At 47.4% G+C, this 282521-nt stretch overlaps 8 protein-coding genes and 2 long non-coding RNA genes across 30 annotated transcripts in view; all 10 read left to right on the forward strand.

Moving 5' to 3' along the window:
- Positions 1-690, forward strand: part of LOC109489374 (metallothionein-4) — a 2554-nt gene extending 1864 nt beyond the window's left edge. Inside the window, exon 3 of the mRNA XM_019797986.2 lies at positions 428-690. Within this exon, the coding sequence (XP_019653545.1) occupies positions 428-519 (92 nt within the window). The 3' untranslated portion in view covers positions 520-690. The remainder of the gene's footprint in view (positions 1-427) is intronic.
- Positions 691-4970: 4280 nt separating this feature from the next.
- On the forward strand, positions 4971-9704 carry LOC117795262. 2 transcript variants are annotated; one of them, XR_004619176.1, is made up of 3 exons: positions 4971-5303; positions 6016-6112; positions 7344-9704. It is a non-coding gene; the product is annotated as an uncharacterized LOC117795262 (long non-coding RNA). The 2 variants fall into 2 exon arrangements; XR_004619175.1 differs by lacking the exon at positions 7344-9704 and adding an exon at positions 6682-6721.
- Positions 9705-18234: 8530 nt separating this feature from the next.
- On the forward strand, positions 18235-26535 carry LOC109490494. The gene is made up of 3 exons (XR_002143855.1): positions 18235-18289; positions 22336-22992; positions 26482-26535. It is a non-coding gene; the product is annotated as an uncharacterized LOC109490494 (long non-coding RNA).
- A 284-nt stretch (positions 26536-26819) lies between these two features.
- On the forward strand, positions 26820-27733 carry LOC100468044 (metallothionein-1A). The gene is made up of 3 exons (XM_002912252.4): positions 26820-26979; positions 27233-27298; positions 27478-27733. Exons 1-3 carry the CDS (start codon positions 26952-26954, stop codon positions 27567-27569), a joined length of 186 nt encoding a protein of 61 aa, XP_002912298.1. The 5' UTR covers positions 26820-26951; the 3' UTR covers positions 27570-27733.
- A 3766-nt stretch (positions 27734-31499) lies between these two features.
- Positions 31500-33116, forward strand: LOC100467789 (metallothionein-1-like). The gene is made up of 3 exons (XM_002912251.4): positions 31500-31645; positions 32198-32263; positions 32877-33116. The coding sequence occupies exons 1-3, from the start codon at positions 31618-31620 to the stop codon at positions 32966-32968; spliced, it is 186 nt and encodes a 61-aa protein (XP_002912297.1). The 5' UTR covers positions 31500-31617; the 3' UTR covers positions 32969-33116.
- A 3852-nt stretch (positions 33117-36968) lies between these two features.
- LOC100468297 (metallothionein-1-like) lies at positions 36969-38669 on the forward strand. Its single transcript, XM_002912253.4, has 3 exons — positions 36969-37123; positions 37697-37762; positions 38426-38669. The coding sequence occupies exons 1-3, from the start codon at positions 37096-37098 to the stop codon at positions 38515-38517; spliced, it is 186 nt and encodes a 61-aa protein (XP_002912299.1). The 5' UTR covers positions 36969-37095; the 3' UTR covers positions 38518-38669.
- Positions 38670-63548: 24879 nt separating this feature from the next.
- Positions 63549-168654, forward strand: NUP93 (nucleoporin 93). Of its 4 annotated transcripts, none has more exons than XM_019806078.2 (23): positions 63549-63664; positions 81892-82084; positions 94030-94147; positions 131365-131427; positions 136381-136509; positions 144726-144797; positions 147335-147409; positions 149370-149459; positions 151170-151309; positions 155358-155490; positions 156960-157117; positions 158297-158462; positions 158731-158824; positions 159572-159763; positions 160370-160496; positions 160610-160682; positions 160976-161020; positions 162632-162748; positions 163489-163607; positions 164471-164588; positions 165232-165315; positions 165939-166067; positions 168388-168654. In XM_019806078.2, the coding sequence occupies exons 2-23, from the start codon at positions 81906-81908 to the stop codon at positions 168496-168498; spliced, it is 2532 nt and encodes an 843-aa protein (XP_019661637.1). In that variant the 5' UTR covers positions 63549-63664; positions 81892-81905; the 3' UTR covers positions 168499-168654. The 4 variants fall into 4 exon arrangements, with proteins under 4 accessions (XP_019661637.1, XP_002912300.1, XP_034528218.1 ...); XM_034672327.1 differs by lacking the exon at positions 63549-63664 and adding an exon at positions 65347-65681; XM_002912254.4 differs by lacking the exon at positions 144726-144797.
- Positions 168655-184774: 16120 nt separating this feature from the next.
- On the forward strand, positions 184775-219620 carry SLC12A3 (solute carrier family 12 member 3). The gene is made up of 26 exons (XM_011217768.3): positions 184775-185047; positions 185497-185640; positions 187014-187089; positions 187811-187906; positions 188190-188329; positions 188701-188811; positions 189802-189913; positions 190087-190217; positions 194625-194709; positions 195624-195778; positions 196071-196178; positions 196541-196664; positions 198355-198456; positions 199316-199471; positions 200362-200461; positions 201210-201321; positions 201736-201876; positions 202907-203013; positions 204791-204873; positions 205948-206037; positions 206651-206752; positions 207671-207782; positions 210206-210292; positions 213210-213345; positions 214097-214164; positions 219137-219620. Exons 1-26 carry the CDS (start codon positions 184775-184777, stop codon positions 219276-219278), a joined length of 3093 nt encoding a protein of 1030 aa, XP_011216070.1. The 3' UTR covers positions 219279-219620.
- Positions 219621-232620: 13000 nt separating this feature from the next.
- Positions 232621-243685, forward strand: HERPUD1 (homocysteine inducible ER protein with ubiquitin like domain 1). Of its 3 annotated transcripts, none has more exons than XM_002912285.4 (8): positions 232624-232898; positions 235668-235745; positions 235834-235908; positions 236898-237028; positions 239248-239370; positions 239881-240231; positions 241763-241868; positions 242924-243685. In XM_002912285.4, the coding sequence occupies exons 1-8, from the start codon at positions 232746-232748 to the stop codon at positions 243086-243088; spliced, it is 1182 nt and encodes a 393-aa protein (XP_002912331.1). In that variant the 5' UTR covers positions 232624-232745; the 3' UTR covers positions 243089-243685. The 3 variants fall into 3 exon arrangements, with proteins under 3 accessions (XP_034493654.1, XP_002912331.1, XP_019664129.1); XM_019808570.2 differs by having other exon boundaries at positions 235837-235908; XM_034637763.1 differs by lacking the exon at positions 242924-243685 and having other exon boundaries at positions 232621-232898; positions 239881-240074.
- Positions 243686-267842: 24157 nt separating this feature from the next.
- NLRC5 (NLR family CARD domain containing 5) overlaps positions 267843-282521 on the forward strand; it is an 85724-nt gene continuing 71045 nt past the window's right edge. For 13 of the 15 annotated variants that reach the window (XR_004619191.1, XM_034639300.1, XM_034639286.1 and 10 more), the window contains exon 1: positions 268563-268784. The gene's annotated coding sequence lies outside the window, so the exon portion shown is untranslated. Of the gene's footprint in view, positions 267991-268562; positions 268785-282521 lie in introns of those variants that run through there. The other 2 variants (XM_034639287.1, XM_034639289.1) reach the window with 1 other exon arrangement.

Raw genomic sequence — 282521 nt, forward strand, 5'->3', positions numbered from 1 at the left:
TTGTTAAGCATCTGTCTTCAGCTCAGCGCGTGATCCCAGAGTCCTGGGATCGAGCCCCACATCAGGCTCCTCCGCTGGGAGCCTGCTTCTTCCTCTCCGACTCCCCCTGCTTGTGTTCCTTCTCTCGCTGGCTGTCTCTCTCTGTCAAATAAATAAATTTAAAAAATCTAAAAAAAAAAATCTGCCACTGACCAACGACCTTGAGCAAGCCCTTCCCCTCTCTGGGGCAGCTGGTAAACTCCTGACGACCCCTGAGATCCCTCCTGGCTCTAACATCCCACAACTTCCTGCCCCGGGTTTTCTGCTAATGTGGATTGAAGCCTGTGACCTGCTCTGCCCTTCCCGCTTTCTCTAAGTAGTGGGAGAGGACGTGGTAAGAGGGAAGCATTGACCCCAAACTGACCTGTCCATCTCCTGACCATTTCAGGCTGCTGTCCCTGCTGCCCCCCGGGCTGTGCCAAGTGTGCCCGGGGCTGCATCTGCAAAGGGGGCTCGGACAAGTGCAGCTGCTGCCCCTGAAACGCATCCGTTGTGCTGGGGGCCAAGGCCCGGGAGATGTCTGTACAGTGCATTAGTCGAGAAGTTGGAATTATTGTACTATAGGTTATGCTTTTTATATATTTGCTCAGATGCGGTGTTGGTGACCTTCATGTAAAGTGCTTGCAAAATAAAGGTTTCACTCGTGGTTGTCTGGTGGCTCAGAGCACTGTTTTACCCTAGCCCAGCAGGACCAAGAAGGGCTGAGGCCGTTGCGGATACGGGAAGCGCCAGCCCGCGCCCCTTCTGCAGTGGCTGCTAACCGCAGGATCCTGCAAGTCGGCCTTGGGGGGCTTTCTCCTGCTGCATGAGCTTGCTTGGTGCGTGCACAGAGCAGCCCAGGCACACCGCAGAGTCAGCGCCCCTGCGAACAGCCCTTAGCTGCTGACAAACAGGAGTTGGTGGATAAATACCCCCGGCGTCTCTACCCTTGCAGTGGGACAAATCGGAGACAGGTTCCACAGCATGGCCCAAAAGTCCCCAGCAGCGCAGCGCTCCACTAGCCCACAGCGGTACCCCGCCTATTAACATACCCCATATTGGCCCCCTTCCTTCCCTGCCTCACTTGTCCGTCCTCCCACCAGTGCTTTCTGGGATCCCTACCCAATGAAGCTTCTTGAGCAGGGTCTGCTTTGGGACTCACTGAATCTTAGCCAGGCTGTCTGGGCATAATGTTGGCCCAGAATGCCTTGTCATGTGAAGAGTGCTATTTAAGGAACTTTCGTGCTGAATCAGCCATGAACTCATAACGTAGGATGTCTGTGTGGATCTGAAGAAGATCCCCAAGGCCGAGGCACCGAGGGCATTCGCTCCTGGTTTGGTTATTTGGGCCCGCTTTGGACTGGGTTGATGGAACAGACAGAGGCCAGGAGAAAGTGATGCCGTTCACTGAAGTTCTTGCAGTTCACCAAAGTCAATGTAAAGAGCATCTGAGGTCTCTGCCATTGCCCCCACCCCCCAGATTGCTGACACACATGGCAGAGTTTTCACCTGCTCTGGCACAAGTCCAACTAAGCTTGATGATTGTCGGTGCTGCCATTAGCCATAATGCAGCCCTTACAATGCGCCAGCCACTGTGCTGAGCCCTTCACACACTGTTCTCATTGACTCCCCGGGGCAGTCCTGCAAAAGGGTGGGTTGTATGGAGAAATCCTTGACTTAAAAAGAGGAAAAAAATCACTTATTTTTAAATAGGTCTATATGCACAATGTACAAAATACAAAAGATCCAACGTGTCTAAGTCTCCTCCCCACCTTTGCACCCCAGTCCCGGGCACTTACTTGTGTGACACTCCAGGGTATTCCCTGCCTGTACAAGCACGTATGACGTGCTGACACACATACGCACGCACACACACACACACACACACACGGCAGTGTACGATATACCTGGCGAAACTAGGTAAGTGTTTTCCCTTAGAGAGTTAACTCTCTGCCAAGTCCTTTTTTCCACTTAAGAGAGAAAAGAGTAATTAGAAGAAAAAATAAGATTAAACCATAATAAAATACAGTGACAAAACAAGAATTAGCAGATGAAATACAGTGGGAGACAAAGAGGAAGCTGTACAGGCATCCCTCCCACGGCAGAGCTGCCGCTGCGCTGAGCAGCTGCCAGGGACCGTGCAGAGCAGGGGCCATAAACACCTGTAAGAAGCACTGGCAGCAATGAGCCTTCTCTCCCTAAAAATGCACAAACACCCTCGCTCAATTTTACATATGATCTTAGGGAACTCCCAGACCCACTGAGCCATCTCTGGATCCCCCAGGAGATCTGGGTTAGGAATCTACGGTCCATGCATGCTATCTGTTATTTATAAAAATAAAGTGGTCTAATAATAGATTAAAATATTAAGCACCTACTACCTGCCAGGCACTGGGCCCAACATCTCCCCTGCATTATTTGCACTTTAATCATCACAACATGACCTCACGAGGTCATTACTGTTATTTTCCCCAGAGGAGGAAACCAAGGCTCACAGAGGTTAAGTGACTTGGCCAAGGCTACACAGCTAGTTTATAGAATTGAGGTTCGAATCCAGACTTAGACTCCAAAGCTGTGCAGTTGAGAGCAAGTGGAGATGAAGAAACTACCTTGTAGCAGGACCGCGGGGAAAGCCGCAGTCCCCGGAGGCTGGCGCTGAGGAGGGGGAGACTCGCTCGCACCCACAGCAGAGTGTGGGTGACTCCAGCTCTGGGATGGTCGGTGCTCATTCATGCTGCCGGGGCCTGAGCAGGGCCCAGCAGAGGCTGTGAGCAGCTGTCAACTCCACCAGCCTATCAAGGCGGCCATCAGAGACCCTCAGGCTTCTGTTTTTTCCTTGCATTTCAAATTGCCTTTCCCCCCTTGCTATTTGTGGAACAATCTAATATGTATTGGCTTCTTTTCTGATCTTCTGTACAACTGCCATTCTGGGATCTCTTTTCATTGTTCTCCTAGGCTAGCCCCATTTCTTCTTGGGTCCCCATCATCCTCTGTCTTGGGCTCCTTCCTATTTTGCTAGAGTACATCCTCAAGCAATTGTTTGTTTGTTTTGCTGTTGTTGTTTTTACCAAAAAAATGGATTCCCTAAATTCAGAAAACACCTTTATTTTTCTCTCAAGCTTGATGGATAGTCTGGCTTGATATCCAATTTTAAGTTCAGTGTAATTTTCTCTTAGCACTTTTGAAGGCATTGCTGCGTTATCTTCCAACGTTTGGCGTTGCTGCTGTGAGCACCAGCATGAACTGTCCTTTATTTTTCACTGGGCGCTTTTGAGAGATTTCTCAGGCTTTCTGCAATCCTCTTATTCATCTCCTAAATTTTGGTCCATCGTATTTTAATACATAAGAGCTTCTCCTCTGAACATTTACCATAATACCTTATTTATTTAAGTCCTTTCCTGAATCTCTGATGTGTGAAGAAAAGTTTTTTGAAATGTTTATTGTTAAGTTTCCTCTTTCTTGAACTATTTCTGCTTCTCTGGGCTGCAGGCAGGCTCTGTGGATGTCAGTGAGGTTTGCTGACTGGCAGGCTTGGGTTCGGCATACCCGGGTGGGGAGGTGGCAGGCAGGTGTGGCCCACCCCTCAGTGCCAAAACCAAAAGGGCCCTCCTCTGACCCTTTCCTGAGAGCCCTGGCCCCTCCTAGACTGGTTATTCCATTTCTTCAGGAACGTCTCGCAGCCTCAGCCTGCAGGGAACTGGTGGAGTTTACAAGGAGGGGGAAAGGAGGCCAACCTGATGATCACGTGGCAGGCTAGAGCCACTTCTTCCATCAGTCCCGATCCTGGTTTCTGTGACCACTTCCTCTTCCGCTATCCCAGCCTGACTCCCCCAACCACCCCAAAACAAAATAAGACAGAACCCCCATAGAGTTCTCTTCCTTTTCATCTGAGCTGAGGTTTCCTCTCCACCCATTTACCCGTCGATATGATTTGACCCATTCCAGTATTCCAGAAAAATCTTGTAACCTCTGATCCATTGATGTGCTGTCCAAGTCATCCTCCCCCCACACCAATTCTCAGCTCTTTTATTAGTTTGTCTGGTCCTTCTTTGTCTTTCTTTAGTTTCTTTTGATGGATTCTCAGGAGGAAGGAGAGGTAAATGCCTGTATCCCGTGTCCCATCTTGAGCCCCAGATTCCAAGCTAGGCTTCTTCGTGGGACTATGATGTCCATTCTACAGGCGAGAAAACTGAGACTCAGAGAAGTTAAGGCTCTCTTCCCAAACTCAGGAAGGACTAGTTGAGAGAGACGCTCGATGACCGCGAGGTAAGATAAGTTGTGGAAAAGGCCGAAGCAAAGAGTGAGCAGACTGGTTACAGGAGGCCATGAGGGGTGAAACTTGAACAGAGCGAGGAAATGCCAAGAAAACAGATTTTATGTCAAGAAAAAGAGCTTTCTCAAGGAAGAGTTGCCTGGAGCAGGAAGGAGCTGTGTCAGGAAGCTGACACATCACGGACTGTGTTCTTGTGCTGCCTAAGGGACAATGGAAACCCCTGAGAGGCCGTGACGAAGTCTGCACCTGCTCAGGACATTCTCCCGCTTGGATGGAAACGCAAGGCAAACTTGGTGGGGAAGCAAGGAAACGCCAGGTCACAGGACGAGGAAGGAAGTGCCTCACGCGGACTGCAGGGGGCGCTCGAGGTCCAGAGGCAGGTGCGGAGGCGTTTGCTTTGAGCCCGGCAGCGCCGGCGCCGGAGTTTATTCCCCTCCTCGGTCCGGCGGTGTCTGGGGCCCAAGAGATCCCAGAAAGGGCTTAGAACCCTAGACGAGGCTGCAGGGGAAGATAAATCAGGCCAAACTCTCCAAGGGCTGATTAGGTGTAAATAGCCCTTAACAATGTGTAAACCACCCAGATTCATAGGACAGGAGGCTTTTAAAATAATTTGGCAATGTGGGTCCAAGAACCATGAAATCTTAATTTGTCCTAGTAGCTTCACTTCTGGAAAGCTGTCTAAAGAGCCACAAATTCAGGGGGAAATAAAGCTTCACTCCCACGACAAGGCTCATTACAGTACCATCTACAACTGTGAGAAACTGCAAACGGCCTCACGTGTATGAGATGGTGCAAGGAAGCTTCGGCGCACACACGACGGACGGGAGAGGAGACAGCCGCAAAAACTGCAAAAGCGCGGAAAATAATTACAGTAAAGTCTGAAGCAAATATTAGGCTACAAATTAGGTATGCAGTCATTTATTTTGAAAAAGAAGCCTCACAGAATACAAACTATGGAAATGAAAATACGCTACGACGTCAACAGTGGTTGTGTTCAAATCACAGGTAAAAGGTAATTTTTACTTTTCCTTCTTTCTATTTTTCTGGATTTTCTGAAATTGACTGAAGTAGCACATTTCTAAAAAAAATTAATAAATAAATACTGTGTGACAAGGGGAAAAAATGTATCCTTTGAGCCAGAAATTCTAGTGTAAGGAATGTTGTCTCCTCAGGAAAAAAAAAAAAATCATGAATACACACACACAAAAGCTACCAAGATGTTTGCCACATCATGGGTTTTAACAGTGAAGATTTAGAAATGGCAAAAGTGTGTCAAAGTTGGGGACCGGTTAAATAAATCGTGCAATGAACCTACTAAAATGAAATTGTAGAAGTGAAACTGATTTCACGGACAGAAGTTCATAATCTGATAAGCGAGGAAAAAAGTCATTTATAGATCAGTGTATACTGTAGGCTTCTGTTTTTATATTTGAAAGAACCATGTTTTTTTAAATTTTTCAGTATGTCCTCAATAAACAAAGAAGGAAGAAGAGGGAGAGGGGAGCTAGACCCAGATGTTTCTGAACCTGAGGTACCGATGGCCTGAATTGTACAATTTATTTTTAGAGGCAAGGGTAGGGGAGAGTACTTGAAACTGAAACAGTCTTGGAGAATTTGTGACCACAATACACATTGGCTCAATGGAGGCTTCCGTCCCTCTCCATGCCCAGCCTCACCATCCACCATCCCTGGCAAGCGCTCTCACTTACTTTCTCGTATTTCAGCTCCCGAACATGTTTGTCAAGGAGGCAGGGCTGGGCATGACTGTCTGCATCTGACAGAAGATGAATCAGAGGTCCGAAGAGGCCAGCCGGAGATAAGGTAGGGGCTCTGACTCCCCCGGCTCCCTTGCCTACATCTCTGAGTTGCTACAAAACCATCCTGGATTTGTTACAGGATAAAGTACAGCAGGGTTTCTCAACCGCGGCACTATTGACACGTTAGGCCAGATCGTTCTTTTTGGGGGGAGGTTAGTCTGGACATTGCAGGAAGCTTAGTAGCGTTCCTGGCCTCTACCCATTAGATGCCAACACCATGACCACCACCACCACCACGACCACTTTGTGACACCCAGAATGTTCTCAGATGTTGTCAAATACCCCTGGGGGCGAAATTGCCGCCCAGCAGAGAACCACTGAAGGAAGGTGAGCTGTGAGACAGAACTTTGACGCTAGGTCAGGCTGCTCTGGGGTGGTTTCTGGGAGAGGCAATGCTGCCTGTCCCCACACCTGGGGGTAGTGGGGAGCGGGGATCTAACGAGGAAGGGAGAGCGGGGAGATTGGTTTATGCAAACTCACGGGCACCACCATGTTACGCACCTCCTGGCAGCACTTAGCTTACCGTATGTGGATTTCTTTTCTTTTCTTTTTTCTTTTTCTTTTTTTTTTTAGATTTTATTTACTTATTTTGAGAGAGAGAGCGCGCGCATGAGGTGGAGACGGCCGGGGGGAGGAGAGGGGGCAGAGGGAGAGGAAGAAGCAGACTCCCCCCACTGAGCAGGGAGCCTGGACCCTGGGATCATGACCTGCGCGGAAGGCAGACGCTTCACCAACTGAGCCACCCAGGCGCCCCCATAGGTGTGGATTTCTTATTAAATGCCTCCTTGCCCAGGTAGTGGGTTCTCAGAAAAGACAGACGTTGTCACTGTCCTGCTCACCTCTGTACCTGCCATTCCTAACACAATGTGTGGCTTAAGGCAGAGTTCAATGAACGTTTGTGCTGGAGAAGGAAAGAATTCACCACCACGTTGCTCATTACTAAAAGCAGGATGGTGGGGGCCACAGGGTAACTTCATTAAGACATACGTAATTTAACCTGACTCTTCATGACCCAGCCTTCAAGGGGTCCCATAAAAACAGGTGAGCCCGAAGTCAGACTCTCAGTTCTCACATTAATTCATTCACTCAGCATTCAAAATCATTTCAGGTACAGAGGGAGTTTTGCTAAGCATAGAAGGGAGGAGAGGAAAGAACCTCCTTGCTCAGCCTCTGCCTTTAGGAACCTCAGGATGTGTCAGGGAGACTGTTGGACTACCCTATCCCCTCTCCTACAGGGAAGAAAATATCTAGACCAAACCTCATAGAAGTTCCAAGAACGATGGTTACGTCTGGCTGCAGGCAGGAGTGAAGACTTCCTGGAAAAGGGGTATCAAAGCACTGCTTGCTGAGCACCTGTGACATGTTCAGCAATCTGCGTGAAGAAGCTCCTGAATGTTCACCATAACCGAAGGGGTAAGGAGTATGATTATCCCCAGTGAATAGTGGAGGGAAGCTGGTGAGATTCAAAATCAGGTCTGACCCCAAAGCCAGGCACTCTGAAGAACTTCAGTCTTCACTTGCTGCATTTAGGAAGGTTCTCGCAGGAGTGTCAGGGTGGTCTGGATAATGTGAGCAGTGCAGGACCCCCATTATCCCGCTGTGGGAGCCCAGCAGACACCCAGAGTGTCTCCTGCAGTTTGGGGGCCCTGAGGGCTTTCTTCTGGTGACCCAGCTAAAATGGACCCTTCCCTTGTCATAACCCCTTCCCCGCAAAACCATGGAGCTCCTGCCCCTACCCTGCGCAAGAACTTTCACAAGGGGTGGCCCTTGAACTCCAGCCCATCAATGCCCAAATCAGCTCGTAGAGCCCTGACTCACTCAGGGTTTAATGATCCCCCCCCAGGCCGCTCATTGAGAGGAGACCACCTCTGTTCATCTTCTATTGAGGAGCCCCTTGGGGAAAACTCTGCATTACAGTCCTTAGAGCTCAGAGGTATTGGAAAGGTTGCTGGGGTCAACCTGGCCACTTTCTGAAACCTGGAAGCATGGAGGCTGCCTTTCCCCACCTCCTCGTCTAACACTTCCCATCCCACGAGTGTTCAGAGAGAGCAGAATCTTCCTGTGGCCTTTAGAGACCCGCAAAAGGTGCCAATGCCTGGCTAGGAAGGATGCAGGAGGGCAGGGGAGACGGAACCAGCAGCCACGTTGTATGTGAGCACTCAGGGGATCGGCCTGGTGTAGGGCAGTATTTCCCTGATTGCTGTCCTTCCAGAACCACCTACTCGATTTTAGGCATAATCACATATCACCTGGTCTATTATTATACTTAAATTTATTTTAAAAGGAGGTCTTGTATCACTACTGCAGAGGAGAAACTGAATCATTTGCCATAAACAGGAGGTAACCATGGAGATAGAGGGTTATTAAATTTCTAGCTAAGTTGTTCTATGGCAGGCTGAGGCTCCCTCCCCATCCTTACCCTGACTCCTTACCCTCTCTGTGACCCCGTCCCCTTCTGCTGCTTTAGTTGCCCCCTTGGATAAAATTGCTCACTCAGCATTCCCTCTACTAATAAAGGCAGATCTCTCCAAGAAATGACTTTACTTGCAGAGAAGCACATTTGCAAATTCTTTCAGTACATCGCTCCTAAACGCTCCGTTAATTGTTCGGTCCCAGGATAGTAAATTAGGAGACCCTTTGAGGACAATGCAACAGCCCTGTGTGGCACTAGATCGATTTCAACCCCGGGTGGGACTTGCTGGACTCCTTGCTCTTTTCTGAGATCCTCTCAGAAAAGATGAGCTACCCCAGGGGCCTCCAAATGGCCTCATCTGAGGCTCAATCCCAAGGAAGTCTGAGAGGCCTGAGGGCGAAGGAGGGGGTCCCTGCTCTAGCTGAGTGTGTTGGCATGCACATTTCACCTGCTCGGAAAGTCTTAGACACGAAGCCTTGAGGGCTATGGGCATCGGGGGACCTGGGGCCAGAGTAGCCTTAGGCAACATGAAGACAAACAGGACATGAGCTGCAGTGCTAGGGCTGGTGAGCTCTGCCGTCTGAAACTGCATGAAGCCAGCGTTGAGCACCCACTTGGGCTTCCCATTAAACACCTCAACAGAAGACACCGTAGCCTCTCCTGAGACCCTTGGTTCTCCTCTTCTGCTTTTCTCTTCTTTCACCACTACTGACGCTTAGACTCACAGACCAACACATGTGGGACCTGCACAGCCTGGAGGAACCAGCTGGCTCCACCCCTCAGGTGAGGCCAATTGGAGGCCCCTGGGGTAGCTCATCTTTGGGGGAAGGGAGGGTTTCCAACCAACATTTGAAAGTGCTCATCCAGCTCTGATTGAGAACAGAGGCTCACGCTGCATGGGGATATTTGGAGCAGTGCTCAGTTTCTGCTCCAGTCTCAGCAGAACCACACCCCGAAAACTCACCAGACCTGCCTTCCCTGGGGGGCAACCTAGGGATCACCTCTACAGAGGGGGGATGCAGGTCCTAATGGGGCATCTCCCTGAAAGAAGTGGAAGCTAGGGTGGAGAGGTGAGAAGAACCCTTTGAGAGGGGTTATGGAGCAACGTGCATTCTTGGGGAGCAGTGGCTGTCCCCCTCCCACCTTCACCTTGCCAACATTTTACTGCAGGGATCCTGGGATTCATTCCTCCCTCCCTCCCTCCCTCCCTCCCTTCCTCCCTTCCTTCCTTCCTTCCTTCCTTCCTTCCTTCCTTCCTATTACTGTCTTTAAAACTCTATCTCTAGGAACCCCTGGGTGGCTCAGTCAGCTCGGGTCCTGATGTCAGGATTGAGCCCTACATGGGGTCCCTGCTCATCAGGGAGTCTGCTTGTCCCTCTCCCTGTGCCCTCCACTTGCACACACTCTTCTCTCTCAAATAAATAAAAGTTTAAAAAAAATAAAATTCTGTCTCTAGATAAGCCTAGTCCTAGGAAGCCGATGCAGCTAGGTGGAAGGGGCTTGCACGACGCCCCCCCCCCGTAAAGTGAGGCCTCCCCATCTCCCCGTGAGGGGTCACCAGGTGACTGACCATCTGAAATGCCACCAATAGCAATTCTTTCTTTTACTTCAATAGCCCTTGACCAGTTATCTAACGCTTTCCTTTGCACCTCTGTTTCCTGGGGATGAAATGTGTTTGCTGAGCAAGGCCAGTGAGGCTCAAAGGAAGGAAGTCATCTGTTCTGGGTCCAGCTACGTCACTCCAGTCTCTGTCTCCTGTGGTCCCAGGGCTTCCTCCTCTTCTGTCTATTCTCTGTGTGTCTTATAAGGACTCTTGTCACTGGATTTAGGGCCCAATCCAGGATGATCTCCTCTCAAGATCCCTAACTGAATGACATCTACAAAGACCCATTGTCCAAATAAGATAATAGTTAGAAGTTCTGGGATTTGACACGGATATGTTTTGGGGGCCATCTTCAGCCTATCACAGGCACAAGGGACTCAACAGAAGGAAAAGACAAAAGGAGAGCTGCTTCCCTTTGGAGCTGGGATGCAGCAGCCACCTAGTACCAGCACCCCGCTCCCCCCATAACTGCCCCCAGTCACCCCAGCCCTGTCCTTTAGGCTTCCCAGAGCCCCGCCCCTCCCAAATCCAGTTCGCAAGGCCCTTCCATTGGTGTTATGATTCTTTTCCCATCTCGTGGGGGATGAAGAAATGGGGTCCTAGAGCAGCAGGGTGCTCAGCACCCCATGTGGATGAATTGGGCGCCCCAGAATCCTAGAATAAGAGGAGATGAGAGGCAGGGAAGGGCTGGGGAACCTGCAACGCCGCTTTGGGGGCGGGGGGGGGGAGCGCGCACTTTCTGCCGGGGACTGCTGCAGCGGCAGACGCGTCCCCATCGGTGCTTACGGCCGCGCGCACACGGACGAGCGGGGAGTGTCGCCCCTGTGCACGCAGTGGGAAGCGGCCCCGGCGGGGGGGTTGGGGAGCTCGCGCGCACCCGGAAGTGCGCACGGCAGCAGGGTAGGGTGGGGTGCGGTGCAGTGCGGTGCGGTGCGGTGGGGCGGGGTTGGGGGGAACCGCTGCCGCAGTGCGCGCCTCCGCCGAAGCCCGCGTGCCCAGATGGAGAGAGGGGGCGCCGCGCGCGAGCGGGCTGTGCTTGCGCGCCCCCGCCGGGGGCTATAAAAGCCTCGCCACCTGCTGCTACCAGTGCGTCCAGTTGCCCAGAGAAGCCAATTCACCTCCTTCAGCGGCAGCTCCTCTGGACATGGACCCCGAGACCTGCCCTTGCCCTACTGGTGAGCCCCCGCCCCCAGCGCGCCCCTGACTTGCAAAGAATCCCGCGCCCTACGGACCCGCTCAAGGACATTTGGGGGAAGGGACCCTCCCTGTTTGCCATTTTTAACCTCGTCGAAGGGTGGACGTGGCTATATCCCAGAGGGCACTGAGATCTGACACCCCATCTCCTCCTTTAGGCCTGGCCCACCCCGGTTTTAGCACATTTAACCCTTCCTGTGGTGTCCCCCCCTCTAGGCGGTTCCTGCACCTGCGACGGCACCTGCAAGTGCGAGGGATGCAAATGCACCTCCTGCAAGAAGAGTGAGTGTGGGGACCCCCGCCCCCTCTTCTCCCTGAAGTTGGCAAGATGGAGAGACCCTGAGGCCCCCTATTACATTGCTTTTGACTCCTACTGGGACAGAACCACCTGGGGAGACCATAAGATAGAGCCGCCCAGGCCCCACCCCCAGTGATTGCTGCAGTGGGCCTGGGGCAAGATGTTTTCGTAAATCCTCGCTTCTAATGGGGAGCTGGGGTGGAGAGCTGCAAGCCTGGTCCGAACCCTCACCTCCAAACCTCATGCCTGGGGAAGCTGGTGGCAAGGCTGGGGGCCAGCTCTGGAGTTCTGGTCGCTTGGTCCCTCTCAGGCCTTTGAGGATGCCCTCAATTTGACCTCCCCTAGTCTCCCCAGGAGCAGTGTAATTAATACGCTTGGGGAGTAGGAGGTGGGAGGAAGGCTCCTTTCCTCCCTGGTGCATAAGACTAACCACAGGTCCTCCCACGGATCTCCTGGAACCCCTACACCTGGCCATCTCGGCTCCTCCAAGTTTATCCTTCAAGTCCTTTTTCAAGGCCGTTGATCCTCTGATGCTTTCTCCTTATGGTCCAGCACTCCCCCACCATCCCCGGGACTCCCCTGTACCCACTGAAGGGGCTGTGGGCCACTTACTGGACACTCGTCTCCCGTGGTAGCCCAGCATGCAACCGACAGACCACAGATGCTGAGTCCAACCGGGCGTGCGACCAGGACCCTAGCACCCCTCCTTGTCCCCCTCCCTTTTGATGGGGACAGACACAGAGAGAGGCCATCAGACTGGTGGCTCCCAATTTTATCTGCAGGCTGCTGCTCGTGCTGCCCTGCCGAGTGTGAGAAATGCACCAAGGATTGTGTGTGCAAAGGAGGAGAGGGGACGGAGGCCGAGGCCGAGAAGTGTAGCTGCTGCCAATGAGGACATGCCCCTCCGTGTGAGCCGGGGTGAAGGGTGTTGGGTGGCTCGGTGCCACCTCTCCTGTGGTGTGGCTGGGCTGTGTCCCCTTCCTCTGCCAGCCCCTGGCAAGTGACAATAAAGCCCATGAATGGCATAAGCCAAGGACTGGTCTCTTCTTAAAGGGGAAGGATGTGGGGGTAGGGGGAGCCTAATCTGAGGGAACTGCCCTGTTGAAAAGGGAAACCCTGAGACATGGCCTCTGTTCTATTTGGGGCTGGGATGGAGCTCTGTGGGGCGGAGTACATACCCCCCCCCCTTCAGATGCACTTGAGCCTCCTGCTAAGTCAAGCTCAAGGCTGGGGACAGAGAGACCAGACCCATATGTGCGTCTCTTGCTCACACTTGTCACCTCACATTCTTCATCTGTACAATGGGTTCGGAGGGAAGTTAAAAGCAGGCCCCAGTCCCAAAGCCCTGAGATTCCTGGAATGTTCTAGTTGCTCCTGCAAAGCTGCCTGTTGTCAGAGCCATCAGAGGAGAGAGTCCAGGAGGCCCAGGGGCCTGTCTTGGCAAACCGTCAGCTGCGTTTCCAAGTTCACCACCCTGAATAGCCTGTCTCCCCGAGACAGATTGCTCAGCTCCTTTCAAATCATCTCGTTTGGCAGTTTGTCTCCAGCCCCTTTTTCTTCAAGGGCAAAGGAGGGTAATAAGGGCTTTTATCCACTGTGGTTGTGATCCAGTCCTTGGTGAAAGAGAACACTCAGATCTACCTGGGTTGACTGAGAAGGGAGAAACAGAATTCTGGGAGACAGAAGTTGCCCGGCAAGAGGTTACAATGCTGTAAACACATCCATTTTCCTCCAAGGTAGTTTTTCAGGACAGCTCATTCAAAAGCCCACCAGGATTTATTTTTAAGAACTAATAGGCTGAGTGAAGAAACAGAATGCGAGAAAAGCCAAACCAGTTTTGAAAAGGGACAGCAAAAAGGATTTGCTCTAACCCGCTAGCATTACTTGTTCTAAAGCTCTAGGGAGTGATGTCAGCTTAGGAATAGATCCGTTGGACAGAGAAGAGGGTCCAAAAACAGACACTGGGTAGCTGGGAGTAAGAGATGATCAAGTTAGTGGCAAAAGGATACACTAGTCAGTGGGAAGCATTGGAATAACGGCTGTCCTTTTGCATATCATGTAAAAAGTATTTTTCGATTGACTTAAATACCTAGGTGCAAAATCAAAGCTATAAAAGAATCAGAAGGGGAAAATAGGATGTTTATTACTCTGGAGTGGAGATGATTCTTTTAAATAAGATATAAAAGAAAAGATTGATGCATTTGAGATTACCTTGTACTAAATCCTTTTAAGTACATTTTCTTACTTTATCCTTAAACTCTAAAAGAATAGTATGATGATTATACCCATTTTACAGATGGGGCAATAGAGCTTAGGGTAATCTGCATGAGGTCTGTTAAAAGATAAACTGAGGCATAATGTGTTCATTTGAGCAAACATTGATCCAAATCAGGCAGTCTGCAGTCTGGCAGAGAGAAAGGAGCTCCAAGGAGCACAAAATGAAAGATTTTTATAGGCAGAAGGGAGCAGGACCAATGGAGTTATAATAGGCCAAAAAAAAAAAAAAAAGAAAAGAAAAAAGAAAAAGAAAACAGAAGAAGAAGAAAAAAAGAACAGACTCAGGTCATGATCTCAGGGTCATTGCTTCCACCTATCACGTAGCTAGAACCTGGTAGAGTCAGGATTTGAACCCAGGCTAACTGACTAAAATCAGACCCTTAAACCTACCCATGCTTGTTTTCTTGCTTCTGGCTTACCTTGTGGTACAAAAAGCATCAAAACAAACCTGAATCACCCCGCACTCACGCGGATGGAGTTTTTGTCTGTCGGAACTACTATAACGAAATATTACAGACTGAGGAGCATATAAACAACAGAAACTTTTTTCTCGCAGTTCTGGAGCAGAGAAGCCTGAGATCAGCCAGCATGGCCGAGTGAAGGTCTCTTCTGGGTCAGAGACTTCTCGCTGCAGCCTCACGTGGCAGAAGGGACTAGGGAGCTCCGTGGGGTCTCTGTTACAAGAGCACTAATTCCATTCCTGACAGCTCCCCCTCATGACCCAAGCACCTCCCAAAGGCCCAGGAGACACAAACCTTCAGACCAGAGCAGATGACTGCCATCAAAAAAACAAAATAACGAGTGTTGGCAAGGACGTGGAGGAACTGGAACCCTTGTGCGCCAGGGGCGGAAAGGTGAAATGGTGCAGCCACTATGGAAACAGTATGGCGGCTCTTCCAAAAATTAAAGATAGAATTACCATAGAACCCAGAAATCCCACCTTCAGGTAATACCCAAAAGAATTGAAAGCAGGGTCTCAAAGAGATATTTGTAGACCCATGTTCATAGCAGGTTATTCGCAATAGCCAAAAGGCAGAAGCAGGGTAGGTATCCATTGATAGATGAATGGTATATACCTACAGTGGAATATTACTCACTCATTGAAAGAAAAGAAATTCTGGTATATGCTACAACGTGAAGTTGTAAGCCAGTTACAAAAAAGACAAAACTGGGGGCACCTGGGTGGCTCAAGCTGATTAAGCGTCTGACTCTTTAGCTCAGGTCATGATCTCAGGGTCACGGGATTGAGCCCCTCTACGAGCGTGGCTCAGCACGTGGAGTCTGCTTGTTCCCTTCTCTCTCTCTCTCTCTCTCTCTCTCTCTCTGTTATGGCCCCCCACCCTCACTCAGGTGCCCTCTCTCTCAAATAAATAAATAAAACCTTTTTAAAAAATATTAGAGGAGGGGTACCTGGGTGGCTCAGTCTGTTAAGCGTCTGGGTCCTGGGATCGAGCCCCAAGTCTGGGTCCCTGCTCAGTGGGGGGCCTGCTTCTCCCTCTCCCTCTGCCCCGTGGCTTGTGCTCTCTCTTTCACTCTCTCTCTCTATCTCAAATAAACTCTTTTAAAAACTAAAAATAAAAAAATATTAGAGGAAATGTTAAAAAAAAAAAAAAAGACAAAGCTGTATGATTCCAGTTATACGAGGTACCCAGAGCAGTCAAATTCATAGAGCCACAAGCAGAACGATGTTTACCAGGGGATGGGGATGGGGGGATGGGAAGTTGTTTAGAGGGTACAGAGTTGCAGTTTTGCAAGATGACAAGAGTTCTAGGGATTGGTTGCACAACGATCTAAATGTACTTAACATCACTGAACTGCACGCTTGAAAATGGTTAAGGGCCTAGCGGCTCAGTCGGTTAAGCGTCTGCCTTCAGCTCAGGTCATGATCCCAGGGTCCTGGGACCGAGCCCCACATTGGGCTCCCTGCTCAGCGGGGAGCCTGCTGCTCCCCCTGCTTGTGCTCTCTCTCTCTCTCTTTCTCTCTCTCTCACTCTCACAAATAAATAAATAAAATCTTAAAAAAAAAAAAAAAGGATGATGTAAGGCTCTGGGAACTGCTATGGAAAGACCACCACAACCTATAATTAAGTAAAAACAAGCAAATAAACAAACAAAAACCCCCAAAACCAAACATGTAGAACAGTACATATAGTATAATACTAATTACATAAAAAAGGGAAAGTAAAACTTCACATACAGGGCGCCTGGGTGGCTCAGTCTGTTAAGCGTCTGCTCAGCTCAGGTCATGATCCCTGCACCCTGGGATCGAGCCCCACTCATTGGGCTCCCTGCTCAGCAAGGAGTCTGCTTCTCTCTCTCCCTCCTCCTCTGCCCCCGACTGCCAGCTCCTGCTCGCTCTCTCACTCTCTCTCTCTTTCTTGTGCACGCACTCTCTCTCTCAAATAAATAAATAAAATCTTAAAAAAAACAAAACCCTTCCTATGTATATGGAGAGTGGGATTTTCGCAGACAATCAAGGGGGATTTTTAGCTTTACTCATATTAACCTTTTACAAAGAGACTGCATTCACTTCTGTTTGGCTAATTTTTACATATGCAAGTGAATACCGCAACTTACTTTTTTTTTTTTCACTCAACAGTCTGCCTTGGAGATATTTCTGTGTTGGGACCTAGAGAGCTAATAACTGCTGTAGCATGGAATGATTATATCATAGTTCATTTCAGAATTTCCTTACAGACTAATGGATGGCTATTTGGGTGGATTCCACCTTTCCAACACGCAGACTGCGGCTCCTTCTCGTACACATGTGTCAGAGAGTTTCTCTTAGTTGTAAGCTGATTTGTCAAATTGCTAGAGTACAGGAAACAGCGCTTTCAATAGATCTGGCCAAAGGCCCTCCACTGGGACTGTTCCAGCTTGCATTCCACCAGCAGTGTCTTGAGAGTGTTCAATGCTCCATTTCCTCATCAACCCTGGGTATTAACATTGAATTTTTTTTGTCAGCCTGATGGGTAAAAAATGACACCTTAGATTTTAAATTATACCTTTCCTTTTAACAGTAAGTCTGAGCACCTTTCCAGTGGTTTCTTAGCCCTTGGTTGTCATTTTCTGTGAACTTCTGCTGCACGTCCTTTGTCCCCTTTTTTTATTCATTTGTTTGTAGTGTTCTTATTGATTTGTAGAAGCTCTTTATATATTGTGGCCACCGATCCTTTGTTTTCGATCTGCTTTTTTGTTTTTCGGGAAGTTCTGTTTTCAATCTGCTTTTTTGTTTTTCGGGAAGTTCTCAAAGATTTTGGGCTTCTGGTGGAATTCTCTTTTCTTGTTTTTAAACCCCTTTTTAAGATATAGTTTACATGCTATAAAATTCACTGATTGTAAGTGTACAATTCAATTATATTAACAAGTTTTTAAGAGTTGTAGCACCATCACCACAACACAGTTTTAAAATATTATCCTCCAGAAGTTCTACTGTACCTATCTGCAGTTTGTTCCTGCTCCCTCCACCAGTGGCGTTTCTGTCTCTATGAGTTTGTCTTCTCTAAACATTTCATATAAATGGAATCCTATGTAGTCTTTTGCATCCTTCACTTAGCATAGTGTCTTTGAGATTCATGCCATGTAGTTGCATATCTTAGTAATTCATTCGTTTTGTTTGTTTGTTTGTTATTGCTGAATAGGTGTTTCAGGGGCCACATTCAGTACAGTACGCCACATTCTGCTTACCCATTCACCAGTGGATGGATGTTTGAATTGTTCACACTTTTTGGCTATTTCAAATAATAGCTATGTTCATAAGTGGCTATGAACATTGGTGCATGAGTGTTTGTGTGGATTTGTTTTTATTTCTCTTGGTTAGATATTTAGGAGTGGAATTGCAGGGTCTTACAGTAGCTCTTGTGTTTACTCTCTGGAGAAATTGCCAAATTGCTTTCCAAAGTGGCTGTTCATCTTACATTTCCACCAGCAGTGCCTGGGGGTTGCACATTTCCCACTTCCTTACCAGCCCTCTTAGATGAATGTTTTACCCTAGCCATTCGTAGTCAGTGTAAAGTGGTATCACATTGTGGTTTCAGTTTGCGTCTCTCTAATACCCATGATGTCGAGCATCCTTTCGTGTGCTTAATAGCCATCCGTAGATCTTCTTTGCTGGCATGTCTATTCAAATATTTTGCCCGTTATAAAATGTTTTACTGGGGTGAAATATACATAACATAAAATTTACCGTTCTAGCAATTTTTAAGTTACAGCCTAGTAGCCTTGGACGTATTCACATGGTTGTACAACCGTCACCACCGTCCATCTCCAGAACTGTTCATCTTCCCAAACTAAACTCTGTCCCCATGAAGCAATAACTCCCATTCTCGTCTCTCTGTAGCTCCTGGAAAGCACCAATTGGCTTTCTCTATGAATTTGACTACTCTCCGTGTCTCATGTAAGTGCCTTCATACAATATTTATTTGTCCTTTCGTGTCTTATTTCATCGAGCGTCACATCTTTAAAGGTCATTCATGTTGTAACATTTGTCAGAACTTCATTCCTTTTGGGGGCTGAATCACTTGTCCATCGCATGTGGATACCACACTTTATTTATCCCTTTGTCCATCAGTGGACTTTTGTTTTGTTTCCACTGCTTGGCTATTATAGATAACGCAATGAGCACGAAGGTGCATATATCTTTTCAATTTAGTGTTTTCATTTTCCTCTGATAAATACCCAGAAGTGGAATTGCTGGATTATGTGGTAGTTTATTTTTGATTTTTTGAGGAATCTCTATACTCTTCTCCAGAGTGGCTGCACCAGGTTGCATTCCTACCAGCAGTGCTAGAGGGTTCCCCTTTCTCCACATCCTCATCAACTCTCGTTATTTCTTTTCTTTTTGATAATAGCCATTCTAGCAGGTGTAAGGTGATGCCTCATTGTGGTTTTGATTTGCATTTCCCTGATGATTAGGGATGCTGAGCATTTTTTCACGTACCATGGGCCATCTCTATGTCTTCTTCGGAGAAATGTGTCCTCTGCCCATGCTTTAATCAGATTGTTTAGTTCTTAGCTAGTGGGTTATATGAGTTCTTTATGTACTTTGAATATTAACCCCTTATCAGATAAATGATTTGCAGACATTTTTTTTTCCATTTGGTAGGTTGCCTTTTCATTTTGTTGATGGTTTCCTCTGCTGTGCAGAAGCTTTTTAGTGTAATGGAGTCCCATTTGTTTGTTTTTGCTTTTGTTGCCTTTGCTTTTGGTGTCAAATCAAAAAAAAAATTCATCATCAAGACTGATGTCAAGGAGCTTTCTGCCCATGTTTCTTCTAGGAATCTTATGGTTTCAGGTCTTACATTCAACCTTTAACCCAGTTTGAGTTATTTTGTATATAAGGTGTGAGATAGTGGCCCAGTTTCATTCTTTTGCATGTGGCTGTCCAGTTTTCCAAACCCCATTTATTGGAGAGACTGTCCTTTGTATATTCTTGGCTCCTTTCTTGTTCATTAATTGACCATATATATGTGGGATTATTTCTGGGCTTTCTATTCTGTTCCATTTGTCTATTTGACTGTTTTTATGCCAATAGCATACTGTTTTGATTACTACTTTGTAATATAGTTTGAAATCAGGGAGCATGATGCCTTCTGGAGGCATTCTTTAGTCTTCCATCATTCAGCCTTTTAATGAATGACCTTTTCCCTCTTTCCATGGGAGTTTGAGCAGACACAGGAGACGTACATCTTCACTGAGATGCCATCTCAACCTGCCCCCCCAAAAAAATTTCCTCACAAAGAATATTTATGACTGCCTAAAAATCACCACGCCCTGTGGTGGACACTGAGGAGAGATGAAAGGAAATGGGCTCGGCTCTTCAAGGAACTCACAGACCGGTGGGGAGGGTAAAGCCATCACAAGAATCCGGAGTGGAATCCTGGATGCTTTATTTTTTTCATTTAAATTCAATTAATTAACATATAATGTATTATTAGCTTCAGAGGTTGAGGTCAGTGATTTATCAGTCTTATATAACACCCAGTGCTCAATGCACCACCTGCCCTCCTTAATCCTGGATGCTTTAGAAACTGGAAGAAACTTGTGGACCATGGCACCCAGGCTCTCCTCATTTTAGAGTTTAGGAGGCTGAGGCCCAGGGAGGATGAGGTGGTACAAGCAAAAAGCTCTGGTGGCTTTAAGAAGGGAGAGACTCCACCAGGACGGGAGATCAGGGAAGACTCCTTGGAGGAAGAGGCATTTGAAATAGGCTTTTGGGGACAGAAGGAGGGAGCAAAAACTTAGAGTGTGGAGTGTCACGTCTGTTTGAAAGAAGGTATGCGATGCCCTAGAATCCTAGGGTAGAAGTGGTTGGAGACAGAAAAGGGAAGTTGAGGCCAGAGTAGTAAGAAGGGAGTGATGCCAGGCGTTTGGCTGTTCCCTGAGTTCAGGCTTTCCGAGCTGACATTCCACAAGGCAGGTCTCACCCTTCAAGGAGCCCCCTTACTGGCTGCTGGCAAGACTCCGTTTTCTCCATTCCTCTGCATTATTAAGCACCCACTGTGACCCGGGCACTGTGCCAGGTGCCAGAGCTAGGACAGTGAGCGCAGCAGACACAGCCCACGACCTAGCGAGGAGCCAAAGATTAAATAAAAAAAACAAAACCACACAGTGCGTGAGCTGCTGGGAGAGGCCTTGCGGGAGAGGGCCTAAGTGCACGGCTCTGGGGAGAGATGGCCTGCTTGCGCCCTTTACTGGCAAATGGCTTTGCGCAATGTTACTTAGCCTCTCTGAGCCTCCGTTCGTCCCTCTGTAAAATGTGGACAGCCCCTGTCCTAGCTGCCAGAAGAATCCAGTGAGTTCGCACATGTCAAGCCCCTGACGTGGGACCTGGAGGACGTAAATATTAGCGGCTCTGTCACTCCTGCCTGTCACATAGTAAGTGCCACGGAGAAGGCGGACGTTTGCAGGTAACAGAGAGACTCCGATATTCTGGCTTCTGGGAAGGCTGTTCTGAGGAAGTGACCTTTACGCGGAGACCCAACAAATGAAAGGCACAGGGGTGGAGAGAGCATCGTAGGCAAAGAAAGCAGCCTGCGCAAAGGGCCTCGAGGCAGGAAGCACCCCACTACCCTCGCCGGGGTAGCCAGACTTTCGAGATGGCCTCCGTGATGCCGTGATGCCGTACCCCGCTGCTCGTGCCCTGGCATGTCCTCTCCCCTTGAGTGTGGCCTGGACCTAGTGACTTCTTCTCACAAATACAACCCTGCCAGAGCGGCGGGATGTGGCTCCGTGGGAACACGACCGTGACTTCCGTCTGATCACACTGTGCTGTTGGCACTCTCTCTTGCTTGCTCACTGTCCTGTTGGGCTGCTCTGGGGAGAGGCCCGTGTGGCCAGGAGCCAAGGTAGACCTCTGGCCAACCTTATGAGGAGCCAAGGCCTCAGCACAATAGCCCCATGAGGGAGCTTGGAAGCCGATCCTGTCCCAGCTCACTCTGGCTGACACCCGGCTTGCTGTCCGGGAGAGAACCTGGGCCTGAGGGCCTAGCTCTGCCTTGCCTGCGTTCCTGACCCACAGAAACTACGAGGTAATTCTTGGGTGTTGTCTTAGCTGCTAAATTTGTTATGCAGCCCTAGATAACTAAGACACATCCAAAAGAAGGCAGGGTCAGTAGAAAGAGAAGGAAAATCTAAGATCACACTGTTGGTAACTGTGACAGGAACCGTGGAATCCTAGGATCCCCGAGAAGAAGGGGCCTAACCTCTCTCTATCCCCCATCTGATGCTGGAATCGCCAGCCTGTTTCTATTTCTGTGGTGACAGGAAACTATCTTCCAAGCAGGTCCCTTTCGGTCATGGCCAGCTCCAATTGCAAGAAAGGCCTTTCCCATCTGGAGCAGAACCTTTATCCCTTCAGCCCCATCCTTGGCCAGGTTCTGCCCTCGGGACCACAGAGGACAAGCCTAATTTCTTCTTTTCAGCATGGCATAAACACGGAAGTATGGAGTCAGAAAGTCCTGGGTTCAAATCCCCATGCTGCCATTTACACCTGTGTCCCTGAGCAGGCTGTGAGCCTCCACGGTCTCGTCCATAAAAAAGCAGTGTCTGCCTCGTTGAGCTGTGCAGAGGCCTAAGTGAGGTAAACTCAGGATGTCCTTAGCACCAGGCCTGGTACACAGCAGGTGCTCAATATTCCGCATGGGGCGCCTGGGTGGCTGTCAGTTAAGCAACTGACTCTTGATTTCGGCTCAGGTCATGATCTCAGGGTCGTGAGATAGCCCCGAGTCAGGTTCCACGCTGAGTGTGGAGCCTGCTTAAGATTCTCTGTGTCCCTCTCTTTCTGTCTCCCTCCACTCCCTGCTCACGTGCCCTCGCTCTCTCTCTCAAAAAATATATATAACATATAATATATAATGTTAATAATGTAATTAATATCATACTAATATTAACATTAATACTATTGATATTAATAATATATATTATATATGTTATTCCCCACAGCTACTCTGGCAGATTAGAGATGTCTGCAAAGTCACTGACTCCTCCCATCAGACGTGGGGCCTTCATCGTTTCCGCTTGAATCTGGGCGGCAGGATCTGGGACCGCTTGACCAACACATCATGATGAAACTGACCTGTGCTAGTTTCAGGGCCCAGGGTTTGAGAGACTCACAGCTACCATGCCTGACTTTCGGTCCTCATGCCTGTGGAGCCCTGAGCTGAATGGAAGGAGCCTCACTGCCCAGAGGCTGCCTTGCTGACGAGGCCACATGTGGGAGCCCTGGCTAGGAGCTCCAGCTGAGCTCAGCCCTCCAGCCGTCCCCGCTGGGGCACCACATATGTGCGTGAAGCTGTCTCAGATCTTCCAATCCAGCCCATTCACCAGTCGAATGCCACCAAGTGACCTCAGTCGCTGATGCCCAGAACAAAAGAATCACCCAAATGAACACTGTTGGAATTCCTGACCCCCAAAACCAGAGAGCCTTGGGACCATTGTGATCAACCGTCTCCTGGACAGTTGAAGCCTGACATGAAGACAAACCTCAGGATGGTCTGGCCAACAGTGCCCGTTCAGACTTCATCCAGAATCACTTCTCCAAAAGGAAATGATTGACTCACAATGGTTTCAGGGATGGCTGGGTCTCGGTGCTCCAGTGAGGTTGGTCTCCATTTCCTTTGTCATGGCTTTATTTTCAGGCTCTTCTCCTCGAGACAAAAGGCTTCAGAAACTCAGCTTCACCTCCTCTCAGGTTCAAGGGTAGATGGAAAGAGTAACTTCATTTTCCCAGCTTTCCCAGCAAAAGTTTCAGCGATTCTCTTTGGTTCATGGCTGGGTGAACCAATCAGAGCCAATGCCTGTGGCCAGGGAGGAAGAATGGCCTGGAATCTAGAGACCCCCGGGTGGGGGGGGTCTCCACCATCCAAACCATATGGACCAAGAGAAGGAGAACAAAGGAGAACTAAGGGTACTGCCACAGGGGAAGGGTGTGTGGATGTCTGGGAAGCAGAACTATAAACATCCACCTCTGCATTTTAAAGGAGAGTGAAAATTCACTCCTTCACCTCCTTCATTCTAGATAACATACTTCTGTTAATGCAATCCAGGGCCACATGATTGCCTCACACTGATGACTCCCATCAGATTAGCAGGGAGGTGTTTTTCCTTATCTAATGCTGCTTGGCTTTGTCGCCCTCACCCTCTGCCATGCTAAGAATGCAGACATTGGAAGGTCCTTCCTTTCCAGCTCCTTCCCAAGCACAGTGAGGCTTCCAGGGGCATGTCAATGAGCAAGACTAGGGCCAGGTCCCCCTTTGCTGATTGGTCATCCCTCCCCTCACTGAGTCACAATGATTCAAGGCAGACAGCTAAGTCTTGGAAGCCAGCATGGATGGCTCAGACCCAAGGCTAGCTTCAGGACTTTCAGAGCAAAAACAAGCCCTATTGTCTCTTCATAGAGTTGGATTGTTTCCCCTGAGTGGCCCAGTGGCCACGTGATTAGAAACCAGGACTTTTGCATATAATGTGCGTGTCTGTGTAAACAACAGCACTGCTCACTCCCCGAGGAGCAGACCACGAGCGCACTGGTCCACAAGGCTGCCAGACACACAGAGACTTCCGGGAACTTGACTCTAAAATCAGAGAAAGTTTGCAGGTGACCCTGGAGTTCTAGTGCAATTGGATCATTTGACAGGACAGGTAAACTGAGGTTCCGAGGGGCCCTGGCACGCAACTGCGCCAAGGTCACTCCGCGAGTGAGTGGCAGTGACTGTTAGAATTTAGTCCCTCTGACAGCTCAAACCCACCCCCCGCCCCCACTTGGTGTTTTTATTGGAGTGAGCACACAGATCCCCAAGGCAGTGGAAAAAGTTTTTTACTTTCATTTTGTAATCGACCCTAATGTAAGGTGGGGGCTGGGGAAGGAGGGGACGTTAAAGGGATAACCCCCATTAATTCATCTGACAAATATTTATTAGCACCTACTGCAGACTTGGCCCTGTGCCCAGGGCCGGAGCCACATTTTGGGGGCAATGACCGTTCTTGCGTTCAGCAGCGCGCTGGAATGGGGAGGGAACACAGACATCAATCCAAGAATCACACACGTTCCTATGTATCACAGACATGGAAGGTGCCAGGAAGGAAAAGGACAGGATGTTTACCAACACGTTCCATGGGCATCCAGACCGAGCACGGGGTTCAGGATGGGCTCCCAAGGAAGTGACGTTTGAGCTGAGCTATGAAGACATTTCCACAGGACCTTACAGTAAATGCTACAAGAACAGCCTGTCCTTGCCCGCCTCCTCACTAAACCCCCTGCTGCAGGAGCCGGCATTCCCTAAGCTGCCAGGAACCTTCCAGCAACCAAAGGTTGCTGACTCCTCTGATGACACACTCTGGGCGTTCCGAGGGTGATGATCTAAGATCCTTACCCAGGGGCCAGACACACATGAGCAGGGAAGCAAGTTGTGCCCCTCAGAGAGGAATTTGGACGCTACTTCCACTCTTCCCCTCGGCTACACGGGGGAAGAAAGTTCTTGTGGGCTTTTCCCTTCCAGATGTTCCAGGGTGATGCCAACTTTCCAACTGGCTGCTTCTTCTGCAGGCTGGAATACAACTCCTTCCCCTTCCCCTGCCTAGCATAGACCTTCTCACCCTCCTTAGGTCACTGGCCCACCTCCTTCCAGGCTGGACCGACTCCCCACCACTGCTCCCCCTGCCCCGGAGGGCAACCTCCATCCTAGCCATGACCCTGGTGTCACTTTTCCCTATGCGCCCATGGGGCTGCCCCGTGACTCTGAGTTTCCTGAGCACCAGGCTTGTAGTTTCTTGATCCCGACTCTCCCCTGTTGGTGACGTCTACCCTTAGATGATCCAGCCTTAGCATCTGCGGGACGCTCTGATTTGAATCACTGGGCTCTGCTATGCAGAGCCTCTCTAGGCCTCCATTTCCTCCTTTTTAAAATAAGACTAAGGGATAGTCCTTTCCTCACAAGGTTGTGTTTAAAAACAAAATTCAGGGGCGCCTGGGTGGCTCAGTAGTTAAGCTTCTGCCTTCGGCTCAGGGCGTGATCCCAGCGTTCTGGGATCGAGCCCCACATCAGGCTCCTCCGCTAGGAGCCTGCTTCTTCCTCTCCCACTCCCCCTGCTTGTGTTCCCTCTCTCTCTGGCTGTCTCTTTCTCTGTCAAATAAATAAATAAAACCTAAAAAAAAAAAAAAGGCAGCTAGGATTTCCAACTGCATCGTGAAGCTTTAATAAATAAATAAATAAATAAATAAAAATAAAAACAAAATTCAGGGGTGCCTGGGTGCACCCCTGGGTGGCTCAGTCGGTTAAGCGTCTGCCTTCAGCTCAGGTCCTGAGGGATTGAGCCCTGCATCAGGCTCGCTGCTCCGTGGGGAGCCTGCTTCTGCCTGTCCCTCTGCTGCGCCCCCTGCTTGTGCTCTCGCTCTCTCTCTCCTGCTCTCTGTCAAATAAATAAAATCTTTTTAAAAATAAAAATAAAATACAAACGAAATTTAACTGAGTACATTTGAAGATCTGATTGGCTTTACTGGATGATTCATGAATCAGGCAGCATTCCATCTTGCCCGTCGAAGGGAGCGCTGAGGAGTTGTACAAAGTGGAGGGTTTGTATAGGAAAGACAGCGGGGCAAGTAGTTATGAGCAAGGGAAAAGAAAAGAATGTTTTAGGCAAGGTCACCTTCCTTTAGATGGAAGGGCAGGGGTCTTATTAGATGGATTGCTTCATCTTCCTTTGAGAAATAGAGAGGACCCCGGTGACAGACTGCCTCATGGGTACTGATCAGAAAATTCCTGATTGACCCCTAAGACTTCATTTCTGGGGGAGGTCGAAACTGCAGTCATTAGGTTAGGTATTAAGCTCACTTTGGTAACTTGGCCTAAGTGACACCATTTTGAGCCTGTGGTTTTCTTTTTAACAGTTGTTACAGGATTAAAAGAGAGCCTGCAGACAACACGCTTGCTATGCCCCCATCACATTATGAAGCCCTCCATATACATTGGGTAGATAGGTTATCCATAACCACCCCACGGCCTTACTATGCTGTTAGAATTATTAAGCCTTGACCGGCAGAAAGAGGTTTTTGTAATCTGTCTGCACTTTCAATCGATTTTTCTGTCCAAGCAGCGTCCCGAAGACCCGTTCCCTACCCGCTCCCAGTTTACCACCCCCCCACTCCCCCACCNCTCCCCCACCCCCCGTCCCCAGACGACGAGTTCAAGCACAGACCAGGAGGGCAGGAGGTGTGCAACACCAGAGGCCGGGGGCAGGGTGCTGGGCACACGGCCCAGCCACCAGGCACGCGGTGTTCCCGCTCTGCACCCGGCCCTTTCTGCGAGGTGGCGCGGGGCTCACGGAGGCGGCTTCTGGGAACCGGGGCGGGCGGCCGTGTGCACAGCCCCGCGCCCCGCGCGGCCGCGGGTGATTCAGCACGGGGCGTGTGCAGGCAGCGGCCGGCGGGCCGGGCTTTTGCACTCGCCCCGGCTCCTTCCCGCTATAAAGGGGGCCCGCAGCGCGGCGCTCCACTACGCCCTCCCGAAGCGACTCCAGGTTCTCGTGCAGCCGTCTCCGGACTCCAGCCACCGCTTCTCCTCGCTATGGATCCCAACTGCTCCTGCGCCACCGGTAAGGAGATCCGCGTCGGGCTCTCTTCCTGGCCACTTAGTTTTGGGGTGCTAACTGCCCTTTCCCAAAGCCTTCTGGTGCACCTCTCTCTAGGTTAATCGAGTCCTCCTTTCTATCGATAAGGGGTCGGACTTCATAGCTGGTCTCGGTTCCCAGGGGTTGGTTGTGGAATTGAGACTCGATTCCGGGCTGCCCGCTTGCGTTCCGGCTTCGAGTCCAGGGACGGTTCTCACTGTTTGCCTTTCTCCTTCAGGTGGCTCCTGCACGTGCGCCGGCTCCTGCAAATGCAAAGAGTGCAAATGCACCTCCTGCAAGAAGAGTGAGTGGAATCTTTACTCTTACACCCCCTACCCGCCCCTACCTACCCACCCCTATCCTCTATACCCCGAGGGGATGCCCGCCCCCTTGCGGGGGGAAGGTGCTGCCTGTCCGGGACCACCGGAATTCTTAATTCTGTGTGCCCAGCGCTCATCTCTGCCGCCTCCTTCCCTTTCCCAGGCTGCTGCTCCTGCTGCCCGGCCGGCTGTACCAAGTGTGCCCAGGGCTGCATCTGCAAAGGGGCTTCGGACAAGTGCAGCTGCTGTGCCTGATGACCGGGAGAGCCTGTTCCCGATGTAAATAGAACCACGTGTACAAACCTACAGTGTTTTTTTGGTGCTTTTGTTTTGGGTACAACCCTGAGCCTTTGCTACATTCCTTGTTGTTGTTTTTTCCCTATAAAATACATGAATTATAATAAAAGTTGTCAACTTTATTCTTGCTCTGTTTTCCTTTGCCTGGCCATGAGGGCTGGGGTGGGGAATTCAATGGGAATTGCAGAAACCTGTTTCCTGAACACAAATGGTATTCCCTAGAAATTGAGTGCCTTTAAGGCAAGCTTGGCGACTTCACAGAGCTATGCCTTCTGTAAAATGGAAGGGCATTATGCCAGAGGATATAGAGGCATGAGGGCCCTCTGTTCTCATGCCAGTTTTACTGTTACATAATCTCTATTCCCAATGTGGGGCTTGAACTCACGACCCAGAGATCAAGAGTCAGATGCTCTCCCTAGCCAGGCAGGTGCCCTGTCAATCCAGACTTTATGCTCCATGGTTTCTCTGCCCAACCTCAGTTCCTCATGGATTCTAGGCTTGAAAGTGACTACAGAAGGGAAAAAAAACCCTCCCCTGTTCAGATCCTACCTGGGGCTTCTAAAAAAAATATCTGTGGTAAAGGTCCAGTTTCTACTTTATATCCATCTCAAAATAAACCTTGGGTAAAATCATATACATATATATAATTTTATGAAAATGCCATAAAAGAACAATATAAAGCCCATGTTTTTAGTTTGAGCACGCATGATTTTAATGAATATATGAAGAACAAGTAAAAGATTTTAAAAAGCTGCACACACATACTTTCACTGAAGGTGTCCACTGAGCACTAGAGAGAATTCACAAATGCCCCAGACCAGGACCACACACCTAGAGGAGTGCTGTCCTAGATACCCCTCTGCACGGGGAACTTGGCCTGCTCCCCACCATTGTGCCACCGACGGGACACCCTGTACGCCCGAGAGTTCCCTGTTGTGACTTGGCTTTGAATCTTTGGAAGTTCCTCCCTAGGTCAGGCTGGAATCTGTCCTCCAGAATCCAGTTGTCCTTGGCAACTTGAAACCAACAAAGTGACGAGGGAACTGGAGGGAAACATCCAGCCTGTTTCCCAGCGAGAGGGAGGGACGTGAGAACTGGTTCCAGATGAAGCAGTTCAGGTCTCCCTGTGCAGGGGGATGGCCAAGTCTGCGCTTTGCAGGGCGTGGTGGTGTTTACTAGGCAGGAGTGAGGCCGAGTGTGACTTGTAATTAAGGCCAACGGTTAGTCCCCCTGGCTATTTGTGGAGGGAATTGCTATTTGATGTTCAATCAAAGGGAAAGGGAGTCATGTGGTCCGGAGTCAGGACCATGCTCGCCTGCAGGTGCCTGGTGTGAAAAGGGGATTTCAGAAGGCTTCTGGTGTTGGTCCAGGGCATGGGCTTTGGTGTCGGGCAGTCTAGGGGCACAGCCTACTTTGCCGCAGGTGGCCAGGACAAGCTGCTCGACCTCACTGAGCCTCCATTTCTTCCTTTGTAGAAAGGAGATTCTATCTCTATGTGGGGATTAAATGACAGTGTCCTGGCTCCTGGCCAGGGCTTAATAAACAGTGTTCATTATGTCCACACTGACATTCATGCAGACGGAATCCTGTTGGATCCCAATAAGCTCTTGGGGAAAGGGTCACTAGTTTGGAAGCGTTACTCTGGGTTGGAGGTTAAGGATAGAATTGGAAATTTGCTAACCTGTGCTAGGGGGAGAGTGGGTACCTCCTGCCCGATGTCCCCACAGACAAGATGCTGCCACAGCATTTGGACAGACACAAAAGTCTTCACTATCCTTCCTGTCATTTGGTCCTCAGTAATCAGTGAGAGAGTGAACATGCAGGGGCTAGAGTGATTGTGCAGTCTTCAGAGAGGTTAAGCAACGTGCCTAAGGTCACACAGCTCCTAGTCAGAGGTCTGAACCTAGACAGCTGGCCTCATGCCCTGTCCACAGCTGGCTGATGATGATGTCACTGGGTGCTAAATATTGCTTCTCACTATTCAAGGGTGGAAGAGCCTTTGGAGATGGATCCGTTGTGCCCCAGCTTGAGAGATGGGAAACGGAAGCCCAGAGAGGTCACAGAGCTACGCAGAGGATCTGACTGCCAGCTCAGTGCTCTTCCCATGCTGCCTCTGTGCCAGGCGTTCAGTGTCCTCACCTTTCACGTGGGGTCGTGGTGCAGGATGGTCGTGATGCCATGATACTGCCTCAGCCCGTGTGAATGCAAATCGCACCCGTGTCCCTTACAGCCACATGACATACCCGTGTCCCTTACAGCCACGTGACATACAACTCTCTGGCTTAGCTTCCTCACCTCTAAAAAGGGCAAAAAAAGGCATCTGGCTCAAAAGATTGAGTGAGTTAATACTGTAAAGAACTTAGAACAGTGTTTGGCACACGATGAGTGTCTATAAATATCAGCTGCTCCCTCATTATTATTATGCGCAGCATAAGGGGTATTTATTTACCTGCAGACAAATAAGCCCAGGCTGGGATGCCCGGTTATGTTTCCTGTGTGCCCTTTATCAACCACATAAGAATATGACTTATGGGCCAGAGAGCATCATTCAATCTCCCCCACACAATTGTGATCCGCATTACAGGTAGAAAGCCATGAGGAAGATGTTCTGTGCCTTATTTCAGACACCAAAAGACGCCTGCCAATTCTTTTATCACCTATACCATATTTTATTTAACATTCTACTTTGAAGCGATTCATATTTTCTTTAATTTATATGAAAAGTAAACTGTTTATCCTTACTGAAAACGAGAATCACTTATTCTAGACATAGAAAATAGCCAGAAAAACATATCTAGTATATAAGAATATAATATATAAATATATATGTTTCTCTTACGGATCACTTTTTTTGCTACCCGCGGTTGATGTGGCAGCCTACTCTTACTGAAAAGGTTTCAAGCAGTAGACAAGTGTAGACATTCCAGGCCAAAGACAGGCTTATCATGGACCTTCTCTTTCCCTTAGAACCCTGCCTGGATCCATCAGAGTACAACTTCTTAACTGTGGGACCCTGGCCAAGTAACCTAGACTTCTGTGTTGTAGTTATCCATTAAGAAAAAGTGCTCAAAAGTAATAGTAATTCCCTTTTGGGATCTTTGTGAGGGTACACAAATCAACAGTGAATATAACATGGCCCCGCACGTACTAAATGCTGTTTAATTCTCAGAATGTAGAAATGGAAATAACCGCTTTCTTACTTTGTTATTTAGAGCCAGGTCTCCCTATCACCTTCGAGAGATACCCATCTCACCCTCTGGGAACGGCTAGGATTGGGGTGCCCCGGGGGCTGTGGGGAGCACTAGTTTTAACGCAAAGAAGGCCCTGCGCAATCGCGCCCATATATCNTCAATCGCGCCCATATATCCGTTCGGTTGTGCAGAACCGAGAGGTAGCGTTCTGTGTCCGCCACACAGCATAGAAGGGCCTGAAAGCTCAGGCTCATGTGGGCACACGGAGAAGACGGGCCAGGGGAGGCAAAGGTCACACCCACCGCCCGTCCTCTGCACACAACTCTCTCAGGTCGCTCTGCACACCCACCCTAACCCCAGGTCCTGAGGCAGAGGCCGGGGTTGCACACGGGCTGCGGGAAACGGCGACCCCGGGGACACCTGCACGGAGCCGGGGGTGGGGAAGGCGGCCAGGACCCAGGCACTGGGCTCCCGGAACACACGCGGGAACAGGGGAGGCTGCCGACCTTGGGGAGACCGACAGAGGGCGGGCAGAGGGGCTGGGACACGGCGCGGTGCGCAGCGAGCCCAGCCGCCCTCGGGGACTCGTGCGCCCGGCCCGGCGCGGTGCACACAGCTCGGCCAAGGCCACCGCGGGCCGCGCGCTCTCCGCGGGGCGGGTGCAAGGGCGGGGGCGGGGCCTTTGCGCCCGGACCGCCCGCTCCGCCTATAAAGTCAGCGCGCGGCGGCCGCTCTCCAACACGCATTTTGGCTGCTGCTGTATCGTACTGTGTCCTCTGCCTTGGACTTCTGACCTCGCCTCCGTTTAATTCGGAATGGATCCCAACTGCTCCTGCTCCACCGGTAAGAGACCCCCGGTTCTGAGCTTTAGGGGGCACCCTTCCTAGGCCCGGGGTTAGAGGAGCGCATGTTAGGGGCTGCAGCTGAAGTAGATTCCCGGAGTCCGCACGTGCCGTGCCTTGGTCCTCGCCAAGTCCTGTAGAGCATTTCCGTTCTTCCCTTGCCTTGAGTTTAGAGTTGAGGGTATTACGGTCACGTCGAGGTCCCCTGTGAGTCGGGGACTGCTGGCTTGGGACGCTGTGCTCTGCCCAGGTCTCGGAGCTTCCAGGACTAGATGGCAGGTGCGGACCTTGGGAACTCAGGAGTTCCTGACCCCCAGCCCCAGCCTGCTTGGGCTGAGTCTGGAGCTTGGGATCTTCCTTGTGGAGTCATCTGGAAGGGACCTAAGCTTTCCTAGCAGCAGAAGAGAGAAAGTGGGGTTTCCTTAATGACCTGCCCTGGGTGAGAGAGGAGCTGCCAGGGCTGGGCGCTGACCAGACGCTGCAGGGAGCGCTTGTTGTCCAACTGCTGTGGCTCCCACATGGCTCTTCTGACACCCCCTTCTCTCCCTTACAGGTGGCTCCTGCACGTGTGCCGGTTCCTGCAAATGCAAGGAGTGCAAGTGCACCTCCTGCAAGAAGAGTGAGTGTGGTGGGGTGTTCTGTGGGGTCTGGGGACTGGGCTGGATGGGAGGGGGGAGCCCCGAGCTCAGCAGGCGGGAGCAGGCCAGTGACCCAGCGTCTCTGCATCTCCTGCCCTGAGCTCCTGACTCAGCATTGGAGCTGAAATGGCCTGTAGATGATTGAGTCCCAACCTCATCCTAGAACAGGAAGACTGAGGCCCGGGTCTGGGTCTCCTGCTTCTGCCTTCTGAACCCTCAAGTGTCTCGAACACTTGATGTACATGAGCTTGGTGACCGTGTGGGGTTTCTCTGATGTGCTGTAGCCCTTTCGTGTGGGGCAGCCCAGAGCTCCTGTGGCCCTCCTGGGAGCTGCTAGGCAGGGGGCACCCCCTCTGTGATGTTGAGGACTTTCCATCAAGATGTGTGGCTCTGGGGGGCAAGGGACCAGCCTCCATTGTCACTGGAGGCCCTGTCACTGTGTCTCCAGGCATTTTGCCTTGTCCTGGAATCAGATGGGGGCGGGGCAGCCTTTTCCGAGTGGGTAGAGCCCAGTTTCTAGACTGTACTGGGCCTGCGCTTAGGTAGGGGGTCCCTGGCCTTGTGTGCTCTGACCCGCTGGCTTTTCTCGCCCAGGCTGCTGCTCCTGCTGCCCCGCGGGCTGTGCCAAGTGTGCCCAGGGCTGTGTCTGCAAGGAGGCATCGGACAAGTGCAGCTGCTGTGCGTGATGCGGGGGAGGCTGTTCCCGGTGTAAATAGAGCCACGTGTACAAACCTGCAGTTCCAAAACATTTTTTCATGCTACCCTGACCTGTTCGCTACATTCCTGTTTTTATGAAATACATGAGTTAGAATTAAAATTGTTGATGTTATTCTGGCTATGTCTGCATTCGTGTTCTTTGGAAAAAAGGGACTGCAAACCCATCGTGTCTGGGGTGGGGCGTACAGAGACCTGGTTCTGGACCCAAGGATTGGCCCTTAACAAACTGCCTTACACAGGTCAGGTGACCACTCGGTCAGCTTTCTTGGCTGAAGATGAAAGTAATTGGATGACACATGGGTATGGGGTGGACACAGTTTCACTTTACTCTCCTTGGAAGTTGTGTTCTAGAACTTCCCAATTTCTATTGCTCTCAATTCCCTGCCAAACTTAGGTCCTCACGTTAGGCTTCAAAAATACTCTGAGGCACCTGGTTGGCTCAATTGGAGTGTGCAACTCTTGATCTTGGGGTTCTAAGTTCAAGCCCTACCATAGGTGTAAAGATTACTTAAAACCTTAAAAAGTACTTGGGGGATGGACTCCCAGTTCCCCACTTGGCTTCTAAAATGCTTGAGGGACCAATTTTTATTTTCTAACAGATTTAAACATTGGCAAAATAAAAATTCTTAACAGGCACAATGTGCAAACCCCATGTTTTGATTCAACAAATTTCAGTTAAGTATATGAGGAACCAAATAACTGAAAAATCTCAAAGTATGCATTTATTCCTGAAGGTGTGCACAGAGCACTAGGAAATTTACGAGGTGTGTGGACCACCTTGAGTAGCACTGTCCTCAACATCCCCACAGGGGATCCATCGGTTTTGGCTGGTGTCCAGCCATTTCCCAGTGAGAGGGAGGGACGTGAGATCTGGTTCCAGATGAAGCAGTTCAGGTCTCCCCGTGCAGGGGGATGGCCAAGTCTGCGCTTTGCAGGGCGTGGTGGTGTTTACTAGGCAGGAGCAGGCCGAGTGTGACTTGTAATTAAGGCCAACGGTTAGTCCCCCTGGCTATTTGTGGAGGGAATTGCTACTTGTTCAATCAAAGGGAAAAGGGAGTCATGGGGTCCAGAGTCAGGACCATGCTTGCCCGCAGGTGCCTGGTGTGAAAAGGGGATTTTAGAAGCCCCTGTGTGTCCAGGGCATGGGTTTTGGTGGGTTCACAGCCTGCTTTCCCACTTTCTGGCCATCCGACCTAGGCAAGCTGCTGGTCCTGGTGAGCCTCCATCGCTTCACGTATAAAAAGGAGATTATTTTGCAATGTGGGGAATTAAATGACATAGCGGCCTGGCTTCTAACTAGGACCTAATAAACAGCGGCCGTTATGGTCCCTACTATATTCACACTGACGTTTGCGGGGAGAGACTACTTCCAGCTCCCAATAAGCTCCAGGGAAAGGCCCATTGGTTTGGAAGGATTACTCTGGGTTGGAGGCTAGAGATAGGATTGGAAGTTTGCTGACTGGGACAGGGGGGAGTGAGGATAACCAGCAATCAGCCCCTCAGGACAGGAGGCTTCCACTGCATTTGGAAAGACACAAGAGTCTTTCCCATGCTTTAGGTCATTTGATCTGTACAGGAATCAGTGAGAGAGTGAACATGCAGGGACTGAAGTGATTGTGCCAATTTCCAGAGAGGTTAAGCAACCTGCCCAAGGTCACCCAGCTCCTAGGCAGAGTTGTGAACCTGTGTACTACAGCTGATCTCACCCGAGGGCCACAACTGGCTGATCATGATGACACTGGATGCTAAATCCTGCCTGTCATTTTTCAGAGCCGGAAGGGTCCTTTGAGATAGTCTAGTTGTGCCCTATCTTGAGAGATGGGAAACCAAAGCCCAGAGAGGTCACAGAGCTATGCAGAGGACCTTCCCACGCTGCCACTGTGCCAGGCAGGCGTTCAGTGTCCTCATCGTCCACGTGAAGTCCTGGTGCAGGGTGGTGGTGGGTGAGGCCATGATGCCGCAGTCAGCCCGCGTGAGTGCAAATCCCACCCGTGTCACAGCTGCGTGACATAAACCTCTCTGTGGCTCAATCTCCTGCACTATAAAAAGGGAAAAATAATAGGGTGTGGCTCTTAGAATGAAATGATGCAAGATTAAATGAAATTAATTAAATCTTAGAAGTAATGCAAAGAAATTAGAATGATGCCTGTACACAGTGAGTAATTCACATTAGCTCTTATTTTATTAATAGCATTCATAGTTTTGGAGACATTTCCTACTTCGACAAATGAGCCCAGCCTGGTGGACTTAGCTGCGTGTCCTGTATTGTCCTTGTCCAGCAAAGAGCATGTGACCAGTTGCCCAGAGAGAGTTTTCCTCTCTTCCCACGAAAGAAGGATCTGCACTAGGGATATAAAGCCATGACCAAGACAGCCTGTGTCCTCCTAACAGACACAGAAGGATGCCTGCCATTTCTGCTGTTCTGTGCACCAGTATTTTACTTAAATTTGCTTTTGAACAATTCATATTTCCTGAAATATGTTTATATGAAAAGTAAACTCTTTACCACTCCTGAAAATGAGAGTTTACTTCCAGACATAGAAATATATATATATATATATATATATACACATATATATATATATATATATATTCCTTTTGTATCACTTTGTCACTCCCAGGATTGAGCTTGAGACAGTAGGCAGGTGCTGAAGACACACCTCTGGGCTGAAGGGAAGCTTTATCATCTACTTTCTTTCCCGGGGAGTGGCTGGGAAGCAGGTCCAGGGCACCGCTCCCTACCACTGTGACCCTAGGTCAGCTGCCTTAAACTCCTTGCTCTGTATCCGCTTCTGCCTTTGGGAAACTGGCTCATAACTAATGTCCCCTTTAGGATTGCTGTTGGGGTCCAAAGAGCCAAGTGATACGCACTACAAGTGATAAGACTACACACTGTAGTTCTCTGGAATACTGAAAGGGACAGAACCGCTTGTCTTGCTTTGTTACATGATGCCAGGTCTGCCTATAATCTAAAAGGATCCCTTCTCTGCCGGGGGTGGGGGGATCATCCCATGCCTTGGGAACCTCCACCCTGAGAGAGGTGAATGGGCAGCGCTGAGGAGAACCCCTAGAAAGTGTAGGCAAAGGATCACCAGGACAAACGTGCCCACACATCCCTTCTGCCTTGGTGGGGAGAAGGAAGGGAAGGGAACCCGAAGCCTGAGCTCAGCTCCCTGTTGTCTACAAGAGCTGCGGCTGAGGGCCCAAGATAGGGACCTGGACAAGCAACACCTGCCTGGGAGCAGAGGAGGAGGTCACTAAGCGCTACGTAATTCTTGGAATGTGGAAGGGAAATAACCATTTTCTTACTTTGTTATTTAGAGCCAGGTCTCCCTATCACCTTCGAGAGATACCCATCTCACCCTCTGGGAACGGCTAGGATTGGGGTGCCCCGGGGGCTGTGGGGAGCACTAGTTTTAACGCAAAGAAGGCCCTGCGCAATCGCGCCCATATATCCGTTCGGTTGTGCAGAACGGAAAGAGGCAGCGGTCTGTGTCCGCCACACAGCATAGAAGGGCCTGAAAGCTCAGGCTCATGTGGGCACACGGAGAAGACGGGCCAGGGGAGGCAAAGGTCACACCCACCGCCCGTCCTCTGCACACAACTCTCTCAGGTCGCTCTGCACACCCACCCTAACCCCAGGTCCTGAGGCAGAGGCCGGGGTTGCACACGGGCTGCGGGAAACGGCGACCCCGGGGACACCTGCACGGAGCCGGGGGTGGGGAAGGCGGCCAGGACCCAGGCACTGGGCTCCCGGAACACACGCGGGAACAGGGGAGGCTGCCGACCTTGGGGAGACCGACAGAGGGCGGGCAGAGGGGCTGGGACACGGCGCGGTGCGCAGCGAGCCCAGCCGCCCTCGGGGACTCGTGCGCCCGGCCCGGCGCGGTGCACACAGCTCGGCCAAGGCCACCGCGGGCCGCGCGCTCTCCGCGGGGCGGGTGCAAGGGCGGGGGCGGGGCCTTTGCGCCCGGGCCGCCCGCTCCACCTATAAAGTCAGCCCGCGGTGTCCGCGCTCTAACGCGCTTTCTGCCAGGTGCTGTGTCGTATTGTGCCCTCTGCTTTGGACTTTGTCCGCGCCTCGACTTAACTCGGAATGGATCCCAACTGCTCCTGCTCCACCGGTAAGAGACCCCCGGCTCTGAGACTTAGAGGGCACGTTTTCCCGGCCTTGACCGCGTTTTCTCGGGGCTAGAGGGGCAGGTGTTAGGGGCTGCCCCTGAACTGAAGCAGACTCCGCACGTGCTGTGCCTTGGTCCTCGCCAAGCCCCGGAGACCGTTTCCGTTTTCCCTTTGTCTCGAGTTTAGAGTTGAGGGTACTGCGGTCACGTCGAGGTCCCCTGTGGGTCGGGGACTGCTGGCCTGGGACCCCGTGGCCTGTCCAGGCCTTGGAGCTGCCAGGACTTGATGGCAGGTGGGGAGATGCCTTCTCAGCGTTGAAAATCTACGGCCCTGATCCCCAGCCCCAGCCTGCTTGGGCTGAGTCTGGAGCCAGGGATCCTCCTGTGGAGTCAGATCTGGAAGGGACCTACTCTTCCTAGCACCGGAAGAGAGAAAGTGGGCTTCCCTTAATGACCTGCCCTGGGTGAGAGGAGTTGCCAGGGCTGGGCGCTGACCAGACGCTGCAGGGAGCGCTTGTTGCCCAACTGCTGTGGCTCCCACATGGCTCTTCTGACACCCCCTTCTCTCCCTTACAGGTGGCTCCTGCACGTGTGCCGGTTCCTGCAAATGCAAGGAGTGCAAGTGCACCTCCTGCAAGAAGAGTGAGTGTGGTGGGGTGTTCTGTGGGGTCTGGGGACTGGGCTGGATGGGAGGGGGGAGCCCCGAGCTCAGCAGGCGGGAGCAGGCCAGTGACCCAGCGTCTCTGCATCTCCTGCCCTGAGCTCCTGACTCAGCATTGGAGCTGAAATGGCCTGTAGATGATTGAGTCCCAACCTCATCCTAGAACAGGAAGACTGAGGCCCGGGTCTGGGTCTCCTGCTTCTGCCTTCTGAACCCTCAAGTGTCTCGAACACTTGATGTACATGAGCTTGGTGACCGTGTGGGGTTTCTCTGATGTGCTGTAGCCCTTTCGTGTGGGGCAGCCCAGAGCTCCCGTGGCCCTCCTGGAGCTGCTAGGCAGGGGCACCCCCTCTGTGATGTTGAGGACTTTCCATCAAGATGTATGGCTCTGGGGGTCAAGGGACCAGCCTCCATTGTCACTGGAGGCCCTGTCACTGTGTCTCCAGGCATTTTGCCTTGTCCTGGAATCAGATGGGGGCGGGGCAGCCTTTTCCTAGTGGGTAGGACCCAGTTTTTAGGGACAGACCATGCCATCCTCAAGTCAGGGTCCCTTGGGTCTGGGGGCAGGGCCTGTACTGGGCCTGCTCTTGGGAAAGGGGATCCCTGGCCCTGTGTGCTCTGACTGTCTGGCCTTTCTCACCCAGGCTGCTGCTCCTGCTGCCCCGCGGGCTGTGCCAAGTGTGCCCAGGGCTGTGTCTGCAAGGAGGCATCGGACAAGTGCAGCTGCTGTGCGTGACGCGGGGGAGGCCTGTTCCCCGTGTAAATAGAGCCACGTGAACAAACCTCCAGTTTTTTACTTTTCCTTGCTACCCTGACCCAGTTGCTACATTTCTGTTTTTTTGAAATCTTTGAACGACAATAAATTCATGGACTCCTCTGTCTCCAAGATCTGGTGGTGTCCTATTGTTCTGGTTGGGCTGTAGGGGAAACTGGTTTGGGGGAGGTTAGAGGTGGGGTGGCCGTGGGAAGTGGAGGTGGGGTGAGGTTCCTCTGGTCTGGCCTGGTCCACCTCCTTAAGCTCTTGGTTTTTTGACTCTTCTAGGCTTAGCTGTGACAGGGTTTCCCCCACCACCTAAAGAGTCCCCGCTCATCCCCACCCTTTGTATCTGTGTCACTGCGTATATTCACTCAGTAGCCACCTATGGTTCATCTACTGTATACATAGGCATCGGGTTGTCAGTGTTGAGGTCACATGGCGCTTACAGACTACTGGGAAGAGATCATTACTGAATGGAAAAATCACAGTGGCTGTGACAGAATGCTGTTGGGTGAGCCCGAGTGAGACCTCGCATGGAGAGCTGCATCCCTCTCAGAGGGGACAACTGGAAAGACCCTGATGGGGTCAGAGGCGGGTCAGCATGTCTGGCGAGGATGTTCGAAGGTCACTTTGGAGAGAAGGGAGCAGAGACCGTGTGTCTTACCATCTGCCTGACTTGCTACCTGGTTACACTCGGAATCAGATGGAGAGTGCCACACCATGGTCCCATGTTCCCCTTCCCAGCCCCCATTCTGATTTCCTCCAAGCGTAAGGTGGCCCAGGGAACCTGGGTTTTAGTAAGTACCCAAGGGTTACGATCCACCGAGGCGGTCACGTGGGGCACTTGGTGAAATGAAACGAGCGTCTGCCGGGAAATCTCTCCATCCTGGTTGGAATTTGAAGCCAACTCCAACATAGGACTGCCTGAACTGGGGGCCTAGGGAATCTGGAGGTACCCGGTTGTCAGTCTGCGGAGGGAAAGGCGGGCAGGCTGTGGGGAGTGTTTTTGTAGAGACTAAATCAGGATGAAAGGGCGACCAACCCCCCTTGGGGGCTCATATTACAGAAACATCACCCCGGTGTGGCTGGACTGGTGTCCCCGCCACCGTTTCCTGGGGAGAGCCTGGCACAGACCTCGTGGCTCCTGGGGAGGAGTGTGGTATGCTGTTGCGCCGTTTGGTCTGAAAGTCCTGGTGCCACAGTCACAAGGGCGTCCAGAGGTTTCACAACTCTGCTGTTGGGACCCCAGCTGCAAGTCCTCTCCGTGGGAGGGTACAGCATGTTTTCATCCTGCCTGACAAACACCGAGATCCAGCTTGCAGCTCTTCATTGAAGTCGTGTGAAGTGGCATCCTCGCCTCAGCCCCGAGCCCCAGCTCCCCAAGGGGTGGGTGGGGCGTGACCATTCTGGCCTCAGTTGGAGAGATTCATTTCCAATAGGTTTTTTAAAACATTGATGTGAGCTCATCAGAACGCCTGACTTAATTCCAGAAGTTCATACCTTGATGAGCTTGTAAAGCAGTTAAGCATGGCGGGCCTGGGGCCAGGCTGCCCGGCCAGACCCGTAGCTCTCCCACTTCGGCAAGTCACGTGGCCTGTTGGTGCCTCGTAGTTCTCATCTGTCAAGTGGGGCAGTAATGGAGGCTACCCACAGGGTTGGGAGGTTCAGGGTGGCTGACACAGTCGCTGCTCAAAAGAGCACTTATTGGACCCCTACTGTAGGGAAACCGCTGTGCTGGCCACAGAGGAAGGTACTACATACAGAAGACCCAATCCCTTTGCTGGAGGAAAGCTTATTCAAGTCCCTGGTGAACTCAGGGAGCATTTATTTACCAGTTCAAGACGCAGCTACTGCGCTGGTGATGGTGTGATTCAGTCTATCAGGCGGTTGAGAGAAAACCCTATTCACTCATTCATGCGTTCCTTCGTTCGTTCATTTTTTTTTTAAAGATTTTATTTATTTATTTATTTGACAGAGATAGAGACAGCCAGCGAGAGAGGGAACACAAGCAGGGGGAGTGGGAGAGGAAGAAGCACTTAGAGCAGAAGAGCCTGATGTGGGGCTCGATCCCATAACGCCGGGATCACGCCCTGAGCCGAAGGCAGACGCTTAACCGCTGTGCCACCCAGGCGCCCCCCTTCGTTCATTCTTATGGGCACTTTGGGGCCAGAACTAATTGGAGAATTGGTGGGTAGGCTGGACAAGCAGAGGGTTAACTCTCCCAGGGGAAACAGGAGGCTGGCATGACACCTCTGACCAAAGCGGATCCTTCGGATGCTTCGTATTCAATGAACCAGTCAGACCCTCTCCCCTGAGAAGCAGAAATTCAAGGTACGGGTGGCAGGGACAAAAGGTAACTGGAGCTCATGCTGTAACTGGAGCTAGGTCATGGGAACAATAAAGAATCCACCCAAATGGTAATCATGAGGATGATTTGACTAAGCTACAGATTTGTTGTTTTTTTTTAAAGGTTTTATTTATTTATTTTTTATTTTATTTTAGAGAGAGGGCATGAGCAGGAGGGACGGGCAGAGGGAGAGGAAGAGAATCTCAAGCAGACTCCTAGCTGAGCATGGAGCCGGATGTGGGGCTTGATCTCACAACCCTGAGATCGTGACCTGAGCCGAAATCAAGAGTTGGAGGCTCAACTGACTGAGCCACCCAAGCGTCCCTACGGATTTGTTTTCTATGACTGCTGTTCATCTCAGTCTTCTAGGGACCGGGAAGCTGAACACCTGCTGGGATGAGTCCCAGGGTGAATGAATTCTGAAAGTGAACCCTTCAATGACATCAACAGAAATGGATTCTAGCCAAAATCAGGTTAAAAAAAAAAATTCATTGAAAGGATAAAGGGCACCTTGGAACTGATCAGAGGGGATAGAGAACTAGGCCCAGAAAGCGGGCAGGATCCCTGGTATTTCAGGGAGGCAAGCAGCAGGGCCTGTCCCAGGAGTGGCCTGGCAGGGCTCTCACAGTTGTCACAACTGTCATTACTGCTTCTGATGCCCTCGGACACCCCCATCGCTGCCACTGGCCACAGCTCTTGCAAATGAATTCTTGACTGTCCACTAAGCCCTTCACCTCTAGCCGCAGACCCGAAGACCCCAGCTGGCTGGGGGTGGGGAGGAGGCATATCTGGTCATCTTTGGATTCCCTTGTGGGAGGCGGGATCCTGCAGACACCCAGACTGACTATGTGGGTTAGATGCCAGTAAGTTCCATGCCGGAAACCAGTGAGCCATTTGGGACAGTTTAATAAAGGGATTTTTTTTTTTTTAAAGCAAGGAGTTGGAAGAATTCAGAGAACACTGAACAAGAGATGTGAAGGAGAGGAGACATCAGCAGGCCTACGCCTGAAGAGCCAGCGGAAGGGGCTGTGCCGCGCAGAGAGCAGCTGCAGTTGGCGGAGAGGAGGCCCCAGCAAGAGCTGTGAGCTTCAGGTAACATCCAACCTTGCAGGGGAGCCTGGGGAACACATTCGGTGACCTCCTGCCCTCCCCGACCAGATGCTGTTGGGTCCCCACCCTCGGCCTGGCTCACAGAGGGGAGGGTGGACAGGGGATCGGGGAAATACTCAGCACATCCTGCAAGTGGGGTGTGTCGCCGTCAACAAAAGCCGTGTCTCTTCCTTGCACCCCGGGAGCATCTCACTAATCAGAGGATGAATTCAGCTCCAGGTGCCAGAGGGAAGGAGGGAGGGGGTCAAGGATGATGGTAGAAGCCCCGTGATGGTAAGGAGGCGCGGGGGGGGGGGGGCATGGGAGGTCCCTCAGAATGCCTGCCTGCAGGTGTGGCCAAGCAAGTCTGCTCAGAGCCGGGTGGGGAGGAGGGTGGAGGAGAAACTGAATCCCGCACCTGTGTCCCCATGGGACTCTCACCTGGCCCCACCTATGGCATCACGATATCCACTGAACCACCCTTCCAGAGTGATCCCTGAGGCCATTCCTGGCTGGCTAAAGGCCCACACCACCTCCCACCCTGGAGGCAAAGCCCTGAAGTTGACTGAGGCTCCCCCCACTCTTCCGCCACATCCCACCACCACACCCAGATCCTTCCTGGCCCCTTCCTCCCTCCATGCTGGCCTTCCTCCCTCTGCGGACCCTTGTATCTAGCAGGGGCGGGGAGGTTGGGGTGTGCTGTAAAAGTTGGCTGGTTTTTGCCTCACAGCCGGCAGCGGGGACTTCTCTGGCATCAGAGATCCTTCCTGGCCTCTGCCGTTGCCTGCACAGGTTCAGCGATTCTTAGGCAGTCGAGGAAGCCGTCAAGGGAGGAGGCTGAGGCATGGCTGGAGAGCTGGTGTTGGTACTGAGGCTTGGGGGATGTGGTGGACTAGCCCCCAGGGGATTCCAGAGGTTTCCTAGCGAACTGGGGAATGGGATCTGGGCCCCATCACCACCACTCTGGCCTGCCTGACACATCATTGCCATTGCTGAGTGTGGGGGTGCTGCAATATGCAAACCGCTGGACTCCGCTCTCTCCCCAAGACACTTCCTGTGTCCTAACAACCCCCCCAAGCAAAGCTAAGCTATCCCCTCCACCAGGAAGGCATTTTGTCTGGGGGTGCATTTAGGTTTGTAATGGGCACTGGTCAAGTGTGGCTGTCTGGAGAGCCTCCTCTGTCCAGCCCTGGAGATGGGGGGTTGGGGAGATTCAGGAGTCTAGTTTAAAAAGCTAGAAGTTCAGACATGGAACTCAGATATGGGCTAAAATACGTTCCGAGGACATTCCTCACAGGCATGTGCCCTGACCAGATTCTTTGGGCCCTGAGACCAGGCCTGTGGATTCTGTGTCTCAACCCTATGGCATTTCCTTCGTTCCTCCCTCTTTCCAAGCCTGGTCCCTTGGTGCCACCCACCCCTCCCCTCGCCCCAACCTTCTATCATTCCAGTGAATAATGCTTGCTTAATTCTATTAAGGAGTCTGGGTTTGGAATTAAAAAAAAAAAAGGTGGGGGGAGTCTGAGGAAGATGTTGGTGGGGCAAGGAGGCTTCCTCTGTGGCATCATAGGACCACAGTTCCCAAAATGAGCCTCACCAGACCCCCAGGTCCTGAGACCGAGGGCAGAACAAGTCCAGGGGCCTGATATCAGCTCGCATCCGGGCCCACGTTCCTTCTTGCCTGGGCCTGTAAGACACGCCCATGGGTGAGGTTTTCTTTGGGTAGTAGGCATTTCCTGCCCTCGGGGCCTGCCGCTTTCAGGCCTGGGAAAATTACTTTCCTGGCAGGGATTCAAAGTTTGTACCAGTCAGATGAGGCTTCTCATGTCCCTATGGGTCACACGGTGCTGGGTCCCTAGTACAGATGGAAAAACAAGACCAATCCCCAAGGCAAACTCCCTTGGAGGAGGGATAGTGCCCAAAGAGGGAATGCGTGCAGGGCGCTTAGCACGCCTGACTCCCCTTTCAGTGTGCTCAACTCAGTGTGGGCCCTCGCCTCCCCTGGAGGAGGGAACAGTGTAAGAAAAGGCTTGGGAAAAGAGCCTTGTTCGATCATGTCCCGGATAATAGGGAGCCCTAGAGAGTTAGGGGGCAAAGAAACAGAGTGACTGCAGCTGTTCATTTACTCACTCCTGGGTACTTCCGCTGTGCTGGGCCAGTGGCAAGGACTGATCAGTAATGATGAGTTAGACATGATTTGCCCTCTAGGGGTGTGCGGGCAGAGTCCAGTACACAAATAAATTCATACGGTGACAGAAGACAGTAGGGCATCGAGTAGACTCCCACCTCCTGGTGCCACCTTCACTGCAGCCACTCTGTCCGAGCTGCCGTCTGCTCTCGCCCTGGGCTCCTACCTGATCTCCCAACGTCTGCCTTGACCCCCTGCCATCTGTTCTCAGCCCAGCAGCCAGAGGGGTCTTCTGCTCAAAACCCAACATTGGTCTCCATCTCGCTCTGTGTACCAAGTCCTCACAAGGACCCCCAGGGTCGTAATAGAGTCTATCCAAGGATGCACATGCTCACTTGGATTTTTAAATTTCTGCCAATGAAATGGGGGCAAAATGATTCCTCACTATGACTTGAATTTGCATTTTCTTGATCACTGCTGATGTGAGACATCCCTGCCTCTGTTTGTTGCCATATATGTTTTTTTTTTCTGAAAAATGCCTGTCTATATCTTGTGTTCATTAAAAAAAAAAAAAGCTGAAGTCCATACTTTATTCAGATTTCCTTAATTTTTACCTAAGTTCCTTTTTCTGTTCCAGGGAAGATACCACATTGCGTCTAATCAGCGAGCGTCCTTAGACTTAACCACTGTCGATGTTGGCATTGACCCCCTGGCCGAGGTATAGTATTGGTCAGGTGTCTCCACAGTAAGGTTCTTCTTTTTTTTTTTTTTAAGATTTTATTTATTTATGTGACAGAGAGTGACAGCCAGCGAGAGAGGGAACACAGCAGGGGAGTGGGAGAGGAAGAAGCAGGCTCCCAGCGGAGCAGCTCGATGTGGGACCCAATCCCGGAACGCCGGGATCACGCCCTGAGCCGAAGGCAGACGCTTAACGACTGCGCTACCCAGGCGCCCCCAGGGTTATTCTTTTTTGCCTCCATCTGTGCTTCACTCTTTGGAAAGAAGTCACTTTGTTCTTCCACACTTAGGAATGGGAAGTTATGCTCCTTGAGGGCAAGTATCTACATACATTATTTGGAATTCCACACAGGGGATTTGTATCTTTTCTACTTATTTGTTTGTTCAATGACTGGTTTATATCACATGGGTTTATGGATATTCACTTTATACTTTGGTTTATAATTCAATACCACGTTATTTATTTTGTTGCTCAAATTCTTCCAGCCTGGCCACTGACAGTTCTTTTAGTTGGCTCCTGGGTCCTTTTGACATACCCCTATCATGGTGGGTTTTCTCCTTCTTCTTTTTCCTCTTTTTTAATCATTTCATTACTTTCCATTTGTGCCCGTTTTTCCATGGGTTATTTGTATCCTTATTATGTTACAGGTGTTCATTATACACTCTTGAAATTCATCCTTTGTCTGAGTCTTTTGATGGGCAAATGTTCTTACTTTTAGTTTAACTTATCAAATTTTATTATATAATCAGTTCTTTTGTGGCTCGTTTAGGAAATCTTTTGCTACTGTGAAGTCTAAAAGATATTTGAATACCTAAAAATATCTAAAATATATCTTCTAAAGTTTTGTTTTTAAATTGAAGTCCTTCATCCATCTGGAATAGGATTTCTGTATATAGTGCTGAGACAAGGATCCAATTTCATCTTTTTCCTGGTGAGTAATCAGGTCCGTCTATTGCATGTTCCTTCTTTTCCCCAATGACCTGACTTGCCACTTTCGTTATGTACCAAAGTTCCATAAATGCATGGATCTGATTCTGAGCTCGCTCTCTCTCTCTTTTTAAAGATTTTATTTATTTGTTTGACAGAGAGAGCACAAGCAGGGGGAGTGGCAGACAGAGGGAGAGGGAGAAGCGATGTGGGGCTCTATCCCAGGACCCTGGAATCATGACCTGAGCTGAAGGCAGACGCTTGACCGAATGAGCCACACAGGGGCCCCCAAAAGATTTTATTTTTAAGTAATCTCTACACCCAACATGGGGCTTGAACTGACAGCCCCAAGATCAAAGAGTTGCACGCTCTTCTGACGGAGCCAGTCAGGCGCCCCTCTTTTCTAAAACTTTATAATAAGACCTGACGTCTCCCCATGCCTCTATTTCCAAGCCCCTGCTGTTCTTCAGAAATATCCTGGCTATCCCTGGCTCTTCACTCTTCCATATACATTTTAGAATCACCTTATTATAGTTCTATGGAAAAATTCCTGTGGGTTCCGATCAGAATTGGGAAAGCAGATTTTTCCCGCCCTCAAACAGCAGAAATTAATTTTCTCCCAGTTCTGGAGGCCAGAAGTTTGAGATCAGGGTGCCAACGTGATCGGGTTCTGGTGAGAGCCTGCGTCCTGGCTTGCAGACAGCTGGCTTCTTGCTGTGTCCTCACATGGCAGAGAAAGAGCGAGAGCAGACATCTCAGCATGCTAAACCTTCCTATCGTGAAATGTTACAACTTCAGGAAAATACTGGTAAATGTTTCATGACCAGTTCTCCAGGGGGGAAGATGCGTTCATACACATGAATACATACATTTATTGTACATTTTAATGATATAAAGAATATGTAGTCCACAGTTTAGAAAAAATAATGAAATGTGCAGTACTTTTCATCACGCTCTGTAGTGCCCGTGTAGTCTGTGGATTTTCACAGAGCGCTCTCATCAATGGGCTTTTGCTGAACACTTGTATCGGCCACCATGGGATGATTCGCAATTGATGAGTAAATATAGTTCCAATATGAATGCAGGTTCCTTTGTTGTTGTTGTTGTTCTCATTAATGAGTAAGATGAAAGCCACACATGGTTTCTGTTGTGTACCCTTCTTTTTCTTTTTCTTCTTCTTTTTATCCTTTTTTAAAAAAAAACAACCTTTTAAAAATGCAGAATCACTCTTAGGCCTCTCAAAGACAAGCTTTGGTTCAATTTGACTCACTGGCCATAACAGACTAACCCTTGGCCTATATTCTCGGAATCTTTTATATCTATTGTATCTGGTTGGTGAAAATCATATGCAACGGCGTATGACTGTGTCTCTCTTCCCAGCTCTGGGTTCAGTGACATCACATGGGTGACTAGACGTTGGGCAGTGCTTACATGGCCTAAATTGGCAAACACTGAAAACCAAGGCTTGATCGATTATTTGTTGATCGTCTAGACTACAAAGTGATGCAGTTAATGTTGGTAATGCAAATCGGACCTAAAATGCATAACCGTTCCATTATGAGTAGCGTAAAGAATTGAGGGGAAAGAATCTTCATCAAAGAAATCACTCGCATTATTTTTATAAACAAAGTTGCAACATACACCTTCCGATCCTGGGCTGCTCATCTCCCAGCGCAGAGCGGCCCTCACCTCGTACCAGGGATAGGCACAGGGCCTCCTCCTGGCCAACCAGAGTTATGGGGCCAGGGATGGTCACGTGACCCGATTCAGGCCAATCAGAGTGAATTCTGAGGCATGCCTCCAACTCTGGGGCCACTGCCGAGCTCTGTTTCTGCTGGGGTTGCTAAGCTACCGGGGCCCCCGCTGGGAGAAAACCCATCTGAGTGTGAAGCCGACAGAGGAGGGCAGGGCCAGGACATGGAGAGAGTCCTGATGTCATTGCTGGAACACCCACATCCCATGGGATTGTAGAGAATTTTCCTGGATTTTCTGTTAACTGAGCCAGTGTGTGCTTACACTCTCCCTGAAGCCAGTCTGAGTATGGCTGATTCTTGTAAGGGAGGCTTTGAAGGCCCATTCCAACCCTGAGCTGCAGTTCTGGTCTGGAAGGTATGGACCAGCTAGACCAAGAGGGATGCCTAAGGGACCAGGCATCCGGAGATCCGTGTCTTATTCTGGATTTACCCCCTTTTGAGGGCCTGACCTCAAGTCACTTGGTTCTGCTCTTGGGACCTCCGTTTCCCCATCCGATGTCTCTTCTCAAAGGTGTGCAGAGACAGGCAGAGTTAAATAGGAGCTTCTTGGCCAGAGCGCCCACGGTAATTTTTCTTCTGTCAGGACATCTGCCTTCAACAGGGAGAGCTCCCGGTGGCGGATCATAGAATAAGTCATCCTGTAATGGCTCATATCAACAAATGCTGTCTCTCCCACAACTTCCTGGTGTGATACAGAAGTTCGTCGTGACCCCTCATCGATGCCACGGGAAGGCTAAGAGGCAAGAGCATGCGGCACAGAGTAAGCCAACCCTGGGTTTTATTTCTGGTTTATGCCACTTACCACCTATGTGGTGTTGGACAAGATATTTAGCTTCTCTGAGCCTCAGTTTAGTCATCCATCAAATGGGACTTTGAAGATTAAATAACAATGCCCAGCATATAGGAGGTGCTCAATAAATGGCAGATAGTATTACGATAAACGTGTGGCTTTCCACCAGATTAGCATGGGTTTTACAGTTTGACAGTATCAAATGGGAATGCTCCCCCGCTGCTTTGAAAGACCAAAGAGCCCTTAGATGTACCTACAGGATTCTGATTTTTTTTTTTCGGACAATGAGTTCATGCATTTCTTCTGGAATTAAAGATGATTGTTTGTGAAATAAAACTGAGACATACACAAGGTCACAAGGTGGATAAATACTCAAGAGGCTCCCAGTTCCTGGCCTGATGCTGTCGTTAGAGCATCTCTCTAAAGGGCAGTCATGTATCGGCTTCAGCCCATTGTCCTGTGGAATGTGGGTTCAGTGTGGCCAGACCTTGCAGATTTTCAGGATGAAACAGAAATTGAGCTTTTTATGTAAAATATCCAGGTTTTTAAAAGATCGTGTGGAAACTCAAGAGCGTTGTGCTAACCGAAATAGCCAGACCCGAATAGACAGATACTGTCTGATTCTACTGACATGAAGTACCTCGAATAGGCTACTTCCCAGAGACATAAAACAGAATAGTGGGGGGTTAGAGGAAGAGGAGGATGTGGAGTTATTGTTTGATGGGTCACACGTTTCTGTTTGGGAAGATGAGCAAGTTCTGGAAATGGACGCACAGCGTTGCGAATATTCTCAATGCCACGAATTGCACACTTAAAAATGGTTAAAATGGGGGCGCCTGGGTGGCTCGCTCAGTTAAGCATCTGCCTTCAGCTCAGGTCTTGATCCCAGGGTCCTGGGATTGAGTTCTGCATCAGGCTCCCTGCTCAGCAGTGGGGTCTCCTCCTCCCTCTTCCCCCACTTGTGTGCACGCTCTCTCTCTCTTAAATACATAAAATCTTTTTTAAAATGGTTAAAATTGTAAATTCTATGTTATGTAAATTTTACTACAGTAAAAATAATTTGTATTAAGGGGCGCCTGGGTGGCACAGCGGTTAAGCGTCTGCCTTCGGCTCAGGGCGTGATCCCGGCGTTGTGGGATCGAGCCCCACATCAGGCTCCTCCGCTATGAGCCTGCTTCTTCCTCTCCCACTCCCCCTGCTTGTGTTCCCTCTCTCGCTGGCTGTCTCTATCTCTGTCAAATAAATAAATAAAATCTTAAAAAAAAATAATTTGTTTTAAAAGAAAAGAGAGGAAAAAGAATGGTGTGGACCAAACAGAAGTCAGAGGACCAGATTTGGCCAGTTTACAACTCCCGGTTGGTGTATCCCTAACTCTGGCCCGTTTCCCTTATATGTACCCAAATTCTTCTCATCCTTCAAGGACTGGCTCAAATGTCACCCCTCTTCATTCCCCAAGGCTGGAGGTCCAGCGGCGTTGAGGCCACTCTGCTGCATGGCCACGGCGAGCCCCTTGAGAGCCACATTCCCCAAGCCGCCACAGCTCCTACCTTATTTTCTTGTCTTCTAGTCCACTTCAGCCATTTCTATTACCGCCCTGGCCATGCAGGCATCTGAGATTTCACCCTCCACAGACTGTCAGTTCCTTGAGGACAATGATAAGATGCGTTTTCCCGGGTTCTCCCACAATTCAGTGCTGTAGCATTATGGAGTGACACCTGCCTGCCAGACTTGGGGCCAGGGGCCTGGCTACAGAGAGGAGAGACCTAAGGAGCCCCAGTCTCACCTCCTTAGGGGCAGAACTCTGTTGTTTGTTGGTTTAATCTGGGGTGTGTCATCCTGGGCACCGCTGACATTTTGACCCTTGGGGTGGGGGCTGTCCTGTGTATTGGAGGGTGTTTCGCAGCATCTGTGGCCTTCACCAGTTGTAGTTGTGACAACCACAAATATTTCCAGATATTTCCAAATGTCCCCTGGGGGTCAAAAATAACCCCCAGTTGAGAACTGGTTTCATTCATCCATTCATTTACCTAGTAAGCGCTGTCCTCAAATGAAGATCCAAGACAAGGGTAGGGGGAGGATCGTAGGCAGGTTGAGAGAGGGGCACATTTTTAAAAAATTAACAACACAATTTAGCTATGGTTACCCAGAATTCTAAGTGTTCTTCCTCCCAGTGTCCTAGATGCCAGCTCTTCTGCTCCCTGAGCGCCCTGTATTTTAAAAAGGGATTGACTTCCCATACTGGGTGTTTGCTGTCACCTGGTGGTAATTTTGTTCATTGCAAGCTGGAGGGAGTTCTAATTCAGTTTGACTAGTCAGACACCAGCACATCCAAAGGTTAAGACAAGTTGATTCACTTTCCTCAGATGCTAGGAAGCAGTTCTAAGTTCACAGATGAGACAGGCCCTTCAGAAACAAGTTTGGAGTTACCAGGAGATGGTATAGGCAGCGATCCGCCCATTTTCTGGGGCCTTGGTTTGAACTTGGGATGCACCAACTTTGCCCCCACTTTTCTGACTACTAAAGGTCCTCTTTGGTATGTGTTTATAATTTATGATCATGTGCATTCGAATTCATTTTGTGGAGCTCTTTTTGAGAATTTCGTAGTACACTTGGAGATAATCAGATGTATTGAGGATGTCATAAAAGGGGAGCATCTCGTATTAAAGCAGTGTTTTCCAAATTCGTCTGAAATTAGAAACTCCTTCCTTCCTCCCCTCATCTTGATTGCTGAAGTCATATATTTCCTAACGGTAGAAAATTTGTAAATTATAGAAAAGAACTAAGAAAATCTCACACCCAGAGATGGTCCTGCTAACATTTTCGTGTCTATCCATGCAGTCTATTTTTGACGTTATTAATTTTTGATTATGCATAATGCACGGATATATTCTTCTTGTACAAAATTAAGGCATTACAGATAGGTCTCAGGTCCCCTTAGACAGGTAGCCCCACTCCTGGTCCCTTCCGTAGGTCTCAGGTAGGGCCCTCCAGTGACTGTTAGCAGCAAGGAGGTCTGGAAACCTCAGTGTCACCGGTGTCAGAGCTGTCTGTCTGGTGACTCAGCCCCCTGTCTGACCTTGAGGATGGGGAATATCCCTGAGACTCAGTCTACAGGTCCGGGCTGCCTGCTGTCCATCTGGGCCCAGATAGATTGGTTATACAGGGCTCAGGCTTGGGCAAAAGCCAAGTTCCACCACTGTTACTGTGGATAATATTTAATAGCAATAAGAGAAAAGGTTCAAGAGACTTAGGGAATTCAGGAGAGTAAGACTTTGGTCTGTTTCAAACAGAGCAGCCAGACTCATTCTGGTGTGATACATCACTCCTCTGTTCCAAACCCCCTAATGATTTGGCATTTCTCTTAGAGTAAAAGCCAAAGTCCTCACATGGGCCCACAAGGCCCTAGGTGATGCTCTCCCATCAGCCCATCAGCTCCATTTGCCCAGTCCTGTACTTCATGAGCATCACGAATGTTCTGTCTCAGGGCCTTTGCACCTCCTGTCCCCCTGTGCCTGGATGCTCTGTCAGACTGGCTTCCCACCCCATCTTCTTCAAGTCTTCTCTCAGCCCCCTCCCCCGGCCCAGCTTTAAGTTCGATCACCTGTTGTCTCATCTTCCATATTTTTTTGACACTTTATCTATCTCCCCATGACAGAAGGCAAGAACTTCTTTTAATAGAAAAATTCTTGCTGACTGCAGACCTTTATTGACAGGGTGTTGCATCAGCAATAAGACAGACAAGGCAGACTTGCAGATTAAAGATTCTCTTTTGTAAATAGGGACATTTGAAAGAAACCATTTATAAGCCATTATATAGTTATTGTAACGGATGTCTTATAATGATGGTAAAAATGTTCAATCTTTTTTACATAGTCCATGAAGCAATATAATAATCTCACATCTTGGTTTCATAGGCTTAGATGATATCTGACCTATACTTCCCCTGCTTGGTAGCTTGAGGATTTATTCAGTCCAGGAAGAAATGGGAGCAGGTCAGGGCAGTTGAGGGGGTAGTTGCCCTGGACTTGAAAATACCTACATTGCAGAACAAGTACCAAGAAATGAACTGTGATTGCTGGGCTGGTTCTAACAAAAATGAGTTTAATCCCAGATGCTTCTAGGGCCTGAGGTTCTAGGGTCAGTGTTGGATGCCGTCTCTGAAGGCCTAGGTGTCAAGCTCTGTCCCTGTCACTCCTAGGCATGCCACTGTGGGCCAACCCAGTGCTCAGCACATAGCAGGGGCTCTGTGAGAAGGAAGCCGGAGTTGGCGATGCACTCTTGGAGGCCCCGGGGGTGAAAAAAGAAACTAAAACATCATTATTGCCCGAAGATACGTTCCTCCTCGTCCAGTCCTCTCCTCCTGATTGTATCCAGTTCATTCTCTCAGGCCCCACCAGGACTTCCTGGTTTCCAGCCTCTCCTTCCCAGAACAGGTTCATATGCACCGTTCCCCCCTCACCTGGGACTCCCTGCGAGTCCCCAGGGTCTTCTGACTACCCTTCTAAATGCACGTATAGATTTATTATTTTAAATAGTTGGATTAGTAGTGTCAGTTTTCCCCCTTAACTATATAGTGTGAATAATTTCCAAATATCATTGAATATTTGAAGCACTTTCTTCATCCATCTTTTTATAGCCATTGTGGAAAATTGCAAACATATACAAAAGTAGAGAGGATGGCAAAATGAAGCTCCAAGTACCCAGCCCCAACCCCCAGCTTCAATAAATGTCAACATCTTGCCGTGCTCTGTGCAGCACTGTTAATAATGGTTTAATATGCATCATAAGCTTGTGCTGTCATTTCTTAAGCCTATTCCCTAATGCTGGAAAATTAAGACTTTATTTTTTCACTATGATAATAGGATTTAAATTCTCACATTTGGGGTGCCTGGGTGGCTCCGTCGGTGAAGTGTCTGTCTTTGGCTCAGGTCATGATTCCAGGGTCCTGGGATCGAGCCCCACGTCAGGCTCCCTGCTCAGCTGGGAGCCTGTTTCTCCCTCTCCCTCTCCCTCTATCCCTCCCCCCTGCTTGTTCTCTTTCTCTCTCTTTTTCTCTCAAATAAAGTCTTTTTTTTTTTAAGTCTCACATTTAGTGATAGAATACAGGAATATTTTGCCATTCTGTTTTTGGGTATTGCCCCTTCTGCTTAGCCTAGCGCTAATCTTCTTCTGCCCACAGGTTTCTCAAAGGCAGAGCTGGAGACAAGGATTCTGCACACGTGACTTCTTGAAGGGCAGAGGGAAGCAGAACAGGGAAGGGTAGGGCTGAGCAAGGCTGTGTAGTCAGGGACCTTCGAGCCTAGCCTGACCTTTCCCTCCCAGGTGCTCTGGAGTTAAAACTCACACCTGCTAGGGGCAGGGAGGTGAGCTTTTGCCCCCTCACATCTGCTAGACCCCGGCTGCTCAGGGAGTGAGAGGTAACCTGCCAGGCATCGTAGGGGGTGGCAGAGGTCACAGGGTCAGGTAGGGGAGGGCAATAGCCTTTGAGGGGGTGTGGAATGCCCTGACACCCGCATCCTGGATCCCGAGACCTTTGTCCACACCTATTGATGAGTGAGGTTTCATAAGAAGCAACTGTGAGGTTAGAGCAAATTTTCAGAGCTCTTGAATTAAACTGGAAGATTTGGGGTTGGAGAGGCGGGAGGCAGGAAATGAATCTCTCCTCTTTTCATATCTGGCTGCAAAGCCCACAAACGCCCAAGCTCAGGCTGCAGCTAGATATGGAACAAGATGAAAGATTGGGCCACATGATGGCTCAAATGGAATTTAAGACATAAACAAAAAAATCAGTCAAAGAGCTGCAGAGGGTTGAGGGGGGTGGGGTGCAAAGGGGGAGGCAGAGGGAAGGTTATCCTAAGCTTTGGCAGATTTATGGGCCTTTGGGAAAGGCTGGCAGGGGGCAAAGGAGCCTCTGAGAGGGAGGGATAGTGAGGTTCTGGGATGAAGCTACTATTTGTCAGGAAGATAGGTGTACGCAGGAAGGCAACGTGGGACTCTCCTGGCTGCCTCACAGAGTTCAGGTTCGGTATGCGGGTTAGGGTGGGCTCTTTAGGGATTAAATATCCTCATCCTTGGAAAGCTGGGACCTGACCTTCTGAAGGACACTGGCCTGCTGTCCACCTGCAGTAAGAGACCCGGGATGGAGAGGGCAGCAGACATTGTAACGTGTACCCCTCAGTTGCATTAACAGCCGCATGTTTCATTTGATTGGGAAGTGGATTATAAGAATCAAAATCTTTAAAAATCTGGGTCTCCAGAAGCGTAGGACCAGTGTTCCTTCATGGCTTCAATGGGACTATTCAGTAATGGCTGCCCCCTTTAAAGTATGCATGCCACAGTCCCCACTACTCCCTGGTGCCTCACATCTGCCTGCTTCACTCATTTACAAGATGTGGGTGGCCCTGCAGGGGGTTGGGGCTTCCTACTCATGGTGGCTTCGAGAAGTCTCACCTCAAATCACCTTTTTTTCTTCTCAATCATCGTTTGAGGCTCCATTGCTGACCTCTGGCTGTAGCAATTTGTGTAATGTCCAGGAAAGCAATGATGGGTGGAGGTAGTGGGAATAAGACCAGCGTAGAGGGCGAGGATATGAGCCTTGGAACCAGACCATCTGGGTTCAAATCCTGGCTCCACTACCAGCTGTGGGAGCTTGGAAAGTTGCTAAGACTCCTTTCTCCACTCCGGGGTCTCAGTTTTGTTATCTATAAAATGGAAATCATGAAATGAATGAATACATACAAAGCTCTTAGCAGTGACAAAGGGCTCAGTAAATGTTAGGTATTCCTGTGATTGCTAGCCCCAGACACTGCTGTCACCATGCTTCCAGCTACACAAGGCCACTCGCAGGGTTGTGCTTCTCCTGGCCATCTGTTACAGCTGCTCCAGGCAGGCCACAAAGCTGCTCTCCCAGCCATGCTCAGCACTTTCCAAGGGCCTCCACGATGGGGCCCTGCCTGCTCCCTCAAAGCCCCAGGAGGAGGTACCAGAGTACCAAGCATGCTTGTGCCACCTCCACGGGGGGACCCCTTCCAGGGCACTTTGTGCAGTGGACCCAGGCCCTCCCCCGATGTGTCCTGCCCCCACCTTGTTGTCCTTTGGATCTCAGGAAGCCACTCCCTTCAGAGCCACACCTCCCTCCCCAGTTCCAACAATCACATCTGTCCTGTCCACCTGCACTAGAATACCTGAGGTGGGGAAGTGATACCAAGACCAATTTCTAGGCCAGGAAATGTCAATTCCCCGAGTCCCATGAGGTCAGGGATCGCAACTCATACACACACAACCACAGGGTTTTCGACATTACATTACATTACATTCACATTCTGCAAAAGGCACAAATCTTAACTGTGCCGCTTGGTGAGTTTTGCCAAACATACACCCCTGTGTATCCCATACCTCAGTCAAGCAAGACAGAACGTGGCCATCTCCCAGCGGTTCCCGTCCTCCCCCTTGTAAGACCCTGCCCTCTCCCGCCCACTGGTCCGATTTCTATCCCCTGTTGGTTCTGTCTGCTTATGAGCCTCAAGTAGATGGCATCGTATACTATGTACTTCTTCTGGCTTCTTTTTCTCAGCCCAGTGTTTGAAATTCATCCATATTGTTGCATGTGTCACTGGTCTGTTCCTTTTTATTTCTGAGTGCCGTTCGGCTGTGTGCATGCCCCACCCTTTCCTTGTCTGTTCTTTGATAGACACGTGTTTCCAGTTCCGGGCTGTTAGGAAGAAAGCTGCTATGAACATTCTTGTACAAGGCGTCGTGTGGACATATGCTTGCATCTCTCCTGGGTAGAAACCTAGCAGTGGGATTGCTGGGCCTTTAGTCGAGTCTGCCAAACGGTTTTCCAAAATGGTTGTAGCATTTTGTACTCTCACCAGCCAGATAGGAGCATTCCAGTTGCTTCCCCTTCTTGCCAGCACTGGTGTTGTCAGGCTTTTAAACCGTAGCCGTTCTAGTGGGTGTGAAGTAATGTCTCACTGTGGTTTTAATGGAGACGTCTCTGATGACTAAGGAGGCTGTCTGATTTTTCTAATGTGTTCATTGGTATGTCATCAAGTGCCTATGTAAGACTTTTGACCATTTTTAAAAATGATGTGATCTTTTTTATTTTTAACTTGGCAGAAGTTCTTTACGTATTCTGGATATATGTCCTCTCCCACATAGATATCTACTAGAAAAATGTCCTTTCAGTCTGTGGCTCACCTTTTCATTTTCCTAATGGTGTCTTTTGATGATTGGAAATTTTAATGGTTGATGAAAACCAGTGGGTTGTCTTGTTCCTTTTGATTAGGGCTAGTTTTCTGTCTAAGAATCATGGCCTATTGACCATACTTTTACCAAATAATGGTACATTGTTGGGTATTTTTCCCCATAGGCACCATTCCTCTTGATACAAGCATACACACACACACCCCTGCCACATGGAACAAGGGACCCAGGACTTAGGTATCTATGACATCATGGGTCAGAGACAATGGGTTTTTCCCCAATATCTATACCCCTTTCTTTTTAGTAATAAGGGTTCAGTTTTCTAGGACATGTGCCTCCAGTTAAGACATTTCCCAACCTATCTTGCAACCTCTAATTTTCCTCTAATGGAAATTAGAGGGACGCCTGGGTGGCACAGTCAGTTAAGTGTCTGACTCTTGATTTTGGCTCAGGTCATGATCTCAGGGTCATGAGATTAAGCCCTGCATCGGGCTCCATGCTCAGTGGGAATCTGCTTGAGAATTTTCTCCCTCTCCCTCTGTCCGTCCTCCCTCTCCTTCCCTCCACCCCTCTCTCTCTCAAATAAATAAGTAAATCTTAAACTTTTAGAAATGAATTCTTAAAAGGGATGGATGTTACTTCAGGTTTTTGTCCTCCTTCATGCTGGTTGGTACCTGGGCATTAGAGCTGGAGCTTAAGCAGCCATTTTGGGCAGTGAGGCAGGATGCTAAGAGTGCTGGAGCAAGAATGTAGAAGGAGCCTGGGTCCCTGATGATTCAGGAGCCACCATCTCATCTGCATGGCCTCTCTTCAGACTTCTGCTATGTGACAGAGAAATGATGTCTTATCTTGCTCAAGCCAATAGGTCCTGGTGTTGTTATCATTATTGTTTTTGGTTGTTTTAGGCAGTTGAATCAAATACTAACACGTGGCTGCTTTCCTGGTTGGGGAGAGGAGGAAAGTGAACTTTTCATTTTTTGGTTAATGGATGTGACCAAAAAAAAAAAAAAAAAAGGAAACACAAAGCTAAACCAAAACCAGATAACAAGTAATTTCTCTGGAACATTCCTACAGCCTCTGCACGTTTCCTCTTGGAGTCTCATTGCACCCTGCCAGGTGGGTTGGACCTAGATGAGCATTAATGATTCCTCCTAGCACATGATGGGGGCTAATATTCAGAAGGCAAAATGTCTTGCCCCCTGTCCCAAACAGGCCACAGAATTCAGGTCCCCTGACTTTTACCCCAGGGCATCAAGGGAATACCTGGAAACCATGATGGTACAATCAGTCCTGGAAATGAAGTGCCTCAGGGGGTAAAGGTGAAATCCTGCTTCCCTGTTCACAGAGGAGTGTGCCAGGGCCAGGACTGGGGAGAGGCAAGGAGGTGCCCGCTGTTAGGTGCTGTTTCCACATTGGTGTGACCCCATCGCCTCTCTAGCCTTACCTGAGACCCTGCTGAACTCCTCTCTCTACAGCAGACCCTCATTCCCCAAAATCACTTCTAAAAGGAAAGTGGTATTGTGGCAAGACCCAGGGCTACAGCATTAGACCAGCCTGGGTTCAAATCCTTTTTTGATTCCTTAGCTATGTGACCTTGGGCAACTTCTTCCACTCAGCCTCCTTTCCTCCTCTGAAACATGGGATGCTTTGAAAGGGTTCTTGGCAGGATTAAATTAAACAGCATAAATAAAGTTTTTGGCATATGGAGTTCCTTTCCCTTAACTTTCCCTTTATTATAATAGGGTTCTCCAGTGTTCCTTGTCCCTGAGAAGTGAGAAACTGTTAATTCAATATATTCTAATTATGCACCCTTCTGGGTGTAAAGTATGGTGCTAAGATTATTCGCTAGCTAGAGATAAAGCAACCCCGATCCAGCAATCCAGGAAGGAGCAGCTCTGGTTGCTCAAACACCCATGCTCCCGGCTTGCTGAATGGAAGGCAGGGAGCAAAGAGCTCTCTTTGCCAAAATAAATGGCAATAGATCCTCCCTAAATGTTGCCAGCTGGTGAAATGCACCAATGGGCTAAGTCAAGCCCATTCACACTCACAACACAGAAGTTATTCCTATTCTCAGGTTCTTTTCTTTCTTTCATTCATTTGACACATTTATTAAGTGCTCATTCTGTACAAGGCCTTGCATTGAAATGAACATATTTTAATTTTATTTGCAGTAATACATTTCAGGAAAAAAAAAAGCAAAGTTGCTTCTTGCTAGGATAGATATTACAAAAACACCAAAGAAATTGATAATTTCAAAAATCAGGACCAGGGGTGCTTGGGTGGCTCAGTGGATTAAGTGTCCAACTCTTGATTTCAGCTCAGATCATGAACTCAGGATCGTGCGATCGAGCCCCCCGTTGGGCTGCACGCTCAGAGCGGAGTCTGCCTGAGATTCTTTCTCCCTTTCCCTCTGCTCCTCCCCCCACCCCACTCCTGCTTGCTCGCTCTCTCTCTAAAATAAATAAATAAAATCTTTAAAAAAATAACTAAAAATAAAAATTGGGACCATATTGGATAACGACTCTCCCTTTCAAATCTTCCAGTTTAAGCGTGAAACTGAAGATCAGATTTCTCATGATACAAAGGCAAATGCATCATAAAAACAAAAATTCTGTGAAGATGTGTATGGATCAAAAAAGCAAACATATTTTTCCAGTAAAAAATTATCAGCTAATGGATAAATCAAGCTTTGTTCTCACCTGAGTGCCCTCTTTCAAGGGCTTTTTTTTTTTTTTTTTTACTTTTTAAGGATGATTTTTTTTTAAAGATTTTATTTATTTATTTGACAGAGATAGAGACAGCCAGCGAGAAAGGGAACATAAGCAGGGGGAGTGGGAGAGGAAGAAGCAGGCTCATAGCGGTGGAGCCCGATGTGGGGCTCGATCCCATAACGCCGAGACCACGCCCTGAGCCGAAGGCAGACGCTTAACCGCTGTGCCACCCAGGTGCCCCAAGGATGATTTTTAATTTTCTACTCTAAAATGAGACATCTAAGCTGGCCATCAGCCAGGGACTGCAGCCGGGGGAGTATGGACGCTATGGTTTTCACAAAGGTAAACTCCAGCGTTGGTTCACTGAAGTCTGAGCCCTGCTGGGTGGCCAGCATTTAGCAGTCCTATCTCTCAAGGCAAGACAAGCTTTGGCCACACCGCCGTTTCAGGAAATGCCTCCAGTGTCCAGGAATGTTACAGCACCTCTTAAGTGGCTGACCACCAAGACCACGCAGACAAGATGGCCCGGCCACACTAGGCCACGCACGCCACTGTCGGCCCCTATTAGGGGCAGATGCTGGCGGTGCCAATTCTATTCGAGAGATTTGGGCTCTGCCTTTAAGCACAGTGGACAACGTCAGGGGGCCTGGAACCTCCATTTTGAGGGTCCCCTGGCAGGTAGGTCGTGTGGGATCCTGTTCACCGAGAGCCCCCTGGTGGACACAGAGCTGCCAATGCCCTGCCCCTGCCCTGCAGGGCTTCAAATCTGCGGAAAGTTTGGGACAATTGCAACGTCCTGGTATGCCAGCCTTGTGTCCTGGTGAGTCAGGGAAGCCTCTACTCAATTCTAGAATATTGTGGCAACAGGCCTCGCCAGAAATAAAAACAGTTAACACTTACGAAGCATCTACTATGAGCAAGACTCTGCTCTAAGCCTTTAACACGTAGTAACTACTTTAAGCCTTGGAACAACCCTTCGTGGTAGATCATTATTCTCCTTGCAAGAAAACCCACAGTGCGAAACAGGTAATCCCCCCAAGGTAAAGTGGGGTGTTCTTGGGGATGGTTACTAAAGAAGGGAGAACGAGTGGTGGAAAGCCCCAAAGCCACCCATGTCCACTATTGTTCGCCATGTTTGTTTGCTGATCTTAATTTTCTCCTGAGTTTGCAGGGAAGGATGAAGTCTTCTGCTTTCTAAGAGTGGTAATAACTACCACTGCTTCTGTTTCCTACTTTCATTCTTGGAGACACTTTCCTTTTGTCATTTAAGTCCCCCGCCAACCCCTCCAGCTGCAAACACATCTAATAATCAGCCACAACAGAGCCCCTGACAGATGGGCCGTGAAGCAGATGGCTCCATTGAAAGGCAGCAATCGAAACCGGAGGGTAATTTGAACCAATCAAGAAGATGGGGTCTCTTGGAGGCAAAGTTTCTACAGAAACTGAAACCACATCCCTCAAGCTCCTTTGGTATATTTTTCACCCGCAGATGAGTCTTCCTGGGGGTGGATCCAACTTTTTTTTTTTTTTAAACATCTGGAATGTTGAAAAGGAAGAGAGAGAAACCCTGGGGCCTTGTCAATCAAATTCACTTTTCTTTTGGCAAATGCAGCATCAGTGACAAATTGTACAATTTGACATAAACAAAGTTGATAGATGTCGGCAAAGCTGTTTTAAAACAGCAGCAATGCAGAGATGTGTAGGATGGGCTTTTTTCACTCAACAGTCAGTATGTTTAATAACAAATAAAACAACCAGATGTTTAATAAATTCTACCACCTTCACGATGTCATCTGATAGCTGCTGATAGTTAATGAGAATGTGGTATTTGTTCCAATCCCAATCCACTGAATAGCTCTTATTATTATAGTTCATGAGGGCTTCTAAGCTCACCTCTGAGGCCTTCTTGGACTAGGAAACATTGGCCATGACATCCCAAGACTAGGGAGCATAGGCCCTGGTCTGCCACTATTTCCCTATGTAACCTTGGGTAAGTCATTTAATGTTCCTGGAGTTTCGGTTCCCCACAGAATACTTGATGATGGTCAGCCCTGCTCTGCTCAATGCTGGGTCGTTGCAAGGTTCAAGTGCAATATTAGATGCGACTCACTTTTTCTTTAATGTGAAGTGTATTGATCTTTTTATTGAGAAATAATTTCTTCTAGTAGAGAGCCCAGATCTTAAAAACTCATCTGAAGTGCATAGTGAGAAGCTTGCCTTTTAAGCTTTTAATGACTTGTAAAGAATATTGCTGATCGCTCAGCCACAGTTCCAGAAGCTTTATGTAATTTGCTGCCACCCACTAAGAACCCATCTCTGCCAGCGCAGTTTGGGATAGGGGGCAATCATGGTGCTGGATTTTGTCTATCATTTAAGAAATATTTCTTGCTTTCCTTCCCAGTACCCCATGCTGGGGATTGTGGGGAAGATCAAAGAAATAAAACAAGGTTCCAGACTGCAAACAGGTGGGGGAGGGGAAGTGTTATGAATTCTGGATAGCAAAACATGTAACATTCCACAGTGTAGGGAATATTTCACTTTATTTTTTACTTTTTTATTGGAGAGTAATGAATAATATATGTGTGGTAAAGTGCACAAATCTTAAATGTGCAGCTCAATGAATTTTTAAAAAGTGAATACATCCAAGCACTCAGCACCCAGATTAAGAAACAGAACATTAACAGACCTCAGAAGATTCTCTCATTTCCCTTCCCAGTCAAAAGCCCTTCCGCCCTTCAAAATCACTACTATTCTGACATCTGCCACCATAAGTTAGTTTTACCTGATTTGAACTTTATATAAATGGAGTCTTGCTCTTGGGTCTGGCTTCTTTTACCTACCATTACATCTGTGAGATTCATTCATGTCGTTGTGGGTGTGGTTCACTCTCTTAGTTACTGCAGTGTTTGGTTATATGCCCACACCGTAATTTATTTATCCATTCTTCCGTTAATGGACATTTGGGTTGTTTCCACTTTTGGGTTAGGATGCTATTGACATTGTTACATGCGGTTTTGGTGAAAATACGTACACATTTATGCTGGGAATAGATAGATCACACATACATACATATACGCATATGTAGAATTGTGGGGTCATGGAGCACATGTATATTAAGCTTTCATATATTTTGCCAGTTTCCCAAAGTGGTTGTCCCTATTTCTAACCCCCCAGCAGTATACGATGGTCCAAGTTGCTCCACATCCTTTCAAAAAAATTTTCCTCTTCTGTTGAAATACACATAATGTAACATATACCATCTTAACCATTTTCAAGTACAGTTCAGGGATATTAAAGATTTTCATAACGTGCAACCATCACTACCATCCATCTCCATAACTCTTCATTTTGTAAAACTAAAACTAAACTCATTAAACAAAACCCCACTGTTCCCCTTCCCCTGCCCCAGCCCCTGCGCACCACCACCCTATAAATAGAACCATAGTATTAATGTTTTTGTGACTGGCTTGTTTCACTTAGTATGTCCTCAAGTTTTATCCATGTTGTAGTATATGTTAGAATTTTCTTTCTTTTTAAGGCTGGATAATACTCCATCGTATGTATGTACCACATTTGATTATCTGTTCATTGGCGGATTGCTTGGCAGAAGCAACTTGGGTTGCTTCCATGTTTTGGCTCTTGTGAATCGTGCTGCTGTGAACATGGGTGTACACATACCTCTTTGAGACCTTCAATTCTTTTGGGTGTATACCCAGAGGTGAACTTGCTGGATCATATAGAAATTCCATTTTTAATTTTTTAGGAATCTCTACCCTCTTTTCCAAAGAGGCTGTACCATTTTACATTCCTGTTCTTCACACACCAAGCTTGTTTACCCATGGGGCCTTCACTCGTTCCTCTGCTTGAAATGCTCTGCAGGCAAGACTTTGCAAGACTGACCCTCACCATTGGATTTCAGCTCAGCACCTCTTCAGAGAGGCCTTGGGGCCACAAAGGCATTCTCTCTCCCATTATCCTGCTTTTTTCGTTATAGCCTTCCTTACAAACTGGCAGTTAAATACAGTCTGTTTCTCCATTAGGGCAGGGATCTTGTCTGTCGCGGTCGCCACTGTGCCCCCAGCGCCTCGAAGAGTACCTGGCACTAGGGTGGCGCTCAGTAAAGGCTAAGAAATCCACCCAAGGGATTGTGCACTCGCTTTCTCCAGGCTGAGCCAACTCTAACCGCTAGAGAAGGGTGAGGGTGGGGGCCCCGGGCGTGGGGGGCGTGGCAGCTCAGCCGGAGGCCCCGCCCCTAGCCCCGCCCTTGTTCTTGTTCTCCTCCGCGGGTCTCCATAAAGTTTATTTGGCTGCGCGCCGCGCGAGGGCTTCTGGGAGGCCCGGCCTCGACCAATCAGGAAGCGCGGGCGAGCGGCGCGAGAAGCGGCGGCCGCGTTCTCCAGTCGGGACCGGAGCGGCTGAGAAGGCTGCAGTGTCCGGTAAGGGTTTCTCTGTCCATGTCCTTCCCACTTGGTGGCTTGTCCTTGAACCCGGGGCTCGGAGGCAGGGCGGAGCCTGGTCCCCACGCTCGAAGCTACGCTGCTCTCACTTCCCGTTCACCTCATGGCAGCCGAGCACGCCTGACGCTGGCGACTCCGCGCCCTGTCGAACCGTCCCCCATTACAGCGTCGGGCAGCGCCCTGGGAGTGCCTTTTATCTGCCCTCTTTCTGAACATGGAGGTTTGGCCCCATGACTCCCCCCTTCCCCCGACTACGGCACTCTGCCGCGGCGCGCCACGCCCCCACCCCCACCCCGTGTCCTGTGAGCCCACCCTGGGCTGGATCGCCGCCCCTCCCCGCCACAGCTCTCCGCCTGCTCGCTCGTCTCCTGCGGACGTACCCGGCCCTCCGAGGGCGGGGGTCTTTCGGGCGAGGGTGACGACCCTCTTAGCCTCTCCCAGCCCTTGGCCTGTCACCTGTACCGGCATTAGGGGAATTCTGCTCCCCATCTGGGGACGTGCTGGAGATTAGAACCTGGAGGTGGCCTGCACTTTCTTGGGTCTCACAACACCCCATCCTCTGCAGGGGCAATGCCTGTGTTTACGGGGTCTCTTTAAAAAATCACGGGGCGGACCCCAGGGATTTTCGGTCAAAGTTGGGACCACCCATTCACAGAGCCGTGGGTACTGGTTTGCCCCAGTCACTTTTTTGTTTTGGCCGAGATGCCTTTCAGCATGAGCAAGGGTCACCTTTTGAATTCTGCCTGCGGAACGTGAGAGGGTGTCCTTGGACATCGTAGCTTTTCTTTCTTTCATCTGCTCTTCGTGCATTTCTGTTTGGGACGTTTTGATTTTTCCTTCATGATGAGTTGTTATTCAGGGCTCATAGTTTTAAATACGTATATGTTGGGCACGGCTCCTCTATTTGTATCTCCAGCGCGGGGGGGGGGGCTCTCCCTCGATCTATACCCAGCTGCCTCTTTTCTTTCTCAACCGAGATGGTTGATAGGGAACTCAGACTGAACATGTCATGATAGGCCTAGCAAGCTTCCCTTCATCTCCCCTCCCAAACTGCTCTTCTTGCTGTTTTTTCTGAGTAACATAAAAGGCTCTAGCCAATAACCTTTGAGTCACCTTTGACTGCTCTTTCTTTCTCACTCCACATCCAATGCTTGCCACCCTGGGCCAAGTCACCACCACCTCTCACCTGGATTATGGAAATAGTCTCTCATCTGGTCTCTCTGCTTTTGCCCTTGCATTCATGCCCTGTTTTCAGCACGGTAGCTAGAAGGATCCTTTGGAAACACAGGTCAGATCATATCACTCCTTTACGTAAAAACCCTACAGTGGATTTCCATCTTATTTAAAGACAAATGCCTTATAGTGAGCTGTAAGACTTTACATCATCTGACCTACTGTGATTTTCCCACTCTCATTTTCTGCTGCCCTTCTCTTCCTCCTGTCAGACATGCTTTGGCCTCAGGGCTTTTGTGCTTGCCGTTCAATAGTCATGTGGTTTGCTTCCTCACTTTTTTTCAGGTTTTTACTCAGGGGTCACTTAGTGAGGCTTTCCCCAGTTCCTGCTTTCCTTTACTGCTTTAGTTCTTCTTAGCAATTATATTTTAGTTACTCACCTTGTGTACTGTTTGTCATTTCCTTCCAGAACGTGAAGCGGGGAGGATTTTTCTCTGTTTTGTTCCTTGGTAGATCTTCAGCACTTAGATCTGGCACACAGTAGGTGCTCAGTAAATATGAAATAAAGAAATGCTGCTGGCACTGTTATAGGCTTGGGAATACAGTGGTGAATGAAACGGGCCTGCCCTCATTGAAGTGATGTTCTTGTGGAGAATGCCACCAACAATCAACACACAGATACAGAGTGTGGTGTCAGGGCTGTTTTTTAAAGGAAAACAAGGATATCTGAAGAGAGACCTAATTTAAAAGAGAGAGCAGGTTATGGGAATGTCTTGTGGGAGAGCATTCCTGGAACTGGAAGAGCAAGTGCAAAGACCCTAAGGTAGGAACAGTTGGAGAAGTGGTGAGTTTGAGTGTCTGAATCTGCTTCTTTTTTTTTTTTTTTGAATCTGCTTCTTGATGGACTGAAGTAGAAAATAAAGTAGAGGGAAATACAGATGTTCCAAGGAGAGAAAGAGGTCAGCAAAGACCCAGAGGTGAGAGCCCAAGGTGTATTCAGGGAACAAACACTTTAATTCATGAGACGTTTATTTGGTACCTATTTAATGCCAATTTGGCTGCTGAAGATTCAGAGCTGAGCAGTCTGCCCTACAGGAATTTGCCATATGGGGAAGTAGACCGACATGGGAAGAAAAAATTACAATTATTCCACCAGAGAACAACAGTAATAGAAGGTTCAGAATAACTGGAAAGGGTTTGGGGTGGGGAGGACTGCCCTTGCTGGCTTTGCAGGTTATGTAGGAGTTCCCCATGTGACTGTAGGTGTGGGGTGTGTGATAGCAGAGTGTGCAGCTACATGTGCAGGAGTATGTAGGGAGGAAAGAGCCTGAAGCACCCCCAGGAGTAAGGACTTACTAGAGTATCTTTGGGGGAGGGTAGTGAGGATGTGGATGGTAAGGGTGACAGTGTCAAAAGGAGCACTTCTTCCTGGAGGGGACAGAAGGTGTCCCTGGTGGGATTAAGGCAGGAGAACATTTCGGAAAGAACTCTTGCCAAGGGGAAGATGAGTTAGAGGAACACAAAGGCTTAGACTGTTGAGGTAGTTAGGAGAAAATCATGAGGGTCAGAGTGGGGGCAAGAGAGATGAGGCGTCCCTTTTGCAGAAGGTTTGATAGGTAGACATGGAGATTAGCTGGATGTTCAGGAGCGGAGGAAAAGGACCCTGAAGTGACTCTCGGGTGGTCTCTGGCTGACTTGTTGGATGCTAGTAATTTTACTGAGAGACTGGGAACCCAGGAGGAGGAAGTGGTGGTGTTGGTGGCTAAGAGGAGAGAGAAATGTTGAGCTTGGTTTGGGATGCATGTAGTTTGAGGCACCCATGGGTCACGCAAGTGCAGTTGTCTGGGGGGCAGTTGGAGATGCTAGCTCAGGTGAGAGAGCTGGCCTGAACCTAGAATAGTTTCTACCAAACCTTAGTTTTGATGAATTCAAAAAAAAAAATAAATTCTCATTTGGGCCCAGATAGTCCTCAGAAGTCTTCGGGTGGCCTTTCTGGGGAGGGGTCCTATGAGCCTCCTGACAGTGTATCTTTAAGAGTGTGTGTGTGTGTAGTTCTTTTGTGTGCACATGTGTACATGAACATTGGCATCACAGAGGTCCGTGGCCACCCAAAAGATTAATAACCACTGGTAGGGTTCTAGTTGAAGCCATGGCCAATGGGTGGATCTTTTCCAGAGAAATATGCGGCGTGAGAAGAGGAGGTCCAAGGATAGAAGCTTGGCATTTAAGGGCTGGGTAGATGTAGAAGCCACAGCAGAGGAGGCTTGAGAGAGGGAAATGCTGGAAGAGCAGGAGGAGAACCAGGAGAAGGTGTTGTCTTCAAGTCAAGGGAGGAGAGTGTTTCAGGCGAACGGTCAGGGTATCAGAGGCTGTGAGAGAGGAAGGGTTGAAAGTCCACTGGACTTAGCAGTTAGATCATTGGTGGCTGAAGAGGAATTCAGGAAGTGGGGGGGGGGGGGCAGAAATTAGGTTGTAGTGGGGGATGAATGGATGNGAGGTATGACAAAGCATGGCTCCCTCTCTGTAAAGAGAGAGCTGGAGCTAGAGGAGCATGTGGGTTGAAGATTTCTTTTTTAACATTTATTTATTTATTTATTTTTAAAGATTTTCCTATTTGGGAGAGAGCGATAGCGAGAAAGAGCAGGGGGCGGGTGGGGAGAGGGAGAAGGCTGCTCCCCACTGAGCAGGGAGCCTAATGTGGGGGCTGGATCCCAGGACCCCGGGAACATGACCTGAGCCAAAGGCAGACACTTAACGGACTGAGCCAGCCAGGCGCTCCGGATTTTTTTAAAATAAGCTTTTAATTTTAGAATAGTTTTAGATTTACGGAAAATATGCAAGATAAGTACAGAGTACTCTGTATCCCCCTCACCCAGTTTCCCCTATTGACGAGTAATTATTTTAGGAAAGAAGAGACCTGAACTCTAGAAGGAGCCAAAGACAGTGAAAATAAGGATAACCATCTTTTCCTGAGCTATGGCTGTGTGTGAGTCCCTGCCATGGGCTTTGCTTGTGTAATCTAGTGTTATCATCATAGTAGCCCTCTGATGTCTAAATTTGCTCCTTTCCCTGTCTTCTTCATTTCAGTAAGTGGCACTTTCATGCTCCCAAGTTACTTGGACCTAAAACCTTGGCATTGTGTTTGACTTGTTTGCACTCACGCTCTACATAAGTGATTTATATCTACATGGAATCAATTCTTTTTTTTTTTTTTNAAGATTTTATTTATTTATTTGACAGAGATAGAGACAGCCAGCGAGAGAGGGAACACAAGCAGGGGGAGTGGGAGAGGAAGAAGCAGGCTCTCAGCGGAGGAGCCTGATGTGAGGCTTGATCCCACAATGTCAGGATCATGCCCTGAGCCGAAGGCAGACGCTTAACCGCTGTGCCACCCAGGCGCCCCTACATGGAATCAATTCTTAAAATGTATACATGAGTCAGACCCACTATTTGTCTCTTCCACCACTGTCATCCTGGTGCACACCACTCTCATGTATCACATCTGGGTGATAGAGCAGACTCCTGACTGGTCTCCTTGTTTTTACTTTGTGCCCTTCCTCCCCCCAGTCTATTTTCCATGCAGAAGTGGGAACGAGCCTTTAAAAAGGCTTAAGCCTTCGGTAGTTCCCATCACACGTAGACTACAATTCAGTGTTCTTATTACCTTGTGCTGTGAAGTCAGTACCTTCCAGCCCCTGCCCTAACCCCTTCTCCCACTACTCTACCCTGTAATTGTGTGCTTCAGCCATGTGGCCTCTGCTCTTCTTCACATGTGCTGAAGATGCTTCTGCCTTGAAGCTTTTGCGTTCACTGTTTCCTTTGCAAGAACATTCTTCTCTTCAGGTAATTGGTATAGCTCACTCCCTTACATGATTTAGGTCTTTGTTCCGCGGCTTCCTTTTTGTTTTTATTAAAAAAAATTTTTTTTTTAAAAGACTCTATTAATTTATTTGACAGAGAGAGAGGGAGCATTCACAAGCAGGGGGAGCGGGAGAGGGAGAGGGAGGAGCAGGCTCCCCGCTGAGCAGAGAGCCTGACATGGGGCTTAGTGCCAGGACACTGGGATCGTGACCTGAGCCAAAGGCAGACGTTTAACTGACTGAGCCACCCAGGCGCCCCAATGGTTTCCTTCTTAAAGAAGCTTCATAGAACACCCCAGCTAAAGCAGCCCCACTGTCCACTCTATCACATCTCCCTTTTTATCTCCTTTGTAGCACTGATCAATCCCTGGCATCATGTGTCTCTTTTTTTTTTAATTGTCTCTCTCCTAACATAAAAGTTCTTTGAGTCTGGGAATCTTACCTGTATTTTCCACAGCTCCATCCCTAGTGCCTTGAACAGCACATGGGAGATGCTTAATAATTATTATTTGTTACAGGAAGGTAGGAGGAAGGGGTTCTAACTTTGGTGGTCCTTACAATGTCAGCATAGGAATTTTAAAAATAAGGAGTTATTATGGTGCAGGAGGGCTGGGTCCAAAGACCCAGAGGATGTCCTGCAGGATCAGCCAAGAGTGTTCTTGTCTTTGCGTGGGATAGAAATCAAATGTGAGCCGAGAGGAAGTGAGAGCAGGGTTTATTGAAGACACAGAGAGTGTGGATACAGACAGTCTGGGAGACTCAGAAAGGAAAGAAGAGTGAGTCTTGTTTTTGCTTGGGCCTTGGGTTTTTATTGAGGATTGAGATCTGTAGTGTCTTAGGCATCCGAGAACTGTTTAAAATGGATGAGTGTTTAGGTGTCCTCCATAAGTCACTTATGCCCTGGAGCCAGGGGTCTCGGTGAGGCAGTGGTCTGGAAAACGTACCTGACGCCCTTCTTGGTCACTCTTTAGATGTTATCTACTGTGCTGGAAGAGTCCAGAGAAATCATTAACTCCTTGACCTGTACAAGGGGGACATACATTATCTGTACTTTCAAGGTGAAGGTGCAGGTCCTAGCAAACGTAAAAGCAGCAAAAAAAGCATTCTTTCATAGGGTCCCTTCGGTTTCCCTATCTCAGTTAGCCATTCTTAGCAAAGTTTGCAGAAATTTATTCTGCCAGTCAGTGACTGTTGGGGATCTAGCTACTGTTTGAGGACACTGTTGGAGTTAAAAAAGCTACAATATGCTTTAAGCTTCAGGCTATTTGGGGGTCTAGATATTAACACAATAAAGTACAACAAACAAAGGAGAGAGATACCAGCAAAATGGCAAGCTAAGAGGTCCTGATGCTTGTCCCCACATAAAAATAGCAGAATTACCAACAGACAACTACATATTGAGAAAAAAAAGAGCTTCAGAGTGAAATAAGGAGGCTGCAGAAATCCCATGGAGCACCAAAACTGAGGATTGGGCACATGGAAAACTGTAAGTAGAAAAATGAATGGAGTAGAAAAGAATTTCGATGGGGGGAGCTTTTGTGCGGTGGGTGTTGAGGAAAACCATCTGGTAGGCAGGACTTTGAACTGGTGGTAGAAAATAATAGCCAAGGTTTACTGAGCGGTTGCTATGTGGCCTGTGTAGGAGATGCAGCTCTTTTTCCATTTCACAGATGGATCCAGCAAGAGTAATTAACTTGTCCGCCGTCACCCCATTACAGAGTGAAGGAGTTGGCAGGAGCTCAGGGGTACATTTTTCCCAACTAGGGTAAAATGGCATGATCAAGGGCATAGAGCAAGGCATGTGTAAGGATGGTTAGGGGCAGAGTAGATGGGGTAACTGTTACATAGGGTTTCATCGGAAGCATTGCCTCATCTGGATCCCTGTGAGTGGAAGGCTTGGAGGGCTTTTGAGCAGGAGCAACATAGGGAAGGTGCTGGAAAGGTTGAGGCAGCCACAGCAAGCAGAGTGGTGTGGAGCGGGAGGAGCTTGAAGATATGTCTTAGTGTCTCTCAAGAACTTGGGTTTAAAGGGATGGAAGTCTGGCCTCCTGTGATGGTGAGGAAGATGGAAGCAACAGTTAGGCTAACTTTATTTATTTATTTATTTTTTTAAAAGATTTTATTTATTTATTTGACAGAGATAGAGACAGCCAGCGAGAGAGGGAACACAAGCAGGGGGAGTGGGACAGGAAGAAGCAGGCTCATAGCAGAGGAGCCTGATGTGGGGCTCGATCCCATAACGTCGGGATCACGCCCTGAGCCGAAGGCAGACGCTTAACTGCTGTGCCACCCAGGCGCCCCTAGGCTAACTTTATTGTGGTAATCATTTCCCAATATGTGCAGAAATATATATGTTACGCTGTATAACTTAAACTTCCACCATGTTATGTATCAATTATATCTGAATAAAGCTGGGGGGAAAAAAGCTAAGGTTAGAAGATGCTGCAAAAATACAAGTATCCCTTGCTATTTAAATCTGTTAGGTAATGAGAGTTTGGATAGCAGATTTGGAGACAGAATGATGTCCCGTCAGCTGAATATAAAGTATTTGGTTTCCTGAGTTTGGATAATGAGGAATACCTACTCTTTCTCTCAAAAAATGTATCTGCATCTCATTGGTTTTTTGAGCCTGGAGAGTGGAGAATACCCGTAAACAAACAGTCTGAGGTCATGCACAGATGTAAAAGAGAAGGGTGAGTTAGAACCCGAAAGAGAGAGAGGGAGGGAGAGAGAGAAGCCAGGGGACAGAGAGGAGGAGATGGGGGGGGCGGCGCGCGTGTGGATAACTGCATTTTGAGACGTGCCAGGTGTGACAGTTATGTGCTGGAGTGGAAACGCGTAGGCAGTGCTTGGAAGCTCTGGGTTGGAGTGTGAGTGTAGGGAGCAGAGTGGGAGTGTGGATTTGGTAGTCTTTGCCATCAAGGATTTGGGGCCAGTGGTGAGACAAACACACTGAAGCAGAGGGTTTAGAGCAATTTAGAAATTAACAAGTTATTTAAAATTAGGGTCACATATAGCCGTGGGAAAGAATTCAGACTGACGGGTATAAAATGAAAAATCCCAACTCTTCCCTTTGCTTTCTGGAGGCAATGCTAAGTTAAGCTTCTTGCTGATGTTAATGTTTCCTGCTTTTCTGTAAATGACCTGTGAACAGACCTTAAGTGTATAGCTCAGTGAATTTTTATGTATTTATTCACTCAGTGACCACCAGTCACACTGAAGTATGGAACATTTCCAATACCCCGGCGTTTAGAGTGAGCTGCCATAACAAAATACCATAGACTAGGTGGCTTCAGTAGCAGAAATTTATTTTGCCACAGTTCTGGAGGCTGGAAATCTTGAGATCAGAGCCCCAGCGTGGTTGGGCCCTGATTTTTAGATGGCTGCTATCTCACTGTGTGCTTGCATGTTCTTTCCTGGGTGAATGCGATATAGGGGACTGGGTGGGAAGCAAGTCCTCTGGTGTGTCTTAGTGGGACACTAATCCCTTCATAAGGGCCCCGTCTTCATGAGCTCATCTAAACCTAATTACCTTCCAAAGGCCACTTCTCCAGATACCATCACATTGGGTCTTAGGGCTTTGATGTAGGAATTTTGGAGGGGCCTGTTGCAGTCCATAGCACCTGGAAAGTTCTTTTGTGCTCCTTTCCAGTTGGTCGCTCTCACACTGTAATAACTACTGTTCTGGTTTCCGGCACCATAGATTTAGTTTTTCTGTTCTTAAAATCCGTATAAATGGAATCATGCAGTATGTTTGTTTGTTTTTTTTTTAATAAATCTGGCTGCTTTAGTTAACCACTGTGTCTGCAGAATTTATCCAGATTCCATTTAACTGTAGTTCAGTCTCTTCTGTTGCTGTGTGATATACCAGGGTGTGAATATACCACCATAAAAATCCCAAGTGAGAGAATTCTGTATATATAGTGGTTTTAAGATTATTTGGTGGTTTTGGAGGACTCAGACATTTATTAGAATCTGATAAAAGCTGCAGTGCTTTTCTTAAATTAAGAAAAACAGTATGCATATATTTCCAGGGGTTCCTAGTGCCTTTGATGTTGGTATCATGCCCTCAGGACAAGAAGCCTTCCTTGGTTTACAGCAGGGCTTCTCAGCCTCAGCACTGTTGATATTTTGGGCTAAATAATTATTTGTTTTGGAGACTGTGCTTTGCATTGAGGGATGTTTAGCCCCACCCTTAGCCTCTACCCTCTAGATTGTCAGTAGCCTGCGGCCTGTCTCCTTGAATTGTGACAACCAAAAATATCTCTAGATTTTGCCAGTGACCTTTGGGGAGGCAAAATTGCTCCCAGTTGAGAAACATTGGTTTAGAGAGAAGAGCCAGAGCCAAAGACCTTTTAGAGGCTGACTTGGTGATCTTCCCCTGCTTATGCCAGTTGTAAGATGGGGCTGGTGTCATTCATAAGGTTCTACGTACAGATAATTTCCATCACCACTAAAATGAGACTGCTCCTTCCAAGGATACATGAAGTGAGTTAAAGACTGACTTAAAATATTCTGCATTTGTAGATTCTTCATGAGGAGCAGGCTCTTAGAAATTACCCGAGCCAACCCCCTCATCTCAGTGGTGATGAAACTGGAATCCAGAGAGGGGAAAGGGCCTGGGAAGGGCTAGCCCCAGGGTCAGAGGCTGGTGTGGGGCAAAGCCAGGCCGTGGTGCACAGTTCTTCCATTCCAGGCACAGCTTCTACTGTGCTTTTGGGCTGGACAGCCCACTGGACAGCTGAAGAGTTTATCAGAAAGTTTCCCACGTGGACACTTTAAGTTTCTCTGCAATGCCAGGTTGCTCCTCTTTGCTCATTGGAGATGAAATACAAGTGGCATTTTGTGTATCAGGACAGCTGATACTGTGCGTTCCTTAACTGCAAACACTGAGTCACCCAGGCCAGTACTAGTACTGAATCACCCAGGTCTTTAATTTCTCTTCTGTCTAGGATAATTTATTTTAGTTCTTTGTTTTCTCCAGTAGTCTACCTTCTGAATAATGATTAGATCCAAGTCTCTTACTTAGTCTCACAGGACTAGAAAGAATTATCCACAACAGATTTTTTCCCCCTCCTTTTCCTCCTTTTCCTAAAGGCAGCTGAAACAATAGTATCTGTTAAGATGTAATTTTCTCTTTGGTTGTTGTTATAAATGACAGCTGACAGATACAGCAAAAAGTGGAATGATAGTCATCTAACCGTAGTTTACATTTTCAGAAGAAGAGAGGAGAGCAGAATCAGTCTTAAACTTTTGATAACCTCGAGTGAGGCTTTACTCATTAATCTTTGGTGTTGAATATTGAATACTTTTCTTGTGTTGTAATCCTGTTAGATCCAATTAATAAGGTTTGAGGGCAAGGTTTCTACTCAAAATTCAGTGCTAAATTTCTTTTGAATCACACCTTCCCTGTGGAAATTTGGAGTTCTAATAAAAATCATGTTTGACAGTGGGTAATACACATTTAAAAATTGTAACTTCCAGAAGTTCTTACTGAATGATATGAAGTTGTGCTTAAATAAGTTATAATTTTGTATCAAATATTTATTAGAAGATTTTTGAAACAGAGATGTTTATAATTAAATAACAAAATGTTGCCAAATTGACAACTTTGGAATAATAGCTAAAAGAATGTTTTACAATGATATAAGTCAGTAGAGTTTATAAAATCCTTTCTGTGTATCATCAACGCCTTGAAGTCGAGAGGGATTATCATCTCCTTTTTATAGATGAGGAAATTGGGAGGAGAGATTTGGATTTTATTCCAGGGGTAAATTGACCACTTTCAGCTAGTAAGTGAACATTGTAGATTCAAACCAGGAGATTCAAAGTCCAACCTTCTCCTGTGCTACCCGTTCTGTCTAATATATAAATATGTGTGTGTGTGTGTATTTTACTTATCTTACTGTCACATTAAAACTTTTAAAAATAATTGTAAAAGGAATTACGCTGTTGTATATTTTGAAGAAAAGAGATACAAGTAGTACCAGTTATTTCCTCTGAAGTATATAAAAAATCCCCTCCCCCACAACAACATCCATAAAAATATAGCAATGCTAAAAGTGCATTTTTTAGACTGCAGGATCTTTGCAGGTTTAAGAGGTAATATTTGGGTGTGTGGTAAGATTAGAATTTCATAATGAGTACTTAAAAGTATTGCTTGAGTGTATTGAAATTCTGCAGGGAAAATAGTTCGTGTCATTTCCCTGTGCAGTCAGTGAACTGAGAGACATTCCTTTAACACTGAAGGAAAGACAGATGTCCTTGCTATTTCTTTTCGTCCTTTTGTTACTCGGTTCGTTTTCCTTGGATAACTGTCCTGTTTGGATTGTGGGTTATCGATAAGGAAGAGGAAAAATGCACATGGGTTTGATATGTTGCACTGCACTTGGAAAGGGCAGAGAGTTCCGTCTAGCATTCTGTGCATTAGGTCAAAAGAATGTTTCCTGGATAGATTTTATTTACAAAACGGATTTCTTCCCCCAAATATAGTCTCTAAATAAACAGTTTAAAGAGGGAAGGGGAATGACGATGGGCCTGTTGTGTTAATCTTTGCAACAGTATTTTCAGTGCTCAGGTCTAGGGAGGGTAGCTGTGCCAGGGGCACATAGCTGGTAAGCGCTGAACCAGAATTTACTTACCAAGTCTAGCTCAGATACCGTAGGCAATGCAGGGGTTAGCAAACTATAACCTGTAGGCCTGAGAAGCTAACAAGGGTTTTTACATCTTTAAATCGTTGGGGGAAAAAATCCAAAGAATATTTTGTGGCAAGTGAAAATTATATGAAATTCATATTTAACTGGCCATGATTAAAATTTTACTGGAGCACAGCCATGCTCATTTGTTTACATATTATCCAGTTTCAATCACAGTTATGCAGTTGCATCGGAGAGTGGGCCCGAAAGCCTAAAATAATTTGCTGTCCAGCCTTTTACAGGAAAAGCTTGCTGACCCTTGCCCTAGGATGCCAGTCTCAAAGACTAGAAACTGGAAAAGAGTTTGATAGACAGGTCTAGGATGGATGGCTATGAGGCTCTTTCTTACTCTGTTTTCTGTCAGCTTTGAGGCACTGAAGGTGCTAATTTTTGGAAGTATGTCCTGGAAGTCACGTGGGCTTCTGTCAAGAGAACTAGTGCATTACAGCCATTTCTGAGATGACCCAGTGGTCTTTAAAGCACTCAGTGGTTCCCCAGCTTGGGAGCCCACAAAGCCCTGGGAAAGTGGGAAGACGTGTTCTACTTGTGGCTGGTGCTTTAGAAGAAAAGACACAAATGAACTAATAATTAATACCAGAAAACAGATGTGGAGACATTTTAATACAATAAGCATGAATACTGTAAGAAACTAAGAATCAGACCATCTGCAAAATCCTGAAGGGGCCACTCTGAGAATACTGATGTAAAATGGTCTCGAAGTGTTGAGCACTTTGAATATTTAATTATCCATTTGCAAGGGAAAAATACTCTTGATGTGTTTCCTTCACTCTCACACAACTCTACTTTACCACTTATAGAGCTTCACTTTTGACACCCGATGTGTGGGTTTTCCGCACATCGGGCAATTCTGAGATTCTCTGCACACCAGCTGGCTGTTACAGTTTAACTCACTTCTGACACTGTGTACCTGGAGACAGCATCAGATCCGACCGGCTAAGGGTTCAGTCCCACAAGACTGTGCACCCCTCCTCACCGCCTTTCAGAAGCCAATCAGAAGGCCAGGTGGTCCCCTGTGCTTCTGAGCTACTAGCTGTAGATGGGAGGTTCCCGCAAGCCTGTCTTGAAGTTCGATTAATTGGCTAGAGAGGTTCACAGAGCTCAGAGAAACATTTACTTATGTTTACCAGTTTATTATAAAGAATACAGATGAGCAGTCTGATGGATACAGAGGGTGGGGTCTGGAAGGACCCTGAGTGCAGGAGCTTCTGTCCCTGTGGAACTGGATGTGCAACCCTTCCAGCATGTGGTCCCCAACCCAGAAGCTCATCAAATCTCATTGTTGAAGAGTTTTTGTAGAGCTTAATCTGTAGTCCTCTTTCCCTTCCCAGAGGTTGGTGGCTGGGGCTGAGAGCTCCAACCCTCTAAGATTGTTTGGTCTTTCTGGTGACTGGCCCATCCTGAGGCTATCCAGGCTCCCATCCTACTCCAAGTCACCTCATTAACATAAGCTCAGGTGTGCTCAAGGGGGCCTCCTTGCAAGTTACAGGACTCCCAACCTCAGGGTATTCCAAGGGTTTTAGGAGCTTCTTGCCAGGAACTGGGACAAAGACCAAATAAATTTTTTATTATACTACACTACTCTTTTCTGGCTTGATTAAGTATTTAACATGGTTATATTGAGAATATGAAAATCACCATATCTTTCATAATTAAGACATATTAATAGCAAGTGAACTGAAATTATTTGATGCATTTTTGTTCTGCCTTTTTACCTAATTCATTTCATCCCATATGCAATTTGGAGATTTTTTTTTCTCCTCTCATTTAAGAATGTTTATGTGCCTAGAAGGGGCAATTTTTGGACAGTGAATGACAGGTGAGTGCTGACTAATTTGAGGAAATGGAAGTCTGCTAACCCCATGATTTTAGCTGTAGGTAGAAGCTGTCTCTCTAAAGCTGTGGGCTTTAATTTTTTCTCTGGTTAATTTTCTCAGCATCCTCTGCATGGTGGTGAAGAGATCTGTATTACGGAAACTTCACACTAAAAGCATTCCTTATTTCTAACATCGAGGAGTGTCCTACTGTAGCCTCGGAAAAACCATGGGTTATTATTTTTCATTTTGGGAGTAACTTTTTCATTGAAGTACGATACACAGTCGGAAAAGTGCACAAATCATGAGTCCAGCTCAGTGAATTTTCTCAAAGTGAACACACTGTTAAGCAGCACTCGGCTAAAAAAAAGAAAATTATCAGCCTCTCAGAACTCTCCCTTCTGTCACACTGGCTCCCTCCCCCCAAGAGTAACCAATCTTGCTTTCTAGCAGCAGTGATACCTTTGGCTTTCATTTTAAAGCTTTTCTTTGCCCTGGTGTTTGAGGAGGTCTATGGAGGCTCAGTAGGACTTGTACTAAGTGGCATGGGAGAGGTTTGATGCCCAGGGCCTTGGTACCCTGTGATGCTCTCTGAAGCACCTCTCAGCGTTTCCAGAGGCCTCTTCAGTCAGGCTCAGTCATTGATAGCAGAGGAGCCCTAGTGCTAGCCTTTTCCCATCTAGCCCCAATCTTGCTGCATTGACTGTTCCACATCCTACTTCTCTGGGTCCTCCATGCGGTTTCTTCCTGGCTTCCTCCTCCACAGCTCATCAAGAGTACAGCTGGCGTCCAGTCTTTGCATGTGTCCCAGCCAGATTTTCCAACACAAAGCTTAGACTTCATTCCCCCCACCCCAAGTTCTCTCTTGGACAAAGTTAGTGAGGTTATTTTCATGATCAGCTTTTAGTATCTTGAGTCAAAACTGATATTTGGTTGGTTTAACCCATATATTTTATGGCTAAATTGGTATTTTGTGGAGGGGGTAAAAATTGTCCTTAACGTTTATGAAATTAATCATAAATTTAAAAATTTTAATGAAATGGGATGATGACTACATCAAAGTATAGATTTGGAAACTTTAATAACTTTTTTATAAGTTAATTTCCACTGGATGAGTTATAGTGCAGGACAGATCCAGTTTTTCCCAAGTATTGTATTAAAATATAGCTCTTTTCTCTCAAACAGACATGGAACAAGCTTATTTTCTACTCCGAAATTGTATAATGAAATTCTTTCTATATGTATATTTATTCTTTTGGTTTGGTACTCTCTTCACCTGAAAACTGGGGTGTTTGTTTCTCGAAAATACCATTGGTTTTTTTCTGGGTATTTAGAGGGGAAGTACGAGTCTGGACCAAGTGTGATCTGAATTCATGCCATTTATACTGTCACTGCCTTATGCTGTGCAGCCTCAGAAATGTTAAGTATCAGTTGGTAGTCGGAAGGGAATGTTTTTGCTCTGGTCTTTGCTTGCCAGTGGGTGCTGCTTTGGCAGGAGAGTGCAGGAAGCCTTCAAGAAGAACAGACTCTCCACAAATGGAAGAATAAAACTTCTCCTATTCATTCAGCAAATGAGTACCTACTATGTGCCAGGAGCTGTTGTAGAAGCTTGGGATACATCAGTGAACAAAACACACACACAAAATCCTTGTCCTTCTAGCAGGGATGACAGTAAGGGAGATGAAGGTGTGCTAGGGGTGGTTGCAGATTGCACTCTTAAATATTTTGTTCTAGGCTGGTATCAAAGGCAAGGTGACAGTTTAGCTGAAACAGACAAGGAATCAGGAGCGTATCTGGGAGAAGAGCATTCTGGATAGAGGAAATGAGTACAAAGGCTCTAGGGCAGCAGTGTGTCTGACCCACTGGGGGACTGGAGCCCAGGAAAGGAAAAGGAGACAGGGCTGGATATGAGTCTGGGAGGTAAGAGGAGCTAAGGCTGCTCTGTAGGGCTTCACTCAGTACAAGAGTGTTTAAGCAGTGGAAGGATCCTTTTAAAGGATCACATAGACTATAGGAGGCAAAGGCTGAAGCTGGGAGGCCAGGGAAGAGGTGATGGTGACTTGAGTGTGTGGAGGTGGTGGGAAGAGGTAGATTCTGGGTGCATTTTGCAGGTAGATCTGAAAGGCTTTGTTGACCTGGACGAGTCGTAGAGGCTTTCAAGAATTTTGGCCCAAGCAGCTGAGTAGTGGTGGCTTCACTGAGAAGACCGAGGAGCAGGTTTTGTTGACAAACATTAGATCTCAGGGGATGATGGCTCAGTAGGTTAAGTGGCTGCCTTCTACTCAGGTCATGATCCCAGGGTCCTAGGATTGAGGCCCCACGTTGGGCTCCCTGCTGAGCAGGGAGCCTGCTTCTCCCTCTGTCCCCCTCCCCTTGCTCGTGTTCGTGCACTCTGTCAAATAAATAAATAAATCTTAAATCTTATTTACTGGACCATATTAAAGTAAATCATGGCTTTTGTTTTTTATTTATTTATTATTTATATTCAACTCCATCACTCTAAGTTCTTCGTATGGGCAGGTCATTTGAGAAGTTGAGCATTTCCTTTGTCTGAATTTATCTGGCATGGATGTAAAATGTTAGATGTATTTCTTTTTCCTGTTTTTTCTTTCTTTTTTAAACTTAGAAAAGTTTGTTTCATTCAGTTCTTTATTTGGGGAGTTCTGTAATTTTCCTTATGAAAGAAAAAAAGTATTTCCTACTCCTTGGCTCTGTTAGACAGATTATTTTTATCTTAGAGTAAAAAGGGGTAGGGGGAAGAGGCAGCATATTACTTTTCTTTCCCCTTTCTGGTGAGCGACCATGTTTCTGTTAGTAGAATGTTATTGGCCCTGTTGGTTTCTGAGGAAAAACATTTATCAGACAGGAGCTGTTGTTTAAAAATACTTTCTTTCTCCTATTTGGGAGAATGTGTTCCTTGTTGCGTCATACCCATTTTCCCAAAGATGGCCAGTTACAGCCTCATTCTACTGGGTCAAAACAAAACAAAACAATGATTATGTAGAAGCTTTAGGAAAAGAGTTAGTGTGTATGTGACTTTCTGTCTATAAAGATTAAAGAATACCGAAGTGTTTTATGTTTACCCCAGGTGAGCCATTTTTGTTTTAACCTTGTGCCTTTACCTTTAAAGTTAATGTCTTTTAATGTCTGCTTTAAAAAGTCCTCATTTTCCTGCTGTGGATTTATGGTGATAACCATGCCCTTTTAACATTAACCTGTGCTTTATAGCTGAGATGTAATTATATATCACCATCATAACTACCATTGTAGACCAGTGGTATTTCAAAGGCGCGGTAGAAGGCATGGGTTTAAAACAAAAGCAGAAAGTATGACCAACAAGAGCTATTATTTAAAGAATTTTATTTTTTTTCCATAAATAAAACCTTTTGTTTTGTTAACCTTTTAACAATGTAAGTTTTTTTAAATGATGGCGATACTGTTTATGTTCTGTTGATTTAAGTAGTGGTAGAGTTAAAAGCATTCTCTTGGTCAAGAATCTTACACAAGGGTGGTACAGTATATATAAGATTCATAAATGTGTAATATCCTTTAAATAGCAACACTGTTCATAGGACTTTACTCTGTCAACTGTTGGAGAAACAGGTGGTCTTGTTAATATTTATGGTCTAGAAGCCAGCTGCTATTTATACTAGTATAATTATTAGCAATGGCATTTCTTTTTCTTTCTCTTTTTTTAGAGGGGAGTGGGGGAGGGGCAGCAGGAGAGGGAGAGAGAGAATCTTAAGGAGGCTGCACACCCCCCATGGAGCCAGATGAGGGGCTTGATCTCACAGCCCTGAGATCATGCCATGAGCCAAAATCAAGAGTCGGATGCTAAACTGACTGAGCTACCCAGGTGCCCCAGCAATGTCATTTCTAAAAGTAATAGGTATGGTAACAATTAAGTCTAATGTCCTGAATGTCATCTATAACTAGCAGACATAGATCTCTGCTCTCCATAACCTTGTAAGCTAAAGAATATGTGAATGGAGACTTGAACATGAATTTTTAAAGACTGTCTTTTATGTTAGTGAAGGAGAGGTATGTGAGAATAACATGGGATTAGTCAGGAGACCTGTGTTCTTGTGTCCGCCCAGCCACATTGCCACCAAGAGGACCCTGGCACCTGACAGCTCTGTGGACTGGAGTTGCTTCTCCTGTCCACTCAGGAGCCTCATAGAGTTGTTGACAATCATATGAGATTAGGGCCTTATAAATTGCCCCACCCTCTGGATCGCGGGGTTTTTCTAAGAAAGGTGGAGGAGTAGGAGTTGCAGGGTGGTGGTTCTTTAGCCTCCCAGAGGTTGCCACCATGGTTTCCATTTCCTTGTCAGCTTTGAGTCTGTGGAAGGAGGCAGGAATTCTGGTCTGTAGCTTAATATCTTTGCATTTGTTCTGGTGGCAGGAATCAATGTTGGGGTTGTCAATATGGACAGAAATGATCTGTTTCTTCATAGTCTGACTCATTTTCTCTGTCAGGCCTGTCCTTGGGCTCTGTTCAGGAACAAATCCTGCTTGTTGATGAGCTGTCTCCTTGTCTGTTTACAGAAAGTCCTCGTGTTCCGTTTAGCTTATAACAGACTCAGGCAGCGTTCGAAGCCTGTCCTCCCCTTGATTTAGGCCTCTTCTTTTCCTCCCCCATCTAGGATCTGCAACTCCAATGGATACTGAGGGGTTTGGTGAGCTCCTTCAGCAAGCTGAACAGCTTGCTGCTGAGACTGAGGGCATCTCAGAGCTTCCCCATGTGGAACGGAACCTACAGGAGATCCAGCAGGCGGGCGAGCGCCTGCGTTCCCGTACCCTCACACGCACGTCCCAGGAGACAGCAGATGTCAAGGCGTGAGTACTGGTGGGGAGGCAGCGTTGCTACTGGGTGGCTCAGGGGCAGGATCTGATTCTTCTTTTCCTCCCTTGAATTAAGATGCAGTCTGTAAATGACAGACACAAGCCTGATTCTTGGGAATTCAGAAAGGTTTTGTAAATAGGTCAGCAGCCTTGCTCTGTCTCTCTGCCCCCAGGTTTTTCAGCTTGTCTGCTGGACCAAGCTGTGAGCCCATATCACAGACAGAGATGATCAGTGGGAGAGCATGAAGAGCTTGGTCACACAGAAACCCGTTAGAGTAGTTCCTGATTGAGTTTGCTGACCACTGGGTCATAAATGGCTCCTGTTACTGTATTAGTAAGTGTGGTTTACACAGAAAAGTGTTACTTTCAAAGCCAGGGAGCACTCAGAGATGAGCACGTGGAAGAAATTGACGAGCAGTCAGTGATGAAAAGCCATCCGAGTGAGGTATGATTCTGTCTGGTCATCATTAGTGTCCCCAACAGCTGCTGCTACAAGGCCCTGGATGCGTAGTGCCTGCCAGGTGACCATAGAATGGGAGAGTGGGCGGCCCCAAGAGAGTGCAGCTGAAGAAAAGTGCTGGCTGTCTGGCTAGTGACTTCTGCTGACACACAGCATCAACAGTGGGCTGTCGATTTCACAGTCATGTGTTGGGGGCCCTGCTAGCCAGTCCTGGGCCATCTCTGGGGCTACAACCATGGATTATACATGGTTCTTGCCGTCAAGGAGCTTGTCATTTGGGGAGACAGGGGAAAAAAAACCCTTGCTGCTTTCTATAAGAAATGTGACTTACTGGTGACTTACGGTGTGTCAGAAACTTGGCTAGACTTCAGAGTTTGCTTAATCCTCATAATGAATATTAGGACTGTTGTCCCCTTATTACAGTTGAGCAGCTAAGGCTCAGAGAGGGTAGGTAACTGTCAGATTGCACAGCTGATAAGTGTTGAGCCAGGACTCAAACCTAGGGAGGCTGACTCCAGAGCACATGTTCTTTGAGCCCCGATGGAAGGGCCAGGGGAGGGTGGAGGGGTGCCGGTCTTGTGACCTCAGTGCGTCTGGAAAATCACTGAGATTCTGTGTGGGAGATGTGGGAAATTGTCAGTCGTCTGCTCAGTCTTCTTTGCTTAAACTTGAGAAGGACCTAATTGCTGATGTTTCCCCAGGGATGTTATTTTGGGTTTGTAATAGATGTCACAAGAGTGAGCATAAGGGCTACATTCTTTTCCCAACTAATCTTGAAAGCTGAATGCTTTGGCTGCTCTGCTGAGTTAGTAAGGATATTGTGGGAATTCTTCTGTAGGTCTCCCCAGAATTTTATTTTTTAAAATACTAGTTAGTTTTGGTTCCATTGGTGTTGGCAAAGACAAATCAGAGGAACCCCGGCAAGGATTTTTTTTTTTTTTTTTTTTAATCTAACCAGTTGCTCCTCTACACCATTCCTCAACACCCCTGGCAGCCTTTAGACATCTCTGCTTACTTGTCCTCCTGCACGCTTCTTGCTGTTGCTGCTGACTGCCTGCAGTTACCCTCAGTCTCGAGCATGCGGGCTCTGCTTGTGTGCAAGGATGCTGCGGGAGCAAAAGGACCGTGATGCCAGCTGAGTTGCTATAGTTATAATTTAATTGCATCAGCTTTACAGCCTATTAAGAGCAAAAAGGGAAAATGTTTTCTTGGTAACAATTATCAGTCATGCTTTCTTGTAAATTTCCATTCTTCCTCATTTCTTTCTACCTTAAATTCATTATTTTAGGGAGGAGGAAGTTGGAACATTGAAAGAATGGGTATAGGGTGGGGCAGGTGCTTAAAAAGAAACCAAAGGGCTGATGACTGTATTTTTCCACCTTGATAGGCAGACATAAAGTGTGATATGAATATTTTAGTACAGGGTGAAGGCAGAGGAGAGAACTGAGTAGGAAAAAATTTTCTTACATGAAATAAATTTTGGAAGAAAATGTGTCTTTAAGATTTTAGTTAAGATTAGATTGTGGATTTAAGATTGAATTGTTCTGTGCTGAATTCATTTGTTTAAATATACTTTGTTGGATTTTTCATTTTAGGGAACAGATTTGAAAGCTTCTTTGCATGTGTGTTTGATATTTTTAAATTGTTAAATTTCTTCACACATGAAGAAGATTATGCCTAACATACATAAAGGTGTAAATCAGGGGTTGTCAGCCTATGATCCGTGAGCCAGATCCAGCCCGCTGCCTGTTAAAGTCTTATTGGAACATGGCCACACTTATTTATGTATTGTCTGTGCTACTTTTGTGCTACAATAGTGAAGTTGAGTAGTTATGACAGAGACCGTATGGCCTGCAGAGCCTGAAATATTTAACTGTCTGCCTTTTACAGGATAAATTTGCTGACTCCTGGTGTAAATAATAATAAAATGAATTGCACATTGCCCAGTGAAGGCATAGAATATCATCAGTAGCTGTGAAGCCTTCCCTGGGTACCCATTTTCAATTGCATCCCCCTTTTTTTCCCATCAGAGATGCCTCATTGGATTTTTCCAGTCAGACTCAGAAGCCAAACAACTTAGAGTTGTACAAAGAGAAAGCCAGCAATCACTTTCTCTCCTTAACTTTATCCCCCAAGGTAACCAGTGTTACTGATTTGCTGCTTCTTTCACACTTTTCTCCATGTTCATGCCAAGCGTATACGAAGATTTATTTGCCCAGAGTTTTACAGTAAATTATGATTGTACTTGTGGTAATACTACTAAGCAACCTTTCTGAGCACTTGCTCTTTGTCAGGCACCGTGCCAAGCACTTTACATGCATTATATAATTTCTTCTTAAAATAACCCTGTGAAATAAATGTTATTATCTCTGTTTTATAATTGAGAAACGTCAGATAGCAAGTGGCCGAGCCAGAATTCAAATCCAGCTTGCTCAGTAAGAAGCTCTCCCATTTGTATGGCACTTTTCAGTTCCCAAAGAATTGTCACAGGCGTTCTCCTGACTGGTCTTCACAAGCCTGAGAGGTGAGTGAGCCAGGGATTCTTCTCCAGATTTAACAGAGGGAGAAAATGAAGCTTGGAAAACTGATGCATCTAAAATTTTCAGGCAGTAAGAGACAGGTGAGACTTGAACCCAGGCCTCCTGGCTCTGTTTCTGCTCCCCGTGTGTACTGAGGACACCTTTTGTCCTCCTTCTTTTCTCTTTGACTCCAGCCCCTGTCGCTTTTTGCTCAGGAGAAGCTGCCTGGTTCATGGAAATTGAGGCAGGTAGAAGGCAAAGAGCCTTTGGATTTTTCCCCCCTTAGAAGTTGAAAGTTTCTGGTAGAGGCTTTATTTGTAAAGTCGTCCTCTTACCCTAAATTTCCCTGCCCTTTTTCCTCAGTTCTCCGTCTACCTCTCCCCATCAAGGCTTCTGCCCATTCACTGGACAGTTCCTGCAGGCACCACGCACTCAGATGACTTTTCTCTTCTGAATACTCATAACAGCTAGTTTTTTAAATTTCAAGGTTCTCAACCCTGGTACACCTTAAAATTGCCTGGGCACTGGCTGCATTCTCACATATCACCAGTGGGGATATGGCACCTTTAGGACACAACTTGGCAGTATCAGGTGAATTTACCCTTGACCCAGCAATCCCTCTTCCAGGGATCTATCCCAAAGACACACTGGCAAAAGTACTAAAGGTGTGCACACAGTGATACTCATTGTGGCATTATTTGTAGGGGACTGGTTGAATAGATGTGATACATCTCGGTAGTGGAGTATTTTTCAGTAATACAAAGGAATGAGAATATACAGTACCATAGAATGACGCCAGGACATACCGTGAAGTAAAATAAAAAATACAAGGTGGAGGAAAAGTGTACAGGTCTCTTATTTATTTAAGAAAGCAGGTAAAAGATATCCAGTGTTCACGAATCAGGAGACTTAATATTAAGATGTTAATTACTGCCAAGATTGATCTACAGAGTCAGTGGAATCCTTATCAAAATTCCAGCTGGCTTTTTTGCAGAAATTGACAAGTAGATCCTAAAATCCTTGTGGAAATAAAAAGACACCTAGAGTTGCCAAAGCAATCTTTAAAAGGCAGAAGAAAGTTGGAAGGCTCACACTTCCAATTTCATAACTTCAAACAAAGCTACCATAATCAAGACTATGTGGTACTGGCATAAGGATAGACAATCAAATAGAATTATGAGTCCAGAAATAAATCCGTGTGTCTGTGATCAGCTAATTTTCAGAAGGTGCCGAGAGCGTTCAGTGTTTTTTCAACAAATGATGCTGAGACAACTGGATATCTATATGCAAAAGAAAGAGTTGGACACCTTAACTCTGAATGTAACACAGCCCTAAATGTAAGAGCCAAAACTTTAAAACTCTTAGAAGACATAGGTCTAAATCTTTCTGACCTGAAATTAGGCAGAACCTTGTTAGATATGAACTGAAAGCATAAGTGACAGAATGAAAAATAGATAAATTGAACTTCATCAAAATTAAAAACTTTCGTACTTCAAAGGACGCTATTGGAAAGTGAGAAAATAGGGATGCCTGGGTGGCTTAGTCAGTTAAACGGCTGCCTTTGGCTCAGGTCATGATCCCAGAGTCTGGAGATCGAGTCCCTCATCAAGCTCCTTGCTCGGGGGCAGGGGGGAGCCTTGCTTCTCCCTCAGCCTGCTGGTCCCCCTGCTTATGTGTGTACTGACTCTCTCTGACAAGTAAATAAATAAAATATTTTTTTAAAAAAGTGAGAAAATAGCCCACAGAATGGGAGAAGATATTTGCAAATTACTCACCTGATAAGGGACTTGTATCCAGAATATGTAAAAAACTTACAACATAATAAAAACACAACCCAGTTTAAAAATGAGCAAGATCTGCATGGCTGTTTCTCTGAAGATGACGTACGCATGGTCAGCAAGCAAATTATGAGAAGCTCAACATCACCAGCCATCAGGGAAATGCAAATCAAAACCACCTTGACATACCACTTCACATACACACTAGAATGGCTATTGTCCAACGACAGACCCTAGTAGTGCTGAGGATTTGGAAAAAATTGAGACTGTCATATACTGTTGGTGGGATGTAAAGTATTGCAGCCACTTTGGGAAACAGTCTAGCAGTCCCTCAAAAGGTTAAACGCTGTGACCATATGATTCAGCAATTCCAGTCCGAGGGGTATACCCAAGAGAGATGAAAACAGTTGTCCATATCAAAATTTGTATGTGGGTGTTCGTAGCAGCATTATTGATAATAGTCAAAAAGTGAAAACAACCCAAATGTCTGTCAGCTGATCAATTGATAAATAAAATGGGGCATATCCTGTAAAATGGAATACTACTCAGCAATAAAAAGGATGAGCTGTTAACACATGCTCCAACATGGATGAACTCTGAAAACATGCGAAGTGAAAGAAGCAGATCACAAAAGACAACGTATTGTAGAGCTCCATTTATGTGCAGTGTCTTAAATAGGCAAATTGATAGAGATAGAAAGTAGATGGGTGGGTGGATTGAGGGTCCTGGGGAGTGACTGCTGATGGGTTGGGGGTTTCTTTGTGGGGTGGAGAGAGTGTTCCAAAAATCAGTTTTAGTGACTGTTGCACAACTTGGAATATACTGAAAACCACTAAGTCAGTTAAATGGGCGATTGTACAGTATGTGAATTGTATCTCAATAAAGCTGTTTTAAAAAAGCAGGTGATAAAAAGTATTTAACGATAAAAAAGGAAGTTGTTTTAAAAATACCTGGTATTTGCATTCATCGGGTATAGTAAGACATGCAGACAAGAAAATGAGTGTCATGAAGGGGGGGGAGTTTCTACCCACAGTTGTCTAGATGAGGCAGGGCACATCATAGGTCAGCACTGGGGTCAGTCAGGGTGCAGAGAGAGCAAGGGGAAAATGTGGGCAAGAGCCTGTATTATGGTTTCCATGGGAAAGTGAGGGAAGGCAGGGTCAACAAGCTTAGGATTGGCTAGTTTAACCTCAGTGGGCTCTGGGGCATAGGGACTGTCTCTAGTTGTCTGGTTCCTAGCTGTGGGGTGATAAGTGGCCCAGTAAAGGAGGTGGTTGGGGTATGGGCTCTGGACTCATTAGTTTGCTTTTGAAATTTGTACTCACTGCCTCTCAGAATTACCTGACCTTGGGAGGGGCAGCCCTTCCAATGCCAGCGAGGCCGCAGTTGTCAAAGCATCAGATGCGGGGGGGGAAGGTTTTTTGGGTTTTTTTTTTTTTTTAATGATCAAGAATATATTTTGAAGAGGTTTTTAAGAAGTGAAATAAATGCTTGTGAAGCAGTCAGGGTACCTCAGTTCTGTAGAGGTATTCTTTCCAAAAACAAGCCAGTTTGTGGCTTAATTTTTCTTCAGAATATGTTTTACTTCTCTTGAATTCATGAGTTTTTAGTGCCTGTATCTCACATTCCATGGGATGGCTAGATTTTGAATCTTAACACTCAGTTTCAACAATTACCAGTCAGAGACAGTTTTTCTTTATATCCCCCACCTAATAATTTTTAAGCAAATCCCACCCAATTCACTATTTCATCCACAGATACTTCCAAGTGAATCCCTAGAAACGAATTATTTGTAAGCATAACTACAATTCTATATCTAAAATATAAGTAAATATAATACTTTAATATCAAATTTTTAGTCAGTGTTCAAATATCTCTTAAATGTTTATCAATTTGTTTGACTTAGAATCCAAATATGCCCTATGTATTGTGACTCCTTGATAAATCTCTTAAATTTCTTTTATTCAGTAAGTGCTCATTTGGTCTTTTCCCTTGGAGCTATTTTGTAATGAAGGACTGAACTAATTTGTTGTTATAGAATTTCCCACAGTCTGGCTTTGCATACTCTCACCTAGTAGCTTCCTTTTTCCCTACAAATCCTGTTAATTTCATAGTTCTTTCTAGTAAGTAGATTCATATGACTTTTTCTTGTCTTAAATAATTTCATTACTAGAAGTGTTTAACATACAGAGAAGTAGAGACAAAAGTTTAATGAAACTCTATGTACCCATCACCCAGTTTCAGTAATTACTAAATCATTACCCCTGTTTAATATGTAATCCTGCTCAGATTTAGAAACAGATATTAGACATCAAATATATCTGTTAAGTTATGACTCCAGTAATAAAATCACAGGACCATAATTACAACTAAATTTTTTAAATTTGTTAATATAAAATAATTTAGTCACTGCTCACAATGCAGTTGCTTTAATAATTATTTTCAAGCTTGTTTATTTGAATTCAGATTCAGAGGTTCATGAAATGTAAATCTTTGTTGGGTGTTAAGAATTTCAAGTTTTTTGTTTTTTTTTTAAATATTTTATTTATTTATTTGACAGAGAGAGAGAGAGAGACAGCCAGCGAGAGAGGGAACACAGGTAGGGGGAGTGGGAGAGGAAGAAGCAGGCTCCCAGCAGAGGAGTCTGATGTGGGGCTCGATCCCAGAACGCCAGGATCACGCCCTGAGCCGAAGGCAGACGCTTAACGACTGAGCCACCCAGGCGCCCCAAGAATTTCGAGTTTTAAAATTAGTCTTTTAAATTGATGCAAAATATTCACATGAGTCTCTGGCCAAATATATAAAATAAGGTGCTGTATATACAAAGAGATTCTACCTTTTGTCCACTAGTTTCCATTCTACATTCTTCCTGCTTTCAGAGATTTTTTTTTTTCAGGTTTTTTTTTTCTTTCTCCCTTCACATAAACTGTGCCAATCTACCCTTCCCCTGTGCTGGTACTCTGGACTTTTCCCCATCCTGACACCGTTGCTGAGAACTCACTCAGAACGGTCCTCCTCCTTGCTTTTCTTCCCTCCTTTCTTAAAAAGGCATGCTTTATATAGAAGGTAAACAAACAAAAGGTTCAAGTAACCTTAAATAAGGTGGAGAAGACAGGGACCTTTTTTTTTTTAATTGACTTTGGGATTGTGTAAATATTTTACATTATTATAAAACAAACTTAAATTTCAAAAAAGGAATTCCTAAAAAAGGAAAATAAATGCTTAATCCAGTTGGTGACATAACCACACAGAGAGGAACAGTTCCAAGTGGTATCTTAATCTGTCATAAGTCATCATGTTTGGAGGTGTTGTTACTGCTGTTTTGAGACTGTTGTGTGTGTAGTGAGGATAAAGCAAATAAGTAGTTATGGTGGTTATGCTGGAACTAGGACTTGTGGTGTGGGAGAAAGGAGATGCAGATAGAAAATCTGTGATGTTAACCCAAAACTTTGTGCTTTAAATTTTGAATTGGAAGTATTAGTATAAGCTCACCGTGTAATTTTTCTTAAGAAAACTGAAACAAAAGTAAAAACTTCATTTCTAGCTCTACTTACGGAAAAGGCCTAGAAACAGTGTAGCGGTGAGCAATCCTAGTACCCAGATAGTTGCCTCTAAAATCCATCTTTTAATAAAGCAACGGGGGCTGTTTGGACAGTTGGCTGACTCCAGGTCTGTATAAGATGAACATGAAACATATTGTCATACCAGATACAGTAGGGAAGTCATGAAGGTCTACTAAGTCATGTCAAAAGAACTCGAAACCATCCTCAAAAGGTTTCTACTGACGGAGGAGACAATTTGAGCATAAGGATACGGATAGTAACTGCAATAGATTAAACACATCAGTAGGTGTTTAATGTGTTCAGTTCATATGTTTATGCCTGTTTAAATTCATGAGTTTATAATGATACTAAAACAAAACTCATCAGTCACTTTGAGAACCGTGTCTTTTTTTTTTTTTTAAGATTTATTTATTTATTTATTTGACAGAGAGACAGCCAGTGAGAGAGGGAACACAAGCAGGGGGAGTGGGAGATGAAGAAGCAGGCTCCCAGTGGAGGAGCCCGATGTGGGGCTCGATCCCATAACGCCAGGATCACACCCTGAGCCGAAGGCAGGTGCTTAACGACTGAGCCACCCAGGCGCCCCGAGAACCATGTCATTATTCAGACTAACCACGTAGTGGATAAGGAGTTTTTCTGAAAGGAAATATTCTAGCTAATAAAAATAGAACACCTGGAGCCCCTGGGTGGCTCAGTTGGTTAAGCATCCGATTCTTCGTTTCGGCTCAGGTCACGATCTCTGGGTTGTGAGGTAGGGCTCTGCATTCAGTGGGGAGTCTGTTGGAGATTCTGGCGCGCCCCCCCCCCGCAACATGCTCGCTCACTCGCTCTCAAATAAATCTTAAAAAAAAAAAAAAAAGAATACCACCATTTAATGACTCTAAGCAGTGATCATCAGTATCTGCTAACATTCCAAAAGAAATAACCAGACATTACAGACTTCTTGATGAAAGTCTCGAGTAATCTAATCAAAAAATAATGACACCTGAATCTTATCAAAACTTTAGAGCTTACTTTCAATTTATAGGAAATACAGAGGCTGGAGGAACATGTCAAATGACTTCTTGGGGATGTAGTCAATAAAACCTGTTATGTGGGAAACTGTATCCTTCCATGGATCAATAGGAAAAGCAGCAACTGTGAGCTTTTTAGAAATGGAGAATCTCAGGCCTTATCCCAGAACTACTGAATCAGAATCTGCATTTGAATACGCTTCCCAGGTGATTCACATGTACAGTTCAAGTTTAAGTAGTACCGCTCCACAGGACAAATAATCCAGAGTCCCCAGTAAAGAAATTGTAAGGGAAAAAATGAGGTGGAGGAGCACCCTAGCGGTTAAGGCACATCATTCACAAGTAGAGATCGTATTTGTATCCCATTCAGAAAAAAACAAAAAATTTAAATTATTAAATAATTGGAGGACTATCTTGGATCTCCTTAAAAATAATCTGCGTGGTGGAAAGAGGAAAGTAGGTAGGGATACAGGTGAAAACAGGGTTGACTATGATATGTTAATTGTTGAAGCTGGGTAATGGTACAAGGAGGTTTACTATTTAGTTTTGTATTTAAAATTGTTTTTCTATAAGGGTTTAAAAAGGAGGGCCCACTATGATGACTATAATCAGAAAGGTAATAAAAAGTATTGGGGAGGATGTAGAAAACAATTGGAACCCTTGTACATTGTGCATGAGAACGTAAAATGGTGTAGCTGCTTTGGAAAACCATCTGGCAATTCTTCAGAAGGTTAAACAATTACTGTATGATCTAGCAATTCTGCTTCTAGGTATATATCCAAGAAAAATGAAAACATATATTCACACAAAAACTGGTACGTGGATGTTCATGGCAGCGTTTTTCATAATAGCCCCAAAGTGGAAACAACCCAAATGTCTATCAACTGATGAAGGGATACATTCATAAATATAAAATGTGATGTATCTATATAACGGAAGTACTGATACATACTAGAACATGGATGAATCTTGACAGGCATTATGCTGAGTGAAATAGGGAGTCACAAAACACCACATATTGTATGATTCCATCTATACGAAATGTCCAGAATAGGCAAATCTCAATAGAAACAAAATAGATTAATGGATATCAGGTTGGGGGGAGTTTGGGAAGGGACATGGGAAATGACTGCTGGTGGGTAGCGGCTTGGGGGTTGATGAACATGTGCTAAAATTGATTGTGGTGGAAGTTGTACAACTCTGTGAATATACTAAAATCTGAATTGTACACTTTAAATGGGTGAATTGTATGGGATGTGAATTATATCTCAGTAAAGCTATTATTAAAAAAGGAGGGAGGGCATTACACTGATACCCATGCTCTGGGCTTCACCCAGCACTACTCAGAATCGTTGGGAGGAAAGTTGCCTAGATGACTCTAATGTGCAACCAAGGGTTGGGAACTTCTGTGTTAGAAAGTTAGCTTTAAGGATTGTTGGAAGAGAGAGGCAAGATTACTTATCTGACATGGTAGCCTAGAGGATGGCATTCTAGTTGACCTGTCTACATGGAAGAGACAAAAATCTATAGTGGGGAGCCCTCTGGGTGCACATCATCTATTTCTGTAGTACTTAGTAGAATAGAAATAAACACGAAGTCCTTTCTCTTCTCCAGTAAGTCTGTTATTTCTGAAGTAGAAGTCTTAGCCAGAGGTGTTAGGGTTACTTGCACTGCCCGGTGGTACAGCTTCTGAGTTCCTCATAAGGAACATAAACTTTGTCAGTGGGATTTTTGGTACTAAATCGTAATCCAAAAACAACAATCTAAGCATCTAATTCCCCTAAATCTCTTTCTTCCAGAGAGTGTTCTAGATATTAGTGAGACTCTGGTTTTTTAAAAAACTCTTCCTCTGTTACATTCCCCCAAGGGAGTAGAAATAAAGCCAGCTGTATTATTCCCGTCTCTCTTCAAAGCATTTATTGGGTGGCAGGCTCCTATATTATTGGACTGGGCAGCAGAGAGGGAACTTGAAGATGTACTAGATATCATGATGTTTGGCTTTTAAAGAGAAGCCATGGAGAACCAACCTTGGATTCTGGTTTGACTGCCCTTTGCAAATCATTGATGGTCCCAGACACTTAGTTTCTTCAACTAATGAATAAAGTTTGGACTGAGTTACTCTTGAAGCTTCTCAACTGTTGTGGTTCACATACTATCTTTACAGAGGCTATGAATACAGGATGGTGGGTAAGAGTTTATGCTCTGGAGCCCAATGACCTGGCTCTGCCATTTCCTGGCTCTCTGACTTTGGAGAAGTCACTTAATCTCTTTGCACCTTAGTTCTCCCATCTGTAAAATGGGGATTGAGAATAGTATCTACCTCATGATTTTCTTTACTGTAAAATGTGTGGAGTCGTCTAGCCTATTATTTTATTGATACACTATCATTTTATTCTAGGCAAGTTTTAGTCTAATTCAGCCATGACCAGAACTCTCTCTCATTACCAGATGCAATATTGTGTATGTTATTCCATGTGATAGATCTTTATGGAAAGGTATTAAAAAAAACATATAAAGTGTCTGAGCAGTACATAGGAAGTTTTGAATAAAAAATAGTCTCTAGTACTAATCCTGCTTTTTTCTCCCTGCTCCATATCCTCATATAGGTCAGTTCTCCTTGGGTCTCGGGGACTTGACATATCCCACATCTCCCAGCGATTGGAGAGTCTGAGTGCGGCCACCACCTTTGAGCCTCTTGAGCCTGTGAAGGACACAGACATTCAGGTAAGGGCTCCCAGGTGCAGCACTGGTGCAGGTGGAACCCTGAGTGTGCACACCAGGCTGAAGGCCCTGGCCCTTTGTTGACCAGCTCATTTAGGAATTCTAGATTTCCTTGTTAATTCTCTCCCTGAGATATTAAGAGAATGGGAGACTCCGGTTTGGAGGTATAGTGGGGAACGTAGGTTACTTTAAGAGGCTCTGAGAGGCTGAATGTAGGAAAGCAATACCAACCTGCACTTTTTAGATTATTGTAATTGTAAGAACAGATTTTTCTTCCTTCCTTGGGTTTAATCCAAGGCACAGAGACATTAGTTGTAAGTTTCTCTTGCTTTCTTTGCTGGATCTCAAATAATTTTACTCTTCGTCTTCCACATTTCTTTTCTGCATCTTGCTTGTATTGGTTGGCAAAGAGCTGGGGAAAACTTAAGAGTACTATTTACTGAAACCTACTCATCGATTTCTAGGAAGTATTTGGCTGCATTAGTGGCACCAGGAAATGGTGTAATAGAGCACTCCAGTCTCATTTAACCTAACATGCCACTGGCATAATTGATTGCTATTTTAATCTAATCAGAAACTGCTTTGTGTGTGCGCGCGCATGCACACACACATACATTGTTAAGGAAAAAACTTGTGACTCATTTAGTTTTGAGGAATTGGGGTGCTGCATTCATGTTAGAGTGAAGGGACCGTGAGCTACCATTTTAATCATTGGTTTACCTTTGAAATGGAAGGAAGCAGGTTCTGCAAAGGCAAATCATTGTACAGATGGGTACTAATTGTGTTATTATATGGGCTCAGTTTGAATTAACTCTCTACCCTACTATCCTTCCCAGGAATTAGTTTTTTCCACTCAATGGCCATAGTTCTACTGTATTTATTCCAATTCAGTAACTGAAAACCCTGTGTTTCTGTTGAGAGTTAACTATAGATAATTCATTATTTTTCATTTATCAATATGTTCCCATAGTCCCTAGTTTTTTACAATTTTATGTACTAAATCATATTAGCTTGTCACCTTATGGATGCCTAGTCATTTCCATGTAATCTTAAAATGGCATGTGTACTTAACTGTTGTTTTTGTTTTGTTTATTTTTTGTTTATTTTTATTTTTTTAAAGATTTTATTTATTTATTTGACAGAGAGACTGCCAGCCAGATAGGGAACACAAGCAGGGGGAGTGGGAGAGGAAGAAGCAGGCTTCCAGCGGAGGAGCCTGATGTGGGGCTCGATCCCATAACGCCGGGACCACGCCCTGAGCCAAAGGCAGACGTTTAAAGACTGCGCTACCCAGGCACCCCTGTTTTGTTTATTTTTAGCTGTCCCTTTTTGTCCCTTCTATTTTACTGCTGTAAACTAATACTTTTAATAAGGATGGGGTGGGCAAAAAGGATAGAGCTAAAAAATTAATTTGAATAACCATATATTTTGGGGAGTATTCCTAATAGTGTGGAAGAAATGGCACTAGCTGAGAGGTTGTGTGTTTTTAACGTTTAAAGTACCAAAGAAGCTATTTTTATTTTTTGAAAAAGATTTTATTTATTTATTTGAGGGAGAAAGCATGCCTGAACATGTGCGTGTGGGGGGAGGGGCAGAGGGAGAGAATCTCAAGCAGACTCCCCGCTGAGCCCCAGAGCCCCCAGTCAGGCTCCATCCCACAACCCATGAGATCATGATCTGAGCTGAAACCAAGAGTTGGAGGCGAAACTGACTGAGCCACCCAGGCGCCCCCAAAAAAGTTGTTTATTTTTAAAACCAACTGCTTTTAAATTTCTTTGGCATATTTGTCATACATATTTGGAATACTCAGCACATTTAGTGATGTACTTCATGAATTCCCTCTGATGTGGTACTCCACTTTCTGCTTTGAGATATTAATGACAGGTTTATAAATGTATCGAATCATGACGATCTTCTCTTCTAATCTTCTGTTTAATGCATGAACACTCTCCTTCAGCACCCCCATTTGATGGTTTCCCAGCAGTGCATGCTCGGTCACATCAAAGAGAGTTTCTTAATTTGGAATGAGCATGGCTAAGAGTTTTCGTCCTACACCACTGGGAAATCTTTGAACTTTGAGAGGAAGGTTGCTTTCATTTCAAAATTTTACCCCTTGAGCTTTTCCAGAATAGCTTCAGAAATGCAAAATGGTCAGTTCAAGGTAACTTTTGATTAACTGGGAATTGATCATCTGTACCTAAAGGAAAGATTTAAAACTTAACTAGTTTTGGGGTACCTGGGTGGCTTGGTCAGTTAACCTTCTGACTCTTGATTTTGGCTCAGGTCATGATCTCAGGGTTGTGAGATCAAGCCCCAGGCTGGGCTCTGTGCTGGGCTTGGAGCCTACTTAAGATTCTTTCTCTCTGGGCGTTTGGATGGCTCAGTCGGTTTCAGTTTGGAGTCCAGTGCTTGGTTTCAGCTCAGGTTATGACCTCAGGGTCCTGCGGTCAAGCCCTGTGTTGGTCCCCGAGCTCAGTGCAAAGTCTGCTTGTCCTTCTCCCTCTGCTTCTCCCCCCGCTTGCGCTCCCTCTCTCTCACGGTCTCTTAAATAAAAAATTATCTTTTAAAAAAAAAAAAGAAAAGAGAAAAAGAAAAAGATTCTCTCCCTCTGCATGCCCCCCCCCCAGCCCTGGTTGCACATGTGCTCTCTCAAAGGAAAAAAAAAGACTAGTTTCAAAATAATTGTTCTGTTGATTTCATCTTCTTGCCTACAAGGGCTTAAAGGAGAAAATTTGAATTTTAAACAGCTGAGGCTTTGGTTTAATCTGAGGTGGTTCTAGTTATTAATAGGAATTGGAAGTTTAAAATTTTTTTTTTAATTTTAAATTTTTATTTTTATTGTGGGGCTCACCTATGCTTAAGCCCCCCATACATATAGTATCAACATATCCTTGCCTGAGTTCTTGTTTAGTAGTCAGATGTAAGAGCCAAGTCAGCTTTCGGCCTGAGCATGGAGCAGTCTTCCTTTTAATTCTTCTCATCATGTGTTGATTATCCAAGAAGAGTTAACTTAGTCATTTTCAGTTGTTTGTTTTTAGAAAAGCCATATATATTGTTTCATGGACTTTTTTTTACCTCATTTATTTTAACAGCTTTATTGAGATAACAGGATTCACATAGCATAAATCTAATGGATGTTTGTGTATAAATTTTTCCAACCAGTACAGTTTTTGAGATGAGAGTGCACCCTAATTCCATGTGCCAAGTATCAATCAGAGTGAATTTATTATGTCAATTTATAAATCCATAGAAGGAAATGCTGAAGCATTCTTTGACAAATGCTGTCCAAGACTTTGTACCATCCATTGTTTGTATTACTTATAAGCTTGAAAAGGCATTTCCCCCTGTATAGATACATATATTGATACATATGTAGTCCTTTTCTGTCTGGCAAACATTGATTATATTCGTCTGTTTCTAATGGAAAGCTTGAAATTAATATAGGCTTTCCACTGTGAACTGTTGTGTTTGTCATAATCGATGATGTTGGCATGCACTGAGAATGCACTTTTTGAAAGATTGCTGTGGCCAGCAAAGGTAACATATTAAAAAAGATTTACTTAAATATATGTATGGCTGATGCTAGGAGAATTTTTAAAAATGTTTATTGATTTTATTTTTTGGAAATAAAGAAGGCCTGTACATTTGTGTAATAGTGGTGAAGAGCAACTGTTAACAAGGTATGGCACTGAAACGATTATACTGCTGTATGTGCTTTCGTGGTGCTTGCAAACACAAGTCCTCTCACAGGTCCACTTGCTCGCTTCTGTCTTCGGAAAAAAAATACCAAGGGCAGATTGCATGTCTTTACTGTGATCTGAACAGACCTAGTGTACCATGGATGATGTGTGTCACATAGTAATAAAGTGAAGATTTACACAGTTCGGTTATATTGTGGGCTTTTTCACTAGATTACATGTATATTTCAAGAAGGCTGTGCAGAAACTGCCTGAGTTGGCCATAAGAATGGGAGCTGCAGTTTCTCTGCATTAGGCTGTATTATTTCCAGATGGCGTTGGACCAAAGTATAATAATATTATTGCTAAATTTCCTGTATTAGATTCCTAGAGCTGCCACAAGAAGTTTCCACAAACTCAGTGGCCTAAAACATTAGAAATTTATCCTCTCACAATTCTGGAGTATAGAACTTTGAAATCAAGGTGTTGGCAGCATCATGCCCCCTCCGAAGGCTGTAGAGGAGAATCTTTCCTCTTCTAACTTTTGGTGGCACCAGCTGTTCCTTAACTCCAATCTCTGCCTCCATCTCCACAAGGTTTATCTCCTGTGTGTTTAGTCTCCCTCTCCTTTCTTTTAGAAGGATTCCAGTCATTGGGTGTAGGGCCCACCCTATATCCAGGGTGATCTCATCTTGAGATCCTTAATACATTTGCAAAAATCGTATTTCCAAATAAGGCCATATGCACAGGTGCTAGGAGTTAGGACTTCGACATATCTTTTTGGTGAGGGGCACATGTCAACCCACTACCCTTGTAGCGCCAGGAATTTTAAGACTAAATTAACTGTAATTAATGAAACATTGTCAAATCTCACTCTTTAATAGCTGTATGGAGTATCGGGCTAAGGTGTCTATTGCTAGTTGTTCCAGTGACTACAGACCTCAACCAAGTATCTGATCTCACCCTTAACATTCTCTTTCCAGGCTATGGGAAGACCCATATCTGATTCATGCTAAATAGTAGTTACTGTTTCCAAACAGGCTAACACTCTGTAATATGTTTAAGAGATTTCTACAGAGACATTTTTAAAATAGAAACCGTCTGCTGGGGCGCCTGGGTGGCGCAGTCGTTAAGCGTCTTCCTTCGGCTCAGGGCGTGATCCCAGCGTTCTGAGATTGAGCCCCACATCAGGCTCCTCTGCTAGGAGCCTGCTTCTTCCTCTCCCACTCCCCCTTCTTGTGTTCCCTGTCTCACTGGCTGTCTCTGTCAAATAAGTAAAAGAAAATCTTAAAAAAAGAAAAGAAAAAGAAACCATCTGCTTTTCTTAAGTATTAAATTCCTAGCGTTTGGAGTATGTATAGGTGGGACTAAATTGCGATACTTTCTTGCAGTAGGAGGAGCTATCTTTGTGTGTGTGTGTGTGTGCTCATATTCATACTTCAGCCACCAGGTTGCCTAACTCTTTTCTTCTTTTATACGATAGGCATTAGCTTATCACCTTCCTTAGCCTGGAGTAGTGCCTCTGAAATGTCCGAGCCCTCATTTCAGTCTGACCCTGTGAGGCTTTCCTCACACCCTCTTTCATGGTCTTCTCAGATCTCTCCCACCATAGCCTCCAAATACAGTGTCAGTTTTACTGCTTAGGAAAAAACAAAACTTTCCAAATGTTTTTCCACAAAGTAAAAAGAAATTTAGCTTATGTTGTAGAATTAACTTGGCAGCCCATTCAAATCTTAGATAAGTGATTCTTATTTCTTCAGCCCCTTCTACCAAAAGAAAGAAAGAAGAAAGAAAGAAAAGATCCTATATTAAAGGTCTTCATAATCTAAATTTCCAGGTGGAAATCTGTCCTGTCCTGTATGAGTAGAAAGCAAAAGAAATCTTAAATAGTGGATAAAATAACTATAAAAAAATTAGAGTCGGGAAACTGATTTATCACATACAAGATAATGATGCAGTAATAATTCACTTTGTTAGAAACTTGTTTTGCTTACCACACTGTATCCATAATAAAATATTCATTATTTCCTTCCTTCCTTTTATCCTTGGCCTTGGAAATGTAGAGTGTGCTCAGACCACTCTTAGCTTATCTTTTAAGTAATCAGAAAGAACTAAATAGCTTTGGTGTTAAGTATAAAAATGAATCACTGCTTGTGTAACCCATTATCACCTAAATTGTTATTTTCATGGTTTATCTTTTAATTTTATATCTTCAGAATTAAGAGACTGCTGCTTAAATGCAGCTATATCTAACAACTAAGCGGAAAAGTGGTTGTGTTGCTTGCTAATTGTGTGTTTGTAGTACTGGCAAGTTGTTAGTGGGGAATTGGTTCCAGAAATCCTGTGGCAGTTTGTTCGTTGGAAAGAGGGTCAGCCTTGCCTAGAATGATTAGTGTGCTAATAGCAGCTCTTCAGGAATATTACTGGCAAAATATTAATATTGAAGAAGTGCAGTAAGCTTTCACTTGCTCAGATCTGCAGGAAAGTGCAGTCTGAATGGATGAACAGTATTTGAACTCCAGGGTTATTAACTAGTCATTGAAACGTAAATCTGAGGAAGAAATGGGGTTCATTTATTGAGAGTTGGCATCTGTTGGCATGCTGATCATTTGTATAACAGTCTGAGAAATGTTTTAAGTGGGCAAAACATACCTAGCTCCCATGTTGTTTCTGTTGTTAATATGCCCGAGCAGGCTTTTCTGCAGTGGTGATCTATCCCAAATTGGATGATTAGAAATTTTTTAATTGATGGGACTCTGAAGGAATAAGATCTTTCTCTTTAAATGTTTTCACATATAAACATATAAGAGAATCTAACCGTGTGAAGGTTTTTAGTTAAGCATTTGTGTTTATTGACCTCCTTGCTTATATTCCTCTTGTCCCTAAGAGAGTCAGTGGGAAGTTCATGGTAGCCTTTCTTTGGAGTTTTTAGAAGACTTTAATGGATATTTGAATCTTGCCCTTTTGCAGCTTATCCTGGACTTAAATTAAACAACCTATAGTTAATGCTCTTGAGTTCACTAGATAATGAACCTAATTCTCACTGGATCCTAAGCCTGCTAGTTAGAGAGAAACACTTTCCTGGAACAAACGCCAGCTACATTTTAAGCCAGCATTCAGTTGTAGTGACCGAACTGCGTGTGGAAAAGACCTACATCTCACTGTGCCCTATCTGCTTGTTTGGGGCAGTCACGGTACCAGGGTTTGTCTCTTTTGTGAACACTGCAGTGTCCACATCACCCTTCCTTAGCAAATACATTTGCTGTTCTTTGTCATTAAACTCTGACCCATTGTAAATCTCAGAGCTGGTGAAAACCAGTAAACATGTAAAAAAGAAAAAACAGTGTCTTCCCAGAGGCAGGTTAATGTACCATCCTGTTTTGTGTTTGTAATTAGGTAGTCTGATACTGATTGCTGGGGTAAGTACTGAAATGATTTAATTTTTCTGCCTGTCTGTGATAAGGGAAAAGGTAGGCTTTGCGGTCTGGTGGAAAGTATGCAATTACATTAAAGTATCCTGTGAATGGAATTAAAAATGGTGACTTGGAATAAAAATGGGTGTTAAAGGCATCGTCTGTGGAAAATGTGAAAAACTGCTTTTATGTGAGCCAAGGATATAAGATTTCAGCCTTTTTACTTATCCATTCACACTTACTCCTGAATGCGGGGCTTTCAGAACAAGCAAGTAAATGGATGCTGAATGCATTCTGAGCAAGCAGGAAATGACAGGCTTTTTTGTCTTCTCTGAGGTTTCTTATATCCTGTAGTGAGCAAAGGAATATCAATTACCAACTAAAGAAGAAAGAACTTGGAATGGTTCCGTAAGAGTGTTTTGGAAGAAGCCGATGGCTAAAATATTTATCTAACAATTTACTAGAGCACTTCACACATGGACCCGGCCCTGGTGCCTTTGAACCGGGTTGAGTCGTGCCCTCCCTCCTTCATGAGCTGTCTCTAAAGCTGCCGATACCTATCGAAGCCCCAGCACTCTGGAGGTGGGGGGCACATAAATTGTCATCTACAGTCTGGTGTCTTTAAGTTGCTTGGCTTCAGGGCAGAAATGGGCATGTCTTTTTATCTGCTGAACTATTTGATACTGGAGCGGATGTAATTTAAATGGGGTTAAAACCTCATCGAATATCGAATGCATTACTGTAGACCAGTCTGTCGTTCTCAGATGGCAGCCCTTGACCCTGTGCACCACTTTGATCCGCTTGCCGCAGCACCCTGTGATCTCTTATTTCCGTTCTGGAACGTTCGATCTTAAAGCTTTCCAGGCCTGTAGCCTGATGTGGCTCCTTGCATTGTTGGGGGTGGCACAGCGTGATTCCTTGGATACAAAACTTTGGGACCCAGGTTCCCACTGTCTCCACTAAGAATCCACATTCTGTGAAGGAAGTGAGAGGGGGCCCAGACAGGGGAGATCCTGGTTTCCCTTCTTTTTATTTGTTTGCTGGGGACCAAGAACAGAAGCTGGGAGAAAGGATGGGTAATATCCTCTATGGACAAGACCTGTAGTAGAATTTCTTTTGCTGCAGAGCTCTCAGAACTAGTATATATTGCTTTCTTTTTAAGCTTTTTCCCCATTTCCCAGTTGCTTGGCTTCTGTTGTGCACTTCAGATATGGAGAGGTTGAGTGAGTCCCTACAGCTCAGGTTGCTGGCAGCCGAGCTGAGGCTCAGGCACTCAATTCTTACAGCCCCCGGTCTGCACCACTAAAGATCAGCAGTGGTGCGTGCTCCACTTTAATTATCTTGGAGGACAGAAGGGTGAGGCCTCGCTTCTCACTGCGGAGTGGCTGCGAGGCCGAGATGCCACAGCCAAATCCTGCCCCTGCTTTTCAGAGAGCCACCACTCTTTAAGCACTGCAGTGGGTCTGCTAAGCAGGACTGAGCTGACACAGCTTCTGAGAACTTGTATGGAAAGAAGCCTTCTCTTATAGAACATATTTACAACCAAGACAGACATGGCCATTCCTTTCATTTATAAAACAAAGGGGAGAAAAATAAATAAATAATAATAAAAAAAAGGGTAGGATTAGGTCAGCAGAATTTAAGTAGGAGTGTGCATTTACTGGCTGATTTTTATTATTACTACCTGATTTGCTTTATTTCTTGAATGGCATGAGCAGTAGGATATGAGGAAGAGTTTTCTCTACTTCTCCCTTTTCTTTCAAAAAGAAAAAATTGTCTAAAATTTTAATTTTAAAATTGAAAACATTTTAAAATGCTGTCACTATCTAAAGGACAGGTAGAAATGGTCATGGAAGGTTGTATATGCTTGATTTGTTCAAGGTACCAAAATACTCTGGTGTGATATTATCTGGGAGTACTTTTTCTCTTACTAGGTTCTCTCTTATCCATAGTACATACCAGTCTGTCTCAGAAGGATCAGCTCAGGACCTGATAGATTTTTTTTTTTTTTTTAAGTAGGCTTCACGCCCAGTGTGGAGCCCAACATGGGGCTTGAACTCAGGACCCTGAGATCAAGACCTGAGCTGAGATCAAGAGGTGGAAGCTTGGCGCACCTAGGTGGCTCAGTTGGTTAAGCTTCTGCCTTCCGCTCAGGTCATGATCCCAGGGTCCTGGGATCAAGCCCCACATAGGGCTTCCTGCTCAGCAGGGAATCTGCTTCTCCCTCTCCCTCTGCCTGCCGCTCCACTTGATTGTGCGCTCGCTCTCGCTCTCTCTCTCTCTGTCAAATAAATAAATAATCTAAAAAAAAAAAAGAAAGTTGGAAGCTTAACTTACTGAGCCACCCACATGCCCTACCTTGTGGATCCTTGAGGATTTGTGGGCATTCACAGTAGCACTTTGTTCTATTATGAGGTCCCAGACTGCCCCAGAGGTCTTCATGTTGAATGAGCATGGTGATGGGTGTTCTTCATTGAGAAGGTGCTTACTGAATCAGTGCCTCCCAGACAAGTTTTGGTTTTTTTCCTCAGTTCATCTTAGGAAAATACAGTAAAAATGAATTATAGGAAACAAAAAAACCACGAAATAAAAGACATGTAAAATACAAGCCTTAGTTTTTCAAATTAAATTCAGTAGACAAAATTACTCTATCAGCTTCCTCTAAAAGTTTCTAAATGCTTATTCTCCGTTTTTGTACTTACCTGCTGCAGACTGGGCACCAACTATTTGGGGTCTGGTACTCCTTCAACCACACTTTGAGTGGACTAGTTGAAATAGTTGTGTTTTTTTCCTTCTCCCCCTCTCCCCCTTTCCTCTTTTCCCCTTTCCTTCCCTACCTTCCTTCCTTTCTTTAGTTTAAATATCCCTGCTGGTGCAGTGAATAGTGGCACTAAAGTTTGAATTCCCGTCTACTGTGTTACCCCAGCTGAAATCGAGGAGGCAGAGCTAAGGTTTACTGAACATTTATTGCATCAAGACACTGTAATAAACTCTTCTGCGTTTCCAGTAACCATTTGAAGTGGATACTGTTGTTAACCATATTTCACTGATGGGAAACCTAAGGCCTACAGAGGCTAGATATGCCAGATTTGAACTCCCTTCTGTTGGTTTGAGTTCGGTACTGCGCCCTTAGTCCCCTAGGTTTTAAATTTCATTGTATATCAAGACTGTTTAGTAAAGAAGTGAATTTTCAAGATATATTTGAAAGTGGAAAGTAGTGGAAGTGTTACAATAGAAATATTGCTCATTGATTGCTCATTTAGAGCAAAATAAAGAGTAGAAAGTCCACAGTGAATGGATGAGGTGGGCATTGCTCTTATTTACATCCACTTAGTAGTAAAATAATGTTGACTGTGGGGAAAAGCTGGAACATGCTTTCTAAACCTTTATACAAAGTGCTGCTGGCTTTTGGAGGGGTGGAGGAGATGAATTTTGCAGGAAGGCCAAACATCCTTTATCCATTTATCTCCAGGTGCTTGCTTTTTTGCCATAGTTTTGTGCTTGCTGAGCTGTCAGTATAATTTACTGTCTAAAGCTCACCCTATTATTTCTCAGGTTTGCTGCCCTACAGGTATACTGTAAAGGGTTTCTGTGAAATCTTGGAGCAGCTTTTAGTTTCAAAATGCCAAGTCTTTGTGCTTGTGAAAATAGGTTGTGTTCAGCTTCTTGCTTGATCATCTTTGTTTTGTTTTGCTTCTGAAGCTGAGCTTGAGTTAGAAGAATGATGCTAGAAGCAATTTAAAGGGCACATCAAGTTTTTTACTGTAATCCTGAACTATTGATTGTTGACTTATTTGTAGGTTTAATGCAGACCCATTTCCTTACTTAGCGTCTGACTGGCCATTAAGCTCTGGCAGTGTGCCGGAATGTTGAAATCTTGCATCTTATAATATGATTTGGCTGTCTAAGGGTATTATGTGTATTTGGTTTTTATAGACACAGACAAAGCCCTCGACTTTGTGTGTGCTCTAGAATACAGGAAAGAATTTCTCTACAGCAAAATTATTCATTCACTGCTGGGAGACAACATAAAAGTGAGGTGACCTGGAGTCACGCAGATTGTTACTGTTTGGACTGACAGGCTCTTACAAATGAATGAAGACTAACGTAGCCAAACCTTGAAGAGAAGACCAAGCAGGGAACTGAAAAGGCATGGTGGTGTTCCAGAGTGTAGGTCACAGTTAGGCACTCCCATGTAAGTGGCCCTCAGCGTGTGGCTGGTGCCACTCTCCTAGCATGAAGTTGGGACTAGAATCTAGCCAAGGGGCCTGTAAAGTGTTCTGCTTACAGAGGGAGCTAGGCTCAGAGTGGTTGGAGGAGAAGTAATCACTGTCTGCAAAAGACTTTTCCTCTTGTCTTTCACAACCTGGACACCTCTTGACTGGAAGAGAGGGTGAGGGCTGAGGGAGTTAGATTACAAGGAAACATTAAATTTGGGATTTTGAGAGTCTGAGTGGGAACCGATTGGCTTTGGGAGAGAAAACTCACTTTTCCCCCAATTACAAAAGTAAGAAAGGCATGCTTAATTCAGAGAACTTGGAAAGTGGCCCCCGCGTATGCTTTCTTGACTGCCATTTGCCCCTCAAAGTTGTCAGAACAGCCACCATTTTGGAAGTGTTAAATTGTTTGGACGAGGTAGTTGAGGCTGTAGAACATCTGTTTGAAGGGACAAGGAAAATTGACTTAACGGGGAGGTGAGGACTAGTCCATAAAGCATGTGTTAGAGGTTGGCTATAAAAATGACCCTCATAGATCAGAATTTGTTAATTCTTATAAAATGATGTATAGTCTTTTCCTTTATTCTGTAATGGAAAAGCTTCCTAATGTGTGAAAAGGGATCTGAGACATGCTGGTTTCATGAACAATTATTAAGTCATTTTGCTGCTCCCCTTGAACCATTTGAAAGAATGGTTATCTGTGACTTTGTCCTAATTTGGAAGATCTAGGGGAAAGTAACAGGCCAGAAATAATATGTGAACTTTGAGTGGCACACCATAATACTTCTTCCATTTGGTGATAACTTGCTGTGGGCTTTGCCCATCACTGTCTTATTCCTCGAGGTGGGGTGGGTATTGAATGGGTGTTGGCATCATCTTTATTTAGAAGGGGAACATACTGAAACCAAGATGGAGAGATTACTTACTATCAAAAGGTGGAACTTGAACCCAGATACTTCTTAATTCCTTGCTCTGTATCCTTTATCATGCCTTGCTGAGGAAGGCATCATGGGTGACTGGTTGGGTAAATTCCTGATGATGATGACGACGACGATGATTTTGTTTGTTTGCAAAGATGCTAAGCTAGTTCTTTTGCCACTGGTCATTTCTTGATGTCTTGGTCCTGTCTTTCCTTTCAGACCTTTTATCTGGTTCTTTGAAGTGACATTTCCATTTATTCCCTTCCATGTGAAAGCTTTGCTGGTTAACTAAAATCAGCTGTAGGGACGAAAACGCTACTTAGAAGAGTAATACCATAAACCGAGTGCTGGCAAACCTCCCTTTTCCCATCCGAGGTACACTTTGGAACAAAAATGATACCAATGTTTGTTGCTGCCCCTGAAAAGTTTTCAGATGCCCTTTATGTGAAGGGGCTCTGTCTCTGGAGATTTGGCGCACTGGATAGAGCCAGTCAGCCTGGTTTATGCTGTCTGAGGAGGTCATTGGTGGCAAGCAAATGCAAAGTGGCAAACCGGAATACATGTCATATTTGGAACTTTAGGTGGACTAGACTATCAGGGTTTAGAGCAGATTAGGAGGGAGGTTTTCTGTTTGTTTTTGTTTTTGCCAGTTTTTGCTTTTTATTCTTCCTTTCCTCCCAGTTTCCTACCTTCCTTTAGGCTGTCCTCCTTTCTATTCCTTTTGTCTGTTCTTTTATCTTTTCTTCTGTCTTCCTTTTGTTCTCACTTTCCTTCTGTCCTTTACATCCCTCCCCCTCTCCTTCCCCTACCCCTTTATTTTTATTTTTTTAAGATTTATTTTATTTATTTGACAGAGAGACAACCAGCGAGAGAGGGAACACAAGCAGAGGGAGTGGGAGAGGAAGAGAAGCAGGCTCCCAGCAGAAGAGCCTGACGTGGGGCTCGATCCCAGAACTCCGGGATCACGCCCTGAGTCGAAGGCAGACGCTTGAGGACTGAGCCACCCAGGCGCCCCTCCCCTACCCCTTTAAACTGGCTATCCCATCAAGGGCAGCCATTGCTAATGGGGGAGTGTACCTCCCTTTTTCCAAGCATCTCTTAGCTGTGATGTCATGGCTTTTAGAATGGTTCCTGCAGCCTCACAGCGTGCAACACCGCATCTGTCTTGCAGTGTAGAGTGAACCCCGGCTAGGTGTGTCGTTGAACTGGGCCAGGTGGAAAGATGGTTCTCTGCGAGCCTGGCCTTGCTGGCTGCCGTTTCCTCATGTGCTTTCATTACTTGTGTTTTCAATTGCATTTGCAAACCCCAGAGAAGTGGTATTTACTTTTATCCATCTACTTAACCTGCTTATGTTTTGCTCTTCTAATGGGTGCCCCAAAGTGTGTTTCCTTATTTTGGGCCCTTTCCTAATAGCTTCTGGTAATATTCTGCTTTTATTTTTTTGGTGCCTGACTCAGCTTGCTGTTGAGGGTGTGTACGAATTTTCTGTACATAGCAAACTAAGGTTTTAGGTGAGGGTGTTACAGCTTACTCATTTTTTTTTTTTTTTGAGGATTGATTATACATTAAAGCCAAATCCTAAGAAGAGGGAGTGATGGGGAAGAAAATGAGCAAAGAAAGGGGAATATTTGATTTTGTTTCTCATATTTTAGGAATTAAGTTATAAATTAATCTATCTCCCAGTTTCATATGTGTTCTTCACTATTTGTTAACTATTCATCCTACTAGCTCATTTTTTGATGGGGGAGGTGGAGTGTTATGGGATGGGGTTAATTTTGGAGCAGCAGACATATTGCAGAGCCCTTCAGGCATCTAGGTTTTTCCCTGGGAGATAGGAAGGGAAAGGAGCTGCAATTCTCATCTCTGTTTTTGTATTAGCTCTCTACTCAGGTTGGTTTTAATTTCCTTCTCCGTTCCTCTCATGCTGTGAACGCTTTTGACAAACAGAAGGAAGCTCTTCGCTGATTATTCTTAAGCCTGGTGCCCAGACTAGCAGTATCAGCATCACCAAAAACTTACTAGAAATGCAGATTCTCAGGCCCCAACCCAGATCTACTGAATCCAAATCTCTGGAATCTGTTTAACAAGTCCTCCAGTTTGAGATCAGCTGGATTAAGTGATGACAGAAGTCTAGCGTGGCGTAAATCTTGCTTTTCTAGCCATCTCTGCCAACTTTTAAACTTCATTCACTTGTGTACCAACCCTGAACTTTGAGCCTGCAAAGCAGTATGTTTATCTTTTGAGTGTTTGAGTCCATAAAGAATTTGTAACTACCCTCGTTTGTATTTTTGCTTCATCAGCGACCTAGCAGTCAATAAAATATATCTGAAAAGCAATAAAATATATCTGAAAAACGTGTATATCTTAAAAACTTATGTCTCATAATGGGTCATTGATTACTCTCTCACTATGGAGGTATTGACTCTGATACTGAGGCTGTAGCTTAAATACGCTGCCTAAAAAGCAGTCAGAGCCCAGAGGGGAATGAAGGAGAGAGGGCGACAGGAAGGGGAAGTGGAGGGATTAATAATCCCATCTTGGTTAATCATCATTATCCTCTCTGATCTCTGTGAGCGGATGTGCTGTTGCTTCTGCAAACGTTAATAATTCATGGATGGACTATGCCAAAGGGAGGCCTTAAATCTGGTCTCTCAGCAGATTAAATACACCGTCTGCCATCAGTAGGAGCCAGGAGAGATGAAAGATGGACTTGTTTTTATTCATTAACCTGATTTTCTCTGCCTTTCTCTTCAGCTCCTCTCATCCTCATTTTGTTTACCTTTTCATTTGCTTCTCTGTGTGCTCTCCTCCCGCATTTAGTGAGTGCTGGGGATCTTGGGTCTACCGTTAATGACATTAGATTTTACTTTTCCTTCGCTGCTAGTAACAACAGATGCCATGAGAGAAAGCAGAGAGGCAGAATAACTATTTCCTTGGAAATGTCTAAATCAGTCTGCATATTTGAAAAATGTATTAAAATGTGCAAAGCCTGTGTCTTAGAAATCATTTGAAATGGCTTCTCTTTGTTTCGAAGAGTAATTGTGTTGTATAGACAGCTTAAGAGACACACAGTGTTCTTACTTGAGGTAGGTCTGGTGGCAGTTTCCCATTTTATAGATGGGGAAACTGAGACGAGAAGTGAATGACTTGTGTAGTGGGCTACCTAGAACCCACTTCTCATTCCAACATCAGTATGCTTTCCACTAGACTTCATTACCTCTTCCTTTTAGAAATCATATATAAGTAGCCTTAAGGACGCATTTTACCCATACTTCATCATACTCGTTTCATTAGTAAGACTTAAATAGAACTTAATTAGATTAAGTTCAAATAATATATAGGTAGCCAGCTTCACAGGAACACTTCTGATTACATTCTGGGTGTAAATTTGCCCAGAAGCGCCACAGTGAGAAGGCTGATGACAGTCTGCACTTGCGTGGACATTTCTAGAGCTTCTGAATAACAGCCCCCAACAATTTATAGCTTAATCAATAAATATATGTTGAGCACTTAACCCTGTGCATGATGCTTTGTTAAGCCCCCCAAGTGGATATAATATGGTCACCATCTTTAGTAGATTTTCAGTGTTTATAGGTTTACCTGAAGGGGTTTGGCTACTTGGAATGGCCCAGTATCAACTTAAGGATGCAAGATGGCAAAGTAGTAGAATTGGAAATGTTTTAGTCACCTCAGTAGTTTGCTGGAGGATTTAGTGGTAAGAAGCACATTAATAAAACTGGACCGTTGTTTTTAAAATGATTTCCACCCGTGTCACTGCTGGAAGGCTGGTGGAGAGGAGAATGGTGTGGGAAAAGCAGATTTTAAAATCAGCCTAATTTTCATAAAACTGTTTTAGAATTGCAAATCCTTGAATTCCTATTGTAGAGGTGAGAGGTACAGAGATGAAAACCTGACCAGGTGTCTTAGAAGGCAGTGTAAGTTCCTGGGGTCTAGACAGGGCCACTTGTCTGGCTTGCCTTTGTTGTCTGTCCTGACCTGAAGTGATCAGGGGTGGAAGGCAAGGCCTCCTCTCACCTCTTCTGGCCCCTCTTGCATGGCCAGTATCCTGTGGGGCGTTGCCATGTTTTCTGTTTCACATTCATTTTGTTGCTATTCTCATATAATGTTTATTCTGGTTAGTTTCTTTTATAATTTTCTTAAGGCTTGCATCCTTGAGTATAGTTTTATTAGGTCTTAATGCCAAAATTTATTTCTTGCTTTGAGGAATGCCATATTTAACTTTATAATAAGGATTAATGAGAAAATAGAATCCTGCCTACAATTTTCCTTCATAGATTAATTTCAGGAACTCTATTTTATATGACAGTGAATTTGAAAATCTGACCAGGTAACGGAATAAATAGTTTTTTCCTGTTTAAGTTGTTGTGGATTGGATAATTTTAGTAATCCTTTACTTTCTATTGAGGAGTCTTTTTTTAAAATCACTTTCCCATCTTATTAGTGTTTTCTAATTAATAGCAGAAATACGAAATATGTGCAGAAAAAAAATTACATGAAAGTTAAATTAGTGTCTCTTTTCTAAAATAACAGTAATCATATGATGAACCTTGCTTCAGTAAGCAAATCCAAACTCTGAATGTCTGCATTTATAAAAGAAATCTTGGGGTGATATTTAGCTTTAGTATTCCTTCAAATAACAGCTTCCCTACTGAATTTAAAATAGAATTTGTTTAACAGAATTCTATTTACAATCAACCTGGTAAGGAATACATCTGTTGTGTAAAGTACATCAGTAATAAGGAACTAGTAAGCTAGAAGCCCTTCTTTTGTATCCGCCATTATCCCCATGTCATAACTTAAGATTCCTTGGAATCTGGGGTTCAGATACATACTTGAGTAGTTTTTCTTGGTACGGTGTCCCATAGTGCTGTGCAAAGAGTTCTGTAACAAGAAACCCGGAACCTGAACCCAAGACCTAGACCAGGTCACTGTGTAATCTTGGCCAGAATCTGAGTTTCTCTGTCCCTTATTTTCTTAATCTGTGCCACAGGGGAAATGAATCACCCCTAAAGTTTCATGGCTGTGACTCTGAGTCTTCATATACTTTATTATTTCATATATTCTTTTAACTGAGGTAGAACTTCTTCATATAGTCTACAAGTTCTTGCCAAATCACTGTTCCCTCTGTCTAAATACTGAGGCCTGATAGACACTGTATGTGTGTGTGTGTGAGGGAGAGAGAGAGACAGACAGACAGACACAGACTGACAGAAAGAGAGCTCTCATTGTAGGTTTCTGAAATCTGGGACTGCAGTGAATTGCCCTGGAGGAATATTTGAGGAGAGACGTTTCCTCCCATTTTAGCCTATTCCCATTAGTAACTGCATTTACTGGGGAACTGCTTCCTGAGAACGTGTTTAAAGTGGAAATATTACTTCTGAAATTACTTTCACCCCAGAGCGTTAAGTTTTGGCCTACTTCTAAACCCTGCTCCCACCCTTTTTGGTTTATAGGCATACCAGAGGCAGAACTCTGCTCTGGGGCAGCAGAAACTCATCAGCTCCTCAGTGCAGAGGGAGCTTTCTTTTCCCTGTTTTTTTCTTGACCCTTGGGCAGACAAGTTTGCATATGAGCAACAAAGAAGGAACTTTAATTTGTTTTACTGGTAAATAATGACATACAGAAATCAGCTGATTTTTATTGACTGCCTACATCTAGTGCCCCTCACTTAAAACAATACTCAAGGTGAAATGTCATTGATAAAATTAGCAGATTGCTTTTTCAATCTCAGCTGATTTGTCAGGATGGATCAGCTGTGAATGCCACACCATTGACTTTGGGCCAGGATCATCTCATCTTCGCTGAGCTTCCTTGGCGCTGGATGCAACTGACAAGGAAGCCGACTTTGGGAATTGAATACTGTCGGTAATGATGCTTAGTCACAGAAGAGTTTGATGCCTCTGCACATTGGTCAAGAACCACCTCAGCATCTGTCTTACTACCTAAGGCTGCAGTGATCTCAGGGAGCTAAAGAGATTTGAAAGAACAAACAACACGCAAAAGTAATACTTAGCTCCCCTTGAAGTCGTTGCCTGTGTCTACCTGGGTGGGGTCTAGTGAGCACCGATAAAAATCAGTGAAGTGGTTTTGTTGAGTGCCCAGTAAGGACAACACTATGGTAGGCACTGGTGATAATTAGAATAAACATAAATTCCTAAGTTCATTGTCTTCTACCTGGAGAGTCAAGACTGACTAACATTGCTATAATAGGATCAAACTGTCCAAGAGAGTGTAAAATGACAGGCAGAATTGAGTGGGAGTGCTATGAGGTTCTTGATGACATGGGGCTTCAGAGGAGAGGAATGGGTAATGATGAGTGAATTCTGGGGTAGTTGGGGAGGACCACCTAGAACAGATAGGATTTGAATGGGCCTTTGAAAGATTAAATGGGCTTAGCTTGTAGGAAGTGAAAGAGGATGTGAGCATAATAGCCTGACCAAAGTCAGGGAGGTGAGAACAGAAGTTATGTGCTAAGAAATGAAATCTGTCAGGGAGGGGGTATCAGATGTGGAAGGAGTGACTGCCAAGCAGTGCCGTGTAGGCAGTACATGCTGTCGAAAGTTTTGGAGCAGGTAAATGTCAAGAAGAAAGAGAGGGGGCTGTGGAAACACACGGGAGTTGGCTTGACCAGTAGAAGAGATACCTGCTGAGGTGTTGTTCAGAGACAATTGTAATAATCCAGCCATAGTGATGACACCAGGACCAGGTTGGTTGGTGAGAAAATACAGAGGAAAAGATGTGTGAGAGACACTTGGAATAAAACATCTGCCACAGTTGGTGCCTGATGGGCTTAAGAAGGATGTTCAGAAATAACTTCAAGTTTGTAACGAGGATAAGGGTTGGTGCTATTGGTCGAGGCAGAGAAGTTAGGAAGATTAACTGGATTGAGAGTTGAGATTTCATTTCAGTTTTTGATGTTCTGGCAAGACATCCTCGTGGAAATGCCCTTGAAACATTTAGAGATAGGATAAAAAGCACTGTTCAGAGAATAGCTCCAGACAGAATTTTCCAGAGCCACTGGTCTAGAGGTAAGAACTGTGGCAGTAAAAATGAATGTGTGGGAAGGGAGTTGTATGGCGTGGGGCAAGGGAACAAGGTCTTAGCGAGGAGAAAGGAGCCAGGAGGAGGTTGGTGATGGCGGGGAAGGGAAGCAGGATCCAGCTATGCCTCAGAAGGCTTGGGGATAGGGCACAGTAATTGCCCAGCCTCACATGGCCTCTCATTCTTAACTCTTAAAAGGACTTATCCACCAGTGATATTGCTTTATCTTCCCACCAGCCCCGTGAACCTGGCAGAAGGTAGAACAGAGTTCACCAGGAATCTGTCAGAGTTTGATTTCTGTATGGAGCCCTGCATATTGTCAGGGTTATGTTAGAGCTTTATAGTTGTTCACTTGAACATGATAATTTCACCTGGGGATTATGATTATAATTCTACTTAAACCTCACAATTTCAATGGCTTTTCTTTTCTGTTCTACAATCTTATTTATTAATGATAACAAGTAGGAAAAAAAAAAGAGTACTAATGCCACCCCTTCAAAAATGTCTCATCCTTGGTGTGTTTCAAGTGTGGGTCTAAAGAAATTGGAACTAGCTACCCCCCCCACCGCCATCCTTTTTTTTTTTTTTCCTATTTAGAAGTCTTTCAACCCAGTTAACTACATGAAGATCAGAGAGTCTTTGGAATCTGGATACCTTAAATTGGATAAAGTGTCCTACTTTTTTTAGGAAAAATCTTTCTCCTATACGTGTACTTTGCTAAGAAGTTCTTTAATGGACTGATTGGTAGAATCTGTGGAGAGATGGAAATAGGAATAACAAACCGGAAGCTTTTCTATTGAAGATTCTCATTACAGTGAATTCTAAGGAGCTATGTAAAGGCACGCTTTGTTGGATTTTGCATAGAACACCGTTTAGGAATTCAGGCCCTCACCTGAAATTCGGAGATCTTTCAAATACACAGAGACCTTAATCCACTTTGGGTAGTGAGCTCCATCTGTCTTTATACTTTAGGGTGTCTAGATTTTTTATGTAGTATGTATCTGGTGTACAGCTAGCTGTTGTAGTTAAGAATGGTGCAGTGCACAGAGGATTTTGAAATGTGCTGTCAGTCCCTTTGATAGAAAGGATGAAACATTATTTCCGTTTGTATAAGCAAGCCCGTTTTTATCCCTTATATTAATAAATGCTAGGTCCACTAATAACCTACCCTTTTTTCTTCTAGTTTTTGGTGCTTAGGTCTATATAAAACCAAAACAGAAATAATGGACTACCAAATAGACATTTAAGAATTGATCACTTTATGTTCAGCTAGTGATAAAACAAGTGGAGAAGTACCTCCTTTGTAAGGTGGCTTCTTTTCAGCATTTTTTTTTTATGACTTCCACATACATGTTCAGGCACCTGGGGTCTGAGGCATGTTAGTTAACACTTCTCTATACTCTCTGCTCCAGGGTCCTTTGTAGTGGGAATATTCTACAGTTCCTCTGGTTTCTTTGGCATGGTCATAGTTTGGAGGAAGACAGAGTCTGAGCTGGTTTACAGTTGATCCTAGCATAAAGAAATACCCTCTTAATTTATTTGTTGGCCGTTACTGTCAGAGAAAAATGTCTTAATAGGGACTTAATGAGGTGGGGTTTTTTGTTGTTGTTGTTGTTTTAAATTTTAGTAATGAAAGGAGGGTTTTCTCACTCTCCTGTAGTGAACTTCAGATGTCTCCCTCGGGAATAGGTTTTAACCATCACTGAAATGGTTTGACTTAACCACACGGGGGTTTGGGGGTTCTTTTTTTTTTTTTTTCCTTGCCCCTTCCATCCCCAGGCAGAGACTCCTATTGCATACCGACTCTGCTCCAGTGCAGTATTTATTTGATCAGAAACAAAAGAGTTTGCTTCTTGCACTGGTTCAGAGAGAGGTCCCCCAGGATTGTCTTTTGTTCGGTAATTGGAACATAAGCTGAGCCTGGTTAATTTCAAAGCTACCCCCAGCACACATTCCCCCTCCCCTTCCTTGTGCAGTTTCCGAGCTGCTAGTGGTACCTTGTATTGGGTCTGGAACAACAACAACAACAAAAAAAACCCAAAAAACAAAACTTGAATTGTTGAATGTTAGCTACAACTACTGTGACATCTGTTATGGCACCTAATAGCCCTGTTGGTGCAGTTAATTTTAAGTTAGGGAAAGAAACAAAACTAGAATGCTTTCCGCTTTACAGCGCTTGTTAACACATGCACCTCCAAATTATGCATTTGGTGCTATCACAATGAATAAAACAAAGGAAATCATGAGTTGATTTTTATGTTCGTAGCAGAAGTTCTTTCATTGTTATGCACTGTTCAGATACCCGTGTGTTCCTATGTACGTTCTTTTTCGGTTATTTATTTATTTTTTTTTATAAAGGCAGAAATGTCTGCAACATTTCAGCTCTGAGCATTTAATTGGCTAAAGTTCTGATTTAAGAAATGTAAGTTAATTATTTTAATTGTTTTTCTTTTAAAGCAACAAATCTTGGTTCTGCTTCTTTAAATACCAAAATGATGATTGTAGTTGAATAAGAAGCTTAAGTAGCCAAATTCTAGATGCTAAGTAGCCAAGCTAATATTTGTATAAAAATATATTACAAAACTGGCAAATGTCATGTGTCATTCTGGTTCTGCAGTATAGGTGTTGGTTTTGCAACCAACAGATTGCAGTTGTAGGGTTTGTGGTTTTTGTTTTTGAAGATGGAAGGGTCTTTCTCGCAAAAAAAATTTTTTTTTTCTCAATCTGCACCGTAATGACGGTTCACTACCTGACTGGCCTGAGTTTAATCATCTGATGCCTCGTTCTTCGTGTGGCTTGATCTTTGCTTTTTCACTAGCTTTCCTGCAATTGCACAGTTGTTTGCTGCATTGAGTTTCTTTTAGTGACAATGAAAAGTGTATGTTGGTATTTTAATGTAGTCTTTAAATTCAGGTTATACATTAAAACATGGAGGAAAAAAAATCCTTGTCTGAGGGGCTCTTTTAAAAACCATTACGGTAGAATGGGAATATTCATTACTTACACATCATATATTTTCCCCTAAATGTTGTACAAAGAAGTGACAGTTGAGCCGAGCATATGTTAATAAAAGGTCTGCATTTTCCTGTGTCACTGACAGTTTCATTGGCTGTATATTCCTGAAATGCAAATAGCCTCAGTTCTGTTCAAAGCTATAATTAATCTGAATAGTTATTTAAACAGTATTGAAATCTTTTAACTACTGAGAGGCCAAACATTTAAGATGGGGAATTTACGGTTCTGTTTGAAGGACGGTACAATTGACGAGGGCACAGCGATCTGAGATGCTTGTGTATGTTGGATCTACACATTCTGTAGGCTAAAATGGCAGAATCTGTCTGCTGCTGTATAAAATCTTTTAACTCCCATTTATTTTAGCATCATGGCATGTGCAAATTCCTGCTGCTCAGTTAAGGGACCAGCTTCACAACTGGTGTTACAATCTGTGGCCACAGCACTGCATCACAATGCAGCAAATGCATTTTCCACATTAACCAAACATGACAGCTGAAGCGATTATTAACCATGCAAGATGTCGGAAGTCATCAAAAATTCACATCAGAGTAATTGCAGTGGCTTGGGTCGGGGAAAAAAAGTATCATAGCATTCCTTGGCTACATGTTGTCTCTCCCCCTCTTAAATCTTAACTTGGTACAGTCCGTTAACAATAAAATACCCTTCTGTAACCTATAAACTGTTACTCCCTTCAGTTTGTGCTTTCAAACTGATGGCTGACTTCTCTGAATTGGTGCAGAGCCGCACAAATGATGCGGCTGTGCTCCAGGGGCTGCATGTACCCTTTTTAAGGGGACCCTGCCATCTCATTGTCTAATTGGACTCTTTAATGCTTCAGTCATACCAACATTTGCAGAGTGTTCTCTTTTCCTTTTTCTTCTTTCTCTCTCTCCCCTCTCCCTCCCTCTCCTCTCTCCCTTCCTCTTCCTCCCCCCACCCCCCACCCCCTCAATTGTGGCTGTCTGGAGTGGGAAAAACTTGAGCACTGGTTCCGGCACAGCTCATCCCACATAGAAGGTATGGAAGAGCTGCAGTGACCCACAGCATCGAGCAGTCTGTAACTCCTAAAATTTGAGAGCGGCAGGTAGGATTGTCTATGTTTTGTAAAGAAATTAAGATAAATGCACCCTGGTAAATAGAGTGACAGCATGTTGTTGCAGTACCTTCGAAAGACAGGGTCTTGGCTTGTTTAAAATTTCAAGATAAATTCAGAAGATTTAACTTATTTGATAGAAAAAGTACTTGATTCTCCCGAGAATTGTTCAGATTTGTGCCTTGTCATTCTAATATTTTTCTTTAAAAAAAAAAATCTGTTGGGTGGGGCACAGAGGTATTAAAGATTTAAATAGTTGGTTATTTCAGATTTTTGCAGACTTCATCTTTAAGTAGTAAGTAGTGTGGACTTTCTTTAGGATTTTTTTGAAAGATGCATGTAAAGTGCAGAATTCTTATATGAGGTCAAGCATTAAAATAGAATTTCTTTTCTTTGCTAAAACCAGATCCTTTGGGATTTTTAGGTGAGTGTGTGTGTGTGTGTGTGTGTGTGTGTGTGTGTGTGTGTGTATGTGTAGGATGCCTCAATTCAGTCATTTATATTTTGTTATAGGGAAAAAGTACTATTGGAGGTATTTGGGATATCTCACAGGAAATGCTTTAGCATAAGGCTTTAAATGAGAAGAATTAAATAGTAACACAAAAGATGTGGACTTTTAAGTATTACCAAATGTAGGCGATTTCAATTAAGAGAGTTACTTTTTCTTTCTTAATTTTGTCCTCAAAAGAGTGTAAGTCCTTTAAGTATATTTCACATTTTTGGTGTAGAGAATGTGATTTCTGTACATGAGATGGAACTTCCTAAGTCATGTAAGCATTATCTGGAGGTAATGAAATTATAAATGTTGCCTATAACACTTTTAATACCTTGATTAATATCAGAGGTGAAAATGTTTTTGATTCAGTGTTAAAAGGCAGCTTGCTTGTTGTCTTCCCTTACAAACAACAGGAGAAGACAGTGATGTATAGCTTTTTATCCCAAGGAATGTATTTGTGTCATGGGACCTGTAGGGTCTGGACTTGTTTCCGAAGCAGGGACTTGGAAATTGCTCACCTAGTTGAGAGATTTAGCTCCCTTCAGAGGTGGGGGACTTTCTGTACTCTTAACAATAGGAAGACTTGAGGAGCTGTCATGTGGGGAATGGAGGAGAGCTGCTCAGGGAAGGGAGAGGAACTGAGAATTTTGCTGTTCTCGGCAGTGGAAGTCTGGATTTACCCACGACTAAAAGATTCCTTTAAAACTCTGACCCAGTGCAGCATTGCAAGGAATTGATTTCTAAGATGAGACAATAAGCTGTGGTTTGCATTTTGTAAAGATGGAGGAAACCTCTCACACTGACCCTGTATGGGAGATGACTCAATTATCCGTGCCTTGGTACAGTTGCAAATTATTTTCCTTTGTCTGAAGTGGGTGGATGCCAGCATCTTCATCAGAGCTCCTTAATTTAATGTATGGAAAATGTCTCAGCCACCATTTTTAACAATTAGCTGTATCATGGTTGAGGTGAGCTGTGCTCTGAAGGCAGCTGCAGGGCCATTTCGTTTACATTTGGCTCTGTGGCACAAGAGCTTTGTGACTATAAAACTCAGAAAATGAATTTGCACACTGCATAGAAGAGTTCTCTAGGAGGGTGGAGAATATTCCCAGAAAGAAAATGGAATCCTTTTGTCTACAGTAAGTATTTCTCATATACTCATATAGCGGGGAGAGGTTGAAGATTTGTCTTTGGTTGAATGGGCAAAATAGACTTTAGAATGAATGCTGCAGATATTAAAGGTGTAAGACATAGGTTCTTGGATGTATGTGTCTATGTGTGTGTCAGAAACCAAGTGTGATGATACATATATGTTCGGAATGAGTATGTCTGAGTGATTTTAACACATGCTTTTAATTAATTCTCTGATAATTTAAGTTAATGAGAGGTATGAGTTTATCACCAGTCAAAGGGTGAAAATGACACTTGGGAAAAAAAAATCCAAATATGATATATTTAAGAGTTCAGGCTTCTTTTTTCACTGCCTTTTACAAATAGTTTATTTTCCAGTCCTGAAGAAAATTGCTGGATTTTAGTTTAGGTTTTGTTTTGTTTTTTTTTTTTTTTTGTTTGTTTGTTTTTAGAAGAAAACCCTTCCGTGTTAATGACCTATAGTAGCTGACTGAAATATATAAGAAAAAATGTTTTAACAAAACAAGATTTTGTCCTAAACGATCCATAGATTGAGACTTTCACTCATTAATGGGGACAATTCTTAGTGCCTTCTGTTAATGAATAGTTTTGACTTCAAAGCTACTTGTGGAAGACTCTTATTTGTGATTTTAAGTTTAGAAATCTTGATTCTTAGAATTAATTGGATTTGACTTGGCTTATTCCTTTGTTCCTTTATGCTCTTACTGAGAGGAAATAAGTGGATTTTAACTTTGATTTGTGTGTTTATTTTTTTAACAGCACTTAACGCTGAAGAATTTGTAGTAAGTGTATTTTACAGTAAACTGTACCATGAAGAATTTGCTCAAAAGCCTTTAGTAGCCGTTTCAGGAGTTTAATCTTCACAAAACTGAGTATCTGAGAACCCTTTTCACTTGATATCAGATTTATAAAGCCAGCTGTTCTTCCAGGTCTTGTTGCACTAGCTGTTATTCATCCTACTCACTGAATGCTGTTTTTCTCTAATTAATAGATGTTTTCGAAACTAAGGGAGGGAAGATTTTCATATCAGTCTTTTCACTGAAATAGGAAGGCTCAGTTATCCTAAGCCCTGTTCAGAATCCTACAAAGATTCCATGCATCTTACATAAATCTTAGGGTTGCAGCATAAAAGCCTAGATCTCAATATAATTATTTTAACGCCGGGAAGGACATTTAATATATTCATTGTTTGGATATATGGTAGAATGCAAAGGGATTCTTTTCCCTTGATTTTTACAAGGCTTGCTCTTTGAAATAAAAGAGTTTTAGGACAGCAAATTAGAACTCCATTTTAACTGCAGCTTTGCTTGCATAAAATGTTTGGTTGGATGGCATGAAGGGTGTCACAAAGCCTTCCTTTGAAATTTTTAAAGTAAAGCTTGAAGATTCTGGTCTTGTTTTCTTTCTCTGGCTTTATGGAAGCCGTGTACGAGGTACTCTGGGGAGATAGCAAAGACCCAGTTGCTTTCCAGTTTCTTTGCCTCTTCCATGATCTACTCAAGTTTGGCTACTGGGAAGAGGCTCTCCTTTCTGGTACTTGTAGGAGATTTCCAAATCTCTTCAATCTGGAAGCTCTTCGCTTTTCTCACGCAATTTTAGCCTGGCTGGTAGTAAAGAGTCAGGGGCTGGCTCTTTTTGCTACAAAAAATGTATTCATATCAAACCTTTGAATGCTCTGGCAGTGCCACAATGTAGATAAGCAAGCATGTCGGCCAGCGCTCTAGAAGCATTCTGTGGCACTAAGATGGCAGTGAGGAAGGAGTAAAATGGCGTCACCAGGAACGCTGTGATAAGAGGTGCACTGCACGAGTCATTTTTCTTCAATCAAGTTTGGAGACACCTCTAGTAGCACTGCTTTGCCAATTTGCAGTTACTTTTTATTCTGTTAGAAGAGAGAGATTTTGAAATTTTCCTGAAGTAAAGCCTGAATTAGCACTTGTATCTAAATAGCTTCCAATTGTTACTTTTAAGAAATTGGTGGCAGACATGGATAAATTTCAAATAGTTATTTTATATCAACATTTCTGAAATCCCTTGCTTTGTGTTTTCTTCTTCTTTTTTTTATATGTAGAAACATAGCTCCTTCCAATATAGGATGGTTTTTTAGAAAACAGAGAACAGTATGAGTCTTCTTTATGGCAAGATGAAACTAGCATTCCAATGAAAAGATGTTATTTGCCTTTGGTTCTGGTTTTCAGTCTAGCTCTATGTGGTCTTAGGTTATTTTATATGTAAAATAAATGTTGCTGCCTTCAAAAACAAAGTTTATTGTATTTCTTTTGTGGTTCAAGGTATGGATTAATTTGGAAGTGACCTGTGGTCATACTGGTAGTGACAGTGCTAATTTCTTACCTGTTCCCTTCTCTCCTGGAGTTGGAATTTCAGAGCTGGCCTCGGAGTTGATGAAGCATAATCAGCTCATCTTATAGGTAGACGAAGTATGGCTTTGCTGTAGTTAAACAACTTTCTCAAGGTCATACCTCTGCAAAGCAGTTGCTTTTGCCCCAAATTCAGACCACCTGATTCCTTATCTGTGCTGTGCTATGCGTCTGTCTGCATCTGACTCCATTTCTTTCTCTTTATGGGCTCTCTGGTGACTGATGGGCCTAATGGATTGAGCTTTCAGCAGAACCTGTCTTTACTTGAGCAGCCTAACTCACAGAGATTCACAGTCGTGCCAGAAATGACTTAATTGAGCTGTGCGTGGAGTCTTCCTGGGCCTGTGTTGTAGTCGAAATGCATTTACAAATTTATTGTTTATAAACAAACATTTAAAAATAAGACACATTCTGCAAGTTGAGCTTTTAGGTCGTCCATCATGTTGGCTCCTGGGACGGGCATGGACATCACATCCATCTGCCCTGAGCTGGGATGGAGCCGGCCATTTTGACACGCCCTCCCAGCAGGTCACTCCTTCAGCTATAGGTATGACGGGTCCCGTAGTGCAGGATTGCCCTTTTCCTAGTATCGAAGGGCTGGCTGAAAGGTTTTAGCTCCCTGTCAGTTTCATGCTATTTCTATTCATAAAATGGTCTTGCTCTCTCCTCCTGTAGTTTGTATTTGCCGCTCCAGCTAGGCAGTGTTTTCTATTTTCTCTACCCGTGGTGATTAATGGTGAGTGGTGTATCCTGTGGTACTTCCTCAGCTCTGACAGGGTAAAGTCAAAATGTTTCCAAACTTAAGGTTTGAGAGAGAGAGTGAAATCCCAAGTACTGTTAGCAGAGCAGAGGCGTACCATGACAAATTCCATGTAAGACAACCGGAAGTTATAAATAAAAGTCTCTTGCTTGTTTTAGTGGACTCCAGACAAATGTTTGAAAAAGAATTTCCGAATAAGAAGAAACTGCAGCAAAACCAAAGCTCCCTTTTCTCTGACAGCCATGATGATCAGTGCTCCAATCCCATCGGCATAAGCAATGCTGCATAGCGGGAGGAGCTGTGATTTTCGACTGCAGTGTAAATGACTGACACCATGTACCAGCAGGGAATTAATATGACACGTGGTTCTCAAACATCGTCTTGACTAACATCGCTCCTTGTGCTTGCTAAGTAGAACTTAATCCTGAGCGCTGTAGAAACCAGCCTGGCAAAAACCGCTTGGTTTCCACCTGACACACCCTCTGCTATCTGTTCTCACAGCCCCCAAATCTTGCTTCTGTTTCCTGTTTCCAAAGGGAAAAGACACTGGATAGGAAAGCAGGGGATCTGTGTTTTTTAATAAAATACAAGGTTGTTTTAATGAGTTATTTTAGAGTGGGTTTGGAGGACAGTGGCAGGGGATGTCAGCCATGATAAAAGGCCATTATTGATGCATTCCCATTTTATACTGCAGTGCGGTTTTAGTACCCAAAGTTCTTTGACTGTGGACTGATCCATCTCCAAGATGGAAATCAGTTTCCCAAAGACATACTAAAACATTTTTATCATCCCTTAATGTATCCTCCTTATCTTTACCTTACTGTCACTTCAGATGGCTATGGCAATAATATTTTTTAAGATCTATTCGTACCTTTGGGCGAGGAGAGGGTTCAGGTGCTGGTTTTTGAAGCCAGACATACTTTGCACACTATTATATCCCATTTGCAAAACTAGATTGAAGTTTTCTCTTTAGAATCCTCCCTGTTCTTGTGTCCCCAAAGGTTAGCCCTAGCAAGTATACTAGCTTTTTACGGGGCGGGGGGTGGGGCAGGGATATAAAATGTTCAAAGTTGCTGTCCTTGCTTTTTCCCATGGGGCCACCTCAGCAGTCCGAGAACAGTTGGCTGGCTGCCCTCCCTCCATCTCTGTCTTGGCTTCTAGTGTTCCTGTTCCTCCCTGCCCCACTTCTAGGAGTGGAGAGAGAGGATGGCCAGCTGAGGCCCAACCCTTGCAGCGTGGCGCATCCTGCTTTATCATGGCCCCTCTGGCTGGGACGCAGGCTCTGGCTTGTTTTTTATGAAGTGGTGAGATTGTCAGCACTGAGCAAGCCACAGCCTCTCCCCCAGACCTCTTGTGACCAGCAGGGGAAAGTTATTTATGCAGACCCAAAAGGTCACTGCGGGGCTTTGCTGGATTTGGGAGGAAGGGGGAGTTCTGCTGAAGACATTTTTTTCTCACTAGTGCCTAGATGGCCATCGTTTATTCTTTTACTCATTTATATTATGCTCTTACTACTTTTCTCCCCTCTGCATGTAGTCTCCAGTGACTGAGCCGAGCAGACTGCTTTCCTTTCCTGGATGGCCAGAGATCGGGAACATATAACAGGATGCCCTGGACTCCCTAAAAGGGCGCAACTGGTTTTGTAGCAGCAGCACAAGAGATTGAACTGGCCCTCACCAGGGTGCAGCTCTTACCCTCGGCCTGCCTTTGCAAGGGCAGTACCCCAGTGTGCTCAGAAGCAGCCGCAGCTTCATGACTGGGTGTAGAACTAGGAGGAGGCATCCAGTAGTTACATGCCTCCGTTGTGTTGACAAGGGAGATGTGCTGTGCACTCTGCACCCCTCACTGCCTCACACAGGAATGGCACATCCCCGTCCTCAAAGACTTCCCCTGCCAGGTCGTGATGAGTCCTGCCTCTTACATTCTTTCTTTACTCAATACTGAGTCTTGACAGTTGGGTTTTTGTTACACAGTAGTGATTTCCCTCTTCTTTCTTCTCTTCCTTTTGTGGGTTGGGGAAGATAACAGGAAGGGGTCCACAAAAGGCAGTTAGGTGGGCTTATATGAGTGGCTCTCTCAGAGGCCTGTGGCTTTTGCAGAAGGCACAGGTTAGATGGAATTTCATCACGCCTGGACTGGCATGCCCTTGAAGAGACCAGGCGTGCCATCATGCTTAAGTCAGTGCTGCCTGGAAGGCCCTGGGCGGATCCAGAAGAAGGCACTTTCTCAGAGCTGTGTGTTCTTAGGTTTAGAACCTTCTTGGACACATTGGGTTAGCTTTAACCTGTGAGAATTTGTAGACCATCCTTTAAACCAATTTGAATTATGGGAGCAATTGATTTATTTTGCCTTAATGGACCCAAATCCATCACCTAATTGTGTAACCCTTTGTTTAGCCCAGTAGTAGAAACCGTGTACAAAATGGGACCCTGCAGCCTGACAGTGACAGATGTCCTGGTGCCCATGCAGCGCCATGTTATAGTGACAGGGTTTGCCACCTGTGGCTGCAGAGCTGCCTACAGGCCTCTGGATCTGCTGAGCTGGCAAATGGTGGAACTCCGCAGCCACTCTCGCAGGGTCTGCTGCCACCTGCTGAATGAGAGCGGCTAGGCTTTTGCATAAATGCGCAGTGAGAAATCATACAACAGCTTAAAAATATGTTACAATTGGTAATGTCAGCTGCTGGCTTAGCACTGCTTTCTGCAGGGTTTTGTTTTGTTTTTTTTAAAGATCTCTATATATCTACTTTTTAAAATTTAATGCAGTCCATGAAGAAACAATTTAAAGTATTAAACTTTTTTGTAGAAAACAAGCTGTGGGATTTACTCTAGATACCTGAGTTGCAGAATAAAGCCTGGATTTGCTGTTCCGTCTGTATTCCTTGCAAAAGGAGATTCACTATCTCTTGGGTGTTTTAAGCTGACATTTTATGTATTCTTACTGTATTGCATTAAATAGTGCTCTGATAAAATAACCAAACATGCTATAAAACCATATGAAAGTCCCCCAAATCTTGAAAATGTTTAAATTTAAAAATTTCTCTGTTCGTCTTTTAGGCTTTATCGGTAATGAACATCTCTCTGCACCTGAAAATTCCTTGAGGCATTCTCTGTAGGCGCCACAAAGGGAGCTAATGAAAAGCGTGTCCACACCATCTGATAAGCCCAGCGGCTGCGAGTACTGGCAGGGTTTCTGTTGTGCCCGTCTGAACACAGTATCTCCCTTTGTCCTTCCTCACTTTCTCCTGAAGTAGCAGCTTTACCTTTGTAAAAATTTCACCCAAGAGAAGGTTTCAGAAGAGGTCGTTTATTCAGAAATTGGGAAGAAGGGGAATTTAGGCAAGGTTAAGGGAGAAGTAGGTATTTTACTTAGAATGAGCTGAAGCACAGTAGTGGATACAACTCATACTCCTGTCTTTCTAGAAACCAGACACTTCCCCCTTTCACTATCTAAAGTTCTAACGGCTACTCGCAGTGCTTATTGGAAGTCTTGTGTCCATCTTGCAGCAGACTGTCTGGATTATTCTGGTTTTTAAGTTTATTTTTTGGTTAGCTTAGTTTTCTTTTCCTTCTTCATTGCCTTGCTAGCTGTTGCTTGTGTCTTGGCAATGTTTTTTTCATCTACGATGACCATTTTGTACTGTCACTGCTTACTTGTTTTATTTTGATTTGGAATGTTGGTTACAGATTCCCTATTAATATGTGTATCGTTATGTATTAAATGAGAGAAGATACAAAACTTCTAAAGAACTCACTATGTGTTTTTGTCTTATGTCAGATACCTTCTCAGAAGGTCTGGCCCAGTGTGGGTGCTTCACTTTAAATTTTGTCAGAGTAGATTGCCAGTTGATCTGTTGAAGGGGAAGAGATGTGGAATGGTCTTTTGTGTTTTGAGGACCATGTAAAATATGGCTTTTGCTTGGTGGGGTCAAGCTAGACTAATTATTATATCTTTTTCGTTTTATGTTTTAATGGTCAGGAAATCTATGTTCAAAATCTTCAAACTGTTTATATAACCGTCCAGCAAGTCACTTATTTGTTGTAGGTGGGAAGCAAAGAACTGTGAAAGAGTCACTGTAAGCTTTTTTTTTTTTTTTTTTTTTTTTTTTTTTTTTTTGCCATCTTACTTTCCTAGCTAAAGTGGATACAGAAATTTTTCACACAGAGACCCTTATTTCTTACAGTTTTCACTTTTGGAAAGCAAATAAGCTAAGAGAATTTGGCCATTTGACAAAAACAAACATCCTTGTACCCACTCCCTTCTTCTGCAGTAGGAGTTAGCTGCCACTTGTATTCTGAAACCCAGCCTGCCTGGTGACTAAAAATAAGGCCGTTTCATGCCTGTCTTTCCCAGCTTGAGCCACTTAAAAGCCAGAGTGGCTGTCAGGTTCCTGAGATGTAACCACATGTTTGAAAGGAGAATTGGCTTACCTGTGGTTATGTTCTGGGTTGTTCTCGGTTAGTACAGGTATCCCCTGTACTTTTCAAAAGTTTGTGTTAAGCCACTTCGCTTTTGCAGAAGACCTGCATTAGTGCCTGTTTTTGCTAACCAAAAGAAATCCAAAGCAGACTTCTGTTTTTACGAAAAAAGTGAAAAGCAAAAAAGCCTTCACCATTTGTTTTGTAGCATAGAGGCAGCACACACCCTGCGCAGTAGTGGTGAGAGCAGCACCACCCAAGCTCTTTGCCTGAGAGCCGCACTCAGCGTCCCAGCCGCCATAGCTCTGAGCTCTGTCTGTGAGCATGTGTGCTTTATCTGCTTTTATTTTGTGCATCTGTTAACAAGATGTATTCTAAGGTATCAGAAAAGCCAAAGAGAGATTATTTTGGGAGTCCGGGAACACTCAACAATTTTTTCATATGTGTTAATGGTAATTGCTTCTTTGCTTCATGTCTTTTGGCTTATGAAAGGTTTCAAAGGAATGTTCTACTTTCAGAATGGGAGGGGGCACCTTTCAACATTACAGGGCAGCTCACTTCCTCTGTTAAAGGTGGGACACATGGGGGGTGCCTGGGTGGCTCTGTTGGTTAAGCATCTGACTTTTGATCTCAGCTCAGGTCTTGATCTCAGGGTCATCTCGAATGGCCCTTTCAACGTTTAAACCTATATTAATTAGGGACATACTTTAAAGTATGACCCAGTTAAGTGGCACTGAGAGACAGCTTAGCATTGAGTTAAAGGCGAGGACTAGAACCAGCTGCGTGTAACGCACATCTAGCACAGAGTGACCCCCCCCCCCATAGCAGTGGAAGGGTTAACCCTTACTAGTACTGGTATAAGAGTTGGTATTCTCTGAGGCTTCAACGTCATCATTCGTAAAGGGGAGCTGATAATGGACGAAGAAAACATTTAAAGATATTTTGCTTCCTTCTTGGATTCTTTTTAGAGAGAAAAGGAAGTTTTTCCTTGATTTTTGATTTTATTTTCTTGTTTTTTTGATTTAGAAGCATACTGTTCCCTTAGTAGCTTAGAAACATTGGGTCTCTTGAGAGTCGGAACTGTGTTTGAATTCTGCCTCTCCCTTTTCCTGGTTGGGAAACTGTGCTCCAGTTAGTTAAATGCTGAGATTCTGTTTCTTACCTGTAAAATGGAGAGGGGTGGATGGGGGGAGAGTGGAGTGATCATGTCTGTTCTTTCATATTGTTAAAAGATTAGCAGTAATGTCTTTGAACTGCTTAGAGCAGTGTCTGGCCCTTAATTGCTTCCTGAATGGGAGCTATTATGTTACAGAAAGCTTGAAACCAAAACCCATTCAAGGAGCCAGTTAAAAGAGGGTCTGTTTCCAGGACTCTGGCAGTGAGGAGCAGTATACAGATGGGGAAGTCAGGAGTAGTTGTCTTACTTAGCAGGCCTGCAGATGTTTGTGGAATGTTCTTTATTGAGTGGGCCAGCAGTAGACGGGTTGGGTGGGAGACTATGACCAATTGAAAAGTGCTTGCTGGCAAGAAGAGGGGACGTTAGTGATGTGGTACTCTGAGGGTCACAGTTAGATGGCTGGCATCTCCGAGTGGGAGGTGGACTGTTGGGTGTTGTCTGTGACCAGGCTAAAGCACCTCCCAGGTCACCCTTCATGCCCTCAGTCCTCCAGAAAACCCATTTTCTGATGAGCTATTAGAAGTATATCTCTGGGATGTGGGGTGTGAGAGGCGCCTCCCAGAAGCAATGGGAAGGAAAGGAAGCACACGTGGAAAAAGGAAGTCGAGGGAGAGATCCGTGGGAAACTTGGGCTGAGGAGGGTATTTTTCTGCCCAACTATTAGTTCTTTAATTTGTTACTTTCCCTCGACGTGTGCGTGTGTGTGTGTGTGTGTGTGTGTGTGTGTGTGTGTGTGTGTGTTCTTTAAAAGAAAGTAACTGCCACTAGATGGCACCCAGACCCAGCATTATTCCGACTGTATATGTTATAGTTCTGTTACAGATTCTTTTCAAAAGATAGGCCATTAATGTGTTGTTTTTTAAAAATAAAATGTCATATGAAGCCTATTTTAGAGAGGAATAAAGGATGAAAAATTGAAATCCAAAATCTATATATCTTGTGGGTCCAGTTTGTGCTATCAAGAAAACCCAGTTGTTGAGGTGCATAATGGCTTATGGTCTTTGTTCATAGGTAGACGCTGTCTAAAATCTGATTCTCGTGCACAAGTGTTCGATTTACTTATTAGTGAGACTTTTGAAATGTGGGTTTATAATGAATATTTTCAAGAAGAGAGTCATCTGCCCCTAAAGCAGTATCTTTTTTTCTTACCTTTCATCATTATTTGACATTTCACCTCTTAGAAAGTTTGGAATTGTGTTTCTTAAAGAATATTATGTGGCTTTTAAACAAATATGTCTGATTATTGCTTTGCATTTGCGTTTTAATTGTGTGTTTGTGTATTTGTGTATTTGCACACATGTGCGTGCCCATGAGTTACATGTAGACATGGGTACATTAAAGGAATGGAACAGGCTGATTATTGGGAAGAGCAGAGGAAGCCCAGAAAGGGCATGGGGCACTTGGCACAGTGCCCCCCACCCCAACCAGAAAGAAAAAATAAGACCAGGCCTTGTTGGGCAGTGGTTATCACCCCCCACCCTCACCCCAAAGGTAACTTGCATAGACCATCCACCTCCCGTAGCAGCAGCCAGGAAGAGGTGCCCCAAAACACAATCGAAGCCTACCTTTTGTTCGGGAGCAGCATTTAATGATAATTCCATAGCTTTGTTTATAAACTGTGATACTAAAACCTTTAGCTTTAGCCATTAAAGACTCCTTGTGAAAGTAAATTAAAGGTTTGTTGACTTGATTCATTTGCTGAGAAAGGGTGTAAACAGAGTCTGTTAAAATCCTCCCCATCATTTCGTGTCTGGCTCCCAAAAGATGGTCAGAAGCAAGGATGTGTTGACAAGCTGCCGCCTTCTGAGTGGACCGCATGGGGTCTTAACCTTATGTGCTCTGGTTTATTGAGGCCATTGCATCAGTTGGCAAGTGACTAATGCCTCTCCCCACCCCACCCTTCCACCAAACAGCAGTATGGGTATTTGGAGCATTCTTCATGTTGTGCCCTCAGAGCTGCCCAAGAGCTGCCTCAGGGACTGCCCTGGAGGAACTGTTTCCTTGGCTGCTGGCCATTGTCCTTGTTCAATCCAATGCACTACCACACTGGGGTGTGACAGCAGGTGTGGGAGAATCATGGGCCAATGCCTAAGAAATCAGGGAAATCCATGAAGATTAATATTTTATTTAAATTTATATCCCCAATTGTAGTGCCCTCCCCCCACGTTTGTTTTGTTTTGTTTTGTCTTAGAGAATCAGCAACTTCGTATCTGGGACTGCTTGAACAACATATATTAAAATGTTTTAGTTGTTAAAATATAATAGGTGATCAAAAATTAACTAACCATGACAGTAAGTTTTCAAAACTGTCAAATAATGGTTTTAAAATTTAGTATGTCTTCAGAACTTTAGCTTAATTCTACGTTGTGTTATATTTCCCCAGAGAGTTCGTATTCCTGGGTGTTTCTCCTCTTTGATGTCACCAACAGATCTAAATCTAATTAGTTCTTTTTTTTTTTTTTTAATAGGCTCCATGCTGGGCATGGGGCTTGACTTCATGATCCTGAGATGGAGATCTGAGCTGAGATCAAGAATCGGATGCTTAACTGACTGAGCCACCCAGGCACCCCTAAATTTAATTGATTCTAATAAGTGTATTGAACCTTGAATCAAGCACTTGGTTGCATATCTCATTTAATATTCATTTTACATACAGATAAACTAAGGTTTAGAGAGTTTGAGTGACTTGGCTAAATTAATGCCATCAGTAAATGGAGGCACCATGATTTGAAACTAAGTCTATCAATGTGTTACTGTGTAGTTGCATTTTGTAGGCATTTAGCCCTGGGCGTATTAAACCAGTCTTGACTGTCTTCTGTTCTTCCCATCTATATTAAACAAGCAAGTGTCATCAGGCCTGAAATAGGGAGTGCACATGGCAAAACCCCAAAAGAAACGTGTGGGTTTTTGTGTGTGTATGTGTTTGTTTGTTTGTTTGGGGGAGTATCCCAGCCATTGACAAATAAATGGAAAACACCCAGACAAGTGGATGGTGCTGCTTCTGCAGTGTGAGGTGCTGCTTCAAGAAATTGAAGAATGAATTGAAAAAGCAACAGAGAAATACAGACTGAAGAACAGTTAGAAGGACTGTGATTGTTGTGTAGCCAAAATTGTGTCTGTAATCTGGGCCATTCAAGAAATACTGAAGGGCAGTGTTGACTGTTAGTTCATGTTTTATATGTTTACAGGACATGGGACTCGAGCTACTGCTTCTTGGGGACTTTAGCTTCTAACAATCATCATGTGCTCTCAAAATGAAAGAAACTTGGAAACACCTGGAAAAAACATCTATTTGGATGTTTCTGAGTTAAGAAATTTCTGTCAGGGTGAAGATGGGCAGGATAGCAGATATCCTGATGGTTATTTTCCCCCTACAGTATACTTTTGATTGTTTGAAGGTTGATTTTAACCTAAGTTGTGTTATTTCTCCCCCTTTCCTAGGGCTTCCTGAAGAATGAGAAGGACAATGCCCTGCTGTCTGCCATTGAGGAGTCCCGGAAGAGGGTAAGAAAGGAATCGAAATGAGGATGGATGCCATTGTGAGGGCAGCAGTGTCTACTGGGAGCACAGGTTCTGGAAGCTGGAGCCTGGGTCCAGGCCCAGCTCTCCTACTTAGCTAATTCGCTAGAGGGAGTTCTGCGGGAACTGTTTTTGAGGAAGATAGCATGGTTGTAACTCTACGTGTATTTAGTGACTGAAATGCATCTGAAACAGAATGGTCAATTAATTATTAAATTAATCTTAAAATGGAAGGCCAGACAGTTCTTTGGTTTCATTGTTACAGTATATAAAATGATATTTTGATTTCTGTTGAATCAGCAGCTCAGAAAAGCTGTTATGATCATTGATAATTTTCCTTAATTTTTCCTTTTATCATACAATTTGACTTTCTGTGTTACCTTTTATATTAACAATTTTTCCAAGCTCTTTAAAAAAAAAAAAAAAAGGAAAGGAAAGAAAACCAGCTTGGCTCTCCAAAGGATGGTGAAGAAGTCAGCCAGAGCAGCCATTATATGTGTAGCAATGTTTTGCATCAGGCATTCCTTCAAGATACTCAAAGATTGTTTACTAACATGTGTTATCACCATTTGTTTCTGACAAGAATTAGAAGAGCAAAACCTTTCCAAAAGGTCCCATTATGGGGTAAGAGATTTTTTTTTAGGCCACTGGAGTCCTTTGGGGAGGGGGGGAGGAAGGTTAGCAGTCATGTGAAGTTGGTTCTAAAAAATGCAGCTCTCCCCAGGAAGGAGGCTGGGGAGGGTTCACTCTAGTCTGCCCGCAGTGGCTGTCTCTGCAGAAGTGAATAGAGGCGAAGGGGAAACCTCTGTTCTGCTGTTTACTTTATAACTCTAATTTCAAGTGAAATATATTTATGTATTATTTATATAGTTTAAAATTACTTATGTAGTTTAAAATAATAAAATAAAAAACTGCTTGTCAGTGTGCTTATTAAAATGTTCTGTGCAGGTGGAACTATCTCAGGAAGGCTGATGTGAGTGAGATAGGGCAGCAGGGAGCTTGCCAGCTCTAATTTATAAGAAGATGTTCCAAAGGCATTTATTTAAATGATTGGTACATTTAATTATCAGAGAAAAAAATCCCTGAAATTTTATTAGGTACATTTTTGGCAGTAGTATTTATTCCTAGAAATAGAGAAATTCACTTGATTCAGATTTGGGGCAAAAAAAATTTTTTTTAAAGGCTTTTTTGTTCACACTTTGAGTGAGTTACTCACCAACATCGATTCTCCTGCTGTAAAGGACCAGTGAAATTAAATTAGGATTGTCGAATGCCACTGAGCCTTATTAATCCATTTACCCTGCGGAATGTGTTTCTGGAATTGGCAGTCTCTGAACACTGTGCCATACTGAGACTAAATGTGCAGCCAGCCAAAACATCTAAGTGACATACCACAGTGCAAAATGTGTGCATATGTGTTTGTGAGGGAGATGTTCCGGTGTTGGGAGCCGGCCTGGGGGGAGACCTTTCACCTGTCTGGATACCAGGAGACTACCACTGAGCAAGAATTATTTTCAAATGAAAGGTGAGCAGCTTCCTGGCATATTGGTGGTAATTTCATGTTTGAATAACTTGCCAGTGTCCTGCTGAAATGCCAAGAAAACAAGCTACAAAACCACAAATGTGTCCTATCTTTTTCCATTTGGTGCATCCCAGCAAAAACAGAACAACATTATCAGAACATATGTAGAGTTTCTAAAAGCCAGCAACAGCTCAGTAATAAGTGGGTGTGAAGTCAAAGCATATTTCCCTATTCCCTTTATGAAAATGGCGTTCGAGTGTTCCCCACCTGTTTTTAATTCAGTTGCCCAGTTCTCTTCCTGCCTTCCTTTCTTAACTGTGTGCAGAGATAAGATGTCCACACATAACTTGAAAGAGTCCAGTGTAATTTATAATTTCTCCACTGCTTTGTCATTTTCTGTGGTTTGTCTTTCCTTCATTTTAATTTTTACACATCCGCACATCCTTCCAGTTTGTCCCTTTTCTCTTTCCTTGGATTCCTCTCCTTCTTGTCCCTACTGTTCCCTACCTTTCACCTTGCCTCAGATCTTCACTCCTCTTAGTTGTCAGTTAGTAGCTCTGTTGACTCTCATTCATTAGCTCTCCTGGTTGACATTTTCTTTGCACCTTATCCAATGGTTCAGTTGTGGGTCTAAAGGGAATAAGCTGGAATAGGGCAGATGGGTGGCTGATCATCTCTGATTAGCCCACAAATTAGATTTTCATCAGCTCGAATGTAATTAAGATAAGCTAGGGGTTGCGTGGTCAAAGGAAGAGAATTTTAATGTTGGGCCATTTATTTTTATTTGAAGCTCCTTATCACACTAATGATGAATGGAACCACAGTGCTGTTCATTGAGGTTGTGGAGCTATTTCTAAATGAGTAGCCTGGCTTACTGCTCAGGATATATCTGAGGATTTGAGCCCAGAAAGCTGCCAGTTTTCAGAATACTTCCTGTGTTCCTGAAACAGGAGTTCTTGGCACGTAGGTAGGCAGCCTGATTAACAGGTGTTGGTTAATTCCCACTCTTGTCACTCTACCCCTTAAATGATGCTGAAAGCCTGTCCCCAATATCCTCAGCAGCAGCGTCTCTGGGTAGTATACTGTCTGTTTTCTTCAGTTGCTTTTACTGTTCTGCCATTCTTTACCAGCCAGAGGACTTATCCTTAGGAAAAACTCTCGTGACACTCTGGTGTCCTAAGTCAATACCACAGCTTAGGCAGTGCACCTCCTGTTGCAGGCTTAGAAAGCTTTGTGGTATGCCAGCCTTCCCCCATGTCCCTATTTCTGCCCACCCTGGTCCTCGTGCCACATCGCCCTTCGTTTTTTCTTGCTGGGAGAGGCTCAAGGCTGAGGAGGTTGTTGGTTTGACCACTAAATAGGAAGAGTTGAGAAGAGATTGTGGTTCACTTGTGCACCATTTCTGGATATCTTCTAGGGAAACCACCTCTTCTCCTATGCCTGATGCCTCCTTTCTTTTCCAGGATACTTCTCTCTATTCAAAATGCATAGCTCTCATATTGAAGTTCACTAATGTAACAAGAGAAAATGTTTTTTCTCATGGGTATTTTTTTCACCCCAGTCTAACTGACTGGACTAGTCCATTCTGTCGGACTCCAGTGAGAAGCAAACCAGGTGGACCTCCTTGTGTCTTAAGAATACATATTAGAGAAGGCCTTCATTGATAGATGGACCAAAATCAGACTTGCAGAATATGCCCGCCTTCTTCCCAGTCATTTTTGTGTGTGTCTGCTATCTGTCTTTTTCACATTTTAATAAATACTGGTCCATACTCAAACATCCCATTTGTAGGAAGAGTGTATATGATTTTTCTGACAGGTTCCCAGGGCTCATGTATATGGATATTATCAGTATAAATTATCTGCATTGCCAAAAATAAAGTAGGCATTACTAATACTCATTCCCTTGGTGCTGCCTTATTAGATGCCAATCTGATTGTAAGTGAAATGGCTTTTTGAAAAGTGGGGTGAAGCTGTTGGGAAACCTGGTCTGCCAGTTAAAGAATAACAGGCTAAGAACGGTCATGATTCAGTGTATCTATAAGTTGCTTTCATTTCTTCAAGAAGGTTTTGTTATATCTTCTCCTTCCCTCCTTCCTCCCTTCTTTTCTTTCTCTTTCTCCTTTTCTTTCTGAGCGTGTTTGTTTTGGCACCAACCTGCAATATTACCACTAGACAGGCGTGAGGTTTGCCAGACATTTCCGTGATCACTTTGGGTAGAGTGGTAGGAAACCTAATCGTGGAAGGTGCCACTTTTCTTTTACTGGTTTGCTTCCTCCTATGAAAGTATTACTGTCTCTTAAAAAATAAAGGCATTGAGAGAATCTCTTGTTTTTGTCTTGTCTTAGATATTTACTAAAAACCATTGATTTTTATAATCCAAGAAAAAGTACTTCACTTTAAACTGTGACATGCTATCACTTATAATACGTAGCCTAATTTCAGAGGTTTAAAAAGGTATTTATCTTAATGAGCACATGAAATCATTAGGGGAATGTAAATAAATCAAAACCATGAGAAATCAACTCACACCTATTAGGATATCTACTACCCCCGCACAACCCCAATAACCCAGAAAATAGTAAGTGTTGGCAAGGGTGTAAGAAGCTAGAACCTTTGTGCTCTGTTGGTGGGTATGTAAAATGGTACATCCTCTGTGGAAACACTATTCAGTCCATCAAAAAATTAAACACAGAATTACCATGTTACCCAGAAGTTCTGCTTCTGGGTGTATATATCCCAAAGAATTGAAAGCAGGAGCTTGAAGAGGTATTTGTACCTCTGTTTATAGCAACATTACAGTAACTAAAAGGTGGAAGCAACTCAGGTGTCCATGGATAGATGGATGGATCAGCAAGGTGTGGTATATACACACAATGGAATATGACTCAGCCTGAAAAAGGAAGGAAACTGCGTAGGCTACAACACGGATGAACCTTGAGGACATTATACTAAATGGAATAAGCCAATCACAAAGAGACAAACACTGTATGATTGCACTTCTATGAGGTACCTGGAAATAGTCGAAAACAGAGACAGAAAGTAGAGTGGTGGTTCCTGGGGACTGGGGGAGGGAGAGGGTGGAGAGTCAGTGTTTAACGGGGACAGAATTTCAGTTTTATAAGATGAAAAGAACCTTGGAGTTGTATGGTTGTGGTGCTGCACAACAGTTTGAGTGTACTAATATCACTGAACTGTACACTCAAAAATGGTTAAGAAGTAAATTTTATAAGTATTTTACCACTATTAAAACACTTTTTTTAATGCATCAGACCCTAAGGATAATTTTTAAATAGGTTACTTTTGCTCTACTTACAGAAAGATGATCATCAGAGGGGCTTTGAGTTTCCATTGAACTTTGAAGGAAACCATGTTGTTTTCCCGTTTGGGTGATCTTCCTCTGTTCCTCTCTGACAGACCTTTGGCATGGCTGAGGAGTACCATCGAGAGTCTATGCTGGTCGAGTGGGAGCAAGTGAAACAGCGAATTCTCCACACACTGCTGGCATCAGGAGAAGATGCCCTGGACTTTACTCAAGAAAGTGAGGTAGGTTGAGCCCAAAAGATAAGCCACTACTAATAAAAATGTGAGGTCAAGGAATGCTTATCTACTCGGCTCCTGGCAGTCTTGGCACAGAGGATCACCATCTCCCCCTGGAGACACTTTCTTCCCCTGGCCTCCAGGATGCCCACATTTGCTGGGAGTTCCTCCAGCATGTCTGGCTGTTTCTGCTCAGCTTCCTTTGCTGAGTTTTCCTCAAACTCCTTGACCTCTAGATATTTGAGCATTCTGGGGCTCAATCTTTGACCCACGCTTTCTCCCTCAGTCACTGCCCTGTTGATCTCATCTGGGCTTGTAGCTTTAAATACCATTTCTATGCTGAATTTTCAGATTTACCTTGCAGCCCTACACCCCAGACTCATTTATCTAGTGGCCTTCTTGGCTCTCCGTGGGTGTCTCATAGCCATCTCAAGCTGTCCATGTCCATAATTGGGTCATGGTAGCAACTGCCCGCCACCCCCCTTCCCATGCCAGCCTGCCAGCCTTCTCTTTTCAGAATTTATTATCTTTACAAATGGCAGTTCCAGTTTTTCACTTACTCGGATCAAATACCTCAGATTCATTTTTGTCCTATGTGGGAGAAGACTTAGTCTCTCTCACATGTTGGCAAGTCCAATTAACCTTAACTCTCAAAGTATACCCCGACTCCAGCCACTTCTTAGCTACTCCAGCATTAGCACTCTGGTCCAGACCACCATCACCTCTCTCTCAGATGTTTGAAGTAGCCTCCTGACTGCTGGCTTTATTGAATTCTGTGGCTGTCTAGCAGATCACTCCAAACCGTAGTGGCTGCACACAAGTGTGTCGCTTAGCTGGTATTTCTGGCTCAGGGCTTCTCGAAGAGTGTTAGCTAAAGCTATACTCATTTCAAGGCTCAACTTGGGACCAAGGATCCACTCCTAAGCTCACTCAGTGTGGCTCTTGGCAAGCCTCAGATTTTCTCTGGCCCTTGGCTGGGGATATCAGGTTCTCGTCACGTGGGAGACGTGCTGCTGCTCACAACATAATAACTTCCTTCCCCTGGAGCAAGACGGGCGTGTCTGAGGGAGAGCTGAAGTGCTCCCTAGATGGAAGCCAGTCTTTCTATGACTTAATCTTAAAAGTAATCACTTATCCCCTCTGTTCAAAGTCAGTCGCTAAATCCAGCCTATACTCATGGGGAAAAGATTCTACGAGAGCTTGAATCGTAGGAGGTGGGGATTTGGGGGGACCATCTTAGAGGTGCTCAACCACGCTAGTCTTCCGACTTTTGCCCTGTACAGTCTCTTCTCAGCACAGCATCCAGAATGACCTGTTAAAACACAGGTTAGATCACGTCACTCCTCTGCTTAGGATCATCCAGTGACAGACACCTACCTCACTTGGAGTGAAAGCCAGAGTCTTCACCATGACCTCTCTGTCCCCACTTGACCTGTGACCTTGCCTCTCCGAGCTCACCTCATACTATTCCTAATGCTCTTTCTGCTCCAGCCGTGCAAACTCCTTAACAGATTCCTTGAACAAAGCCAGCAGGTTGCTCCTGCCTCAGGTCCTCTGCTTCCTATTGAGTTCTGCTGAGAATATTCTTCCCCCAAATAGCTGTGTGGCTGTCTCCCTCACTTTCTTCAAATATTTACCCACTGCCATCTCAGTGAGGACTTCCAAGGCCTTGGATACCTGAAATCTAACAGAGCCTCTCCCCATTCAACACTTCCTGTATCCCCTTTTCTTGCTGTATTTTTTCTTTTCAGCATTTCCTTCCACGTACCATTGTGTATGTTTCATGTCTTTATACTGCTTAATGCCTGTTTCTCATAGTAGAAGGTAAGCTCTGTGAAGGTAAGGATTTTGTTTGTCTTGCTTTTACTCATACCTGCAGTGCCTAGATGAGTGCCTGGAGCAGATGGTCAAGCAGTATTTGCTGAGCAGATCATTGGGCTCTGGCTAACTTCGTGGTAGCTGAAGTATTAGAGATACGTTGAAACTGTGATTTTTAGAGTAGATATGTTAAATAGGTCTTGTTTTAATTGCCAGTGTTTATTGATTGGTGGTAGTGCTAAGTTGAGGGTTTTCTCCTCTCTAAAATCTGACTTTTAAAAAGGCAGTGTATTTATATGATTCAAGAATTAAAGTATCTTGCCTCCTAGAAGCTCATTCCCTCCCCACTTTGCCTCTCTGGGATGTAATCACTATTATTATTTTCTTGTGTATATTTCCAGTGATTCTTTATATGAACACAGGTATATATGATTATGCATTCTTACCATCCTCCCTCCTTCTTAATACAGAAGTTAGCTTTCCCTATGCTCTGTTCTGTATCTTGCTTTTCTTACTTCATGTATCCTGGAGATCTTTCCTGAGAGGGACTTTGAGGCTGCATCTTGGGATTGGCAGGAAAGAGCATCTTGCTTGATCAGTCATGTGTGACTTTATGCCCTGGGGAGCTATGACTTGCCACACAGGTTGCCACACAACTCCTCTGATGTTGAGGAGTGAACAGATCTGGGGGTCAGATCCTCTCTTCACCACTGACTAGTTCTGATACCTTGTTCAAGGGACTTAACCGTGCAGACCTTCAGTATCTTTACTGGTGAAATGGGATTAGTGGGAAGACTAGTGATAATGTAAACACCTGACCCATAATGGCCATCCCTTTCTATTGTTATAGAAAAAAGTCATTTCAGATGATTTAGAGGTACAGATTAAAAATTACAATGTTACAAAAATTATAAGACATTTCAAGTAATATTTCCAGTGCTTCCTGGTAAGTCTTTTTTCCTGGAATTTCATGGCTAGCTAGCATACTTTTCTTACAAGAGCTAAGACTACTGAGGCTCAGACAGACAAGTAATATACTGGTGAGACCCAGGACTGTTGGCTTCTATACCATCATTCTGTCGAAGTCTGGATCAAATGTGGGTAGTTTGGCAGTGTCATGCCAGGGTAACTTCGTACATCCCGTATCCACACACTTGCTTCTGATTGATTGATTGATTGATTGATTGATTTTTAAAGATTTTATTTATTTATTTGACAGAGAGAGAGAGAGCCAGCGAGAGAGGGAACACAAGCAGGGGGAGTAGGAGAGGAAGAAGCAGGCTCCCAGCGGAGGAGCCTGATGTGAGGCTCGATCCCAGAACGGCAGGATCACGCCCCGAGCCGAAGGCAGACGCTTAACGACTGCGCCACCCAGGCGCCCCTGCTCCTGATTTAAAAACCAGGTTTTTTCTATTAAATTAGCCCCCAAATAAATGCTAAAGACACTCGTCTTAGGAAATTATGCATTAAGGACCCTGTGGCACATTTCTTAGACTCGAAGACTTCAAAGACTAAGATCAGATCTTTGGGAAGGAAGAACTAATGTGTAAACCCTTGGTCAGCCTAATGTTTCTTTTTCAGTTTCTTGTGAGTCTGGACAGTTAAGTAGAACAGCTCATGGTTTTATAAACTTCATTTTTTAAAATGGTGTTAATAGGTTGTGGTCTGTATTGGGATTTGGAAGTAATTATAAGCTGCTAATGAGATGTTCTTTTTTGAGTGCTCTTCTCTTAAAAATAGATTAGTCTACTTAGTAGACTTTTTCTTCCTTGACCTTGAGTCCCCTTGGAAGAGAGTTATCGATACTTTTGCTGTTCTCTGTTGTGATACCTAGTAGAATGGATAGCTTTGCTGTAAAAGCTGGCAAGGGATGCAGATGGTTCTCCCTTCAGGTCACCTAGGGATGTGCCATTTTCTGTAACCTTGTCGGTTCTGTTTGTTGCTGTTGTTTTGAACTTTTTTTCCTGAAGTATAACATATACACAGAAAAGTGTATACGTTATAAGTATGCAACTCGGTGAATTATCACAAAGGGAGCACACCCAGATGAAGAAACAGATTATTACCAGCACCCCAACAACCCTCCTTGTGTGCCTTTCCAGTCACTACCTCTCAACCACCAACACCAAGGGAACCATGGTCCTGACTTCTAACATCATAGATTAATTTTGGCTGTTTTTGAACTTCATGTAAATTAAGTCATGCAGTATGTACTCTTGTTTCTGGCTCCTTTTCTGAGTGTTCTGTGTATCATTGCATGTAGTTGTGGGCCATTCATTCTCATGGCTGAACAGTATAACTACAATCTGCTTTTTCATTCTTGGGTTGGTGGACATTTGGCTAGTTTCCGGTTCTTTGCTTCTATAAATAGCGCTATTGTGAACATTCTTATACGTGTCTTTTGGTGAACATATGTTTGCATCTCTGTTGAGTACAGCTAAGAGGGGAATTGTTGGGTCAGAGGATATGCATGTGTTCATCACTGGTAGATACTGCCAAACGATTTTCCAAAATGGTCGTATCCATGTACCCTCCCACCAGCAGTATGTGAGAATTCCATTTGTTCCGTTTCCTTGCCACACTTGGTATTTTTCGCCTTTTTAAAATTTAACCATTTCTACAGGGTTTTTCCTTATAATCTTCTTCAAAATAATGGAAAGGTGATGTTATCTCCACTTGGGCAGGCATTTTCCTCTGCCCTATTTATAGGAAACGACATGATGTGAAGGCCAGAGACAGGTTTTGGAATTCCCGGGCCAGGGTGTCTTTCTTGTTAAATGGCCTCTCTGGAAGAAGTGTTGTAAGGAATGTAGAACACGTGCTAAGGGGCTCGCCCGGTGACAGCAGAGAGGTCGCACACAGCACATCCGAGCAGTGTTAATGGTGGCTGTTAGTATTTGGTAAGCTACACGTGAAATTTATTTTAATCATTTCAGTAGGGATCTGTCCCTTTCCCTTGGTTTATAAAGTATCTCTAGGAATTAAATCTTTGTGTATAAGTAGAAGAAATAATTAAGGAAGTATGTCTTGCCATCTAAACCATTCTTTTCAGGGCACTTCGTTGAATAAGGTTGTTGTTACCCAGAGTCATTTGTTAGGAAGGAGGTTTTTGATCATTTTGAGCTGACCTTACATTTGAAAGAAAATGTTCACATTTGGATAATTTAATATAAAGAGAAGCTTGAGACTTTTTTGTTTTAAAGATTTATTTTTTTTAGGGAGAGCAAGAGTATAGGGGGAGGGGCAGAGGGAGAGTCTTAAGCAAACTCCACACTGAGCGAGGAGCCCCACGTGGGGCTCGATCTCACAACCCTGAGATCACAACCTGAGCCGAAACCAAGAGTTGGACACTTAACCAACTGAGCCACCCAGGCGTCCCTTGAGACTTTTTTCAAAAGCAAAAGTGAACGAGGATATGGTGGGTTCCTGAAACCTTTCACCTCCAAGCCTTCTGATAGCAGAAGAACAACAACACATTGGTGATACCTGTTTCCAGCAAGTTTTAAGAAGGGAAATGATGCTTGTATAGCATAAATTCAGTTTGGGAAATTGCTTTCTTTAGGATATGATTGAAGAAAGAGGTGTGATTTTTAAAGGAAGAGAGAAATTGAAAGATTGTTAATAACTTTTCAAGTTGTGGTCTGAATAAAAACCATGTGCTTTGAAGCAAGAAAGAGACTTCTGGAACTCCTGTGCCATCTTTGCATGTGGTTAGTGGGAGGGAGAACACCTCCAGTGCTGTGCTGCTTGTATGATAGCACAGTGTTGGGAATCCTTGCTATATCTTAGCCAACTTTTACAACAGTATTTAAAAGTCAATATTTATCTAACTTAAGTAAGGTCTAGTGCCTGCATTGGTATTAGATGTAGTCAATAGATGGGTTTTTTTCCCCCCCAAATTTATGTATTTATTAGAGAGATAGAGAGCATATGAGCAGGGGGAGGGGCAGAGGGGAAGCAGACTCCCTGCTGAGCGGAGAGCCCAATGCTGGGCTCTATCTGGGAGATCATGACCTGTGCCAAAACCAAAAATTGCACACTTAATAGGACTGAGCCACGCAGACACCCCAGTAGATGGTTCTTTAATGTATCATCTGGAGAATGACTGAGCCTAGCAAGCAGCAAGCTCCAGTGAGAAGTTGTAGCTTCAGTGCACATGGTGGAGGTAACATTTCACACTGTGATGTATGACTAATGAGTGCTGAGTATACTTTCTCATTTAGATAACTGACGTAATACCAGATTTCATCAATTCCCAGTCACAAAACTTTTTGTACATTTAAAAATCTCTGAAATCAGAGTGTGTCTTAAATCCAGTGTCATAATTTAGTTGACACAATTTTCCCTTTCCTAGTGGTACATAAATAACATGTCTTATAATAGATGATGTATTAGATTCAGTGGAATACAGTCAAATAGAGCCCAACAGAGTTTGAATTGGGAAACTCTAGACTAGATGATTTCATTTTATGGCTCCCTGGTCATTTCCTGGAGGGAAGATTTATTTCACTTATTGCAATGTGAGTAGGATTTCAAGTATAGAAAGTGCTCTGCTGTTCTTTCAAAAAGAAGTTCAGAAAGCCCAAACAGGCCCTTCGTTTTCACATCATGCTGTATCATACATGAGCACCTTCTTGCACAGTATTCTGATGGTAGAGGCATATAGATGCACTTCCGAAACCTCTGCGGCTCTCCTCCTCCTTGCACACAAGCGTGACCTCTGACAGCGGCGCAGCGGCTGTCCTGCCACCTCCCTCTCACGCATTCATGTGCACTTTTACACATAGGGCGTCATGTGATCGCTGTCGATTTATTGCGAAAATGACACCATTTTATATATTAGATTCTACAACTTAGCATTACATTTTGATTTTTTTGAACTTTGGAGCCTTTTCTAGGTTAGTACATGTAGGTGTCTGCCATTTTTTAGTGGCTCTACAGGTTTCATTATATAAATGAGCCAAGAATCCTTCCCACTTTGTCCGTGAAGAATGAGGCTCCAGAGAAGTGAGATGTCATTGCTGGAGGGTCACACAGTTGGGTTGCCTTTAGAACCTGGGTCTTCTAGTCCCCGGTTGGTGTTTTTTTCTAGTAGTTCTGGACTTTTGTGTGCAGATTCTGTAGCCAGCTATTGTGAATTAATCACTTTGGTTCCATTTTGCTTATATAAAACCAAACATTATACTAGGAAATTAAACACTCTTGTCCTTTTGTAGTATTTGCATATACATTTTTTCACCTCATACCTGTTTTGCTAAGAATGGTAGTTACAGTCTTTTCTCCCTGACTAGAATGTGCCTTTCTTGGGGAAAGAGTTTTATTTATACCTGGATATTCTTTGTACAAAAGTAGTTGCTCAACAAAGCTTGCAGTTCCCTGCTGCCACCCTCCAGCCACTTCCTACCTTCTCTGGAATGCTCTCTTACTGGTTTTGGGATTACCATCTACTCCGAGAAGACTCTTCTCCTGCCTGTGCTCCCTGCTGTTTCTTCACTTATTGTTCTCTCCAGACTCCTGGTTGAGCCCCTTGCTGCCCTCTCTGGCCCTGCCCTCCCGTCTTCCCTGCCTTTGTGGTCTCTGATTCCCTGCTCCTGTCGTTTGTGTTGTGTGCCATGAGGCCCAGTGCAGAGAAACCCAAGTGTCCAGGGGTTTTGGAATGTTATTCCCACACAACATATTGGCAACTTTCCCAGCCCTCAAGCAACTCCTGGGTTTGAAATTCCAGTGCATGTTTGCTGGTTCCTTGACTCAGGAATGTGCGTGTACACATCCTGTTGCTGGGATAATTGACTTTATGTGTGGTGTGATGGAGACTTGGCCAAGGGCAAATGAAGGAAAGGTAACTTTGAAAACAAGAGCATTAGGCAAAATTAATTTAAATGGAAATTTGAAGGCTGAAAACCAACTACTTTTTAAATGGATAATTTTAAAAATTAGGTTTTGGTACTGGAACATATTTCTCAAGGCTGTTTATGTATATGTAGCTGAAACAACTGTGTCCTTGCAGAAATGTGTTAGTGTTGTGTTCCCCTTTTTGTCCTCCTAGTCATTCCCCTCAATTAGGCTTCTGGAGTTAATAGACTTAGTGCTCTGTTTTTTAAAAAGACTTTGGGATCATCACCTTTCATAAAGTTAGTTCTGTTCCAGAAGGGTGGCTGGCTGGCTAATAGAACAGTCCTCAACTCTGTGTTACTGAGAACGCTCAGAATTAGTCCAGAAGGAGAGAATGAGCTGCTGGGGGGTTCTGTTCATATAAGGAATATGTGTTTATTGTAGAAAAATGAGATGAGAATTCCCAGCCAGCACAAAGTAAAGTATTTTAGGTCATGTTTCTGTAGTGTCCATATCTGTCCAATAGGGTTTATTCCTATGTTCATTATAGTTGTCTATTTTTTGTTTAAAAGGTGATAATAGGTAGTGTTTTGGGGCCAAGTCCTGTGCTGAGTTCTATTTATTCCTCACAACAATGCTGTGAGGTAAGTACTGTTTTTCTCCTTGCTTTAATCTTGATCACAAACCCGAGGTAGATACCATTACCGCTCCTGTTTTACAGCTAAAGAAACCAAGGCTCCAGAGAAGTATGTGCAATCAAGATCACATGGTAGTGAGTAGTGGAGCCAGGATTTCTAACCGCCACTCTCTTGTTCTTTGATGGCTGTCTGTGGAAAGTTGCCCTGGGGTGCCCAGACAGACATTGCGGAGCCAGACTGCACTCAAACCGTGGCTCCACCGCCTCTTATTGGAGTGACCTTGGGCAAGCTGCTTTCTTTGTTCTTTGGTGTCTTCATCTATAAAATTGACATAATAAAAGTACATTATAGGGTTGTGGGAATTAAGACAGTGCCTGGCATATAGGAGTACTCATAAGTGTGGCTGTTGTTATAACCTGGTGGTTTTCACTAACTCTGTATTTCAGATAGGAATGCTTTCAGCTGTGAGTAGCAGAAAACCAGTTTCAGTGGCTTGAATAAGGATTTATTTTTTCTCACCTAACAAGAAGTCTGTGGGTGTGGAGAGAGCGTGGGCCTTCATTCAGTGGTTCTGCACCGCCACCAGAGGCCCAGCGCCTCTCTGCCTTTGTGCACTGCTGTCCTCGGCACATCACTTGCCTTAGGCTCCCAGGACGGCCGCTGCAGCTGTTGGCATCCCACCTACACTGCGGGACGTCAAGGGGGATTGAAAGGCCATGCCAGGCTCTTCATTTTCCCTTTATCAGGAAGAGCAGAAGCTGTCCCCAAAATGTACTTCAGACTTGGGATTCATCCCATCGGCTAGAACTTCTACCTGCAGTAGAAGCTGGGGAAGGTACATTCAGTGGTGTGTAGAGGTCAGCTCCTGAGGCCCTGTTGGGAAATTTTCAGAAAGTTGCCAGTCTAGCTGATACTCCTTGGGATAACTTGATATCTGCCGTGGTGGGGGTCTTTACATCACAGAAAAGAGCAGACCCTACACATCAGGTCCCTTCCCCAGGCCGGTGGTTAAACATTAGCCAACACAGGGTTAGGTGTCTTTCGCTCCATTTGCCGGGCTGAAAGGAGGCAGGGAGTGGAGGTGAGAGGTAGGGGTTTGAAATGGTCATTGGGTCAGCCAGCCAGCAGCACCTGCCAAGGTCAGTAAACTGTTTCAAGCTTTTAATAGCTTGAAAAACCAGAACTGAGGAGGACTTCAAAGGTTGTCTAGGACATCCCCTTCATTCAACTGAGGGGAACCTGAGGCTCCAAGAGAATGTGTCCTGCCCCAGACCCCAAAGGCAGGGAGTGAAGTGGCCCTCCCGGAACCCAGGTGTCCTGACAGCTCAGCATTCACTCTTCAGAACTTCACCTTTCTGCCTCCTGCCCCTCTCCTCTCCACCCTACTCCCAGCACTTGGCCACACAGATACTCCTTTTGCCAGCTTTGGTAGTGCCAGGAAGTTTTACTGCTGTCTTCTGTGGGTTTCCCAGAAAACCTGCTTGTTTTAAACTCCCTTTTTTTTGTTTTGTTTTGTTTTAGAGAATACAGCATTGAATTTTTTTCAATGGGAGAAACAAAATAATTTGCTATAGTACAGTATAAACTAATGTAGAAATAAGAATATACCTAATAAGATATACCTAATTTTGACCCATACTTGTTTACAGTAGGGAATGAAGCTTAACCAAAGATTAACTTTAGTCTTTCTTTAAAGATGGGAAGCTCTTTGGAGACAGGCTAAGTACTAATGACCAGTCAAATGGATACTGGCACTCTCATTCACTCGTCAGTTGTCCATCCACGTTTGCTGAATGAATCGATGACTGCCCCACTTAGACTAGTTTGTATCTTCAGATGTAGAAAGTTAATAGGCTGTTCTCTTAGGGTGGGCTTTAGACTGGAAATGTCTGAATTGTAACCCTTTACACTCCAGTCCCTCAGCTGTCTGATACGACTGATGGAAACAGGAAGCCCACAAATAACAACGGCTTCACTGGTGTGAAGACATGGAGGGAGAGGATGGGGTGGAGATGGGGCTTGACATTGATCCGGTTGTTGGAAAGATGTGCATTTCCAGGAACAGTCATTGAGACATCCTTACAGCTCATCTGGCCTCCTGTTATTTTTGAGTTGGGTCTCATGCCTGCTCCCTTGTGTGTTCATGGGAAGAGAGTTTTGTCCTATGGAAACCCCCTAAATTCTTCATTTTGAAGACGTCTTAGTATGAAAGAGACTTCTCACAGCTTTGTTACAGACAAATGTATGTTTGTAGGATTTTTTTTTTCTTTACATGACTAAATGCTGTTCTTTTTTTTTTTTTTTAAAGGTTTTATTTATTTATTTGACAGAGATAGAGACAGCCAGCGAGAGAGGGAAACACAAGCAGGGAGAGTGGGAGAGGAAGAAGCAGGCTCATAGCGGAGGAGCCTGATGTGGGGCTCGATCCTGTAACGCCAGGATCACGCCCTGAGCCGAAGGCAGACGCTTAACCGCTGTGCCACCCAGGCGCCCCTACTAAATGCTGTTCTTAATCACAATGCTACATGTCTATTTACCTACAGCCAAGTTACATCAGTGATGTGGGACCCCCTGGTCGAAGCTCTCTGGATAGCATCGAGATGGCCTACGCCCGGCAGGTGAGCATGCTCTCAGAGAAGAGCGGACCCAGGAGAATTCTATGTGAGCGCTCTGGGGAGTACACCAAGACTTCATTGGAAAGTCAGACCTGAAAACAAGTTGGGTTTTCGTTCAGGGGACTGGTTAATATTTTACCACCTAGGTCACTGGAGAATTCCATTAAATTGGGTAATAGAATGACTCACATTTGCCTTAGGGAAATGGAAATCTGCCCTCTACAATGACCAGCGCATCTCATTTTGCATTTGGCAGTAGCCCATGTACAGTAAAGCCTCGAGTAATTGCACTGCTTAGCGAATGGAGTTCTCTATTAACTGAATTACCTGGTAGGCTGATTGTATTACCAGAAATCTTTCTTCACCCCTTGTTGATAGAAATTTTCTAAATGCTTTTCTGCCTCAGTAAACATGGCATACTTAGCACTCTCTGGTACTGTCCTGGAGAAGCTCATAATATTTTGGGGGTTGTGGTTCTGGTTGTGTATCATGGTTACGCAGGAGCATGGAGATGGATTTGAGGTGCGCTCTCGTGAGCACAGGGGCTATTATTGGACTGACACTGCCCTGAGGGGACAGTACAAACCTAGAATTGACTTTTTGAATAAAACAGTGCTGGCTGCCTGTGTGTTTCATTACAATTTGCTGTTTTTCCTCACAAAATAGTATCAAGAAGGGAAAACAGATTTAGATTTCTCTCTTTCTCTCCGCTACATCTCCATCCTTTATTTTTTAATTTTTTTAAAAGATTTTATTTATTTACTCATGAGAGACAGAGAGAGAGAGGCAGAGCAGGGAGCCCGATGCAGGACTCGATCCCAGGACCCTGGGATCATGACCTAAGCTGAAGGCAGACGCTTAACCAACTGAGCCACCCAGGCGCCCCATCCATCCTTTAAATGGCTGACTCCTCCGATTGCCACAGCCAGTACCAGAGTTCAGGCCTAATGAAATGATAAGCTTTTGAGTAGAGAAACTATGTCTCTTCTGTATCTGTGAAATTAAGACTCCGTGAAACTAACATTTTCTAGATTCAGGACACCATGTCATATATCTGTTTACAGGGTTGTTCCCCTCCAGTGGAGAGAGAATCTTTGTGTTGAACAAAGTACCTTGCAAAGGGAGGCTCCTGATAAATGCACATCGAGTGAATAAAGACCACCTCGTAATTTAAAAACCATCTTATTTCATCTTTGTATCGCCCTTGGAGGCTACGTGATACCATCCCTCAAATAGAGTAGAGGGAAATAAGGTTCAGTGGGGACCTGATTTGTCTAACCTCATACCTTGTTCAGTCCGTGGCAGGACAAGGACTTGAGATGCAAAGAGTATAGAACCTACAAGTTTTTACCATCATTATTTTAGTTCTTTTAAAATAAAAATCAAAGTAATAGTGGTTTTTCCATACCTTAAACATGACATAGTTCCTTTTTCTTAAGAAAATTTTCCTAAGGAGCAGAGATTCTTTACTGGAGAAATGGCTACTCCACACATGCAGCAAGTGCTCTTCTAACCGTGTGAAGGGCTGCAGCCTGACACTCCTTACTCAGTCCCCCAGTCCTGGTTTGGGGCCATTCAGTCCTTTTGCCAGAAGGATTACCAGACTCGCCTCAGGTTCTTAGGAAGCAGCAGTGGAGGTCTTCCCATTGTCCCATCTTCCCCTGTGGTCCTCCTCTACCAGGACTACCCTCCTTCCACTCTTCAGCTGTTAGGAAGGCCAAGGCAGCAGTTCTCCTTGGTGTGTCGATGCTGCCACCCAAATTTCAAAGTCACATCTGGGAAACAGGTCAGAGGCTTTGCCCCTCCAGGCAAGGTGGATGGCTCAGCCACCCTGAGGAAGGAAAGGTTAGCTGAAGCTTCTGCTGACAGTTGGGCAGAAGCTGGCTTCAGAACTGCCTCAAGAGGTTTTAAAAAGAAGAGGAGAAAATAGAAATTGTGGCATTTATTTTGATTTTCATTTCAGATTTATATCTATAACGAGAAGATTGTGAATGGGCACCTGCAGCCTAACCTCGTGGAACTCTGTGCTTCCGTCGCAGAGCTGGATGATAAGGTAGGGCCGGGAGCTAACCCAAGGAGAAGCGTGTCGTCCGGTGTTCAGATGGGATTAGCGGCTTGCTGATAGGGCAGAAATGTGCTCAAGAGACACCCTGCTCCGTGGAATAAAATGTTCACTGTCCTTCAGAGTTCTATTTTAAATAACTTTGGGGTGTTTTTTTTTTTTTTAAGATTTTATTTATCCATTCGACAGAGATAGAGACAGCCAGCAAGAGAGGGAACACAAGCAGGGGGAGTGGGAGAGGAAGAAGCAGACTCATAGCAGAGGAGCCTGATGTGGGGCTCGATCCCATAATGCCGGGATCACGCCCTGAGCCGAAGGCAGATGATTAACCGCTATGCCACCCAGGCGCCCCTGGGGTGGTTTTTTGATGATGGCACATGCATGTATTTTTAATGCATCTTTAGAAGGCCCAGCCAGAATCAGTTTAAGGTCACAGGAGGTCTCCTTGAGGTGTATTGCTTTCAAGTCCTGTCAGGACTCAACTCTTCCCTCACGTTTTCATCCTTAGACAGACTAACGGACTCTTTTAAAAGAGTGAATTGTAAAGGTAATGGGGTTTTCCCGTCAGGGAGCCCCTTCAATCAGATGTGGTCTTCAGATGCATTCTTTGTATGCTGCTGCTTCCCTTCCTCTCTGACTCCTTATCTTTATTCCTGTCCCTTTTCCCCCCAGGGGGAAGAAAGTGGATGGGTGGATTGGTAGGTAGCCAGGAGGAATGGGAAAAGGAGGGAAGGATATAATGGAAGCAGATATACACAGATGATGATGGTCCTTAAAGATGCATCTGACTTTTTTTTTTTTTTTTGAAGTAAATTCTAAGGCAGTGCAAGCAAATCCAAAGAAGAAAGTTAAGAATCCACCTACCATCTCAACACCTAGAAAGAGTCGCATTTGGATGGATTTTCTATAGTTTTAGTTTCTGAGGGAGACAGGACAGGATTTTCTCTCTTCCTTTGGAAAAAGTGTAAACCTGCTTTTCTCCAATCAGTGCTGTCTTCCAAGGATTCTTAACTTTAGAATATTGCAGAGCATTCAGGGAATCCATTTTTAAAGAGAGATTTACAGCCAGGAGGATTCTGGGGAGAGGGAGTCCCATCTGTGTGGTGGTAACACGAAGGAGAGAATGCCGTTCCTTTCCTGGGAGGCTGTCATGGAGGCGTCTCTTGAAGGGAGTGAGTGGGAAGGAAAATGGGAGCTGAGACACTCACAAAGTGGGGTAAGAGCAGCGGCCCCTGGAGAGTCTCTGGGAGGACAAAACCTGTATTATTTAGGTTAAATTCTTTATTTTAAGCCTTAAGAAGCCCAAATGACCTTTTAAGGACTGAAATGCAGCTACTTGAGTTTAAACTCCTAGAGCTTTAGACAATTATCCATGTATTCACTCTCTTATAAGGGATAACCCACTGAGATTCAGTGTTCCTTTTACTGTTGTGTGGTCTTCATTATGTGGCTGGTTATGTCAGACCTGGAATAGAAATTGGTCTGCAAGTCAGCTCGCGACAGGAGCGTGCTCATTGGCAGCCGGCCTCAGCCGGGTGGAGGTGCGTCTTCTGTACTGAGCCTAAGCCTGAGGGCCTCAGACAGAAGACGTGAACCTCTCCCCCCTCCTTACCTTCTCTGCCTTTGAGGTCAGAGCCCTGAAGAGCCAGACTGTTTCTCCAGCCCTGCAGCATTGTCACATGCAGTCTCGTTTATGTGCAGAACATTTCTGACATGTGGACCATGGTCAAACAAATGACAGATGTGTTGTTGGTGCCAGCGAGTGATGCCCTGAAGAGCCGCAGCAGCGTGGAAGTGCGCATGGAGTTCGTCAGGCAGGCCTTGGCTTACCTGGAGCAGAGGTAAGGCAGCCATGGCTTAATGGGGGGGCTGGCTTCACAATCCCTGCAAGTCAGCCCATTCTTACATGTTCAGTAGTCCTCGGGCTAGGTGCTCCGTAGCACAAGGTTGAGCAAGGCTGAGAGACCGAATCCTGCTTTCACAAACGCTGCTTTACCAGGACTGTCTGCAACAGTATGAAATCATGGCAAGTGGGAGCTCTGTTAGACGTTTCATTTTCTCTTTCTCCTCTCTCTGGCCCTCAGTATGGAGACATCAGGATTATTAGGCAATGGCCTTAGGTCAGGATCCTGTTCCCTGATGCTGTTCAGCCAATACTCCTTAGGCTCTTTTGTTTTCTCTCAGCATTTAATTTTTACACCTGGCAATATCACCACCTTCAAGCCTTAAGTAGAGTCCTTGAACCTTTATGTTCCTTCTGGCTCTGTTCTGTTAATCCCTATGCATCTGGATCCTTCCCAGATGCTAATGCCTGTGATTTGTGCCTGGGTCGCTTCGCCACCTCACTAACTGGAGTTGGTCACGAGCGGTTGTGGCTGTGCCCTTGTGCCCGGACTATTGTCACCTTCGTTGGTAGGGCCTGTGCCATTCATCCCTCCCTGCAGACACTCCTTCCAGCTCTGAATTTGCCAGCAGGGGTTGTCATGAGTGTGCAACAGACTCTCTTTATTTCAGAGGCAGGCTCCTGGGCCCCTTCTGCTAGCTCTGGAAAAGAGAAAGTGGAGTTGAATACACTTGCTGAATTGCAGCTCTTTCCAGTAAGCCTGTGCAGCTGCCAGCACCCTTGTGGTGTGACTGCCCTTTATCAACGAAATAATGCTTGGTGAGGAAGTCCTAGATTTCCTTGTCAATTAACTGAGGTAATTCAGACTTAGTACAGCAGTACTCAGTTTTTATACCGAGTACTGTAATAATTATATAATCACTACATGAGATGAACACCATCAGACATAAACTCACTAGCTTCCATTCCCTTGTTAAGAAAAATCCGGAACTCCAAATGTTTGTGTTTTTTTTTAAATTCTTTTTGCATTGGCACAAAAGAGTTTATAAAGTATTTTATCAGGCTTTTGCTATTTTATAAATGTAAGCTTTGGGTATATTGATCTGTAGCCATAAAGACCCTAATGCATACTGTAATACTGCTACAGCGGCAAGAGTCCAAATTTCTTAGAGTATACAAGAACCTTTAGGATTTTTTTTTAATGGGTGTATGACTGCTCATGACTGCTTTTTCTTCAGTAAACCTACTCCTTAACATTGGTGCTTGACTTTACTAGTGGTATCAAGCATTCCTTGGTTTTATATCTGGTAAGCCATCCTATTTCATTTATTATTCTTTTCACTTCGCTTATTTACTTTTATTTGTCTTTTAAAATTGTTTTTTCCCCGTTAATTCCTTTGGCAGCACTTGGAGCTACTTGGGGGTTTCCTGTCCACAATTACTGTAACCTTATTGTCCTTTTTTTCTAGTGGTGTCACTCCCTGGTGGCATGCTTTTTAAGAATTCATTGTCTTCTTTTGATAAAGGGACTATTTTAGAATAATTATACTTTTTCTTTCTTTCTTTCTTTCTTTCTTTCTTTCTTTCTTTTCTTTCTTTTCTTTCTTTTCTTTCTTTCTCTTTCTTTTTAGAAAGAGAATGAGGGGTGGTTCAGAGGGGGAGAGAGAGAGAGAGTCCCAAGCAGGCTCCACACCCAGTGCAGAGCCAGATCTGATGCAGGGCTTGATCCTACGACCCTGAGATCATGACCTGAGCCTAAATCAGGAGTCAGACACTTAACCTACTGAGCCACCCAGGCGCCCCAGCTATTCACTTTTAAAGCATTTTTGCCAATGCAAATGTGACAGCATGGCAAAGTAGACCCAGTCCCAAGTGATTTTTGCATATAAGGCTGAAAATATTGAGAAAATACAGGGTTGGTCAATCTGTTCCCTGCTACATTCCAAATTCAAAACAGGATATATTTTTCTTAAGCCCTGAAGGAATTCAGGCTGCTTCTTCAACTTAGGCCTTTATCAGCATGTGGGTTGTCTTATTTCAAAAAGTTGGAAGAGACTGTAGTGGGCATCTGTTTGTCCTGGCTGCTGCAGGACTCGGTTCTCTAATCTCTTTTCCAGCCTCTGCTTTTGAATACTTTCAGTGATGGGGGGGTCTCACTACATTTGTTAAGTTGAATTTTGTTTATTTTTCATTATAAAAATGCTACATGCTTGTTATAGAAATTTGGGGAAATGCCAGAAGATCTGACAAAAAGGGGAGAGGTCCCCTATACTACATCCAGAGGCTCCTGTACATTTTCTCTTTTCCTTTTTCCCTCTTTTTGATACATGAATATTTTGTTTGATTTTGTTTTTCACAGTTATGATCCAAATATGTACAATACGTGGTTTTATGTAGTTTGCTTTTTTTAATTCTTTGTCAGTATCATTTTTTGTAACTATCAAATTCCATCAAGTCTATTTTTGTAATTGACATTTAGATGTTTCTCTCTGTCTCTCTCACACTCTCTCTCTCTCATTCTGTTATTTTACTTAATCTGGTGTTGAATATCTTTGTGCATGTGGAGCACCTGACTTTTTGGAGTCGGTCTGTTTTGCTTTGGACAAGAAACATTTTTAGAAAGTTCTTTATTATATTAACCCCATATTTGGATATCTGTAATTAAAACCATTTCATCTTAGTATGGAAGCACTTTAAAAACACTACAGATTTTAAGGATTTGCAGGGTTTAAAGAGGCATGCTAGCAAATAAGTGAAGAGGGAATGATAGAAAATCAGTGGCAGCCATCAGTGTGATTGATAATTGGTTCAGCAAGGGCAACAATGGAAACAAAATATTGGGCAGAAGATTGTTGATGAACAGAATATCCACATGACTTCCAAGTGTTACCCCACAGGGTACTTACCAGTTTCAAAGGGAAAAGTACTTTTACAGTGGTGAAATATGGTGAACGACACTTTTAACCAAGTGATCAAACCGAATATTACCTGCCCCGTGGTAGGGCTCCGTGGGCAGTACCAGCATCCGCTATGTGGGATTCTTGGCAAAAAAGTTGAATCTGAATCAGATCATGAGGAATCTCTCCAGCTTGGGGGACATGCTACCAGACAGCTGGCCTGGATTCTTTTTAAAAGGTCAGTGTTGTGAAAAATGGTGGTAGAGTTGCCCTAGATTAAAGGAACCGGACATGGCAGGACAATTAAGTGCCATGCATTTCCTTGCTTGGATTCTGGACGTGGGGGGAGACACACACACTCTAAAGGACGTTATTGGGAAATTTGAATATGGGTTATATTTTAGATAATAACGGTATATTACTGTTCAGTTTCTTGGTGTCATAATGGTGCCAAGGTTGGGTAGGAGAATGTCCTCGTTCCTTGGAGATCCATGGGGCAGTGTTTCTAGATGAGGTATCCTCTGAGTTCTGTATTTTTGCAGAAGGGTTTTTTGTTTGTTTTTTTACAGATTTCAAATGGTTCAGGAAAAAAAGTGGGCGTGTGTGTGTGTGTGTGTGTGTGTGTGTATATATATATATATATACACACACACACACACACACACACACACACACCCACTTTTTTTCCTGGACACACACACACACACATCTACTTAGAGAAAAAACATATACACAAAAGCTCACAACTGATGAATCTAGGTAAAGGGTATATGAACGTTTATTGGGCTATTCTTTTAATTTTTTGTAGGTTTCAAATTTTTCAAAATAAAAAGTTCAAAAAGAATCTACCAAACCATTCAGCTGTGAGCTGAAGCAGTCTGCACCTTAGGCCTTAATGCAGTGGAAGTTCGCAATTATGTTCCCCTAGGGATTCTTCTGAGTATCCACAGCAATGAGAAATCTTTACAGTGGTCTGCTCTGCACTGAATGTGGTTTGTTTCATTAAGCATACACAGTTTTCTGTGTGAGGTTGGAAGTCCAGACCCTGCCTTGTGGAGTTCACAGTCTAATGTAATAGCATGAGTGTGGATATAGATGTGTATATGTGTTTTCAACCTCTCTCATTTTTTTCCTTTTCAATTTTTCCAGTTATAAGAATTACACCCTTGTGACTGTCTTTGGAAACTTGCATCAGGCCCAGCTAGGCGGGGTGCCTGGGACTTACCAGTTGGTTCGAAGTTTCTTGAACATCAAACTTCCGGCTCCCTTGCCTGGACTTCAGGTACTGGCATCTTTCTCTGTGTGATGAGTTACACACCTGCCACAGTCTCTCTCAGATAGGCATTTGCAGTTAAAATGAGGGTATGTCTGCAGACTGCTGTATGGAAAAGAGATGAGAGTGTGGGGCTAGGAGGGAGGCTGGGGGACCTTGAGAGGCCGGTATTGAGCTGGTGGTAGCTGCTCAGCTCAGTTCGGGGGAAGACACGGGGGGAGGATGTCATTGGGTTCTTAACGTATTTTGAAAGTAGGCCCCGTAGGACTTGTTGAAGACTTGGGTGTGGAATGTGACAGGCAGAGTCAAGGATGACTCTTGAGATTGTTGGCTCAAACATCTGAAAGATTGGAGTTAGATATAGTTCTAGAATGTGACTGTTTTCAGCTCAGAGTCTAGTTGGGGGAAATATCTTAGAGTTTCTTATACCATGTGCAAAGCACTAAACTGGAGCTTTGTGCCTAGGGTGGTGGGATACAGAGAAGGCTGTCTTCATAAAGGAGGTGAGGTTCACACTGCCCTCAAAGAATAGAGGCTCACCTGCCAGAGGTCTTGGAGAAGGATATTTCAGGTGGACGGGAACAGCATGAACACATGCATGGAGGCAGGAAAGAGTATCTAGCATATCAGCTGTGTGGCAGGGCTTGGCAAACACGGGGCCAGCAGGTGAAGGTCTGGAGTACCAGGCTAAGCACTCTGGATTTAAAGAGCCCAAAGGGATTTAAGTGGAGAAGGGACATCATCACATCTGGTTTTAGAACCAGTCCTGTTGGGGGAAGGGTTGAGGGACCAAGAAAGGAAGTTTGAGACCCACCTCTCTGGAGGAGCTGGAAAGAAGTGGAGAGAAAAGTAATCACAGGCTGCCGTGCAGATGATGACAAAACCGGTTTGAGGATAGATAAGCTTGAGTACAGGGAGGCTGGGAATGGGCTTACCTTCTCAGCTCCGCGGTGCCTAACACCGTGTCCGAAACCAAGATAGTCCGTGGATGGACAACTGACGAGTGAATGAGAGTGCCAGTATCCATTTGACTGGTCATTAGTACTTAACATTTTATAAACTCAAGTGCAATAATGATGGTCTCTTATTGCTCGGTAAACGTCCTTAGCCCTTACTTTTGTGGGGTTTGCAAGAATGAGCGTCTGTGAATTGTCACAGAACATGTCACCCAGATACTGGCTACTGGGATTCTATGGTGAACTCACAGGCTGGCTGTCAGATCACCTGGGGCACGTAGTGCTCTTGAGGAAAAGCTCTAGAGCCAGACTGCATTTACCAGCTTATCTTGGGCAAGTTCCTTCACATCCCTTTGCTTCAGTTTCCTTGTTTATAAAACAAGGAGGAGGAGGCTGTTAATGGTCCCTACCTAAAGGGTTGTTGTGAAGCTGAAGTGACTTACTGTGAGGAGAGGTGAGTGCATCAGAAATCCACCAGTTAGTTTTGTTTGCCTGTTTATTTGAGCATCTTTCCTCTTCTAGGATGGAGAGGTGGAAGGCCATCCCGTGTGGGCATTAATTTATTACTGCATGCGCTGTGGGGACCTGTTTGCCGCTTCACAGGTGGTTAACCGAGCCCAGCACCAGCTGGGAGAGTTTAAAACCTGGTTCCAGGAGTACATGAACAGCAAGGACAGAAGGTATGGTGAATGAGACGGTGCATCCAGAAGAAGCCATGTGGACTCAGCAGGGTGGCCTCCACTGGCATTGCCCTTTTACCCTGTGCATGGCTCAAAATAAGTTACTGCTTAGAAAAAAAATGAAGTTTAGAAAGCGAGTAGAACTGTCTTGGAAATAGCAGTTGAGAACGTTAAAACAGCCCCACTCTTATACTGATGTCTAGACTTGCATGTGTTTGTGTTTGGGGATTTTTCTGTACCAGTGGGAGGGACTGGTTGGGAGCATGATTTGACTTATTCTGTAAATTCCAGGCATATCAAGGATGCTTTGTAAAATGAAACACTGTTGTATTCCATTTCATTTAACATTTGGTGCTTTTCCAGTTGGCCCACTATGAATATAAATATGTTGTCACGCACTTTGTAGCTCTAAGACTAGAATGGAAAGTTAGTAATTTTGAAATGTAATGTAATCATTGAAACTAAGTGAGGGTTTTTGTTTGTTTATAGTTCTCTTCCATTAAGAAACTGCTAAGGATTAATTTTTCTCTGGATTTTGTTAATGTAATTGGACTTTAGTTCTTATTCATTCAAACCCAGTTTAAATATGCATACATGTATCTGAAAGAAAAAATGGTGGTCACTCCATTTTCTCTATGCTAGAGATACTTTTCAAGGCAGTTTTTTAGGTAGTGTGAATAATGCCATGTCCAGAGATCCTCTTAAACCATAAGCCCGTCTTGCTCTTCATAGAGAGTTTAGAGTAGGGTTCGTGGCTTAGGATTCCCCTAGAAGGAGACCCTGAGGCAAGGATTTGAGTGCAGGTAGTTTATTTGGGAGGTGACCTTACATGTCCAAGGGAGTGAGGAGGCCAGAGGGGAGCTAAGACAGGTGAGGGAAGAGCTCACTCTTGTCATCACAGTTTGACGACTGCTGGGGGTGGGCTGGAGTATTAATTCCCCAGCATTTCTGACCTGCCCCGGAAGGTCTTGACTAGAGGAAGCCGGCAGGTGAAGAGATGCAGGTGCTGGTAGCTGCCCGTCAGGTTAAAATGGTGGTACCCAGGGGATATGGTTGAGGACAGTGTCTGTGAAGGAAGCCTTTATAACTCTGTTATATGGTTGGGACCTGGGGTGCTTTCCAATGCCCTTGAGGGTCTTTAGCATGTGCGTGTGTCTCTCTGTTCCCTTGTGTCTTTAGGTTGTCCCCAGCCACAGAGAACAAGCTCCGACTGCATTACCGCAGGGCCCTCAGGAACAACACGGACCCCTACAAGCGGGCCGTGTACTGTATCATTGGCAGGTGTGACATCACCGACAACCAGAGCGAAGTAGCTGACAAGACCGAGGACTACCTGTGGCTGAAGGCAGGCGCTGCTTCCCTTGCCCGAGCAGGGCATTACCCCTTCCCTCTGCTCGTGTTCTGCATACAGCTCGCACCTGCTTAACGTGTGATGCCAGCAGGGTGCTAGGGCTAGTACATTTCCTGTCCCCTGACCCCGTTTTCTGTTGTGTCATTCCCCACCAGTCACCACAGCCATTAGCACAGCCTTGAGCCGCCGAGCAGCCACAGCTCTGCACGCCTGGCTCAGGAAGTAGTTTGTACCAATGCGTGTGTTTCTCTTGGGGGTTTAGTTGAACCAGGTGTGTTTCGATGATGATGGCACCAGCTCCCCACAGGACAGGCTTACTCTTTCACAGTTCCAGAAACAGTTGTTGGAAGACTATGGTAAGATATCCTGAACAGAACCACCTTCTCTGTCTTGTCCCCCTGAGGTCACAACTTAGCTTTCCTCTGGGAAAATCCTTCATCTCTGAACTCTGGATCTTCAAAGCCTAACACAACAAAACAGTGATTCTAAATTCAAGTAGAGGCCATCTGAGCTTTAGCAGTATATGTGACTAATATGGTCCTATACAGGAAGCTCTTTTCCCCAGTTTTTTGAACTGCTCTGGTAGACATTTGCTCAGGGAGAGACACAGCACGGACTTGGCTCTTACTTCCTTGTGGATCTCATAATGACTGTATCTGAGCACAGATGAGGGGGAGATAGCTCCTTCTCCTCACTGTTTAAGAATTCTGGGAGAAAAAGAAGATTCCAACTAGTGATCAGCATTTGTTGAATTCACACACCTATGAATCTGAGTGAACTGAAGCCTCTTTGAAATCTTTTTCCTGTCCTTGTTAAGTGACTTTTGTCAGGATAAAGGAGATAAACAGCCTCTTTCATGTAGCATTTGAAGGTCCTGAACTCTGTTCCTCTCCCACCTAGTGCAGGCGGTCTGGGTTTTACAGCACGACCCTACTTGCCGGTTGTGTTGTGAGGGCTGCAGAAGGTTGCAGAGCCAGGTTGTGGTCCCCATGGCGGCCCACTGTGTCTGCCAGGGCCTCTTCACCCTGCCAGCAAGGCCTTCTGCCCGGGGTCGGGGCTGCCGATCGTCTGACTCCTGAGTCAGCTTTGTCTCCTCTCCCCAGGCGAGTCCCACTTCACGGTGAACCAGCAGCCCTTCCTCTACTTCCAAGTCCTCTTCCTGACGGCACAGTTCGAAGCTGCCATTGCTTTCCTCTTCCGCATGGAGCGGCTGCGCTGCCATGCTGTGCACGTGGCGCTGGTGCTCTTCGAGCTGAAGCTGCTTTTAAAATCCTCAGGGCAGAGTGCTCAGCTTCGTGAGTATTTGTCGGCAGGGGCGTCACCATAGCACACCCCCCGTCGGGCAGCACCGGACACGTAACTGCAGCCAGCAGGGATTTGGGCCAACGGTCCAAGTCCTTTCAGAGCGTTGTAGACAGCACTGTACAGAGTGCCAGCCCTGTGGCCAGTCATACTGCCTGGAGAATGGAGCGGAAGACGCAGGCCCTAGAGTCGGGCGTCGTGTTCCCATTACGGCCCTAACTGGAAACCCCAGAAGCCCCCTTCCGTGCATGCCGGCCTGGGGTGGGAGAGTCAGAAGAGAGGCAGGAGGTACATGTGGACGAATGCCTGCAGAGTCCTTAGCGCAGTGCAGCAGAATCGCCCCAGCACACGTGCCATCTTGGTCCACTGTCTCCAGCTTTTCATTCAGGGACCAGCGTCCTAGGAATTTACTACAAAATGCCGTTTCCTCCGCTCTACGTGGAAAGAAATGGAGGACAGGGTACTGAAGCCTATTGGCAAATGTTGGCCAGGCGCCGGAGTAGATGCTGCTGGGTCTTTGGATTCAGCTCCCGTAGTCCCTGGTTGCCTGGGTCAGAGGGGCAGTGTGGGTGTGACCATTTCTGTCCCCCACGGTGCAGTCAGCCACGAGCCCGGCGACCCTCCCTGCATCCGGCGGCTGAACTTTGTGCGGCTGCTCATGCTCTACACCCGCAAGTTTGAGTCCACAGACCCGAGGGAGGCGCTCCAGTACTTTTACTTCCTCAGGTAAAACTCGCTTCTTACCATTTACGTGAGCTGGTTTTGGTTTCTGCCATCCTGAGGACTATTGGGGGCCTCAGGGCCATGCCAGAAACCATGTTGCTTTTGTCCCCTTCCAGGGACGAGAAAGACAGTCAAGGAGAAAACATGTTTTTGCGCTGCGTGAGTGAGCTTGTGATAGAAAGTCGAGAGGTATGTCAGTCCCTCTTCTTTCGCACCCACGATTTGCAGTGCACGCGCCTATGCTTACACGCTACTGTGTGGTCACCCCAACGTGGCTGTGGTAGATATGGTCTGGGCGGGTTTCCGTTCTCTTGGGTTCCTTGGTTTCTGAGAGTGAAAATACTGATTCAGTCTCACTGTGTCCTGGTTTATGTGAAACTCCTGCCTCTACTATTTTCTTCCCCTCTTTCATCTCCACAGAATCGTGACTTACGTGTATATCCTTGTCCAGTAAATTGAGTAACCTTTTTATGTCTCCACAGTTCGATATGATTCTTGGGAAACTGGAGAATGATGGAAGTAGAAAGGTGGGTTAAATGCACCCCTAGTGATGTGTGAGTTTGCGGTTGGGGTTGTATAATTGTCAAAGGAATGTAGTTAGACTTCAGGATTCAGGGTGACAAAGATGTAGATCTGAATGAAATTACTTAGTTTAAAAAACAAAGAATGAAAATCACAGGCCACAAATAAGGCCCTTGATTTTAACACACATTTATATTTCTCTTTAAAATATGTAATATTATGATGAGATAGTTGTTTGTCTTTAATAAACTCTACACCCAACGTAGGGCTCGAACTCACGACCCCGAGATCAAGAGTGACCCAGAGATCAAGAATCACACACATTCTTCTGACTGAGCCAGCCAGGTGCCCTGGTTAGATAGCGTTTTTTAGTATGTCCACAGGACTCATCTCTTTGTGCCTGCCATTTTTTGAGCCGAGAAGCCTACATTTTTGCCATTCTTAGCTCAGAAAATATGCAAGGAAAGAAATTGTTTAGTGCACCTACTCTCCCGAGATAGAAAAGTTAGCAATGGGCTTGACCTCTCTCAGAAGGTAGTTTGTGAGGGCTCAGAACTTCGCACTGCCCCCAGAAATGCAGCTGTGAGCCGTAGTGATTCCCTGAGCCTCGTCACGCCCATGGGGAGGCCTAACAGAGGGGCAGAGGCCTGGGTATCAGACCCCAGTCCTGACCCCCCTCGGGCATTCTCCCTGTGGCCTTGGGGAAGTCACCTGCCTCTCTTAGGGACTCCCCTTTCCTCACTGGTAAAAACGGGTGGCTTGGTCCCAGTGATCTCAAGATGGGCTCACTGGGCTCACACTTTCCAGCTCAGTAGAAAGGCCAGTGACCGTGCCAGTGACGATGGCCATGCTTCTTGAGCAATGACATTTGCCAGGCACTGTACTGAATGCTGTACTGATGTTTTCTAATTTAATCACCACTATGATAATCCAACAAGGTGCTTTTCAAATGAGGAAAGGGAGGCAAGAGAGTTTCTTTTCCTTAGGATCACACAGCTGGTGAGAAGGGGAACTGGAATTTGACCCTGGAGCCCACGCTCTTCACTCTTCTCCTTTGCTGCCTCCAGGGTGGCAGGAGCAGGCCGCCCTAGCTCTCCTGTGCTTCCTAAGGCCTCTTACACGCCCCTGACCATTGGCTGCTGCTAACTGTGGATGGTGTTTTTTTTAAAAAAATATGCTGACACCCCTTGCCATATATTTTTTCAGCACTGAGTTTCTTTTGCCATCTGTCTTAGAAATCAAATCCAAAATCTTTCAGATATTTTCTCTGAGCCTCCTGATTTTTCCACCTAGTGCCTACTCAGCAGCAAATGTAAGATCATTGGCTGTTTCACCTACCCTCTGGGTCATTTTGGACAATTAGCAAGCACAGATGTCTTTTTGCTGGCTCCTTTGTGCCTCCTTCTTCATGTGTCATTTCCTTGGTCCCTTTCATATGTTTAATAGGACCTTACATCTTCAAGAAAGCCAAAGTCTAGCTGATGACATATATGCATTGCCCAGGGCAAGCATTTTCAGTGAAAGTAGCTTTCAGATCCTAACTGCTTCTCTGTGTTTAAAATAACAGCTCTGTGCACCCCTCTTTCTTCCTCCCTCTCTATAATTTGTCTTGTCAGCCTGGAGTCATAGATAAGTTTACTAGTGACACAAAGCCTATTATCAACAAAGTTGCTTCCGTGGCAGAAAATAAAGGACTGTTTGAAGAAGCAGCAAAGCTCTACGACCTTGCCAAGGTAAAATGTGCCCTTTTCCTTCTCCTTGCTTAATAGATCTGTTGGCCTTTTGGCATTAAATGCACAAATCCTGCTGAGGCATTGTCTCCTAGTGCTTAGACAGCTAATGACCCGGTCAGGGTGAAATTCCCATTTTACAGAATTATTTCTGCCATAAGGTATTTCTGGCCAAACAAGAATAACATATTGCAAGGATATCCTGCAGGCATTGAGCTCTAGTCTCACTTGGCAGCAGAATAAACGTCCATCACATTTCGATGGTGAAACTTTGGGTGAAAATGCCTTCCTGCTTACCCTTCTGGTAGCCACAGACATGCTGGTGAGCACTGTGTGTGAGGGAAGGGAACGACAGCTGAGGCGTTTTGAGAGAACTAGAATAAGTATTTCGACATAAGAACATATGGTGACTGCTGATCATTGTGTGGCCTAAAAAAGATTATGTTCTTTTTTTTTATAAACTGAGAAAAGTAGGCCAAAAGAAGGTTTATAATTCATTTTCTTAAATTTAAAGATGTTTTGATTGGGTTCTAATTAAGATGTAGAAAAATGTACAAACACTAAGTGTGCAGCTTGGTGAACTTTCTGTAGGTATATATCTGTAACCATCATCCAGATCAAGATTCAGAACCATATTTATCCATCATCTCAGAAAGTTCCCCTTTTGGGTTACTTTGTTTTTTCTTTTCTCTTTTACTGATTCTTAAATCGATTCCTTCCTTAATTTTAAAACAATTGAACAGAATGCTGACAAGGTGCTGGAGCTAATGAACAAGCTACTCAGCCCTGTCGTCCCCCAGATCAGTGCACCACAGTCCAACAAGGAGAGGCTGAAGAACATGGCGCTCTCCATCGCAGAACGGTAAGGTGGAGAGCTGGCTCCAAGCTCTGCGGGGCTCCCCCGCCAGCACCAGGCCACCAGTGCCTACCAAATGCATCTTTAGCTTCACTAGTCACATCAAGTAGTATCCCAGAGACTCCCATCCCTCCAGCACTGTTGAGAGTTCCTATTTCCCCACATCATAACCAATACTTGATAGTGTCAGAAATTTCAGAGTTTTGCTGTAAAGCAGGGTATGAAAGCGTATCTCATCATTCTAATCGTGCACGCTGGGTTTAATTCTAGGCACTGTACTCCTCTGTGTACCTTTGGCAGCCATCTCCAGGTCATTTTGGAACAAAGCTGGTGATGGCTGGATGGGGGAATTTTTAGAGGTGGTGGTGGCCAGTGTTTAAGAATCTCCCTTCCTTCCTCGGTGAGAAAGCGGAGTTATCAGACTTTAACTGATGGAACTCCCAGGCAGAGGCAACAAGTTGTTACTTTTTGTGCCCTCTACAGATACTCCTATCCTAATAAAGTGACCCAGAGAAAATTGGGCTGGAGATGCTTCCCTAGGGTAGCACAGGCAAACAGTCCCCAGTGGTGGCTGCTGGGCTTTTGGCCCATCAGAACCTTTCACCCTTCCTGGAGACTTGGATTCCTGAGATGGTGGCCGAGGCTAGAGAAAGCATGCTTCAGACAAAATATTTACAGATGGATTCTTCCCAAATCCACCATCAACTTCTTGGCCATTTGAAAAGAAACACTACTTTCCACTCCTTAATTCACCTCATCTAGAGATTCAAGATATTTTGACATTTTTCAAATGTTGTTCTCAAGTTCAAGGTTGCACAGAAATTCATAATTACCCCTGTCCCCCCACTTCCTTCTTTTTTGTTTTTCAGGTATAGGGCGCAGGGAATCAGTGCAAATAAATTTGTGGACTCTACATTCTATCTTCTGTTGGATTTGATCACCTTTTTTGACGAGTATCACAGTGGTCACATAGACAGAGCCTTTGATGTAAGTTTCAAGAGGAGTGTTTGAAGTGCAGGTTAATGTTTGCCCTTGGAAATTCAAAACACTTCATGGGATTCATTTAAAACAAAGGAAATGTTAGCACATTCTTTGCCTGTTAAGTGAAGAAGACAAGCATGATCCTAGGAATTGAAAGGGGATTTCTGTGTTGCTCTTCTTTCTTCTTTTTCACCCCTGTTCCTTTCCCCAGTAGTCTGAAAACGGCAGTTTCTCAAAGTGACTTGAAATCCATCTCGGAATTTTATAATTGCCTCAGGAAGTGAGGTTAGGAATTAAGTTAGCAGGGGCGCCTGGGTGGCACAGCGGTTAAGCGTCTGCCTTCGGCTCAGGGTGTGATCCCAGCGTTATGGGATCGAGCCCCACATCAGGCTCCTCTGCTATGAGCCTGCTTCTTCCTCTCCCACTCCCCCTGCTGTGTTCCCTCTCTCGCTGGCTGTCTCTATCTCTGTTGAATAAAGAAATTAAAAAATCTTAAAAAAAAAAAAAGAATTAAGTTAGCAAATTAGAATCAAAGCCTTTGTGTGTATGAGGGAGCAGCATTTTCTGTTAAGAAGCCCTTTTGTTTAAAGAGATGAAATGACTGTGATGATTGTATCATATGGGGCTGGTGCGGTTTTGTTTTAAACAGATAATTGATCGTTTGAAGCTGGTGCCGCTGAATCAGGAAAGTGTAGAAGAGAGAGTGGCTGCCTTCAGAAATTTCAGTGATGAAGTGAGTCCTTGCTCACCTGCCCTTCACACCTGCTGTCATTTCCACCCCAGCCCCTGGCCCTTTTGTTGTTTCTTGCCTTCCCTGGAATGGACCATTCACTGCTCTAGGGACTGAAGTGGTGCACCAGGCCTGCCCTTGTGGGCCCTCCTGAGGACTCTGCTGGGGCTGTGCACGTGCGCTGGAGACAGCCTGGCAGGTCTAAGACAGTGGCGAGTGGTGGCGACTGAGCTAATGTGTGCCTCCCTACCTACTGACATTGAAGTCCAGACTGCTTTTGCGACTCACTCTGCTGGCCAGTCCAAGCATACATGGTGGCCAGATACGGTCAGCATGCATTCGGCTCACTGCCTCCACTTGGGGGGTGGGGGGCAAAAGGAGAGGAGAAGAGTGACACACCTCACCGGAGCAGCATCGCCTGGCTTTTGCTCTCGTGCTTGACATTTCAGTGCCATTGGCTACTTTTTGGCGACCCTGTAGTTCTCTACCTGGCAGCCGTGGGAAGTGGTGTGCCCCTCCTCCCCCAATACACACACACACACACACACACACACACTCTCTTACACTTGTTGTCGGCCCCAGGGCTTGGTTCTTTTTTCTTACTTCATGTGTTTTTCTCTGTGCAGATCAGGCACAACCTCTCAGAAGTGCTTCTCGCCACCATGAACATCTTATTCACACAATTTAAGAGGCTCAAGGGGACAAGTCCATCCTCGGCATCCAGGCCCCAGCGAGTCATCGAGGACCGTGATTCTGTAAGATCCCAGCATTGGCCAGAACCATCGCTGAGAACCACCATTCTGTTCTGCCGTCTGTGCCACCTCATGAGACCCCTATTCCTGACCCCAGATACTCTTTTTCCTTACTGCTTAGCAGCTGGGAAAACCCTGTGTCAGGAGTCTCTCAGAAGAAATTGAACGTTAATGGGATTGCCGCTCTTCTCAAGCTTTAAAAAAAAAATTTTGAAATCTGCCAGTATCACCTTTTAAAAAGTGAAACAATACCAATTTATAGTGAGTCCATAGGAATGTCTTACACATTTTAAAACGGGAAGGTTATTTTATGAGTCTCAGCGCTTTCATCAGAACCATAAGTACTTTTGGTCAACACATGAATTTGATGCAAACCCTTGTTTCTGTTCTCATTTGAGCCTCACAGTGACCCCAGAGAGGTCCCTATGGCAGTCATTGTTAATCCCCATTTTACAGCTGAGGGAACTGAGCCCCAGAGTCAGGAAGCAGTTTGCTTTTGTGGGTCCCTCAGGGGGAGGTGAAGGAGCCATGTCTGGAAGTGTCACTTTCTGCTGCCTTTGGGACTTCCAGCATTGTGTGGGTCAAGCCGAGTCTGGGGAGATGTCTGGGACTCACACGGCATGTGTTGTCTGGTTGATTTGACAGAAGGGCAAAGGTGTTTGACCCAATTAAGAGTACCTTTCCATTAACTATCCCATGTAATGTTGAAATCTGTCTTCTGCCTCCAAGGGTGTCTGGGCTCTCAGCTGTGACCCCATAGGCTGTCTAGTGAGTGATGGTGGAACTTTGCACCTTCAGCGCGTAGAGAGCTGTGCTCAGAGTGGTCTACTGGTGGTAGGCCCATCTGTGTGTGTCCCCGAGGCAGCCACTGATCTGCCATCCACCCTCGGACAGGCACGAGCCTGAAGCACATAAAAAGTAAATGCCAGGAGACGTGCCAGCGGTGGACTCACTGTGTCTGGGCCTTGGTGGGCGAGTGTCGAAGTGGTGGACGTTTCTGGTGTTCTGTGTTGCTCACAGGCCAGAGGAGGGCTTGCCTGCAGAGTAGAGCCATGGCCAAGCAGACCCTTGTCCCACATTTCAAGGGAACTGTTTCAAGACCAGCTGAACTCACATTCTGTGTGTCTTAGGCTCTCTTTTTTAGGCACTTAGTTTTTAAATATCAGAGTAAAGCCATTCTGTCTTCCTCTCACCCACTACTTTTTTATGAAAGATAGAGATGAGTAGGGTCAAGGAGAGACGTCTATATAAAAGCTGCCTGTGCAAGGAGTGGCTTCATGGTTTGAAGTGCAGTGCTGCCCAGTAGGGGATGGGCCCCTTTGCCTAAACACCCCTAAAGTTTAGGTAAAGTAGCTTCAAGTCAGGCATGAAAGCCCATGCACTTTTATACACTTCTAAAGAAAATCTAATTTGTACTGTCATCATAAACATTTCTTTTGGTTTGGACATTAATTAGGACATATACTTGCCAGTTTATTTCACATATCAGGTAAAAAATCGTTGGCTTTCAGTTTTCTTCTTGAATGGTCTTTAGGAAGCCTAGTAAATGACCCTTGGGTTTTCTGTAAAAGTCTTGTTACTGGTCTAAAAGATGTTTGCAGCCTCTCCCTTTCCCCTCCAGATATATTTTCCTTTCTTGCTGCTGTAAACACCCAACACGTCTCAACATGAGGCAGCCTGAAGCTGTTCTTCGGAGTTCTGCATTCCAGATTTAGTAATTTTTCACCTGGAAGTCAGAGTGAAAGTTGTCCTTTATTTTTTTTTTCCTGTTACTGGAGTCACCTGAATTAAAATCTTTTTCCCTCCTGGAACAATCTAAGAATCTCATAAATATTGTTGCCTTGAAAAAGAGGGCCCAGCATTTCTGTCAGGAGGGAAGAAATGGTGGGAGGAGTGAAAGGAAGAAGAGAAGCAGCGGGAGAGGAAGAGAGCTGGAATGCGACTAGACACTTGTGTGGGGCCTAAAATCCTCAGCTCCCCACAGAGGCAGGTGGGCAGAGACCAGCCGGGAGAGAGTGAGAGACGCGGAGTAGAGCAGGCCATCTGAAGCACAGGGCTGTGGCAGCGAGGCAGCTGGCCTGGCAACCCCGTCTGTCTGTTGCTTAGTAGGAGGGCTTTGGAACTGGGGCCCCAGTGGACGAGCTTTGCTAGCTCTACAACATGCGGGCAGCATGACAATTGAGGGTAGGCCTGTCATCCACCCACCAGAAATCTGGCCCTGATGCCAAGCGGTAGAAAGTGGAAGACCATGGTGGTTGCTCCCAGAGTAGTGCCCTAACTCGGAAGTTCACCAGTTTTCTTCTCTTCTTTCCCTTTCTCTCAGCAACTCCGAAGCCAAGCCCGAGCCCTGATCACCTTTGCTGGGATGATACCCTACCGGACGTCCGGGGACACCAATGCAAGGCTGGTGCAGATGGAGGTCCTCATGAATTAAGTGCAATGCTTTGAGGGGCTTCTGGGACTGCACGCTGTCAGTACCTTGGGCACATGGGCCCGCTAGGGGAAGTTTCTGGTTTTGTTTCTGTTGTGTTTTGTTTTGTTTTTTGTATTATGTATTTTTGTCAGCACCAATAAATTTCTTTGATTTGTATTTCTTTTCACATTCTTTTATTTTCATTGTTTTGTTTTGTTTGTTTTGTTTTTGCTTTGAAATTTTTTAAAAATTTTTATTTGCATGGGAGGAAATGTCTTCTCTAGTGCTTGGGCCAGAGAATGATAGGCTTATATAGGCATCTGTGATTTGGTTAAAGTTGACCTTAAATGATTAAAAATTCACCCAAAATGAGCAAGGAAATGAAGCCTTTGGGAGTTGCTTTTATTCAGATATAGTATTCCATATGGCAGGGTCATGGTTCATTTTTTACATTTTCATCTGTGAAAGCCGTCCTTGGCCTTGGGCGAGTTAGGATCTGTGTGTGAACTGGCAAATGCTCCACGCCCCCCTCTTCTCTCAGGTGTGCCTTGGGGTCCGCGTGGTCAGAGACCAGCCTCCAAATCATCTGCTTTGATTCCAGGATTAATTAGTTTGCTGTTCTGTTGAAATCCCGCTGGAGATGAAAACAGACCTAGAAAAACATAGTTTTTTTAAAGAGGAACATTATAGGTATCTCAGCTGGAGCGTGAGGAAGGGCAGACCTCAGTGCTTCTCCCTCTGTAGCTGCCCCACTGAGGCACCTGCGTGGGTCTGTGCACTGCCCTCTTTCAGAAGACTTCTAATAGAGCTCGCTTTTCCCTTCTCTGGGGGTTGGTTTCTCTACTTGGACAACCCATCCTTCCTGCTTTCCCACTTAGGAGGCCCACTGGCCAGGCAAGCTCATGGGTCACATTCCAAGTGCTGATGTGCAGAATCCAAACACCACTGGGCATCAGCACTGAGGGTGCCTGGTCCCTGAGCAGAGGTTGTCCCCCATCGTTGGCTCTGTTTCTCTTGCCATTAGTCCTGAAGCCCCGTACTGAACTAGAGAGAAGATAAGGATGATTGTTCGTTCCTGAATGGACCAAGCGAGCTGCAGGGAATTGGGCAGTGGTCAGCCATGCTGGTTTTACCGACTGTTCCTGAGGCCGGCTCTCCCAGGAGGGTGTTGAGATCCCAGAGTCTCCAAAGGTGCTTTTCCTCCTAGAGAGAAGTTTCTCTCTTATCACAGGGCATGGATACCCTCACTGTCCTATGGTTGTTAAAATAATTGTTAATTTTCCTTTTGGGAAAGTGTTAATCTTTCCCAAAATAATAATGGGACCATCTGCTATTCATGAGTTGGGATCCGTCAAGGACGTGGCCTGAGGGTCAGCAGGGGCTGCCTCTGCCTCCCTCCTGTCCCACCCGTTCCCCCTGGAGCATTCGCCTGCAGTGGGACTTCACTAAGAAAGTCTCAGAAGATGGACCCTGCAGGGGACTTGATTTAGCAAGTTGTACCGTTTGTATGTGCCGATTGATCTTTTAAACAAGTCCCACAGTTCGCTTCGACAGTGCTTTTCAGAAAGAGTACTCAGTGGGCTTTGCGTGAAGTGCGACTTCGTGTTCTGCTTTTAAATACTAGATCTTCCTCACAGATAGACCTGTAACAGTGCCACCAACGTGAGGAGGCTCAAGTTGTTCAAATACGTATTTGCTCACCACTTGTTCGTCATGCCCACCGTGAGAATTCCTTGTGGATTTGCCTTTCCTCGCATCATGCCGTTCTGCTACAGAGCTCCAAATAGGAGAACTGCCCGTGAGCCCTACATAGGGGTTTGGGTCGCCCACCCTTTGACCTGTGGATGAAACAAAATCAGAAAAACCACCAGACCTTGAACTGCCCTGATGGGGGAGCTTTGTAGAGTTGAAAGGAAAGCTGTCCCTGGTTGGCACTGAGGACTTGCCCAGAGAGAGCCATCAGTAGGGAAATAAGATAACTGGGTTCATACCAGAAGGGCAAGACTCCCAGAGCAAATCCCAGGGCTTGTCAAATGGGCTGGTTCTGTGGTGGCGCATGGCCTGTTTGGTGTAGAGACGCAGGAGCCCGAGGCTGAGTTTGCAAGGCCACAACGTAATAGGTTCCTGTGTATCCATGGTTACAGCTTGTGCCCAGAAATCATGATCCGGTGACAGGTCATTAGGTCAAAGTCATCTTTCCGCTCACCCATTCAGGGAAATCTTTTCCCTTGACGGTGGTCCACGATCTTACAACCGCTTACGCAGAGACACAGAGAAAGTGGCACTGGGAGTCTCATCTTCCAGGGATGAGATTCCAGTCTTCTTAACAAAATCAAGGGCATTTGGAGACTGACAGGGTTAGTGCCTATCTCAGAGTGACTCATAATCAACTCACCGAGATACTCAAAGGGAAGTACTGACTCGATCAGGGTCCTTTTCAGAGGCTTTGCGATTGGATTTCAAGGATTCTGTTCCTTTTATTTATCTATTTATTTTTAAGTGAAACAGCTCTGGCTGCCTGACTTCAAAGGGAAAAAGAGAGGAGCTGGTGAGCTGTCTCAGACGGGGTCCTTTGGTTTTATCACTTCTGAGCTGGATGGGCTCATCCAAGAGCAGGAAGTGTCGGTTCACACTGGGGCCTGAATGTAGGCACCGACCCCGCCCCTCTGGAACTGACGAGTCTCATTAGAGACTTCATGGCAGTACAGCTATTGTTACTCTTTTGATGCAACATTTAAATAGGGTTTTTTACGTACAGTATTGTAGGCTTTACCCCCACAGTATCCAGTATTAGCCTATTTACCCTCCCCTCCCCCAAATTGAGGGCTATTCACTCTGGATTATCCCCCCTGCTTGCTCTGTTTGAGTAAATTTCTGGCCAAACCCTTAATACTGAATCTAGCAATTACGTGTGGATGTGCCAACATCCTACTACCATAGACTGGATCTCCACAGTTCTTGTTTCTCCATTAGGCATCAGAACTTTTATCTAGCTGGTTAGGTAGTTCGCATCACTGCCAAATTTCCTCACACCGCTCAGGAAGTGACTCCAGCATGCCAGATGCCTGCATAAAACCCCAGGCTGGTGGGTTGCCCCAGGCCTGCCGAAGTGCCGGCAGGCTCCACACTGACTGGACTCTCATTCAGCAGTAGTCCATCACAGAGACTGGGCCCTGTGTCCAGCAAACTGGGAGAAAATGTGCATGTCACGGTATCATTCAAAGTGCTCACTGTATATCCATAAAATAAGGCTCTTGCACCTGCATTTTTGGAAATGTCAGGAAGAAGACAGCAACTCATAATATAGGAATTGTGTAGCCTTCAAGAAAAATGAAGCTTTTGGGGGGGTCCTGAATGTCTCCCTTTTCTTCATTCTAGGCTGAATTCAGAAGTCACCTGTGTCCAGCCCATCTTCTGACCTTTTCATAGTAAACTAGTATCCCTCACAGGGCAGTGAGGGAAGGGAAAGACATCTGTCTTCCTGCCACTTGCTTCTAACTGGAAAGGTTGGGGGAAAGAAACTTAAAACCACTAACTAAAATGTTCTGAAAATGAAGCTGAAATGATTTGCACTTCTCGCCTTGTTAGATGGCTGATGTGGCTGGCTAGAGTCCAGGGCCTGGCTGAACAAAGCCCAGGAGTCCGTGTGCTAGCCCAGGTTCACCTCAGCAGCTACAGAGCCCCGGTATGCACTGGGTCCTCCTAGGTCGCTGGGGATAGCCAGGGTAATCACGTTGCCCTCCCAAAATTGTTCACAAGTCTAAGAAAGTGGGCTCCCCCCCCATTTCCTTTTTGTCACGAACACCTAAGTGGAAATAATGGTGGTTTGAAGTTGCTAACCCAGGAAGGTAGAAACATTTTTTTTTTAAGATTTTATTTATTTATTCAACAGAGATAGAGACAGCCAGCGAGAGAGGGAACACAAGCAGGGGGAGAGGGAGAGGAAGAAGCAGGCTCATAGCAGAGGAGCCTGACGTGGGGCTCGATCCCACAACGCCGGGATCACGCCCTGAGCCGAAGGCAGATGCTTAACCGCTGTGCCACCCAGGCGCCCCAGAAACATTTTTTGTCCTATTTGAAATCACTTCTGGGTGCCTTCTGGATATATAGCCCANACTGATTTTGAAATCACTTCTGGGTGCCTTCTGGATATATAGCCCACAATGGATTGCTCAACAAATGTTGGAACAAGCAGATTCTTTGCTTTGGCTTCCTGTGCCAGCCCCGTCCCCACATCCTCAGTAGTAGTTCCACGTGCCTGGATTCAGACTCCCTGTTTCAGGTTAGGGGTCCTTAATAGACATTCAAACTGAAAGAAGGTGGAGAGGAGTGTATTGGGGTCAGATGACACAGCCAATCCTTCAAAGAAGGAAAGGTGCAGAACTGCATAGTATGCAGGGAGATGTTGAGAGGAAGGGGTAGAAATTTGATTTACTATTAACAATAAAGCCCAGATCTTAAGGAAAAAGAGGGTAGGGAAGGCTGGCCAAAACCCAGCATTGCATTGGCATACTCTCCTCCTTGTTGCCTTTACGCTTGGGATTTTTGAGAACCTGTTTTTGGGGGATGGGAGGGTAAGAGAGTGCCTCAGACAGTGGCTTCTATTTGAGCAGGAAGCAGGGAGCCAGTGATCCCAGAAATGACTGCTAACAGAGAAACAGACATATCATGGCCCCTTCAGTGGCCCCAGCCTATCTGGCCTAGACAGGCTCTCAAGGAGGCATCCAAAGCTGCAGGGCCTACAGCTAACGAAGGTCCCTTCATCTGGGCCAGATTTAGCAAGTAAAAATACAGGACATCCAGTTAAATATAATTTCCCATAAACAATAAGTTCTTAGTTGTAAGTATGTCCCAATTTTACTTGGCTGCCCTATGCAGGCTAGCCTCTGCTGGCTTTTGCTGCCTAGAGGCGTCCAGGTTTGGCCGAGGCTCCAGGAGCTCTCCAGCTAAATTGGATTACACTGATTTGTTGCACTGTTTGTGCTTCTGTGGGCAGCGGAAATGACAGTGAGTTACGAAGTCACTTGAGAGAAGGCAGTAACTGGAATTCAGTTTCGAAGAGCCAGGCAGGCTGGCTGTGTGGGATGATTGTGGGCCCCTGTTGACCCCAGCTGCTATCATCTACTGGGTATTTTTCCATCAGGAATTTCAAATGTGTATTTTATAAATAGAGAAGAAGGAGGCAAAGTACAGCCTTTTCTCACTTGGTCAGTAACTTTTATTAGAAATGCAGTGGGGAGAATTCTTTGCATTATTCAGTTATTTCCTTTTGTCTTTGCTTTTCTGACATCGTCGCTGTGTGGTGTTTGTGGGGAGAAGGGACAGGTGGAGACAGTCAGTGTGTGTGTTCTGCATGTTTCTCTCTGTAACGTAACTTCTGCATTTACTCTGTTTAGGATGGTTCTTTCACCACCACCCCTGTCTATAGCCAGTAAATTCTGGAATGTTCTCCCAAAATGCCATGTGCTCCCTTTGTTCAATCCTTCAGTGGAGAAGAAACCTCTCTTGGGCCTTCTTTCCTGGGAATGTTCTTAGCTGAGGCACAGCCTGGGGCTCCTCACAAGGCAGCAGAAGTGCCTCTTTCCAGCCTTTGGGGGTGACTGAGCCAGGCCCCTTCTCCACTCCTTGCAAGGAAGGCTACGGCCTACCGGGTCCCTGGGTCTGTGAAGTCCCAACGGGTCTGTGTAAGTACAGGACTCCTCCCAACTCCGAAGTCTTGCTCTCCCCTACTCTCCCCTACTGGCCTCTGAGTTCAGTCCCCTGGTCAGGGGTCTGAGGAAGGTCAGAGTCTGGCTGGAGGTGGGGTGGGGTGATGATAAGAGTCTTTGGTGATCAACCCAGCATGTGGCATGTGTTCTGGCACTGGGAACTGCTAAAAGTCTGTGACCGTTTATTTGGGACTGTCAGTGGAAATCATTTGAAATGGGGGTTGAGAGCCAGTTATTGGCCTTAGGGAAGGGGAGGCAGGATTGGGGGCTAAGTTTTGGTCAGATGGTGGGAAAGACTTGGGCCTGGTCACAGGACAGGTGTTTCCTGCTCTCTTGGACAGTATCTGCCTGCATTTCCAACCAGGAGGGGCGTTTTCAGGATCTGGGTTTAGGATTAGGTTTGGGAATAAGCAAATGACTGAGGTAGGAGGTGTTCATCTCCACCAGCGGGGACCTTGTCCTGGTGAGATGCTCTGAAGTGATTCCACTCCAGCTGCATGGTGGCCTGAGTGTTCTGTCCCTGAAGGGGCTTCCGGGACAGTTTCAGCCCACTCCCTTTGTATGGGGTCCCTCAGCTTGTTCTGGCCCCTGGAGCTCATGGGAAGCCATTTCCTGTTGAATCACCTAGGAATTTGGGCCTCATACAAGTGCCCTACACCCCCTTGTTGGGTTTAATGGTCTCTCTCAGGACCCTGCAGTGCCTCCCAGAGCAGGTACCAAGTGAGCCTGTGGTTGGCGAGGGAAACTGTCGAGGGGGGTGGAGGCCGATGGAGAGAGGGCCCCTGGGGCAGAGTGTGGCCCTGTTGTTGGGGTCTCAGAGTTAGAGGCTCTACAGTGGAACCTTCTGTTAAAACCTGGTAAGATGCCACACAGGTGGCAAGGAAAGAGGACAGGGCTATCGGTCACCCCAAATGAGGACCCATTGTGGGTCTGTGGGTGAGCCTTCGTGCTGATCAGCCTGACAGATAAACTGGCTTGTATTTTCAGGAAAATTAAACCAAACCACAGAGGGCACTTCGCTTCCTCAAATACAGATGTTTGGGATGTGGCCCTCTGGTGGCCAGCAGCTATCATTAGCACAAACTGCCCAAGAAGGATTTCCAGACTTCCCGGACAACGCCATCCAGAAAGGAAAGAGCTCAGCACCAGGGCGGGCACAGAGAGGGCAGGGCAAAGAAGACAGGAAAGCAGCCCCAAGAGCAAAGACATTCAGCACACAGAGTCCTGAATGGAACGAGCCCGCAACAGCTCCACCAGGCCTCAGGCCCCAGCATTTCCAAGAGCCAAGCGCAAACTTTGGAGCTGGGCTGGAAGTTGGGTTGAAGCCCCTTCTTCACCTCTCGGTGATGGAATGACCCAGGGCAAGTTGTTTGAGCGCTCTAAACCAGTTTGCTCAAGCAGAAGGCAGGGATAGTGTTTACAGAAGTCATCTACCTACTGCCTGTCACAGTGTGGGCCCTCCAGAAAAGTTAATGTTGGCCACTCTGCTCCCAGCCTCCTTTAGATGGGTCTTTGGGGCTCTAGGTATGTCCTCTGCCATTTGGCTTCTGTCCTTCACAACAAGTTCTTCACATGGGTGTGGGGTAGATCAATTACCCCCACCCCAGGGATGGCTTTTTTTTCCCCCCAAAAAACATAATTAGGTCAAAATTGGCAAGCTAAAACTTTGCTATTAGGCGACAGACGTTGACATGTCAAGTTCAGCTTGTGATTCCTGTTGATTCATTNTCCCCCCAAAAAACATAATTAGGTCAAAATTGGTAAGCTAAAACTTTGCTATTAGGCGACAGACGTTGACATGTCAAGTTCAGCTTGTGATTCCTGTTGATTCATTGACTGCTACTGGAAAATGTGGGTGCATCTACCCTGTACCCTGGGCACACAGTGGTGAAATGAACCGAGGTCCCTGTCCTCAAGGAGGTTAGATTTTACTGGAGTGAGACCCACAGCAAAGGTCCTTTTCCTGTAGCTTCCTTTAGCCATTCAGCACCTGCAAGAGGCCTCGGGGCTAAGAGCTGTGGGGCAATTTTTGAGACTGAGGCATAGTTCCCGCTTAAGGTCACAATGTGGTTGGGGGAAAGAGATAAGCAGGTGCATGTGCATGCACCCACAGACCCTCCATAATACAATAGGAAGCCTTAAGAAGTGCCGCAAGAAAAAGCCAGCTAAAGAAGATCCCAGGCAGGATTTCCTGTGGCTGGGGGATGCGGGAGCTGTCTGCAAGTGACCAGGATTCAGACCTGCAGACGTGGGGGTGTGTGGTGTGGGTGTGGCTGTCATGCTAGCCCAGGACACAGTGAACCCCAGCTCCCCTCTTAGCCCAGCACCTACCAGCCGTGTCATGCAGCTGTTAATCTCTCCTACGACCTTGAAGCAGGAGCAACAGCAGGACTCAGGTGAGTTGAGGGGCCCTGGAGCCAGGTGGAGAGCTGCCAGGGGCCCTAGGCCTCCTCTTCAGCCCTTACTGGCCAAGAACCTGGTTCAAGAGGTAAGCATTTGGGACTGGGGGGAAACGGCTGTGTGGTCCCTAGGGCAGAGCGATTGGGGGTGGTCTGATTTGGGGGCACACACAAATCAATCATTTAAAGGCTGTTTGCTGGCCTTGGGCAATGAATGAATTCAGCACAGAAGACTGGTGGCCTGCTTATGTAATCACAGGTCTACCCAGGAGAAAAAGCTCTTTAAAAACCTTTTACAACACGGAAGATAGTTTTTAAGAAACTCTGAATCAGCATTCCCTTTATGAAGAAGAGCCACGCTTTGTGCTGCACACGGCCTCAGTCAACACATCTTTCCTCTAGTCTCAGCCCTGGCTCCGAGTTAGAATTACCTGGGGAGCTCTTAAAACTACTGCTATCTGAGGCCCTGCGCCCTGAGCTGCTGCCTTAGTTGGCCTGGGGAGGGGCCTACGCAGTGACTGAAGTGTTTTTTAAAAGGTCCCCAGATTATTTTCCCTGGGTCAAGAACCCTTATTCTGGTTGAAAGTAGAGAGTTAAGAAGTCGGCCTCTAGGCCTAAGTGTGGAAGCCCCTCCCCCGCTTCTCAACACAGGTTTTCAATAAATCCTAGAATGTCTGAGATGCACTAAATAGGAAGATAAAAATGCTGACTGGTTAGGAAAAATATGCATTGCACCCAAACCCTTGAGTCAGCTTGCCCATCGTGTACCCACCAAGGTCCAGGGCAGCCGTCCAGCGCAGTCTTTCGTGCTAGGTGATTAACCAGTAAAAAAATAGTAGAGGTTGAAGAGCAGCACTGGGGGGGGGGCGGGGAAGGGTGCACATTTCGCAGGAAATCACAAGAGAATGACCATCTGACAGCTCTGATTGAATCCCCGGGAGTGTCCAACTGCCTTCACCCTTCCTGCGTCCACCATGGGCAAGCACATGCCTTGACGGGGGGGGCTTGCCCTGAGCCTCTCTACTGCACATGCTCCGTGGTGCTGCTGACAACTCCCTAAGGGTAAGGACCCAACTTCCGTTCCACACGCGCCCCTCAAACTTCCTGCTGTGGGGCTCCACACCCTGCGGGACCCTCACCCAGCCAGAGTGACCCAATCCGGAGGGGAGATTCCCCTTGGATCCAACCCCTCTCCCCACGTTGGCACAAATGCAGCCTCAGTGGCAAGTGTCACCCTGCACCTGACCCCTGGGGTGTAGGGTAACCATGGCTGAAGATCCTTTGGGAGTCTGCCTTGGGATATGAAGGTGGTCAGCAGCTTATTTCAAGTGTCTGGTGAAGAGGCAATGGTGGAGGGAGGAGCCTGTCCCACTCTGAGCTTCCAGGATCCTCTGAATGTGTCCTGCCTTTAGACACAGGTTCTGTCAAAGCCTGAGCTCTAATGACTGCAAAAGACCAAAGCCAACTCTCTTGGGGTTTCTGCTTCCTAATTCTGAGCAACTCTTCCTATCACTTCCCCATGCCCCAACTTTTTTTATTGTTTAATAAGCTTTAGCAACTGCCTTCATCAGAAACACTGCCATAAGCAGTCAAAAGTGGGTTGGTTTTCTCCCACTTTTTTTTCCTGGTAACTGAAGAGCTGGGTAAGATTATATACTTATCATTTACACTGCAGAGCTCCATTAATATCTTCTAAAATACTTCTTTCATTCCCTCTGCTGATCATTGAAAAACCCACTGACTGACTGAGAGGAATTATCCATCCACGATGAAACTAAGGCATACAGGGACAGGCCTGAGGTCATAAGGTACATGGTGCAGAGCCAGGGCCAGGCCTCTTTTGGCTCACATCCTCCCCCCTACCTCCATGTGTCTAGGGCTGGGCCTGGCTTGGGGGGCAGGATGGAGGAGCTGAGCTTTTAAAGGCAGCTTGTGATTCTAGGGCCCTTGCTCCCCGCTGTAGGAGCTCCTGGGTGCATGAAAGAGCCCATTAAAGAGTATTCTGATTAGAAAGACACCACAGAATCCAGAATCAAGCAAAATAACTACGTTTCTTATATTGCTTCCAAGAAAGGCCAAATGGTTACAGTAAACTTAGGAAAGCTAAAGATGTATTTAAAAATGGAAGGTTAGTCTCTGGATCTCAGGGGTTGGAGCACCAGTCTTACAAAAGTAAGAGGCTGCGGGGTAGGAGAGACAATGGGTTTGGCTTCTTGGTCTCCTGGGGCGCACATTGGCAGAGACATCGGGGTAGAAGGACATGTGGTCATATCTGTTACTACAGGACTGAATTTTTGTTATAATTACGGCTTCAGTTTGTGTTGGTGTGACTAGACTGAGCTTGGGCCACCCCTGCACTGGCGATCTGCTCAGCTAAGCCCGGATGGAGGGCTAAACTGTTGGTGGAGATTCCTTTTCTTTATGAGAAAGGGAAGAGGGTGAAAAATGAGATCTCAGTCTTTCATTGGGTAGTGACTACTGATCATAATCCTGCTTTTTGCCTTGCCTCCCAGGAAGCTCCAAGTGGACATATGACACTCTCCCTCCTTAAATGATTGCTTATTTCTTTTGACCTTTGTTCTAACTACACTATTTCGTATACCCCACTCCATTGCCCCAGCCAGAGGCAATCGTCCCTGAATCCAGGGATTTATGCCTTCATGCCTTGGGTTATGGTTACTGTTGGCTTTGCCTCTTCTGATGCACTCTATGCCTCTTGAGGACAGTGATAACGCCTTGTCCTTCTGTGTATCCTCCAAACTAGTCAGACTGTGTCTAATGCAGTATTAATTTCTGCAATTACTTGTAGAACAAATGTTGGCTTGATCGGTTAAAAAAAAAACAACAAAAAACAGTCTGACCCTGAAGGAAAAGAACAAGGAGTCCCTCCTTTAACAATGGAAATATATCAAGCATGGTTCTCTTTTTTGCTTTAGCTGCCAGCAGCTTCAAGGTACTTGAGTGTCCAACTGTTAGAACGTTGTCTGGTAGAAGGACCAGGACGCCACAGGCACACTTAACATGGTCCGTTGGCTTGGGAGAAATCTCTGTTTCTTGGGCCTGCCCGCTGGAGGGGTGGCCGTCCCGCCTCTGGCTCCCCAGGGCCTTCCTGGCGGTGGGTGGGGGGGCTGGCACCCCCGCAGGTTTTCTGCCTCCGCCCCACCCCCGGCACTGGACAGGGTATGTGTGCGCTCCCCGCTTCCCCGCCGCCATCCAGTCTGTGAGCCCACCACGGGCAGGGACCTTGCCTCCCCTGTTCGCAGCTCTAGGCCCTGGCGCGGGCCTGGCCCCGGGCGGGCGGCCGTCCGGCCGTCCGGGAGGAGGTCTGCGCGGGCCGTCGCTGTCTCGGAGCCGCGGAGCCACGCGCAGAGGAGGACGTGGCGCACTTGTGGTATGCTGCTGCAGCTGGTGTTGTGAATCAGGCCGACGAGCAGCGCATCCTCTAACCCGGCTATTTCACCACACCAGGGTTGCACCATACTCATCCTCTCCAGCCGAGCCTCGTGGGACCAGGCGGCCGCGCACATGGGGCGGTCTGTGTGTGAAAGTGTTCGCTTTGGTTCCCTGGGTCTGTCAGCATGCCCCTCGGGATCACCTGGGGAGCCTTCCAAAAACACTGGGGCCGGCCCCTCACTTCCTCCTCAGCCCCGGGCCCCTAGGATCTCCAGGATGGGACCACAGAGTCAGTATCCGCAGGGGTTCCCTCCCATGTGACGCCCAAGCCCGAGTGCAGTCAGGGCTGAGCCTGGGGTTCCGAGCTGGGCCCCAGCCCTTCCTGGCCCTCCCTGGCCCTGTTCTCTCTTCCTGGCGTGGCTCACACAACTGCTGCTCCCCAGCAGCTTTCCAGAAATCGATGGCATCCAGTGCTCCAGGACAAAGGCCAGGCTCCTTACCCCGGCCTTGCCACGTTTCCATGCTCAGAAATGGTGCTGCCATTTCCCCCACACGGTCCCTTTTTCTGTCCAACACTTGCCCTTTTGTGAATCCATGGCTCTGTCAGCTCTGCCTTCACAATACACCTCAACTCCTAACACCCATCACCCCCCCACCACCCACAGCCACTCCCCTGGCCTGGCCACCACCACGGGCCACCTGCAGCGCCCCCTGACTAGCCTCGCCTTGCCTTGCCTCCCTCAGTCCAGCCTTCGTACAATAGCCAACATAATCTTTGACAAATAGAAATCTGACCATCACACAGCAGAGTAACAAACTTCTGACCCTAGTTTCCAAGGCCCCATGTTCCCCCTTTCATGTTTCAAACCCCATCTCCTTGGTCCCTCTGTTCCACCATACCAGCCTCCTTGCTATCTTGAATCTCCAACTGCTCTCTGATCCCAGGGCCTTTGCATATGCTCTCCCCTCCGTCTGGAAGCCCCGAACTCATGCGTGCTCGTGTATGGGTGGCTCCTTCTCATTGTTGGAGCTCAACTCAAATTCCTCATTCTCAGGGAGGCCTAAATGCCCCTCCTAACTTTTTTTTTTTTTAAGCTTTGTTTTCTTAATAGCACTTGTCACTAAATGTATTACAATGATTGTTTATTTACTGTCTGTCTCTACACTAGAATGTGAGCTCCAGGAGGGCAGGGTCTTTGTCTCGTTCTCCATGGTGCCTCCCTTGCCTAGCACAGGGCATGGTATGCAGTAGGCACTCAATAAATATGTGTGAATGAAGAAATACCTCATATTCCCCCCTTTCTTCCCTTCTCCCCTGATTCTCATGGCATTGTGTACTCCAGACCCTTCCACGTCTTCCCTTGCACTGACCCCATTCCCCAGAATCCCCTCCCTTTCCCGGGCAGCCTCCCCCTCTCCTAGCCAGTTGCCACGATCACCTTGCTGGCCTGTCTGCCAGGCGAGGTTGAGTTCCAGGGCTGGTACACAGGAGGAGCTTAATCAATGCTTAAGTGGCTCTGTGGCCATGAAGACAGGAGGCTCTGAGCTCCAGGGGTTGAAGCAGACCCCTCCCCACCCTGTCCTGATCATTTCAGCCTGTGTGTGGGGTTTTCACTTGTAGGGAGTTTCCTGACCACTGAGTCCTTAGTTCCTTTTCCTGCCACTGTTCTCCTTCCCCCTGAGAAGCGGGAGATTCAAGGAGCCCTAAGGCTCTCCGCCACGGGCTGACACTGGCGAGGTGAGTCCTACCCAACACCGGTGCTGCTACCGATTCCGTTCTGCTGCTGAGGCTCATCCCAGGCAGGTGACTTGTTCAAAGTCACACGGAAACTGAAGCCTGAGATATGAGCTGGAGACAGTCTCAGGGTTTCGTTCAGCATCCATCGGATTCTGAGTCCTGGCTCCCAGACCCACAGGGCTCAGGGGCCTTGTGGAAACCGAAGTCCTATAAGATGGGTATTGTGTCCAAGCCAGCACTGTGTGCCCCACCTGGTAGAGTGTCTCGGATTGGATGACATGCCCTCCACGTGCAAGAATCCTCTTTCCTGGGGCTCTGTGCTTTGGGGCAAGGTGTTCTGAGTCTCTTCTGCTCATTATGTTGCTAAGCCCTTCAAGGAGTCCTGTTTAACTCCCACCTCACCCCAGAGAGATGAAGAGGGGCAGGAAAGTTTTCTTGAAGCAGCAAAGGTTCTCCCTCTGGGGCTGGAATGGACCTTGGAGCTGACCCGGGCCTGGGTTTCAAGGAGAGAGGAAGAAGTGACTTGCCCAAGGTCACCCGGCCAATTTGGGGCCCCTGTCTCTGTGGCCCCAGTGCTGCTAGAAACCAGCCCTGGCCCCTTCTAGCCCCTTCCTCTCCTGAGATGTTGATCGGGAAATTTCCACAGTGGCTCCAGGGACAGGGTGTAGGATTGGTGGAGGGGGGTGTTGAGCCACTGTGACTTTTGCCGGTCAAGTGGCAGTTTAAAGGTGAGAGAATGATAAGATCTCCCCAGAGGCGCCATGCAAGGGAATGAGCAACTGCCGGCCTCTCCCTGACCAGACCGGAGTTGGGGCTGCAGGGAAGGTGGAACACTGACCCGGAGTCCTCACCTCCTAGCCTTCGGCCCTACTGGCAACTGGTGTGGGGGTATAGACACACTTCTCCAGAAGACTCTCGGGGAGGGGGGAGGCTAGAGATCCTGGCAAGGGGGTAGGCAAGCCTGGGGGTCACTAAGAGGAGCCCCGAGAAGAGTCTTTTAAAAAATTAACACATATGAAGAATATATAAACTTTGCAAAAAGCTACACAGTGATCATAATAACCTTTTGGGTTTGCCATCGAGGGCCTGTCATCCCCGGCTCACCTCCATGTCTGGCTGAGTGGGGAGAAGGCCCAGGAGCTGCCCCTTGCAGCCCAGACTTTGGGTAATACGCTTAGCCAAGGGTTTCTATGGCAGCTGCTCTTTGCCCTCTTTGCTTCTGGCTCCCCTTCGTTATTCATTCAACAAATGCTTATTGAGTACCTACTCTGTGCTGTTCCAGTTGCTTGCGGTTATCAGTGAGCAAGACAGGCCCCGATCCTGCGCCTGTGGGCTTGCCTTCTAGCAAGTTGGGCAAAATCTATGTCCCCCTTCCCAGAAAAATGCAGTTAGGTATAAAACTTGTCCACAATTGTGTGGGGCTCCTGGACCCCAGTTTAAGCACCCTCATCTTGGAGGGTGACTCTCTAACACTGTTTGTTACTGCAACACAGTCCAAGCATTTCCACCTGCCCCCTTCTGCCTGGCGCTGCAGCTGGGCACACCTGTCCTGGGCCCCTCTGGACCGGAGCAAGAGGGGATAGGAAGGCCCCTCTGTAAGTTCTCAGTCAACTAGGGCTGACGTGCTGTTGGAGGTCATGGAGTCTGGAGAATTTCAGGCATCTCAGAGAACCCAAGTCCGAGAGGAAGGGCAGGGAGGGAGAGAAAAATGGGTCCCTCCATGTCCCTCCTGAGGATGGCTGGCACCTGAGCATAAGGCAAGCTCAGAAGCCTGGAGCTGGCATTGGCCCCCGTCCAAGCAAGTCATCCTCTAAGACTCCTGGTCAGGGTCTGACCCATCTTTGCTGTCCCCACCCTGACCCTCCTCCAGGGTGTCTCTCCCACTGCTGCCCTCGCTGCACAGCTGGGCTGGTCTGTTTCCATGTCCCTTTCCCCCACTCACTCAGCAGCACCATGAGCACAAGCTCGGCTTCCCTCTGGTGGCACATCAGGCATCCGCCCCAGTAACTCATCTCTCCTGACCCCTTTCTGGTTTCAACTCAAATTTCAACCCCCACCCCTGCAATGGCTCAGGTGCCTCTGGTGACCAGAGGGCTGCCCCATCCCTCCTGTCCCCCCATGTTTTCAAGGCGTGACCTCAGGGCTGCGGGCAAAACTGAAGCCTGATCTGGCTCAGCACCAGAATGGGCCCTTTGCCCCCTGCCTGCTGTGGGAGCCGGGGGCTCTCTGTCTGGGCTGTCCTGGGGGAGGCACTGTCTCCTTGGGCTCTATAACCCGTGTCCTGGAGGCAGGGCCTGGGAGGCTCTGCAGTGAGTGTGCGGGCTGGCTACCCAATTACCCTGAGGGCCACTGACCAGCCACAAGCCCCAGGGACTCGTCAGTCCACGGGGGGTGACAGATCACACCTGGCACATGCTGAAGTCTGGTTTGGGGGTGCTTGCACATATGGTTTATACACTCGGAGATGTCTTTGGAAGGACACGCACAACTGGGAGTCAGAGGTCTAAGTAAGAGAGACTAACCTTTTTTACATACCTGTGTATCTTTTTAAATGTCATACCATTCGTTTAGTCCCAAGTACTAAGTACCTAGAAAATAAAACCAAATACTAGGTACTAAAATGAGAGGTTTTTGAACCTTCCTAGGGTGGGGCCTCAGGCCATTAGGCTGTCTCTAGGGTCCCTTATAGGGTTCCTAAGAGCCCCCTCTGGCGAATACTCCTTCCTTTGGTCCTGCAGATGTCCTCTGCTCTCAGACTCAGAAGAGCCTCTCAGGGACCCGGGGGCTAGGCGTGTTTCCCCCTTTCCTGCTCCGTGTCTGGCTTGCACCCAGCCCAGACCTCCTGGTCCCAGGCAGGGCTGCTATCTCAGCGATCAAATGGTGGGCAGGACAGCAGTGGGCACGTGCTCTGCCTCCCACCCTATCCAGGGACCCTGCTTGCCAGCCGTGGGCGGTTTGGACCAAACCCCCTGCCTCCTCCCTGCTGTGGGCCCAGCCTATAAAGCCACCCAGCATGTCCCCGCCGACCCTGGCCCCCTCCCCCGACACCCAGAGCTGCAATGGCAGAGCTGCCAGCGTCAGAGATGCCAGGGGACCCCGCGCTGTGCAGTGGGCGCTTCACCATCAGCACGCTGCTGGGGGGCGAGGAGCCCCCCCCACCAGCTGCCTATGACAGCAGCCACCTGAGCCACGGCAGCACCTTCTACATGCGTACCTTTGGCTACAACACTATCGATGTGGTGCCGGCCTACGAACACTATGCCAACAGCGCCCTGCCCGGAGAGCCCCGGAAGGTCCGGCCCACACTGGCTGATCTGCACTCCTTCCTCAAGGTAAGCACCAGCTCCAGGACTGGCCGCTTTCCTGCCGTGTGGCCTTGACCCAGGTACCTCACTTCTCTGAATCTTGGCTCTGTCACCTGTGCCGTGGGACACACGAGTGTCTTCTTCGTGGGTTGAGAGGCCTGAATGAAATGCAGGCATAGAAGCTATAAAGCTCCAGACACATGGAGTAATGTTTATTGTCCAGTCATCGACCACCCAATCAAAAATCTTGGCCTCCCAGAGAGGTAATGAGCTCCCCATCAGTGGAAGTGCACAAACAGAGGCTGTACACCCCTGAAAGAGATAGGGAGGTGGGAGTGCGGAAGGTCTGTGGCGGAGCGGAAGGGAGGCTCGCCGGGTTTGCTGTGGGGGAGGCTGGACTCTGGAGGGTGGAAGATGGGGAGCTAGATGCTCATGACCCCCGCCTGCCTGACCTGTGGCCTCTGGGCTCCCAGCAGGAAGGCAGCCACCTGCATGCCCTGGCCTTTGACAGCCGGCCCAGCCATGAGATGACTGATGGGCTGGTGGAAGATGAGGCAGGCACCAACAGTGAGAAGAACCCGGGGGAGCCTGTGCGCTTTGGCTGGGTCAAGGGGGTGATGGTGAGTAGGGTGTGGATGGGATGCCTGGGAATGGAAGTGGGGAGACAGAGCTCCATCCAGGCGCAGCTCTGACTCTCAGGTCTTAGTGGCCAGGGTAGACCCAAAGCCCAGCCTGGGCCTCAGTTTCCCCATCTGCAGAGTGACTTCCAGTTTTCCCTGGTTTTGTGCTTCTCAACCCCCATTTACTCCCCAGATTGATACCTCATCCTGGGAAAGATCTCTGGATACTCACTTGTCCTGTGGCATTGGACAAGTTATTTAACCTATCTGTGCCTCAGTTTCTTCACCTGTGAGATGATGAACGTTGAGTTAATAGACAGGAAAGGCTTGGATCAATGCCTACCTTGGGATTATTAGGAGAAACTGTTTTCACCTACAGCCACCAGGGGGCAGCACTAAACACACAAATCCACCAGCGTGTTTTCGTTATTCTCAGTGATGGGAACAGGGAGATGTCCCTACCGTGTAGAGCACCAGTGAGTCTTCAAACAGCAAAAAGTCAAATGAACTTGGCTTTGGAAGGCATTGGGGGACTTTTCAGAGGGGATCGCGTGAGATTTAGAAGAAGGCTTTGGTCCTGCTCTGAGAGGTGGCTGGGGGGGAGAGCAGCGGAGGGAGGCCTGGGTTCTGACCTGACTCTGCCAACTGCCTGCTGGCTGTGCCTCCGTTTCTCCATCTGAACTGTGAGCTCCCCTCCACCCCAGCGACTCATTTATGGAGTATGGCTCTTCCTTCCAGGCTGTGGTGGCCAGAGCCTGGCCTGACCGTGTTCAGTACCTCAGAGCATAGAGAGGGCTTTAGAAGTCTCCCCGCCTTGTAAATGCCGCATGCTCCTGCCCTACCCCAAGAACTTGGCTGGGGCCAAAGACCACATCAGCACCCCCACCTCCCTGGAATTCAGTCTCAGCTGTAGCCTCTGGCTTTGCTTTAAATTTGGAAGCTGAAGTCACAGCAACCCAAGCACTGTTTCTACTTGTATGTGGGGCATTGGCTCACCGGCATTTGCTGAGCTCCTCCTAGATGCCAGGCCCTGGGCTGACAGCTGGCCACCGGGGCCATGGCTGGGGCTGGCAGACACAGGATCCTGGGCTTAGAGCCGGGTGAGGGGTGATAATGCTTGCAGCCCATTCTCAGACCGCAGTGGAAGGGCAGAAAAGTGGGTGGGAGGGGCAGGTGAATCTCTGGGTACCCCTCCTCCCCTCCCTGCCCCACAGAACTAGAAGGGCATTGAAGTAGGAACCCAGTGAAGTGAGTAGAGCCAAGAAAGGGCCCAGGTGTCCCCTAGGCCAACCTGCCTGATGCCATGCCATGACTGGGGACAGGGACTTTTGTGTTTGGATTTAAGGTGGCCTCCAACCCCTCTGTCTTCCCAGATCCGTTGTATGCTCAATATCTGGGGTGTGATTCTCTACCTACGGCTCCCCTGGATTACAGCCCAGGCAGGCATTGGTGAGTGTCATCTCTGGGGGGGGAAGGGGGAGGGTGTGCCTGAGACCTGATGTTCCCAGGCCTCAGTCCTGAATTGGGCTGCAGAAACCACAGTCTCCTGCAGTGACAGAGGTCAGGGAAGTGTGGCAGAGGAGTCTGGACATGGCGTCATCAGGCCTGACGACTTTCCCTGGCTCTCTTTGCCCTCAGTAGGTCGCTTAGCCTCTTGGAGTCAATCTCTACGGCACAGGATCCAGGTTAGGAACCTGTGCTCTGGACAGACACCAAGGTTTAGAAGCTAGCTCTGACGCTGTGTGACCATGGACAAGTTTCTTAACTACTCTGAGCCTAGTTTTCTTCATCAGTAAAATGGGGGTGATAACTGTTCCTACCTCCTAGACCTATTGCGGGGTTTCTATGATGTATGTAAAATAGCCTAGGATTTGGCACCCAAAGGTGTTCATCAAGTGGTGATTATTTTTTATTATTAAAGGAGGGTGCCTTCCCTTCCAGACCTAATGATCCTTTATATAGTGGCTCATCAGCTTCCTGGCTGTTCAGGATATACCAGGAGGGGGACAGAGACCCATTGTGCAGAGGAGAAAACCAAGGCTCAGAGCAGGGAGGTGACTTAGCTGGCATGGTGAACCAGTCGGCTGACTCAGGTTCCGCACGTGCCTCCTCACCTGGGAAATGCCCTGGCTGAGTTTTATGGTGATCACATCCCCGCCCACCCCCACAGTCCTGACCTGGATCATCATCCTGCTGTCGGTCACAGTGACCTCCATCACTGGCCTCTCCATCTCGGCCATCTCCACCAACGGCAAGGTCAAGTCAGGTGGGCCCCACCCCACCCCCAGGGCCCTCCCCTTTCCTGTTGCTCCCCCAGTCTTCACCCTGGGAATGGGTCTCTGAACCACTCCCCATCCACCCCATCCCCACCAAAATGGGGGCATCCCAGGCTGCTCCCTCTGATTCCAGGTGAAGGCGTTGGGTCTCCCATGGATGGCCTCGGTTATCCCATGGTGACCCTCCCCCAACCTTAGCTTCTGCCTGCCCCAAGCCCCCCCCCAGCCAGCTGACTTCTCTGGTTTCATGGCTCCTGGCTCTGTCCCCAATAGGTGGCACCTACTTCCTCATCTCCCGGAGTCTTGGCCCAGAGCTGGGGGGCTCCATCGGCCTCATTTTTGCTTTTGCCAACGCCGTGGGTGTGGCCATGCACACTGTGGGCTTCGCAGAGACCGTGCGGGACCTGCTCCAGGTGAAGCCAGAGGGAGCCCGGGCAGCCTACCTTGCTCTCCCGCAGCCCGTCTGGGCCAGGCCTTCCTGCCCCCTGCCCTGTTTTACCCGTCAGGGACCACGGCCACAGTCTGACCACTGTGGGTGACTGTGATGATCTCCGCAAATAGAGACCATTCCCAGAAGTCCCCTTCGGGGGGGTGTGTTGCCTTCAGGGCTGAACCGTCCAGGCTGACACAGCAGCCACTGTGGGGCTCTGTTGGCCAGGAAGGGGGTTGTGTTTCTGTTTTGCTCTGGGGGGGCACCCATACCTGAAGTGAATCAAGGTGGAGGAGTCTGGAGGGGCGGGGTGTTCAGAGGGCAGCCTGCAGCCTGGCCTGTCCCCCTCCCCAGGAGTACGGCACACCCATCGTGGACCCCGTCAATGACATCCGCATCATCGGCGTGGTCACCGTCACTGTGCTGCTGGCCATCTCCCTGGCTGGCATGGAGTGGGAGTCCAAGGTGAGGAGGGGAGGTTGGGAGCGGTCAGGTAGAGAAGCGGGAGTCATGAGGCCTGGGCCCCGGGCCTGGTTCTGCCTCTTTTCGGCGTATTAGCTAGGCTTCGGCTCTGCTGCTGTGACAGACAGACCCTAAAGAACAGGGCCTTGAGCAAGAGTTGTGTGTTTCTCTCTCCTGTAACAGTCCAGCTGTGTGCAGCTCCTGAGCTCAGGCACCCAGACTATTTCCGACCAATGGCCTCTCCCTCCCTGGGCATGGCCTTCATGCACCTGCCCCACGGCGGCCACAGTCCAGTCAGCAGGGAGGGGAGAGGGCGGAAAGGAGGGAATTCTCCTTCCTTTTCCTTCGGGCACTGCCCAGAAGTTGCACCTATCCCTCTGCGTACATCTCATCAGTCCGAACTTGGTCTCGTGGCCCCACCTAAGCCAAAGGCAGGGCAGGGAGATGTGTCCTCACGTGAACCCGTATCCAGCCAAAAGTCAGAGGCTTAGCACTGTGGAAGGAGGGCAGAAGAAATATGGGGCGTTATGGCAGCAGACTTGGCAGATCTGGTCTCCGCCCCCCACCCCTGCCTCTCCTCTCTCCCCCTCACTCTGGCCTGCAGCTCTGCCGGCCTCCTTCCTTGGTGTTTTTGAATGTCCCCAGCTTGAGCCCCTGATCATTCTGCGGCTCACTCCTCCTCCTCCTTTAGGGCCCTGAAGACACCTATGCAGACCCCTCCGCTAACGTAGCCCCACACAGTCCCCATCACACCCTCATTCTTACTCTAGAGTCATGTTCCGTATTTATCAGGAAGACAGGAGCCTTGCTATATCGCCAGCTCCAAGAACGGGGCCTGCAACATAATGGGGGGAGGAAGGAGGAATGAATGAATGAATGAGTGAATGAATGAATGAGGGAGGGAGGGAGGGACCCTGGGCAGGTTCTGTCCTGCTGGGGCTCCCTGAGCAGGCAGGGCCAGGCCATCTGACCTCTAGGGTCCTTTACCCCCAGGCCCAGGTTCTCTTCTTCCTCGTCATCATGGTCTCCTTTGCCAACTACTTGGTGGGGACGCTGATCCCCCCATCTGAGGACAAGGCCTCCAAAGGCTTCTTCAGCTACCAGGGTATGTGCAGGTTGGGGTCCCTGCCCATGGCTCTGGGGACAGGTACAGTCTGCCCACCAGTCTGGCCCATTCTGTGGGCACCAGGAGGATGGGACCCCCCAACTCCCAGGACTGGAAGCTGCCAGAGAAGAGGAGTCTTCTGGGTGGCCCTGATTCAGGCTTTGGTCTTCCAGCGGACATTTTTGTCCAGAACTTGGTGCCCGACTGGCGGGGTGTGGATGGCACCTTCTTCGGGATGTTCTCCATCTTCTTCCCCTCTGCCACAGGCATCTTGGCAGGGGCCAACATCTCCGGGGACCTCAAGGTGAGCAGGACACCCGTCCTCCTGCCTCCTGGCCCTGTCCTACCAGGATCTCCCACTGGGCACTGAGCTTCGCACTGAGACGGCAGGGCTAGAGCTTCTAAAATCCAGTCCAGACTAACTCAATTTAATCGCAGCTAATCCAAACCAACTCCAGTCATCCCACTCAATTCTGAGTTGTTGACTGACACCAGCTCTGCTCTAAGCCCTAAAGTGGGCGGGTCTCCTCCCTAGTTTCCAGGACTCTCAGCCTAAAGGGGAAGACTGAGCCAGCTTGACCTTCCAAAGCTCAGACTGGTTCATGCACGTCTTTGCTGGGCTGGCATCGTCCCAGGGCTCTCCACTGTCTTGATGCGGGCCATCTCCTCTGCACAGAGTTCGAGGCTCCGGCCCAAAGTTGCCATTCCCGTGTCCCCTGCCCCAGCCCTGAAGATCTGCTGCTTTCCCTGTGTTGCCTGTCCCTCCTCCGTGTCTTTGTCTCTGCTGTGCTCTCTCCCTGGGGTGTCCGACCCTTTACCCTGAGAAGTTCTGTTCCTCTCTCAATAACACCTCCATCCTTGAATCTCTCCCAGCCCTGTCAGAGTCATAGCTCCCCTAGCCTAATGATGTCAGGCCATTTATGTGCCTCTTCCCCTTCCAGCTCTCTTTATCTGGAGAACTGAGGCCTACCTCTATGTCCCCATTCCCAGCTAAGAGTTAGACACACACTTAGGCGCTCAGTACATGTTTGTTGAGTGAATAATGGTGAAATGTATTGACGAGGTTTAGAGCAGAAGTACAAAGTGCTATAAACTGGGGAAGAAGGAGAGTCGGATGCCGGCAGGGGCTCCAGCAAAACTTCTGGGTGGAGGTGGGCCCAGAGTGGGGCTTTGAAAGCTGAGGGGGCCGGTGGTGTCTTTGCTGGGGCAGGATCAATGAGATAGACGGGGTGCAAGTGGGGTGAACAGTGAGAACCTGGCTCAGTGCTGGCAATCCCTCCCCCTCAGCCTCCAGTCCCACCTAAAATGTGCCTCTTGATGCATTTTCTTAAGTGAATGAAGAATGGTGCCTTGGAGACAGTCTCCACCCGGCCTGGCTCTAACTGGGGTGCCCAGGTGGTGCACAGTGTGGCCTGGAAATCAGACAGTGGCCGTGTTTGCCCGGCTCGTCTCCCTTCTCTGGGAGCGGCCAGCAGAGGCCTGGTCTGCCTGCCTGCCCTGAGGTCCCTGCAGAGGTCAATCTTGTGCTCAGACAGCCCAGATCCCCTGCCAGCCCTATTACAGATCATCATAGCCTAACGATTTGTCCAGACGCTTCGTTCAGCCTCTCCGGTTACCAACCAGCATGGTGTGCAGGCGTCAGGCTAGGCAGCCGTCCCAGAGCTGGGGGGTGGGGAGTAGGGGTGCGCCTTCGCTCTGTCCTGAATGCCCTCAAGCCCTCAAGGGGCTCTTCCCTCCTGGATGCAACTCTCTGGCCATTCTGTGAGACAGTGTGGCCTCAGCAGAAGAGCAGCTCCCACTCATGGAGACTTTATGCAAGTCCCTTAAAACCTCTCTGGGCTTCAGCTTTGCCACCCCTAAAATGGGACCGATAGTACCCCCTCCCACTTCGCAGAGCAGGGAATAAGGATTCCATGTGCTAATTTATGAGAAGTGCTTTGAACAGTGCTCGGCACGGAGGGAGTGCGAAGGGCTGGTTGTCAAGGTCATGGCCATCTTTCCCATGTGGCTGCAGGGGGCCTCGTTCTTTACAAACATGATCCTCGGTGGTGGGCAGCCATGAGGGCTCATCACCCCCATGTCAGAGAGGAGCAAAGCAAGCTCCGAGAGGGCTGGGGGTTGCCCAGGGCCACACACCCACATGTGGCAGAGCAGCTGGAATGCAAGTTTCTAGAACAAAGGGGCCTCAACTTCATCATAAACTTATCACTCAACGAATTTTTTGAGCACCTGCTTTATGCCCGTGTCTTGTGGAGACAGCCATAAACAAAACACAAAGACACAAATTCCTGCCCTCGTGCAGCTGACATTCTGGTGAGAAAGGGAGACAATCAACCACTAAGTCAGTCAGTTGGAGGTGACGTTCCCCAACCCCTTAGTGCTTGCAGAGCAGTCTCGTGACCGTCACCCTGTGCGATGGCCAAGGAAAGCTCTACTACCTTAATTTTCTGATGGGGAGGCTGAGGCCCAGAGACAAGGGACTTCTAGTGACTGATGTGGGCTCTATGCCGAGCCTGGTGTGGTCCCAGCGTGCGTCCCTGAGCACGACACTGCCCCCACCCCTAACTGCTCACATTTATGGGTGCTTGCTGTGTGCTACGATGATTCTCATCTCACAGATTGGGGTTGGCGACATCACTGAGGCTCAGAGAGGTGAAGGGGCTTGTTCCAGGTCACACAGCTGGGAGGAGACGCGGGGACGTGGACCCAGATGTGTCTGACTTATGAGACAGGTACAGAGATTTCGGGCCTGATGGAGGCCCAGTGTAGCCGTGTCCTGGGGCCACTATAACAAATGACCACAAACACTGTGGCTTAAAACAACAGACATGTATTCTTGGCACAGTTCTGGAAGCCAAAGTCCAAAGGTGACACAAAGGTGTCAAAGGCCATGCTCCTTCTAAAGGCTCTCAGGGAGAATCCTTCCTCTCCTCTCCCAGCTTCTGGCAGCTCCGACAATCCTTAGTGCTCCTAGCCTTGGAGCTGCGTCTCTGCAGTCTCTGGCATGGTCTTCCCATGGCTTTCTTCCCTCTGTGCGTCCTTGCCGCTTTTACAGGAACACTCGCTGGATTTAAGGCCCGCCTCACTGGGTAGGACCTCTTCTTAACCAATTACATTTTGCAAAGACCGTATTTCCAAATAAGGTCATATTCTGAGGTTCTGGGTGAACACAAATTTTGGGGGACACCATCCAACTCACTAGAGGTGGGATGGGAATTTGAGCCAGTCTGCTGGCCGGGGACCGGGGCCTCTGTGTGCTTGACCTTGTTGGGCCATCCTGGCACCCAAAGCAGGGCTGGCAGGGCCCCCACAGCAGAGACGTCAGCGGACCTGGAAGCTAAAGAGCCCCGGCACCTCTGCTTCCACTTTGCTCTGCCTACCGCCCCCCACCCCCCGCCCCCCGCTTCAGGGCCACCCCAGTCGTCCCCTCCGTCAGGAGGCCTTCTGTGATTCCTGCAGGGTTGCTCTCCCTCCCCCCACCTTGATCTCCAGCACACTTCAGTCTGCCCCATAACAGGCACCATCTGCCCTGTGTCGGCAGGATTCTGCCTGGACCTCCTTTCTGCGGCCCAGGGTCCTGCAGGGTGGGGGCCGGGGCTTGGTCTTCACTGAGCGACCGCGGGTTCCAACTCAGCTCCCGAGTGTCTGAGGCAGAGAACTGGGTCGTTGCCAGCCTTGTTTGGACCTGCCTGTAACCCTGAACAGCGTCAGGGTCCCTTCAAGCTCTGCCATTTGTGGTTCTACTGCCAGCTGTGCACAATGGCCCCGGAAAAGCTGGGGAGGTGCACGAGCTTGCTTCCCAATGCCCATGTGGCCTGCGCCTCGGGTTGGGGTCAACGCCTGGGGAGGACCCTGCTATAAAAATCCCGGCCTGTGTTACTCAGCCGGGACCGGCCCCCCGGCCCCCCGGCCCCCCGGCCTGAGGCTGTGGACCTCGGTGTGGTGGGAAGGGGCTGCTCCCGGCTCAGCCAGCTGGGCCCTCTGCACAGGTTCCTGGCCTCAGTTTCCCCACCAGCTGGGTGGGGACACCCTGGCCACCTTACAGGAAGTTATGTATGAGGAAGTGTCTGGAAGAGTGGAATACGTGATATGTACGTGTGAAAATTTGCTATTTCTGCTAGGAAATTGCCAGCAGAGAGTTTTTCCTCAGAGGGGAGAGAGTTGGGGCTTGTCTGTATGTTCATTGTTCACACTGTTCACAGACCAATTGGTGCATAATAGTGGTTAACACGCAGCCTGCTCGGCCTGTGAGCCGGGCCCTGGTCTCAGAGCTCTATGTGCGCTAACTCACATAGCCAGCGTCCCTGGGAGGCTGGAGGGGCTGAGACGTAAAAGCACATGTGTGACCCCACAGCCGGTCACGTGGGAGTGAACGCAGCCAGGCTGACTCCAGAGCCCCCACTTCAGTGCCCCATAGCCTGCGGGGGCCAGTGTTCTCGGGAACCAGGCCTGTAGCTGGCTGGAGCTTCTCCCCGTGCCTCAGGCTCCCAGGGCCTGCGTGTGTTCTCAGCCCCATGATCGTGCTTGTACCCCATCCTGCTCTGCGGGTGGCAATCACCAGGGTCCTTCCTCCCTGGGCCCCAGGGAAGGGGGCTCTGGGAGGGGCCGGGTTAGGGGTCACTGGCCCAGCCCTGGCCTCAGATAATGGCAGGGCCTGGAAGGAGGCCCAGAGGCTGCCTGATGTTTTCCCTCCCTTTTTCCCCTCCCCCAGGACCCTGCTGTAGCCATTCCCAAGGGAACACTCATGGCCATTTTCTGGACCACTGTCTCCTACCTGGCCGTCTCGGCCACCATCGGTGAGTAGCCGCTCCAGACCATCGGAAGGGTCTCAGAGTGCTTGGCTCTCCAATAGGAGACATGGCCACCTCAGGAAGTGGAGCCTCAAACCTTATCTGGGCGGATAGGTGGTGACCAGAACATCTTCATGGGAGGGGCTAGTTTGTGGTGGGGATGGGGGTGGTCAGACCAGGCACTTCAAACTTGAAGTGACAGACACACAGGTGGGAAAATGCTAGAGGACATGTTATACTCTGACCCAGCGACTAATAATAATAACAATAATGGTGACAGTGGTGGTTGAAGATGATACTAGCCACTGACTCAACCATAGGCCCAGCCGTTTACGTGCCTCATCACATTTAATCAGGGCACTGCCTTTCCCACCATTTTATAGAGGAGAAACCAGGGCTCAGAAAGGTTAAGTGACCTGCCCAAGGTCACACAGCCACTGAGTGGTGGAGCCAGGCTTTGAACACAGGCCTGGGCTGTTGACACTTGCCGCTCACTGAGGTCCTCACAGGTGCTCCCATTAACCACCTTGTGAGGTAAGCTGTTCACAGATGCCCAAGGGACATGGCCCAGGTCACAGCCAGTCTGGTGTCTGCTTCAAGGGGGATAGGGGACCTTAACAGGTCACTTCAAATTGCTGGGCCTCCGTAGAATGGCAACGACAACAAAAGCAATAGTGGTGCTTGCTTCCCAGGGTCGTTTAACGTCCTTAGCACCGTGCCTGGCCCAGGGTGAGTGCTCCTGCATTTAGCTACTTGCATTCCCATTATTATTATTAATTATGGTTACGTGCTAAAGGGGGAGCTGGCCCATCAGCAGCAGCTCGCCCTCTGCCGAAGTGGCCAGTCTCTGGGGGTGGGAGGAGAGGAGGAAGGAGGGGAGGGAGGGAGGGAGGCCTCCCCAAGCCCTGCTCCCTCATCAGGTTCCTGTGTGGTTCGCGATGCCTCCGGTGTCCTGAATGACACGGTGACCCCCGGCTCGGGCGCCTGCGAGGGGCTGGCCTGCGGCTATGGCTGGAACTTCACCGGGTGCGCCCACCAGCACAGCTGCCACTATGGCCTCATCAACTACTACCAGGTACACGTGGCCTCTGCCTGGAAGTCTGCCCCAGACCGAGGCTGGAACAGGCTGGGACACACACGGTTTGAGGGGCTGGGTCCCAGGCTTGGGGGAAAGACGTTCAGGCTCAGGTGGGGGCCTCTGGGCCCAGCCCCGGCCTCGGCAGTCACTGGGATCCCCAGGTAAGGGGTGTGGAATCAGAGGCCTCAGGACCTAGCCCCAGCCTGCAGTGGGGACTGGGGTGCCCTGGGCGGGGGCTCCGGGCATGAGGGGCTCCACCACGAGGGGCCTGGACCCTGTGTCCCTGCAGACCATGAGCATGGTGTCTGGCTTTGCACCCCTGATCACGGCTGGCATCTTTGGGGCCACCCTCTCCTCTGCCCTGGCCTGCCTTGTCTCTGCTGCCAAAGTCTTCCAGGTGAGGCTGTGGAACAGGGGGTGGGAGAGTCCGGGAGGCCTAGGTGCGAGGGTCCCTGGGTGACTGCTACCAAGGTATGGGGGTATCACGGGACAGGGACAGTCTAGACTGAAGGGAAAAGGGGGCTAGTGAGCAAACCCATGCAGGAAGCAGCCCCCTTCCGGTTGTATGCTTTGAAGAGCACCTGCATTTCCCACCCAGAGTCTCCCCTGCGCAGCCTGGAGCCCTGTCTGCAATTCCGCCCACCCCGTTTAACCCAACACAGGGTCGACCCCCTGGGGGCGCGGGGGTGCAGGGGTCTGTAAGGCAGGGAGGGGAGCAGGAGCCCAGCCTAGGGCGAGCACGTCTTCCTGTGCCCACAGTGCCTGTGTGAGGACCAGCTGTACCCACTGATTGGCTTCTTCGGGAAGGGCTATGGCAAGAACAAGGAGCCAGTGCGTGGCTATCTGCTGGCCTACGCCATCGCCGTGGCCTTCATCATTATCGGTGAGAGGCTGCCAGGGCACAGGGGCTTGGGAGGGCTCTTCTCCGTGCTGCTCACCTTGGTGCGCAGTGCCCAGCCAGGCCTGGTAGGGCATGGGCACTCGGTGACTAAGCCTTGAGTGAGTGAGGCTGGCATGTGGTCCCTGCCACCCCTCTGCCTCCAGACACGTGGCTCCCACACCACGAGCCTGGCGGGTGACCATTCTATTTTGTTAGAAGGGACCCTAGCTGCTCTTGCTGATTCTGCCTTCCTGTGCCCTAACAAGTTGCTCCCTCCACCCCCCAGGCCCCAGGTCTGAATTAGTCCCCAGAACAACTCTGGGGTACAGGACAGCTCTTGGGAGCTGACATAAACGGCTGTATCAATATCCCTGTAGGTGTATAAACTAGACAACCTCGTTTCTCAGACCTTGAGCTGCCAAACCCCTCGAACTTCAGGGTAGATGATGCCCCAGGAGAAACCTCCCAGTTAACCAGTTAGTTAGATTGGCTTTCTATCCTGGCTTTGCCATATGCCAGCTGGACAAATCATTTTACCTTCCTGTGCCTCTGTTTCTTCGTCTGCAGAATGGGAGCAATAGTGCCTAGCAGGTGCGTCCCAGGCGGGCAGGAAGAGACTTGTGTGTACACACACGTGCACACACACACACACACACACACACATTGCATTCATACACACACACATTCCCCAGTGCTTCCGGATTTACCTGGCCAACAAGACAGACCTTGCTAGGAGAAAGGTGGCCACACCAAGCAAGGAGAGTGGCTACGCTATGCAGGAGGAGGGCGGGGCTGGCTGCTGGTGGTCCCACGGTCCTGCCACAGCTGAATCCCTGCTCTTCATGCCGCCATCACCAATCGTGAGACTTACCCTACCAGTCTACTTTCTTCCACTCAACGGAGCCTTTCCAGACACTGGGAACTCCTGGATCCTGAACAAGATGAAGAGACAGCAGGGCCACCCCTAGGGGATGGAAACCTCTAGTCAGGCCTGGTGTTCCCCAGACGCATCCCTGCTTCCTGCTCGTCCTGCAGTCCACCCCCAGCTCAGATTTTGGGTCCTTTGATCTGAGTGGATCTCACCACACCTCAGACTGAGAGCCATCATCTGGGATGCTCTGGGGCAGGGTTCTTGTGCGATTCAAGGGATCATGCACAGAAGTTCCGACACATGAGATGTGCTTGTCTTTTTGGGGGATTGCCCCTAAGTAGGCCCATGAAACAAGGATACACATGCCGAAGTTTGACTGGGGGGTGCCGGGGGCAGGGGCAGCCAACTGAGACAGGGAAGGGAGGGACCCAGTTCTTGAGTCGGTTTCCACTGTGGGTGGAACTTGCGTGTCCTATGGTCCCAGGGTTTCAGATAACAAATGACATGGGTCTTGGGTCACATTGTAAAATATATTTCTTACTGTCATTTGTGACTACAAAAAAAGTATGACAGCCACTGTCCTTGGTTCTCCCATAATATCTCCCACTGCTCTCCATTCCCTTAAGAGCTGGGCTTTTACAGTAAACAAAACATTGGCCCTTTGTTTCACAAAACAATGGACCCATTTCACAGATGAGAAGGTTGAGATGCACTGAGCCTCTGGGTCCTGTCCGGAATCCCCCAACGGTGAGGGAGGGTGCCAGGCGGTTCCCTGGCAGGTTGCCCAACAAACTGTCCTCTTTCTCCCTCGGGTCCCTGAAGCTGAACTCAACACCATTGCCCCCATCATCTCCAACTTCTTCCTGTGCTCCTACGCCCTCATCAACTTCAGCTGTTTCCACGCCTCCATCACCAACTCACCCGGTAAGCAGCCCCCTCACCCCTCCGTGGGAGGAGGCACGCGTGGCAGGGCAGGGCAGGGGTGGGGGAGGGGAAGGCACGCATGTAGGTGGGCACACCAAGGTCACCTCTCAAATCAAAACCAATTCAAGGGACCATTCAAGTCATAATAATAACAGCAGCTCTCATTTCTCGAACACTTACACGATACACTGAACATGGATTCATACACTGTTATAGGGTGCAGAGATTTCTTTATGCCTTCCTCCACCAAGTTTACAGGCGTCAGGAATCTGCCCAAAGTCCCAGGTTGTTGCAGGTTGCACTTTGCACAACTCCAGGGGGGCCGCTCGTATACGTCATCGATTTGTATGTTTATTCTGAAAAATTTCTGGCAGATGGCAGTAAAGTATCCTGAGAAAGCCTCATTCTGATTATCCCCAAATCGCCAATGGGCTGGTCGCCAGGTCACCTTTTCCTCAGTCCGGGGACCCTGGTGCCCCATAGCTGTGCCATGGGGCAGCTGTCACTGGTGGCAGCCCTGGCATGGCCCTGTGGTGTGGAGCCAGGCAGCGTCACGTCCTTCCCTGCCCTCTCTCCCCCTTGGCTCCGTGCAAGACACGGGAGCCGGTGCTGTTGCTGACATATGGCCATATTTGGCCGGAGCCGGACACCTCCTCCTTGGGATAGCCTGTCAATGTGGCCAAGTGCCAGCCAAGGGGGTCTCTCCCTCGGCACGGAGACCTGGGGTGGGGAGCGGGTGGGCACAGGCTGGGACCCTGGCTCTGGGCATGGCTGGCATGGCCATCCCGGCCCCTGCCCAGCAGCACTGGCCCAAGAGGAAGCTCCAGAGTGTGCCCACCGACCTGCATCCTCCGCCCAGGGTGGAGACCCTCGTTCCGATACTACAGCAAGTGGGCGGCGCTCTTTGGGGCAGTCATCTCCGTGGTCATCATGTTCCTTCTCACCTGGTGGGCGGCCCTCATTGCCATCGGCGTCGTCCTCTTCCTCCTGCTCTACGTGAGCTACAAGAAGCCAGGTGTGTGGTCTCAGGTTGCCCAGGGGCTCCCATCTCCCCCTGAGGGCGCTAAGCTGGCCATCCTGCCCTTCAGCTCAGCTAGAGAGCCTGCATCAGGTTCTGTGCTCTCAAGGGCCCAGCTCTGACCCTGCAGCCTTGTCCCTTCCCGTGGGATGAGGAGCCTATGGGAACGCGCCCACTCAGAGCCTACACCTCTGCTTCTGGACTGTCCTCCCAACCCGTGGCACCCAGGACCCCGGAATTGCCTGCCCACGACCATCCTCTTGAAGTGGCCGGGGTGCACATTTAGGCCTGAGGGGTGGCCAGGGACAAGCTGATCGAGGGACAGGTAGACACAGCATGATGTCTATATGCACACAAGCAAGGACCCCGGGTGACGGTGATCTGGGGACAGGATACAGAGCTCCAGGAAAGCTTAGAATTCTAAATTTGAACCTGGCCTTCCAGGTCATTGTCTATTTGTCAAGGGAGGTAAATATTTTGTAGAGTTTAATACTTTGTGGGTTATTTTTTAAGATTTGTTTATTTATCAGAGAGAGAGAGAGAACAGCAGGGCGAGCGGCAGGCAGAGAGAGAAGCAGGCTCCCTGCAGAGCAAGGAGCCCAGTGCGGGACTCGATCCCAGGACTCTAGGATCATGACCTGAGCCGAAGGCAGACACTTAACTGACTGAGCCAGCCAGGCGCTCCTAGAATTTAATGCTTTGGAGTGTAACTTTTAAATATGTAGCCATATGATATGGGCAAGCATTAGGAAGAGATCTGCAGGCTCTCCGCCCACCAGGCAGCCCAGCTCCCACGGTGCTTGATTCCTAAAAAGGTCAACATTCTCTCCCTCGGCACGGCTGCTTTCTCCCGGGATTTCTAATCTTGTGCTCACCCCCACGCTCAGAGGTGAACTGGGGCTCCTCGGTACAGGCCGGCTCCTACAACCTGGCCCTGAGCTACTCGGTGGGCCTCAACGAGGTGGAGGACCACATCAAGAACTACCGGTGAGCGCAGCCCCGTCCCTGCTCTGGGAGGCTCCAGGCCACCTGTCACTTGCCCCTGAAGACCTGGGGTGGGCACGGCCCAGGCTCAGAGAGGGAACAGAGGTGGAGAGTACTGCCCCGCGGTGAGGGGCCTGCGTTGACATTGCTCAGTGGGGACCAGGCAAGTCTGGTGACCTCTCTGTACCTGAGTTTTCACAGCAGAATATGTTCTTCGAGACGCAAAGGGCTATCCAAGGACAATCTGGTGGTGTAGTGCCCGTCACAGTCACCCGTGAGGCCGACCGAGGCGAACCTCTCCTAAGTGAGGAGAGTCATGTGTCCGGGCCTCCTTCCCAGCAGATGGTGCTGCTAACAGTCAGCCATGTGCATTTGTGTTGCTTTGCTGCTCCAAAGTGCCTTACGCCATCTTACCGCAGCCCTCTGGGGTCTGTGACATTACTAACTCCAGTCCTGATGAGAACGCGGATGCACAGAGAGATTAAGTAACTGGCCCCAGGTCACACAGCGGGTGAGTGACCAATTCTGTCTGGCTCCAAGTGAGTCTGGCAGTGGCCCCTGACCACAACCTTTGGCTGCCTCTTCATCCAGAGGCTGAGTCACCCACCCACCCACCCACGTGGCACAGAGATCTTGTAAGTAATGTGCCTCCCCACCCCCAGCCTTTATTCTCCCCGGCACCTGCATTTTGCCCCCAGATCCCCCGGGCTCTGTCCAGATGGCTCATGCCCTTTTCCCTTCCCCTCCTCAGTCCCCAGTGCCTAGTGCTCACGGGGCCCCCCAACTTCCGCCCGGCCCTGGTCGACTTTGTGGGCACCTTCACCCGGAACCTCAGCCTGATGGTCTGTGGCCACGTGCTCATTGTGAGTGGCCCCTCTAGGTGGGGTGGGGCCTTGCCTTTGGAGGAGGCCCTGGGCGTGAGGTCCACCCTCGGAAGGGGGGCCAGAGAGTGTGGGGAGGAGTGGGGGGCAGAGGGGCCATGGAGCAAACAGAGCCCACCAGACCGTGCCGTGGGCCTGGTTCTCTCCCCTCCCCTTTCCCCATCACTGGTTTCTCCCCACTGCCCTGCCTCTAGCCTTTTTTCTTCATCTTCCTTTCCCCACCCTCCTCCCTCTCCCCTCCTCCTCCTTCCCTCCCCTAACTCCATAGGGGGAGAAAGGCCATCTCTGGGTGTGGCTGAGCCCATGGGGCAACCTCCAGGGGGAAGAGGGGCTGAAACTCATTCGGGCCAGAGGGTGAAGGCAGCTCCTGATGTCACCTGCTCCCACCACCCACAGGGACCCCGCAAACAGAGGATGCCCGAGCTCCGGCTCATCGCCAATGGGCACACCAAGTGGCTGAACAAGAGGAAGATCAAGGCCTTCTACTCAGATGTCATTGCCGAGGACCTCCGCAGTGGTGTTCAGATTCTCATGCAGGTGCCACGGATTTGGGGCTTTCCCATAGGACTTAGTACTGGTGTGACAACCTGGAAGGCGGGATGTCCCGAGGGGCTAGTCGAAGCTCCTTCGGTGCAACGGGAGTGCCTGCCTTTCTTGTCTCTCCAGATATGCTGACTCAGGGCCCTTTCTCACGGTGCCCAAGGGACTCCGGGGAACCCCAGTTGGAAGCCTGTGAGGCCTTTGTAATCTTGAGCAATTCTTGTTTTTCTTTTTTCTTTTTTTTTTTTAAATATAATTTACAGACAGCAAAGGGAAAAATATTCAGTGTTTAGTTTGATAAATATTTATGTATGCAGATACACCTAATGGTGTGAAGCCAACACTCAGATCAAGTTCTAGAACGTTCCACCAGGCAATTCATTTTCCTGCTCAGTTTTCCCGGCTGTAAAATGGGATGCATAGATACAAAAACAGTTGTTAATCCTGAGCCAGCCTATCAGAGTCCTTTCTAATAATTCTAAATATTTCTCATTTTTAAAAAAAGAACATATGGGGTCTTCTTTGGGGAGGGTACAAAAATATTTTGAGAGTAGGTAGAAGTGATGATTGCACAACATTGTGACAATACTAAATTCTACTGAATGATATGCTTTAAAATGGTTAATTTTGTGTTGTGTGAATTTCACTTCAAAAAATTTTTTAACATTTTTAAACACTAAAAAAATAAGTATAAAAGACGTAGCGGTAAGATGGCCTGGGGATACTCTAAGCTTGGCATCCAAATTCAAGTCCCTTGTGAGGAGAAATCATTTGCTAGAGAAGCAGGAAGCGGGATAATCCAGAGCTAATAGGACAGTCCGGTCCTTATAGCTTCTGACTGTAGCGTCACCTCTCTCCTGGGTGTGTCCAGGCGGGCAGGACCCTGACTGGCAGGATGTGATTCCTGAGCCCTCGACACATGGTGAAGAGGGCAGCTGGGGCTGAGCGAGCCCCACCCTAGTCCCAGAACAGAGCCCCTGTGGGGCATGAGGCCCGGCCCCTCACCTCACCCCCACACTCTTTGCAGGCCGCGGGTCTTGGGAGAATGAAGCCCAACATTCTGGTGGTTGGGTTCAAGAAGAACTGGCAGTCGGCCCACCCGGCCACGGTGGAAGACTACATTGGCATCCTGCAGTGAGTGAGGCCATGAGGGTGGCAGGGCCTGCAGTCTGTGTATTTGGGCCTTTGGAGTTTGGAGTTTCCTGGGCCTCAGGAAGCAGGGGGGATGCAGTGGATGTCATAAGAAGCTGGTTCAAAGCTGAGGAAAAGACAGACCCACTCCCTGAGGGCTCGACACTCTGACCTCTGGGCCGTGGGCACCAAGATAAGCAGGGAACAGGCAGGGGACAGTAGGGAGCAGTGGGGACTGTGGCAAGCTGCCGTGAACAGCGGCTACTTGGCTCCAGCCAGTTGTGCCCAGGCAGAAATGTGGACCCAGGGTTGCCAACTTCTGGTTTCTCAGAGAAGCCGAAAAGGTGGGTTTTAGGTGAAAACCTTGTGCCCGCCTGTGGACTATAGAAGACCTGCAGAGAGCCGGCTCTCACGCTGTGAGGGGGTGCCACTGAGCAAGAAGTGAAACCAGGCCCCCCCCCCCCCCGCCGAGGCAGCAGGGTGCGGAACAGGACCATGAGGATAAACCCCTGGGGACGTCAGGCTGCACTCCAAACCCTTTCTCCTTCAGCTCCTCCTGTGCAGCCTCCAGGAATTGCCTGCCTGAGTTGCTTTTCTGTGCTGACGTGGAACAGAGAGGCAGTGTGTAGTAGCGTTTAAAGAACAAAGGCTGGGGCGCCTGGGTGGCTCAGTCAGCTGAGCCTCCAACTCTTGATTTCGGTTCAGGTCGTGATCTCAGAGTCATGGGATCCAGCCCTGGGCTGGGGAGCTCAGCGGGGAGTCTGCTCGGGATTCTCTCTCCCTCTCCCTCTGACCCTCCTGCCCTGCTCGTGCATGCTCTCTCTCTTTTGCAATCTAAATTAATTGATTGATTAATTGATTGATTGATTGATTGATTAATAGAAGGAAAGAAGGAGAGAGAGAAAAGGGAGGGAGGGAGGGAGAGAGGAAGGAAGGAAGGAAGGTAGGTAGGTAGGTAAGTGAGTTTTGGGGACCTGGGACCTGCTTCCAGGTCTGCTGTGACCCAGCTGCCTGACTATGAGCCGTGCATCTCAGCTGCCTCTGACAATGACAACAGGTAGTGGATTATCTGTTCTCCAGCATCCCCCCAGCTCCAGTGCTCCAAGACCCCAAAATGCTGGAGCCTGAGAAGCGCCTGTCCCAGAGATGTGTAACTAAAGAACCCATGAGGGCAATGCTTAGCCCATCAGATCAAACCCTACTGGTGGTCTCTGGGGCTCTCTGTCAGCTGGACAGAGAATAGACTTCTGGGGTAGGAGTCTTCTAGACGTTCCCTTCAGACAAGCTATTCCTGCCCTCCTGAGCAAGGCCATTCCTATGTGCACTGGCCCTCAGGGTTCCATCTCAGCTCTTCGATTCTAAAGCCAGTTGGCCATTTCCTTAGCGTGGATCATGGGCAAGTTGCTCCCTGAAACTCAAGTTTTGCTTCTGTAAAATAGGGTTAAGAATTCCCATGCCCACCTCTGTTGGCAGGCTTGTGCAGATTATCCAAATGTATCAGGAGGACAGGGCCTGCCTTGAAGACTGGCCTGACTTGGTTTCCCCCTGAGTACAGGGTCCGTAGCACCCCTAGTGCCACAGAACGTAGAGCTAGAGGGGACCTGGGGGGACTCTCCGGCTCTGCTTGCATGTCACATGGGTGGGGAGACTGAGGCCCCAAGAGAAAGAAGGGTATGGTGGGAGGCAGGTGAGAGGCCAACTGTAGACATCTGGTCTCCTGGGGGCTGGGCGCTGTGGGCTGGAACCAAGAGGACCCTGACCCCACCTCTTCTCTTTCCAGCGATGCTTTTGACTTCAACTATGGTGTGTGTGTCTTGAGGATGCGTGAGGGGCTCAATGTCTCAGAGGTGATGCAGGCACACAGTGAGTACATGCCCCACCTGCTTGGCGCCCCTGTCAAAAACCTGAACAGCACCCCAGAAAGTTCTAGAATGATTTTTTTTAAGTGGTGGAGGAAAGAGAGGGGGACATTAGTAAGGAATAAAAGCCTAAAAAGTTAGCTTTTGTTGGCCCCTTAGAGTTTCTCAGGTTTCCGAATGAAAACACTGGCCACGTTCAAGGTCACGCTTCCAGCCTGGGGCAGAACCAAGACTGGACCTCAGAGTTCCCTAACCACTATCAGGGTTTTTGAAACCAGATGGGATAAAGAGGATCTAATACAGAGGAAGATGGAAAAGAGGGGAGAAAGACACCGGAACATGAAAATACAGAGAAAGCACAGAGCCTGCACGTTTTGGTCCCCGATATCCTCTCTGGGGCACCGAGGAGGGCTGTGTTTTAATTTTTGTCACACAGGAATCTGTAGACTCAGCGTTAGTCACATGTGAAGGCCTGAAAGGAATCGTAGTGTAGAAAACAAAAGGGGGCCGTCCCGGGGGGTGGGGACTGAGAAGTGCAGAGGCCACATTTCTGGCAGGTGGGCCTGGGTCGTGTCACCCTGGGCAGACAGCGCGCCTGGCACACAGCAGCTGTCGAGTGAATATTGATGCAACCGGTCCTCTCAGAGCCGCAGCCATGCTCCTGACGGATGCCGTGCTCCATGCTAGGGGTACAGCAGGGAACAAAACAAAGTCAGCCTGGGAAGCTGGTGTTCCCACAGGAAAGGCAGGGGACCCATTAGTCATTGCAGACAGTGACACGTGGTCAGAAAGGCCCCTCCGACGAGGGGGACTTTTGCTGAGAAGCAGGGGGCTGCAAGTGCTCCTGGCTCAAGGGACACCTGGCTGAGCCCTGATGCAGGGGCAGGCGGAAGCCGGTGGGGGTAGGGGGCTCTCGGGGCACCCAGGGCCGGCTCCAGGGGGAAGCAGAGGCCAGATCAGGGGAAGGTGAGAAGCCAGGACTTTCTTCCTAATGTAAGGGGTAGCCTGGGAGAGGAGGAAGCCAGAAGTGCCCCGGGTTGAGGAGAGCCTGGGAACAGAGCTGCTCCCTCTCTTGCAGTTAACCCGGTGTTTGACCCAGTGTTTGACCCAGCGGAGGACAGCAAAGAAGCCAGCACCCGCGGGGCCAGGCCGTCTGTCTCAGGCGCACGTCAGTCCGCACCCCACTCAGAGGCTCAGGGCGCTCTCGCCTGGGGGGCAGCGAGTGGCGGGCCGTGAGGGAACCGGGTCACGGGCAGGAGGTGCCCGAGACCCTTGGGGTCGGGTCACTGGGGCCCGGGGCAGGTGGGCTTGGGCAGTATTCCACATTGCAGCCCTCACTGGGAATTCAGTGTCCTGGCATTGTGGGAACCCACCCAGCTGGCTCTGGGGGCCGTGTGAGACCCCTCCAGTGGCCCCCTGGCCACGCTCAGAGGTGACAGGCAGGGAGGAGAGGAGTAGGCTTTTCCTTCAGTCCTTTCCCACTAATGCTCTGGGAGGCAAGGGAACAAGGGCGGGGTGTGTCCCAGGACCGCACGTCTGGGACCCCTGCTCCTGGTCTACGTGGCTGAGAATTGGGTCTCAGGTCTCGCTGTCCGAAGAGCCATGGTGGTGCTCTGGGCCAGCCCCTACCATGCACTCCCTCAGGGGGGTGCTTCTTGCTGCCACGTGCATAGCCTGGGCGACAGCGAGCCCACCTCACGGGGCGGCTGGCTCCGTTTTCAGACAGAGCAGGCATTTGAAGGTGCGCTGCTCTGCGGTGACCTGCCCCTCTGTTCCTGCAGTGGACCCCGAGGCCCTGGTGTGGGAGGAGCAAGCCAGCACCATCTTCCAGTCCGAGCAGGGCAGGAAGAGCATTGACATCTACTGGCTATTTGATGACGGAGGTCAGTGCTCTCCTGGTCACCAGCTCTCCCCAGGGCCGCCTGCCCTCCATGGCCTGCCCTTCCTGGCCGCTCTGGACAGGGCCCCTGGAGGGACCACAGAGCCCAGCAAAGGGGACTAGGGGCCTTTGGGCCCACCTCTGAGCTTGGAGAAGCCTGGGGCCCCTCTTCTTGGCTGTAAAATGGGGGACTTTATAGGAGGAGCTGAGGTCAGCATGGGATGGAACGTTCAGACGAGATGGGCCTTAGGGGTCACAGGCACCTGCCATGAATGAGGGGAAGCTGTAGGAATGTTCTTCACTTCCCAAAAAACATGCCCTCTCTCGTTTTTCTTAAAACACATGCCTCTTGGCTTTATTGTTGCACCCCTGATAGAGCCTTACCTAGACAGAAAATGCTTCGGCTCCAGGAGCATGTAACCTATAGACTAAACACTTACTATACACTTGGCACGAAGTACAATCCCTAGGCAGGAACTATTATGAGACCACTTCACAAAGAAGGAAACTGAGGCATAGAGCCGTGAAGTAATAGGTCAATTGGTCCAGGGTTACCTAATGGTAAGTGACAGCTGGCCTTCGGCCTCATGTGGAGAGATGAGAAGGAGGGATGAGGGTTCCCACCCAGTGGCCAAATCTTTAATCTTCAAAAAAAGTGCTAGCAGTCAGATTTTCATGTGAAAATCCCCCAATTATTCAATGCTAGCTCACAGATTTAAAAACATCCTGCAGGCCACATGAACCCCAGCCCAGAGAGTCCCATGCGCCCCCTTGGTTTAGTCTAGCACCACCATTACACAGATGGGTACACTGAGGTCCACGGAGGGGAAGAGGCGTGCCAGTGGCAGATGGGGCAGGAACCCAGAGGGTGCTCTATTCTGAGAGCAGCTCCCCCTTGATTTACGGGGACCCTCCTTGCCAGGACTCACCCTCCTCATCCCCTATCTTCTGGCCCGCAAGAAGAGATGGAGCGGATGCAGGATCCGTGTGTTCGTGGGGGGTCAGATCAACAGGATGGACCAGGAGAGAAAGGCGTAAGTGGGGAGCACGGGTGGGGGTCTACGCAGGACCGGCGCCATCCCAGCTCTGCCCATGGGTGCCCCCTCTTGCTGTCCCCTGCCTGTGCCACCCCTCCCTCCCCCAGGTGGACTCAGCTCTCTCCAGGTCACAGCAGTGCTGAGGGAGCTCTGGGCAGGAGCAGGTTTCTGTCCATTTTGGAAGGTGTTTTTCTGTCGCACCCCCCTCACATAAGATACAGGTGCCCTAGTTCAGCCAGGACGAGGAGGAGTGTTGTATTTCAAAGCCACAAATCTGCTCAAGGAGAAACCTGTGTGAAGTAACGGATGGAGGAGTCCCTTCCTGCTGAGAAATGAGGTGGGACTGAGGATCCTTCAGGGCAATGCTGCCCCCATCCCTCAAGCTTGGGATACTGTCCCTGATGAGACAGGAGGTGACTTTAGTGGCCAGGAGTTGGGGCAGCAAGTCCCACTGGATTTCTTGGTGAGAAGTGACTTTTGATTCTCTTCCAACCTTGTGGCCCATTCGGCAGGAGAGGGGCTCTCTGCCTGGGAACCCACACTAATCTGTCTCAGCCAGAGGACGGGCCTGGCTGGGGAGCTTGGCGGGCAACAGCAGAGTTCAGTTCAGCCAGCCAGAATTTAGTCACGCTGGTTTATTTACTTGGGTTTTATTGATCACCCCTTTCTGGCAAGAGATGCTGGTTTTCTATTGAAAATTGCCATACGAAATTTCAAGATGCGGCTGAGTAAGAATGTGAGTTGATTTAAGCTGAAAAGGAAGTAAATGGTAAGGCAGGTAGACAGGTGTGCCTCACGTTGGGCAATGGCTTTGTTTAGGACAAGGTCAAGTGAGGTAGCAGGTCATGGGATGGAGGCCGCTAGAGGAGGCGGCCGGGGCGACAACCGGTAGCTTGCTCAAGGTCATGCAATGAATTAGCCAAAGAGCAGAAACTCCGCCTGGCCTCTGGTGTGCTCAGCAACAGTCCCAGCCACAATGCCCCAGGGTCAGGGCCCTGAGGCCTGTACCACCGGGACCACGTCCCCATGACCCCTTCTCCATCACCCCCTGTGTGAGTTAAAGGCGACCAGCAGTCCCATCTCCGGGTCCTCACCCCCACTGAGAACCTCTGCTCCGGAAGGCCCTTCTCAGCAGGCCGAGGAAAGCAGCATCTGACCTCTCTGCGATCTCCAGAAGATAAAGACATCAGGAAGGCCACTCTGCCGGCTCAGCTTTCTGCTGCAGGCCTGAATGCAAGCCAGGCTCAGCGGGTTTAGCTGAGCTCAAGGCCATGGCACGCGGGCTCACGAGGTGTCCGGCACGTGAAGGTCATGGAATGTCCTCTGCCTCCCAGCTGTCCCTCAGCCAGGCCAAGCCCTCTGGCCTCCTTGTGACCCGACGCCAGGTTGGCACTGCCTCTGGCCAGGGCCCTGAGCAGGCCTGCCACCCCCGTGCTGCATACCAGCACATCTGCTCCCAGCTCTGCTCTCCTAATTTCCCTCCCAGGTTCGGGAACCGGCAGCGGCTTGGTGGCTGGGCTGTGGCCTGGTCTTTAAGGTGTATCCCCGGCCTCTGCCCAACCCCCCCAGCCAGCCACTCACCGTTCCCGTGCCACCTCCTGCACCCCAGTGCCCTCACTCATTTGGACTTCCCACCCCCACGCACTCAAACCCTGCCACTTGTTCTGCGGTATCCCCGAAGCCATGTCCCGCCCAGGGATTCTGATGCACTGACTAGAGCTAAGGCAGGTGTATTATTTAGAAGGTTCCTTGGCTGATTCCACTGTAGACGCTCCCACCACAGCCCCTTTGGCCTATAATAATAATCTTGCACACCATGCACCTTCCAGCTAGACTGCCACCTCCTCTGGGAAGCCTTCCCTGACTGCCACTAGCCGCAGACGGTGTTTCCTCCCCTGTTGCATATGAAGTCAGTACCATGTGGCTTGCTCCTCCTGGTTCTATACTTCGTTCATGGGTGTCATCTCTTTCCACAGCCCACCCTGCAATTTCCTGTGGTTTACCTTCCCATCCCTTAGACCCCTGCTCCTCTAGTGTTCTCCCTGGATCAGTGGCATCCCATCACCTGGGAACTGGTCAGAATGCAGAATCCCAGGCCCCACCCCCGACCAGATGAATCAGACTCTGTACTGTACCAAGGTCCCTGGCCGATGCACAGACGTTAAAATGTAAGGTGTGCCAGTCCAGAGATGGCCGCCAGGTACTTGGGGAAATACTGCTCCATCGCTTTTCCTTATCACTTGTCATCCTCTGACCTCCGTTATTAACATTCATCTCTTGTCCGCCCCTGCCCGGGTTGAACGTAAACTCCCTGAGGCCAGGGTTCGATCTGCTGTATTCGCTGCTGGATCCGCGGTAGACAGTACCAAGTACAATCCACTGAATGGAAGAATACATATTTAAAAATCTCTGTTTTCCAGGATCATTTCCCTGTTGAGCAAGTTCCGACTGGGATTCCACGAGGTTCACGTCCTTCCCGACATCAACCAGAAGCCGCGGGCTGAGCAGTAAGTTCTCGGGGTGGACTTACTTCCCAGGCAGAAGGGCCAGCTCTATCCCCTGCACACCCCTCCCTCTGCGTGTTGCCCCTTTCGCTATCCTTCCCTTCCTGCAGCCACCTAGACAGGGCTCAGGGGAGGAAAGAGGAAGGGGAGGAGTTCGCACCCCTTGTTTTCCTGTTCTTTCTGGTTTTTCCTTTGCATATCAGAGCTCTGGTCTTTGCCAGAAACACACCTGGGCTGGAGAACAGTGAGTGTTCACCTTTGTGCTTTTCTTAGAGCAAGTATGTTAAAGCTGGTGCAAGTCTCGGCTGTTCTGCCACTGGAGCCAAGGCCGGTGTTTCATCCTCAAGGGACCCCACCCCCACCCACACCACGGACCTCTGGGAGGGGCGGAAGGGGGGTCCCTGGCTTCACACTTCCCACTGCTTGCTGCTCATAAGTTTCCAAATTTTCTCCAACACCCTGAAGGGTGACATAAAGCAGTCATTCTCACACTTTGGCCCGGGTCAGAAGCACACGAGGGCTTATGAAAACACGGCTTGCTGAGCACCCCTCCTCCCGCCCCGCCCCAAGATTCTGAGTCAGTAGGTCCGAGGTGGGGCCCGAGAACCTGCATTCCTAACAAGGTCTCAGGGCCTGGTCCGGGCCCTTCACTTTGAGAACGACTGTCTTAAAGACAGTGTGTAAAGTGCTAAACACAATATCCAGCCCCGAGTCAGTGTTCAGTAAATGCTGGATCGAAGGCTTCAGCCTCCTCGTGGCTTCTGAGCTCTAGCTCTTGACATTTTCGTGAGGTCTCGGCCCCCCCGCAGGCTTGCTTCCTCCTCTAAGCCTGGCGTCACTCACTGAAGTTCCTAAAAAAGGAGCTGTGACTGGCCCAGCTCATCCCTTCCCGCAGAGCCAAGGGAGTAGTTGCAGCAAAGCCTCTTTCTTTGCTCCAGTTGGCCATGACCAGGGCTGGCAGAGTCACGTGTGAAGAAACACACGGCTGGAGGCAGGGGCCATGACAGAGGCACGGCCCTTCCTCGGGGCGGAGGGGTACTGGAGCAAACAGAACCGGAGGTGCAAAGGCCCTGAGGCCGAATCATGGCAACTACAGCCCCTGATGTTATTTCTGTGAACACACTGGTGCTGGGAGTAGGGGAAACGTTAAAGGGTCTGGGCCACAACTCCCCTTCTCCCCTGATGCACCAGCAAGCTCATAGACTTTAAGCAAATCCCCGTGTGAGCTTGTAGCTAAGTTCAATGGCAGGGTCGCAAGGGATGACGACTCGCTCAATGAGTCAACTCCCTAGTCTGAAACGAAGACATTTATAATCAGGCTTGCTTTCTGCAAATCCATGCATGTGAAGTTTTCCAGCACTGCACCCCCTCAGGAAAGTCAGGCCCATCCTGACCTCTTACCGTTCCCTTATACTCCCCCTACGTGGAGAGGGAAGAAGCTAGTCCGCGGTGATGGGCATATCGGCTCCTACCATGAGCCGCGGGGACAGGAGTCATTCACCCCCTCAGGCAGCCAGGGATTACGCCGGCCCCAGTGCAGGCTGGAGGGAGTCCAGAGCCACAACAGGAGTCAGAGGTGCAACAGAACGCGGGAGAGAACGCGAGAGCATGCGGCCAGGCTGTCTCTGTTGGCGGAGGAGCAAAGGCTTGAGACAGGCCTCCTGGAACAGAGGCAGCCGAATACATTCCCGGTGGGAGGAGCTCGAGAGCAAGCCCACAGACCCCAACCAGCAGCCCTGATCTTCAAAACCCCCTGCCTTGGCCCTCCTCTGCCTCCACGTCCTGGCCCGCTCTCTTCTCCTTCGCCAAACTTCTCCAAAGAGATCCACAGGCTATGCAGCCACTTCCTCCCGGAGATCCCCTTGCTGGCCTCGTCACTGGCCTCCGCCTCACCACAGAGCCCGTTTCTGGGCACATCTTCCTCTGCCTGTCCGTGGCATCCCACACAGCGACCCCTCTGGAGACAGCTCTTCCTTTGCCTTCGGAGATGTCACCCTTCACAGGATTCCTCCTACCTCAGCGACCCTTCTTTCAGTTCCAATAGCTGGCTGGTCCTCCTTTTGCTGACCGACACTTGCCAGCATCCTTGGGATTCGGCCCTGGATTTTTTTCTCTTGACTCGGTCCCCAGTGTGAGCTCCTCCATCCATATGGCTGCAGGGGCCTTCATCTGAAGGCCAACCAGTCCGAATTTCTGTTTTTAATCCTGTGAGTCAAGTCACACAGAACAGCCTCCAACCGCTCCCCATCTCACTCGGGGAAAATAGCAAAGGCCTTCGTGGTCTGGGCTCTCGCTTTTGTGTCCTCACCTCACCCCATTGTCCTCTGCCCTTGCCTTGCTCTGGCCATACTGCCTCCTTTGCTGCTCCTCAAAGAGACCGAACACACTTCTGCCTCAGGGCCTTTGCACCGTCAGCTCTGTGTGCTCCGGCACCCGCTGTCCTGTGCAGAGCTGGCTTCAGAAAGACAGGCATCCTTCAGCTTCAGGGAGGCCTTCCTTGCCCCAAATATTCCCTGTCCTGGTACTCAGTTGTGCCTTCATAAAGCCTGTGATCTAGACTTGTCTGTTTATTGCCCGGCAGACGGTGAGCTCCGTAGATAGGGGACGTTGTAGGGTTTTTTGTTCACTGGTGTGTGAGCAGAGCCAGGCACAGGATAGTTAATGCTCAGGAACTACCCAGGGAACGGTCAGGTGGGTGGAGGTGGAGCCCGGGCCAGGCGTTGTGGACAACTTGCAGAAGTTCGGTGGAATGCCAGACCCAGCGGTCAGTGCTGATTTCTACTTGGAAGCTGCTTCGAGGTAAACCACGGCGGCAGAAAAGTGTGTCCCTGTGGCGCCCATCTCCATCTCTCTCAGGGGACCTGGTTCCCCTGGAAACTGGGCTGTCTCACCCGGTCTCACCTGCTCTCTCTGTCCCAAGCACCAAGCGATTTGAGGACATGATTGCACCCTTCCGCCTGAATGACGGCTTCAAGGACGAGGCCACTGTCATGGAGATGAGGCGGGACTGCCCCTGGAAGATCTCAGATGAGGAGATTAACAAGAACAGAGTCAAGGTACCTGAGAGAGTAGGGCCTGGCGGAGGTGGGGTGGGGGTCAAGGTGCTCCTCTGGGTCAGGGCCCCGTGCGCCATCGGTCCTGAGCTTCCCTAACACCCTCCCCTTGACCATCCCCCTCCTTCACGCCCTGGCCCCTGAGGATTCCTCAAGCCACAGATGATGGGTAAACCGGCTGTGGAACTCAGAGCCGTTCTTGGCATGAGTCACGCCCCACTGTGGCGATGGACTGGCGGGAGCACTCCCTCTCCCCTCTATGTCTGGTGGAAGGAATTCAGTGCCTTCCGTGTGCCGGACCCTCGACTGTGTGTTTTTGCCTGGGTTATCTCCCTCACTGCTGCCCACATTCCCCTGGGGAGGGGACGATCATACCCATTTTACAGCAAAGACAGTGAAGCTCGGGGCGGCCACGTGCCTTGCTCGGGTTCTCTCTGCCGTGAGCTATCAGGGCTGAGATTTGGACCCAGCTCACCGCACATCACGGAAGGTGCTCTCTCTCCCAACTAACCCCCCCCCCCAAGTCATGGAAATAAGGTGTGGCAAAGAAAGCCAAGGAGGGTTTCCCAAGGAGGTGGACTTGGCACTCTGTTACTCTGAGGGTCCCCTTCCATCTCGGAGGAAGGACAGTCTGTAATGATTGAGGGGGAACAATTTGTGCATCTGGTCTGAAATGTTAAAAGACATCCCTGGGCTTGTCGGGGACCACTCCTGAGGATGTGGGCAGTGACCCCGTGGCTTCTTCTTGCTCCAGTCCCTCCGGCAGGTGAGGCTGAACGAGATTCTGCAGGATTCCTCCGGGGACGCTGCTCTGGTGGTCATGTAAGTAGCCGCTGGGGGGAGGGGAAGCCTGTCACCGAGGCCCAGGATGTCCACTCTGGCCAGGGGCTCAGGAGGTGCGCCCCAGCTGAGGACCTGAGCCCTCCCCTGTGGGTGGAAGGGCCCAAAGCTCCAGGAAACACAGCCCAGGTGGCTTCTTGGCGCGTGGCTGGGCCTGTCTCCCCTCGGCACCCCTCACCGGAGTGCCATCTGGCAGAGGCCTAGGACCTCACACGTCTCAGGCCTCACCGACTCCCCTTACCACCGTTTTCCCTCATCTGCCACCTTTCCCTGCCAAACTCAGCCTGGCAAGGGGGACCCCGCTCATTCCAGAAGAAAATCGATTCCTGGTTGTTTGGGAATCACCCAGCCCTCTTTGGCTGTGGGCCACCCCTGCTGCTGTTCGTGCCAAGCCTGGGCAGCAGCAGAAGGAGAGGCTCGCCGTGCGGGGCTCGGCGCCTGACGGGCCCTCCGGCCGCGGCCGCTGCTGCCTGTGTCCAGCTCTGGGCCGAAGCTGAGGAGGTGGGAGGTGAGGTGACACGTGGCCGTGGCCCAGAGGGTCCCAGAGTGGCTGTACTCTCCCAGAGGCCGGGAGGAAGAACGTGGTGAGCCAGGCCCTCTGTCTCCCCTCTCCCGGAGGGACCCCAGCTCAGAGGGAATGCGGGGATTTGGCAAGGCGTCTAACTGGCCTGGCTTACGTTTCCTGCGGGCTAGCCGCCTGGGAATTCCTCAGGCTGGCCCGGAAGCCTGCAGAACCTGTTTTCTCATACCCTGAAACCAGGATCAAGCGCACCATTGAGGGGCCCCAGTGCCAAGTGAAAATGTGCGGCCCCTTGTCCAAAATTATTAGGAATGGCAAGATGGCAGCAGTGGGAGATGGAACCCAGCAAGGGACCCTTCTAAGTGTTGGGGGGGGCATGTGACCACACAGCTTGCCACCCGTGAAGCTGGCTCTGCCCCAGCAGTGCTCCCTGGGGCTCTTAGGGAGAGCATTTTGGGTACAAAGAAAGTGCTGAGTTTCCTTGATGCGGGAACTGTGGGAAGAGAAAGGGCTACATTTGTCTGCGAGCCTCTGGCCAACAGGCCACAGAGAATGTTCCTAGGGCAAGGTCGGCCTAGGTTGTGGACCGGGTCAGTGTGCCAGACAGTGGCTTCATGCCAGGATGACTCCCCAGACCTTTCCTTGGGTGTGGTGCCTGGGCTGTGCCAAACTGTCTCTTCGTGAGTGCCAGCCCCCTTCAGAGAAACAGGTTTGCGCTTTGTCTCTGCTCCCCGTGCGGCCTTGGGCACGTAATCCTACTTCCCGGCATCTCAGTGTCCCTGATTATAGGGTCAAACCTAATTATTTCCAAGGTTGTCGTTCAGTCTAACATGCTATGATTTTAGGTTTGTTTGCCACTAAAATAAGTCAGTCTCTCAAGACATAAGATGAGAAATTTCACCCAGGGAGGTAAGCACCTGTTGGAACTTTCTCCGTCCCACTCCCCTATCCCCCGGACCCCAGAGGGAAAGGCAGTCCCCACCCACCAGCCTTTGGGGGAGTAGCCAACACAAAAAATCATGGGTCCAGTCACTTTATTATCTTTTTTAAGATTTATTTACTTATTTATTTGAGAGAGAGAGCATTGGGAAAGAGAGAAGCAGATTCCCCGCTGAGCAGGGAGACAGACGTGGGACTCAATCCCAGGACCCCGGGATGACAACCTGAGCCAAAGGCAGACACTTAACCGACTGAGCCACCCAGGCACCCCAAGTCCAGTCACTTCAGAGAGATGCCTACACACGGCATCCCACCCCATGGTCACGGCACCAGCTACAGCTACGCCCAAAGGCGCCCCGGCTGTCGGGCACGTTCGCTGGGAGGGCACAACAGCTGCACCTCGGTGTTGCCAATCTCCAACCCGGAGACATGCCCACCAGGGTTTCTAAAGGTTCGGCCCGAGGGTCACGTCCATCCATCGGCACCAGGATTTGGCAGATTCCTCAGTTCCTCCCAGATCAGGGCCTGGGGTGGGGTCAGGAAACTGCATTCCCCAGAAATTCTGAGGAAGAAGAAATCCTTCCCCCGCCTCGGGAGGAAAGATAAAATTACACTTTCCAGCATCTTGAAGAGCGTACTCAGACCATTTTCTAGAGCACGTTTGGGGCAGAACTTGGTTGTTTGCTGTCTGCCCGACAGCAGTTATCTGGTTAATGGCCTGTGTTTGAGGTCAGCTTCACCCCCACAGCTGATAAACCAGCCTTAGAACATAATAAACCACCCCGACAACCTTTGCCTAGACGAGCAACCTATTCCTAGTCTCCCTTTTGGGACTCGACCCCTCTCTTCTCCTATAAAGACACCCACCTCAAAAGCAAATAATAATTGAAATAATAATAATCAACATTGCGTTTTATTGAGTGAGCCACACTCGACTCATGGGGTCTTAGTATTCAAAACTCTGTGCAATGGCTCTGTTTTACCCCCGTCCCTCCCCCAGCACACACATTTTGGAGAGAGGGAAACTGAGTCTCAGAGGAGTCAGGCGACTTGCCCAGGATCCCACAGCCGTGAAGTGGGGATTGGGTTTTGAAGCCTTGGATCCAGGTTAAGGCCAAGGCTGCCTCTCTTTGTGGCCGAGAGATGCAAATCTGAACAAAAAGTTTCCCTGTTCTGGAGCGGCTTTGGTTCTGAAGATTCACAGGGGCCAGCGCACACAGAGTGTCGTTGGCTGGCGCGAGGCCGAGTGCAAAGGGAGCCTGTCCCTCGGACGGGTGGACGGGTGGATGGGCTCCGCTGGGGAAGGGGACATGACGCTGAGGCTTGAAAGGCCAGAGCAGGGGCGACGGGAGTCCCCTGCCCCTGAGAATGCAGCCCCCAGCCCCCNCCCCCCCCGTGCCCCATGGCCTTTGAAATTTCTGAATTCAGTGCCTGAGAGTGAGGTAGGCATTCCCGGAGGCTTTGTTGACAATGTAAGCGAAATTTCAGCATCACTGTGAAATCAGGAAAGTTTTGTTTTGGCCTTTCCACTTCCCTTTCTCCTTGAGAGTCACCAGACACAAACATGTTCTCACTAGGGCGATGCCAGCTTCATGAGATACCCCTGTTCCTGTGGACTCCACCGTCCCTAGGACCTTGCTTTTCTTTCTTTCTTTCTTTCTTTTCTTTTTTTAATATTTTTATTTATTTTTTTTAGAGAGAGAGAGAGCAGGGGGAGGGGCAGAGGAGAAGGAGAAGCAGACTCCCTGCTGAGCATGGAGCCTGACTCGGGGCTTGATCCCATGACCCTGAGGTCATGACCTGAGCCCAAACCAAGAGTCAGATGCTCAACCAGCTGTGCCACCGACGTACCCCGGGGACCTTGCTCTCTAAAGTGGGGGGGGGGGGGGGGGGGAGANTGGTCCCAATGGAATCTTCCAGGATGGAATTTTAAGCAAGGGACAGGTATCCAGGGCCCCCTGTTGGCCTTCTCAGTGAGGGTCGCTGTGAGCAGAGGCAGGGGGTGGGAGAATCCCAGGACCTTGGTTGGAGTCCCAGCTCTGCCGCTCGCCAGCTTGTCGCTTCCTGCTGCTAGAGCACAGTTAGTGCGACAAGAGCTGCTCCCGTGAGGAGGTGCTTGCCAGGTGCGGACACTGCGTGGCGCCCTTCGTAAGCTCTGTCCTCCTTAGAGCTCACCGACAGCCGTGAGGCAGGTGTGTGCGTACTCAGCTCAGGGAAGAGAAAACAGAGGCTCAAGGCAGCAAGCCATCTGCCCCGGCCACGTGGCCGAGAAGCAAAAGTGCGGCTCCCGCAGCTTCCCTGAGGCCGGAGCCCAGGCTCTGCAGCCCAGAGTCGCTCAGCACCTTCCTTCCTGCCCGGTGCCCTCGGCAGGGGAGAATGCCAGCGTTGCAGGCCCTGCCCCGTTCCCCAGGGTTGTCTGAAGTTCAGATGCAACAGTGGGATGTCCTGTAGGAAAACAGACTGTAAAGGGCAGCCCCAACTTCACGTCCCGCCCACTGGGCCTGGGAGATACTGTTTTCTCCTGGAGTCAAGAGGTCAGCTGCGGTCATCCTGAAGCATTTTTGGAATCGCAAGATGGTGAGAAAGTCACCTCCTGAAACAGCCGTGATGACATGGCCCAAAGGCAGCCCCAGGGCACCTCATTATCTGCATGGCATTGCTGTGTGGACAAGAGGCCCTCCCACAGCAAGGGTGGACTGCTGCTCCCAGGGCCTCGCATACATGGCAGAAGGCAGGACAGGGACACTCAGCTGAAACGTGTGAGCAGATCACATAGTGGTAGCCACAGGCGGGCATGGTTCTAGCGGCCAGCCTGGGGGGGCGAGATCCCCCACTGTAGCAGACTGTGTTCTAGGCGCAGGGAGAAGATAGTGAGCGAGACAGAGCTGGCCCAAACATATTGTCTAGTGGGGGAGACAGACAACAAATGAACAAATGAAAAGAGGGTTTGGAGAGTGGGAAGGATTGTGAGGATAATGAAACAGGGTGCTATGATGAAGCGAGACAGCAAGCACGCTCTGGAAGGGGATGAATCCGAGAAGGAGATGCAGGTGAGCCAAGCCCTGAGTGATCTGAAGGAGCCAACCAGGTGGAAGGCAGGAGGCACTGCCTTCTGGGTGGGGAGAACATCACATGCAAAGGCCCTGGGGCAGGAGCAAGCTTCCCATTTGTTTTTCCAGGAATGGAAATAAAGCCATTATAGCTATAGGGTTGTAAGCGAGGCCAAAGGTAGAAGGAGGTGAGGTTGTGGATGTTGGTGGAGACCAGATCATGTGAGTCTTACAGGCCGTGGCTTTGTTTACACCAGCTTTGTGACTGAAGGTACATTTGGAGTCATGTTTTAAGGAGAGCAGTAGGTCATTCTTAGGATGGCTAGGAAGAAGGAGCGCTGAAGGAGTGAATAAACAGAGTTCCTGGTCAGAAAGCAAGTCATGAGCTGGGGTGTGGGGAAGGGTTCTGGTAAGCATTCATCTGCTGTGTTTTCCTGCCTTGCAGTACCTTGCCTATAGGGAGGAAGGGGAAATGCCCGAGCTCGCTGTACATGGCCTGGTTGGAGACGCTGTCCCAGGACCTCAGACCTCCGGTCATCCTGATCCGAGGGAACCAGGAAAACGTGCTCACCTTTTACTGCCAGTAACTACAGGCTGGGCCCTGTCTGCCCAAAGCCGCGGGTGCCTGGGACATCCGCCGGTCTGGGGGGGCAAGACTCGTGTCCTGTTATACTTTAAGCTTCTGATGATCTGACGGAAGAAGCTGGTAGATTTCCAGACTTTGGCTGGACCCCGCTCCCATCGGACATGTCCTCTAGGCTTGTTTTTATGGGCTAGAGAAGTAACAGCTGAAGGTGTGTGGAAAATTCTCTGGTGGATCCATTTTCCTTTTAAGTTTTCTTTTGATCTTGATTACAACAAATTAAGATTTCAGTGTTTGATCTTTTTTTTAAAGATTTTATTTATTTATTTGAGAGAGAGACAGAGCACAGGAGCAGGGGGGAGGGATTGAGGGAGACGGAGAAGCAGACTCCCCACTGAACGGGGAGCCCGATGATGATGATGATGGTGATGTGGGGCTCGATCCCAGGACCCCGGGATTATGACCTGAGCTGAAGGCAGATGCTTAACCCACTGAGGGGCCCAGAAGCCCCCAGTCTTTGATTTATATGCAAATTTGAGTCAGAGTGCTAAGTGTGAGTGTGGCAGTTTCTAGGCCCCCAGTCAGGATGATGGGCGTCCCCCTGCTGCCCTTACAAGGAGGAATCACAGGGCCCTTTGAGACTCCACGATGCAAATTTCTTTAACCACTTCTCACTCTCTTCACTTTCAGTAATGTATCTTCAGCATTAGAGTTGGTTCTTTGGTAGACCAGGGGCTTTTAAACCTGTTTAGGCTGCGTCCCACAGTAAGAAACATCTTTTATGTTGAGACTTAAACACACACTGAAATTATAAACATGTCACAAAACAATACTTACTATGGGTGTCATGCGCTGATATTCTTTGTTATAGCTCTTTTTCTCTTTTTGATCTTGGTTGCAGTCCACAAATGGGCAGTGACCCAGGATTTGCAGAAAGGCTGCATTGGGCATCACTGCCATTTCCCCAGCATATCCCACGGAGAAGGAAAGGGAACAAACAGAACACGGGAGGAGGGGTACTGATGGTGGGGATCAGTCAGGAAAGAGCTTCAAAGGAGGGGCAAGATTCAGGGTATCTCATGGAAGGGTGTTGACTTTCAGGTTTGGTTGGGGATGGAGGGTGGAGGTTTGGTGGGTCAGGAATGGAGAAGCAGAGAACGGGCATAAAGATGGCCAGATTGCAAAGGATCAGAAAGGTCCACACTGCACCCAAGGCTGGGGAAAAGAATGGGGGAGGAGGAAGGAGCAAGAGATGGAGGCAGTGGGAGCTGTGGTGGGGGTGAGTGTTCAGATAGGGGTCAGAGATGAGAAGGAACCTGGGGAAGATGAGCCTTGCTCAGGTAAGGGTGTTTGGATACTCCCAGAGAGTTTGCACCCACCAAGCTAGGACGCAAGAGCAGAATGTTCATTAAGAGAAGTCCAGTGCTGGTGGGCGAGGCTCCCTGGAAAGGCATTTCAGCTCTAAGACACGCCCCAGCAGCATGCAAGTGGGATGTTGGGAGGTTACAACTGGCCAGACCTTCTTGCGATAACCACTTTCTTCAGGGTGGACGAAGGAACGAGGCATCTTTGGGTCTGGTAGGCCCCCTCTGAGCCCACTGACGGCCCAGTTAGTCATGAAGGCGCAGATCTCTTTCTTAGCATCAGGACCCAAAGGACTTCGGTGCCTCACAGGTACTCTTGCTGCAGAGACCAAAGGCTCTGGGCTCCCAGGCTGCATAGGCCCCACGGTTGTTTCATGGTATCAGGACTTACTTGCTGAGAGTGACCAGGTGCCTGGCTGAGCTCACCAGGGATGGCTCCTCTGCTCCTAAGGGACAGGACAGGGGTCCTGCCTCCGAGCCATTCCACAGACCCGGGACCAACCCCCAACTCCAGATAGGCAAAGCCTCACTCAGGGAATGCTTGCCTTTCTAGAACCACATAGAAAACGATTTCCTGACAAATAGTTCACAAGTAAATTGGGGAGACCCTAATCCAAGGTCAGAGAATGTTCTGGGTATTAAAACAAACCGGCAGACAAAAAAACGAATTTTTACCCTCTTGGAAACTGCATTTTGAACCATGATAATAGCTTTGGTTTTTGTTTTTTGGTTGTTATTGGTTTTTTTTTTTTTTTTAAAGGCTTGCTTTAACAGTAAGGTCAAAAACAATGAAATGAATAAAAAATATGTTCACTCAGTCAACAGAATTTGTTTTGGAACACACTGTTTCTCAACTCTGCTGAGTGTTTTGAGAAAAATTAACTATTGTTTTCTCAACCCTGGACTGAACTTTCCCTGAGCTTCCACTCCTTCTTTAGGTCACATTGCCAGATTTCCACGGTGGACATCTGTAGGAGCCACTTATATTCCCTTTGCTTCTCTTGCCCGTGTTTGTAGGCTCACAGGGAACTCGTCTTCTTCTGTCTTGATAAAAGTCTCTGAGGATTCTCAATCTTGCCTCAACCCGAGAGGTGGAGGGGTTAAGTGGAGAGAGTCACGGCCTGGCTACCAAGAGGTTGGACTTGAGTCTCTGTCTCCCCCCCCAAACACTGGCTTTGCAACCTCAGATACCTCTTAACCCCTCTGGGCCTCCGTCTGAGGCCTCCCATGAGAGAGCTGGGTCAGAACAGGTGTCACCAGTCAGCTGGCCCGCTGGTGATTGTGGTTTGGCCCACACGCGGTTGATCGAAGTCGTGGGTGCTGGGGGGTAGGGTGGAGGNGGGGGGGGGGAGGCTCTCGAAAGCCCTCCGATTCGATTCATCGTTCTCGCCCGCCCGTAGAGCAGCAGAATGGGAACAGATTTTAGTTCCCAGCATATCTCTTTCTCTCTCTCTCTCTGCCTTTGGGTGATAAGATCTTCTATCTTCGTGAGTTTCAGCTGCGGGGGGTGTTTCCCGTATAGCCTGTCCTTGCATTGTGCATGGAACAGGGCCCGACGGCAGCCAGCAGCCTCGCATGCTGGCCACCCCCCTAGCAGGGGCACCTCACTTATGTGCCCTGGGAGCCACTGTCCAGTCAGCTCTCAGTTTTCTCCTCAGCATTTCAGCCTCCAGATTTGATATCCTCCTTCAGTTCCTGCCCAGACATGTGGTGGCTTTGAACTAAGCACAGTATGGCCCATTTTTCACCCAATAGGCTTGCTGAGTTCTGCCTCCCAGGCAGAAAGCTGTGGGCCTCATGAGCACATGGACAGTCCCCATTTGGACTGGATTCCCTTTTACACACCAGCCTGGCCTCTTATGTGGTGAAGGAGAGGTGAATTTACAGGGATGAGGCTAGCTGGAATGTTCCAGAAGAACCACCTGGCTGGGAGGCCCCCAAGCACATGCAAAGCAGCCAGGTTTCGCTTGTAGCTATGTTTAGCTCAGAAAGTCACAAAAAAAGCTCCTAAATTCAAAAGCGTTCACAGAAGCGGGACCCAGGAAAGCCCAGCCACTGCTTCATTGGTAATTCCCCTTTTGAAGTGAGGTTTAATCTTATGATTGAAAGCACAAGCATCATATAAGTGCCGCTTCCTGAAATGTAGCCAAAACAAATGCAGTTTCTAAAAATGCCATGTGGGTAGAGCCTTGCAAAGAACTACCTGCCTGAGAGGACAGACAGCAGAATGTCATACAGATGAAGGACATTGTCAAGAGAGAACAAGTTTTTCATCCCAGCTTATAAGAGAGTTACAAATAAAAGACTCTAAGGATGTGAAAGAGAGAGCAAACACATGAGACCAAGGGAATTAGGCTAGTGTCTCTAGAGAAAACGGCATTTTGAATAGGTGTGAATGATTGGTAGGATTCTACAGACAGAAAGGGGGGCTGGGGGTTGGGTTCTCCCAGGTGGCAGGAGTAGTTTAAGCAAGGACCCAAATAAGGTGAGCCTTTGTTTGGACAACAAGAAATAAGCCACTTTTCCTGGAGTATGAGGGCTGTGGATGTGGGAAAATAAGATCAGGAAAGTCATAATGTGGAAGGCCACTTCTCTGAGGCTGGGGAGCTCCTAACAGACTCAGAGGCACTGGGGAAACACTGAAGGTGAAGGGGCAGATTGAGCTTTAGGAAAGTTGGCTGGACAAGAGATGGAGGAGGCTGGAAAAGAAAAGGCAGGGCATCCAGGGAGGAGACTATGCAGATTGCAAAGGCAAGTCAGCAAGGCCCAACACTCTAGGAGTGGCAGAGTGCCGGCATGGAAAAAAGGGAGGAGATGGAGCAGAGGATGAAGACATTGTACCTTCCAGAACTAGGAATTCCCCAGATGTATGTGTGGGTGGAAATGGACCTCCAAAAGTTGAGCCTGGGCAGCTGTAAGATGGAGAAACCATGTACTATGGAGGACAAGGTAACAGGCTTTCTGCTTGAGGGAGAGAGAGTAAATGGTTTTGGTTTTGGATACTTGACGGGTGAACACATCCCAGTGGGTAGAATTGCGGTCTTAGAGCTCAGAAAGCCCAGGGTGTCCACTGTTAGCTGGGTGCTCTTTGAGAACAGAGACCATAAACAGATTTGGGAGTCACACTCATGAACAAGAATATTGAAGCCAGGGGCGCCTGGGTGGCACAGCGGTTGCGCGTCTTCCTTCGGCTCAGGGCGTGGTCCCGGCGTTATGGGATCGAGCCCCACGTCAGGCTCTTCTGCTATGAGCNCAGTGGGTAGAATTGCGGTCTTAGAGCTCAAAGCCCAGGGTGTCCACTGTTAGCTGGGTGCTCTTTGAGAACAGAGACCATAAACAGATTTGGGAGTCACACTCATGAACAAGAATATTGAAGCCAAAGTTTGAGTGAGATCTCCAAGAGAGAAAGTACAGAGTGGAGAGGGTTGCAGGCTAGACCTTGGGATGGGCTATATTTAAAAGGGCAGGAAGAAGGAGGGGCAGCCAGCAAAGCAGTCTAAGAACCAGCATTGATGGGGCAGGAGGAAAACCTGGGTAACCAAGCTCTCAGAAGATAGCAGAGAAAGAATCTAAGAAGCAGAGCAGACCCTCAGGGCAGCTGTCTGCAGAGGGGCTAAAGCTGCTAAGAATGCTATTGAATTTGGGGTACTGGCCATCACTGGGAGCTTTGCAGAGAATAATTTGGTAAAGTGTGAGTCAGGGACCAGGGATTGAGGAATAATTTGTAGAGAGAAAAGAAAAGCAGCAGACATGCATATAGACCTTACACATGAGTAATGCAGCAGGTGGAGAGAAACATAAGGAAAATAAGGTGGGGAAAATGAGTTGGAAATGTGAGGGAGAAGCAGATTCCAGGGAAGTTGTTCTGATCATTGTTATCTTAGGGTGTGTATCAGTCAGTTCAATGCTAGGCTATGCTGCAGTAACAAATTACCCTCTAAATATTAGTGGCTCACATGGCAAAGTCTGATTTCTCTTTTACAAATATCTCTGTTCTTGTTAGACAACTCTTCGGGGCCCCTCTTCTCCATATCAACACCCAGTGATCAAAACTACTCCCATCTGGTGAGGACATCTCCTCAGCCAGTAGCTTCCAACTCATTGAGGAAGGGAAGAGAGAGCGGGAATGCTGTGCACTGGCTTCCAAATGCTTCAGCCCAGAAGTGACGTGTTACTTCCACTCGAAACCCATTCACCAGATCAGTCCCATGGCTCCACCTAACTGCAAGAGTCGTGGAAAATTGGGGGGGACATTTGAATATTCATTGAGCAATAAATGTCTCTGTTACAGGGTGGGGGTGAGTAATAGTCTCTGGGTGTATTTATAGGTCAGAGCAGAAAGATTTAGGACGCAAGGAAGAAATTAATTGACCAAGAGATCATAAGGGGGAATCAACAAAATGCAGGGGGATATTTTGCACATCAGCAGGGAAGGCATAGCTGACGTCTGCCAGCCCAAGGGTGCAAAACTCTCAGGATATGTGCTCTTGTGACTTTCCCTGGCAGGGCTCCTGAGCACTGGGGCAGAAAGCGAACATGCAGAAGGCAGGTGACATATTCCCCAGCAATGGGGCTGGCCAAGCAAAAAGAATGGAAGGCCAAGGCAGGAGAGAGTCAAGGAGAACAGTAAAAGTACATGGAGATAGCCAACCATAGCTCCAAGGTGGTTAGAGAGGCCAGAAGTGAACTGCAGGAGTTGAGAAGATTTTGAGGGGCTGGTAGTGTGAAGACAGAAAGGGTGCTCAGTGGGAGTGGGAGAGAGGGAGACAAGAATATGGGGTACATTGTTGTCCATATGTGTGTACTTCAAAAGGTGAAATTCGGCAGGAGGTAATCATTTTTGAGCAAAATCTAGAGTGTCCACCATTTGACTATGAGATCTATGAAGGTGGTAACTGGGGTGCACATTTGGGTTACCGGATGGTAGTGAGATCTAGAAGTCTCGGGGGAGGGCCTGGGGAAGCCGGAGGGTATTCAGGGCAGTGACTGTTTACCAACTGGCGTGGGGTATTTCAGTATCTCAACTACTGAAAGAGCCGATTGAGCAGATGTTAGCCATGATGGGCACCATGTCTGACTCATCTTTGCACCCCAGCACCCAGCGCAGGGCTTGGCGTTAGAGTGTATCCTTCGGTGACATCTAGCGCCTTCACATTGTTGTGTGGCCATCACCACCATCTAGCTCCAAAGCATTATCATCATCTTGAAAAGGAAATCCAAGCCCCCTTAAGCAATCCCTCCTTGCTAAGCCCTGGCAACCATGAATCTGCTTTCCGTCTCTATGAATTTGACTTTTCTGGATATTCCATATAAATAGAACCACGTAGTATGTGGCCTTTGTGTCTGGCTTCTTTCACTTGGCATAATGTTTTCGAGGCTCATCCATGTGGCAGCAGGCATCAGGACTTCGTGCCTTTTTGTAGCGGAATAATATTCCATTTTGTTTATCCGTTCATCAGTTGATGGACATTTGAGTTATTTCTACCTTTTGGCTATTGTGAATAGTGCTGCTATGACTATTCGTGGGCGACTCTGTTTAAACTCCTGTTTTCAATTCTTTTGGATATACACTAGAGAGTGGAATTGCTGGGGCATATGGTAATCCTATGTTTAAATTATCTAGTAAATGAACCCTGGGTACATTTTTAAACCTCATAAGGGCCGAGTTTAGAAGTGCACACACCATGCAGTTAACTATCAGTCCCATTGTTGGCCCCAGTCGTCAATCTTGACTGGCCATACCCCTTTGTGTCTCCTGTTCAAGAGATACTTGGGGTTTTCAAAAACCAGCTCCTTTTTGATTTTCCTTAAATAAAAAAGGTGTGTAACAAGCATTTTTAGGAGATCAGCAGGATGGTCTGGAAATAACAGGGAGTGGGTGTCACACTCTTCAAAGGTTGCAGACCACAGTCAGATACCTCTTTCCTTGATCAAGCAAGACACTTCCCTATCACTGGCCACATCATAAGGGAGGATTTGCTTCAAGGGCTACTTCTGGTGAAGAAAGAAAGCTGCTTCCGACTGGGCTTAGCATGGACACCAGAGTTGCTGTGGGATGGATTTCAGGAGTATAACAGGATGTCCATTTCCTGGGCCAAAGAAGATGGCATGTGTGTGGCCAAATTGGGACTTCAGAAATGACCCTAAAAGGCAAGGTTTCTGGCTGGAGCTTGGGGGCATCTCTAAAAACCCAATAAAATAAGAGTTCCAAGAATAAAATGTAGAGGTACAGCAGGGCCTAAACCCCAGATTGTTTAAAATAAGCCATGTGCTCTGTCCGTGACCTTCTGCTTGTTCAGGATGTCCAAAGGCCCCTTCCCGACCTTCACAACCCGACTATAAAGTAAAACCCATCTTGACTCCTTCTTCCCTTTCCCCTTCTCGGAATTTAAAGATGGATTCGGTCTCAGTAGAGACAGCACCACGGAAGTGCTACTACAATCAAGTTAAAAAATCTCCATAGTCCTTTCATTTCCACATTTCCAGAAATCTTATTTAGGAATTACCTTTAGCTCATTGGATTTCCCTTTAGCTCACTGGATTTCCCTTTTGCTCACTGGATTTCTTTTCCTGATGTGCTTGAATTTCTATCTTTGAAAGACACAAAATCCGTATTGTATGATTTCATTTATATGGACTTCCGGAAGAGGCGCAACCAACGGGGAGAGGCAGAAAGCCAATCCGTGACGCCTGGGACCAGGGTTGTGTGGGAGGGTGAGCGGGTTGACCGGGAAGGGGCACTAGGGAACTTTTTAGAGGGATGGGAAAGTTCTAGACCTTGATAGGGGTGTGGGTTACATAGGGCAAATACACCTGCCAAAACTCTTTGAACGGTACACCTGATATCCATGTATTTTACTGTATTTTAATTATACCTCAGTACAGTTAATTAAAAACTAATAATTTCAAAAAGTTACTAGCTCTGTGACCTTGAGAAAGTTCTTTAAACTCTCCATGCTTCAGTTTCCCCGGCTGTAAGATGGAAATAATGATACCATCCTACTTCATAAGGTCGCTGTGAGGAGTAAATGAATGCATCATGCGAGGTTCTCGAAGCTGTGTGTGTGGCGTGTGGTAAGCACGCCGTGGTGTTCACCATTAGCTGCACTCTTGAACCAACCTTCGGTCCTCCCTGCTTTATTCCTGCAATGTCTTATTTTCCATTTTTCCCACATTTCCTTTTTTGGTCTATCCTAGTGCTGATCTACATTTCCCCTTGAATGAACCAGTTGGGTCTTCTGGCCCCAAGTCCCTCCCCCTCACATGCAGCCTCTGTGATGGTATGGATCCACACTGATTGCCATCACCCCTTCCACTGCTCAGAAACCTCCCGCTGTGCACAAAAAAGGCTCCAGCTCTCACGGGTGACCATATATAGTCTTTCTGGAGGCGGTCCCCAGAATTCTTTCCAGTCTTACCTCTCGCTGGGGTTATCACTACTGTTATTTTATTTTTTATTTTCTTTTATTTTTAAATATTTTATTTATTTATTTGACAGAGAGAGAGTACAAGTGGGGGGTGGGGGCGGCAGGCAGAGGGAGAGAGGGAAGCAGGCTCCCTGCAGGGAACCTGATTCGGGGCTCTATCCCAGGACCCCGAGATCACGACCTGAGCAGCTGAAGGCAGTCGCTTAACCAGCTGAGGCACCCAGGCGCCCCTCATCACGTTTTTTTGTTTTGTTTTGTTTTGTTTGTTTTAATAAACCCTGTTCTTACTGTCAAACTTGACCAGTGGTTTCCAAACCTGGCCTTTGAACCAGTACCAACTTGGGTGCATCAGGCCCCATTTGGTAGGCCTAAAATGGGACCCAGACATCCATCCTGGGTTTTTGATTTGTTTGTTCCCCTACATGTTTAGTGGAAGCATAATGTACACGCAGGGAAAGGCATAAATCCCAAGTGAACAGCTTGAGCTGGCTTGATAAAATGTCTGTAACCTGCGTAACCCACACCCTATCAAGCTAGAACATTTCAACATCCCAGAGGCCTTCTTCATGCCCAGTGGTGTGTTGGTAAGAGTTTAACAACTGATTCCCTTGGATAAAAAACGCTCTGCTGTGTAGTGTTTGCTGATCTCTGTGGTGTAAACATTCCCAGCATGGCCAATTTCAAGCCATCGATATGATGTCACTGAAAGAGTTGTCCCTAAAGAGGCTCCCAGTGGGTCCCTGTGAGCCAGTACCAGCTGACTCGGGCACACCACTGCTGTGTCCCTTCCAAGTCAATCTCTGCCGGCCCCATCCCTAGGCAACCATGAATTTGTGTTCTATCACCGTAGATTAACTTTGCTTATCCTAGAGTTTCATATGAATGGAACTTTCTAATATGTACTCTTTTTGTCTCTTTCACTCGGCACAGTTTTGAGATTCATTCGTGCTGCTGCATGTATCGGTAGTTGGTTCTTCGTTTATTACTGTGTAGTATGCCACCGTACGATGTTCTGTAGCTTGCTCATCCTGTCTCCTGGTGACGGACAACTGGCCGTTCCCAATGTTTGGTGCTATTATGAATAAAGCTGCCATGAACATTCTTGCACAAGTCTTTCATTTCTTTTGGGTAAATCCTTGTGATGGTAATGCCTAGGTTGTAGATAGGTGTGTGTTTAACTCTGTGAGAAACTGCCAGACCGATTTCCAAAAGGGTCGTACCATCTTTATACTATCAGCCACGTGTGAGAGATCCAGTTGCTCCATATCTTTGCCAAGGCTTCAGTGCTGGTGTGGTAGGGATCTTTACTTTTTTTTTTTTTTTTTTTTTTTTTTTTTAGAGAGGGAGGCAGGGTGAGAGGCAGAGAGAGAGAGAGAGAGAATCTGAAGCATGCTCCATGCCCAGCACAGAGCCCGATGTGGGGCTCAATCTCACAACCCTGAGATCATGACCTGAGCCAAAATCAAGAGTCAGAGGCTTAACCAACTGAGCCACCGAGGCACCCAGGGACCTTTACTTTAAAAAAAAGGTCCTTGGGTGATTTTGTTTCATAGCCAGGTTCAGGGACCACTGGATTGGACTGGTTTCAGTTTGCTAAATACTAATGGCTAACATTTATTGAGCGCTTCCTGTCTGGATCTGTCCCAAGACCTTCAGCAATGTTCTATCATGTAAACCTCACAACAACCCTATGAAATAGATACTATTATTCTTTCTATTTTGCAGAGAGGAAAATTAGGTACAGAGCAGTTAAGTAACTGGCCTAAGGTCACATAGCTCTCAAGTGGCAAAAGCTAGGTTTACAAAAACAGGCAGTCTGGCTCTGGGACCATGACCTTAACCACTGAGTTATACTTGGCCATGCAAATTCTGTACATGGTCATTCTATTGGGCCTAATCAGTAATTGCTGACATTATTACTGTTATTCAAATCCTACACATCCTTCAAAGTTCAGCTCAGACTCCAGCTTTTCCATCAAGTTTTCTCTGACTCCCCCTCTTCTCCTGCTGCCATGGAATCCCTCAGTGTAATCATGAGTCCTTCAGAAATGTTGGAGACTTTTGGGTTGTCCTTTAGTTCTGTATTTTTGTGCTGTCTTATCACCTCCCATTATCTTTGCAAGGCTACTGAGAATAGGGCCACTCCATGTTTACCTTTCTATTCCTGGCATGTTTGTGGACTTGAATTCAATGTTTTTCTAAATATGCTACAGGCAGAATCACCAGAGTCCTTTAAAAGGAGCTCTCTTATCGGGAGATAAAAGGGCATCACAGAAATTAGACTGCCTTTTCCCTAAGGGAAAAAAAACACACCCTTTACTTTCTTACTGATGGAAGTGGATATGCTGTCTTAAGGGGTCCTGACGCTTGTCACTGCAGGCTAGAGGAAACCATGCCATGTGGCATACTTAATTTCCCAATAAAGTTGTTATCTCCTGCCTGGCTGCCTCCTTTAAGGTTTCTGCTTTTTCACATGGCCTGGCCCCACTGGTCAGCTTCTAGCTAGCTGCAAAACTACCATTTTCTAACATCTTGTGTATGAAAAGCAGGACCAGCTACGTGATTTGTGAGGACCTAGTGAAAAATGAAAATGCAAAACTTGTTGTTCAGAATTTATTAAGAATTTCAGATGGTAACAGCAGAGCATTAAACCAAGAGTGAAGTTCTGTGTGACTGCACGGGTCCCACACCTGTGAAGCCAGTCCTGATGAAAAGCGACAGAGCCCTCCTCAGCAGACAAAAACCAATCACAGAAAGCTGAACATGGGGACAATTTATGTCTAAAGCCCACCACCCCTCTTCTTAACATAAAGACTGCTGAAAAAGAAGCCACCCTAGTTCTGCGTTACATTAAGGCTGATTATAACGGATTGAATGTGTAAAAGGAATTTGAAGTCCTGACCCCCAGTACCTATGAATGTGACTGTATTTGGAAATGTGGTCTTTGCACATCATCAAACTAAGATGAAGTTAGCAGGGTGGACCCTAATCTAATATGATTTGGTGTCCTTATAAAAAGGGTGGGGTGGGGGTGCCTGGGTGGCTCAGTCGGTTGGGCATCCGACTTTTGATTTTGGCTCAGGTCATGATCTCAGGGTCATAGTATTGAGCCCCCTACCTCCCTCCGGCTCCACTCCGGGCAGGTGGAATCGGCTTGAGATTCTTTCTCTCCCTCTCCTTCTGCCCCTCCTCCCGCTTGTGCACTCTCTCTCATAAATAAATAAAAATCTTTTTTTTTTTTTTAAGGGTGGTGGTGGGGCTTGGCACACAGAGATGGACCTGCATGGAGGGAAAATGATGTGAAGGCATGCACACAGGGAGAACACCGCGTGTTCGTGAAGGCAGAGGTGGGATGATGCAGCTACACACCCCAGAACTCCAAAGATTGAGGCAAACTACCAGAAGCTAGGAGAGTGGCATTGAACAGGTTCTCTCTCAAAGCCCTCAGAAGGAACAAACCCTGAACAAGACTTGATGTCAGACTTCTAGCCTCCAGAACTATGAGACAATACATTTCTGTCCTTCAAGCTGCCCAGTTTGCGGTACTACACCCACCGACCAGATCAGGCTCCTCCCGTTAGCCGCCGGCCCTTGCCCTTGTCAAGCTCCTGACACCTGGATAAACAGATGTCCCAACACGACCGGGCTAAGGACGGGCCCGCACAATGTCAGTTTTGCTTTTCAGGACCTTTTGTCCTGCAGACGGGAGGGAGGGCTGTCTACATGAGAGACACCTTTTAGAAAACTGAGAACCTTCCCCTCCTGGTCTCAGCCCCAATTTAAAGGAAGCTGGTGTTAGCATCCTATAAAGCAAGGCGCTTTGCGAGGGTCTCCCAGCCTAAGCTGGACTGTGTGGCCCGTTTGCCAGTCATAAAGGTGATGCCCCACACTTGAGGGTGCATTGTTCACGTCTGAGGCCACAGACGAAGTGGCAACAGCACGTGGGAAGCCTCTGTCCTTGGCCCTGGAGGAATCCGCCCGGTTTCTTCCTCGCCCTGCTAAGGCCTGTGGGGCCGCGCTTAAGGGTGGGTTCGCAAACAGGGTCCACCCAGACGTTCTTTGGGCTGGGGTCGGGGTAGGCATGGGAGGCCTCCCCCGTAGGGCAGGCTGTGGAGCCTGATGTCCTGGGCCGCCCACCTGGAAGGGAAAGGGGAAGTGAGCCTTGGTGCCTGGGGTAAAAAAGGACGGGGAGTGCTTTGTGAGGGCACAGTTTGCAGAAGCCGCCGAGCCCGGGGTCTGCCGGCCTTACTCTCCTGACGGCGCCTGGAGCAACACGAGCAAAGGGCGCACCCCCGTTCCGTCAGGGCCCCAGCACCCCACCCGGACGCAGTGCACCCAAACATGGCCGCCGAACCCAGGTTCCGGGGCCGCAGCCGGGACTCCGGGTGACGCAAGGGCGACGGGTTGCATCAGCCCGCGACCACGTGCTCTCCCCGCCCCTCCGCCTCCGGATCCGGGTGCCGATTGGGCCACGTTAGGGCCGTGACCTCTGCCTCAGCCAATGGGAGGCAGCCACAGAGTGTTCTCGCCGCAGAGCCCTGGCGCGAGGTGCCTATAAAAGGCGCCTGAGGAGGGGGCGCGCGCCCCAGAGACGCGAACCGTCGTTGCAGAGTTTGTGGGTGGCTGCGACGCCGCCTGCCTGGCATCTCGGAGCGCCGCGGAACCCACAGCGCAGCCGATATGGAGGTCGAGCCCGAACCCGAGCCTGAGCCCGTCACGCTCCTGGTGAAGAGCCCCAACCAGCGCCACCGCGACTTGGAGCTGAGCGGCGACCGCAGCTGGAGCGTGGGCCTCCTCAAGGCCCATCTGAGCCGCGTCTACCCCGAGCGCCCGGTGAGAGGGGCCCCCGACTCCCGCTGCCAGCGCCTCCCGCCCCGGCTGTCATCCCCTCGGCCCGCCTCGCGTCCGCCTCCCCTTCCCTTACAGCTTCTCTCTTCGCCGTCACTCCCCCGACGGCTGGTCCTCACCAGGTCACTTCCCCAGGGCTGGGGTCTTGCCCTGCCGCGATAGGCGCCGCCTTGTCCGGCCTACTGGCCGTCACCTCCGCGTCCTAGGCCGCCATCGCCCCGCCTTCCAACGGGCCACCGTCCCCGGTCACCTCGCCTCCCGCGGTCCCAGCCCTAAGACTGTCACCCTCCAGCCCCACCTCCCAGACCACTGCCCCGTCCCTAGGTCTGGCTTCCGGCCTTAGCCAAGCCGCTGAGCCAGCAGTTTGACCTTGGGTGAGTCACTGCACCCTTCCAGCCTCAGTTTCCCCGAAAGGACAGGGCGGCTGGGCGTTCCGCGTTAGGATTGCATCTGGATAGAAGCGAGGACACAGAAATGCTGCCAAGTGGATTTTGAGTGCCGCGTCTCGATGTGGAGCGGAGGAGGCAGGGGCCAGCCCCGGGCCAGTGGCTAGGGAAACAGGGTGAGCGCCCAGGGAGTGTGTACTTAAGGTCCCACACCCAGGAGCGAGACGTGGCTCTTCCCCTCCCTGTCCACCTTCCGCCCTGGGCCCCTCCCTGCCGCGCCGGACTCCGCAGCCTTTGCCGAGTCCCGGGGAGGAGCCCCGCGCGCTTTCTGGCTAGAGTGATTTAGAAGGGAAGCAGGCAGAAAGAGGCTCCCTGAGTCTGGGTTTTAAGACTTTGGCCCCTCAATTACAGACTTCCTCGCTTTGTTTTGGTGGACACATCTGTCAACATCACCCTTAGCACCGCCCTCCCTCCCCACCACGTGATGGAGGCGGCTGCATCCTTCCTGTATTTACTTTCTGCTCTGACATTATGTAAGTGTCAGCAGTGTGCTTTACTGCCCACGAGTGTAATTCTCCATCAGACAGGAGGAGACATGGGGGCCGAAAAAGATGTGAAATTGTTCCCTCTTATCTGAAAAGTTGCCGTGTTGCAGGGGTCAGGCTCTTTTGGTTCCTTATTTGTTCAATAGGGAAGGTGGAAGTGAGTTTTCCTTCTGAGTTACTCTTTTGAATTTTGCTTGTTTATCTAATAAGCTTTCGTTCCTTTAGCATGCCCCTTGGGAGTATTTGTAGTTTCATCACAGCGGCTTCCAAGAACCTAGGTGGCCCAGTCGCTGTGAGAATGGCTAATAGGTACGCAGATAGGTGTAGTTGCGTGTTGCATCATTTAGTAAAAGGCAGTGTTTTGGAGGAGAGTTTCCCTTAAGGGCTTCCTTGGTTGACAAACATCACTCCTGTTATTAAGTCTGAAGACCCAAATAGAAGACCTCTCAGGTGTGTAAATTTGTACTTAAAGATTGTGCTGGAGAGCACTCATCATTTGGTTTCTAACCTGAGAAGAATTACATTTATAATAGTTGTTAAACATATTTAATTTTTTTTCAAATCAGCCCTCTGGGTAAAGACACAGTGTCAATTCAGGACTTTAAAAGGAAAACCACAGGCAGCTATGGTTTTCAAACTTTTACTAGCGTGGAACTCTTTAATGTCATGCAGGACCCCACCCCTCAGTACCATTTTACAAAATCATGTCTATAGCATTACGTATAAAGTCAACCGGAACAGTGGTGAACATAGTATCCAATTTGATTCTGTGGTTTTAGGTGCATAGTGTCAAAAAAAAATCCTGATTTATGCAGATAAATAGATGCAGTTATTGTTTTGTTTTAAACAGTTTGCTTTATAATCTCCAGCCACTTGGCAGGAGCAGCTTTATTCCAAATTTTGCATAGTTGTTTGTTCTGGCGTTGGCTGGTGATCTCATGTGTGCTGGCTTTGGTATATATCATTTGAGGCCATTAGTTGTAAGTATGGTTTTTTAAAGGAATTAAAAATAGATTTTAAAAGTGAGATTTGTATGAAAGTGTGTAGAGTCCCTGTGGTTTTGAAATCACTGGGAAGGAGAAGAGGGGTTGGAATCTTGACTGTTCAGCAGCAGGTGACCTTAGACAAGTCAGTTTCAGACTTTTCCTCCCTTCAAATAGGGATACTAAATCTCACAGGGATTATACCTGCATTTGTATATTGGGAAAAGTCTCTTTGAGAGCTTAGAGTTGCTTTATTGTTATCTTAGGACAGTACTAGGTGATTGTGGTGAAGGCTGACCTTGCTCGGGAGTACTTTGAGTTTTCTCTGAGACCATTCAGTTTGTGTTTTTAGTGGCAGAAAGGAATTTCCTTGGGAGTTTAAAAGTCAAGTAGGTCACCATAGGTTTTGTGGACTGGAGATAATTTGCCATCCTAAATTTTTTTTTTTAAAGATTTTATTTATTTATTAGAGACAGCCAGCGAGAGAGGGAACACAAGCAGGGGGAGTGGGAGAGGAAGAAGGAGGCTCCTAGGAAGGAACCTGATGTGGGGCTCGATCCCAGAATGCTGGGATCACGCCCTGAGCCAAAGGCAGATGCTTAACGACTGCGCCACCCAGGCGCCCCTGCCATCCTAAATTTATATGCATGTTAGAGAGAAATTCAAAGTTCAGCACTTTCTAAAGAAGAGTTTTGTATATGAGACCTTTGAAAAAATGCTTTCCCGTGATTCTAAGAAAGAACACCCATATCCAGGTTAATTGTATACAAGTTTCTTCTGTGTTTGGGAACTCGTCGAAGCTAAATGCTGACCTGTGCTACTCTTTGTTTCCATGACTAGCGTCCAGAGGACCAGAGGTTAATTTATTCTGGGAAGCTGTTGTTGGATCATCAGTGTCTCGAGGAATTGCTTCCAAAGGTACATCATTTACACATCAACTTTTAAATGTTTTTAAGCACTTACCAGGTTGAATTCAGGTCCTAAAGTACCTTCTTATTACTTCTAGCAGGAAAAACGGCATGTTTTGCATCTGGTGTGCAATGTGAAGGGTCCTTCAAAAATGTCAGAAACCAGCACAAAGGTACGTCTGCTTTTTGAAGATCAATCTATGTCATTCAGACCATCACGGTAGAAATAAAGGGAGTTGGAAAAAAACTCAAGAGATTTTATTGCCTTTTTATCAAGTAATACTTTGTTTCTTCCCCAGTGAGAATCAGGAATTAGAAAGTTACCAATACAAGCGCATGTCTGCTATTACAGTAGTAGACTATGCTGTCAGTGTTGTAGTGGGAAAGTAGAGTTCTACGTGACACACCCTACGGGGGCATAATCTGGCCTACGATAGCTGTGTGTCCAGACCACTAAACCAGCAAGGCTCTCTAAAATGGGTTTTTACTGAATTTAGCACATAATAAGCTGCTTCTAAGGAATCACCAATTTTTATGAACAGTAAAAAAGTGAATATATTCCCTTTGGAAATTTTTATTGTGATTTATTTCATTGGATAAGAAAAGACCACAGTCCCTATCAAGTGATCTCTAAAGACTTATGTTTGGCAGCCAAAATCGTTCATGTTTCATTTCACAGTGTTGATTTGAATATACAGTAATAATCTAATGTAGCAATGTACTCTGAATGAGGATTATGACTCTATTTTCTGAAACATCTGAACATAGGATAGGAAATTTCTTTCCTTCAGGTTGATGGCTGGGTTGTACTTATAAATGTTGTTGGTCAGATTCAGTTTCTTGATTTAGTAAATTCACCACCATAAGATCTGTAGAACACTATCAGTTTGCTTTCTCACCAATGATAACTTCATTGGAAGATTTTAATGAAATTACAGCATAATTACTCTGGGAAAAATAGGGGTTTTAAAAATATCTATATATTGAAATTGGGTTGAAACTATTTCAGAATATTTTTTATATAACATTGCATCTGTTTAATTTTGTCAAGTTCAGAGGTTGGGGTGAGGGACATAAGGCATTCGCAGAAGAATCCTTTTAGTTTGGTTGCAGACAGTTGCATCAGGTCCTTTGTTCTAATGTTCGGCTTCTGCTTACTTAGGTTGCTGAATCCGTGGAGCAGCCTGCTGGTCTCCATCAGGGACAGTATCCTGGGGATTCCTCAGGTGATAGTTTAAGGCAAAGGGAGGTTCTTCGGAACCTTTCTCCCTCTGGGTGGGAGACTATCTCAAGGTGAGTGTTACCATAGAGAACCAGATTTATGCAAGATGGATGTGCGTTATGTGCATCAATTTTAAGAAAAAAGTATATTTATAGCTTATAGTCACAGAACTTTAAAATGTACAAAATTATGCTTTTTAAGGGCTTCACTTTTAAAGATCTTTTATGTATTTTTTTCTTAATACACAGCCTTTTAAAAACATATAAACATATGAGGATGCAGGTGTTGAAAATGTAGGCATTTCCCCTACATGTGCTTGGTGTTGTGCTGACCTCATAATAGGGACTTAGTGCTGCTGCAGAGAGAACAGCTGGCATAAGCATTTCACAGCTGCTTTGCTGAGCGGCTCTGTGCTTTGTGTATCATAACAGTGGGTGACAAAAGGTGAAAAGATTGTTTAAGAAATGCTCTGCCAAGGACTGAGTTGGCGGTGCTGGGGAAAAAAGGTCTATTCTTTAGAGCAAAAGCCAGGAGTGACTAAATGCTCTGATGTTTGGATTTCATAGCTCTTGGAACCTCTTACAATGAGAGTTCTTAAGAGAAAAAAATAATTGCAAGTTGAAATTCTGTAGCCCCTCAGTTCCCCTGGTTTGCTTTTCCTGGTAGTTTTTAATATTTGATTTTGACAAAGGTATTTGAGGAATGACTTGTTTTTGTTTTTTGGGTTTTTTTTTTTTCCTTAACAGAAATTTCAAATACACACAAAAGCAGAGGGAACTGTGTAATGAATCTTCACACAGCCATCACTTGAGCCCAGTAATGATCATAGTTTTGCCATGTTTGTTTTATCTATTCCTCCTTTGCCTTTTCCTTTCTGAAGTGTTTAAAAGTAATTCCCAGATGTCATGTCGGTTCACCCCTACATACTTGAGTAAAACCTTAGAGATATCTTGCATATCTACAGTGCTGTCCTCATCAGAGCTACAAAAGCACTTTGTTGTCCTCTCATTTTCTTGCACTATAACATTTTTAAGTGATCAAAAACAATATTATACCAAGACCTGCTTGAATCGGAATACCATTTTAGAAACACTCTGGGTAGGGAATTTGATTAAAAGACTGCCAGCATAGAGGCACCTGGGTGGGTCAGTCAGTTAAGCATCCAACTCTTGATCTCAGTTCAGGTCTTGATCTCAGGGTGGTGAGATCGAGCCCTGCATTAGGCTCCACACTGGGCACGGATCCGACTTAGAAAAAGACTGTCCGTGTATAAGATTGGATAATGGGATAGAAACACTCAAAACTGCTTCCCTTATTCTAGCTACACAACTTGAGATTTGTGCCCCATATGTATGTGAATTTCACCTTGATAAAACTTGTCAATTTTATTCAACGCATATTTATTGAGTAGCCAATACATATAATTTCAAGGATGGGAGTGAACCAGCAGAGATGATCATATAACCAGTTCCTGATTTTTCCTCAATTCTTTTGGCAGCAGTTCACAAAACTGAAACTAAAGGAGTTCACTGTGTAAGGTGCACAAAGCCAAAGATGACATGCGTATGCTCTTCAAGCCTAGGCTGCTTAAGAAACAGGAGTTTGGTGTCAGACAGGCCTCAAATGCAGCCCTGCTGTTTAACTAGCTCAGTGACTTTGTGCAAATCCCTCGTCTTCCCTGAGCTGGATTCGGGCTCCCTTCTGTGAAATGGAGGGAAAGCTCCCTCCATACAAGGTTGTTGCAGATCCAGTGAGATAATAGCCCAGCAGCCTGTCCAGGGCACAAGTGGTCAGTAAGCACGTATGAGTGATGCCACATAGACACATAACTCTTCCCCTCCATGTAGCTCAGATTTAGGGGTGGGGAGAGATGGGTAGCAGAAGGAGGGGGTAGTTTTCTTTAGGAAAGACTTTGAGAGAGATGTGGCTTTTTAGAGCTGCTCTTTGAAGGATAAACAGTGGGTTTAAAGCTGCAATGATACTCAGCAAATGGAGACTGGGGGGTGAGGATCCACCTAGCCTGAAAGGGTCCGGCTTGTTCATGTGCTAGTAACAACATGGTATGAGAGCCCAGTGCAGGGCGCCGGCTCTCGTGTCCCTGTGGGATCTGGGCCATGGTGGTCAAGCTCGGTCAGCACTTACCACACAGGTGTGTCACACAGTAATCTACCATGTAACTGTAATAAAGCCTCTGTCTCTCTGATTTGAAGTCTTAATTGTAATGTAGACCTTTCATTTATTCATACTAAACCAAGTCAAAATGAGTATTTTTTAAAAAAATCTTTCATAGGCCTGAAGCTGCCCATCCAGCGTTCCAAGGCCTGGGGCCTGGTTTCTCGGGCTACACCACCTATGGGTGGCTGCAGCTGTCCTGGTTCCAGCAGATCTACGCACGCCAGTACTACATGCAATAGTGAGTCCTTTCCTGTCCTGCTGGCTGCGGCGGGGCTAGGGGTGAGGAGTGAGGCTGTCCGTCAGTTTCTTCAGAGCCCTGCTCTGTCTGGTCTGGTGGGTGGAGGAGAATGTAAATGATAACTGCTCCCTAATTTGTGTATTAATTCAGGGGGGCTTGTATCTGTATGTAGTTTGATGACTTCATTTACAATCAGTTACTTCCTCTTCAATATGAGGTATCTTTACTTTGGTGAAAAGTTTAATTTGCTACCATACCATACTTTCACAGTTTTATACTTCTAACTCCAGATGAAATTTACCATGTCGCTCTCTCAGGAGCAGAAGAGGCATTTATAGATTCAACTGTTAGTAAAGAAATTCTTTACTAAGTTAAAGAAAAGCCAAGTTTTTCATGTACCTACTTAGAATTCTTAACAGTGAAAGACCCTGTGTAAATAAGGCTGTGAGAAGCACAGTCTTCCCAGTGCTTTGCTCTCAACAGTATCTGCCTATGTCGATTTTATTTTAGTTTAGCGGCCACTGCTGCGTCGGGGGCTTTTGTCCCCTCACCAAGTGCACAAGAGATACCTGTGGTCTCTGCACCTGCTCCAGCCCCTATTCACAACCAGTTTCCGGCAGAGAACCAGCCAGCCAATCAGAACGCTGCTCCTGCAGTGGTGGTTAATCCCGGGGCCAATCAGAATTTGCGGATGAATGCACAAGGTGGCCCTATTGTGGAAGAAGATGATGAAATAAATCGAGATTGGTTGGATTGGACCTATTCAGCAGCCACATTTTCGGTTTTTCTCAGTATCCTCTACTTCTACTCCTCCCTGAGCAGGTTCCTCATGGTCATGGGGGCCACCGTCGTTATGTACCTGTAAGCAAATGTTTCACTTCCCTTTTTTCCCTTTACTACAAATTAACGCTGCGTGGTGGCTCAAAACAAGTACCGATTTTTCTATTTTTGAGCAGTCTCAGTCATTTATGGAAGTGTGTGTGTGTTTTAAGATTTTATTTATGTATTTAGAGAAAGAGTGCGAGCAGGGGGAGGGGCAGAGGGAAAGAGAGAGAATCTTAAACAGGCTCCATGCTCCATGTGGAGCTCAGTGCAGGGCTCGATCTCTTGATCCTGAGATCACGACCTGAGACGAAATCAAGAATTGGACGCTAACTGACTGAGCCACCCAGGCGACCCTATGGAAGTGTATTTAAATAGCGTATTATTCTGACACTTCCAGTGCAAGGAACTGACAGCTTGGTTGGGCACTGCTGAGAACACATTAATCATGTGTTAATGCAAGAAAAACATTCTGTTTTCTTCTAGATAAGGTACCTGCCAGGCTCATGAACCACAACAATAGGGCCATTCTAAGGCATGAAGGGAAAATTGTATTTGTTTTGAATAAAAACAAGTTTATCTTTATCAAGCTGTAGTTGCTGCCTTCCAGGATTAAAGGTCAGGCACTGAACAGCAGCAAAACTCCAAAGGGGCAGGGAACGTTTACAGACCTGACATTTGGCTTTATCCATGGCTCAGAGTAGTGGTTCTCAACCAGGATGATTTTGTACTCCCAGGGTGTGATGCTTCTGACTGTCACAACTAGAGGGCTGGTCCTACTGGCATCTAGTAGATAGAGGCCAGAGGCGCTGCCAGACATCCTGCAAAGCACAGGACAGCCCCACAGCACATAGCCAGCCCAATGTGTAAGTGGCGCCAAAGTTGAGAAACCCTGGCCTAGAGTGTACGTCCTTGCTTGTGGTCAGAACTGACAAATTTTTCCTATAGAGTGAAAATGGATTTTTATTTTAGTTGTAAAAATCTTAAGAGAGAAATACTTGAATAATACAATTACTCTTATATCCAGAATTAATGATTGTTAATATTTTGTCATATTTGCTATAAGATTTGTATTTAGTTGGATTTTCCAAAGAAAATTTAGTCAATTCTTTGTTTTTTAGTCTCTAGAATCCTATATTTGTGACCAAATTTAGGTCTTATTATTATGTAGGTTATTACATATTATAATCCCAGCTCTGTGTGTGTATGTATATTTATCCCTCCCCCACCCCCTGGTCAGGTTTGCAGGTGTAAAGTTTATTTCGGATCAGCAAGCATTTATAGAGCACTACTGTGTTCAGGGCGCTGTTAATGTTGGTGGGCACACAGTGCTGAATAAAACATAGTCCCCACAGTGACCTTGAGGAAGCTGACAGGCCAGTGAGGAAGTCTAGGAGATGGTGTGGTAGAAAGTCAGCAGATGGGCCTGGCTGTGAGCTTCTAATCAGAGCACTGCTATGATTAGAGGAGGATGGCAAGGGGGACCCTGTCTAATCAAGAAGACCCTTAAATTCTTGAACAAAGATCACTGTGATTAGCTAAGATGAACTTTTATGTGCTTCCTTTGAAGGCATCACGTTGGGTGGTTTCCATTTAGACAGAGACCAGTTCAGAACTTTGCGAACAATGGTCCTCCTCATGAAGCTGTAAATCAGGACCCCAACAATAACTTACAGGTAAGAAGCTCCCAGTGGGGCCCAGCAAGCTTGGCCAGGCTCTCAAATCCTTAATGCTTAGATACTTAGCTTCATGGCTTACCATTTCATTAGGCTGAAGTTTCAAGATTTTTTCAAATTTGTTCTTAGAGCAGTAACTTCTTTTTTTTTTTTTTTTAAGATTTATTTATTTTGCGAGCGAGAGCAAGAGCATGCATGCATGCAAGCAGGTGTAGGGAGAGACAGAGGGATAGAGAGAATCTCAAGCAGACTTCCTGCACTGAGTACGGAGCCCAACACAGGGCTCGATCTCATGACCCTGAGATCATGACTTGAGCAGAAACCAAGAGTCAGACGCTTAACTGACTGAGCCACCCAGGCGCCTGGAGAGTAGCTATTTTTAAAAAACATTGAATATGTCATAAAATCCATCAGGTATTTTAGTCCTGTGGCAATTTGCATTTTGGCATATGTAAATAGTGTTTTTTTAAACTCACTATTTTGAGCATTCAGAGGCCTATAACAATGTGTTACACCTTGGAAACTGCTAGTGGATAGTTATTCTAATTAAAGATCAGGAATATAAGCATGTCTCACTTACAGAATAGGTTTCCTGGAGAATTTTCCTAGATTTATACATCAGTTTAATCCATAATCCTAAAGGATATTCTTTTATAATATAAATTGTTACCCTAGTATCTGTTTTTAGAACCCTGGGTTTCCCATTTTTAGTTTCTTAGAACGCTGCCAAAATCAGAATATCCATATTTAATGAACTGGTTAACTTAATTCATGAGTTTACTAATAAAGATCGAATTACTTCATTTGTTCTAATACTTACTGCCAGGAATTTTCAAAACTCTGAAGTTCACCAGCAGTTGTGAACTTCCAGGCCTCCATCCAGCCTGAGAACTGAGAACTCCATCCAGCCCAGGACATTCTTCCCTGGGATCCTGTCTGCCTGGGTGCTTTGAATATGGGGCCAGGGATTTACTCTGCCTTTTCCTAACATTATTACATTATTTGGCATTTGTCACGGTCCTAATGGTTTTCTCATTGTGTTTCATTAACTGTAGGAAGGCCCTGATCCTGAAATCGAAGACCCCAACCGCCTCCCTCCAGACAGGGATGTACTGGACGACGAGCAGACCAGCCCTTCGTTTATGAGCACAGCCTGGCTTGTCTTCAAGACTTTCTTCGCTTCTCTTCTCCCAGAAGGCCCCCCAGCCATAGCAAACTGATGGTGCTTGCTTTCTGGCTGCTGGAGGCTTCGACAGGCGTGGACTGGGTCATCTGACTCCAGCTAGATTTCCTCACCTGGACATGGCAATGGCACAGAATTCGAGAATCAGCAAGGAGGAGGATACGCTTTTGTGATCAAGCAAAAGCAGAAACTAAGACATGAAGCCATGATACAAATTGATGAACAAAAAATGTCCAAGGCTTCTCATGTCTTTATTCTCTGAAGAGCTTTAATATATATTGTATGTAGTTTCATAGGCATTGTAAGTAGAAGGCATTAGTGTCGCATGTTTATGCCTGAGGACTTTTCAGATGTGTGTGTCTGCATGTGTGTTTGTACATAGATATCATAGATGCAGAAATGGTTCTGCTGGAACGATTTGATTCCTGTTGGAATGTTTAAATTACACTAAGTGTATTACTTTATATAATCAATGAAATTGCTAGACATGTTTTAGCAGGACTTTTCTAGGAAAGACTTATGTATAATTGCTTTTTAAAATGCAGTGCTTTACTTTAAACCAAGGGGAACTTTGCAGAGGTGAAAACCTTTGCTGGGTTTTCTGTTCAATAAAGTTTTACTATGAATGACCCTGGCAGAGACTCCTGTCATCTTAGCAGTTTGCTCCATGTCCATGTCGCTGGATGGTCAACAGTTGAGTTGCTGACTTGTAAGTCACCCGAATGTTTTGCTGCTTTTTATAAAAGGACTATTTGTACTAATGAAGAGTGATAAGGTAAAGCCATGAAAGTTTTAATCGACTAAGAATACACTTGTGTTTGTCCCCATTCCCTGATTCCAGCAGTACTGGCTTATGTAGTAACCCATCAAACTTGGATTCTCCAAGTTTAAAGTGAGGGGCATTGGGGCACCTGGCTGGCTTTGTCGGTAGAGCATGTGACTCTCGATCTCGGTCGTGAATTCAAGCCCCCCATTGGGTGCGGAGCCTACTTTAAAAAAAAAAAAGTTAGTGGCATTACGCACCTTCCACCTTGGCAATTCTGTGGTAATTACACCTACTCATCCAGCAGGCTTTCTTAAGCTGAGCTTGCTTTTGTGGTTTTAATCTTTGAAGTATTAATTTTGAGACTAATCTTAAAAACACAGTTGTATTTTTCACACACGAATAATGTTACAGGCAGAATGCTGAAGGCCTGGGCAGGGTGTTTTTGGCAGAGTAAATCACTTGTATCATGGTTGTGATCATTTAATCATTACTGAAAACATCATTTACATCAAATATTCACTGAACGATTCATAGCAAGTGCTGGGTAGATACAAAGATTTCATGTATGGTTGTGCTTTAAAAAGCCAACAAAGAGGGGCTACCTGGGTGGCTCAGTCCATTGAGTGTCCGACTCTTGATTTCGGCTCAGGTCATGATCTCAGGGTCATGGGGTGGAGCCCCGTATCGCTCTGTGCGTATCGCTCTGTGCTGGGTGTGGAGCCTGCATCGCTCTGTGCTGGGTGTGGAGCCTGCTTGAGATTCTCATCCTCGCCCTCTGCCCCTCCCCCACTCTCATGTGCTCGCTCTCAAAATTCAAATTAAATAAAAAATAAAAACCCAGCAAAGATAACTGTACCAGGAATTAAATGGCATGGAGTTTCAAATAACACCGGGCCTCCGGACCAGAAGCGGTGATTATCAACAAGTTATGAAGGCAGTGTTTGCCTGACGGAAGAAAGGACTTGAGACCAGAGGTTTGAGGGTTTTACAAGTGAGGAAGCTGGTCTGAGCTGATGGGAGGAGTCAGAATGAAGAGAAGGGTCACAGTGAAGGAAGACTCTCTCAGAGGTGAGACTTCCCCTCCAACCACAAAGCTGGGTTTTTGGCCTGCTCTGTATTTAGTCTCAGTGATTGATGAAAGCGATCGTGAAGAGTCCAGAATGTGAGGGCAGTCTGGCTGCAACGTGTCACCCTGCTGATCACCAGGGTTGCTTCGGCTGATCCGGCTGGCTAGGCGGGTGTCCCCTTCCTCACCGCTCCATGCCCTCCCGAAGCTGCGCGCTCAGCGGAAGAGGACTACCTTCCCCCCGCAGAGGAGGACTGTTCTTCAGTCAAGGGAACACGAGTGGCTGCAGTCCCCTGCTAGAACCTCCAAATACTCGCTCAAGGTCCATTGTAGGAGGACGTAGGGTGGTCAGGCTTCCAAGACTCCAGACGCGGCCAAACGAGGCACTGCATGTGGCAGGCTGCCTTTCTTAAAAAAAAAAAAAGAGTTCACACTAAGGTCTTTTTCAAGTCTTGGGTAGAAAAGCCTATTGGTTTTCAGGGGAGGGGGCATCACCATCTGACAAGGTTCCTGGAGCCCCAGGCAGCTGGCAGCATCCGTCTCATGTTCTGAAGTAGTGGGGCCACTCTCCCTGTGAGGTCAGCCTATGATGATGAAACGCCAGATTCCATGGGCCCAAAATAGTTCCAGGAAGGTGCTCCCAAGGGCAGCTGACAAGGGTTCACATTGGCCCAAGCTGCACCAGGACAAAGGGGGTTCTTCAGACAACAGAGAAGGTTTAAGACAGCTGACGGGGGGCGGGGGTGTGGCACAAATGTCGGTGCTTTCACAACAGTTACTAAATGTAGTATGATAATGTACTATGTTCCGCTATTCATACTTAGAAAATTATTGGTTTGGATCTCCATTACAAAGTAGCGATTCAAGTACCTAAAAACAAAACAAAATTTCCTATTTCAGCTTAAACCCTAGCAGCTTTTTAAGTTTGCATTTTCCGAGGTGTGTTTTCTTAAATCCTAGTTCCATAGCAGAAACATTGCCAAAAATGAGCTCATGGTCAAGTAAATTTGGAAACCGCTGCAGACTTCTGGGGTCTTCAAAATGCTGATGGGCCTGAAGGGAGGGCATGTGGTCTGCAGCCTCTTCCTTCCTAGGAATGTGCCTAGGACCGGACCACGCAGAACGGTTAGGTACCAATACTTAGCAGGGCTGGGCCAAGTTCCTCCAGAAGGCTGTATATGTTCTAATCAAGGTCAACTTATGGTGCTGTTTCTCCCGTGGCCAGGATCCACAGGTCCGGGGATCAAGGGGCAGAAATGGGAGTGGTACCACTCACTATGACCCTATTGATCCATTAGAAAAAATTTTGTTTCTCTTTCCCACAATCTTATGCTCTGCTCTAGAAGTCTTAGTTCCTAAGGGAGTATATTCATTTCCTAGAACTACCATAAGAAATTCTACAAACTGGGTGGCTTAAAACAATAGAAATTTATTCTCTCACAGTTTGAGTGGCTAGAAGTCTGAAATCAAGGTGTTGGCAGATGGCTTCCTTCTGGGATCACTGGGGGAGAACCTGTTCCACACCTTTCTCCTAGCTTCTGGTGGTTGCCAGCAATTTCTTGATGCTCCTTGGCTTGCAGCTGTGTCACTCCAATTTTTGTCTCCTTCCTCATATGGCTTTCTTCCCTCTGTTTCTGTGTCTCTGTGTTTTTATATGACTTCTTATAAGGATGCCGATCATTGGATTTATATCTGCAAAGACGTCCTTTCACATTTCAATGTTCTGAATGGACATGAACTTCGGGGGACACAGTTCAACCCACAACAGGAAGTAATGCTTCCACTAGGAGACACAATGATTCCATTGAACTGGAAGCTAAGACAGCCACCTGGCCACTTTGGGGTCCTTCTGCTTCTGAAACAACCTACGTTTGTATATTTTCACGCACACTTGCATATTACATGTTTTCTTCCCTTGTCTCCTATCATCTAACACAAGATGAATTAATCATACCTAACTTTACATAACAGAATTTCAGTAACAGGCTACCAAGGAGTAGAGTGCCCATCACCCCAGGACTTGGCATCCTCTCCCGGGGAAAGGGTCGGCATGGTTTTTGTGAAAACCACAGGATAGCGGCATCATATTAAGCAGAAGCATGAATTTGTTACTGTCTTTATCTGGAGATGAAGTGTGGTTTAAGAACATGGGCCCTCGGGGTTCCTAGGGAGCTCAGTCGTTAAGCGTGTGCCTTCGGCTCAGGGTGTGATCCCAGAGTCCTGGGATCGAGCCCCACATCAGGCTCCTCTGCTGGGAGCCTGCTTCCTTCCTCTCCCACTCCCCCTGCTTGTGTTCCCTCTCTCGCTGGCTGTCTCTATCTCTGTCGAATAAATAAATAAAATCTTAAAAAAAAAATAACATGGGCCCTCGTCAACAGTGGCGAGGCCCAGTTATGCAATCAATCATTAACTAGGTGTTGCCGTGAAGGTATTTTGCAGATGTGATTACCATCTACAATCAGATTTTAAGTAAAGGCAATTACCGTCTAGAATCAGAGTGGGCCTCATCCAATTCACTGATAGGTCTGAAGAGCACAAGGGAGGTCTCCCCAAGGAAGAAGCCGTCCAGCCCACAGCATGCAATGGGGTTTCTGTGGTTTCCAGCCTGCCGGCCGGCTCTAAAACTTAAGACTTGCCTGGCCAGCCTCTACAATCACGTCAGCCCCTTCCTTGAAATAAACGAACGATGAGCTCATCTTCTACAGGTTCTGTTTCCCTGGTGGAACCCCGACTGATACAGGGTCCCAGCTTGGAGATGGCGGGTCCAGATCCTCATCCTGGGGTGCCGTGCTGGCCAATGGGAGGCTGCTTCCGGGATGGCCGTGTCACTCCTTCAGAAGAGGGTGCATCAGACCAAATGCCTGTGAGGGAGGCTCCAGGGCAGGTCTGCTCTGTGCCTTTAAAGGTCTCGCGTCCCGGGGAGGCTGCTGGGGAGGCTTGCAGGAAGGAAGGCGTGAGGCCGAAAGTGGTGGGATATCAATGGCGTGAGGACCTGGGGAGTGGGTCGGGGGAGGATGTCTCCGGTTCAGTGACATCCAGGAATAGCTTTGCTCACAGCAGTCCCAGTGGCTTAGCCACAGGGGCGAATTCTCTGATGTCCATTGGATTCGTCCATGACTGAGTGTGAGGGTGCTTGTGGTTCCCCGTCCACACAGCTGGCTGAAGAACCCACAGGCAAGCCCCCTACAGTCAACACTCAACAATTCTGTACTGAGGACCCACCTGGTGCCGGCTGTTCCCTGCCTCAGGGAGCTTACGTCCTGGTGGGATGACAGACCCTAGGTAAGGGAAGAAGTGGCCATAAAACGAGATGGGCTGGGTGGAGAAACAGACGAGAGAGAGAATAATGGGTTGAGGGACATTTTAGGTAGCAGGGGGCTTGGGGCAGGGCGAGTGGCTGGACAGTGGTCAGGGAAGACCTCTGAGGAGGTGACACCTGAATGAGGAGCTGAAGCAAACCAAGCAAAGATTTCTGGAAGAGCCTTCCAAGTAGAAAGAACTGCAAGTGCAAAGGCCCTGAGGTAGGAAGAGACTCGGCACAGCCAACGTCTTGGAAGGTACAGGTGGCTGAAGGGGAGCGGTGGATGGTAAGATCTAGAGGTGGGTAAAGCGAGGTCACATAGGACCTCGCGGCCACTGTAAGAGATGTGGGTTTTAGTCAAAGAGAGATGGGAGCCATTGGAGGAGTCATAAGAAGGGGTCGGGGTGGGGAGGCTCATTCTTGAAGGAGTTGGAGTTGAATGAAGGAAGAGGGAGGAAAAATGAGTCAAGGACAAGGGTATAAGAGGAGCTCCACTGAGAGCCTGCCAGGAAATCGCAAACCCAGAGTCAGAGCAGGAAGGTGGAGCAGAGCAGCCAAGGGGATCGTGGAGATTGCTGATGACTGAGGGCAGGATTAGGGGATACGGGGTCAGCGAGGGGCAGGCTTACTGGGGTGACAGCAGGGAAGGTGGTGGGGTGGTCTTACGGGGTTGGCCTGCGAGGGGAAGCTGTTTGTAGTGGTGAGGCGAGAGGGGTCGTCCCCTGGGAAGGGCCACATGCATGGGGACAGGAGAGCGGGTTTGAGCCCCAGCCACAGGACCCTGGGGAAGCTGCACCCCGATCTAAGCTCCTGCTTCCTCACCTCTAACACAGACCCCTGAGACATGTAAAGCCTGCTCTGTCCACCACATAGGGGGCATGAGGCTCAAAGTAATGCAGTTTTCCAAAGTTGCCAAGGGTGACCAAGGAGGGGCGTGCAGAGCAAATCTAGAGGGTCCACGGTGGAACCCTTTAATAACCGTGTTATTTTTAAACAGTTTTGATGTGTGTATTTATTTTTCCACTTAAAATGGGAATATAAAGGTCGCTTTAAAAATGCATTTAAGTAAAAAAGCAAGTCAGTTTAAAAGGTTAGGTAAATAATAAAACAAAGCACATGCAGTTTTAAAGGCATTTAAAACAGGGGCTCCCGTACAGCCACTCTGGAAAACAGTGTGGAGGTCCCTTAAAAAGTTAAAAATTGAACTACCCTATGATCCAGCCCCGCGGACGCCGGGTTGCAGCCCAGGGCTGCTGATTTCCGACGGCTGGACTCCAGAATGGTGAGCAGATGCGTTTCTGTTGTTTTAAGCCATTGAGTTCGTGGTAATTTGTTACAGTGGCCACAGGAAGCTAACGCAGGCACCAGATGTTAGCAAACCATCCCCATAATTGCCGTGAAAAAAATCATAAAGTGATCGTTTTTAAGTGGCAAGATACAGAATAGCATGTGTCGTAGGAACCTGTTTTTGTAAAAAAACGTGGCGCGCGTGTGTGCGTGTGCGGACATGTGTGTGCGTATCCCCCCAGCAACAGAAAAATAGTGGGGAGAAATGAGAAGACAGATATGCTCCTTACCCAGAAAGACTTCCTTCCAGCAATTTAAACTCAGGACAGAATTCAGGCTGCACGTGAGGGCATGCATACAATACAGTCCGGTGTGGTTCGATTAATCATATTGCAGCTGCTGAGTAGAGCACTCTACAAAGTTTTTTCTAGAGAGAGAGAGTGTGTGTGCATGCATGAGCAGGGGAGGGGAGCAGGAGAAAGAGAATCTCAGGCAGACTCCCCGCTGAGCACAGAGCCCAACATGGGGCTCGACCCCATGACCCTGAGCTCATGATCTGAGCGGAAATCAAGAGTCAGACGCTCAACCAACCGAGCCACCCAGACGCCCTGGACTCTCTACAAATTTTTAAACAAAGATCTTGTGCAAATGTACCTATTTCTACAGAGATAAAGAAAAGGCAGTAAGATGGCAAGTAAACAGGCAGTTATGAAAGAATTTGTATAATAAGACCTCATTTTAAAATAAATAATACCGGGGCGCCTGGGTGGCACAGCGGTTAAGCGTCTGCCTTCGGCTCAGGGCGTGATCCCGGCGTTATGGGATCGAGCCCCACATCAGGCTCCTCTGCTGGGAGCCTGCTTCTTCCTCTCCCACTCCCCCTGCTTGTGTTCCCTGTCTCGCTGACTGTCTCTGTCTCTGTCAAATAAATAAATAAAATCTTTAAAAAAAAATAAAAAATAAAAATAAAAATAAAATAAATAATACCTAGTTATAAGGAAAAGTGTTTGAAGGGACACAGACCAAGGTGCAAACAGCAGTTGTCACTAGAGAGGTTGATGGGACCATGGCTACTGTCAAGTTTTCCTTTACTTTGCTTGTCTGAATTATTTTCTATAATGAGCATGAATTATAATAAAGAAAAATATTTAATCAAAAAAGTTTATAGGGAGGGGGAAAAGCCAGGCTGAAATATTATGTGAGGATAGAAGAGGTGAGAAAGAATTTGGGGAGTTCAGGCTAAGAAATCAGGGGAGGCTTCCAGGAAGAGGTGCCACTGGAGCCAGGAAGGGAGGCATGGCAGGAATGGAGGAAGCCATGCGCTGGCTGGCAGAGCCAGTTGACTAGATTTCAGGTTCCTAGTCACTGGTGTGCTGGCAGAAGCCTAAGAATCNAGGTGAGAAAGAATTTGGGGAGTTCAGGCTAAGAAATCAGGGGAGGCTTCCAGGAAGAGGTGCCACTGGAGCCAGGAAGGGAGGCATGGCAGGAATGGAGGAAGCCATGCGCTGGCTGGCAGAGCCAGTTGACTAGATTTCAGGTTCCTAGTCACTGGTGTGCTGGCAGAAGCCTAAGAATCAGTTCTTGGGGGGCAGAGCAGAAAGCCTGATACGTAGCCTTTGCCAGTTTCTGTGGTACAAATACTCCCGCCACGGCCAATTTCAAGCTCCCAGCGTGATGTCACTGAATGCCAGGTTGGCAAGAGACGCACAGTAGCACAACGTTATATAGCGATTTCAACTCTGTGGATACGGTGGGTGTCCATACCCCAAGAGCATCTTTAGTAGTAAAAGAATTTGGAGGTGGTATTTGTAGTTACATTTGTTTTTAGTATCATTTATATCATTTAATTTCTAATAATAGCTGTGTTTAATAGCTGGCTTGCAAAATTCCTAAAAATTTAACAGTTGACTCCCACGAGTCGATCGGGTTTCCCCTCCACTCCGTGAAGCTGCCTCTGGGAACTTGAGGTGCTCCAAGCCTGAGATCCCCCCGAGTTGAGCTGTGACAGTGACCAGGGCTGTGTCCTCAAGCGTGCATGTCCCCAGGGCACTGATCGGCAGCAAGAAGGCCAGTCTCTACCTCAGCCCTTGGTTGCTAACAGAAGGCCACGGGCTCCTCATGTCCTTCCAGTGAAGGGGAATGTCTCTCCTTGCAGCCTAAATGAGGCCTTCCTGCCCCAGCTGACTGACCCTTTGTTCTGGCTCTCTCTTGAACCTAGAGGCCTCCACCAGCTCTGTCCCTGGGAGGAGTCATCACAACCATCCCCTATCTCCCAGGCTGGGACTCTCCTCATGAGAGTGAGGGGGCTGGGCCACAGCTGCTTCCAATCCACACTCTCTCCAGGGCTGGGGGTACAGGTCCTGCCACCCCACATCCTCAGTCACAGAGTCCCCCACACTGGGGCAAACGAACAAGTCGGTCCTCACTCTTGCCTCAGTCCCCCCAGCCTAAGGCCAGATACTTCTTCCCCTCTTCATGGTCAACACTGACTCTTGGGAAGGGAATTTATTAGCTAGTTCTTACTATCGTGTAGTTGACTGATATGGCAAAGTCAATGGAAACCCCCTATTAGAATGGGATACATTCATCTTGGGCACAGAATCTAAGAAGCCAGAAAAATCAGGTAGTCAAGATAAATACTTTAATGAAATAGTGTTAGAAATCGGAATTAGGGAATCAAAGAGATATTTGTACACACATGTTCATAGCAGCATTATTCACAAGATAGAGAAGGCAACAGCCAAACGGTGGAACCAACCCAAATGTCCATCAACGGATGAACGGATCAACAAAATGAGGTCTACACACACAGTGTTACATTACTTACAGGTGTACCGTACCGTGATTCTACGATTCCATACGTTACTCAGCGTTCATCATGATAAGTGTGCTCTCAGCCCCCGTCACCTGTTTCCCCCATCCCCACCCACCTCCCCCCTGGTAACCCCCAGTTTATCCTCTATAGTTTCTTGATTTGCCTCTTTTTTTTTCCATGTTGGTTTGTTTCTTAAATTCCACTGACGAGTGAGATCATATGGTATTTGTCTTTCTCTGACTGACTTATTTCACTTAGCATTATATCCTCTGGATCCATAAATGGCAAGATTTCATTCTTTTTTGTGGCCAATTAATAGTCTAGTGTGTGTGTGTGTGTGTGTGTGTGTGTGTGTGTGTGTATAAATAATGGAACATTATTCAGCCGTAAGAAGGAGGGAAACTCTGATCTCAGATACAACAACATGGACGAGCCCTGATGACACTGTGAGAAGTGAAACAAGCCACTTGCAAAAGGACAAATGCTGTATGCTTTCTCTCACGTGAGGTTCCTAAAACAGTCAAATTCCTCAAGACAGAATGTGGAATGGGCGCTGCCTGGGGCCGAGGGAGGAAGGAATGGAGAGTTAGTGTTTCATGGGGACAGAGTTTCAATTCCAGTTAGTTATACTGGAATTTTAAAAATTAATTAATATTTTAAAAACCCACCATGTTGATGGCGGTGTGTCAAAGGGACACAGGTCCCAACTGAGAGAGATCCCAGTGGCCAAAGATGGAGCAATTTTAGCAACAACGACAAACAATAAAGTAGTGTTGGATTATAACCCGAAGAATAAGTGTCCGCGAGCCCACACAGATGTAAATAAATGATTGAATAAATCAGTGGATGAGAGCCGAGAGAGAGCTCTCCCATGCAGAAGAATTCCAAGTAAGTTAGGCAGATGCTCCGCCCTGAAGAAGGGAGCCGCCGCAGTGACTCTGCTCACTGCGCAGGTACAGGAAGCGGGAGAGTCACTTTACGGTGAACACACCTGGCAAGGACCACCTCAGCCAGGTGGTCAAGGTCAGCAGCCGCGGGCACAAGTCCCATCCATCGGACGCACCCTTGCACAGTGATGAAAGGACACTCTACCTCGGTGACGGCCTGACATCCCATTCCTCCTGAAACCGTCAGATCCCAGCAGAGGGGCGTCCTGCCATATCCCTGACCAGGGCTCCTCAAAGCCGTCAAGACCTTCAGAAGGAGCGTCTGAGAAACTGTCACAGTCAACAGGAGCCTAACAAGACAGGACAGCAAATGCAATGTGGTATTCTGGAGGGGATCCTGCAGCAGGAAAGGGACATGAGGTGAAAGCTGTGGACTTTAGTTCATAAATTCAGTGTATCATTAATTGTAACAAAGTTACCTTACTAATAATGCCAGATGTTCATATGAGGGGAAGGCAGGTGCTGTGGGGGAGCTCTCTGTACTATTGCTCAATTGTGCAGTAAATCTAAAACTGTTCTAAAAAAAGTAAAGTCTAGGGGCACCTGTGTGGCTCAATTGGTTAAGCATCTACCTTCAGCTCAGGTCACGATCCCCGGGTCCTGAGATCGAGCCCTGGANCGTGGGGGAGCTCTCTGTACTATTGCTCAATTGTGCAGTAAATCTAAAACTGTTCTAAAAAAGTAAAGTCTAGGGGCACCTGTGTGGCTCAATTGGTTAAGCATCTACCTTCAGCTCAGGTCACGATCCCCGGGTCCTGAGATCGAGCCCTGGATCCGGCTCCCTGGTTAGCAGGGAGCCTGCTTCTCTCTCTGCCTCTCCCCCTGGCTTGGTTCTCTCTCACACTCTCTCTCTCAAATAAATAAATAAAATCTTTTTTAAAAATTAAAAGTAAAAAGTAAAGTCCGTTAAAAAATTCGACACAGGGCTTTGCATTCTCCTCCGTGACCCGGCTCTGCAGGCCAGCATGACGAAGCAGAAACGACGGGCCAGGTGATCCTGTGCCCCTCCCCACCCCAGGGAGCCCCTTCCCCAGGAGCCACATCTCTCCAGGGTGAGGGGCGTGGGAGCTGCCATGCTCTGAATGTCCTTGTCCTCTGCATGTTTCTCAGATTCTGGGCATCAAGGAACAAAGGGACAGCGTGTCCCGCTGGCTGGCCTACCAGCCCCAGAGCCCAACTCTGAGTTCGAATCCTGACTTTACATCCCCACGTGCCCTGGAGCACGTTAGCTTCTGTCTGCTTCATTTTGTAACCTGTGAAGCAGGAGCGACCGAGGCCCTTCGGGGCGTGGGTGTGAAGAGTGAGTGAGATAGTAAACAAGCCAAGAGTCCATGAAGGATGAGGGCAGAACACAACGTGGTTCGAATCCTGACTTTACATCCCCACATGCCCTGGAGCACGTTAACTTCTGTCTGCTTCATTTTGTAACCTGTGAAGCAGGAGCGACCGAGGCCCTTCGGGTGTGAAGAGTGAGTGAGATAGTAAACAAGCCAAGAGTCCATGAAGGATGAGGGCAGAACACAACGTGGTCTAGCCGTACGATGGGCTACCATTCAGCCACATGATAGAACGAAGCACCTGATACGTGCTACGACAGGGACCAAGAAAGCGTTATGCAACGTGCAAAAAGCCAGGCACAAAGGTCACCATGTTGTAGGATTCCATTTCGATAAAATGTCCAGAGTCGGCAAATCCACAGAAACAGAAGGCAGATCTGTGGTTGTGGGGACGGTGGGAGTGGGAGGGCGGAAGGAGGAATGCCTCGGGGGTGTGATGCAGACGTTCTGGAATTTGATGATTGTACAACATTGCGGACGTACTGAATGTCGCTGAACTGAACACTTTAAAATAATACATCTAAAGGTATGTGTATTTTACCGCAACGAAGAAAAGGAAGAAAAGGGTCAAATGAGATCACGCAAAAGCATATGGCTGAAAAATACAGCTGGTGTGTTGGTGATGGTGACGATGGTGACAATGACATTTGAGAAGTCTAAGATTCAGGGATAGGTATTTCTGGGTTCTGTTCGGTTTTGTTTTGCTCTTTAATCTTGATCGGGTGATCTCTCCCACTCCCGGGCCAGGCCCCCCAGAACCTGCTTCATGGGTAGAGGGTCAGGCCTCCCTCCCCTTGGCCGGCATGGCCACTGACCACCAGCACCCCAGCCGGGGACACCCACGGCCACTGCCCTGCGAGGCCTCAGGAGCAGAACAGAAACAGCAACCAGGAGGACCACAGCCTGCCAGGAAGCCCTCACCCCCGCCCCGCCGCCTCTTGGGAAATGGAGCCAGTTAATAAGGCTCCCCCAGCCAGACGGGGGTGTCGAGAGGCCTGGCAAAACCAATGCCCTCCAACCCCTGCCCTGGCGAGGCCAGTGGGCACACACCAGCTCGGGTGAGGGGAGCCTCGGCAATGACCGTGGGTCTGAACCCCCGAGCTGGGTGCCCCAGGCGGGGGCAGGAGGTTAGGCCAAGTGGGCTGCGCCTTGGGAATCAGTGAGGCTCTCCTTGCTCTGAGGAGCTGGGGAGGGACCCGCCCAAGAGGGCCTCCCTCTGGGGACAGCATCCTGCCACATCCCTATAGCCTGGGCTTCCTGCCCAGGAGCCCTAAGGAAGAGGAACTGACCATGTGGTCTTTTGCCAAGGGGAATTCTTGTCTCCAGCTGTGGGTAAAATACTGCATGTGGTAATGTTTTTAAAAATAACTGTGACTCAAAGTTCAAAAGGCACAGAAGTCGCCTGCCCTTTCTCCCGACTCCTCCCAGAGGCAGCCCATACTTCCAGCGTCTCGTGTACTGACCCAGAGGTCCTGTGCACAAATAAAGCGAAAGCCTGTATCTAGGACGCTCTATGGGGTCCACTCCCTTTATCTCCTTGAAAGCAAAGGGCAGCAGTCAACACTGTCCCATTTTACAGATGAGAAAACTGAGGTTCTGAGAGAGCTAGTGACCAATCCGTGGTGACACAGTGAGTGAGTCAGGGGCCGGCTAGATGCCATTCCTGACTCCCAGTGCATGTCCTCACTGCCCCCCCCTCAACTCCGAGGGCCACCAGCTGCATCGCACCTCTCAGAGCTGGGACTCCCACCTCGGAACTAGAGACACCAGCTGGTGGCCGCTTACAGAGTGATCGTGAGGATGGACTGAGGCGTGTGAAGAGCTCAGCACAGCACCTGCCGCTTCAGACTCCCCTCAATAGGCATTTGTGGGCTACTATGCACCAGGCACCCAGTGTGTGAGGGGGCAGCGCAGCCGTGATCCTGGCTCAGGGAGCTCACGGTCTTGCAGGCCTGTACAAGAGCTCAGCACACAGTCACACAGCCAGTGGCTGTGGAGGTGGGACCACACAGCAGGAGCCTGAGGCCCCGTCTCTATCTCCCTCTAGAACGCAGGACCGTGAGAGGAAGGGCCAGCAGCTGTCTTTTTCTCCCGCCTCTGCATCCCTGCCCGGGACCATTTATTGCATAGATGCTCAGTCCCACCCCTCATGCTGAAGAAACTGAGCTATGGCCAAGGCTGGGGGTGGCCGTAGGGGACTGGGCCTGGGCCTGCAGCCCCTCACCACTGCCTTCGCTCCTCGTGAACCCGGAGACCACCAAGGTGGCCCAGACAGCCTTCCAGTGAGCCAGTGACCCCGACAGCAAGAGTGAGAGCCCACGAGGATCCTTGGCCAAGTCAAATGGGGTCTGTTCGAGTAAGTCGGGCCTGGCGCGTGAACAGGCTGGACACTGGGGTCGTGGGGAGTAGCCGGCTAGTTGCCCCCAGCCCACAGAGAGAACTCAGGCCTTCCCACCTGACTTGGTTCCCAGGGCCAGAAGCCTGATACTCCTACCCACTCTCCAGCCATGCTTCTTCAATCTACCCTAGCCGCACATGTCCTCTGGGGATATACTGGAGTGCGGCAACCTCTCCAACAGCCGCAGCAAGATTCAGGCCTTGGAAGGGCCCTTTCCCACTGCGTTAGGCAGAGGAAGGTCTTACTTTTGGTGGAGGGAGGCAGGGTAACGAGATCTCTGGGCAAAATGGGTCTCCCGACTCTCCGACTCTCCGAGGGCTGCGGCATGCTAGGGACCAGGCATCTTTACAAATGACTCTGTCACGTCCAGCTAATAGCCCTGTTCACCAAACAAGTGGAAAAGCACTCAAAGAGAGGTCAAGTAGTTTGGAGGTCCCTCGGAGACAGACAGCAGCAGGCTCAGACTGGGTCCATGTCTGTGTGTCTGTCTGAGGCCCAAGGGGTGGGGACGACACTGTTCAGAAGCCTTATCTCTGTCCTAAAACCCACCTCCTCGTCCTCCTCCACCTCCCCGCAGATAAGCTCACCCCAAGTGGACCCCGCAGATAAGCTCAGCCCAAGTGGATCCTGCTTTGCCCAGATAATCTGACGGTGGAGTCGGCGTGAACGTCTTGCAGCCACTAGGGGGTGCTGGTGATGCTGGAATGCAGCTTTACCTTTCTTGAGAAAAGCACCAGCCTGCTGGGGCTTGGAGTGAGGGTGTCCTAGATCCAGCCCCTCATTCCCTGTGGGACCTTGGTCTTCAGTATCCCCTTCTGTAAAATGAGGAGAAAGCCACCCTAGACCTATGTCACAAGAGGTCAGAGATGGCAAGTGTGCCTATAGAAGTTGGAAGAAATATTACCCTTAATAAATCATCAATAATTCAAGAAGGCCAGATGGTCACAGAATAAATTTCATTAATAACTGTTACCCAAAACAGACATGGATGGAGTAGAGTTAATGTATGACTGGCCATGACTGCCAGCAGGTGGAGCTGGATAATGGGGACAATGAGAGTTCTTTGTATCACTCTCTCAAGGAATAGAACAGAACAGAGAGGGAAGACAGCGAGTAGGTCTGGACTCTGGCTTCTGGGCACAGGATAGCATAGTGGCTTAAACTACAGGATTTGGGGGGTACCCAGGTGGCTCAGTTGGTCAAGCGTCTGCCTTTGGCTCAGGTCATGATCTTGGGGTCCTGGGATCGAGTCCCACATTGTGCTCCCTGCTCAGCGGGGAGTCTGCTTCTTTCTCTCTCAAATAAATAAATAAAATCTTTTTTTTTTTAATGCAGGATTTGGGCTGGGACAGACTCAGGATTAAATGCCGGTTCCGTGGAGGCCACGTAAGCCATCCAAGCCATTTCCATCGTGTTCTGGGGGTGCAGCAGTAGTAATCGTGGGGTGGTTGTGAGGATCAAAGTGGGAAATGCACGCAGACACCCCGCGCAGTGCCCGGCACCCAGCAGGTGCTCGGTGCGGGACAGCTATTTCCTTGTGTTGTGTCCTACAGGCTGAAGTCTGGCCTATGGTGAGGGCCTGGGTGGGTCGAGAGGTACAAGAGTCCGAATGTGTCCCAGTGGCCTCCTGTCTCCCTGCCTCTGGTCTCGGCCCTCTGGGGTTTGCTTCCCAGGGGACCTCGCTGACACCCATCTTTGATCATGCTTGTCACGCCCACCCTGGGGACCCAAGGCCTGACTCCTCACCTGCTTGGGTTTTATCTCACGGATGCCCAATCCTGATCTTTTTTCAGGAGCCCCCCCATAGCCAACAGCAGTGACAAGCATTATAACAGCTGCCTCTAAGCTCCTTCTAGAAGTGAGGCACTGAGCTAGATGCTTTTTGTGCTGCTTCAGCAATCCTATGGGCCAAGCACTTTCATGCTCATCATTTACACACCGGGAGACCGTTAGTAAGGGCCAGAGCTGGGTCGGAGCCCAGCCATGATGCCCCCAAAGACTGTGCTCCGTGCCCCTGCTGGATGGGCATTACCCGGGCCCTAAGGCCGTGGGGGGGGGCTGAGACTCCATGACCCACCCCAGGCTCAGAGGGCCCCAGCAAGAGGATGTGACTTTCAGTTACTCCTAATTCCAAAGTTGACCTCAGGCGGGCTCCTTGAAGGTCATAGGCTCCTTGGAGATCATGGGCCCTGCCTGCTCTGCCTAGTGGCAGTGGTGTCCATAATGTACTCCCCAGTGTGAGGTTCCACTAAGAATCCATGACCCCCCACCTTTAACAAAGACCTTTGCCTTTTCTGCATAAGCCCTCCCTCAGCTTTCTGGTCAACCCGCTTCCCTACCCACAGCAATGACATCTTTGGTCCTTCTCTACCATCTTGAAATTTCCAGCTGCGCCCCTCCCCAGTCTATCTCCCAGCTCTCTCCCCACAAACAGCCTTGTCTCCTACTTCCCAGATTGCTGGGCAGCATGGCCAACAGAACCTCTCCCTCATCTTCCTTCTCCCCATAACACCAACTCACTCACCTTCCCGTTGTTCTTCTTCTGTTCTACCATTGGATGGTTCTTCCCTTCCGAACTGCACACTGACCCCTTCCAGCCTGTGAATTCAGCTCTGGAATGTCTCTCTCCTTCCAGGTATGCAGCTCAGAATTTTAGGCTTGCCCTTGACCTGCTCTTCTCCCTCATCCCCGTCACTGAGCCCCGTCCATCTGTCTCTATCTCCACCCTAAGCCAGGCGACCATGCTGTCTTATGGGGACAGGTCTATTGCCTCCTGAATCCTGACACCTTCCTGTATCCTGAAGTCCCTACAATAAGAGCAGAGCAGCCTCAAGAAGCAAAACTGACCATTCACTTGCCTGCCAAAAACTCAGCAAGGATAAAGAGAGTCTTAGGATACAGGCCAAATCATCTGACATGGGCTCCAGGGTCCTGCATTAGCTGGCCCCTGTCTACCTCTCAACCCAGTTGTTATGGACCTAGCATAATTGTTCAGTTCCGGGTTGTGTTCCATCAGCTCTGGAAAATTCTCAGTCGCTGTCTCTCCAATTACTGCCTCTCCCCTGTTTTATCCGTTCTTAACCTCCTGAATTTCCATTAGACATATGTTGGACCCTCTCATTCCACCCCGCACGTGTTAGCCGCTCTGCATATCTTAGTTGCTTTCCATATCTTTATTAGCTCTATGCTAAATTCTGGATCATTTCTGTAGATACCTCTTCCAATTCTCATTCTTTTTATAACTGTGTCTAATCCATTTACTTATTCACTGAGTTTTTCATTTTACTATCAATAATTTTTACTTCTAGAAATTCTATTGAGTTCATTTTCCAAGCTAACTGTTCTTCTTTTTTTAACCCCTAGAGTCCTGTGATTTCATTATGGCTCTATTTCCTGAATCAGTGAAAAATTAGTTCCCTTGTAGTTTCTTCCAGATTGTTCTATTCCATTAGATCCTTGGGGTGCTTATCCTTTAATCAGTTGTGTTTTGCTAGCTTTCTCTTGTGGTAGATGGTTTCCTTGTATGGCTTTTCATTTTCACTTTCACTTTCATTTTACTTACAAGCTCATCTTTACTGGAATTGGGTTGTCCTGTGGACAGAATGCTCTCCAAATTGCCTACATTTCCTTAGAGTGTGGTTTTGCACTGACTCCTGCCAGGAACTCCGAAGTTTACATTATTCATTAGCCTGGATGTTTTTCTAGGTTCCTTCCTCAGCTCAGGAAGTCCTACAGCATGCTGGCAGCATAAATACATACTTTATCGCTGCATGTGCATGAGCTGGAGTTTTCCATTTATATCCACACCCAGCCCCACCCCAGCATTCCCTGTGGCTGCCTTGTTCACTTTCCTTTTCACGGATGGGAGACGTCTTCATCCCACCTCCTCATCTTTCCCTCTAAGGGTGTTATAACCCCAGGCCAGTGTAGTTTGAACCCACATCCTCTTCCTTATCTCTCTGGGATACTTTACTTACAGTTTTAGCTCTCAGTTCTCTGCATATCCAGTACCTAGGACTATCCCTTTCTTTCTTTTGAGCTCAGCTACATATTAAATGAAACCTTTTGTTGTAATGTAGCCAGTGGTTCAATTGTTTTTTGAGGAGAGGTCTCCTGGAGCCCAGCCCAACAGTCCACAAATTGGAGGTCCTGCTGACCTGCCCAGGCCACCTCAGGCCACACTCCCCAGCCCCATTCCCTGCATTAGCCATGCTCCCTCCACAGGGCCTTTGCACATGCTATTGCCTCTTGCCCTGAATGCTTTCTATCTCCCTTCCCTCATCTGATGCCTCCTCTTCCCCCATCTGAACCCCCCCCAAAACACACACATACTAGGTCAGATCCCCTCTTGAGAGTCCTCAAACCACAGCCTGGTGCATTTCTCCTTTAAAATAATGCTCAGGTGCCATTTTGCATTTAATTCTGGGGTTATCTGATGCACGTTGGGCTTCCTGAAGGTAGAGACTGTGTCTATTTGGCTCTCTGCTGGAGCCCACCTTCTCATCCAGGGCTGAAGTATAGTCTGTATTCCAGGAATATTGTTGAATAAAAGCAGCATCTTCTCTTGGAAGGTCCCCACACAGCAGGTCCTGTTCCAAGCTCTGTATGTGGATTACCTCATTCTCCCCTCACAACAACCCTATGAGTTAGCTACTATTATTATCGGTATCTTGCAGACGATGAGGCACGGGGGCACCTGGGTGGCACAGCAGTTAAGTGTCTGCCTTCAGCTCAGGGTGTGATCCCGGCGTTCTGGGATCGAGCCCCACATCAGGCTCCTCCACTGGGAGCCTGCTTCTTCCTCTCCCACTCCCCCTGCTTGTGTTCCCTCTCTCGCTGGCTGTCTCTATCTCTGTCAAATAAATAAATAAAATCTTTAAAAAAAAAAAAAAAGAAGATGAGGCACGGAAGGCTAAGTAAAGGCATCCTTATCACATTCTGAGAGGTGGGCAGGGCAAGGGATTGCTTCACTATTACAGACAGGAAAGCCAAAGGCCAAAGAGGGTAAGAGTCATCACTGGCAAATTAGTGATGGAGTGGGGCCTCGGACTCAAGCCACAGAGCCCCAGCCCCTGCCTTAGGCAGCTCCCTCTTGTCCCACCCCTGCGCAAGTGACCACAGCTGTCAGCTTCATTCTTCCCATCTCCAGGGGAAGTGACCACAGCTATTCTCACGGGTCCCTATCCTGGCCATGGGACTCTTTATGTCTCCCACAGCTTTTCCCTGGTTTCCCCACCAACCAGCCCAAGTCCCTGTCCATTGCTGTAGGACACCCAAGGTTGCTTGTCAGAACGAGGTCATGGGCAGTTCTTTCGTGACGGCATAATCCCTCCTCCCACACCCACGCAGGTGACTCTTGGTGGCTTACTTTGGAAGAGGTGGGGTGGGTATGGGGGGGTGGGGGAATAGGGGACCCGGCCCACAGAGAGGTCTCTGAAACCTCCAAATTCTTCTCGCCAATTCTTCTCACCCCCCCTGCTGTGATTGGCTGTTTCTAAAACATCTTCCTGATAATCAAAATCGTATGACACAAATTATAGAGGGGTACATTTGGGGGTTTTGATGGTTTGGGTCATATTTCATTCTTAAGCTCAGTGGTAGGACACGGGGATTTGGTTCACAGATCCACACCCCCTGTCCCTATCCATTAGGGCCACGTGAATTTCCACTTTCTGAATTTTGCGGATTTCGGAAAGGTAGGACAGCGTGTGTGTGCCCTGGAAATATTGCCAGACACCCCCATCGGTTGTGGCATGACACCCCACGAACAAACAGAGCTCTCCACATGGGAATATTTGCAAGAAGCGAGATAAGTACTGTAAATGGGCTCCCATCCAAATGGCCGGGTTTACTGACAAACTTAAGGAAAAAACTTGCAGTTTTCAGATCTTGTTTGCTTCAGTCACTGTAGATAAGGAATCGAGGGTAAGGACCATGTGTATCTTCGATATTAATGCATGAAAGCTAAAGACAAAGGGAATGAAGGCACATCATGGAAAATAGAGAAAAGTATGAAGAGAAAGACCCCACAGTCATTCCTAGTCATTGTAGCTTTGTCATAACTGAGAGGTCAATGCTGGTACATCGCTATGAACCAAACTCCAGACTTTTCCTACTGATACCACCTTTCTGTCCCAGGATCCAATCCAGCCTAGCACACTGCATGTAGCCTTTCAAAAATCTCTTAAAATGTTGTGTTATTTACTTCTCTTTTGCTGTTTAGGAATCCAAAAAGTTCAGAGTACTGTAATACCTGTCGACTCTATCCCCAAGCGTCCTGTTTAAACCACCCACCACCAACTTTTCTAGGAGTCCTCTGGCTCCCAAAGTCTTTCCCTCTTGCTTTTGAGTCTGACTGTGACATAAAAGCTTCTTAGGAACCTGTGAACCAAGACTTTTGTGGGCGGGAATGCTTCCAGAAGGCAGATTTAACAGGATCTCAAGGGGCAGGGAGAGAGCTGTGGGAAAGTATCCTGGCTGGGGCTGGGGACCGGGGGGCGGGGAGATCGGANACCAAGACTTTTGTGGGCGGGAATGCTTCCAGAAGGCAGATTTAACAGGATCTCAAGGGGCAGGGAGAGAGCTGTGGGAAAGTATCCTGGCTGGGGCTGGGGACCGGGGGGCGGGGAGGGGGTGGGGAGACCAATGGGACAATACTGTTGGGACGTGAGGGGGCTGGGGGGGTATTCCCAGTGTGGCTGAGGGGAGGGGTTGTTTTGGGGTGTGAAGGAGTTGCAGGTCAGGTAAAGAAGTAGGTTGAGATCATGTCTTCGAGTCTTAAAGGCCAGGAGGAAGCAGCACAAACCACAGAAGTTTTGGGAGCGGGGGGAGGAGATGACATGGGGGGGGCTGGTGTGGGAGGGCTGGATGGAGAGGCATGAAACCGAGTGTCTGCTAAAATGGCAGAGAGCAGGAGCGCCCCTCCAGGATCAGCTGGGCCTGCCCCTTCACTGTATAGAGGGAGTTCCAGAGGCTGGAACCGGAAAGACACTTGTTCAAGGTCAGATGTCACATTCATACCAGAGTCAAGAGTTTCTGCGTCCTCGGCACTTGTATGTATGTATGTACATCTGTCTGTATTTTCAACAATATCTACTGAATTCTTACCCTGGGCCAGGCCCACATGGTCCTGACTTTATGAAACTTACAGCCTAATGGGTAGAGATGCCAATAACTAACCAGCCAAACAAAAGACTGTCTAACCACTAACTGTGCCTAGAGTTAAGAAGAAAATAAAAAACGGGTAATCAGGGAAGGTGCTAACAGAACTCACGACTCACACTCAAGGGGCTATTTGAAAGTTATCTGTGGGTCACACTTTGGCGTATATCAAAATCACCTGCAGGGGGCGCTAAAACAGATTCTTGGGCTCACCCTCAAAACTTCGATTTGGTGGGGAAGGAGCCCGAGAATCTGCATTTCTAACAAGGTCCCTCTCTGCGCTGATGCTGCCAGTGGAGGGTCCACGCTTGGAGTAGCGCCCAGCTAGTCTGTTTGGTCTCTAGAGAGTAAAAACGCAGGTAAACCCCGCGGCCAGCAGACGAAGCCTCACCTGCCGTGATGCTGCTTTCATTTTGGAGACAGAGGCCAGTGCTGCGTGGGGAGGTCCTGGTGCACGCTGTTTTCTGAGCACCAGGAAGAAGTTGTTGGGAAGGTGGAAAAGTGAGAATCTAGGACAGGAAGGGCCCACGTGACCCCAAAGCCACAGATGCTAGGAAACCACTAACTTGATCTTTCAGAAGTTGGAGAGTGAGGCCTGACCCCACGATCCCGGGGTCCGCGGCCGCCCACACCCTCCAGCCGCTCCATGCAGAGTCCAGGGTCCTGAGAGGACCACAGTGAATCTGCTCATTTTCCCCAGTACCATCACTACCAGCCAGGCCCCCTATTCCAAAAGGAAGCTCTCCCAAGCCTCTGGGATTCCCAGTATATGCTGCAGAGAGGAGGGGGTGGTGGACCCCCCAAATCTCTCCCTGGTCCCTCTGGTGTCAGGCAGAGATATTGGTGGGGGAATATGGCTCCTTCCTTCCAGGACTTACGAAACCCGACTGCTGGGGAGACAAGACCCCTACCTAGACTTTTTTTTTCTTTTATGTAAACTCTACACCCAACGTGGGGCTCGAACTCAGGACCCCAAGGCGCATGCTCTATGGACTAAGCCAGCCCCAGGCAATCCCCCCTACTGAGACTCTTAAATGGGAGGAAGAATCTGCAGGAGGACCAGAGGGAGGGAGTGGCAGGAAGAAGGGACCCTCCGAGCACTGTCCTGGCAGCAGGGATGGCAGATCTCAGAAGAGTGCTCTAGAGGGCTCTCTTAGGAAAGGTTTTAAATATTCGATGGAGGCACTTAGAATTATTACTAGGGTTTCTTTTCTAGGGGAGGAGGGCCACAGAGGGCCACATTCTCCTTTCTTTTTGATTTCAGAATTAAATTGAAGAGTTTCCAACTTGAGACAGGGAAATGGTCTTGGGTAGACGGGGAGAGAGAGATAAGCTCTGTAGTTTCTTCTGTCCTTCCAGAAAGCAGACAGGAGGCTTTCAAGGAAATCAGGCAAGAGGACCGAAGGCAATAAGACTGCACGATCCTTCCCTTGTCTCTTCCTGTGACCCACCCCTCTCCCTGGGTGTCTGTTGGGAAGGCCCGTAGGTTGCAGGTGGTAGGGATGAAGGGCGTGGAGAGGTGCAAGAGAGCAATGGCCAACTGGCTGCTCCCCGGGCCTTGGTTTTCCCTCTGTGGAATGGGACGACCCTAGGGCCTAGGAAGGACCGCTCAGGAGAGGTACCCCTGATGTGGGAGAAGGACAAGAGGTGTGGGTTGGGATGTACTTTATCACGGGCATCTAGATGAGTGCCTGGCCAGGCTGTAGGGCCCTCTGCCCCGTGGGTCACTTGTGTGCCCGGGGAGTACTCTGATGGGCACAGCAGCTCCAGGTCTGTCCAGAGCTTCCTGTGGTCCGTGATCACCACAGTGGCCATCCTCGAGGTCAGGTGCAGGCTGAAGGAGTGTCGGGGGACATGAGCCCAATGGGGAGGCGCTCACTCACCTTTCAGGCTCTCCCCAGGCAAAGCTACAAATGCCTCTGACCCTCCAGCCGCGGGGAGTCCTGGGTCCCCTTCCTTCAAGGCAGCTCTCCCTCCTGGTGGCATGGCACGCTGATGCCCTGGCCAGAGTGTGGATCCCTGTCTCTGGGTTGACCCAGAGAATATTATCTCTGCCACCACACAAGACGGCTCAACCCACTTTAAGGGCACAGGTCCCCTACTGGCAACCTGATGTGGCAGAAAGAGCTGTGGGCTGGAAGGCTGGGACCCGGTGCAAGCCCAGCCCTGACCCTCAGTTTTCCTTCCTATAAAATGGGAGTGTTGGATCTGATGATCTCCAAATTCCCCTTTGACCCCAACATTGTAGGACATTCATCCATATGAGGTGACGCTAATGGGACAATCTCAGACACCCTTACTGGGCTGTGCAGGGGGTATTTTGGAAGGCCCTGTTGAGAGCTTTCTGCTCCCCTCCCCACAGGATACACGGAGCTGGATTTGCCTTTCTTTTGGATATCTGCTTGCCCATGTGGCTTTGGGAGAGGAAATGGTAGAAGCTAGAATTGGCCTGGCTGGGTTTCCTTGTCTACCCCTTGGTCAGCAGACAGCATCTCTCAGACCCTCTCTCCCCTCCCCACAGCACTGGCTCCGTTCAGCCCCTTTGTCCACCCAAAGGTGGGCATCAAAGGTGCCATCTCCCCTCTGACCAGCTTCCTGCCTGAGCTGTCACTCATCCTCTGTTCCATGTGGTTCCAGCGTTGGACAGGAAATATGCGGGCACAGGGGGATTCAGATCCCGAGGATGGTGGGGAGGGCAAGGGGCCCTCACAGAGGTCTGCCTTCTGGTAGAAGAGGAGGATGGAAGCTCTAAAAAGCAAATCAGGCTTTAACATGGAGGAGACATCTCTTATAAGCATATTTTCAGCCAGACCACCTTATGCTCAGAGCAGGTCTTCTTCCTACCCTCAGGCCATAATCCCAGCCCTGGGAGGCACGAGGCTCCAGGAAGGATGTGTAGAGAAAATCCGTCCTGCCACATTGGCCAAATGGGGTGGGGAAAGAAGACAACACTAGCATGTGCAAAGTCCCTGGGGCAGAAGGAATCAATCATGATGGATTCAAGAAACTTAACAGACAGCCGCCTGGGTGGCTCAGTTGGTTGAGCATCCGACTCTTGATTTCGGCTTGGGTCGTGATCTCAGGGTCATGGGATCGAGCCCCGCATGGGGCTCCGCACTGGGTGTGAGGCCTGCTTGTTCTCTCTCACCCTCCCTCTCCCTCTGCCCCTCCCCCTCCAAAAGAGAAAGAAACATAATGGAGGCTGATGTAGCACAGAGAACAAAGAGGAGAGGGAGAGAGATGAGGTCAGGGTCCACATCACGAAGGTGCCAAAAGGGTCTGGTCTCTATTTTGCTGGCTGGGAGGCACCAGACACGCCCCTTCACCTTTGGGAACATTTGATGGGAGGCCACCCTATTCTGAGCCAGATTCCTTCCAGTCCCTGCTCTGGCCCCTCCAACTGCTCTCTTGGGCTTGTTTTTGTTTCAAAGGTTTTATTTATTTATTTTGACAGAGAGCGCACAGCAGGGGAATGGCAGAGGCAGAGGGAGAAGCAGACCCCGGCTGAGCAGGGAGCCCGTTGTGGGGCTGGATCGCAGGATGCTGGGACCATGACCTGAGCCAAAGGCAGACACTTACCAGTCTGAGCCACCCAGGCGCGCCTCTCTTGGGCTTGTTTCTCTTTATCTCTTGGGGACCAGAGCAAGGGTGTGGCTCGCTAAGCTGACCGGGAACACTCAGGAGGACTGGCAGGGAGACCCTCTAGCGGGTCGAGGTGGCCCGAGTAAAGGTGTTTGGCCAGTAGTTGGAGAGCAGGACTTCAATCCAGGGGCGTCTGACAGTGACGTGACCACTCCCTTGCAGTAACCTCATACTCACATGGGGTGGAAGTGCTCTGAGAGTGCAAGCTGTCACGGAGAGGTGAGTGGAAGACCTTCCCAGCAGGCTGACTTGTCCCCAGGATGGACAAGTCCTCTGCAGGAGGAGGGGAGCTCCCTGTCCCAGGAACGGTGCAGAAGGGCCAGGAGGTTGTGGTGGGGCTTTGGACAGGTGGTTGGACCAGCCGCTGTTCAGGGCTGCTGCAGCTCATCTTCCTTCTGTCCCTTGGGTGCTCTTGGTTCCTCTCTTCCTCATCTCTGCCTGTGCGACTGGGACAAATTCGTTCGCCTCTTTCAGCCTCAGTTTGCTCATCTGTAAAATGGGGTCTGCATTTTGGGGTTATTCTGAGGATTAGGTAAATTCCTAGATGGTGTCTGGCACCGGGTCAGAGAGCCGAAGACTCAGTTAATAAGACCAGTTATTGCTGTTATCTCCTTCTCCCCTCTTTTCATTCTGGAGAGCACCGCGGGACAGGAGCCAGGTCCGCTGTGTTCTGTCTCCTGCACAGCGACTGTCTCCTCTTTCCCACCCTGTCCCCGCCTCCTCGGAGAGGTGAACTCAGCCCAGGGTCCTCCTGCGGCGCCCTGGCCCCCTCCAAGCGCAAGCGCGCGCCCCTGCCTCCGTGTGGCCACCGGGGACCGTGCCTGGGTCGGGGCGCACCGCGTGGGGAGCGCGGGAGCCGCCGTGCGCCCCCGCCCAGCCCGCGCCCCCGCCGGCAGCGGCACTTCGAATCCACGTGATTTCCCGGCAGCGGCCGCAAGTTCCCAGCACTGGCCCTGCAGCTCTCCGCCAGCTTTCAGTTTCGTGCGCCGCGCGGCGGGGCCGGAGCGCAGCGGGTGAGTGGAGAGCGCGCCCCGGGGCTGCGGGCTCGGCCGGGCGAGTGGCGCGGGGAGGAGGGGGTGCCTGAGGGCGCTGGGCTGGGGGCGCCGCCGGCCGCGGGCTGCGGGAACGGGTGGTAGGGTGCAGGGACTGACGGACCGGTGGACAGATGGGGCGCCCGCGGCCGGCGCAGCGCTTCGTCCGCTGCCGGGCAGAGTTTGGGGGCAGGAGTGAGAGCTGCAGAGGGAGGCAAGTAGGGGTCACCCGGGCTGAGGGGCGGGGTACGCGGCTGCGCTCCCCTTTCTGCCCACTCTCCCCACGCTCCTGAACTTTAACTTTTAATTGCTTTTTAAAGAATTATAACCGCGGGAGGTGGGGGGAGGGGAGAAATGGATAAAGGGGATCAAGAGGTACAGACTTTGTTGGATACACAAGGTGAGTGCGTGCTGGCGGTCTGCTGCACCCCACAGAGCCTGGCGTTAACACGCGCAAAGGGTAATAGACGCAGGAGGAAACTTCTGGAGGTGATGGATAGGCTTCTGGCATAGATTGTGGTGATGATTCACAGATGGAGACTCACCTCTAATCTCATCAGGTTGTAAACATTAAATAAGCACAGCTTATTGCATGTCAATCATACCTCAATAAAGTGCTTTACAGAAAAGGTGCAGAGTTTCAATTATGAAATAAGAGAGATGAACGCTCGGTAGTGACTATAGGCAATGGTGTAATAGCGCTGTGTGGTGACGGAGGGTAGCTGCAGGTGGGTAGAATTGTGGGATCGCGCCTGAAGCTAATACAGCATTGTATGCAACTCGACGTCAATAATAATTAAAAAAAAAAGTACTTTAGAAGTCGTGCCGCTCATTCTGTACAATTCAGACTTTTTAGCCTAAAAATGCTTTTTTAAAATTACGGACAATGCCCAACCGCCTGAGGATAGAAGGACAGAGTGAGGTTGAGGGGTGCCAACTTGCTGGTGTGGATATAAGCAAGCGCTGTGTACCCCCGCTCAACTCCAGCATCCTTCAGCCCCCCTTCATCCCTGCCGCACCTCGTTTTGAAACAAATGACAAACAGACATCATAGCATTTCAACCCAAATATCTCAGAATGTACTAGAAGATAAGGAATCTTTAAAAAAAAAACAGAACCACAGCACTATCTGAAGACTGTAAGCATTTTAACAATAATTTCTTAACGTCAAATCGCCACAGACTGTGTCTGATGCACGTTTTAACTTCCTAATAGGGCGAACACATGGGCGTCACTTTGTTACTTGCTTTTTGCATTTTATGTGGTGTTCAGCCGTTTTTCTCGCACAGGAGGTCAGGACCCTGGGGTGTGCTGCGGTGGCATGTGGGGACGTCCGAGAGAGGTCCTCCAGCTTCAGCCTGGTTTGCATCCATTTTATAAGTTGGGGGTTCTTTGTTTCCTTTTTATTTTTATTTTTTTTTATTTTTATTTTTATTTATTTTTTTTAAAGATTTTTTATTTATTTATTAGACAGAGATAGAGACAGCAAGCAAGAGAGGGAACACAAGCAGGGGGAGTGGGAGAGGAAGAAGCAGGCTCATAGCAGAGGAGGCTGATGGGGCTCGATCCCATAACGCCGGGATCACGCCCTGAGCTGAAGGCAGATGCTTAACCGCTGTGCCACCCAGGCGCCCCCTTCGTTTCCTTTTTAAAAGATTGGGGGTTTGCAGACTTAAAAAACAGTTTGGAAACCAGCACTTCTCGCCTCCCAGGGGTGTCAGGAGGTGGGTTGTGCCCCAGGCGCTACCTAGAGCCTCCTCCCTCCAAAGGGCTTCTCGTTCTCTGTGGAAGCAGTAAGTAAGCCCAGGAAGGCGTTGGGCTCGGTGTCCCGCTGGAGGACAGAATGGGCGGGAAAGCAGATTATTTCAAGGTGCACGAGGCTTCCCCGCAGTGGGCTGTCCTCGGACCTGGCCGAGCTGGGGGCCCGGCTGGCGGTGATCGGCTGATCATGCCCGCCTGCCTGTCTCCGAAGCGCCTGGTGTGGGAGGCAGACAGGCCGCGGCCTCAGCACCTCGTGTTTGCTGGGGGACCGTGGACGATTTCCTCTCTCAGAATGTCACTTTCTCATTTGTGAATGGGGGGGGGGTGATCATACGTCCTTCAGAGAGTGGCTCACGGCTGGACGAGCCACGCCGCAGTGCCTGGTCCCCTCAAAGCACCACGCAGGCACTCAGAGAGCGGGGGATCCTTGGTGAAGGCCGACCAGCAGAAGGGAAAGTTCTCTGGGAGAGTTTTCATGGTATGCTTAGCTTTGCGCCTCCATCCGGGTCCGTCTGTCTGTCCCCCAACACACACATACCCCCCTGTCTGCTGAGGAAGATTCCACAAAACTTCTTAGTACGTCTTTTCCCACCTGTGATGAATTGAATTGTGTCCCTGAGAAAGATAGGGTGAAGTCCTCGCCCTCAGTGTCTCTGAATTGACTTTATTTGGAAATAGGGTCATAGCAGATGTGCTCAGAGAAGATGAGGTCACACCAGAGTAAGTGGGTCCTTAAATCCGTATGACTGGTGTCCCTGTAAGAGAGGTCAGCTTCTGAAAATGAGCTGACCTCCATGTGACAGCAGAGACAGAGATCGGAATGATGGGTCTGGAAAGGCCGGAGCCCCAGGAATTTCCAGCAAGCAGCAGAAACCAGAAAAGGGGGGCGCCTGGGTGGCACAGCGGTTAAGCGTCTGCCTTCAGCTCAGGGCGTGATCCCGGCGTTCTGGGATCGAGTCCCACATCAGGCTCCTCCACTATGAGCCTGCTTCTTCCTCTCCCACTCCCCCTGCTTGTGTTCCCTCTTTCGCTGGCTGTCTCTATCTCTGTCAAATAAATAAATAAAATCTTTAAAAAAAAAAAAAAAGAAAAAAAGAAACCAGAAAAGGCAAGGAAGGACCTTCCCCCAGAGGCTACTCTGTTACAACTGTAACCAAGCTAGGAAGCTAACTCACCAGCCCAGGGCCTCGCTTCCGCTTTCCAGAGTTGGACGGAGGACCAAGCAAATTAACACCAGTGCCAATACTTGGTAAAAACTTTCGTAGGTGTTCCGAGGACATAAACTACTGGTGTCCTTTGCCAGATCTATTTTTTGAGCATTGGCTGCTAGCCCCAAGTCTACCTTGGCTGAAACCCAGTCTGCAAGGAAAACACCCAAAGGATTTACAAAGAAAAAAAAAAATGGAAAATGATCAGTCTGGCTGTCGTTGTGTAGGCTGTCTGGAGAAGGGAAGATTTTTGATACCTCTTGCCACCCTGGAGAACATGTCTCTCCCACACACTGTACTTAAAACCATCGCAGAAGCGATGGGGCAGGCAAGCACTTGGTCATACGTGGGACTTGTTACCTGTAAACTGGGCACGATTGTGTCACCCATATGCTATGTGGGGGTTCATGGGGCCTTGAGCGCTGAGTAAAGTTGGCATGAACCCCCATTCTGTTCCTTTGGGAAGCCCTAAGTGTTCTTCAGCTCTCTGTGAATCTTGAGGGTGGAGGTGGGTGTGAGCTTAGTTCCTCTGGCCATCTCTGATCCCGGACTCTTCTTCTGCTCTGTGGTCATCCTTTCTCCCTAGTTGACCAGGGCACGAAACCAGTCATTTTCCTGGGATGGAGAGAGGAGAGTCGTGGGGAAACGTGAGTTCACTCACTTATCCTGCTGGTTTCAAGCCTGACTCTGTGACGGCACTCCTGCTCCACCCCGTGGGTCACTCCGACGTCTTCTGATAAATTCTCAGACACAGACATCTTCCCCAGGAAGGTTTTTAGCAGCCCTTCTCCCTGAGATGCCTCTGACATTTAGCAAAGGAGAACTTCAGAGAGCCTGAGGGAACGTTGACTTGACCTCCGATGACCTCTGTTTGCACTTCGGTTTACTTCCAGTCTTTTTTCTATGTGTGTATATTCATATTTTTTAATGGACTCATACATAAAAACCAAAATGGAATTATACTTTTTAAACTGAATAAAATGGAATTATGTAGGAATTAGTGGAAAGGTACATCCTATATCATTTTTGAAATTATTTCATTTTTAATAGCCAACACATTCATATAGTAAAATAATATAAAATATACAAATAGGTATATAATGAAAAGTAAGTCTCCCTCTTTCCCCTGTCCCCCAGCCACCTGATTACCCTCCCTGAAGACACCAGTGTCATCAGGTTCTTTGTCTCCTTCCAAAGATCATTCAGGTGGGCCTTTACAAACATGGAGATAGATAGATAGATAGATACATATAGATATAAATATAGATATAGATCTCCCCCTTCTCACAAATGGTGATATACTCTGATAGTGTTTTTCATCTTTTTTAAAAATTTAATGCAATTTGGAAATCTTTCCCATCAAAACAAAAAAAAAATCTTTTTTCTTTTTAACAGCTACAGAGTATTTCACTATATGGTTGTGCCAGAATTAATTTAACTCCTGTTGGGCATTTAGGTTGTTTCCAGTCTCTTGCTCTCCCAAACAGTGCTGTAGTGAATACCTTTGTTTAAACATCATGTTTGCGTATGTGAGAATAAGTCTTTAAGAAAAACATCTAGGAAGGACGCCTGGGTGGCTCAGTGAGTTAAGCACTGCCTTCGGCTCAAGTCATGATCTCCGGGTCCCGGGATCGAGCCCCACATCGGGCTTCCTGTTCAGTGGGGGGTCTGCTTCTCCCTCTGCCTCTCCCCACTGCTCACACACGTGTACACGCTGTCCCTCGTGCTCTCTCTCCCTCTCTCTCTCTGTCTCTAATACATATATAAAATCTTGGAAGGGAGGGACAGAGGGAGGGAGGAAGGAAGGAAGCCGGATTTCCAGGAATAGATTTGCAAGTGAAAGAAAATATGCAGTTTGAACTTTGATAAATGTGGCAAATTACCCCTCTTAAGTGTTGGACTGAATCTCACTCCCAGCAGCTACGTGTGAGGCGGCCTGCTTCCCACACCTGCCCCAACATGCGCGTTACCAAATTTTTCCTTGTTTGCAGACCCAGGGGATGAATAATGGTGTCTCCCCCCCACCGGCCCATTTCTCTTATCTTTTCAAATATTTAAGGGTCATTTGTAGTTCATGTAGTTCATTTTTCCATAGACTGTCTATTCATATTCTTTTTCCACTTTTCCATTGGGTTGTTAGTCTTTTTCCTATTCGGTTGTAAAAGCACTGTACATATTAAGGAAACGCACTCTATTATACGAGTATACTGGCATTTTAAGTGGCTGCGTAGTTGTCCATAGAATGGTGAACCCATATCTACCTTTTTAAGCATTTAGATTGTGTCTTGTTTTCTCCTACTACACGTGGACTGTTTCCTCTGTTTTATATTTTAAAAAACCCAAAATGTGACATTTTAATTCTTTCCACATTTCCCACCAGATTGCTCTCAGGAAGGGAAGTACTTTTGGGAAAATGCCGTGATTAGGATTGGGGTGGCCTGTGTGTGAAGTGGTCAGCAGAGACCGGGACACGGTGGGCAGGGCAGATTCTTTGCATGAAGCCTGTGAGTGGCGTAGGGGTGCTAGGGGTGCGGTGCTGTATTTGCTCCCAAGAGAAGGGAGGAGAGAGAGAAGGTGGAGAGAGGCTAGATCATGCAGGGAGGAAACGCTCCCCCCCAACAGAACCTTCTTGGAGGTAGGATGCCCAAAGGGCATTTTTGATGGGGTGATGCCCCGGCTCCATGGGAGGTGGGTACTCACAGCACCAATTCCCGTCTGGCTCCGCCCAGCAATCATTAACCCACTCAACACAGAGTTTCCAGAACATGTCAGATCCTGTGCTGGGCACTGGGTTACAGCTGAGAACATGACAAGTCTCACTGATGTGCTAACAGAAACAGACAATAGACAAGTACACAGAGATGTGACCACAGTCACGAAAGACAAGTTAGGCCAAGGGGTAGGCATATGGAGGGTGCAAGAACGGTTGTGTTTGGAGAGGCAGGCATAGCCTTCCCATAAGGGGCACCGGGAGAGTTGAGGGGTGTGAGGCAGGGGACCACGAACCATGATGATGTCTGGAGGAAGAGGGAACCAGGCAGAGACAATGGCAAGAAAAAGGAGGAGGAGGGGAGGAAGAGAAGGGAAGGACAAAGGGAGGAAGAAGACTTGTTTTGAGTCTTCTGTGCTCAAAATGCTTATTACGAGTTAATTGGTTTTTTTTTTTTTTTGCATGTAATTTAACAAAAGGCTGGACCTGCAGCAGGAGCCCTCCACCGGAAGAGACCTCATCACTACAGCCTCCCCTTCCTTCCCCTCCCCTGGGCAGAGGCGGGGTGGGGGGGGGCGCGTCTAACCTTCCCTAGGCCATGGGGATGTCAGGCGGCTTGCTGTCTGAGCCAGTTTGTCCTACCAGGGAAAGTCAGGCAGCCCCCGCTGAGTAGCCCTGTGATGGGCATCCTGGGGGCTAGGGCTTTGCTCACATTCTGGATGGTTTCCTTAGGCTAGGTTCTCAACGTGGACTTCTAAAGGAATATAGAGACTTCACTTTTATGAAGTTAAAAGGCACATAATATAAAATTTACCATTTTAATCATTTTAAGCACTTAAAATATTCAGTGGTAGCAATCACATTCACACCGCCGTGCAACCATCACCACCATCTATCCCCGGGGCTCTTCTCATTTTGTACAATCAACACTCTATGCCCGTTATCCAATAACTCTCCAATTCCCCCCTCCCCAGCCCCTGGCTGCCACCATTCTGCCTTCTGTCTGTATGGTTTAGATACTCGTGTAAGTGCAATCATAGAACGTTTGTCTTTTCGTGACTGGCTTATTTCATCCAGCATAATATCCTCCACGTTTAGCCACGTTCTATATTGCAGAATTTCCTTCCTGCGTAAGGCTAAATAATATTCCATTGTGTGAATATACCACATGCTGCTTCTGTATTCCTCCGCTGATGCCCACTTGGGTTGCTTCTGTGTTTCAGCTGTTGCAAATAATGCTGTTGTGAACCTTTGAGACTCTGTTTTCAGTTCTTTTGAGTAGATGCCCAGAAGCGGAATTGCTGGGTCATATAGTACTTCTATTTTTAATTTGTCTGAGGACTCACCATCCTGTTTTCCACAGCAGCTGTACCATTTTACATGCCCACCAGCAGTGCACAGGGGTTCCAATTTCTCCACATCTTCGCCGGTTTTTGTTGTTTTCTGTTTTGTTTTGTTTTTTGATAGTAGCTATCCTAATGGGTGTGAGGTGGTATCAATCTCATTCTAAGTTTTTTTTTAAGATTTTATTTATTTATTTGAGAGAGAGAGAGACCACATGTGTGCATGAGCAGGGGAAGAGGCAGAGGGAGAGGGAGAAGCAAACTCTCCACTGAGCAGGGAGCCCAGTGCGGGACTTGATCTCAGCTCCCCAGGATTATGACCTGAGCCAAAGGCAGCTGCTTAACCGACTGAGCCACCCAGGCGCCCCTCATTGTAGTTTTGATTTGCATTTCCCTGAGGATTGGTGATACCGAGCATGTTTCATGTACTGATTGCCCATTCATGTATCTTTTTTGCAGAAATGTCACTTCAAGGCCTTTGCCCATTTTTTAATTGAGTTGTTGGTCTTTTTGTTGTTCAGATCCAGGCATTAAGTTTTGTTACTGAATTGTAGGCATTCTGTGTATATTCTGATTTTAAATCCCTTGTCAAATAGCTGTTTTTCAAATAATTTCTCCCATTCTGTGGGTTGCATTTTTACTCTGTGGATAGTGTGTCTTTTGATGCACAAAATCTTTAAAATTTTCCTGAGTCCAATTTGTGTGTGTATATATTTATATCTATCTATCTATCTATAGATAGATAGATAGATATTTGATTACCTGTGACTTTTGGTAAGAGGAAATCATTGCCAAATCATTGTGATTCAGCTTTTGTCTTATGTTTTCTCTTAAGAGTCTTATTGTTTTGGGTCTTGTATTTAGGCCCTTGATCCTTTTTGAGTGAATTTTATATGTGGTGTCAAGTAAGGGTCCAACTTCATTCTTTTGCATGTGGATATCCAGTTTGCCCAGCACCATTTATTGAAAAGACTATCCTTTCCCCGTTGAATGGTCTTGGCACCTTTGTCAAAAATCATTTGGCCACATATGCAAGGGTTTATTTCTGCACTTTCTAATCTATCCCATTTGTCTCTACTGTTGACCCTGGAACAACGTGGGGGTTAGGAGTGCTGACCCCGACGCTGTCAAAAATCCACGCATAACTTTTGACTCTCTGGACACTTACCTACTGAGAGCAGACAATGGACCAGAAGCCTTATCAATAATAGGAACAGTCGTTTAACACGTCCTTTGTGTGTTGTATGTACTATATGCTGTGTTCTTACAATAAAGGAAGCTAGAGAAAAAAATGTTATTAAAGAAAATTGTAAGGAAGAGAAAATACATTTACAATACTGTATTTCTTGAAAGAAATTCATTTACAAATGGGCTCACGCAGTTCAAACCCGTCTTGTTCAAGAGTCAACTCTATGTCTGTTTTTATGCCAACACCACACTGTTTTGACTTACTTGGCAGTAAGTTTCGAAATCAGGAATTATGGGTCTTCCAGTTTTGTTCTTCTTTTTCAGGATTCTTTGGCTATTTGGGGTCTGTTGAGATTCCATATGAATTTTGGGATGGGTTTTTCTGTTTCTGAAAAAAAATATCATTGGGATTTTGATAGGTATTATGTCGAATCTGTAGATGGCTTTGGATAATATTGACATTTTAACAGTATTAAGTCTTCCAGTCCGTGAACCTATCATGTGTTTCTATTTATTTATGCCTTTAATTTCTTTCGACAGTGTTTTGTAGTGTTCAGTGTACACGTTTTTTCGCCTCCTTGGTTAATTTCTAAGTATTTTATCCTTTTTGATGCTGTGGTGCATGGAATTGCTTTTGTAATTGTCCTTTCAGATTCGACATCATTTGTGTAGAGAAACACAACTGATTTTTGTGTGTTGGCTTTGTATACTGCAACTTTGCCAAATTCTTGTATTAGTTCTAACAGTTTTTCTACATATAAGAATATTGTATATCATCTGCAGACAGATAATTTTACTTCTTCCTTTCTGATTTAGATGCATTTTATTTCTTTTTCTTACCTAATTGCTCTAGCTCAAAATTCCACTACTCTGTTGAATTGGGGAAAGCAGACACCCTTGCCTTGTTCCTTATTTTAGAGAAAAAGCTTTCAGTCTTCCACCATTGAGTATGATATTTGCTATGAGTTTGCATACTTGGCTTTTCTTATGTGAAGGTAGTTTCCTGTATTCCTAGTTGGTTGAGTTTTTTAAAAAAAATATTGAAAGGGTGTTGAATTTTGTCAAATGCATTTTCTGTATCAACCAAGATGATCGTTTGTGTTTTCTTTTCCTTTTGTTGATGTGGTGTATTCCACTGATCAATTTTCATGTGTTAAACCATCCTTATATTCCAGGAATGAATCCCACTTGGTTATGGTGTATAATCCTTTTTTTAAAAAAAAAATTATTTATTTATTTACTTATTTATTTGAGAGAGAGAACGCACACACACATAAGCACAGGGGGAGGGGCAGAGGGAGAAGGAGAGAGAGAATCTCAAGCAGACTCCCTGCTGAGAGCAGAGCCCAATGCCGGGCTCTATCTCATGACCCTGAGATCATGACCTGAGCCAAAATCAAGAGCCAGACACTTAACTGACTGAGCCACCCAGACATTCTAGTGTATGATCCTTTTAATAGGCTTTGCATTCAGTTTACTAGTATTTTGAGGATTTTCACAGTAATGTTCATAAGGGATATTAGTCTGTAGTTTTCTTATAGTGTCTTTGTCTGGCTTTGGTATCAGAGTTATGCTGACCTGATAGAGTAAGTTAGGAAGTGTTTCCTCCTCTCTCATTTTTGGGAAAGTTCGGGAAGAATTGGTATGAGTTCTTCTTTAAACGTGTGGTGGAATTCACCAGTGAAACCCTCAGGTCCAGGGCTTTTCCTCATTGGGAGATTTTGCATTACTGATTTAATCTCCTTATTAGCTACATCTCTGTTTAGATTTTCTATTATTTGTAAGTTAGTCTTGGTAGGTTGTGTGTTTCTAGAAATTTCTCCATTTTATCTAGGTTTTCCAATTTGTTGGCATACAGTTGTTCATAATACTCTCATAATCCTTATTATTTCTGTAGAAATGGTACACTTTCAGTTCTGATTCTAGTAAGTTGAATCTTCTCTCTTTTTTTTTTAGTCTGTCTAACTAAAAGTTTGTTGATTTTGTTGATCTTTTTAAGAACCAATTTTGGTTTCATTGATTTTCTCTATTGTCTTTCTGTTCTCCATTTCATTTATTTCTGCTGTAATACTTGTCATTTCCCTTTTTTCTGGTGGTTTTGGTTTTGGTTTGTTCTCCTTTTTCTAGTTCCTTAAACTGTAAGTTAATCTGTTGGTTTGAGATCTTCCTTGTGTTTTAGTATAAGCATTTGCAACGATAAATTTTTCCCTGAGCACAGTGTCCGATAAGTTTTGGTGTGTTGTGTTTTTTATTTCATTTATCTTTGAGTGTTTTCCAACCTCCCCTGTGATTTCTTTGCTCTATTGGTTGTTTAAAAGTGTGTGGTTTATGGGACGCCTCGGTGGCTCAGTCAGTTAAGCATCTGCCTTCAGCTCAGGTCATGATCCCAGGATCCTGGGATTGAGTCCCACATCCAGCTCCTTGCTCGATGGGAAGTCTGCTTCTCCCTCTGTCTGCCGTTCCCCCTGCTTGTGCTCTCTTGCTTTCTCTGACAAATAAGTAAGACCTTAAAAAATAAATAAATAAAAATGTGTGTTTTAATTTTGACAGTTTTGTGAATTTTCCAGTTTTCTTTATGTTACTGGTTTCTCGTTTCATCTCATGGTCAGAGAAGATACTTTGTGTGATATCTGTCTTTCAAAATCTATTGAGACTTAATCTGTGGCCCAAAATATGGTCCATCCTGGGAAATGTTGCATGTGTACTTGAGAAGAGTGTATATGCTCTTGTTGGGTAGAGTGTTCTCTGTGTCTGTTATCTAGTTGGTTTATTGTGTTGCTTAAGTCCACTATTTCCTTACTTCTCTTCTGGTGGTTCTATTATTGCGAGTGGGGCATTGACATCTGCGAATACTATTGTAAAACTGTCTGTTTCTCCATTTTGATGGCCTGTGATTAGGTATGTAAATGTTCATAATTATTTTTTAAGATTTTATTTATTTACTTGAGAGAGAGCAAGCACAGAGGGAGAGGGAGAAGTAGACTCCCTGCTGAGCAGCAGAGAGCCTGACCCGGGGCTCAATCCCAGAACCCCAAGATCATGACCTGAGCTGAAGGCAGATGCTTAACTGACTGAGCCACCCAGGTACCCCATAAATGTTTATAATAATTATTATATCTTCTTGCTGTATTGAAAGTTTTATTATTATATAATGTCCTTTTTTGTCTCTTGTAACCTTTTTTGATTTAAAGTCTATTTTCTGTGATATTAGTATAGCCATTCCTATTCTCTTTTGGTTATTATTTGCATGGAATATCTTTTTCTTCTTTTTACTTACAATCTGTTTTTGTCCTTGTATGCCAAGTGAGTTTCTTATAGACGGCAGATAGTTGAATCATGTGTTTTTATCCATTCTGCCAATCTCTGATGAGAGAGTTTAATCCATTTACATTTAAAATATTGACTGAAAAGGAGGGACTTATTTCTGTCATTGTGCTATTTGTTTTTTATAGGCTTTATAGCTTTTTTGTCCTTCACTTCCTGCATTCTGTCTTCTTTTAGGTTTAGTTAATTTTTTGTACTGAAATGTTTAAATTTTTTTAAATTTCCATGTGTGTATATTCTATAGCTATGTTCTTTGTGGTTACCATGGGGATTGCATTTAACATCCTAAAGTTACAACATTCTAATTTGAATTTATAGTAGCTTAACTTCAGTAACATACAAAAACTCTGCTGCTTTACAGCTCTGTCCCTACTCCTTTTAGTTGTTGATGGCTCAAAATTACATCTTTATATAATATTGTGTGCCCCAAAACATAAACTAATCATTCCTTTAAATGCTTAGTTTCCTAAATTATGTAGAAAAGAAGATTTAGAGTTACAAACCAAAGTTACAATGAGACTAGCTTTTACACTAATAATTGTTTTTCTTTAAATGCATTAGGCTCTTAAATCGTAGAAAGCAAAAAGTACAGTTACAAACCATTGTTACAATAATACTGGCTTTTATAATTGCCTATGTACTAACCTTTATGGAGATCTTTTTTTTCTCCATACAGCTTCAAAGTACTGTATAGTGTCCTTTCATTTCACCATGTAGGACTTCCTTGAGCATTTTTTTGTAAGGCAGGGTTAGTGGTGATGAATTCCCTAAGCTTTTTTCTTTTTTCTTAATTTAAGTTCAATTAGGGGGTGCCTGGGTGGCTCAGTTGGTTAAGCAGCTGCCTTCTGCTCAGGTCATGATCCCAAAGTCCTGGGATCGAGCCCCGCATCAGGCTCCCTGATTAGCCGGGAGCCTGCTACCCCCTTTCCCTCTGCCCCTCCCCCACCCCACTCTTGCTCTCTCACTCTGCTCTCTCTCTCTCTCAAATAGATAAATAAAATATTTTAAAAATAAATTCAATTTAATGAACATGTAGTGTATTATTATTTTCAGGAGTAGAATTTAGTGATTTATCAGTTGCATATAACACCAGCGCTCATTCCCTCAAGTGCCCTCCTTAATGCCCGTCACCCAGTTACCCAATTCCCCCATACACCCCACTTCCAAAAATCCTCAGTTTGTTTCCTAGAGTTAAGAGTCTCTTATGGTTTGCCTTCCTCTCTGTTTTGCTGTTTTTCAGTCTTTTTGTTCATCAGCTTCAGTAATGTCCACTGTCCCATCTTGAAGTTCACTGATTTCTTCCGCCTGTTCAAATCTGCCTTTGAATCCCTGTAGTGAATTTTCCATCTCAGTGATTGTAGTCACCAGCTTCAGAATTTCTTTTTGATTTCTCTTTAAGTTTTCTCTTCATTGATGTTTTCATTTTGTTCACACATAGTTTTCTTAACTCTCTCTTTCTTTACTTCTTTGAGCATTTTAGACAGTTTTTTAAAAAAGATTTTGTTTTTAAGCAGTCTCCACACCCAGTGTGAGGCTCAAACCCACAGCCCTGAGATCAAGAGCGGCACGCTCCGGTGACTGAGCCAGGCAGGTGCTTCTTTAAGATAGTTGTTTTAAAATCATTGTCTGATAGATCTGCCATTAAGTCTTTCTCAGGGACAGATTCTGTTCATTTTTTTTTCTTCGAATGAGTCATACTTTCCTGTCTCTTCATACGCTTTGTGATTTTTGTCGTTGAACACTTGACATTTGAGTATGATAATTGGTAACTCTGGAAATCAGATTCTCTCCTTTCCCCACAGTTTGCTGGGGTTTTGTTATTGTTTCTGTTTACCGTGTTGGTTTTTTTTTATGTTGTTGTGGGCTGTCTCTGTGCCGAGGATCAGTCTGAGGTGTCAACCTGACGTCTTCTTCTGTCTTTTCTGAGTTTTCCTTGGGCATAGGTGGTCATTTTCTAATTTTCTCCTCATATGCAGTCATTTTTGAATGTCCTAGTCTTTAATGTCTTGCTCCAGAAAGGGGGAAAAGGGGGGCGCCTGGGTGGCACAGCGGTTAAGCGTCTGCCTTCGGCTCAGGGCGTGATCCCGGCGTTATGGGATCGAGCCCCACATCAGGCTCCTCCGCTATGAGCCTGCTTCTTCCTCTCCCACTCCCCCTGCTTGTGTTCCCTCTCTCGCTGGCTGTC

The sequence above is a fragment of the Ailuropoda melanoleuca genome, chromosome 12 (genome assembly GCF_002007445.2).
Source record: "Ailuropoda melanoleuca isolate Jingjing chromosome 12, ASM200744v2, whole genome shotgun sequence".
NCBI classification, from domain to species: Eukaryota; Metazoa; Chordata; class Mammalia; order Carnivora; family Ursidae; genus Ailuropoda; species Ailuropoda melanoleuca.

Excerpts from the sequence above, each read along its gene's own strand:
- HERPUD1 (XM_002912285.4), top strand. The coding sequence starts at position 232,746 with ATGGAGGTCGAGCCCGAACCCGAGCCTGAGCCCGTCACGCTCCTGGTG. Across the intron at positions 235,746-235,833 it reads TCGAGGAATTGCTTCCAAAG|CAGGAAAAACGGCATGTTTT; the intron begins GTACATCATTTA and ends TATTACTTCTAG. Across the intron at positions 237,029-239,247 it reads GGGTGGGAGACTATCTCAAG|GCCTGAAGCTGCCCATCCAG; the intron begins GTGAGTGTTACC and ends AATCTTTCATAG.
- SLC12A3 (XM_011217768.3), top strand. The coding sequence starts at position 184,775 with ATGGCAGAGCTGCCAGCGTCAGAGATGCCAGGGGACCCCGCGCTGTGC. Across the intron at positions 187,907-188,189 it reads CAACGGCAAGGTCAAGTCAG|GTGGCACCTACTTCCTCATC; the intron begins GTGGGCCCCACC and ends TGTCCCCAATAG. Across the intron at positions 194,710-195,623 it reads GGCCGTCTCGGCCACCATCG|GTTCCTGTGTGGTTCGCGAT; the intron begins GTGAGTAGCCGC and ends CTCCCTCATCAG.
- LOC100467789 (XM_002912251.4), top strand. The coding sequence starts at position 31,618 with ATGGATCCCAACTGCTCCTGCTCCACCG. Across the intron at positions 31,646-32,197 it reads CAACTGCTCCTGCTCCACCG|GTGGCTCCTGCACGTGTGCC; the intron begins GTAAGAGACCCC and ends TCTCCCTTACAG. Across the intron at positions 32,264-32,876 it reads GTGCACCTCCTGCAAGAAGA|GCTGCTGCTCCTGCTGCCCC; the intron begins GTGAGTGTGGTG and ends TTTCTCGCCCAG.
- LOC100468044 (XM_002912252.4), top strand. The coding sequence starts at position 26,952 with ATGGATCCCAACTGCTCCTGCGCCACCG. Across the intron at positions 26,980-27,232 it reads CAACTGCTCCTGCGCCACCG|GTGGCTCCTGCACGTGCGCC; the intron begins GTAAGGAGATCC and ends TTTCTCCTTCAG. Across the intron at positions 27,299-27,477 it reads ATGCACCTCCTGCAAGAAGA|GCTGCTGCTCCTGCTGCCCG; the intron begins GTGAGTGGAATC and ends TCCCTTTCCCAG.
- LOC100468297 (XM_002912253.4), top strand. The coding sequence starts at position 37,096 with ATGGATCCCAACTGCTCCTGCTCCACCG. Across the intron at positions 37,124-37,696 it reads CAACTGCTCCTGCTCCACCG|GTGGCTCCTGCACGTGTGCC; the intron begins GTAAGAGACCCC and ends TCTCCCTTACAG. Across the intron at positions 37,763-38,425 it reads GTGCACCTCCTGCAAGAAGA|GCTGCTGCTCCTGCTGCCCC; the intron begins GTGAGTGTGGTG and ends TTTCTCACCCAG.
- NUP93 (XM_019806078.2), top strand. The coding sequence starts at position 81,906 with ATGGATACTGAGGGGTTTGGTGAGCTCCTTCAGCAAGCTGAACAGCTT. Across the intron at positions 144,798-147,334 it reads CCTCACAACAATGCTGTGAG|CCAAGTTACATCAGTGATGT; the intron begins GTAAGTACTGTT and ends ATTTACCTACAG. Across the intron at positions 165,316-165,938 it reads TCAGAAATTTCAGTGATGAA|ATCAGGCACAACCTCTCAGA; the intron begins GTGAGTCCTTGC and ends TTCTCTGTGCAG.